Here is a 288,358-nt window from a genome sequence, read left to right on the forward strand (position 1 = left end):
AATGTCTTTTCAAGGTCACTCCAGGCCCGTCTGATCCCTCTCCCCTTTGACCTTCTGCCAATACCCAACAGTGAACCGGTAGAGTCGTCTACTTTCTCCTCCTTACTCACCTGCAGCTAAGGCTGGTCAAGAAGATGGAGAGTTATGCTGCTGGCTCAGCAACCAGTGGGTGGCCTTTCTGCTCTGCTGCTCATGGAGCGCTGTCTGGCAGCCTCTTCTTTCACGCAGAGTGACAATCCCCTTTCCTTCTGTCCCTCCCCCACCCCATCTCAACACCTGCTTGCACCTCTTTATGTTAGATGAGGTTTCCTTCAGCCTCCCACTGTTCTTGGGGCACTGAGGCAAAATTAACCACCAACCACCCAGGGATAATTCCCTAACTTGACCTTGACATTTTACCTCCTTCCTCTAATGTACTTTATTCTTCCTATATTTTATTCTTTGCCTTCGTAAATGCCCAACTTTTCCTTCTTTTCAGCATGCACAAGCTGAGAATACCAATCGCATCATAAGGGAGAAAACAAAAATGCTCTTGCTCGGAAGCCTGCCGGAGGCCTGTCTCATCTGGGTAGTCACACTTCTGACGAGAAAACTGGTATGCTCTGGCCCCGTCCCATCACCTCTTTAGTCATTCAGTTGTGTGCTAGTTCCCAAACTCCCAGGGAACCAGCGAGCAACCACACCCCAATTATCAAGACAGAAGATTTTCAGTCTCTCATTTGTTCGCTTTCCGGAATCTGAAGGTCTGGTCTTTCTCTCTCTCTTTTTTTTTCTGACAATCCAGGTGATGCCTGGCAGAATGGAAAGCACACACGTGCATTGCTGTAGGCTTGAAGCAGAGCTCTGCCTCGTCATAGCTGTGTGATTATTGACTCGTCGTTTGCCAGCTCCGAGACTCGCTTTTCTCATCTAAAGTGGGGAAGGTAGCAAGATCCAGAGAGCCTTTAGAAGGACTGATGATGCAGTGGAGAGAAAGCGCTTGGCACACAGGAAGCCCCTCACTGTGACAGTCATGCTCACTGGCCCACTCTTCACTCCTTTTCTAGATCTTAGAATGTGTGTTCTTCACTGGCCTTTCCTACCAGCTCTTTCCTTCTCTACACATGCCTTGTGCATATCTTTATTCTACAAACTCTGTAGGAAGGATGTGCTCCACTTAGCTCTGCTCTCGTCATTTATTTGACATGTTTTTTGAGTAACTGAAATGCCTAGGTTTTTTTTTTTTTTTAGATTTTTTTTTTTTTTTAAAGATTTATTTATTTATTTATACATGCACTGGGTACAGTCAGAAGCGCGGGAGGGTGAGAGAATTCACCAGAGCCAGAGCGGGGAGCAGAGCAGGCAGAAGGACCGAAGCACACTGCTGAGGGGAGCAGCGGGTGGCAGGAGAGGTCTGCGCGCCATGTGGGACCCTCCTCCGGTGGCCGGGGAGCAGCTGGGAATCGAACCGGCGCCGCGGAGGCCTCGGGCAGCTTCGCAAACCAGCGCTCAACCGCTGCGCCACCGGGGAGGCCCCAGATATTTTTTTTTTAAAGATTTTTTTTTTTTAAATAGAGGCATGTTTTATTTATTTATTTATTTGTTTGTTTGTTAATACATGCACTGGGTACAGTCAGAAGCGCGGGAGGGTGAGAGAATTCACCAGAGCCAGAGCGGGGAGCAGAGCAGGCAGAAGGACCGAAGTACACTGCTGAGGGGAGCAGCGGGCAGCAGGAGAGGTCTGCGCGCCATGTGGGACCCTCCTCTGGTGGCCGGGGAGCAGCCGGGGATCGAACCTGCGTCGCAGAGGCCGCGGGCAGCTTCGCAACCCAGCGCTCAACCGCTGCGCCACCGGGGAGGCCCAAGTTTTTTTTTTTTTTTTTTTTTCCCCCCCTAGCATGGGCCTGTCTCCCTGATCTCGGAGAAGCTAACTCATGAATCAAACTGCCCCATAGTCAGCATCAAAGACTGGGCTCATTTCCTTCCCTGGAATCTACTTCTTCTCATTCCTCATCTCAGTCAGAGACACCACCTTGAGCTTGACCCCTCAACCCTCTTAGCAGATTTCCCAGCAAATTTCCACCTATCCTTGGACTCCCTGCTCAGTTCTCTTCCTAGGTTCTGTGGTCACTCTGTGCTTGGAGTCTCCCTTGTCTCTGACACACACAGGTTGTAGCAAACAGCGCCTGCGCAGCTGGAGTCATAACAAGCAGGTCTCCAGTGGCTCCTGCTTTTAGCATACGCGACATCCACAAGGCTTCATGGGGTGAACTAATCCTAGAAAAATGCTCCTCTGAGTAGTGCATAGATCTCAAACAATATTCAATTCAATTAAAAATGATATTCAATAAGAGAATGGTCATCTCTATGGACTTTGAAATGTGAGGAGCAGATATGATAACATGCATTATCTGCAGAGGTTGAACTGGAAGTTTTGTTTTGATGAAACTCCTGGGTTGTGGCGGATAAATTTCATGTATCAAAATCCATGTCTTTCTGCTGGGGGAGAATCCCATGCAAAGGCCCTGTGTGGCTGGGCATGCTCTGTGAATGGCGATGCTGAAATCTAGGCACCACGCTGTGGTAGAGAAGTAGGACCCAGGCAACTGAGGGCCTGTGACAGGCACCCCAGGGCCCCAGTCAAAGCAAGAAGAGCTTAAAATCTTGGGTCTTTCCTATGTAGTTTCTGTATGCACTCCCAAGCCAGGCTCCCCCCATAACCATTCCCTCTCCCAAACCTACTCTCGTGGGCCTCCATGTTCCTAAGACCTCCTCCTCATTCTCTGGGATGCTTTCCACCTGTAGGATTCTTCCTGGCAGCTGAATGGTTAATGTGAGCAATGATTTGGGAACTGTCAGCCCTGTGGCCACCAGCAGAAGGCCTGGGAGGAGCAGGCAGCACAGCTCTGCCTGCTTGTCTGACTTGGAGCCAGAAATGACTCTCCTGAGATCCCCAGACTGGCCCTTCACCCTCTTCTCTCGTTAGCTCCCCTTTGTCGGCCACACTCCCAGTTTCATTCTCATTACCTATGACTCTTCCTCAGGATTTAAACAGTAAGAATGTACTGACAAAGGACTAGTGTAAAGAAATAATATCCACAAAGGAACTAATCTGATCACAGCATGAGGAGATGGCTACCTCTAAGTGACAGTGGCATTTCAGGGGAATCAGAGGGGCAGTAAGTGTGTTAAAATCAAAGCAGGAGGCAGGGAGATTAGCAAAGGCTGTGCTATAAGTAGAGGCAAGCTCCTGCCAAGGCAGCATCACCCAGTGTGCTATTTTAAAGAAAGAGCTGAAACCAGAGTTGGTCTTGGTTTCCCAGACGCACATGCATAGACTAGAACAGCTCGTGGATGATATTCTGGGTGTGCACTGCTCTCTTTTCCCCCTTGCTTCTGGTTTTTTTTTTCTTCTTTTCTTGGTATCATGGGTCTTTAGCTTGAGAATATGAAGGCAATAAAAGAAAATTGCAGCCCCCCCCTTTTCTTTCCCTGCTGGTAGAACTTTCCCACTGGGATAAAGGGACTGAGCTTTTTTTACTCTAAAAGTAATTTCTCGGAATGCCTAAACACCCCTGTTTTGTCATTCCTGTACATGGCAAAGCACAGGGCACATTCACTGTCGATTCAGGCAGACGAATACAGAGTCCTGCAGCCCTCAGTGGATTTTTCAGGCTTCTGATGCTCTCTAAGGGAATCAGGTCCACAGGTATACCAAGCAATTGGGGGGGAGGGGCTGGGAGGCAGGCAGACAACAGACAAGACAAGGGAGCCTCCTAGCCCTCTCCCCTGCCCCGTTTTTCACTCTTTCCCTGATCTCCCCCCTGATGTTCCCTCACATAACCCCTTGTGGTTTCCCCTCTTCTGTACTCACGCTGGTTGTCCTTTGCTTTTATCCCCTCTTCTAGGCTCAGATGTGCACACTTACACATGTGCACACATCCATGCTCCAGGTGACCACAATCAGGCATGCATGCCCCACGCCCACGATCCCAAGACCTTCTGCATTAACACGATCACGGCCACAGGTGATAGCCACAGAGCCTAGCGGCGTAAAAAGCCAATTAACTCACTCACCCTACACCATATCCTGTCCATTGGCCTCACTTTTGAGGCGCAGTAGCTGTACCCACAAATGTCTCCTGTCTCGACTCAGCCACTTTCCACATCCCACTTAAATATCCTGAATAGGCCACATACCTGAGTGTGTCACACCCCAACTCATCTCTCTCCTAACTTCTCTGCCTGTGAAGGAGCAGCTGGACTCCTGAGCAGAGTCAAGGACTCCCTGCCACATGGGTACAAACCTCACTACAGTCCCCATGTCCAAGAATGTCCTTGTTCTTCCACCTCAAATGTGACTTCTGTCCATCTTCAAGTCCTACCTCAGCACTCAATTCCTCTCCAGAGTATCCATGTTGCCTCAGGCTGGCCTGTGGGTATGTTTTACTCTTCCAGCCTTAGTAGGCCTAGCTTAGCAGCAGGTTCTGCTGCATCTTATTAAGTTTCAATTTCCCTGTAGCAGCTAGCAGGGGGCCAGGGTTGTGGGTTGTGTGCGTGTACGTGTGTTTGATTCTCTAAGTTCAGTTTTTAAAGTTTTGAAGAAAATTCTGATTCATCAGTTTGTTCCAGATAAATTGAAAGGATTTCAAAATACTTTTAAAATAACATTTAAACATACTTTCCATTGATGACAGAGGGAAGGGTTACTGTAAAAAATAGTGATACTTGCTTTGAGGAAAGGAATGCATTGCATTGATAAAATTACATCAAGCTGAAAAGATTTTATTCTGACTTACTTTGAAACATCCAGAGATAAATTTATGTAAGAAATTTCATACTTATCCTAAATTATGGGGAGGATTTAGTTCTTAATTTCATTGATCTATTATATTTAATTAAAAAGTAATCTAGAATACAAATCTTGCGTGTCAGACAAATCCCACCGGGTCAGGTGGGAGGCCCCTGGCCTGCCCCCCTGCCTGTGTAAGGCCTGCCTTCTTCTAGGTGGGCTCAGTGGCCACAGTGTGGCAGCTGGCTGGGCCCCTGCAGACATGACCAGGCTGATCTCTGAGGGGACATTCACCCTTCAGGAGGAGCTTGTTTTATTTCAGGGATCCCAGAGGCTGACCCCACAGGGGGCATCATGCCGTTCTGCTTTTATCACAGTTTTCTCTTGTCAAAAGAATTTCTCCAATCCCCAAAATCCCCCCTTTTATCTCCAGCATCCGTTGCTACTGCTCTTTGCTAAAATCTATGAAAGTGGTGAGGATCAGATCTGAGTGTAATAGAGTGAGTCTTCTAGAGTGACTTCATCTGTGTTCATCAGCGCTCAGCTCACAAGCAGTCCTCAGCCCTGCAGCGAGGCAGTGCCTGCCCTCTCCTGCTGGTTTCACTCCTTTATTCCTCTCTGGGCTGCTTCCTTTTTCCCTGAAGCAGGGAGGGGGAGACAGGAAGGCCACAGGTCATCACGCTTAGGTCACCGTCATCAGCAAATCTAGAGGGGAGAAAGTCTCAGGGCATGAATCCCATAGACAGGGTGGGCCGGGTGCCTGAGGAGTGAGGTCCAGTCTTGTGCTCCCTACTCAGTTACGCAGGTGTCTCAATAAGCACAGCATCCTAACCAGGGAAAAAGTAGCTGTGGGACAGAAAAGGTAGTAGATAAATGCATACCGCACTATCTACACCCTATAATATATATTTATTTCTCTGAGACATGATATTTAATTTTTTTTTTTAAAGATTTATTTATTTATACAAGCACTGGGTACAGTCAGAAGCGCGGGAGGGTGAGAGAATTCACCAGAGCCAGAGCAGGGAGCAGAGCAGGCAGGAGGACCCAAGTACACTGCTGAGGGGAGCAGCGAGCGGCAGGAGAGTTCTGCGCACCATGCGGGACCCTCCTTTGGTGGCCGAGGAGCAGCCGGGGATCGAACCGGCGCTGCAGAGGCTGCGGGCAGCTTCACCACCCAGCGCTCAACCGCTGTGCCACCGGGGAGGCCCGATATTTAAATCTTTAAGTGAAATTTTTGTCGTTATTTTCAATGGAGGGCACTGGAGGATGCTAAATAATTTCTCCACCTGGATGGGGCTGGGCCCCACAGGCTCACTCTGGGTATCTTACAGGGAAAGGATGGGCTGGGCTCCTCCACCTGGCCCCTGAAATGCTTGTCTACACTGTTGGAACCCACACATGCTTGTCTACACTGTTGGAACTCACATATTCTCTGGAGCTGGGTAGGAAAGGAGAGCAGGAATCTAAGAGGGCTAACAAGTATTGTTAGGTATTATGATATCATTATTTAAGTTCAGAGGATTATGTGAGAGACTCGGGGCCTACCCAGAAAGGCCTCTAAGATTTGGGAGAAACTCCAAACCTCCTCCCCACCTCACAGAGGCTTGCAAGTCTCAGCATCCGACAATCACACTGCAGTGCATAGAAAAGTGCCACATATTGACGTCCAAATGTTGTGCACATGCAGTTTGTGTGGTTGTCCCTGTGTGCAAAAATGTGTTTTGTGTGCCTCATGTGGAAGGATGTGATTGTGTGCAAGTCTGTGTTTTTGTGGTGAGGGGTGTGTGGGTGTGTGTATGTCTGTGGTTATGTAAAATGGATGTATGAGTTGAATTAGTGTTTATGTTTAGACTGTGTTTGTGGGTGTATTCGAATAGCTGGAGGAACAACATTCCTTGACTTACATTTACTAATTTTGTCCTTAATGCACTTAATTTATGAAGCGTCCAGCTGCTGTCCTTCCCGCTCCCCCCAGCCAAGCAGAAGGCAATTTGGTCCAGCTGTCTTGCTGGAATGCATTCTGCTCTTCTTGAGCTGCTTTATTATGATTATTTCTAAAGCATTTGGAAGGCCTTGTGAGAGAGGTGCTGGGAGTTCATCTCAGATTATTTTTAATAACAGAATTCTAGAGGGAAATGGAGGGCTGTGTTTTATTGGCAAGCTATCTTCTCCATTTTAAAAGTAAACAGACTCCATTTCTGCATTATTCAGTGTGTCATGTTTCCCACCCCCTTTTAATAATCCTCCAAATGGACTCAAAAACTCTAAACCGACAGGCATGGAGCCCAGTGTGTGAGCACTTGCGCGTGGGGCCTGCTCAGGGGAGGGGACACCCAGGGGAGCTCCCCAGCAAACTGAATCTGCTGTGACTTGGGTCTTTCTGGGTCCCTGCTTAGAATGGTCAGCCCCACTGTGCCCCAGCCTCTGGCCTGTCTGGGGATCTGTAAAGCTGAGGTAGAATCAGAAGGTGGTGAACCCTGTTACCGAAGAAGCTTCTGCTAGGCCCAGGAGCAACACCTACTCCAAACTGCTACCTGTTACTTTAACTCAACTCAGTTTGATCCAAACAAACACATGAAACCCTGCTTGGTGCCAGGTGTTGTGCTAAGCCTGTGTGTGTGTGTGCATGTGCATGTGCGTGTACATTAGTCAAATACGTTGATGTAATTGGCCCAACCCTGAATCATCAGGTAGCAGTGAAGACCCTACCTTGCCTTCAAGTCCTACTGCATCCTGGATCCACAGCCCCGGGTCTGCAAGGACTTTGTTCTTTCATGGATATGGACAGGGAAGCTCATGGGTCACTGGTTTCTGCAGGTCCACATACAGCAAACACCTTGCGATTCTTTTGCCTTTGTACTAAGGGTATCAATCTGGAGACCTGCAGCCTACACCCCAGCCCTGTCCCCCTTCCCATTCTCCTCCCACACAGCCAGCCTTTGTGTCCAGGCCGGACTGTCCCTCCCAACCTCAGACCCCCTCCCCGTGCTCAGACGCTCAGCCCTTACCCTTCATGGGCTCAGAAGAAGTATTCTTCTGAATAAATAGGAATTTTGAGTAAGGCATGGTTGTGTCTAACTACTCATCCTGGGAAGCTATCTGTGATATTTCCAGGATTCCAGGTGGCTCTACCAAGGAGTCCGAGATACCTGTTTCTCCAAGTCCTCTCCTTCCATTCTCCCCTGCATCTTCTTTCCTCCTCTAGCTCACTTCTTGTCTTTCTTTTTATAAAACATGAAAATATGTCCTTGTGCTGTGGCAAATTCATGAGAGTAGATCACACAGCTGGAGAGCTTGGTTGGTCACCCTCAGAACCATGAAGTATCTGAGAACTTGGAGCAGTGCCAGGTGCCAAAGGACACCCCTCGAGGGCTTGGGAGTGCTGGTACCTATCTCCTAGGGAGGGAAGATGCACAGACATAGGGCCCTAAGGGAGAGCACAGAACTCTGGGAAACGAGATAGGAGGTGATTCCTCTGACTGACTTTGGCAGCACTCTTTGGAGTGGGAAGGGTATGCTGTCCTTGCAGACTGGGTGGGATTTTGACAGGAGCCTGGGAGTTGAGAAGGAGGCTGATGGTGGTTTTTGGTAGGACCAAAGCAAAGAGTCTATAGCACAAGGTCACACAGTCCTGGGTGAGTTGTACTTTAGATAACCTGGACCAGTAGGAGAGAGGAGAAAAGCAGCTGGAATCACATCCAGGAGGAGCTAGTTGGCTGCAACAACAGGCCCTGGGGAAGCAAGTCTTCTGTCTTACTAAGAAGGGGAGTCTTGGGCCCCTCTGTGCTGAGGGCTCCTTGGAGACAGAGACTCACAGGGGCCTGGGCGACTAGGTCTTGTAGTCTGGCTCACATCCTCTGGCTCTGAGGGCTAAGCAGCAGATTGGGGGCACTCCTGAGCTTAGCTGTTACATATGATGCCACCCCTACTCTCCCGGGGAAGATTTAATGCCTCAGAATCCCAGATGGCCCAACCTCAGCTGCATACCAAGCCCATCCTGACTCCCACAGCTATCTTCCCGGCAACAGGCTTTATGAGCTGGCCTACCTCCTGCCTTCCTTCAGGGCTGTCTGTGCTTTCAGGCGACTCTGACTACCCCTCCTCTCTGGTGACCTGCTACCTCCCAACACCTAACGTAGGTCCCAGCCTGGTTCCAGATCAGTTTCTGGGTCCAAGTGTCTCAGCCCAAACTTAGTTCTTTTGTTCTTGGCTTCCTAAGAATCTACTGCGTGGTCGCTCGTGTTCTCTGTGTTATGGGGCAGCCAGAGAATGAGACTAACTGTCGCCTGAGGCTATTTTAGCCCCAACTAGTCTCTCTTCCAATATGTCCTTAAAATACACGTGAAAAATATAGAATATGACCAAATAAAAACAAGCCCAAAACTCACAGGAACATTGTCAACAATTGTTAGCCTTGGAAGTGATTTCTATTATCAGCAACAATGAGACAAATTCAGAAGCACAATTGATGACATTTTCATTGTTCATGGCTCAGCTGGCCCGAGGTAGGTGAGGCAAGGCCCTGGTAACCCATTCACCATGCTCTAAAGAAGTCTTTGGACCCAGCAAAGTATTGAGGGGCATCCACCTTCCCCTGCCTTGTTCAGGGAATGTGCCCTACTTGCCCTGCTTTTCTCCCCAACCATCCAATCTTCTGGGGGGCAGGTGAATCGAGGGGTGAGCATGTCACAGCAAATCCTGAAACATGTGTTCCCATCGGTACAATGCTGCTGGCCAGGATGAGGAGGTAAGAATATACAGTTTTGATTTCTGTGCATTGTATCTCATGGAGGATAAGGAAGACCCTGCCCATTGTTTTACTGTCCATACATTTCAGAGAACCTGATCATCCTCATCCTGGCAGATGACGTCAAATGAGTTGCCTGGCTCCAAACCAGTAATGCTGGGACAGGAGTGTGAACCAATTTTCTGATTTTAGAATTTAGTTCTCCAGGGAGCATTCCCCAGGGGGCCAGGGGATTCAGAATGGACAAAAAATGATAAAATTGTGATTCATGTCTCTGTCAACAAGTCCTTTATGAAGGATGAATATACTGAAAAACCAAACCACCCGAGAAACAATGCAAATGTTCTGAACTGAATACACTGGTTATGTTTGAAGCAACTTTTGAAAAATAGTTGTTTTTAGGAGGAAATAAAAAAACAAAGATTTTTATTTCATGTTCTTAGAATATATGAAGCTTTAGAAGAGATCAGCATAATGAAAAAGAGAGGCTGACCTACAATGAGCTCAGATGAAAAGGATACCACGATACTAGGGAAAGACTTCAGTGAAACATGGGTAACCATAGTGCTAAAATATCTTGCAGTGACAGTAAAGGCAAGAACTGAACCAGAAGAAAATGTTGTACTGTTGAAGGCAAACTTGCACTGCTCTCTTTTATTTATCTATTGATTTAGGCAAGAATGACTTATAATACTGTATGTGACTTCAAGTCACAGGATCACACATCCTGAGGTGCTTGTGAGCACACCACAAAGCCACCTCATCCCTGCACCACAGTTCATCAGTAACTTACAAAGAAACAATACAATATGTATACATTTCCTATGAATCATAATATCATAAATATGTTATAGGAATCCAACTATATGACATCCTAGGAAGGGCAAATCTATGGAGACAGCAAAAGATCAGTGTTTGCCAGGGGTTGGGGAAGAGAGAGGGATAAATCAACAGGCTGAGAATATTTAGGCCAGTGAAACTATCCCGCATGATAGTATGATGATGGATAAATGTCATAAAACATTGGTCCAAACCCATAAAATGTACACCACCAAGAACCATAAAGTATGGACTTTGGGTGACAATGATGACAACTATAATGTAGGTTCCCCAGTTGTAACACATGTACCACTAAGGTGGGGGAAGTTGATAGTGAAGATAGGCCTGTCTCCATAGGTGGGGGTATATGAGAACTCTGTGCATTCTCCTTTCAATTTCACAATGAAACTAAAACTACACTAAAAAAACAAAATCTATTAAAAGCAAAAGGGAAAAGAGACATTGGAGAAGGCAGGTTCTATGTCCAAAGTCATATGCCAGTGACTGATGGGGACATATTTGGAGTGTTGTCTGCCTCTGTCGCCCACATGCAGTCTTTACAATGCATGTTTAAAAGCAAAGTGGCCCCTGACTTAGCTTTGCCATTGAACATGGTTGCCTCCTGCACCAAACGTGGTTTTTCTTTCTCAGTCCCTGGACTAATTCTATGCCTAGAGCAAGGGACTCTCAGTGGGGCAGTCCCCAAAAGTCCCACCTTCCAAGTGAGAAGGGACTTGCCAGGCCTCACATACAGAAGGCAGCTGATATTAGAGGCTACCACCTTTCTGTTGGCCAATAGCATTAAAGTTGAGGACATATGGGACACTTAAAAAGAAATGCAGATGAATGAGAAACAGAAATTGCAACTCCATATATCAGGTGTCTTATATAAGTTGACGAATTAAGAAGATTAAGGTTCAGGTCAGAACTGAATTGACCTGATGGGGAGGTGAAAATCCCCACATTGGTCATCTTAGGGAACGTCCCCAGGTAGGTGAGTCAGTGATTGTTTCCTGCTGGAGCCAAGTGAGGTCAGACTCAGAAAAAAAAAAAAAAATGTGGATATGGACACAATAGAGTCAGCAGGCTTTCTTCACTGGGCCAATAATGTCTTCATAACAAGGATAATTTTATCCATCTCTTCTTAAGGGTAAGACATGAATGGTTTCCTTGCACCACCAGAGGAAATTCTCAGAAGCTGCTGCTTGCTGGGGAAACTATTTTATTAAGTATTCTGCATGAATATAATACTGATTTCAAACAACTATAGTTGAAGTCATCAACAAGTACAATGGTCATTGTGCACACAAGAATCAGGGCCATTTTTTATCTCTAGGTAGAAAACTATTTTTAAGGTACTTCATAAATCACTGGCAAGGTCAACCACTAAACATTCCAGAACACACAGGGGAAATCTCTGTGGGTGTGCCCAAACCTCTGTGCTGAGAGCATTCATTGTTCTGATGCTTCCTGCACCCTGCACAGAGCTATCCCAGTCAGTCGTCAGCAAGTCTGCAGGATCCAAGGTGGGGCCTGTGGGGGAAGGCAGGCTCCCTTGCTGTCTCTACAGGTGCAGGTGACACCCGAATACACAGGCAAGGTCACCCCTGCAGACCCGCTATCTTCCTACAGCCAATGGGAACCAAAGCAGCCTTCAAGGTTATGATGACTATTAAATGAAATATGAAACATGAAGCTGTTTCTACCAAGTTGATCACATGAGCAATGGTCAGGGATTGGGACACTGCACCCAATGTAGATATATGACCAGATATATTTCTTATATATATTTGATCTTCATTTATAGTTTCTGGGCCATAGCTCCCAAAACCTGTAGAATTTTCCTAGTTAAGAGTGTTAAAGTTGTCTCAGGATAATTAAGGTTACGGGGAGAACACCTAAAGCTTGGGGCTGGTTGCCAGGGAAACTCACAAGAATAGGATGTGTGTTTCATTACTGCCCCCTTATTTCTGGGGCAGGGAGAGGGGTTAGAGTTTCATTTGCCAGTGACCAGTGATTTAATCAATCATGACTATGTATTGAAGTATTCATAAAAATCTCAAAGGAGGGTCTTTGGAGGGCTTCTGGGTGGTGAACTCATGGAGATTTGAGGAGAAAATCTCACCAGGAAAGCTATGCCTTTTTCCCATTTTTTTTTTTATGATTTATTTATTTTTATAGAAGAACCAGGGTAAAGGCCAGATGTGCAGGAGGGTGAGAGGATTCACCAGAGACAGAGCAGGGAACAGAACAGAGTGAAGAAATACACTGCTGAGGGGAGCAGCGGGCAAGACAGGAGAGGTCTGCTCTGCCAAGTGGGATTCTCACTAGCCGGCTGGGATCGAACCCGCACTGCAGAGACTGCGGAAAGCTTCACAGTGTGGCGCTCAACCACCTGTGCCACCAGGGAGGCTCCCCATAGCTTGTCTTATACATCTTTTCTATCTGGCTGTTCCTGTGTGTAGGGTCAGGACAGGCCCTAGCAGGTTTTCTAGGATCCCTTGCAGACCGGGTAAAGGAGGAGTCCTGAAGCCCTCAGTGGTTTTTTGCAGGCCTTTTATTGGGATTTAGCAGGTACACAGCAGACAGGAGTGCTGGGGGGCTGGGAGACTGGCAGGCTTCCCAGCCCCCATCAAGTCTTCACTCTATCTGGGCTCTCCGGAGTTCTCTGCTTCTCTCTTGGCTTCTTCTTCTCTGCTTGTTTCTCGGCTTCTTACTTGGCTTCTCCTGGCATCTCCATGACGCCGCCCTTAAGAAGCACAGCCTTAGCCCAGGTGAATCCCATCTACCTATGCCCACACCCTACTCCAGGTGCCCGCCATCGGGCATGCATTCAGGACTGCAAGGATCTATCATCTATCCTTACCCTACACTGTGTTAGAGGCTTTGTAATATATAGGTGATCGAGTGAGTAAATTGGTTTTCTGAGTGATCGATTGAACCTGGGGAAGGGGAGTCTGAGAACCTCTGACTTATAATCAGTTGCTCAGAAGCCCAGGCAATGACCTGGGCTTGCAAATAGCACTTTAAGTCTTAAAGGTGGGATCTTGGGAACCCCTAATCTGTAGTAACACTTTCCCAACATGTTATCTCATTTGATTCTCATTGGAGTCTTGTGAATTAATCATGGGGTTTACTGTCATCCTATGGGAAAAGTTAAAGTGATTTCCAGAGCAGAGATTTTACTTGCCTGAAAACTAGAAGAGCGTAGGGCTGCATTTATTACCTGGGACTCTGTGCCCAGTGGTCAGTCTGCAGACTTCCGTGTATTCAGAGGGCGGTGGGCTGTCATCCTGCGCTGGGTGGCAATCAGTTGTGCTTGAACAACAGATAGAGCTTCTCTCCACAGCACCACAACAGGCACATCGATGGGCTCATCACTTTATATCTGGAGAGACACAGCAATTGGGACAGAGGGATCTTAAGACCGTTTTCAAAGCCAGCTATCCACATGTGTGAGTTGCCGTGGATGCTTGAGAGTGCGAGACTTAGACTAGACACCAAAACAGACGGTTGGGAAATGATTATTGTCAAATAGGGTCAGGCTGGAAGGAGTTGGATGTTGACTAGGGATGACAGAATTGAGACAGCTGGTGATAGGATGGAGGGTGGCCTGCAAGGCAAGGGGACATGTGGAAGGGATCTGGGGTAAAAACTCTCAGTCGTCTCCTAACGAACAATGAGCAAACTAATGGCAGAGTGATGCAAAGGCTGAGAGCCTCCAGCCCCCTTCTAAAGTACGTGGGCCAAGAACAAACAAACATCCACATAATCATCATCATAAAAGGCCACACAGCATTGTCTGAGCTGAGCCAAATGTGGTCCTTTAACCAAACGTGTGGAGGGAGGCGTGCAACTCCCCTCCTAAATCTACAAAAGATTTAAAGCACAAGCAGATCCAAAGTCAATAAACTGATGCCATCAGGGTGAGAACAGGAGGGGAAAATGGAGGCAAGAAGCGAAAGTGGAAGCATGATTTAGTAATTCTGGAAAGAACGATGCTGAGAATGATAGAAGTTATTTCAGTGGGTGGTGAAAAGAAAACAGAAATCCTAAAACCTGAGAGGGAGGCTGATGAGGACACACTAGAAAAGAAATGCAAGTGAAAGAATGATTTAATGAGTTATGGGAAGAAAGAATAAACTGAATTGAGGGACTCACGAGGTGGTTTTGGAGAGTAAATATCTGAAGTGAAGTTGAGAATGCTTATAATTGTTTCTGATCCATCAGTTTTGAATTAAATTTTTATACGTAAAATGAAGTTATGCTCGGCCATTGGAGACAGGATGTGTAATGTCTTTCTTGATAATGCTTGCTGTTCGTAGGTTCACAAGGATAACAAATTCTAAGTTATTTGCCATCCACCCTCCTCCTCCTTCCATGCTCCCCTGGGCAGGGTGGGGGCAGGAAGTGGGGGAAACCTGGAAGTGATTAGGAAAAACTTTCTTTGGTTGCTCCAAGTTGGAAATATGAGAGAGATGAACAGTACTAGGATCATAGGTATATTCCTCCTCTGGGGTGGAATCTCAGTGAATTAGCTGGCTCACTAGAGGCAGAGTTCCATGGAGGAAGGTGAAATGGGCAATGGAGATGACCAAGGAGGCAGAGTGGAGAGGGCCTGAGGACTGAGGATGGCCATCTCAGTCCTGGGGTGGAAGGGTGACAAAAGGACTGTTACCTAGCACGGCAAGTGAGTGGCTTTGATACACCTTCATTAGGGCCAACTTGTCCAGGGGTGTGAATGTCAGGCCAGGCTTTTGAGCATTAGGTCAAGAGATGGAAAACAGGTATTGGGGTCAAGAGACGGCTCCATCAGGGTTGCCTTTAAGGAAACCCAGTGTGTGACTTTATGATCAGAGCTCTCCAGAGAAACAGAACCAAAAATACAAGAGTCTATACATATCTAAATCACATCATAGGTTTTGGAGGCCAAAAAGTGCCACGATCTGCCCTCTGCAATCTGAACACTAGACATGCTGACGGTCTAATTCAGCCTGGGCTTGGGAATGGGGAGGTGGATGATATAAACCCCAATTTGAGTGTGAAAGCCTGAGAACCTAAAGCATCAATGTCTGAGGGCAGGAGATGTTCATTTCTGTCTTGTTCAGGCCCACCACAAATTGCCTGCCATGTTAAGCTCAATGACCATTTGCTTTACCCAGTTCACACATTTCAATAATATCATAAACATTTTCAGAAATATTATTTTACCAGATATGTGGACATCATTTAGTCCTGTGAAATTGATGAGTCAATAGACAGTCACTCTGGGGATGTTGACTTCTCTTGCTTTCTAGCATTTTTTAAATCTATGTGAAGTCATAGTTTCTCAGTATCTCCAAAAGACTAGGTCACAAAATAAGTCATGCTTACCTGTGCCCAAGTCTGGAGGTATTGCTAAGGGAGGAGCAAGGAGGTAGTTGCTCTTGACTGAAGTGGGGGTAGGAGGGCATAGGAGTAGAGATCCAAAGGGGCATCAGCTGCCAAAGTCACACATATATTTACAAGTGATGAACGGAGACTGAGGCCACTTAGCACCTACATGAGTGCACCGTGGAGTTTCCTAATACTGGACTTGGGTATTTTTCAAAAAAATTTATTTAGAAATAATTTTAGACTTCCAGAAAAATTGGGAAAATAGTATAGAACATTTCCATATTCCCAACTTTTATCAATAGTGACATCTTTTAAAAAAGCATTTCCTGATTCTAGAAACTAGGCTTAACAACAGTGCAACATAAAGTGAACAACAGACTCCAGTTGTATTTCATCAACATTTCTACTGATGCTCTAGTTTTGTTCCAGGATCTGACTCAGGATACTTACACACAGTGATCATGTTTCCTGATTTTTCTCCAATCTGTAACTCTTTCTTCATCTCCCCCTCACCCCCGCTTTTTTTTTTTTCATGATTTACATTCTTGTAGGATGCTGGCCAGTTATTTGGTAGAAAGTCTCTCCATTTGGGACTGTCTGAAGTTTTCTCCCATGAGGTTGAGGTTATGCATTTTTGGCGAGAGCACCGTAGAGATTAAGCACCTTTCCCCAGGCATCACATCACGTGATGTCAATATAGTTTAGTACCACATTTCTGTTATAACAACCGTGTCAGTAATAAATACTTATAGACCTCTGTAAATTCAGGGACTTGAACAAAAAGGAGAAAGATACTTTCTCTCCTTTGACACTGGAGACATATGAATAATATAGAACGGATAGCTCTGAAGATTAACACTGTTGTCCACTAAATTTTGAACTTGCAAGGCGTCTGAGATTTGGCATACAATTTTTAATTTAAAAAAAGTCTTAATTTTAATTTTCTTGGTTACATTTTTGCTCTTGCTTATGTGCCCATGTTCCACTCACCCCCCCCACTATACCACCCATGCCCACCCCTCTATACCCTTCCCCATTTCCCCCTGCCTGCCCCGTTCCCTTGGGTAGCCATTATATTCTTTCACTGAGTTCAAGGTTTATTCCTACTGTATTTTGCCGTTATGTTTTGTTGTTGTTATTTATATTCCACAGATGAGTAGAACTATCTGATACCTGTCTTTCACTTTTTGCTTATTTCACTTCATTACTACCTTGAGATTTATCCATTTTGTCCCACATGGATTTGGATTACTTAACCTGCCCGTAAATCTGGATTGAACACCACAGTGTTCTCCTGGTGTCCAAAGTCTTCTAGCAGTGGAGGAGGAGCCCACTGTGGGCAGGCCCACTGGTCAGTTCCAGATGGATGGGCCTTTCTGCTTGGCACATACCAATGCTCAATACATATCTATTTAATGAATGAGTGTGAGAACATTCTTTTTTGGTAAGCTGGTCTCAGGCTCCCCCAAAATACAACCTTTTATGTTCCTGTCCTCTGAAGTACATATGAGCACATACTCTTCTCATTGGTAACTTTGGATAAATTATTTTCCCTTGTTAGACTTAGTATGCTTTGTTGCTAAATGAAGCTGAACTGTGTTTGCCTCCATTTGATGAATCTTTGTGTTTGTATGTTTCAATCAAGCATTGCTGTGGAGTGGGGAAGTCTGTCTGGCTGAGGTTTCCAGAGCTTGTGAGAGCACAGTCAGTGATGAGTTGGTTTCATTAGTATAAACATGGTGTAATTGATTCTAGACATAAACTCCCCCCCAGAGCTGACCTGTAAAATTTAAGAGGACCTCTGGGATCATCAGCTTCCACTAAGCTCTGCCTGATGCCCAAAGTCCATTACTGAGCTTCCCCATGTGAGCCAGCACAAGTACTGTCAGTGAGACCTAAGAGGCCTCGCCCACCCCTCTTCTATGTGGAAGTTCTCCTTGGTGGAATGGCACTCCTCACCCTTGAGCAGGCAATCCCAGATGCAAGATTCCTCCAAATGCTCTTGTGTTTTCCAGGGGTTTGGGATCCTTGTGAGGATGACCTATCAGTGGTGCAGATGCTTCAACCCTCCAGGGACTCTGCTGTGTCTGCACACATCCCAAGTCCCATGCAGACAAGACAGGTCCCTAGACATGGACAGGGAGTCTGAGCCTGAGGGCTGAGAAAGAAGAGAAACCAGGGTTAATGATAATCCAGGAGGAATTCAATGGGGAAATGGAGGGTCAGTGTGGTTAAATTTGCTTATCAAATTCAAGGAATGTAATTTGCATATTGTAAATATTGGCAGTTAAAAACAAAAATATTACATTACCTTTTCAGTTATTTGATTCTATTTCAATACGTCTATTTGAAAATATATTTGAACCCATCTCTTTAATAGCTGGGATTTAACAAAGTTCTTTTTTCTCCTTGAATTCTATTTCCATTTCCCATCTCCAACATTGAATTTTATTCTAATATAGTTTTAGGGATGAAAGCCTATTATTGATTAATTGATCATTCTTCTTTGAGCAAAAGTATGTATTTAAATGAAATATAGCTTTTTGGTTTTTTTAAGATTTATTTATTTATTTATTTATACAAGAACTGGGGTACAGGCCAGATGTGCAAGAGGGTGAGAAGATTCACCAAAGAAAGAGTGGGGAACAGAACAGGCAGATGGAAATACACTGCTGAGAGGAGCAGCGGGCGCAACAGGAGACGTCTGCCACGCCATACGGGACCCTCACCGGCCAGCCGGGATAGAACCAGCGCTGCAGAGGCTGCTGACAGTTTCATAGCACGGTGCTCAACCACCTGTGCCACAGGGGAGGCCCTGAAATATAGCTTTTTGGAACATTTTCTTTGACTACAAGACTCTAGGAGCTGTTAAGAATATTTATTTTTAGATGAATTATTATTGGTAGTATTAGTATGCAATTCATGAAAATCGCAAAAGTATATAAATAAAATACATAAAAAGTAAAATTTAAAATTTTTTTCTTTAATGAGATGAACAAGTTCTTTGTATAAATTAGTTCATATGAAAATAAACATTACTATTTTTCTGGTTTTATAAATCTAAGCTTTAAGAAATTTTTTTAACTCAGTAAGTAGATGATGATTTTCAGTTCTTTGAAAACCTTCTCACTTATTTGCCAAAATCAGGAGTAATTTAGGGCCTCCCCGGTGGCGCAGCAGTTAAGCGTTGGGTTGCGAAGCTGCCTGCAGCCTCTGTGGAACCGGTTCGATCCCTGACTGCTCCCCCGCCACCAGAGGAGGGTCCCACATGGTGCGCAGACCTCTCCTGCCGCCCGCTGCTCCCCTCAGCAGTGTACTTCGGTCCTTCTGCCTGCTCTGCTCCCCGCTCTGGCTCTGGTGAATGTTCTCACCCTCCCGCGCTTCTGACTGTACCCAGTGCATGTATAAACAAACAAATAAATAAAACATGCCTCTATTAAAAAAAGAGTAATTTATCATCAAATATTATTTTCAGTGGCCTCTCTGCTGACAAATGGAAATTTTGTTGACAGCGAAGAACTGGAAAGTAGAACACGCAAATAAACATGTTACCCACTCTTTTGAACCATATTCTTTTTCATTTTTACTTAATTAAATACTTGAAATCTTTACCTATGGGAGAGTGCAGCAGAGAAAATGTTGAGATGAGTGAGGCATATATTGAGCAAAGCAAAGGGCCCTTGTGTCAGAGGAGGGTTGTGGCATGGTGGGTAGCAGAAGAGCACCCCACTGATCCTTTTGAGATCCAACCTCAGGATAGCTTGTTTGAGGGAGAGTACATATGGATATGGGGATTCCTTCTCTCAAATATTTTTTTAATATTTATTTATTTATTTATACAAGAACCAGGTTATAAGCCAAATGCACAGGAGGGTGAGAGGATTCACCAGAGACAGAGCAGGAAACAGAACAGGCAGACTGACAAAATACACTGCTGAGGGGAGCAGCGGGTGAGACAGGTCTGCTGTGCCATGTGGGACCCTTGCCCGCTGGCCAGGATCAAACCTGCACTGCAGAGGCTGTGGACAGCTTCACAGAGTGGCGCTCAACCACCAGGAGAGGCCACCAGGAGAGGCCCTCAAATCTATTTGTGTCTGCATAGCCTTTAAAAAGTGTTTGTATATCTTCAAGGTAGATGTATCCCAGTTTGAAAACCAGATATTTAAATTTTCTCTGGATGAATATTGTGTATTTGAGTGTGGTTCAGAGGACAAAATTACAGAGTGAATCTGAGATATGCTCAGTCAAAGGGAGTCTGTTCAACAAAAAGAATGTTCTCACACTCATTCATTCCACAAATATGTATTGACCATTGGTGTGTGCCAAGCAGAAAGGCCCATCCACATGGAACTGAACGATGGGCCTGCCCAGAGTGGGTTCCTCCTCCATTGCTAGAAGAAAAATTTGGACATGTATCTCATGAGAACACTGTGGAGTTCAATCCAGTTTCATAGACAGGCAATTAAGCCAAATCTCAGACTCTTGGTGAATAATGTTAAATGGATCACAGTGTAAGCCTTGAGAGCTATTTCTGCTTCTATAGTGTTCACATATCTTTAGTACCTTCAAAGAAAAATATGTTTATTTTCTTCTTAGACTTTCAAATGTACAAAAAAGACCCATGTTTATTATTTTTTTTTTTTAATGGCAGAAAGGTAGGAGAATGTTTTTACCTAGACCAGGCGAAATCTAATGTTTAACAGGGATGATTCTCATGGTACAGGCTGAGGTTGTCCAATTCAGCAGGGAAAAGAGTTGAAGAGTTAGGAAACAAGATTGCTGCTGAGCCTTTCATGTTTTGCAGCAATTAGAAGATGATATAAACTTATACTTAGCAATGTGCTCCAATAAAAAAGAGATGGTTTCATTGTTCCGCCAATTGTTTTCATGTTCCAAAGCACGCCAAAATGCACATGTCTCAAGCATCATTTACAAGGGTTAAGTTGGAGAAATCTTGTCACAAACTATTTCCACTAGATCAGTGCAAGGATGTTGTTTGTAGCCTAGGGATTTTGAGTAAAACTGTCCCCATTCTGGATTTTATCACATTCATAACAGGAATGCAAAGCAAGAAGATGAGAAAGGACTAGGACAGAACTGAAATGGACCTTGCAGAACAGAAACAATTTTGTGGCCTCTAGTATTCTTATGATACCTCAATATGAGCTTACATTATTTCCTTTCAGTTTCTTCTTTGGGTTTATCTTCCCCAGGTCACAGCCAAAGCTTGGAAAATGAACCTCCACAAAGGCAAAGATATAACTGACATGCACATACACTTACTTACTTTTTGTACCCTGGCTATGTGCCTGGATGCGAGCAGATTTTCAGGACCATGAGGTCCAGTGTCAGCCATTTCTCTCCCTCATTTTTGCAGCACACCTGCCAGGTGAGGCAATGTGCTTCGTAGCTTGAAGAATACAAAACTGAATCACATATGCATACAGCTTTGAGAAGCTATATGGAATTGGTGTTACAAACCATAAACCCAGGAAAACAAACAGAAATATTAAGCAGAATAAGGGGTGATTAATAAAGATCAAAGTTGGAATTAGTGACCATAGAATGGTAGAAATGACAAATAAAACTCAAGATAACGTTCATAAAAGACACATTAAATTTGCAAACGTGGTTCTTTAAAAATCTAATTAAATACACAGATCCTTGGTAAACTTGATTAGCAAAACTAACCATAGATATAAAAATGATATTAAAAATTATAAGTAAAAGGGTCTCCCTGGTGGTGCAAGGGGTTAAGCACCGCACTATGAAGCAATCTGCAGCCTCTGCAGCATGAGTTCGATCCCCGGCTGGCCAGGGAGCAACCCACATGGCGAGGCAGACCTCTCCTGTCTTGCCCGCTGCTCCCCTCAACAGTGTATTTCAGTCAGGCTGCCTGTTCTGTTCCCCACTCTGTCTCTGGTGAATCCTCTCACCTCCTGTATCTCTGACCTGTACCCCAGCTCTTGTATACATAAATAATCTTTAAAAAATAAAAATTATAAGTAATATCATATGTAACCCAGTGACATTAACTATGAAAGAACTGATTTTCTAGAAAATATTTAAAGCACCAAAGTTAGCCCAAGAGGAAGAGAAAAGCATAGTAGTTGAAAAGTCACAGAAAAGGGGGAAAAATCTTAGCTTCCATTAAAAAACCCAAATGGAGTTTGATAGGCAATTTCTAGATGGGTTTTTCAGATATGATATTATTTCTATTTGAAGCTGTTTCAAGCTAAAAAAAAATGGAAATTTCCAAAATTTGTCTTATAAAACTACCAAAATCATATTTCTAAAATTTATTTTTAAAAAGGTTACTTTTACTTATGATTATAAATAAAAATTCTAAATAAATTATTTACTACATTTATCTAACTGCAATAAATAGATACAACATAATCCAGTAGGATTTTTTTTTTTTTCATGGAAAGATCATCACTGCACTAGAAGAAAGAAGACCAGACTGGAGATAACTATGTAACACTCAAACATTTTGCAAAAAAACAAAACAAAACAAAAAACCCTACAAGCTTACAGATTTAAAAAGCTGAGTTAAATAAATAATAATCTATTTATCGGCTAAATAATAAATAATTTATTTACTTACTGGATAAATAAATCCATATCAAGACATTCTACAGTCAAACATCTGAAAACTAAAGACAAAGAAAAACCTTGAAAGCAGTGTGAGAGACATACCTCCTTATATATAGAAGAAAAGTGATTCAAATGATATTAGATTTACCAAAATCAAACCATAGAGAACAGAAAAAATGTAGCATGCCATTTTTTAAGTGCTGAGAAAAAGAAGTTGTCAATCCAGAATCTTACATGCAGTAAAATCCCCCTTTAGGAATAAATGAGAATGAAAACATCCTAAGATAAAAGATAACTAAAAATGTGTTGTCAGCAGACTTACCCTAAAGAATAGCTACAGGAAGTTTTAAAAACAGAAACGATGGAAGAATTGTAGGAACATCAGGACGGAAGGAAGAACACAGTAAACAAAAACATGATTACACAGTGGGCTTTTTTCCTACTCTTGACTTTTCTAAATTGACAAGTGAGGCAAAAACCTGAACTGTCTGACATAGTTCTTATGCACGTAGAGAGCATGTCAGTAGGAAATGACAGACAATCCTAACCTCCACAAAATCAGTGAGAATGGACACTGATGGGACTCATCAAAATAATTTATTTTAATTTTTATATTTTTCATCATCTCTTTGGCCTGGTTAGAGTTCTAAATATTTGCCGAAATCATCAGAGAATGAGAGAAAGAGAGATAGGAGGGGGTATCAATTATTTTGGAATTGTGCAAATCAACAAATTTGCCACAAACATCTGAATCTTGGTAACAATGATGGACAGTAACAACTCTTCATGATCTTAGGCATCAGGAGCACACAAAAAAGGAGCGAGTCAGGCTCATGGCCACCAGAGAAAGCAGAATGGTATTGGGGCTCCTACAAAGGCCCATTGTTGTTATTGTCCAGTCTGGTGGTTCTCCACACAGAAGAGTTGCTTTTACTTGTCCTGACCCAGTTTACAGAGTGCAAACAAGAGGTGTTTGTTAAAAACGATGATGGTTTAGAATCGCAGCTACCCCATGTGGTGATTGTAGTTGTTGCAATCAACAAACTGACCCCAAAAATCCAAAATGTCAAGTTGGAGAATGAGATGTGTATAAGAGGCTTTGAAAAGCGCCCCTATATTCCTGGGAGTGTAAGCCCACATGCACCTTGAGGGTTGTGTGCATGTCCATGGCTGTGCAAACGTATGAAAAGAACTGAGAAAGCTCTAAGCTCTCACTTCTAGCTGACAGTTAAGGCAGAATTATAAAATTCTTCACTGGATGTTGGAGACATGTCCCAAAATGCAGTCTCTTGGCAGAGGCCAGGAAACGCATGTTTTTCAGGCGTTTAAGAAAATCTGTGTATAATCATTAGCAGCAAGAGAGAAGCAACTCACCACATCCAAGGGATCCTGAATAAGATTAAAGGATGCTTTTCTTTTTCAGAAATGAGCCACCTATTTGTCAATTTTACCTCAACAAAGTTAAAAAGATTAAGAGGGGGGCAGGAGGAGGGGTGGGGGTTTATTAAAAGATGACAAAATGGAAAATCGGGGTTGGCCAAGAATTTTATACACAGCGAAAATACCCTTCAGAAATGAAGATGAAATTTAAGACATTCACAGAAAACAAGAAGTGATGGAGTTTGTCACTGATAGGAGTTTGTCACCAGTTCAACAAGAAAAGCTTAAAGGGTATCCTTCATGCTGAAATGGCATGATACTAGACAGTAGTTCAAATCTGCATAAAAAAAAATAAAGCACTGCATAGAAAAATATAAAAGGCAATATAAATGTGTTTGTTTCCAACATTTTTTTTCTCCTTTTGATTTAAAAGCCAAAGGCATAAAGCAATAATTATAACACTGTGTCAAGGAGGAGTCAAGAATAAAGATGCAATTTACATAATACTAACACAAAGAAGGGAATAGAGGATGGAGTTGTATAAAAGCAAAGAGTGGGCTTTTGCTGCTATTTGTTTTTTAACCTACTCCACCTCCCTCACCTTCGCAGCCCCCCAGGAACTACCATTGCAGTCTCTGTTTCTATGAGTTTGGCTTTTTAATATTCCACATAGAAGTGATATCAGACAATATTTGTCTTTTTATGACTAACTTCATTGAGCATAGTACCCACAAATGCCATCCATGTCATTTGTAGCAGCAGAAATTCTTCATTTTTCCTTTTTTTCTTTCTGGCATGGTTGAATAATATTTCATTATACCTACATAATCACACCTGCCTTATGCTTTTTCTTTCGATGAGTGCTAGGTGACTTCTCTATCGTGACTGTCGTGAACAATGCTGCGATGAACATGGGAGGGCAGACATCACTTGGCGATTCTATTTTCTCCTCTGGCTGTATATACCCAGAAATGAGGTTGCTGAATCATATGATAGTTTGAATTTTAATTATGTGAGAAATCCACTATGTTTTCCAAAGTGACTGCACCAACTTAAGAAAACAACAAGGGACTAGAACATAATTACTTACAAAAGAAGATGAGGGATAAGCTTAGCAAGTATGTAGGGAAAATAATTAAGTAAGAGTCTCCTGTTTTGTTTTTTCTTTTTGATGTTTGACTTGCTGACAACTTGTAAGCCTCACCCTGTATTCTTTGCCTTCTGCCTCACATCTGGGCAAAGTGTGAAGAAAACCCATGTACTGCTCCTCTGGCACAAATAAGAGGTGATGGCTGCATGGAGGAACATGCACTCTTGTCCTGCTCCCTTACCACCACGAAAACACCAAGGCAGTTTCCTTGTCCTGATCTCAAGCCATTTTTCACCTGCTTGGGAGTCCCTGTGCTCTCGGAAGCCTCATTATGTGAGTAACAAATCTTTTCATCACTCTCAACAGCCCAACCAAAAGTCCAGCCTTTTATGCAGGGTGGCCATACAAAAACATAAAACATCATTATCGGGGCTTCCCTGGTGTGGCACAAGGGATTAAGTGTCAGCACAATAAATATATAGCCAGCCACTGCAGCACGAGTTCGATCCCCAGCCAGGGAGCAACCCACATAGCACAGCAGACCTCTCCTGCCCTCATCTGCTGCTCCCCTCAGCAGTGTATTTCAGGACATCTGCCTGTTCTGCTCCTTACTCTGTCTCTGGTGAATACTCTCACCTCCCTCCCTGCCACATCTCTGGCCTGCATCCCAGTTCTTGTATGCATAAATGAAAATAAATATTCAAAAGAAGAAGAAAAAGTTGCAGCAGCAGCAGTAGGGCCTCCCTGGTGGCCTTGGGATTAAGTCTCAGTGCTACTACCACAGCCACCTGAGTTCAATCCAGGACAGGGAGTTACCCACAAATGGCGCAGCAGACCTCTCCTGTCTTGCCCATTGCTCCCCTTTGAAGTATATTTCAGTGGATCTGCCTGTTCTGCTCCCCACTCTATCTCTGGTGATCCTCTCACCCTCCACACCTCTGGCCTGCACCCCATTTTTATGCATAATAAAAATAAATCTTTTTCTTTTAAAAAACATCATTATAAATGGGGGAGGTTAAATGGATGTTTCAAGGAAACTAGTTGTTTATTTATTACCTTACCAGACAAAATAAAGACCTGAATATGGTGTGATGTTATGTGTATGTGATGTAATCCTAGGGCAAAATGTATTAGAAAATGCTTTTTTGTAATACTTCATTTTTGTTTTAATACCGCCAAAAGCTATACCTTCAAAATCAGCATAGAGAAATCAAAATAGAATTCTACAAAAAGTTCAAATATCTCACAGGAAGGCAAGAAACAAATGAAAAACAAAAATATAAAACAAAAAAAAAATTGACAACCTTAAGTACTAACATATCAATCCTGGCATTGAATATAAATAGTCTAACAGCAGCAAATAAAAGATAGAGAACGGCACACTGGATTGAAAAAGTGACCTAATTCTGTGTTCTTTATAGGAGTTTCAACTCAAGCATAATGATAAAGGCAGTTTGAAAGCAATAGAATGGAAAAGGATATTCTATGTATTTTTTAATTTTTTTATTGCAATAATGTTGGTTTACAGCATTGTTGTGATTTGGAAGTATAGGGTCTCCCCCTTCAAGCAATGTTACCAGTGTTATTGTTGGTACTGATATGTAGAAGCTGACTCCCACAACTTGAATAGATGATACAGAAAAGTGGTTCAAATGATAGACAAACACTGATATCAGTTTTGGAAAAATCTGATAAATTTAAGTAGAGTAGTTTACTAGGTAGTTCAGCACTTGTCACATCTTAAGGAGATTTTCCCGGGCTGGGCATTTGTGTGTGAGCCCTCAGTGTGTAGGGGAGACCAGGGCTGTGAATGCAGCACCGGGGGTGAGGCAGGGCATGTGAAAGGAGTAAAATCAGCTGCTTTCCTGTGGTGCTGTCTCCCTCCAGAGCACGCTACACCTGGCTGTCTGCTCTATGTAGAGTTTGACCCAGGTCTGCTGTGGGGAAGCATATCCCTGTGCCAGCCACACTCCTCAGTCCTAGGGGCTCACCTGGGTGTGTCCTTCTAGTGCCAGTAAGCACAGGGCAGGTTCACTGTTGATTTGAGCAGAACAATGAACAGTCCCAGACCTCGTGGTGGATTTTCCAGGCGTTAATGCTGTCTCAGGGGCCAGGTGCTCAGGCACACCAGGCAGGGAGGCTGGCATGCAAGGTGAAGTAGGCGTGGCCAGGCAAGGGTGCTAGGAGGCAGATAGGCAACCAAACTCCTCAGGCCTGGCCAGTCTTTGTGCTCCTTCTCTGGCCTCTCTCTGGCCTTCCCATTCCCAGCAGCCTGTATTCTCATGGTCTTACCTCAGAGAAGCCCCTGCTCCCCGTAGTACCATCTCAGAGTGGCGCTCCTGTATAGCCCAGCCTCTCAGCACAAGTGTGAGCATTTGCACAAAGGCACAGCCATGCTCCTTGGGCCCAGGTGTCCATAATCAAGGGTGTGCCTGCACCGAGCCCATGCCTCTCAACTCCGGCACCCACGCTAGCGGTGTGAGGGCACAAAAAAGGCCAATAACTTCATTTCCCCTGTAGTCCATGATGCTCCTATTGCAATGTCCATGAGAGCTATGCCCACTGAAACCCTTCCGTGTTCTCTCACACACTTAGCAAGACCCATAACAGGCACCTTTATGTTAATTATATACATGGACCTTTGATCACATTTGTGGGACACTCAGACTGTTCTCCAGCTCTGGAGTGGACAAAGAGCAAGTGCTCCAACTGGAAGGATGGGAAGCATAAACTGGAAGCTAATGGCAAATCTTCTGAATTATTGGCAGGTTGGGCAAATTGACTTCACTCCTCTCCATTCTGCTGCCTCATCCTCAATGGAACCATCCTAGTTCCTCGCTCCGGCGTCCTTCTGGGAAGTTAAATATAGATGTGAATATACATATAAACACGTGACTACGTCACCCAGAACAGGGTCTGATGTATAAAAGTGCTTCATAGATATTAGCTGCTTCTGTGCTGAATTATAGAGTTTTTATGCAACTCCCTTTCAGCAAGATTGGGGACTCTTTCATGGCCTGGTTAGGACAGAATGGAGCCGAGGAGATGGGCTGAAAGATATTTCCACTGGATTAGGATTGGAGCCTCCTACCATCTGGTTCTCATTTGTCTTGATTAAATCTAGCGCAGTATAAACTCTCCAGGTTCTCCCTTTTCCTCAGTGGAAAGAGCCTAGGGCTGGGAAAAGGAAATATTGTTAAGTATTCATTTACTTCCATTTGTAAAATGCTAACGAAACTGCTTGCCTTCCTTTCCTTGCAGTGCTTTTTTGAGGGAAGCGGATACCCTCGTGTGCTGCCCAGACCCCCTTCCGGACTGAGGCACACCATGCTGGCAGCTGACAGTCCTCTGGGAATCACCCTCTGCCTTGCCCAGGGTTACCTACTTCTTGTGGGCAGCCACATCCAATGACTAGCGATGCAGCTCAACCCCTATTTTTTTTTATTTTTATTTTTTAAAGAGGCATGTATTTTTATTTATTTATTTGTTTGTTTGTTTATACATGCACTGGGTACAGTCAGAAGTGCGGGAGGGTGAGAGAATTCACCAGAGTCAGAGCAGGGAGCAGAGCAGGCAGAAGGACCGAAGTACACTGCTGAGGGGAGCAGCGGGTGGCAGGAGAGGTCTGCGTGCCATGTGGGACCCTCCTCCTATGGCCGGGGAGCAGCCGGGGATCGAACCAACCCCTATTCTTAAGGGGAAAGGAGGTCAAATAGCCATCCCAGCTCCCAGCTAGCTGTGGGAGCAGCTGAGCTCTCTGCTGCAATCACCTGGCAGTACAGCCTGCCCCTCTGCTCCATCTTGCTTCTCTCGCTTCTATAGATATGATTCTCAATAATAATCCTAATAAACACTTGCATAAAAGTCACAGAGAGTTAAAGACTATTTTCTTGGTGAAATTTGATATTTAGTATGAGAAATGGTCCTAGAAAACACAATCTAAAATTAGATTTTGGAGATGGACCCCCATTGAACTGTTGGTGGTGTAGACCACACCACTGCAGGTAGGTGGAACACGGAAAGTTTCTGATATGAAGATGTGGCACAGCTGTTGAAATTTTCAACAGTTGCGAACTGAGATGGGGTGCTGGTGGGAGCAGGTGCAGTATCTCAGGTGGTTACGAGTGTGTGGGAAAGTCATTAGAAGGACTTTGGAATCAGATGGCTGTTGCTGGGGCCATGGACACACTAGGGAAAAGATAGCAAAAGTCCAAGGGTGATTAATCACAATTTTAAAGTGTGTAAGTCAGAGGCTCTCCTTGACAGCATTTAGAGAGACTTTCTACTCTTTGAGCCAAAATGCAGAAAAGCCAAGGCAAAACTGAGCTCTAGAGAAAGTTCATTTTTCAACATTAATAGCTACTTCATCATATCAGACAAAAAGGCTCCAAACTGTCTTTAAGTTCTTTGCCCATGGTTCTCTTTGCTTCTTGATTTCTAAGAACTTATCTCTATTTTAGCTCTTTGCTTGTCATATGTATAGAAATCACTTTTTCTCAATTTGACTTTCACTGTTTTTTTTTTTTTAAGATTTATTTATTTATTTATACAAGCACTGGGTATAGTCAGAAGTGCGGGGAGAGGATTCACCAGAGCCAGAGAGGGGAGCAGAACAGGCAGACTGATGAAATACACTGCTGAGGGCAGCAGCAAGCAGCAGGAGAGGTCTGCAGTCCATGTCGAACTGGTGCTGCAGAGGCCACAGGCAGCTTCACAGCCCAGCGCTCAACCATTGCGCCGGGGAGGCCCTGACTTTCACTTTTGATGCCCTTTACTTTTGAGTAATGCTGGTAAATTGATTGGTGGATGATTTTAATTAATATATAGACAAATGTATTCTTTTTTTGATGCAAAAATGGCAAATTTTTGGTTCAACCTAGTATCTGATAAAGTCATTCTGCAGATCCTACTTTTTCTACTCTCTCTCTCTCTGGTTTTAAATATAATTTTTCTTGTTATTTTTACATTTTTTCCCTGAAAATTTGGAATATCTTTGTTAGATTCACCCTATTATGGTAGGATTTGTCCTGTCAACATTGATAGGTTGAGCCCTAACACTGAGGGTAACTGTACAAAGGACGTTTAAGGAGGTAGTTGAGGTTAAATGAGTTCATGGTGAGTTCTAATCCAGTAGGATTTGTGTCCTAATAAGAATAACAGAATTGCACATGCAAAGAGGCAAGGCCACCTACAAGTAAAGCACAGAGGTCCTGTCAGAAACCCACCCTGCCAGCACCTTGATTTTGGAATTACGCTGGTCAGAACTGTGATATATACCTCTCTGCTTTCTAAGTTCTTTGTTACAGCAGCCTGCTCTGACTAACCATCCCTCCCCCAAAACAACATTTTTGTTATTTTTTATTGGGATCATATGCATGTCTAGATCAATTTAGGGAGAATTAGATCTTTAAAATATTTAGTTTTCCTAGACAAAAAGGCAAAGTTTTTCCATTTAATCAAGCTTTCTTTCATATTACTCAGAGTTTTAATACATTGAGGGTATGCTTATTTGTTCTAACTCATTTCTAGGGTTTCTTCCCTTTTTGGTGTCTGTTTTTGTAGCTATTTAAAGGATTTCCTCTACTATTTTAGGTATTTAAAAATTAAATTTAAATATTATATAGCTATACTTTATAATATACTTCTATGTAAATATAGACACAAATATGTATATATATTTTGAAGAGTGACATGGTCCACAGGTCTTCTCATAGAACCCAGCCATCTGCTCACTGGCACTGATCAGCTGATCCCCTTTTAGCTGATTACTTTGAATCTGCATATTTCTACAAAGCACACTGTTGCTGGTTCAGATTTTCAGAGTTAGGTATCATTAATTGATTTCTAGACGTAGAGGCTGAGATTCCAGTCCTCTTTCTCCTCACCCATGATGAACTCATGTTTCCCTCCACATTTCCTCCAAATTTAGTTATAGAATATTCAATATTCAGAGTCCATATTATTTTGACTATGTAAACATCATTTGCAACCGAACTATTTTGTTAATTAAGATAAATTAAATGTTCTTCTGGTACTGTTTTATTTTCTTGTGTAGTTAACAACCACCTTATTTTTTGTTGATTTAGTTTTTCCCTGTATTGATTACCACTGTAGCCCTACATTCTTCTCAGCTACATATTGTTTACGGCCTTAATATGTTTGTACAAAGCAGGAATTTTAAGAAACAGGTTTTCTCAAGGGAGTTGTTCCGAGATCCTCAGATCTGCTCAAGTCGGAAAAGCTGTCTTCTTAACCTGCAGATACCACCTTCCTGAGAGTTCCTACTCCTGTCCACTTGCTTTGGGTCTCCTGAGTTCTGGATCTTTCCACTTATTGCCTCATTTGGTAAAACTCATCCTCTAACTGCCTCCTGAAGAAGCCCATGCGGAGAACCATTGGAAGTGTTGGGAGGCCAGGCAGTGTGGTTGTTGAAGAAGTAGGACAAGACAGGGTAAGGGAAAGGACCCATTTAAAATATCAGCAATATTGGGACCCCCTGGTGATGCAGGGGTTAAGACTCAGGCTTATCAAGCTATCACCAGCCACTGCAGCATGAGTTCGATCCCCAGACAGGGAGCTGACACTCATGGCACAGCAGACCTTTCCTGTCTCACCCACTGCTCCCCTACACAGTGTATTTCAGTAGATCTGCCTGTTCTGCTTCCTACTCTGTCTCTGGTGAATCCTTTAACCTCCTGAATCTCTGGCCTATACCCCAGTTCTTGTATGCATAGCTAAATAAAATAAATCTTTAAAAAAAAAACTATCATCGATATCACTGAACATAATCTCTTCCAGTTCCATCCATGTTGCTGCATAAATGGCAGGAGTTAATCTTTTTTGATTGCTGAATATTATTCCATAGTGTATATATACCACATCTTGATCCAGTCATCTGTTTTGGGCATTTTGGATGTTTCCATATCTGACCTGTTGTAAATAGTGCTGCAGTAAGCATAGGGGTACAGGTATCCTTTTGAATTAATGTTTTTGTGCTCTTTGGGTAGATTCCTAGGAGTAGAATTGCTGGGTCACGTGGTAGCTCCATTTTTAGTCATTTGAGGAGCCTCCACATATCTTTCCATAGTGGTTGGACAAGTTTGCACTCCTGAGAGTCCCTTTTTCTCCACATCCTCGCCAACATTTGTTGTTGCTAATTTTTTAAATATGTGCCATTCTCACAGGTGTAAGGTGGTATGTTGTTGTGGTTTTGATTTGTATTCCCCTAATTATAAGTGATGTTGAACATTTTTTCATATACCTGTTGGCCATTTGCATGTCTTATTTGGAGAGGTAACTGCTTAGATCTTCTGCCAATTTTTTGACTGGATTGTTTACTTTGTTTTTGTTGACTTGTGTGAGCTCTTTGTAGATCTTTGTGATCAGTCTCTTATTAGTTGTATTAAGTGCAAAAATTTTCTCCCAATCAATGGGAAAATAAGTTAGAAGGAAAAAGAAAAATACAGGATGGCTTCACTTATAGGAGGAACTTAGGGGAACCAAGTAAGATATCAAGAAAATAATAATTAAAAAAATAATAGGCAATTATAAATCAGAGACATTCTTCAGGGGCAGGGGAGGGAGAGGGAAGAGCACAAGGGATCATGGTGATGGTGATGGTGCATGGGTCAATTGGTGGTAGAAATTTTACGGGACTAGACCTGAGAGGAGAGAGCAAATATTGTACAAAAATGAACAATGATGTAAAATATATACAAATAAATAAAATTAAGAAAATAAAATATTAACAATATCTGTACCAAAGAAAGAAGGGGGTGTGGCCTCTGTGGCTCTACTTTCCAGTGGTGTGAGCTTGGACATGTTCCTTAACCTTTCCATGTGTCTCCTTATCTGGAACACAAGACTTATAATTCTAGTTACCTCATAGTTCCTGGCACATAATAAGTGCTATATAAATTTTGGCTATTGCTCTCCACCTTGGCTGAGTTGTGAAATAACTAAGGAAAGGGCACAAATGAGTTTCATAACAAACTGGAGTTTGTTCATCACAGGGTGACCTGGATGGTCCATTTTAAGGGTCTTTCTTTACTTTGGGAACAGTCAGATCACCCCGAGAAGGCTCTGTAACCTCTGGAATAGGGGCAGAGAGCTAACTGACAAAAATTTGGGCTCAAGAAGGAGAAGTCTGGGTAGAGGGAGTATGCAAACTTTCACTTAATCTTCTTGTTTTTAGTATGTTACCCTCACCTTTCACCCACATGCTGTCTCTTAACCCTGACACCTTGGTGTTATCCCTTGAAGAGCATAAACATCTTGACCGCTGCTGGGTGGGGTGGGGTGAGGAGGGCACTGTGGCTTTATCAGGAGATCTGTTGGGGTTGAGGGGAGACATTCTTCTTAAACAAACTTTCAATCAAGTCTCTTGTGTTTAGCCCACTGTCACCTCCATCATCTTCCCTGGTGCTTTAATTCTTGAGTTTTGTGGTAATTTGAAGGTATAAATCAGGCATAGTTATTATTCTATTGCTGGCTTCAAAGACAGTTTTTGCAGGTTTAATAAGTTCTTTCTCTTTAGAATACACTTCCAGCTGCCAAAAAAAAAAAAAAAAAAAGAAATCATGGTTTTTGTTATCTCTTCTATTTTTTGTTTTCATGGATTTATGACATCAAAAAAGTCAACTTTTGCTGCATCAAGTTTTCAAGAGGGAATGTAGACAAATGCAGCGTTCATTTATTTATCTTCTGTATTTTCTAATTTGTATAGTTGACATAGTTTTATATTAATATCGCCATTCTAGCTTTCTTCTGATTAGTGTTAACGTGGTACAAACTTTTCCATCTTTTTAACCTATTTGTGTATTTATATTTAAGGCACATTTATTATAGGCAGTGCATAGTATTACTTTCTAAACTGATCGGATATTCTCTGCCATTTGATCAGAGTAATTGGACCATTTACCTTTTCTTTGTTTATTGCTATGCTTAGATTTGAGTCTGTATCTTGTCATTTCTTTTGTACTTGTTCCATCTGTTTTTCATTCCTCTGTTTTTACTGCATTCTTTAAGAGTGACTATTAATTTTAATGACCCCTTTTTGTTTCTTTGTTGGTCTATTTGGTAAGGCTTTGTTTTATTATCTTAATGATCACTTTAGAGTTTATAGTATACTATCTTCAATTCTCTTCAACTATCTTCATTTCACATAGAGTATTAGAATTTTATGATTGTTTACTTACATTTTTCCCCAACTGGTCTTTCATGCAATTATTGTCCTACATTTTACTTCTACATATGTAGTAAACTTCTTACTACTTAGCTAATCCTTTTGTTAATAAGAACAAAATCTTATATATAGTTACAATTTCTGATCTTCATTCTTTCAGATCCAGATTTCCATTTGGTGTCAATTTTCTTCTGTTTCATGAACTTTCCTTAATATTTATTGTAGTGCAGGGCTAGTAATGAATTGTTTTAGCTTTTTATTTCTGAAGAGGTTCTTTATTTTTGACACAATTTTTGCTGAGTATGGAACTCTAGATTAACATGCATAACTTCTGTCCGACTGGAATTTGTATTTGTGTATCACTTTGATTAAAGTCCATATTATGGAACTGGCAGTCTAGCATTAATCTCCAGCTTCCTTGAAACTGATGGATACTCTCAGCTGAGACTTTGGTTTCTGTCCTACTCAATGCTAATCTTTTCTCATGCCTCTTTTCTCTTAGTACATTAAACATGTTACTTTATAATTTCCTTCCTTGCATTCTCTTAGATAAGAAATCTCCTTTAATCCTATTATGATAACTTATTATCATAAGACCCCCATGAAGAATGGGATCCCTTCCCTCCTAGTACTAGCCTATAACTCCCCCTCTCATCTCCTTTTCCTCACCAGAGAAGATGAAGTCTCTCTTATGTCTTTTTGCTCTGGTTGCTTTTGAAATTGTCTCTTTATCACTGGTTTTGAGCAATTTAATTATGATGTGCCTTGGTGTAGTTGTCCTTATGTTCCTTGAACTTGTGTTTTACAGAAATTTTTTGACCTCTGGGTTTACAGTTTTGATCAAATTTGCAACAATTCTACCACCATTTCTTCCAATACTTTTCCCCTATTAATCTCACATGTTATTTTCTTTGTCTTGGTTTTTTATTTTTGATAGTTTCTGTATCTTTGAGATCACCAATCTTCTCATCTTCAGGGTATATTCTATTTTTAATTCCAGCCAATATATTTTTCATGTTATCATCTCAGACATTGTAGTTTTATTTATTTTTTAAAAATTTCTTTATTTTATATTTTTTACATCATTTTTTTCATTTTTGTACATGTGGTACATAAACACAATGGAATATTGCTCAGCAATCAAAAAAGATAAACTCATGCCATTTGCAGCAACATGGATGGAGCTGCAAAGGATCATGCTCAGTGAAATAAGCCACAAAGAAAAAGAAAAATAAATTTGCCTCTATTTATATCTTCCATGTAACTAATTTTTATAAATATGTAGTATATTTATAATAATTTTTAGTGTCCGTGCTTGCTTATTCTAACATATTTGCCAGTCTGGGTTGGTGTTGATTGATTCATTTTTCTTCTCATTGTGGGTCCTGTTTCTTTGCCTGTGGCAAGATTTGACTGGATGTTAATTTCTTTGGTGGGGGGCGGGGACTGATTGTGAATACATGTAAGTTTTGTCTTGTTGGACACTAGATATTTTCGTATCCATATAAACATTTTTTAACTTTGTTCTGGGATGCAATTAAACTTCTTGGAAACAATCTGAACCTTTTGGGTCTTGCTTTCAAGATTTTTTTAGGTGGAGCTTGAACAGTACTGAATCTCAAGCCAATTATTTCCCACTCTTAAGGCAAGACCCTCTGGATAGAGCTATTGAAGAGTTCAGCTAAGTTATTCCATATGCTGCTGCTTGGCTTCCATTTTGTTTGCCCAAATGACCTACAAATATCTTAAATGAACACTAGTCCTCTTCCAACTACATGCCCTAGAGAACAGCTGGCAGAATCACGGGCAAATACAAGTTCCTGATATGACTTTCCCAACAACACTTGTGATCAAGTCTCCCCTACCTCCTATGGCCTGTATTCCTTGTGCAACTCTTAACCCCTATTTTTTTTTTTAACTTATTTAGGTTTGATTTGACCAATATGACCCTAATGTAGGAATCCCAAAACTCTAACCCATGAATCCTAATGAAGACATGTGCCTAGGTCCTTCAGTCTCCTTTTGCACCCTGTTTTGACTGCTCTGTGACTTCTTGAGGTGTGTGTGTTGTGTCGTTCTAGGACCCATGAGTCACAAACATCTCTATTTAAATTTCCCCATGGTCTTTGTTGTGCCATGACTCACCATCTGGCATCCTGTGTTCCACTTAACAAATATTAATTTAGCAAAGCTATAATGGGAGCAACATTTGATTCTGGAGGTTGTGTGTGATGACCTCCAAAAGTCTAGGGTGTGGTAGGTGAACTACACTCCAGGGACTAAGAAATGTCAAAGGCTGGGGATGGAATGTGTCATTTACAGAATGATCTCTCATCTGAAAGAATAAAATGCCTTACCTGATGGAGAAGAAAACATCAGATTCAAAGCACCCCTGGCTTGGTTTTTTGGAACCTAAGGGTAATGTCTTCTTTCATGTACAATAGGACAGTGAGGGTGGCTTAGTTCATTAAGTATCAGAAAACTTAAAACCAACTCAAACACCCTGGACATGTGTGATATGAGGACCTTTAGGGTATGATCCAGACTCTAGGTCTGTTTCTCTGTTGTTCTCTCAGTGTGGCTATTGTGTGCAGGATTTTTATTTTTATTTTAATTTATTTTTTAAATATTTATTTATTCATGCATATATGAACCGGGATACAGGCCAGATGCACGGGAGGGTGAGAGGATTCACCAGAGTCAGAATGGGGAACAGAACAGACATACTGACAGAAATACACTACTGAGAGGAGCAGCGGGCAAGACAGGAGAGGTCTGCTGCGCCATGTGGGTATCTCGCAGGCAGGCTGGGATTGAACCCCCTGAGCTGGAGAGGCAGCAGACAGCTTCACAGTATGGTGCTCAACCACCTGAGCCACCAGGGAGGCCCTGTGTGTAGGATTTTAATTAAAAAAAAAACAAACTGATAAAATTCACCACCTCAGTCATTTTTAAGGATAAAGATCAGTGACATTAAGTATATTTTCATTGTTGTACAACTTTCCCCACCATCCATCTCTCCAAGTCTTGAAAAACCGAAAATGTCCATTGCTGCCGTGTTTTAGCTGTCATGAGCACCACCACGAACAGGAATGTGCGTATATTTGTTCAAGCCCTGATTTTATTTCTTTGGGAAATTATCCCAGATGTAGACTAGGGGTCACATGGTATTTATAGTTTTAAATTTTTGAGGAATTACCAGACTTTTCCCTAACTGCTACACCATCTTACATTCCCACCAACTGTTGGCTTAATTCTTAAGCTGCAAATGTTCCAGTCCCTGATTAGGATGCCAGAGGAAGGGCGAAACACTTTTTTCAGATTTCTAAGCAGTGGCTGTGGGATATCTTGCTGGGGCTTCTCAGGTCACATGGCTAAACCTAAGCTAAAGACCACTCAAAGGAGCAGTTTCAGACAACCCAGGGCCCCTCCCACTAGAGGTGTGGTCCACATCCCCATAAGTACACAAGCTGCGTGAACCTTGAGTGGGGACCCCTTACATGAGTTCAGGCCTTAATGATGGCAGGGCAGAAGACATTTTATCTGCATATGTGTTTCTCGGCAGTTCTTCTATATTATGAATTCTTCTCACATTTCCAGATTATGTTTGTCTCCTTGCTTAACTGAAGCAGTTATTTCTCTGATATTTGGAGCAGTGGTCAATGGTTCAGTGTTGTGAGAGGAAAGGCTGACTTTTTTTGTTTTCACACAGTTTTCTTTGATTAACTTTACAATGGAAGGGGAACTTTTGCCAAATGTCAAGACTTGTCTTCACAGTTTGTCATTTACCATAGGAGAAGGCATTTTGGCCAGAGCCTCCTGGTCTCAGAAAAAAGATGTGTACTGTGGTCTCTGGAAAGTTATTTGTTTAATGCTGTGAACAGCAACCTCCAACCTCCTGACAGAAGAGTTTCAGCTTTCGTGGGAGACCCTGTGTGGGGGGCATGACCACCTTCCCACAGTCACTGGGATGACTTCGGATCACATTAGGAAGGAGACTGTAGATGTGGCTCCCAGGTCTATGTTCAGACAAATATTCGAAGGGAAAGGCCTTGGGAACAAATAGGTCTGGCTCTTTGAGAAGAAAAATGTCAATTACAGCCAAGCTCTGAGTCCATTTTGAAGGTTTCATTGTTATTCAGGTCTGTGAAAATGAATTTCCTTGTGGAAAAAAAAACAGATGTCGCAGCCATTCTCTCAAAGGCAAAGGGATCAGGGAGTCAAATATGGAACGAAGAATAGATGGGACTTCGAGAGCTCAGCTGCTCCTGGAGCTCTGGTTACCAGCTTGGTAACTTCCAACCTGTTTGGCAAGCCTGGGCTCACCCAGAGAGCCACCTCCTGGCATTTCTAGCCCAATGCTGGGCAGACCTTCTCAGTCACAGACCCTTCCCTCCCTTTGTGAATGGCGTGCCCTTGGCATTGAGATGCCCAGGCCCCTCATCAGCATTTCCTTCTGCCTGGACAGGGTCACCTGCCAGGTGGACCAAGACTGTGAGGGGCGAGGACAGACCCTGCCTCTTATTTCTCGGGATTCCCGGCTGTCAGCTTCAACAGTGACCAGCCAGTATCAGGTGCTACACGACCCTTGGGGAGGCTCTGTACAGGGTCCCGACAGAACTGGTGCTAAGCATAGAGCTGTGGGGGTCTCCTGTCCCTGGCCCTGGACTGTAGAGGGTGGACCTGCCTTCCACAGCGGCCCCAGGATGCTTTGACCCCCACCCCCCAAGATATCGTCATCGCTTTTGTATGGCTCCGGGCAGGCGGGACTGTCTTCATCAGAGCCTCCCAAGGCAGCAGAGAAAGCTCCCCAGTCTTGTTTCCCACCCTCTCAAAAAGGGGACTTTGACTTCCCTGGATGTTCCAGACCCTTCTTGTTTCAGCAGGAGGATCCTGTGTGTTTGATCTAAGTCTGGTCTCCTGCTGGAGAGACCCAAACAATCCAAGTCAAAACAGCATTAACAGGAAACCTGTCTCTTAAGGCCAAGAATGAAACCAAAATAGCTCCGGGTCTTTATTTCTGATAGCAGTGCCTTTTGGGGGAGACATTTACCTGAGAGAAATAAGTGGAGCTCTGTCCCCAAATAGTCTAGCTTGCACGGCCCTGTAGAGCACAGGAAGTGGAGGCAGCCCAGCCCCTGGGGCATCAAGTCGTGAGGACCCTTGACTGGGCACGTGACCACAGACATCTGGGGTCTCCAGCATCTACCAGCTTGGGCCAGGGGAGAAACACCCACACTCAAGGCTCAGAAAACGTGTTTTCACTGTGTGGCCTGACGAGGTATTTTTGTTTGGTGGAAATAATTGAAAATATTAGAAGGGAAATAATTCTGTTGTGTTTTTTTTTTCTTTTTCCAAAGGTACTTTTTTCCACTGTGGAATATTTAGGAACTCAAGGCATTACAAAGAGAAAATATTCCATAATCTTACAATGAAGGTAGCACCAAAATAAATGCTTTGTGGGGATTTTACACACACACACACACACACACACACACACACACACACACACACACCCTTTTTAATGGTTCAATGTCTCCAGGCCTCCTGCTTTCCTTTCCTCTGTGTATAGTTACTGCTGCCAACTTTCAGAGACATTCTCTGCACACACAGCACATGTATGTTTTCAAGTGCAAGACGTAGCATAGCAACACCGTTGTCTGTCTTTTTTTGTTTCCTTTGCAATTCTGTTTATTTTAGACATTTTTACATCATTTTTCATTTTTGCATAATGTATGCATTTTCATCTTGGTTATAGTTCCCATATAATTCCCACCCCCTTGCTTTGATCCTACGCCCTCCTCCCCGCCCGCCGCTGCCCCCCCACCCCAACAGAGTGTGTGTCTCTGGTTTATAGCTAGCAATTATATAGCACTTAGAAGGTGACAGACTCCCTTTGAAGCATTTTTAATTTTTCTCACTTAATCCTCACAACAAATGGTAGAACACTTGTCACTTTCATTTTACAGACAAGGAGACCATGGCACAGAGAGGTTAGGACACTTGTCTGAGGATCCACAGCCAGGGAGTGGTGAAGAACTAGAGTTTATCCAGCTCTTGTTTCTGAGAATACTGTGTGTGTCTCTGTGTGTGTGTGTGTCTGTGTGTGTGTGTGTGTGTGTGTGAGAGAGAGAGAGAGAGAGAGGTGGAGTGTGCAGGCACATTCAGGACATTTGCTCCCACATGTGATGTAATGAGAAAACTTGGTGGGTCAGGAAATTGAGCCAATAAGAAATCCATCAGCCAACAACTATTTTTGAATGGTCATCATAGTTGAGATTGGCTTTCTGATTCCTGAAATTATTGTGGGTGATTTGGAGCTTACCCAAAGCTGGGTTCAGGAATATTGGAAGTTTTTATTTTTAGAAGCTTAGTTTTTATATCCCTTTTTCATCCAGAAAAAATTTAAAGGTTATTCCTTGGGGAAATTTATAATGAATGGAATTTAGAGGATGTTATTAATAATGATAAATTTACCATCCCACTGGGAATATTTAGAAAACAACACTTTTTAGACCTCCCTTTCCAAACAAGTGCCCTCAGTGCGTGATTAAGCAGTAGCTGTGGTCAGACTAAGTGACTCAGTGACCCTGCTGGCACCCAGGGCACAGTGGATAGACTCAGTATTTCCAATCACAGACCCTAAGCATCTTCCCTGATGAAAGACATAACTTAGCTGTTTGGCATACTCTTGTTAATGATTTCCTGAATGCATTTTCTTAAAATATTCCTATTGGGCCTCCCTGGTGGTACAGGCGGTTGAGCCAGTGCTGTGAAGCTGTCTGCAGCCTCCACAGTGCAGGTTCGATCCCAGCTGGCAGGGGAGATACCCACATGGTGCAGCAGACCTCTCCTGTATTGCCCGCTACTCCCCTCAGCAGTGTATTTAGTCAGTCTGCCTGTTCTGTTCCCCATTTTGTCTCTGGGACTCCTCTCACTCTCCCACACATCTGGCCTGTACCCTTGTTTTTATATGCATAAATAAAATAAATAAATCTTTAAAAAAATTCCTATGTTGCTACCAGACTACATCTTCAAGAAGTTAACTAAAGATATTCAAATTGTCTGAGTTTATAACATGATGGCTACTATACATTGATTTGTTTAATTCCTTTTCCAATCTCCTTCCCCTGGGGCAGTCCTATATTCGGACTATAGAAGCCAAAAACCCCTCTTTCCCAGGTGCCATTTAACAACATCTAATATCTAAGACTGTCAAAGAACTCATACAACTCAACAAAAAGGAAGCAAATTATCCAATCTAAAATGGGCAGAAGAATAAATAGACATTTCTCCAGAGGAGACATGCAGATGGCGCGGGTTGCATAGGGAGGCAAATGGTCCTAGGACTTCTCCCTGAAGCATCTGCAGCCAGAGTGTAGACATCATTTCTCCCTCAGCCACCGGCTCTCTCTTTTCTTTTAATCTTTTTACTGGTTTATTTTGAGCAGAGTAGCAATTCAAGTCCCCTGGCTCTTATCAGGCCCAAAGAAGGGCTGGCTGGAGCTGGGGTGCTCCCACAGACCTCAGTTCCCAGAAACACACTGCCCAAATTGCAGTGTTCAACAAGAGGTCTATTGCTAAAATGTGGCAAGATGGCTGTTGGGGTGTGAGGCTTTTACTCTCTTAAAGGGGTCAGGATGTTGAGAAAATGAGGACCCCTGACATCTTCTCGTAGTGTCCACAGCCACAGCTCCCTGTGTGGCAGAAAGCTCTGCCATGGACTTTCCGCTTTTCTGTCTGGATGAGAAGTTAATTCTCTTGGTGGAAGCATTTTCTCTTGAAACCAGGATGATGACATGCCCTCTGAAACTAGCCTTCTCTTCGCCTCTGTGAGCCAATGACTGTACAGAGTTCAACTCTGTGACCCCCAGGGGTGTTGACCAGAATCTTCATGTGTGGCCAAATCAAAAGGGCTGGCGCCTTGCTAAATGCCCTCCAACACCTATGACACCATGATCCCATGATTCCCAGGAATTCAGCAGACAGGTGCATCTTTCCAGAGTAGACCTGAAAGACTTCCTTGATACAGATCCATGGGAGCTGGTGAGATAGTCACACCTCCTGTTCTTACAGGTCCAGTAGGTTTTCTGACAGTGCCAGTTCTTCCCATGCTGCCATTTTACATCTTAGTGTTCACATCACACTGCATGTTATCACTGCCTGATTAGATAAACCCTCCATGATAAAGGTCACATGGGCAAAAGTTTTGAATTTTGGGAAAACTTTCTTCAAATTTAAAGTTTTCAACCCTCTTTTCTTTTTAAGTTTATGGAAGAAAATACCTTTGGCAAAAGCTAGATGCACTGGTACCTTTGTCTACTCAGCCTTCGGGAGAACTGGCACAAGCAGTCAAAGCCTGTTCTTCCAGATCTGATCTAGGAATCTCATTAGTTATAAATCTGCAGCCAAACATAATACTCTCTGACCAGAGTGTGTTCTATCTATCTGGCTGGTGTCATTGTAATGCTGCTTTCTAACTTGATTCTCTATGCCATGAGCCCAACTGTGGGCTGGCAGGGTCTACCTGGAGACAGCGTGCCCCTCTCTAGGTGGCCTTGGCCACAGTTGGGGATGAGGTCAATTTCAAGAATTTGCCACATTTTCTACGTAAATGTATTGTCATATCATCATCCTCACTCTCTTACCCTCTGACGTGATATCTCAAGCAGGAGGGACGATCAACATGCCTCAGTGTGCCAGGATCTGCCTTTCCCAGTGGTCATTCCAGAGTGTGCTGACTTGGAGGTCTTGGGAATGCAATGGGATGCTAACACATTCAAATACCACTCTCCCTTTCATTGTGTAAATAACAAAACAACCTGAGATTGTGTATGTTGTGAAGAAAAGTGGCTCTTCCACCCTGCTTAATAGTGTTGAGGTACATTTACAACTAGAAGAGTGAGAAATTCACTACCAGCTGGGAACCAAGGCCAAATGACTTTCTCGCTGTCAGGCTGCCCTGTCCCAGGGCTAGGTATGTATTACAGACCTCACACCTCTGACAATTACAACCAGATGGGATGAGGGTCACTCTGGTGGGTATTTAATTTCTAGACTTTATAGTGTAGCCATACCACGCAATCTTATTGTAACTATTTAAAAAACAAGCATGCTTTTGGAACTGGTTTAAGACATGAGAAGATATTTATGGTTTACTACTAAGTTTTTAAAAAATGTGGGGTCTATAACTTCTGACTTTATATGATCCCAGTTTTGTTGTTTGTGTGTATGTCCATGCCATAATAGATACACCTCTGTTCTAGATACTTTACAATATTATTCAAATGTGGACAATGTGATTAAATTATTTTTATAATGAGACACATTATATAAGATACATTACTGAAATAGCGTAAGGTTAAAAAAAAGCTTTTATTGTGGACCCAGATATAATGAACTCCCACTCATGGGTCCATCATTACTCAGCTTCAGAAATTACCAGTATTGGCTAATCTTAGTTCATCTGTCACTAACTTATCCCCACTACCTATATTATTATTATTATTATTATTTTGAATGACTTTGTTTTTAGAGCAACTGAGTTACAAAAAATTGAGCAGATGCTATGCAGAGTTCCTACTTATCCCCACAGCCCCCAGTTTCTCCCATTAACAACACCTTACATGAGTGTGGTTTTACATTTGTTTACAATGAATCAATATTGATACATTATTATTAACTAATGGGCATTGCTTACATTAAGGTTCACTCTTTGTATTGCACACTCTTTGAACATAAGTCATTTACAATTTATAGAATGAATTATCTCCAAGATTGCAAATCAGCTCTTTGAAGGATTTGAATTACCTTCCAGCTCTAGTGGTCCAGGAACCAGAGACATGATGAAAAAAAAAAAAACTGCTGGAAATTATACAGTTGAGAAAACAGTGACCATACTAAAAATCACTACTCTTGGTAACAACAATGACCACAGTGTTAGTGTTGGGTTGCCCAATGAGGGAGCGCCCATGAGTTGCAGGCAGGCCTGTGTGGGGCTGGAGAAGACAGAACCGACTCTTCAGGGAACAGTAACTTTAATTGGAGCACAGTTGTTGTTAGGTAGTGGGAAGGAGAATGCAGAACTTTCCTCAAGCATGATTAGAGCCAGAACCTACATGGGAATTAGGAAAATAAAAAAGCAATCCTTCTGGCAGCCTAATTAAACAGAGGGTTTCTCAGCAGTGGAATGGGGTGTGGAGGGACATGTGCCCAGCCATTACTTCACTGCTGCCCTGCAGCTCTTTACAGACACCTGCCAGATGCTAATTAGTCAAATCCTCCCATGCTGGGATCCAGGTGGGATGGTGGGGGTCAGAGGTCATTTCTCCCAGGACATTTGCAACAAGTCAAAGTTCAATGTCCCATCCACCAATCACTAGACTTTTGTTTCCTTTTGGTCCCAGGGATCAATCATTGTCACAGCCAGTTGACTTAGTCCCTAAATCTATCATGCTAGTTGTTGTGCAACCACATCAACTGTTTGACATTGAACAATATCACCTATACACACTGATTAAGCACCTAGGCATACCAGCATTGGCCTAGGCTTTGGGGATCCAGTGGTGGCTAGAGATCAGGCCAATGCTTCAAGGTGCTGACCTTCCACTGCTGAATACTGAGATGCCTAAGGACACTGATTTGCTCCTCATTTGTGTTATTTCCATGAAACAAGCTGTCTTTACCCACCCTACATGTTAGCAAAGGAGGACATCCATTCACAGACATAGTAGGTTGGGTTTCCTGACAATAAAGCAGACGAGAACCCAAAGTCTAAGACTCTGTGTTACTAAATATTCAGCTTAGCATGGTGATGTGGTCAACTCCTCCTGGGGAGACCTGGGCACTACTGACTGCTTCCTCCTGAGGGCAGTGACTTCTCACCACTGGGTCTACACAACTCCCCAGGAGCAACATCAGCTTCCAACCTAGGGTCACCCTGATTTTTTAAGATACTTAAACTAACATAAAAATATCATAAACAACAACAAAGAAACATGAACGAGCTCTACATGACTGGAAACATAGCTTAGATTTTCTTGAAAAGTGACACCTAAGAGTCACTACCTAGGACTTCTAGGTAGTCTTACTTCTCTTTCCATAAAAGTGCCTATGAGGAAACAAAACGAGTCAGATAATAACAGATTCTCAGAGTATGGATTCTGTGCAGATATCACATTAGGTGCTTTGAACAGCTCACTGCTGTCAGCTGCATCAGGGGGCTTCATTTTAACAGAGTGGAACATGGACTCCCTTAAGAGGTGTGTGCCTGCCATATTTTATCAGTTTGCAAGGAGCAGGATGGGTATCTGTTCAGCCCTACTTCAATCCCCAGGCCTTACCACAACCACTCAACTGATTGTCAGAGTCCTGGAGGAATTTTTGTAAAGGTGAAGACACAGAGTGTTGAACTGAGAAGTTGTGCAGAGACTCACAGAAGTTTAAGCCCAGGACTGGTTGGGAGGAACAACAGCTCTGAAGGCCAAGTGTTGCAGGCTGTACATCTCTTCTCCCCTGGTGGCCCCAAGGGGTTGACTGTGGAGGTCACTGAGACATCCTAGCTGAGGAGACAAATTAACTGACCATGCAAATAATTATAGAATTGTAATGGTGATGAGTATAGTGAGGGAGAGAGGGATAATTCTAGGAGATTGTCTGTTAAAGAGGTCAGGGAAGACTTCCCAAGGTAAGGCTAGTAGCTGGGGGTGTGAAAGGTAAACTGGAGAGGTCAAATAAGACTACAAGATTCCAGGCTTGCATACATTTACATTAAAAGCCAATATCAGGAAGACAATAGAATATTGATAGGTATCAAAGAGAATATGCCCCCAAAAATGTGAAAGCTGAAGAGGTCTGGCTCAAGACACTTGCACACCATGTGGTGTATACAAGTTCATCTGAGGAAACAATGGTGTAGTGGGGTACAGGCTGCCTTGAGGTGCTCCAACATTCCTAGTTTAAATAGAGGATGAATTTGCCAAGAAGGCAGAGATGTTTCCAGATCATCAGGGGGGAAAGCAAGAGACTGGTATGAATGAAGCCCAAAGAGAATTATTTGTATTACTGTCATATCATTTTAGTAACTTTGAAATTATTTCAAAACATACAGTAAAACAATTTTTTTAGGACTTATTGGACTGGAGGAGGGGCTGCCTCTCCAGCTGGGAGAGCAGCCAGCCATCCTCAGGGACCTTTCTTAATGAGGGTCATTTTCCTCTACATCCTCTTCAAAGAGTCAATTTAACTCTTCGAGGACTGTGTGTTCCTCTTGATCTGTCTACAAACAATCACAGCATCCAACCCACTATCATCTTAGGAAGTAAGTTGTTTTTAAAAAAGGGTATATCATTTAATTTTTTCACTCTTGAAATGCTCCTGATTTGTTCACTATATATTACATTTCAATGTATTCTCAACTAGTCATTAAAAAAACTAAGCCAGTAAATTGAGAACACTGGACAAATTATTATCAGTTTGAGCCAGTGAGGATGGGCTAGGTTTTATATCAACAAACAAATCCCAAGTCCTAGTGGCTTTAAAGAGCAAAGCTGTATTTGTTGCTCAAGTGCCACATCGAGTACAGGTTGTCAGAGAGCTCTGCTCACAGTGGTCTCTCTCAGATCACTCTGGCACTTGGCTCCCAGATGGCTGCAGTGGGAAGGGAGGGCTAAGAGTCCAGCACTGCAGCTCCACGCTTTGGCCTGTACACCCTCCATTAGCTGCAAGCATGCCGGCGGCTAAACCTAACCAGTGAGTGTGAACCTTGGAACTTCTATTCCAGAAGTAGAAGAAATCCAGATCAGTGATAACTGGTGCCATGCAATTTGAATTTGTCACAGAAATAAAAATCATGATGTTGTGTCAAGAACAGCTTTGCTTTATTTGCTCATTCAATGTCCATTCTTTAAGTCCTTAGTAATAGAACCCTAGTATGTCAATGCCTACTGAAAAATAATCTACATCAAAGCTGTGGGTGAACCAATGACACAATTCTGGCTGTTGAGTTGGAAACATAAGTTGTAGGCAGAGTTTAAAGGGAAAATGTATTTTTGATGATGATACAAGGCTTAGCTGTCCCTTGTCCCTCTGTCCTTCGCCTTATGGTCCCTCATCTTCCTTCCATCTCGGAATGTGGACGCAGTGCTTGGGAGGCAGCAGCCACCCCCAATCTGTGGAGCAGAAGCCACATGCTAGGGATTGGGGCCTGAATCCTTGAGATAGCAAGAGCCTCCATACCAGTTTCCCTGCTTGTGACTGTGGACAAAGACGCCAGCACCGTCAAGTCTTCTGTTACTTGCAGACAAACCCAACTCTAAAAGATGCAAATGATGTTTTAATTACTATTCCCAAACTGTATCTTGCATAGTATCACAACCCCACAACCTCCGTTGAACCACTGGTGGGAGCATGAACATTGTTTCTTAAGCGGTCAAGGAGGGCTGGAAGGGACTTCCAGATTAACAGTACAGCAAGGGTAGTAAGGGCAGTGGAGAAGCATCCTGGGTGCAGGTGAGGTTGGTGGTCTTTCTAAATGCCCCAGTCCTGGGGTTAGAGTGACAGTTGGGGATTTTGGTTAGAAAACATTTTTCCTGGCTATGGATATTTCATATTCCTGGACCCTTGGGCTACTCTTTGAACAAGTCCTGCCTATTTTACTGTCATGCAAATGCTTCCCCAAAATCCATTCCCACAGTGATGGGTGACCCAGCTCTAATCTCACCTCTGATCTCTTCAGTCATCCCCTACAATTGCCCACAGTAAATATCCACATCCCAGTGGGCCATCACCCCCCACCTCCAGGTTGGGGAGTATATAGAAAGAACACCAGCACTATCAGAAACCATGATCCTTCTTGGCTCATCTTGCTAAATGCTTTCTAACTGGCCTGCCAGCTCTTGGTAAGACAGCATTGTTCTCCATCTGATAGTTCCCGTATTTGGCCCACAGTGAATGGACTTAAAAGAAATTTCATGTGTGCTTAAACAGAAATAAAATCTTTGACTTTCTCCATCATGCAGTTGACGCTTTCCCTGTCCTGTCTATAATGCAAACTGCTTTGGGATATTTGGAATGGTCTTTCTGGATTGAAAGTGGAGAGAACCTTGGTTGACAGAAGAAATGGAGAAGGACCAACTTCTAATTTTCTTTGCCAAAGGTCAGGGCATTGTTTTTTCTCTGAATGGCTGGAATGGAAACTTCCCTTAATTTGGGACAGATAATAGCAATTTTGGACAGATAAGAGCTTCTGGGAAGCTGTGAGTGCCCACTGGCTCAGAAGTGATATTGCTACAAAATTATTATTCAAGTCTTTTTTCTTTCTAGTTTGAATTATTAAACACAGCAATTTAAAAAACACAATTATCTGGTTTAGAAATAATAGATCAGGATCTCCTTTTGGCACATCAACTCAGAATGTACAGAGGAAACTTTAGGTGTTGTTTGAAAACTATCCAGACAGATCAGCATGTGATAGATGTGTGATTCATCATCTCTTTGGAGTCTATTGTCAATAGTTGATGATATTATGGAAATACTAGAAGGAATAGAATAAAAGAGTGCCCTGGGGTGTGAAGATCTTATCAAAGTACCAAAGAGCAAACTTAAGAGCTGTCCCTCATGGGAGAATTTACCTAAAAAGAAAGGTGAGGTTGATGAAACTGTTATAGGGCAACCCCGATATTAAACGGGTTCCTGGCTGTGGGTCCTCACCCGCGTGCTTTAAAGGGACTTATGAATACTCTACTACAGACACACGCAAAAGGGTTAATAAAAGGTTTATTTACAAGAGAAAAAGAAATAAGGAAAATGTACAACTCAGGGAGAAAATAGGGAAATAAAGTCTTTAATGCCAAGGGAAGCATTGTCACTCGGAAAAATGGTAAAACTTTGGTATGTACAAAATGTTAACAGTAGTATCTGGTATGTATGTAAATTGTCAATGGTGATTGTCACCTTGTAATATTGTATAATTCAATTGTTTCACACCTACAGAAATTGTTTCCGGAAATATAGGGAGAAAAGGTCTCAACAGATTCCTATTGATGGAACTGTTGAGAGTAAAAAAACTTTCCTACAAAGGACTGAATAGACCTGGAAATACACTTAACATTTACTAAGGTTTCTTTGACATAATGCTGGAAATTCTTTTATGCATTCTGTCCTGAATCCACGAAGTTTTTGTTTTGTTTTGTTTTGAGTAACCAGGATCTGCAGAAAGGTTGTAATTTTTTTTCCAGCAAAGCTAACTTGTCACATTTTCTCTCCTCTTGATACCAACACAACATACAAATAGTGGTAGTAATTTTTGCTACTTATTTCAGAGTCTGTTTTTGCATAACTTCCATAGGGATTTTGTCTGTTTTAACAAAAAAATTGGACGTGAGTTTGATTGTGTGGCTTTGTGTGGAGTTCTTCCAGAAAGTTGAAAAAGAGCTGAACCAAAAAGAGGAGAACCTGTTTGCCTTGTTTGTAGGGTTCCAGAGACCTCCAAAGAAGGTGAGGAAGCTTGCCTCCATTGGCAGGACTGGACAACCCGGCCAACGAAAAGTCCCTGGTACCCTCGAGAAGAGGAAAGCCCAGGTGGAGTCTGATGAGACCAACTTTATACCTGAAGCATTCATCGACTGGATGCCACCGGTTCGCTCTGATCCTGTATGGAATATTTCAACAAAGCCAGCTAAAAATTGCTGTTAGTTATTTCTACCCTGTGATTTTATGCAAAAAATAGGAAAAATGGTTTAAAAGTAGATTTAGTTTGCAAACTTTTGTTTTGCTGTTAAAATTTTGGGATCAAGGTTGAGAAAATTTGTGTTTTTACATCAGTTGAACCATTTTAAGATTTTTTTTTCCTGTAATTTTTACATATCTGCTGTCTTGTTTTGGCTAACGCCTCCAGATTTTTTTTTTTTTTTTTGGCTTAAACTGATGAACTATTTTTCCTGGAGTGGAGGACTTTTGCTTTCCACAATGGACAAATACCTGGAGAGACTGGTTTTCTTTCACACTGGAACCTGACAAAATGTTCATCTGAGACTGCATCCCAACCTCCATATATTTTATCTTCATCACCATGGAAGTGGTGGCAACAAGTGAAAGGGGGGAATTGTTAGGGGGAAAAGGATGTCCCAAAGCAAATTCCATATAGGCTTTGTGGACTCCACCCCCACCCCAAGTCAAAGCCAAAGACACTGGGAACTCCAAATCCCATCACCACCAAAGGGAAGGTGGCTAGGACCTGAGGGTGGGGTTAAGCAGCCAGGTGGATACAAAAGGCAGACACGTGGGCTTTGAGGGTCTCTCCATTTTTGGGCTCTCAGCCAGCTCGCAGCGTCCGGCCAACTCTGAGAGTGACTTTGGGTTTCCAGGTCGTCGGATCGGGTAGGACGCATTAAAGACTTTATTTCCCTATTTTCTCCCTGAGTTGTACATTTTCCTTATTTCCTTTTCTCTTGTAAATAACCTTTTATTAACCCTTTTGTGTGTCTGTAGTAGAGTATTCATAAGTCCCTTTAAAGCGCGCGGGTGAGGACCCACAGCCAGGAAGCCGTTTAATATCGGGGTTGCCCTATAACAAAACTAATTCCAGCAAAGAAAGAGGGCCACAGTAATGCTGAAAGGCACAATCTCCCCTCTATCCCTGTACCCCTCACCTTGCTTCACCCCAGGCCTCAGGTGCTTGTAGGAGGTTCATTAAAGAAACATAAGGGTGCACATTTCACCTCCGACCCTCTGAGGTGCCCTTTACAGAGATGGGCAAGGAAAGGCATCTCATGAAGTTTGAGGAGCAACAAGCCCTCACTTCCTGGAGTCACACACACTTGCTCAGGCACAGTGTCCATGCAAGCTCTGCCAGGCTGAGTCCACAGCAGAGAAAGGCCTCACCTGCACAGGTCTGGGAGCCTTAGACCCACTAGGCTGACTGAAGACTCAGGCCCTGTGATGACTCTTGGCTGGGCTGAAGGGAAAAGTCAGGAAGGACAGGCAGGGAAGGCGAAAGGAGACTATGACAGAGGGACCTGCAAACCCTGGAGAGGGTAAGGCTGATGGCTCATGGCTCTGCAGTTTTCTCTTCTCACCAACACTGGCCTCACAGATGTTTCTTTGTGCTTTAAAATATTTTAAGACTTTGCAATTTTATCTCTCAATCCTTATTGCCCTTCTACAATGGTGTCCTTGCATCGTAGAGAATTGTGTGTTCACAGCTGTGCTTCCTATTTCTGATTCAACCTGGTAGTTCTAACCCTGGGGAAGTGTCCCTGTGTCTCCATTCTACAACCCCTGGGAAAGGCCAAGCTCATAACACCAGGAGTTATGAGCCAAAAATTTAGTTTCTTATGTGGGAATGAAAAGGTGGCACAACTAAGAGCCAAATGAAGGCAGAAGTTGGAAGGTTCTGGAGTTGTCTCCCATCTACGTGGGAGAAGTCCCCTCCTTCTCCTTCAGGGTACACTGAGGCCCAGTGCACCCAGTCACCACCTTGCTCTCTGTCCAGGGAGAGGATCCAAACCTCTGTGGCCAGGCTGACTTCTTTCCTCATGCTATTTACTTCCTGCCCATTCCCTCCTCCTCACAACACCAGCTACTTTGTGAGCTGACTCCCACCTTTGTTTTGGAGATATTTACTTTGGAAGTGAAAAGGAGAGACAAGGTTTAGGCTCTATGATGAGGTCAAAGTACAGGTATCTATGAGGTTGGAACGGGGACCTCCTCCTCACAGGGGCCTTAGGCTCTGCATGTGCTGTGACCCACTTCAGACCCACCAGGAGCAGGTGCCCTGCTGCTGCCCAGCCTGCTCTGCATAGACAAGTGTGAACGCTGGTGTGCAAAGTTCTTTTCCACTGTGTGCAGCTGATGTTTAAGAGCCTATTCCATTTAGCAAGACAGCTGCTTTATGCTCTGGAGGAGGGCTGGGCTGGGAGGGAGAAGACCCTTCCTCTGGGGGAGGTCAAACTAACTGTGTGACATTGACTGGGGTCACTTAATAGCACAAGCCCTGGCTTACTCAGTCGATTGGTGATTCTAACTTGCTATATTCTATTAATGGGAAGCATCACACTACAAGACACTGAACTCTGTCTGCCTCTATTTGCAACAGATTCAACTTTCATATCCATGGCTCTTCAAAAAATTCAGGAAAATGTGATTAATCCTTAAAAAATATAAAATTAGCATAGTAACACAGCTGTAATAATTGGTGGCAGTGCCAGAGTAGGAGAAGAAGTTTGATTTACTTGATTTCCTGTAGTTGTTGGTTTTTGCCAGGCTCATGGGGAGAGAACACTCACAGTTGCTTTTTTTTTTTTTTTTCCCCAAAGGGACCCAGAAGCTATGGTACATTTGGTTCACCCAGTGACAGCCTGTTACAAACTGGGGATCTTCACATCATGCCAAGTACCCAGTGGAACATACTTATGAAGGATGTTTAATATTCAGTCAAAAAATAAACTCCTTCTATGTGTACTCATGGACGAAGCTAGAAAGAATTATACTGAGTGAAATAAACCAGAAGGAGAAAGACAAATACTGGATGGTTTCACTCATATATACAATATAGAAAAACAACACAACGGCCAGATAAAACCAAACCAATAACAAAACCTAAAAATATGACTATAAAAACTGAGGCTACCAGAGGGGGAGGCTAAGGTGGGGTGGGGAGAGGGAAGAGGCAAGGGAGCATTATGGACTATGGTGGAAGACTCTAGGTCCTCCACCTGGTGTTAGGGGTGGTGCGGCAACACACATCTGAAGAGGGGGATCTTATATTTCTTAACCTTACACAGCATCAGAAACCACTCTTTCCTTAAAAAAACAAAAAACACAAGCAAGACCTTTATCTTTATGTGTTAAATAGAGTGGCATGCTTATTCTAAGAGATTTACTTTGAAAAATGTATTGCCACCTTTTGCTGGAAGCACTGGGTCCCCTGTTGAAGCTTGTTAGGGCTGATAGTGGGTTTGACTCAATTCAAAATCTTCTTTTATTCTAAGAATTTCATGGTACTTTCTCTCCATGGATACCCACATGAGAGTTTCCAGGAATAGTTTCCTAATGCAATTTTCCAAAATGAAGCTTCATATTGTATGGAATGTATGGATTCTGACTGTTGGTATTTGTGTTCTCTGAAACAATTCAAAGTGGAAGACTTTCTGAAAAGGATGTCATTCATGTGTGGGCAATTTGTGACCTATTGCGGGGTCGCTGATGGCTTGCTGTTCACTCCTGTGGGAATTCAGTAAATGGAGTGAAATCAGAGAGAGTAGATAGGACTATTAAAATCATTCTAGAGCCAGAATTTCTTATGGGAGCTTTGAAGAAAATTTCAGTCAGAACTCTTACAATGTCTTAACCAAGAATGTGTGGAGCTCTTCAAGGCAGGAAAATTTGGGACCACCCCTTTGCCAACCAGAATTTTAAATGTCACAGTGTTTCCTTTGCTCTAAGAAACTGAAGGTTTTAAATTGCCGGAGCTCTGTATCCAATAATATTTTTTGTTAACCAGTTTTGCTAAAAAGCAGTAGCATTAGTTGAGTTAATACAATGAAAAAAAAAGGAAAAACATAAAAGGAGGTGGTGGCTGCTTCCCAGACACTGGGGCCATTGACCCATAACCAGCACCTATGTTTGCTGAAAACCTTGGGTGTGATGACAGTGTAAGTGCTTTGAATTGTACACATCATTTCATCAAAGAATAGGTGTCTTGCATTAGTGCTCACCTCTGGGTAGTTATTCCTATATCACTCTTGCAGTGAAATTGAATTGTATGTAAAAAAAAAAAACTCCTTTACTATATGGAACTTCACAGCATTTGTGAAAACAATTCAATTTGGTGTATGCAGTGTAAGATTTCTCCAAGTATCATCTAAAATGCCCCACAGACAAAACTTTCATCCTCCTTAGATGCTGGGCTAACATCCCAGGGATGCTTTATTAAATTAGTTGTCCAAATTTTATGACCAGTTACTGCTACCTTTTAGAATGTATTCTCTACTAATGGTATCTAATTGAATTTCTACTTTATATAGACTTTTGCAATAGCAATTAATGTTTTTCTTTCATGAACCAAGTCCTCTTAAATGATTGTAGCTACTCATCCTATGTGTTTCTATTTTAACAGCATTGCTCTCTACATTTGTAGTACATAATTGAATTATTTCCTTAACAATGATGTCTGCTCCTTACCCCTCCAAGCATTGTTCTCTTACACTGTGAGTTTATATTAATATTATCCCTTGGAGGGGGAGGCAAGGTGGAGCCTAGGTTTAATTTTCTTTTAAGGTCAAGACAATTTAATCTTTTTATTGGCATTGGCTCTTTTGAAAGAAATTGACAAGAATAAGCTCCAGCGTTGATTTTCAAGGAATATTCATAGAGTTTTGCTGATTGACATTAGGGGGAACGGGTAGAACTGTATGTTTCCCATAAATGAGATTAGCATCTCATGAGAAGCATGTCTTTACTAACTTGTGAAGTATATAAGGATTTTTAGCACAAAGTTTGTTAGCAGGGAGATATAGCATAAAGGTTGTACTGGAATCAGTAAGTGAAGTCGACTTGGATCATTCATCTTAAGTTTTATGTTAGCAGCCATTCCCATTAATTTCCAATAGTGGTAAAATTCTGTAAATTTTGGTTCAAAGCAGAATCAACATCTTTTCCCTCTTGTCATTTATAGTTCTATGACTGGGTGAAGCAGGGGGCAGTGTTCCAACTTTATCTGTTCCTCTCATTGTGGCTTCACGTGGCTTCATATGATCAAGTGAATGATCACTAAGAATCAGAAGTGTCCACATCATTCAGGACAATTCAGTGAAAACAAAATGCTAGTGACAGAACATAACATACAAAATTCCTATTGAGCCAATGGGAGCCTAGAAATACTGGCTTTCAAGAGTTAGCTGCATCTCTTAGCTATAGTTGTAAATAATGTAGAATTTAAGCAGCTGAGAGAATAGCAAAGTTGAATAAATTTTGTATTGCTTCTTGTCTTCAAAATGTTTTATGTTCTTTCTTGATGTACGCAATGTTTTGTTTCTTCTGTATTAATAAATGAAGTATTCTTGTTTAGTGTTTCTAAATATAAAATGTACTTTGTTTAAAATCAAGTGGTGGGAACACGGTTTTAGCTTTTATTTCAAGCATGTTGTTGATGGTAAATTTTACTGAAGAAGCTTTAATTAGTATTATCAGTTTATTCTGTAATTAACACAGAATTGAATGTTTGAGTGCTCTGTTTTGCAGACCAAAGATCAGAGTGGATTTTGTTCTTGAATAACATCCCAGTAAAGTTTGTGACATCTGTTGGCTTGAAATATGATTTCTTTTTTCTCTAATGGAATTAAGAATTTTATCTCATGTTGAAAAGCTGTAGAAATTTGTATGTAGCCAAGCCTAGAAAAATAACAACTGTAGGTTGGAAAGCATCTAAATTACTCAGTATGATAGAAGAGGGAAAATTTTTGTGCCATAATGTCTTGCCTTCATGGTATTGGACATGAACCAGTTGAGATATATTTTTCTGTACCACAATTTTAGTATCAACAATTTGCTCAGTTTAGAGAAAGCATGAACCCAGTGTCTCTACAATAGGCAGAGCATTCTGTCCCTGAGCAGGGTTCAGTGTGGGAAACCTTTGTCATGCTGCATATCCACTGCCACTTGCTACCGCTTAGCCACAAACACTTCCCACCTCTCTTCTGCGATAAGCTGTTCTATTCAGGTGTAGCAAATGACCTGATATATGAGAGATACCAGTGGTGACAGAGGACAGGGAAAGTTCTTGTGAAATCCACAGGGTGGGCATGGTGTGTAGGGCAAATGAACCTGACTTCACTGGGGCCAAAAATGTACAGGTGCTAAGGCAACCCTCCCTTCAGCAGCTTCCCATATTTATGCCTGTCCTGTGAACAAGTTTCCATGCTGGGCACCATGAGACACACCTGCAGGACCTGTCCTCCCTGGAGGGGCGCTGAAGTGGACACTGACACCACATTTGTGTTTGTCACAGGGATGTCCTTGGGGCCGTGAATGGCAGTGACTGTCATTTATTTTGCAAAGAGTCTGTTCCTGAGTAGAGACTTTGCATTGTGAAAAGAATGAAGGAAAAGGAGGGCTAGTTCCCTCCTGATGCAGTGGCCTCCTCCTACCCTAGGGCAGCTGATGTGTTGGTGAGCAGAGCAGATTAAACTGGGGTCCCCGTCGTCCATAGCAGTCAGGCCTTGCTCCATAGGCCACACATTTCATAGTGAGGTTGACATTCTAGTCTTCTGAGCATCTTCTTCCTGGACTCGAGAGAAATCTAAAATATACCAAATGGGCCTCCCTGTGGAGCAAGGGGTGAAGTCTTAGTGCTATCACGCTGTCCGCAGCCACTGCAGCAAGAGTTCAATCTCCAGTAAGGGAGCTACCCACATGGCACAGCAGACCTCTCTAATATCCTGCCCTCTGCTCCCCTTACCCGCTACACCTTACCCCCCACACCTCTGGCCTACACCTCAGTTCTTGTATGCATAAATAAATAAATCTTAAAAAAATATACTAAATGGCAGATGACTTCACTAAAGTCTCAAGTGATCGTTTTGTTTTTTTTTTTTTTTTTTTTTTTCCACAAACCTAAGCCTGGTCACTTTATCCTATTGTATTCTGTAGACAGGAACATTAGTTTATATTTATTTTTTATTTCTCATCTCTAGTAGCACCCAGTATAATATTCCATACAATAATTTTGACTAATGACCTTTACCTACTTTGGCAAAAATAATTGGTTCACAAGAATATCTGTTTAGATTTTGAAAAAGACATTAGATGTTTTATATACTATTTATTTTATGTGTAACACATGTCAGTAATGGAGACCAAAATAAAAATCAACAACCATGAACTTACCATACAACTTTAAAAGCTACCTTTGTGCTCCTAACTTTCTCCCTTTCTACCATGAAACCCTGAATGTTGTTTCTATTACACCCACTATTGCCCATTCATTGTATGAACAATACATTATTTAAGTCCTTCAGATACCAGCTTTGTCTACCAGTGTTTGGTTTAGTGGTTAAAAATAGTGGTTTTAATCAAATTGATGGTGTTGAAATCTTGATGAGTCATTTACTAGCTGTGTGACCTTGAACACATTACATAACCTCTCTGAATATCAGTTTCTTCATCTACAAATGGGAGTAATTTTCCCTACCTCATCTTCCTCCTAATATGGCCTTGAAGAATGAAAGAAATAAGAAATGCTAAGGATATTGTACATTCCTGGCCCATGATCAAGCCTTGCAAAAATTACCTCTTCCCCTCCTTTTGCCTCAGATGTCCCTGGGAATTCCTAAAAAACATACTCACCCTTCACCACTGGCACCTACTAAAGCCACCAGGTTTTAAAACAGCAGAAAACGAGAAACCTACTGACTGAGCAAGAGCCCCAGACTGTATTTACAGTCCTTAATCTGTCCACATGGGCAAGACAAATGAGCTGGGCAATGGACAGTGGGCGCCATTACCAAATCATTAATTAGCCATTTGCTCAGACTTGGCAGGAAATCATTCATCATTTTCAGATGAGTGGAGAAGTGCAGAACTTCTAAGTGCCCTCCTTCATTCTGCTCCAGTGCGGCCTTTGTAATCACCCTTGCCAGAGCTTTCCCTCCCACGGTGCCTTATCTAGTTAAGTGACTGGGACGCTGATGCTGTGACCTGCTGAATGCAAGAGCCCTGAACTCGGGATGGAGCTGGGGTCAAAGGCTCCCAAGGCGGAAGAGCCAGGCCAGAAACTCAAAATGATAAGTGGAGACTTCTGGAACAAGATGAGAAGATGAATAAACTATTTGCTTTGAGGATGGACATGATGTTCCAGAAATATCCACTTCATCTGCCAAAGTCACTCTTTTGGAGTTCACAGATAACCTCACCAGGGCGTCCATGTGTGGGCTCAGCACTCGGGGCTGCATGTGATGTTTCACAGACTCCCAGGGATGCAGGGTTACCAACTCCTTACACAGAGGAGGTACCAGAGGCTCAGGAAGCAAAAGATGCTTTTTCAAATTCAAATATCTAGTAAGAGGCTGATTTGCATTCTAAAGCAATATCTGTCTGATTCCAAAGCTCAGGACTGCTCTTTGTTAGCATCCTGTGTCTCTCTGTGGGCTGACAAGTCACCACGAACAGGACAGTCACTGCCAATAGTGTCTTAACCACTGCTTGCCCAGTCTTTATACATTCATGGATCCCTTAGGCTGAACATATGATTACTTGCCTTTTTACTTGTCTCTAGTCTTTAGAGCCCCTTCTCTCTGCTTGCAATGATTCTGTTGTGAAGGTAGAGATTGTCTCGACTAATTCTCGATCAATGTAGGAGACTTTCAGGAAAAAAATCTAGCTGAGAGATGAGAGTTCTAACAGAACAAGGATGAGAGAAGAAAGGAACATGGGGAGGTCCATGGAATCTCCAGTCTAAGTTGATAGGTACAGACCATGCAGTGTCAAGAAAATCAGCAGAAAGCAAAGCTGAGCCCTCAAAACTTGGTTTGAAGTACAGGAGACCTCACCAATCTAGACCTGGGTGGTCAGGTGACTGGATTTTTATCACTCTAAGAGAAGCTTATGTGAGCTGTAGTGGGGGTGGGAGGAGCAAGGCAATGATGCCATAATCAAAGTCAATGATGCTCTAGTCAAATATTTCCCCCAAAAGAGACCTAGTGTTGGAGGCAGCTGTTGGGTTCCTATCCATTGTGCATAGGACAATATTTAGAAATATTCTTGAGTGGTTTTAAATTTGTAGCTATTGTTGCAAAGCCTTATGTGATAGTATAAAGAACAAATTTATTAATATTGATGAAGACTAGAAGTTTAGATTAGGGAAACTAAGGTTAAATATTCAGCATTTGGCTACAAATTTTTTACCTTGTTTCACTTATATTCCATTCTTCCCATCTTTGCTTTAATTATCTCCCCATGAATTATTTAAGAGAAAATCCAGATATTATACTAATTCATAAACAAGTGCTTAGCTATGTATTGCCAAGAGAAATGATCAATTTTAGAAGCATAACCATTTTATTGTTATTATACTAGAATTATAAAAAGTAATTCCTTGATTTTTTCTAATAGTCAATGCTTAAATTTTCTGATTCTTCTTTTATAGTTAGGAAATAAAATAATGCACATAGAACCATACACACATATGTGGCTAATTTGTGTCCCATGTTATCATTGTTGCTATTTCTAGTTGTGGTTTAGGTAGCAGAGTTAAAAGGGAGAAAATAACTAAAGGAAGGTGGCCAATTGCATCTTTGGAACCTGCTGATTTTTCATGGGCCTTCTCGTCTTCTGCTCAGATAATCATGTCTCTTTATTCACCACTTTCTTTGTTCTGTCTTCTCTCCCCACTCTGGGGTGCTCAGCTCAGGAGATTAAACCAAACTCTTCCCAAATAACAAGTCTCATGATCATATCATTAATATTAGGAGTCAATTTTTCCCGTTATAAGTGTCATGACAGTTAATGATTGTTGCATATTACTATTATTACTATTATATAGGATCATTTCTTATGACAGTATGTCATGCAGAATCTGATATCCTTTGCATGACCAGACAATTTCATATCTAGACCTTACTGTTAAAACTGTTTCTGAGAGAATCCACAGATGAGGGCACTGCTGGGGATGGCTGCTGTGTCCTTATGGACATGTCCACTCCAAGTGGCATGTGTCCAGTGTTTTGCGACCTTTCTCAGCTCTGGGACACAAAGATAAATTGCAGGTGGGAGGGGTGGCGGGTGGGATTCTTCAAAGCAGAACAAGTAGATGGAACAAGCGGAGTTCAGAATTACAAGCTAGGGACACTTGAGTCACAATTCACAGGGAGCAGGTCACAGGTGATGGATAGGGGTGGGGTTCATAGATGTTCCACAGGAAGGTGGCATTACATTTGGGTCCAAATGTTGATGACAGACAGTTTGGGGAATAACACTCCTGGGTGAAGTGAACACTTTCACAAAAGCTGTGAGTCTGTTCAGAAAATGGTGACAGCTGGGCATGGCCAGGCTGTAGAGACGATGAATTCATGAGTAAGTGGGATGGCAGGTGGAAACAGAAGTCGGGAGAAGCTTGAGCACTGGCTGTGGACTGCAGACTCTGCAGGCCCTAGGGGTTCCATGAGGGTTGGGGTGATATAGATAAGCTTATCAGATTGTCAGTCATGGCAAAGGAGGGACACGTCGGGATGTGAGAGGCCAGACTCTCTAAGACCCACTGGAGAGGCTAATCCACCCAATGGCAGAGGAGGTGAAGATGGTGAGTAGAGATATGGGAAAGTAGAGTTAGAACCATGTTCACTGGCCCTCAACTGACTAAGGAGGATGAAGAAGAAAGAAATGTGGTTTCTGATTTCAGGCCTGGGACTCAAAGGGGTGTGACATCCCCACAGGGCAGGTGACATGGATGTGGCAATTAGGTCTGGAGCAGAGAAAGATGAGCTCAGGTCTTGGTAGGGTAAATTTGATCCATTAGCAAAACTTGCAAGAAGATGTATGAAATGATCATCACTACAGAGTTGAAGGCAAATCAATGAGAGGCTGAAGGAAAAAGATAGCACATATGAAAAGAGAGGAGAAATGTAAGGAGGTATGAGCCCAGGTGCAGACTAAGCAAACAAAGGTGTAAATCAAGTAAACAACTTTGGAGATTTCCTGGTCAACACAGTGGAGGCCAGGCTGCTTCTCCCACCTCCCCATTAAAATGTGCCTGAAGTCACACAAAACTCCTGGAAACCAATTATGAAGAAACCCAAGTCTGTGTCACAGAAAGAACAGAGAAATCAGTCCCTGGAACATGAAGTCTCTGTCCTGAGTGCCAGGGGTTAGAGACAATTCCAGAAAACAGGACACCTCTTTGTCTTCATGGCTGTCTAGTACCCCAGCTGGGACCACATTGGTCAAAGAATCCAAAATCATCCCAAACCTCACAGTAATAGGACAGCAACAGAGGAGAGCCAGGCCATCTCCCTTGCCCTGCAACCTGGCACCCATAGCCAGGCCTTTGTCAACCCATTCCGTGACAGCAACACCCAGCCTGTGTCTGACTCAGTGGGGAAACAGGGAATGGGTGGGACACACTGTACCAATTTCAGAGCCCCTTCTGAAAGGATGATTAAGTGTGATCAGATTTTATTTTATTTTTTTAAGATTGATTTATTTATGCATAGAAGAACTGAGATACAGGCCAGAGGTGTGGGGGGTGGGGGGTGAGAGGATTCATCAGAGACTGAGTGGGGAACAGAACAGGCAGACTGACTGAAATACACTGCTGAGGGGAGCAGCGGGTGAGGAGAGGTCTGCTGCACCATGTGATCCCCTGGCTGGGGAATCGAACTCATGCTGCAGTGGCTGCTGGTAGTTTCATAGTGTTGATGCTTAAGCCCTTGTGCCACCAGGGAGGCCCTGTGATCAGATTTTAATTCTGTGTTTACCAGTTACAAGTCTTGTGTTCTCTTAAGTCACTCCCTCAACCTCTCAGCACAGTTCTGTTGTCTATGCTCTGGGGTGAAAATCACGGCACCGAGGTCTACAGAGTTGCGATGAGGATTAAATGGAGTAATGTACAGGATATCCCTCACACACTGCTTTGCATGTAGTAAGCATCCATGGCTGGTAGCATGCTGATGATTTTTATTTTCAAAAAGAGAAAACTGGAAGAGAAAAACATGAGTGCTGACTGGTGTGGTCAATGTTACTGACCACAGAGCCCTACAAAGGTGGACACGGCCCCTCACTCTCTAACCATAGGCCCTGGCAGTCTCCATGGGACAGTGTTGCCTTCCCAACATCTGTGGTCCAGCTCCACCTGCGTGATTGCTCTGACGTGAAAACTGGACTACAAACTATCAATCAGCCCTTCAGGCAGTCTTCAGAGGGGGCCATGGAGCTCCTCAAGGGAAAAGATGGGCCCGCCGCCCGGAGCCATCACCTCCTGTGCCTGTCAGCAGGTCCAAACCTGGGTACAGTTTCCCCTTGGATGAGCAAGTTTTAAAAAGAAGTTTCTGTGGAATGATTCTGCAGCTCCAGGAAAATAACGTGCTATCTGGAGGACATAGAGAAAGAACAGATCTCTGAAATCATTTACAGGAAAGAGAAGTGCGTTCTAGAAAACATCTGTTTGGTATTGTCCCAGAAGAGGCAAAAAGAGTTAAAATCTATGGACCCAAAGCAAGCTCTGCAGAGAAAACAAGTGGGTCTAGGGCAGGATGCAAATGAACACCAGGCCCTCAGGGGGAGAGTGCAGGGTTGTGCCCCTCATGCTAATATGTGCCTTGGTGGAGCAAGAAGTCCAGGTGAAATCAAATGCCCAGGGAAGGGCGGGTCTGTTCCTAACAAGGGCAGCCTCTCAGCGGGAGATGGCAGACACCAGCCCAAGGAATACAGAGAACACGCCACTTACTACCGACGTGAAGTCTTCTGCTTGGTCTAGCTCTAATTCTAAATCCATCCCTACCTCCTGCACAAGACTGGATCACCTGCAAAAAACAAGTGCCTCTGAGTCTTAGGTTTTCTAACCTTTTATCTTAGCTTGAGGGATTCTCACTTAAAGCCCATAGTCTCTGACAGCCCCCTTCCATGCCATGTGGACTTCCCTTGAGAAGAATAAGAAGGCAGAAAAAAGCACCACACACCCATTGCATTTGGATTCAGAACTAATGTTTGCCCTGAAAACAGACCGACTCCAAGAAAAAGAAAAAATCATCAGCAAAAACTGCATTTGAATTCCCAATAAAATGTAAGAGTGCAATACACTTAAATACAATATACTTAAGAGTACAATCTGTGGCAAGAAATTGATGGATTTAAAATGAAAGACAGTGTGACCCACATGAATGTGTAATGATGAACAGCTTAGGTGTTGCAGAAACTTGTACGAGCTAAACAATCATTTGGTAATTGCCATCTGATTACTAAACCAGAGCATGAAAGCTCTCCCCCAGGAAAAGGAGAACTGTAGACATATAAAGGTGATGAACTCAAAGCCTAGTTAGATACAGATCCAGAGAAGCCCACGCACACGTGTCAAGACAACAGCAGGGGCAAGAGCTGGTATGCAACTTACACACCATTACAAGACTGTGGGCGCAGACCAAGTGGCAAGCACAGAAGTGTCCTCAAAGGGAACAGAACTCGAAATAAATGACAAATGGGTAAGAGCTCAGTAACACTTCAAAAACAACTCTCTATGTCACAGAGAAAATCAGAACTGCAATTATAGACTATTTAGAGAGCAATAATAATAATTACTTGATCTGGCTGAAACTTAAGGAACATATAATTATTTTACTGAAACAGTTCCAGAAACTGCTGCAAAAAGAAATAAAATTGCCAAATCCCTTTAATGCATATGGCACAGACCTGATAACAAAACTTAATAGAAAGAGCATTTTAGAAATGAAACTGCCGGACAATCTCCAGGGTGAACTTATCCAGTGTTGTGATGGAAAGTGTCAATTCTTTCCATTAACATAAAAACTGGATATAACTTTCGTTAATGGCCCCAACATTTTTTTTTTTTTTTTTAGAACTTGACTAGAAGATACTAAAGCTTATCTGAAAGTAAAACACACAAGGAAAGCCAAGAAAATTCTGGAAAAAAAAAGGGTAATTGCTTGATAATTGCTATATAGCTATTAAAGCATATCACAATGTTTCAGTGATCAGAATAGCCTTGACCTAACCCCTGAAGAAATGGGTCAATGGGGAGAGATGGAGCAGAAACTTACATCCAGAAACAGATGTGTATATGCACGAAGATTACGAAAACTGTAAAAGTAGTGTTTAAATCAGCCTAGCTAGGGTTTATTATTCTGTAAAACATGTTAGCACAACTAGTTGCTCATTTGGCAAAACACTAACAAGAATGACAACAGTAATAAATTTAGATCCTTATTAATTAAATATAGAATAATATAAAACATGGAAGTATCTGAAGGAAGGAAATCCAGGAAAATTATTTTCTTATCTTGGGATGACAGAAGCTTCTTGAATCAAGATCTTAAAATCAAAATCTTTAAAGGAAAATTTGATGGAATTGGCCTAAAAATATCAACACTGTTAGGCTCAGCTGTTTGGGAAGGTAAAGTACACATTCCTGAATAGGACCTTGCCAGTATGTGTGAAAATTTAGAAAGTACACACATTTAAGCCTGGTGATCTCTCTACAAATTTATATGAAGAACATAATTGTACAAATGTATAGTCAGAATTCCTCAGAAAAACAGGCCCAAGAGGATACTGTTCTTATTTCCCCTACTTTGTTTTCCCCTCTAAGCAGACTCTCTGTCTGAGACTATTTTTTGGATCTGCAGGACATGCTTACCTCTTATTTTATGCCCAAATCCCCAACTGCACAGCCTGGGAGATCCTGTCGCTTGAGTTGGAGTAAAGAAGCTTTTACAAAGAACATAGGCAGTGTTATGTGACAAATTTAATGGCCAAAGGAAATCTGAAGTGCATGAAACTCCAAAAATGAGTCTGAGAGTACACCAAATTGACAAGCTAAGAGGAACACGCTAATCTAAACCCTGAGTGCACAGCACATTTAGGAGCCTGAGGGATAAAGTAAGACCAGGTGACCTGAGATAACTAGGAAGAAGCAGAGGCTTCAGAACAGATTATTTTTATGACATGCTTTTACATTCCATTAGGAATCACGCACGCTTAAAGGAACAGGAATAGTAGGTTCACCCTTCCTATGTAGAATGGGGCTCTTAGCGCAAATCTTGACATATTCTGGAATATTCCTGAGATGGGAAGCCACTGGGTTCTGAGCCCTTGCTACTTGTGAGACAGAAGAACATATTTCCTTTGCTGTGCCCTACTGCTCGCTTTGCTACTAACACCTAGGTTGATCAGAGGGTTTATTTATGGCCCTAGTCCTGTCAATGAACTTGAACTGTGATGCTCTAATCAACATTTTTGGGCCCTTCTATTGTGATATTTAAATTTATGTCAACTTGACTAGGTCATTAGGTGCCCAGATATTTGGCCAAACATTTTGGAGTGTCTGGGAGTTGTTTCTGGGTAACACTAGCATTTGAATCCATAGACTCAGTGAAGTATATTGCCTCTGCTAATGTGGGTGGGTGTCATCCAATCAATTGAAGACCTTAGGAGGAAAATGCTGAGTAAGAGATAAGTCTTCCTCTTGCATGGCTGCCTTGATCAGGGGTAGTCTTTTCCTGCCTTTCGATTCAGCATAGAACTATTCCAGTGGTTCTTCCTTCTTACTTATTCTCCAGCTTGACATATGTGCATCTTGGGATTGCAAATCTTGAGAGATCATCTATCTATCCATCTATCCATCCACCCTTCCTCTGTGAAAGGTTATTTTAATTCCCTTAATGACCATAGGTCTATCAACAACAAAAAACAACAATTCTGGGCTACTCAATTTGAAATCTGGGTGTCCAGAATTGAAGATTGTCAAAAGCATAAACTCATATGGGGTGGGGGGATACCTACAACAGAGAGAACAAGATATATAATACCCAATAAAGTCTCTTGCCTCCTGTGTGCTCGGTTGTCCACGTGTGCGTGTGTAGCCTGCCCCTTCCTGATGCCCCTCTCTCCATATGGGGAAGGTAGCTGCATAACCTATTCATCCATCTGTCTGCCTCTATTCCAGCGAACCTGCAAATGTTCCAAAGTATTTTGCTATTGGTTGAGTGTATCGTCATTCCAGAATAATGCTCAATTGGCATGAGGTTTTAAAGCAACAGAAAATCCAAGGTTTGATGGATTTACCATCTCTTTCACTTATGTAAAATGGCTTCCAGTAAGGAGTTCTGCTACAGTTGGCTGCCAGTTTATTTAAGGTCCAATGGAAGATGAAGATAAACAAGTATTAATCCTGAGAACTTTTTTTTGTGGAATTATGAAAACAGTCTGTTATAAAATACATCCAGATGTCAGCCAGGACTGAGTCAATTAGAATAATAGCTTCAAGTAAAATCAACAAAGGTCAGTCAGTCAGGCTGAGGGGTGAAATCTCCAGAATACACAGTTCAAAGGGGCAGGGAGGCCACTGCTTTACCCCAGCCTTGAGCTTTGTCCATGAAACATGATTGTTTAAATGATCTATAAAGAAGAATTTATGGATCCTGTGGGTCAACATAGCTATTTTTAAAAAAATTAGTCACAGTTTAGGAGCAGATAAAGATGAAAATAAGAAAGTGACATTTGAGAAAAAGAAAGGACTAAAAGCATGGGTGAGCTCAAAATTGTCAAAATGTCCTTTTATTTGGCAATTACTAAAACTTTATATCATAAAAATTTTAATTTTACAAAGACCTATAATGAAAAATTACTTCCTTGTGATACCCTAGCTGAATTTTTCAAAGGGGCATTTGTAAGGATGCTCATTGGAACATTTAATGTAAAAAACCCTGAAGTTATCTAAAAATCCTGTAGAATATTGACTAATTAAATAACAGAACACTTCTATAACAGAAAATGTAAATGTTGAGAAGACTGATCAACCTGTTTGTGAAGTTCTGGGATAAAGTGTGTAACATATAGTAGAACATTAAATATATGATTATCTATTCATCTTTTTATTAATTCATTTATCTACATTGCTCTGTCTTTTCAGGAAAAATTCCAGAAATAAACCAACATTTGTGGCAGCTGTCTCTGGGAGTGCAGAGCCTGGGAGCACAGGATCTTTCTCTTTTTTATTATTCTTTTCCAAACTACTTGAATTTTTTACATTGAACATATATTATTTTTATGAATACTTTAAAAATATCAGTTAAAAGGAGCAGGAGAGGAAAGAAAAAAGAATAAGGGATCTATTACAGTGGAAGCTAATGGGATGTTGCTGATATTATTCTTAAGAGGAAATAGGACACCTGTGAAAATATTATAGCCTCTGAAAATCTAAAAATTAAATAGTAACCACAAGATAGTTTTTTACATTCCGCTTTCTCCAGTGAATGAGTAATTGCCTAACAATAAGTTTGATGTTACACAGTTTCTGTACCTATTGAGGGTTCTGATGGCCAATGGACTCTCATGTGCTAGATGATGACTTCATTTTCAAATTTACCTTTTCTTTAAAAAAAAGATGAGTAGGGTCTGGTGTGATGACATGAATTTGAGGAGGTGTGTATCTATACCTCTGAATTATTATAGTGTTATAAACCAATGTCACCTTAATAAGAAAATGAGGAGTGGAAACATCAGGACTAATCTTCTCTAACCATATGAGAACTATGAAACATTGAGGTCCCTATTACCTATAGATGAGACTTATTGGTCTTGGTTAAAAACTTTCATTTTTCAAAATATCTTGACGTTTCCAGATAGATCATCTAGAACGTGATGGTTCATGCGTGGAGTGAACAGAAATTACTTCTGTTCTTGGGGAGCAGCTTGAAGCAGAGTTAATGCCCTTGACTCTCCCAAGCTTTGTGTTCCAGCACAGGATGTACCACCCTTGGAAAATAACAGGAATAAAACCTAGATTGCTTTGGGTATGATGATGCCTTTATAGTTATAGCAGTAAAGACACCATCCATGAAAGAAAAAACAGGTAAGTTAGGCTTCCTTATAATGAAAGCTTCCATCCAAGAAAACATAGTATAAAGAGAATTAGAGAGAAGCAAAGGCTGGAGGAAAACACTTGCAAAAGACATCTTTCATACAGGAGTGTTATCTAAAGCATACAAAGAACTCTTAACACTCAAAAATTATTAAACAAACAACCTAACTCAAAATTGGGTCAAACACTTTAACAGACCTCACAAAAGCAGCTATACAAGTAGAAAATAAATATATGAAAAGATGTTCTACATCACATGTCATCAGGAATACTGAAATTAAAACAACAAGATAATACTACAAAGCTATTAGAATGGCCAAAATCCAGAACACTGAAAATACCAAGTGATAGAGAGGATGAAGAGGGACAGGATTCTCAGTCATACTGGTGGGAATGCACAATGGTATACAACTACCTTGGAAGAAAGTTTGAAAGTTTCTTCCAAAACAAATATAATTTTACTACACAATCCAACTATTGTGCTTCTCAGTATTTAATCGAAGAATTTGAAACTGATGTCAGTACAAAACCCTGCACATGGATGTGCACAGAATCTTTATTCATAATTGACAAGACTTGGAAGCAACCAAGATGTCCTTCAGTAGGTGACTGGATAAACTGTGGCCTCATCCAGACAATGGATATTATTCAGCACTAAAAGGAAATGAGCTATCACATCATGAAAAGATGTGGAGGAAACTCAAGTGCATTTTACTAAATTAGTGAAGACAATTTGACAAGGATGTATAATGTATGATTCCAACTATGACTTTATGGAAAAGGCAAAAATATAAACACAATAAAAAGATCTGTGGTTGCCAAGGGAGGTGAGGATAAAGAATGAACAGGTGGAGAACAGAGATTTTTTGAGTAGTGAAAATGCTCTGTATGATGTTACATTAATGGATATGCCATTATACATCTATTAAACCCATCCAATGTGCAAAACTGAGAATGAATCTAAGGTAAATTATGGACTTTGGGTAATGATGAATGTACTGTGGTAGGTTCACCAATTATATGTACAAATGTACTACTCTGATGGGGGGTGTGGGGAATAATGGGGGAGACTATGCATGTGGAGCCAGGGAACGTGTGGGAAATCTCTACACCCTCCTCTCAATTTTGTTGTAAACCAAAACTTGTTTTTAAAAGTCTTTAAACAAAAATGAAAAGCATTGAAATATGGATGAGATTTTAGAAATTGCACAGGATGTAAGGGATAAGGAGTTATTTGGACAGCAAATGTGTTCCATCATACAAATTAATCGATGTACTTGAAAAAGTAAAAAGAATGCATCAAAATATAAAATTACATTTAAGAACATTTTAAAAAGAGTTTTAAGAAAAAACATTCTTGAAATGACGAAACCTATATATTATTAGATCAAGAGTGTTGATCACATCTTAGGAAAAATACACAAAAAATAATCTCTCACCAAGACACATTCTATTGACAAACATGCTGTAAAAATGAGTATAAATCCTATAAGCATCCAGGCAGAAGAAATTCTTTCACAAGGGGAAAATATAATTATTTGCCTCAAACTGTCCAACTCTGTTTAGGGGGTAATAATAAAGAGTGAGAAAGATTGTTAATCATGACTTCTTTAAATTCAGATTTGAGTGACCTGAATAAAATATGACAATATTTTTTTACATGAACATGGAAAATAGTTTTCTTTGTAGCACAATCCGTGACCTGTCCTGTAAAACTTCTATGGAAAGTATTAAAAAACATAGATAAATCCTATGGCCCATAAATGAATGTACCATGTATAAGTGTTTTAGACAAAGACCCTCATTATAGTATTGTTCATGGGGAGTAAACATTGGAAACAGCTGAATACCTTTCAACTTTGGAATAGTTATGTTCATATAATAAACTTATGCAGATGAAAAAAGGGAAATGAGTGGGAGAATAAAAATGAATTTCCATCTGATTTTGAGTGAAAAAATGAAATGAAAGCACATAATATGATTCCATTTGAGTAATCAGTCATTGAAGATTCATAGTTTCCTGCTGCCCACACGTATTAATTATTATATATGTCTATACAGAAATGCTGTAGGTAAACATACATTTGTTTATGATTATGAAAACCATGGGCAATATGAAATCATATGTAATGAGTTGTTAGCGTGAACTGCTTGAGATTTGGGCATGAAGTTGGAGGGTGATGTGGGTCCAAAGAAGAACAAGAAAAGGAGGAAAAAGTAAAAAATGAAGACCTCTAAGAAAAGAAATGATGTTTCATGTATTTATGTAAAGTTATATATGACTGTTCATAAGGAGATGAACAGGACATTAACCAACCCAATGGGAAATAAAACTAAATATCTGCTGTACAAGTTACAGATCTTTAATCTCTAAAAGGTGTGCTTTTGAGCTGAACAAAATGTACATTTTCAATTTTGATCTATTTTACAGGTCAAAAGTGGCCAAAGATTAGCTATGTCCTGAAATTCAATGTCTTGTCAGGGTCCTTTTATGACTGGTTTATAGTTCTGGCCATTCTTTTTCACATTTGTTTATTTTGAGCTCTTGGTTTTATGCATCCTTTTTCTTACAACTTTCTAATGTGTTAATTTCTATCATTACCTTTATCAACTTATATTCTTAATTTTTTAAAAAATATTCTTGTGTACTGTGGACACATTCTTTGTCATGGGTAAGTAAACATTGTTTTTTATTTTTAGATTTTGTTTTTGATTATGATGATCTTGCAGAAATATTAATGTTTTTCCATGGTCAAATTTGTCTTTATTATTAATCACGTGCATGTTCATAAAGATTTTACACATCCCTATATCATAAAACTATATTATCTTGTGTGCATGTAGGATAACTCCCCCACCATTTCCATGAACTGGTTTATTGTATCATCTTTCTGATTATACTCCCTGTCTTTTTGATGGGATAGAATTGTTATTATTTTTATATATCTGTGTTTATTTTTTCACAATATAGGATTTCTCTCCTCAGTTGCTGATTTTCAAGTGACTGCTTATTCAGTAACTCATTTCTTCTCTCTTACTGAATGAAAAATTACACTTATGAAATTTAGTACTTGTTGATTCTTGGTTGCATTTCTGGATTTTGCCTTGCTCAATTTGTTTAGTTTTTGTATCTGAATTACCAGATACAAAATATTTTAAAATATTGAAAATATTAATGTATAACCATCAGATTTAAAGTGTACAATGTGCTTACTTACACATTTATATTTTGTGATTGTAATTGTGGTGATAATTAGTGTGTATTATATTATATATTTGTTGCTTCATTTTAGCAGTTGCACCAGTGGATTTAAATTAATTTCTATCTTTTAACTTCTGGCAAGGCAAACTCCAGTGCATTCCTACCTTCAGTCTTTTTCTGATTTTTTCCTTGTTATTCTTCTGTAGTAATTTTTTTTACCAAGTTTCTAAAAAAAAAAAAGTTTTGGTGTTTATCATGATCACATTAAATCAGTCATTTCTATATCACGTAGCTGATGAGTTTCTCTCAGACAAAAGTTGTCTCTTCATTTACTTCAGTTTTCATTTATGTCTCTCAAGAGAGTGGGTGAAACCTTTCTAAGCAAAACAAAATAAAACCCAGGAACCAGAGAGGAAAGACTAATATATTTGAGTACGTATAAATAAAAATAAAATTTACTAAAGAAAAAAATGGCACAAGTTAAAGACAATATCAAACTGGAAAAATATTTGCAACACATGCCAGAAAAGGATATGTCACTACTGTAAGCCAGGGGTTGCAGAAACATCGCCAACAGCAACACTCAACAGGAAGGCTGACAAAGAGCATGCTCAGGAGAGGTGGAGAAAAGAAAAGACTGAAGACAAGCCCAACAGAACTGTCCGTGCACTGCTCAACTATCACCCCAGCAAAGAGTAAATTGTCATCTAATAGGTTGTTTGGCAAGATGAGGGGAAGGGGCCTCTTTTCCACTGGCGGGGTGTGCATTTGTGCGTCTCCTTTAGAGAGCAATTTAGCAATTCCTAACAAATGAACAAAGGACAGGTTCTTGGACCTTGCAAATACCCCTTTGATGATAAACCCCCAAGCACACCCCTGCAAGTGCAGAAAGCCACATAAACAAGGGTATGATCATCTGTAAAGGCAAACAATGGAAAGAACTTAAATACCAGTCCATAGGGTTTTCGTAAAATTCGCTCTAAAATACAATAAATGAAATGAAATGAAAAAAATTAAAAAGCCTTCTTGGAAAATGAGCTGGTCTGCATATATGAAGTTTATTGGTGCAGTAAAGCATAGTTAGATGCAGACACTTGGGTACTAGATGTTCTCATTTGATGGAAAAAGGTCATGAAAACATAGATAAATGAACACAGGGACTTGTATGTGCAAGGAAATATTTGGAGGCACATAAAAACTATTAATGATGGTTCTATCCTGCCAGGGGTTTGGAGGCCTCATTGTGAGGGAGATCTGCTTTTCAATTTTTTTTAACCTTTATGTAAAGTGTTTGGATTATTCCCAGCACATACTTGTCTTACCTTTCAATAAATAAATAAGAGGATTAGATGAAAATGTAAGAATGACTCTGAGATATGACTCATCAATGTTTGGCAAACATATTTTTAAGTGTCTTTTTCAGAAATCAATTGCAATTGGCAAAATTGGCCAAGTTATGAGTTCCCAAGTTTTGTGAAAATCTGAATTTAATCCCATTATGCTTTTAAATTTTGAAAGCAGGTGGTTGGAAATCCAGATGTGAAGGGAACGGCATGCCTGGGATCACTTTCAATTTTTAAAAAGATTTAGGTTGATAAACTTTGTGAAATTAACCTCTACAGAGACAGTAAAACTGATCTGTTGGTGTGAAAAGAAAACAAAGTCCGTGATGGTATGGAAAATTTGCCATATGCAAAAGAAACTTCCTCAGCCTTTGCTTTCTCTTACTTCAACCTCTAAGGAATATGCATTTTTAAATGATTCTCTATTCCCCTTATGTACCCCAGTATTACTTTTGTTTCAATGATCTTTGACATAAGCATTTTAATGATTTCCTCAACCTATGGTCTGACCAAGATTAGAACCAATTTCTTCTTACTAGATCTTTCCAAAATCCTGCCTGAGAGGCTATCTGTGGGAGTCATACAGAAATAGGTTGTAATCTACTAACTGAACGATTGCTCATATATCCTTTGTGAGTTCTGAGAGTGCTGAGAGCTTTTTAGAATAGTCTGGAGATAATACCCTGGCCTTGTCCATGCTCACTTTTGAAACAAAGCAGATGTGGAATAATTGGTTGCTGGTTCTATATTTTTGGAAGACATGAGTAATTTTTTTTTCCTGAAAGAATGCACAAAGCAGATGCATTTCACTCTCGCAGGAGGAGTACCGTAGTGGGAACATGCACGCGGGGCTATGGGAACGAAGGGGAAACAGATGGGAAGGTCTCAAATGACCAGGATAACTTCACTAAGGAGGAAATGGTCACAAGATGGGAGAAGGCCAATAGATGTGAGGGACCAGACATTAGTCCTTACTTGAACAGGTCCAAGTAGGTTGAAAATACACGTGTAATGAGGCCTCTGCTCTGTCAGGGGACCATGAAGTTAGAGCCATAGGGGTTGTGACCATTCCCCCTTCCTCTGCTGTCTCTTCCTTTGGAGGCACAGAGACTGGCACTTCTACTAACCAGGTGTATGTCTATATGTAAATCACTCATCCTTCCAGGGCCTCCATAATCTTATCAGTGAAATATAAATCAGTTTCATAGTGTTGTGTCTGACAGGTAGCACATGTTCAATAAATACAAATTATCTCTTTTGGTTTGCTTTCCTCTTTCACTAGCTATTAATCAGCTTAGCAGTTAGTCTTTCATGTTTTGAACCATTCATCTTATGGACACATGTGTTCTTCTAATATATCTGAATGCTAGATGTTCTTCAATAGTAATGACTATCATTCTTCTAGCAAGTTACACCTCCAACAGACTTCTAGATCCTTCTATCACATGAAAGCTATAACACATTTGGGCTAGGATGCGTATGGTTCCCAATAGATGGACGTCAGAAGTAGGGGTCAAAATGCTAAGTGAAAGGCTAGTTCACAGGAATGATGATGGGCATAGCCGAGCCTCAACCTGCATCCTTGGACACTCTGGCAAAAACTAATAATCCTCCTGGCAGGTCATTAAACATCAAAATCATGATGTTCTCTCTTTTTCAAATGTTTTTCCCTTTGATCTCTGGAAACATTCATTTTCAGGATTCATCTTTTTTTTAAAAAAAAAAAAGATTTACTTATTTATGCAAACATGAACTGGGGTACAGGCCAGAGGTGAGGGGGTGAGAGGATTCACTAGAGAGAGTGGGGAACAGAACAGGCAGACTGACTGAAATACACTGCTGAGGGGAGCAGTGGGTGAGACGAGAGGTCTACTGTGCCATGTGGGTAGATCCTTAGCCGGCCAGATATTGAACTTGTGCTGCAGATAGCGTCACAGGGCTGTGCTTAACCCCTTGCATCACCAGGGAGGCCCAGGATTCATCTTAAGACTCATTCTAAGAATTCCTCCAACCTCCCCCATGCAAAGTGGACTTGTATGTGACTGTGTGCACATGTATGTTCATGCATGCATGCGTGTGTATTTCCCTGTGTGTAATCTGAATGCGCTTGTATTTTTGTAGGAGTCCCTTTGGGGGCTCTAGATTGCCTGTTTACAGTTCTTTCTTTCATGAGAAGAAGTGTGGGTAACAGGCAGTGACTGCTTTTTGTTCTTAAGCAAGAAAGTGAGGGGCAGTGTGCCTCTTGAGAAGATAGACTTTGCACACTACAACAGAGGAAAGGATGTGAGATGTTTGTAGCTGTCCTGGGAGAAGCCCCTTTTTGCTTAGAAATTATGTATGCTTCCCTTTGTAATGCTTCTGGAAGGACAGAGATAAAAAATGACTTCCTGTATGAGATAAGAAAGTTTTGATTGGGTGTCGCTATTGAATCAATCCCAAATGACATGAGACTTGTACTTGGATATCACTGTTATACCATCAATTTAGTTTTCATCAAAGTAATAAAGGCATCAGATTCCACCCTGTCACCTCCCCTCCCACCCACACCCCCCAGTTTGGAAGGGGTGCTGGCCTACCCTGTTGAGGGTGGGCCTTGATAGCAGGCACTCTAATTTGCTATTTGCCCCATTGAGAAAAAGAGCTGATGTGGTTCTGGACTGCTGAGGGTGTGTCCAGGGGTTTTTTGTTACCAACTTTGTAGAACTGAAAGGGACATTAAAGTTCCTTTGTCCAGATATTCTTGTGAGGAAAAGAATTAAGTGGGGTTTGGTCCCTGGACAAGGTTCCTGAGTATGTGAGCCCTGTTGGAACCAGGAGAGCTGGACACCAGCTGCATTCCTGGCAAAAGGTGTCCTGATCACTGGTGCCAGAGCTGCAACTGGTGATGAGCTTGCATGGTGAGCAGGGGTCTCCCCCTCTTGGGAGAGATGGAGATAGGCACAGAATGAAGCTGTGTGCCATCTGGGATATAAGTGGAAAATCGAGAGTCTGGTGGCAAGAGCACAGAAGCTGAGGTGAGGCTTGGCGGGGGGAGGGGTAGTCCCCTGTTGCACTGTGTGTGTGTGCTGGGGGGGGGGGCACAGTAGACAGAAGGGGCTTCCCAGGGAAGTCAGAACTCAGAACCAAAACTCATCAGCATAGATAGCATGTGGGAAGTGTTAAGGCAGCACTTACAATAGAGTCTATTATGGATCAGTGTCACGACATGAAGGAGGGGCTGGACCTAGAGCTGATATGACAGATGAGGAAAGTGAGGCTCAAAGAGCATCAGAAAGCCCCGCACTCCTGCTGAGGCCACTGCAGGTCACTGGTGTGGGGCAGCTTCTGGGTCTGAGGGCCCATCTAGAGTCAGCAACATCAATGGCCAGGGCTAAGCGGCCCAGGAGAGTCAGCTCTCTTGCATCCCCCTTTCTAGAGCTGGCCACCCCACAGGCCTCTCAGGGACCAAGGATGAGGCTGTGGCCTGAAGCACTGACAGTGTGGTAGAAGGGACAGCTCCCTCTCATGTTTTAAGGATGTGGAGGCTTTTGTAAGACCATTTGCAAAAGGCACCTTGAAATTCAAAACAAATTCACAGAGCTTATAGATAATTTATATGGAAGGAAAGTGAGTTGGAAAGGTCACCAAAGAGTAGATTAATGACTCTACTTTCAAATATCTTAGATTTAGCTTTCTGGAAATTAGTGTTCCTTTCTTTAAAGCATGACAGCTGGTCTTTCTGTAACATTGCTGCCTCTGCGTGTTTCCTCTGAAGTCAGTTATTTGGTGGCTGAGTCTGTAACGTGTAGCAGGGGCTGGTGAGGGGGGCTTTCCATTCATCACAGAACTCACAGAAGCAACCACTTGTTTTTCTCCATTGGTTGTGACATTCCACAACCGGGGGATTAACGTGCACTTAAATGCTCTCAGTCTTCCTAAAACCACAAGAGGAATTCTTCCCAGACTCTGGAAGATACCCCAGAATGAGCTAGGAGGATTTCTTTTAAGTCTTGGTGAGGTTTAACAAAACATAAGATCCACGGCCAAGTTTGAGCATCCCATATATTGGATGCTCTGAGAGCATCCCATTTCACATGAAAAGTGAGTTGGAAGCAGGGACCCTGGTCAAGTCAAGGAAGGACCATTTGTTCTTATGGGGAGCTGTAACACTTTAGCAGGCCTTCAGTCAACAAACTGCTCAACCCATCAAACATGGCACTTGGTAGTGCTGATGTTATTGCATGTTAGATTTTAACAAAATTCCATCACTTTACAAGAGGGAGCTCTGGAGGCCACTGGACTAAATCCTTAAGACTCTCACCATCGAAGTGAGAAAATGGGGTGAAGGCAAATAACATGTGAAAACACAATTTGGTGTTCATCAGCTATAAGTGAATGCAAGTTGAGTTGAGAGACAGGTAACACTCCTTCATCTGGGGTCACTAGGCCATTTCTTGAACAACGTTGGATTTCACTAAGACTTTTCTTTTTAGATTTATTTATGCATACAAGAGCTGGGATACAGGCCAGAGAGGCGGGGGTTGGGGGTGGGTGGGTGAGAGGATTCGCCAGAGACAGAGCGGGGAGCAGAACAGGCAGACTGACATACACTGCTGAGGGGAGCAGCGGGCAAGACAGGAGAGGTCTGCTGCACCATTTGGGTTTCTCCCTGGCTGCAGGGGATGAAACTCATGCTGCAGAGGCTGCAGATTGCTTCATAGTGCAGTGCTTAACCCCTTGCACCACCAGGGAGGCCCTCACTAAGACTTTGAATACTGTGTTAGTCACATATGCAGACTGAGAAGAAAAAAAAATAGTTTTTGTAAAATATGTGCATCCCAAGAACCTCCCAGGGCCACTTGCAGCCCTACTGTCTGCCCTCTGCTCCAGGAAACACGAGCACCTCAGGGCTCACTATGAGCCATGCCTGCACCAGGATGCCCCCCTGCCCTGCCCACAAAGCTCTCTCCCTTTCATATCAGGCAGTGAAGGTGACACCAGAAAGCCTAGTGCTGCGCTGCTCTGGGGCAACGAAGACTCCCCACAATTCAGAGATTGTTGCTAAAGACTTTCTGATAACTCTTGGAGCCATTGCTGGCGTACAAAGGGCAATTCCTTTTCTCATTCATGTTGACTAGGTGGTGGCACTTTTTCATCCTATCACTTAGAATTTAGAAATCACCCAAATTTGTTAGAAGACTGCTTTTTTTTGAACCACAATCATGATAGAGAAAAACAGAGCTAGGAGGCCCCTCTTTCACAGGGGAAGATTTTTTTTTCCTGGATAAGTTTAAGAAAATTAAAAATAAAAATAAGCAAGAGGACTGTGGGTTGTAATTGGACGGGAGGGGTTTGGCCCTGGTGCCTGGCATACACAGATTTGTAGATGTTCCAAGTAAATGGTAGGTAAGAGAAAGGGAGAGAGCTCTGGAACAGGGGGGAGCAGGATGGGCTTTCTAAAAAGTAGCAAGACTATGACATTTGAGATGGGGGGTAGGTTCTGAGGCACCACAACAGATAAATATCCCTTTAGCATAGAAAGGCGGCCAGGTGCTGTGTACGTGAAAAGTGAACTTCTATTACTTGTTTGCTTGCAGTGGGCCTGGGGGCCGGCAGTAGCTTACACTTCCCTCTGCTCTGCCCTACTACAAAACCCCACAGAAGGGGCTCAGGATCTCAGTTACTGAGAGGCTGGGCCTAAGGAGGGCTGAGAGGATACATGGTGGTAGGGTCGGGTGGGTTTGCAGCCTACAACACAGCCTCAGGGAGGAGCATTGTGGGCTGTGGACCTGAGCCTCCTGCGGCAGTTTTAAAACATGGTTCCCAATTCTGTGAGAATTCTCTCAGGGAGAGAGGCCTTTAAGCCCTTACCTTGCTCTGGGTGGGTTTTGACTGTTTCCAGCTATAGAATATGAGGAGCTCTGCCATTTTTGAGGTTGATGATTAAAGGCTTCCCTGTGCCTCACTGGGAATACTCACTCTTGGGGGCCGCCTGTGGGATGGAAGCTGTTCTGATGTGAGAAGTCAGGCAAGAGGCCATGCGCAGGTGTATTAGTTGACAGGTCTTGATGAGCTCGGCCTCTGGGCCATTCCAGTCCAGACATCAGATGTGTTAGTGGAGAAATTGCAGCAGGAACAAGGCACCCCACTGTGCCCTGTGCAAGCGCCAAGCCATCAAGTCTGAGGCAATCACCAAACAGTTGTTTTATGTCGCCAACTGTGGAAACATTTGCCTTGTAGATAACTTTGCCCATGGTCTATACCTAGACCATGTACCTTTTCCACTTGCAAATAGTGAGCTAGATGAGCGCTAAGATGAGTTAGATGAATAAAGAGTTAAGAAAGCTGAATACAGAGATAAAAATGCTCTGTGCATCCTCAGAGGAGATTCTGGGGAAGCTGGAAATTAGTCTGATAGAGGATTTTTTGTTTCTTATCATAAGATAAGAAAATTCTAGGGTAAAATTATCTTGATTATCTTCAGAAAAACAGGAAACCATGGATAAAATGCATTTTAAAAGCCTTGAGTATCCTGGCACTAAAACTAGAAAAAAAACTTCTCTATAAAACCAGGTTCATTTTAGCCTTCTCTCTGCCAGATGACAGCTGCATGTAAATATGATGGTGAGAAACTATTTTCACATGTGTATGATCCCAGACAGCTTTTCCTCTACAAACCCTCCCTGAGGCCTGCTTGTTTGCTAGCTGGGGGGTAAGTCCAGGGACCATCGCCAGAAGCTTTAGCATGAAAGGAAGACTTAGGGTGCCAGGGCTCAGGGATGTGGGGGAGTCTTCCTGGCATCCCCACTCACCCTCCCTCCTCCCGAGTAGATGCCTTTTACTTCCTTGATGTCTCCGTTTCCACCTTTTCCAGCCTTCAACCCCTCCAGGCCCAAAGCTGGAATGCATCAGGACCGCCCTGCTCCTGCTCTACCCCTCCAACTGAGGAAGAGTAACACAGGAGCATGGTGGCATCGCTGCAGCTTAGAATGCCCCCCAGCCCTCCCTCCCCCCCACACCCTGCTGGCCCTCCCCTCCCTAGCCGTGTTCATTCCAGAGCTGTTTTTGAAGACACTGCCTACAGATCATCCTATCCTTCTAGCCTCAGCCTCTACAGTGACCATTTCCCCAGGGAAACCTCCCTATCCACGAGCAGCCATGCCCCGCAGGTTTTCAGGGCACCTGGGGCAGGTGGCCATGCATCTGTCCCACCAGCTGCCCCTGAGCCTGGGAAGGTGGCGTGGTCTCAAGTCCGCTCACCATCCAGTGCTCTGCCAAGTAGGCAGTGCATGTGGAGTCATGGTTAAAGCAAAAGCATGACTTTCAGAGTTGTGTTAAGTTGTTGGCCATGCTTCCCACTTCCCGGTAACCCACTCGCTTTTCCAGAGAAGGGCTGTGTCTTTCCTTGGTCTTGGTCAGTTCTGTGTACTTGATGGACCCCTCCCCAGGTAGTATGCAGGGATGCCAGGAGCCAGGCAAGTTTCACTCCTGCTGACAGTTTGGCTACAAGCAGAGGTCGCTTCTTGACCTCATCCCTCAGAGGATGACCATCTGCATGGAGTTTTCTCTAATTTTTTAGACAGGGACAGATTGCTTCCTGCTCATTGGGACTCTGTAAGAATCCTCAGAATAACACTGCTCACTGCATGTATTTTAGCATTAATTTATGTTTCATTTCACTTAAGCTGGGAGTATTCTAAAGAGGTAGCCGAGAGGATGGAGAAACACTTGGGGAGTGAGGGATTAGATAGGGAGATAGAAGAGATGTGATGGGGGTGGGAATCAGAGCTGCCCAGACCAGATCCAGCCATCCTGCTGGAGGCTGCCTCACCCGCTCACCTCCTGGCCCCTGCGTGGAGTGCCTTCAGGAGCTTATTTGAATCCGGGACTTTGGGAATATGCTCCTTCCCTCCTAGATACTGTACACAGAGAAACCAGTAAAAATTAGAAAAGAACTGTCAACAGGGACACACAGGTTTGGTGTATTTCACGGGACACTGACTTATTCCCATTTGGAGCCCAGAGTATCAGCAGAGCCCAATTTAACCTTCAGAGAAGCCCACTCCCACCAGCACACAAGTCCCAGCACCCTGGACTCCCTCCTGCATTGTGGGGGTGGGGAGGGTGGTGGCAGATGACAGCAAGGGCTGCAGAGGTCTCCCCAGAGAGACAGACATCAGCTAGGGCAGAGGTGTAGACCCAGAGCACTCAGCTCCAGGACAGAAGCTTCCCAGAGTTCAAGCCAGCAATTTGTGATAAATCCTGAAAGATGCAGATACATAAAATGGGTTACTTGCCCTCAGGGCATTTGTGATTTTGAGGGAATGGAAACAATGGAAAGAGCCTGTGGTGCTGCAGACTGCCAGGACTGCAGGAGTGCACTGCCAAAGGATGGTTCAAGGGCCCAGGGGCACAGAAGGGAGGGATCTCTGATCTCTGACTACAGGAGTTCTCTGGGAGCTACGTGGAAGAGAAGACCCTTGAGTTTGACTGTGGAGGATGCACATGGCTTTAAAAACTTTGAGGGAATGAGAAGAAGAGACAAAAACTGGAACAAAGGGAGGAGAACCAGAGAATGCTTGTGTGTTGGGAGCACAGGGCCTTAGGGAGATGACAGGAGCTGACTCTGGGATGAGGCATATTATTTAGGGTCTTTGAAGAGCTCTGGCCGACCCACAGTGTCTGCACTTTACCTGTGAGCTGAAATAACCTATCTGTGCATGCACAGGCAACAGGATGGTGAGTTAAAGTGTGAGGGTGGTCCTGGGGCAAGACCCCAGGCAGCAGATGTGGCTACAGAGGGCAGAGGGAGCAGAAGTTTCATAGCTCACGCCGGGTGTCAAAGAGCGGGGAAGCTGGGGACACATGCAGAGAAGTTGCAGTCACAGCTCAGCTCCTCCCCTTGTCAAATAACAAATGGAATTTTGACAGATTGATTTTTCTCAGAATCTGAATCTTCAGGATTAAAATCAATATTGTTGTGCTTTTTGCATCTGCCTTTGTGCCTATGTATGGATGTGAAACCATGAATCCAACTGGTACTCAGAGAAGATTTGTTCAAAGAGAAACTAGGTCCCCTGACTTGCAAAAATTGATAAAGTTGGACGAACATTATTGGGCTGAGAGTTCTATAAATGTTGTAAGAAGGGAGTTCAGAATAGTGATGGACTCTGGAGCCAGCCTGCCTGGGTTCAAATCCTACATTTGTCACTTAGCAGCTCTGTGACCTTTGAGTAATTACTTAATCGTTCAGTGCTTTAGCTCTCTCATCTGTGAAATGTGACATAGTATCTCTCTCCGAGGGCTGTTTAAGTGACGAGAACTGGATCCAATCTGCGCTATATAAAAGTTCGTTTTTACTTTTATTGCTGTTGATGCAGAATTAAAATGATTATGTATTGTTAGAAGCAAGGAAAAAGCTAAGGGGAGATCGCAAGGAGAATAATTTAATGATATATCCAGGCAAAATTTGTACATAAAATTAAATATGAGAAATAAATGTCTGGCTAGTAAAAGCAGAGTACTATTTCTGGCAGAAGCATTATTTTCCATTGTAAATACTATGGTTATTAAGTCCTTGTGCAATTTTTGGCATCTTTTCATTTTCTTGGAGGATATTTTCAATAGTTTTCTTTCTGTCTCACTACACTTACTTGACTTCATAATGCTATGAAATTATGGGGGAAATTATGGGAGCTGAGAGGCTTTAATATGAAATATTAAATGTATAATCTCAGCATATGTCTTAATAATGCTGTTGATGGTGTTCTCAGGATGCTGTTCCTGGTGTGCTTTTGCCACAAACACAAGCTATGGCATTTTCCAAGAAGTGCATTGTGTTTTAGATTGTTTATAAGAGAAGAGTCGAAAACTCGAATTCTATTACAAATATATTGCCTTATATTTTAGTTTCTATTTTCTTTTTGAACTTTTGTGAACTCCTTGAGCAAGAAGTTTTAGCACTCAAGGTCTTATGTATTTGGAACTGCTTAGAGTAATTACAACATAAGCAAAGGGCATTATTTCTGTGATTTTATTTAAAAGAGCTTGCTTAAATCACTCTGTATATGTTCTCCTCTGACTATAAAAGAACTCAGGTTAACCAAAAATTCACTTTATAAAATTGGGCGATTTACCTGGTTTCATGTAAGCACTCAATTTCAACAGAAATGTATACACACACACACACACACACACACACTAAAGGTATTTAGACAGTTGACAATGTCTAGACAAAAGTGAATTTCTGTAACTGAATTTGTTTTACTTGTATTTGTAACTGTGACTACGTCTTTGATTCATATCCTTCCCATTAACAGTTTTAAAGAGCAGTAGAAGCAATGATCCTTCTCCAACAAGCACTATCCCTGATGCTGCTTACCCTAGGTATGCACCTTCTCACCCAGAGCTTTACCTGGATGCTCTTCGCCAGGTTCCATCTCATTTACTACAGTCCTGACAGCTAAGTCATCTAAATGTCCATGTGTGCCAGATAAGCAAATGGAGTCACACAGACATTTACATACATTGCTTAATTTGGAGCTTGGATCCACGCCCAGGAGTCTGGTCCTGTGTCTGTGCTCTGACCAGTTGGTGATATCCCGGCAAATGAGCCCAGGGTAGCCCTGTACTGAGTTGCAAGAAGACAAAACTGCAGCCTGCGGACTTGTGGGCATTACATGACTGGTCAGTCCTGCAGATGTCACCTGAACCTTGTCACAAAGATGCTGCCTGAATGTGGCAATCAAATTCCCTCTCCTTAGCCCTCTCCTACCAACTATACTTTTCTGTGCCCATTCTAATTTAAGTACAAATCTGAAAGTTCTTGATTATTTTAAGAAGGATGAGAAAACAACATCCGCCTTAAGGCAGGGCCCAGAGGAGCTGTGGTTTATCTCCCAGTGTAACTCTGCCACTAGGCCCTTAGGGCCAAATGGCAGATAGGTCTTGGGGGATGCAGGTTCCTTGTCAGTGAGTACTGTAATCTGGTTTCATTTTCTAGGAAAACAACTAACTGCAGAAGGGTTAAATTTGCATGGCTTTTAAAATTTTACAAATATTGTACCTCTCACCTGAAATATTCTTCTATAAGGAAGCTAACTTAAATCTAGAAAATGTGGCCAGTATTATGGACCTTGCAGGTTCTTTTCTTTTTTTTTTTTAGGATTTGAATTAGTATATATGAAGTGTTGAATGCAGTACCAGCAGGGATGGGATAATAAATAACAGCTTTTATAAAAAGTATGTCATTTCTCTATCATACTTGGTAATTCTGCACTTGAAAAATATTATTGATTAACACAAACCATAATAAACATTGAAACTCTAGAATTTCAGTAAAGTGCATATCTTCACACAGCTATTGCCATTCACAAAATTTCTAAATCAAGGAAGGAAGGCATTTTCTTGCTTGGGTTCATACCACTTTCACCAGCTGTGAGAGCACTTACTGACTTGTCTCAGGCCTCATAACTTCTGGCTATTTCACTGCTCAACTATCTTCTCCCAACTCTTGCTACTTGTCCAGATGTGGAAGTTCAGCCACATCCAAAACTTGGTCCCACTGGGAAAAGGTACAACTCTCCCCTCTCAAATTATTTCCACTTTTTTCCCTTTAAGCTCTCCCAATAGACTTAAGCATTTGCTCCCTGAATAATAGAAATTTGTTCACATTGTCCTCAACTAATCTCTGGCCAGTCATTTTTTGTAAGTGAGCAATCTATTCATCTAAGGATCAAAATATCACAAATAGAACTGCTGGAAATAGCCATTTATAATTCTTATTTGAAATACAAATGAGTGTTTGGAATGTGGTGTCAGATTGTTGCAACCAGGTCAGATTCCTCATTTTGCTCGAGATAGTACTGTTTCCTAATATTTGGTTAAGAATGGAAGACTTTCCAGTCATGGGGTCAGGCTTTCTTACCCAACATTGGAAGGAAAGAAGGGAGGGAAGGAGGGAGCGAGAAAAAAGATGCTCTGTAGTAAGTCCCAGTGATGCCATTTCAATACTGACAGTATGACCGTCTAATATCTGGAAAAACCATACCAGTACAGAACACTTGAAAATACTGCATACAATGTTTTTTAAAAAGTCTAAAAATAAATTTAATTTAAAATTTTAAATGCATTTTAAACGTATGGTTAAATGTGAAAATAAGGAATTTGTAGGGGCTAGAAATGAGAAGGAGGCTCAAAGATGGAACGGTGAGCAAAGCTTGGGTGGGGTTGTCACTTAATCCCTGCTAAGTGTGGACCTTCAGCTTGGCTTTCTAGGTTCCAGGGCAGTTACAGAGTTCTGGGACACAGGAAGAAGATAGCATAAGTGGATAATATCTTCACTAGCACTTTATGTTGTTGGAAATGCTCTGTTTGTAGCTGTGCATGGGCATGGAGTACTTCAGTGTTACCAGTGTGGCTGAAGAACTAAACCAGAATTTTTTTTTTAATTTTTGTTCATTTAAATTTAACTATAAAGGGGGCATATATTTAAATAGGCAGTGGCTACCTTGTTGAACTCGGCTCCAGAGTCTAACCCAGAGATGTGTATGCTACAGCCTTCAGGGTCAATCTAGGCCACAACTGAGCTTCTAAAGTATTATTGCAACACGATGTAGAGGAAGAAAAGAATTTTTCCTGCGCCCTCATATTCATTCACTGCATCTTGTGAATTAGGAGAAAAAGGATGATTATACATGCACATGGGCACTTCATAGCAAAGAAATGGAAAACCTAAGAGATGTCTAGACTTGGGGGCTTATATACGATTTTAACAAAGGGAAGCAAACTATAAAAAAGTGACAAGACAGGGCCTCCCCTGGTGGTGCAGCGGTTGAGCGCTGGGTTGCAAACCTGCCTGCAGCCTCTGCAGCGCCGGTTCGATCCCCGGCCACCAGCGAGGGTCCCACATGGCACATAGACCTCTCCTGCCACCCACTGCTCCCCTCAGCAGTGTATTTCATCAGCCTGCCTGCTCTGCTCTCCCCTCTGGCTGTGGTGAATTTCTCACCCTCTCCTGCTTCTGACTGTACCCAGTGCTTGTATAAATAAATAAATCTTTTTTTTAAAAAAATGACAAGACAAAAGGAAAGGTATTTGTGTTTCTAAACATGGTAAACTATAGGAAAAAAATGTAAGGGGAGCAAATGGGAGAAAAGAATTATTTTTGTAAGGTTTGTTTATGACACTCCACACTTCCTGCTATAGGACAGGGGTGGAGGACATCTTCATAAATTTTATTATTTACATATTTTGTACATACTGGGTTTAATAAATTTAATAAAACAATCATCTGGTAACTTATGTACATACTTCTAAGTAGAAGATAAATACTAAAGACTAGAAATTGATGGGATAATAAAGCAAAGCTATAATAGATCAGATAAAGTAGATTAAATTTGTTCTGTAGGACAGTCTTAAAGAATAACAAAGTTCTTATAAGAACAATAAAAGAGGAACATCATTATAAAAATATCAGTATCAGGAAGGAAAAAGAACAGTCACAAATAGAATTAAAACTGAAAAGATACTAAAAGAATATAATGAACAACTTTATACTATATTTGAAATCAGGCAAAGTGGAGATAGTTACAGAAAATACAAATTACCAAAACTCAAGAATAGTAAACTTGAATCAACCTATGTTCATAAAAACCATGATGTCTTAGTTTTTAAAAAAAACTAAGTTTTAAAAAAGAAACTAAAATTAAACCCCAGGTTTTAGTTTTAGAAACTAAACTGTTTAGAAGCAGATCAAGCTTTTGAGAGGTTAACAAAACTAAAGAATTATCATTTAATTTAAAATGGGAATCAAAAATTATAAATATGATTATTTATAGATATATTATCTTTATGTTAAATCCCACAGACTATACAGTGAAATTATTCAAATTTACAAGAAGAGTTTAGGAAGGAGATTGGATATAAATTCCATAGACAAAAATCATTTGTATTTTATACACAAAAATTACTAGAAATTATTAAACTATGTTAGAAATTTAAAAGAATAGTAGTTTATAGCATGGACTCAGGTTGAAATTCACTTTCCATCATTCCTACTTATGTGATATTGGTCAAGTTATTAAATTTTAGTGACTAAGTTTCCTTGTCCATAAAATGGGACAATGGGGCAATATTTATACAAAAAAATCTCATATTTGTTAGGAGAGTAAACCAAATAACACAGGAAATGCTGAGACCAGTAATTAGCTTGCAGTAATTGATATATAACATTACTATGAATGATAAGCTTTAAAAACATTTAGAAAGACATACATAGGAGAATTTCTTTATGACTTCCAGAGTATGGAAAGATCTTTCAAACAAGATGCAAAAGGCATAACCAGAAATAGAAAGATTAATAAATTCAACCACAGTAAAATTGGGAACATCTGTTCATCAAAGGTACCATATAGAGAGTGAATATATAAGTAATAGACAATATTCCCAATAGATAAACCACAAAGGATTACTATTTAGTACATATAAATAAACCTACAAGCCAAGAATAAGACAGATAACCCAATAAAAAAACTGAAGATTTTGTAGAACAAGAAATATCAAAAGTCATCAAGCATATAGAAAATGTTCAATATCATTAACTACCAGGGAAAGGAAAATTAAAACCACAATGACATAAAATTTTAACCCCAACTTGGCAAACATGGAAAGTATGACTGTAGCAGCTGTTGATACAACAGGAATTCTGGTGCATTGCTTTTGGGGGTATAATACAATAATTTGGAGAAAAAAATTATATACCATAACCTATTAAAACTAAAGATGTGATTACCCAATCATTTGGTAATTTGTCTCCTGAGTATTAAACTTATATAAGTACTTGTTTTTACAATCCTATTTTTTAAAGATTTATTTATGCATACAAGAACTGGGGTATAGGCCAGAGGTGTGGGGGGGTGATAGAATTCACGAGAGACAGAGTAGGTAACAGAACAGGTGGATTGACTGAAGTACAATGCTTAGGGGAGCAGCAGGAAAGTCAGGAGGGGTCTGCTGCACCAGCCAGGGTAGCTCCCTGGCTGGGGATTGAACTCATGCTGCAGTGGCTGTGGATAGCTTCATAGGTTGCATCTTAACCCCTTGTGTCACCAGGGAGGCCCTACAATCCTATTTTTTCTAACCAATAATATAAATATTTTGTAAAACAAATAGTACATCTGCCTATTTATCCATCTAGGCAGCCAAATATGATACTTTCTGACCTATATTTACATTAATACTAGTGACTTTTCCTAGGAAATTTTTCTTCATTTCATCCAAGTTTTCTGTTATTACCTGATCACTGAATAAAATATTCTTTTACAATTTCTTTTATGTCCTTTGTGTTACAAATAAATTTAACATTCTTATTTCCAATTGAGGGGAGATTTTTTTTCTCATTTTGTCATTGATGGATTCATTAAAAAATGTGTATTGATTGTGTGGCATACAGGTATTACTGTCGGTATTGGAATTTATTGAACAATCATGAGGAAATTATCATCTGGTGGGAGGAGATGGAAAATAACCAGGCAAACAGAAATAATAAAATTTCATATACTGGTGAGTGTTAACAGAACCTGAGTTGCTTTGCTGAAGTCCTCCTTCATGTCGAGTACGATTGTTTAGCCCTGTGGAAGTTCTCATTTACATCCATGATTATGTTATAATAGCTACACTTACTTCCAGTCCTCCCGTTCTCTGTGCTCTTTATTTGTTCAATGACGATTTGTATTTTCTGCTTTTCTTTAAATGATCTGTTTTCTTTGATTTCTATCTCCTCTAATAACTGGGAAGAGGAGGATCCTCTTTTTCATTCTATGTGAGGCAACATTTAGGACTAAAATCTCAGCGTTTATAAGGCTGAGGAGCCTCCTGCTGGGAGTTCAGGCTCTGAAGGCTCTTGCTTCATAGGCAGGATGGACAGATACCAACAAGCCCCTAGGTGTCCTGTATTCCAGTTGCTGGACATTCTGGCAGTGACCCTGAGCCTGGGAACGATGTCCCACCATGAGCCCCCAGTCAGCCCAGCTACCGCCTGAATGGTCTTTCTGATCAGGAAATGTATTTCTATGTGGTCCCACTGAAAAGGCCAGAGCACAAGTCTTTTAAAAGACTTTGGTGGTCGCTGCTACCCTGGGAGGGACCCTCAGACTCAGGAGACAGCTGTGCCCACACCGCTGCCCTGACAATCATCCAGCCTTGGGTGGTCTGATTATGACACTGGACCATAAACTCCAGATGTGCAGGACCATTCCTCACATTTCCACACATCCTGTGGCCACTCCCATACCTAAATGGTACCAACCATTAGGAGAGAAGAGGAGAGGTCTGGAAAAGGCACACTGCCTGGTCGCCTGCACTCCTCTGTGCAAACCATGGGGTTTCCAGGAGACTGAATGCCTGTACTCCCTCCCTGAACACAGGGACCCATGGCAGGAGGACTTGTTACCTGGGAAGAACGTTGGAGACAAGGGAGGCTCGAGCCAGCCACAGAGGTAGTGAAAAGAGTAGAGCATTTCAGGCTGAACATCTTGAGTATAAACTGAGGCACCAAACCAAGAGGGAACCTGGGACAGAGAGAGTAAGACTCACTGGAGGGAGGCAGGTAATTAAGGGGACCATCTTAGAAGGTCTTGCCTGCTCTGCTCTGTACTTGGCAAAGCACTAATGGGAATCCCACTGCAGGCAGGGTCTGTTATGACGGTATCCTCATAATGTAAGAGGAAAAATGCTGGAACTAATTAAGGCAGAGGAAGTGGTAAAGAGAAGCAGGGGAGGGTGGGAAATCTAAGGTAACCAATGTGAAAGTTTGAAGGGCAGGCTGGGGGAGGAAATTCCCTTGAAATGGGGGATGAGGTTGGTACCATTTAGGTGAGGAGGAAGCACACAGGGGGATGAGGAGGGGAGTGGGAGTGGGAAGCACCTACAGGCAGGGGACCACTCCATTGGAACTAAAACCTGGGGGAGGCTGATCACACAGAATGGGGGGTGGAAACTGCAGGCCTTGTAGTCCTGTCCTACCCATGAGTTGTTCTCTGGATGTGGTAGGAGAACAGGGCAAAAAGCTCAGGGTGTCCAAGAACCTGCCCTTCTGGTGACTGTTTTTGCTGGTGGTTACCAAGGGGAGCTAGAAGTTGTTCCAAGGAGACACTGTTGGGGAGAACAAACAAGAAGAAAGAAATGAACAAAATATAGAAAAGAAAGGATGGAAGGAAAGAAAGAGGGTGGAAAGAAGGAAGAAAGGCAGGAAAGAAGAAAGAGTGGGCAGAAGGCAAGGAGAGGGGAAGGAATTTATATCTTGTTTCTTATGGTCCAGGAGGCACAGATCTTCCCATGTCACATGTTACCTTATTTACTCCTCATCTGTCACATTAATCTTTTTAAAGATGAGGAAACATAAGGGTCACATGAGTTAGTGGGGAGTCTGGAATCAAACCCTGGCAGTTGGATTCTTGCCTTTCAACTCTGTGGCTCATTGGTGGATAAATGAGCAAAGGGGATATGGGTGGGGATAAGATGTACAGTATAAGCATCTTCTTGGCTGTACATCTAACACTAAGGAAATTGTAATCTTAATGGTTGATCATCGATTCATCTATCTGTTTGAAGTCAGGACAGTGACTGCTCTTGACCATGCAGTGACTGGGGGGCTACTGTAGTACTACGACTCATTCAGTTTCTTGGGCTAGTTGCTGGTCCCTGGGTCTGACACATGGAGAAGCCAAGATTATTTAAGTTTGAAGTCTTACTGACAGACATGGCATCTTTGAGCAATGGAAACTATGGTTGGTGCAATTAGAATAATAGGATGTGTCACTGAACTAATGGATGCATGTGAACTAATAGAATGTGAGCACAATTTTAAACTTGCCCATACATCTATTGCTGCAGATGAGGGGATCTTTTACAGGTTTCCGAGTCACAAGGGGCTGGAGACATTCAAATGCTGGCACAGGGCAGACCATTGCTTCAGTTCTGTGAGATGCAGCTGCCGAGAGCTGGCCTCGTCTGCCTCGTTGGCTTGTGCAGGTTTGGTCAGAGGCTCATCCATGTGTAGAACTTCTGGACGTAGATGTTTTGGCTTTGTTTTTTTGTTCCAACAAAAGGCATTCTTGTAAGCCTCTGTCTTCTTGCCCAGCTCTGAGTAAGTTCAGCTCAAACTCAGATGTTTTGACTCTGGCCAAATTCTGCTGTTTAGAGATTTGATTTTTTTTTTATTTCTTTTTGAAGTGCAACAAGTCAACAATCGCAAAGTACAGCAGGGTTGGAACATGTGGTGAAGACAATGCAAAACATTGCCATGCCTGCCAAATAAGGAGGTATAAAGACAAAACCTTTGTGTTACACAAGCAGCATACTTTAGTGTGTGCCTCTCCAATAGAGAATATGCCTTGGCCCGATGGAACATCCTCATGAGCCAGCACCTCTCATATCTGGGTTCAATAAAGATAATTCACTTTATCCACTGTAATCTTTAAGCATTCTATGGCTTCTTTCCCAAGATCTTTCACCTACTTTTTAAATGCAAACAAGTGTGGATTTAAGGTTGGGCCAGGGGAAATGATAAAAATTGGCAATTTTGGGTTCCACGCTCCTTCCCAAAGCCATCTGCATCTCACCATCATGAGGAGGGCTTCTGAAATCCTCGCTAGTCATAAAAATACTGTGAAATTCCATGAACAAAAGGAGACATGAAGACTTCCCACAGAATCTGTTCCATGAGGTGTGCAGGCGTTGGCATGATTATGATTAGAAAATCTTTCCAATCTAAGACTGGATGGCATCTACAAAAAGAGGAAGTTCTCCAATTCATCAAATTTATAGTCATCTATGAAAAATTTGAGTGAGTTCTCTCTTAACATTAGAGCAAAGAGCAGAAACATGTATTTCTGAGTTCTCTAGATCTCACTATTAATTATAATGGAGCACATGGGAATACCAAGAAATGATTTATCCTCAGGAGGGAGGTGCACACTCTTAGTGAATAACTCCAAGCCCCCAGCCTGATTTGGAAACAGACTTTTCCTTCACATCATCCTTAATTATTTTAAATTTTATAACCATATGTATAAGCATTAGTTCATTTTTTTCCTTCCAGAGTATCAGGAACTCCCTAAGAATGAGGCTTTATCTCTCTTGTTCCCTCATTTCTATTTCCCAGTCCTCATAATGTGCCTGGAAGACTGTAGTATTATCATTTATATCATCATTCGTTAATTTAACCATTTAGTGTGCTCTATGTGCTGGGCACTGTTCTCAAGGATATCATAGTGAACAAAAGAGAACCAAAAGTTTCTCTTTCCAAAGCTTACATTTGAATAGAAGAGAGAAAGGATGAATTAACAGGAAAAAATAAGGAGATGATGATAATTAAGGATCATATGTGAGTCTATATATTTGAGGGGGAGAATGTAAGGCGGTTTTGGAATTTTGGTGGAATGTCCCAAGATAGCTCTCATTAAGAAGACACCATTTGCATAAAGTTATCAAGAAGATATGGATTTATGGAAGAAAGGCATGTGAGTTATAAGAAACTGAAGTGCAAAGGGTCTGTGGTGGAAGAATACCCTAATCGAAGACCAATGTAGATGTACAAGAGCAGAGGGAAGAAAGGATGGGAGAGATGCAGGGGGTGAGGTCAGTGAAGAAATGCAGATCATGGAGGTTCTCGTGGCCATTTGACATCATTGGTTTTTATCCTAATTGAAATGGAGAACTCTGGGAGGATTTTTCACAGAGGAGTAACATGACCGGACTTGAGTTCTAATAGAACTCTGGCTGATATACTGAAAACACATTTAAAAGGTGGCAAGTATGGAACCAGATTGACCAGTAAGAGGCAATTGTGATGGTCCAGGAAAGAGATGATGACCCACAGGCATGGAGAAGGTGGTGAGCTATCAGAGCCTTCTGCACGTAGGGTCTTAACATAAAGTTAATAAACATTCTGAGTGATCAGATGTGGTTTGAGAGAAACAGGAATGAGGTGGACCCCAAGCCTTGATCAAAGCACCTGAAAAATGGAGTTACCATTTATGGGATCCATGAGACAAGTAGATTTTGAATCTTGAGACGTTATACTGGATTTTAGGGTACGCTAAACTTAAACTTTACTGGATATTGCCATATTTCTCTCTAAATGGTTGTCTAAGTTACAATTCTCCAGCAGGACATAAACTTTCCCATTTTGCTACTTGTCTACAGACATTGCTGCAATAATGGGTATAAAGGAATATTATTTAGTTTGATCCAGTTGTGTTTCCCCCAGTTATCAGGAAAAGTTGAGCCCAATCCATACATTTTTTTTTGACCTTTTGGATTCTGTTTTCTTCATATCCTTTGTCCATATTTTCCATTGGGTTGTTTGTCTTTTTCCTTTTTGTAGAAATCCTTTCAATATTCTACTTATTGCTTGTTATATCTATTGCAACTATCTTCTTTTGGTCTTGAGTTTATTTTAGACATTAGCTCTAGTCTCTTTTGTAGAGATTTGAAATTTTAATGTAGTCAAATGCCTTCATTTTCATTATGTTCATGATGTTTCATATAGTTTTTAAAAATTAGTTTTTAAATTTTCCCTTTCCCTGATGCATGTACATATTTTTCCAGAATTTCAGGTTTTTTTTAACATTTGACTTCAATTTATTTATCAAATACTTCAACATACCAGATGTTGTTCTAAGTGCTTTACAAAAAATACCTCATTTAATCTTCATGACAACCCTAAGAGTTATGTGCTGAAATTATTCCCATTTTACAGAGTAGGAAACTAGGGGTGTCGGGTGGAGAGTTAAACAACTTGATGAAGATCAGCTTATTAAGGAGTAGGATCTTTGGTCTATCTGGAATTAACTGATTCAATGTAGAAAAACTTAATCTTTCTCCATATAGATTAACTAGTTTTCATAGCATCATTTATTAAATAGCCCATCTTTTCTTAACTGATTTATAATCCACTTGTTTCACATGTCAAGTTCCCATAAATGTGTGGGTCTATTTCTGGGCACTCTGTTTTGTTAATTTGGTCCATAGGTCAAAAATACAAGTTTTAATCAATAAACCCTTTTTTTTAATAAGTCTTGTTATCTCGCATAATATGTCAGTGTTTTTATTCATTGACTTTTCAATTATCTTGACTACTTTGTAACTTTAATCATTCTAATTATTTTTAAGATTCCTTTAACAAGTTCTGTGAAAATGAGCTTTGGAATTTTGATTGGAATTTTACTGCATATGTAATTTGGGGGGAAACAGATATCTGTATGATAGTGTCTCCATAACTATATGGTATCTAATTCAGTTTTTTGGTTCTTCTTGTATGTCTTTCAGGAAAACCCAAAAAAAAAAATCTCCATAGTGGTTTCACAATATCCTACTGGATTTTTAGTTTTTACCAGATTTAATAGTCTCTTAATACTGTAAATGGTTTCCTTTTTAAAAAAATACATTTTTCTAGTTGGTTGTCCATGGCTAACATATATAACATATGTTACATATAACAAAATAATCTATATATGATATTGGTTCTATATTAAACAATTTTTCCCTTTTTGGTCCTAATAGTTTGCCAAAAAACACTTGGATTTAGGGGAGTTGCTTTTTGCATTATGCTATGATCTCTTCTATAAGCCTTTTGCATTTGCTATCTATAACGCTCTCCTTCATAGTATCATACTTGGTCCATAAGCGCCTTCCCTTTCCTTGACTCTTGAGTTCAACACTTATTTTGCTAAGAAGTATTTTCCAATCTTCCTGGTACAATCTCTATCATTAGTGTTGGAGAATTTGCCACAGACCTTGGAGAAAGTTATATATGCTAGTATAAACCAGATGAATAAATCATTCCCAGTCTAAACCAAGAATAACTGCAACAAAGCAAAATTTAAAAATATGGTTTCTTTAAATGACAGAGTAGTGAGTGACAATGATCTCAGGAAATATTTTATAGTGATTTTTCAGAATTAATAGTTGGTAAGCCGTAACAAAAGGAAGTAGCAGTCATCAGCTTCTTTTGTCAGTTTCATGGGACTGTAAGACTGGACTATTTTAAACAAATCAATTTATTCATTTGACAGCATTGCTGGTCTGAGGGAGTTGGATTTTGGATATTAGGGATTTAAGATATCAATAAGCACCCTTAATATCTCTACTTATTATTTCAGCTCACTGTCTTATTCACCCTCATGATAAGCAACACTTAGCAGACACTGTACACTGATTACCACTTCCTAAGTGATAAACTAAAAGATAGCTATGTGTATACCAGGATAAATGACCTTATGCAAGGATTGCTATCATATGGAGGGAATTGTGCAGAGGTTTTTCAGTTAGACAGTTGATGACTTCCAGTCTTAATGTGGGGTTGGTACAAAATAGACAAATAGGAAATATGTTGGATTACAACGCAGGTTTGAATGAGTGTGTCTATGACTGCTGACATGTGGAAGAGATTAACTCCATTTTGTCGAAAGACAGGTCAACATATAGAAGGAAGAACCATCCAATTATTAGAACAGACATAATATGATTAAGCTGCTTTGTAAAGTCATGCATTCATTGGGGGGGGGTGTTTAGGATGAGACAGAAAGTTACTGGTAGGTAAGGTTGGGTGACATCTACTCCCTCTTTTACCTATCAAATTCCCTTCATTAAGAGATTATTCCGGGCCTCCCCGGTGGCGCAGCGGTTGAGTGCTGGGTTGCGAAGCTGCCCGCGGCCTCTGCAGCGCCAGTTCGATCCCCGGTTGCTCCCCGGCCACTGGAGGAGGGTCCCACATGGCGCGCAGACCTCTCCTGCCGCCCGCTGCTCCCCTCAGCAGTGTACTTCGGTCCTTCTGCCTGCTCTGCTCCCCGCTCTGGCTCTGGTGAATTCTCTCACCCTCCCGCGCTTCTGACTGTACCCAGTGCATGTATAAACAAAACAAACAAACAAATAAATAAATAAAACATGCCTCTATAAAAAAAAATCATCTTTAAAAAAAAAAAAAAAAAAAGAGATTATTCCAGAGACATGTTACAGGGCAGGGTGAGGGACACCCCAGAACCCCCAAACCTGCCTGCTCTGAATAGGTTTCTGCCATCCACCAGGTAAAGACAAAACATACTCTAGTACATAATACCTTTAATGGAAAGGAACTTTAATACTATTAGTGCGCAGTATAGAAAAGTGAAAGAATAAAATTTCCAAATCAAGCACCCGAAGTTACCATCCCCTTGTGGGTAAATGCCCAGTCAAACAGGATTGGCCCAAAGCTAGGCTACTGAGGCCACAAATTTAAGGCACCCATTGGAAAGGGGTAGACGGGGCCTAGCATATCTGGGACAGAAGGAGCAAAATCAAGATAAAAGCTGTCATTGTTAATCTCCCCATGGCTCTCTCACCCACATCTGTTTCAACCATTCCAAGACCAAGAGGCAAGTGCAGATTCTTCACATGTCTCCCTGCTCCATGTGCCTCCTCCAGGTCTTTCTTGCTCTCCATCCTGCTTCCTTCCTTCCCCAGTCCTCTCCAGCTTCTCTTCCGGGGGTGGGGCAGGGGACTGGAGCTTACCCGGTTACAAACCCACATGAAATAAATCTTGCCCCACTTCCACCCCTGGATTCAAAGACAAACTGTTGTAGCTCTTGCTGCCTGCTATGTGAAAAACAACAACAGAAACCCTAGAGAAGGAGTTTTACTTACTGCTCAACTAAACACATTAATTAATATGACATAAAAGGAGGAGATCAGCCACTGAAAGGCCTGGCTGCCAGGACCTGTGATCCTGGGTGCACTGATGCTCAATTTCTATGTGCAGAAGACAAGAGGACAGAGATTATATATACAAAATCTTTGGTGATAGCAGTTATGATAGCCATGAGACCCAGAAACATTCTCATTGGTTCTTTAATTTGATAGCTAATAATGATTCATTTCAAAATATATGCTTCCAACAGCTACATAGATATAAAAGTTATCAAAGAAACTCATAGCTTTATGACAGTTATTTTCCAAGCCAAGTTAGATGACTTGTAAGTAGTTTGTGTGGCTAATAGGAAAAGATATCTAATGATTCTAGAACAGTTATGAAAAGGGAAATGCTGATCTACTGGTGCCCTCTATCCTGAGTCCCTAAAATTCCTGAAATTCCTGAATATTACTACAACCCCATGTGCTTTAGAGCAGAGGCAATGGATATCCCCAAACTGGTCCCTGCATCCGCCACAACCTGGAAATTTGCAGAGCACATTTACAGTCGTACTCCTCACCCTTTTCTGATTTGTACCCTCCTTGGCATTCTCTCTACAATTCCTCTTTGAAATGCCTTTTTATAAAAAAAAAAAAAAGCAGATTATAATCTTTTAGATTTGTGTTTGTTTTTGTCATCTGTCTTCAAAGGAGAATTAGTAGGTAGGGTTCTAAGGTTATTTTTTGATAGGGTATGCAAGACCCAGGAAATTTTTTTTTTTTTTTTTTTTAAAACAGTCCCCAGGGATTTGTGTTTTCAAGAACAGCACTTGGTCAACTTAATGGCCCAGGACCATGGCAATTCACAGTGGGAAGCACAACAGCCCCTGTCCCCAAGCTCTGTGTAAGTTACCACTCAAACCACTTTGCTTCACCAGTGTTCTGATCACCTCTATTTTACCATTAAGTTACTAGAATTAACCTGCTGACTGGGCCCTGGGGTAACAGTTTATTTTGTTTCCTTCTGGCCAAAGGTCATCCATTAATAGAGACAATGGAACAGTTAAGCACCTGTCCATCAAGCCTCCTGATGTCTAGGGCCCCAGACTCACTAAGACCCCTTTTTCATCTGGAAGGCTGTGGTCCTAGTCAACTTATATCTGCACCCCCTGGAGGGGTCACACAAGTGGGAGTTTGGCTCCACCGCCTCCCTGCAGGCATGGGTGTTCCCCATAGCCTCAAGAAGGACTCCTTCTGCAGAATCCCCAGGTGGTGTAAGGGAGGGTCCTCATTTTAAAGAAAAATGTGTTCTTCTCTGACATGACCCTCAGGCATCCATCTGCCTAGACTGAGATCTGCCCACAGTGCTGAGAAGAGATCTGGCATTAAGGATTAACCATGAGTCTGGAGCGTGCACTGTTGGAGATGAGGAAATAAGGTAGGCTTGAATCTTGTGCTGGTAAAGGATTGTAGGGAGGGGACCAAGAGGGAGGAGATGCATATGCATGTGATTGTGTTTATTCACAGGCTTTTCTCTGGAGAGCAGATGTGCTGGGCGAGCAGAGAGGGACACCCAGGGTTCTGGGCATGGACGGGGTGGGGGAGGGGGATTGTTTCTGGCCTGCTCCCTGCTTGTCACTCCTGTGGCAACTTCCATGCAAGGCAGGGTCACTCATTGCAAGGCCTTGCTGGATTCCTCATCCACTCTTGGGCCCTTGTTTGGGGTACACACTGGGTTTAGCATTGGTGGGCCTAGCATAAGGTTTATCATGATGGAGAAGCAGTCACTGCACAGCAGAGGCTGGGGCTTGACCTTGGTCCAGGTGAGGTGGAGAGGAGGTAGCCTTCTGGGGTTTTCTGTGGTCAGTAATCAGTAGAGAGGGTGCACTCTCCCTTGATGAACTCAGCAAGGATAGTCTTCCATTCCAAGCATCACATATGCAGCTTGTCCCTAGCACTGGCCAACAATGGTTTCAGACACTAGAGTAGCTGCTGGCAGCTGGACGTAGGTTCTGGAACTTATTACCTTGTGACCATGTGCCTCTTTCCCATATATACCCAGAGACTAACCTAGAGAGAAGTCAAGGAGAGTGGAGTATGAAAGGTTGAACAATTTGAAGGACACGCAAGTGTAGCTTTTGCATCTCTGGCTCCGTGTAGTTTTTGGGAACCCCGGACGGAGTTGAGGTGCCAACCCTAACACATCCTTATCCCAAGAGACAAGAGTGAAAATGAATGGGTAGATTGACTGATGAACTGTTTCCACTTAACAGTCCCTTCCAGGCTTTACCTAATATTTCTTGTCTAGCATAAACATAGCAAAATTTTCTATGCTCTAAAATATTCATTGCAGCACTATTTATACTACATAGGGCATGAAGCAGCCTAAATACCCATTAACAGAGGACTAGACCAGATTATGTACTATATCCACATTATGGAATACTATTCAATCATGAGGAAATATGAAATATAGTAATTTATATATAGTTTTTTAAAGATTTATTTATTTATTTATTATTTATATAAGCACTGGGTACAGTCAGAAGCGCGGGAGGGTGAGAGAATTCACCAGAGCCAGAGCGGGGAGCAGGACACTGCTGAGGGGAGCAGCGGGCGGCAGGAGAGGTCTGCGCGCCATGTGGTACCCTCCTCCAGTGGCCGGGGAGCAGCCGGGGATCGAACCAGAGCTACAGAGGCTGCTGGCAGCTTTGCAACCCAGCGCTCAACCGCTGCACCACAGGGGAGGCCCTTATGTATTTTTTAAAAGATTTATCCATTTATACAAGAACTGGGGTACAGATCAGAGGCACGGGAGGGTGAAAGAATTCAGAGACAGAGTGGTGAGCAGAACAGGCAGATGGAGTGAAGATAATGCACAGCAGCAAGACAGGAGAGGTCTGCCCTGCTATGTGGGTTTCTCCCTGGCTGGCTGGGATCAAACCAGCACTGCAGAGGCTGCGGACAGCTTCACAGCGCAGCGCTCAACCCGCTGCGCCACTGGGGAGGCCCAAAATACAGTAATTTATAACTCAGTGGAAGGAGTGTAAGATTATGCATAGTAAAGCAAGTCAGGGTCCTCCCTGGTGGCGCAAGGGGTCTAAGACGCAGCACTGTGAAGCTATCCACAGCCACTGCAGCACGAGTTGGATCCCTGGCCAGGGAGCTACTCACAAGGCACAGACGACCTCTCCTGTCTCTCTTGCTGCTCCCATTTTAACAGGGTGGTCCCCAGGAAAGGGGGAGATTCCAGGTTTCCTGCCCCACACCAGGGAGAGTGGAGCTAGACAGAGAAAGAAGAAGCTGCAGAGGAGACTGAGGAAGGACGCAGGATGGGGAGCCAGAAGGAGACCTGGAGGAGGCACATGGAGCCAAGAGACGCGTGAAGAATCTACGCTTGCCTTTTGATCGTGGACTGGGTGACACAGATGTGGGTGAGAGACACATGGGGAGGTGACAATGGCAGTTTTTGTCTTGCTTTTGATTTTGTTTGTTTCCCTGAGACTTGTCTGGTTGCTTCTGACCCTTTTCTGTGGGTCCCCACTGGAAGATGCTTTGGACTTGTGGCAGGCTTTGGGGCCTTGCTCCGGGCCAGTCCTGCTTGGGTGGACTTTTACCCACAAGGGGACGGGTCACTTTGGGTGCTTCATTTAGAAACTATATTTTTTCTCTTTTCTGTATTGTTTCCTAGTTGTATTAAAGTTCCTTCCCATTAAAGTCTCATGTTTTGTGTTGATGCGGTGGATGGCAGAACCTATTTTTTTTTTTAATATATGGGTGTTGAATTTTTTTTTCAAAGATTTATTTATTTATATAAGAACCGGGGTACAGGTAAGATGCGTGGGAGGGTGAGAGGATTCACCGGAGACAGAGCGGGGAACAGAACAGGCAGACTGAAATACACTGCTGAGGAGAGCCGTGTGCGAGACAGGAGAGGTCTGCAGTGCCATGTGGGAGGCTGTGGACAGCTTCACAGTGCAAAGCGCAACCACCTGTGCCAACTGGGAGACCCAGAACCTATTTAGAGCAGACAGGTTTGCGGGGGCTGGGCTGCCCCTCCCTCTACCCTGTAACATCAGCGTGTTTCAGCCCATCTGCCTGTTCTGCTCCCCACTCTGTCTCTGGTGAATCTCTGGTCTGCACCCCAGCTCTTGTATGCATAAGTAAATCTTAAAAAAAAAAAGTAAAGCAAGTCAGAATGACAAACACTAGATATTTACATAGTGAATGATTTGAAGAAGCAAAATACCTAAGGAAACTGGAGGATGTTAATAAAGGCCCTGAGGGCTCTGAGGTTAAGGGGTGAGGGAAAGAGAGACAAGGTGATATAAGAGAGGGTGGGAGGGAAAATATCTTTCTGTAAGTTTTTTTTGACTGATTCCTTCTTTGGTGCCCTGTTTCCCTAACAGCACTTCAAGGAGGATGAGGACAGTGTTAGATTTCACCTTCAGGGCTTTGGTGGAGTAAGACACTCAAGTGGGCAGTATCCTGGGGAAGTGAACTCAATCTCTCATTCATATGCTGAAAACCTCTTGCTTCAGTGGGGCAGAATACCAGAGCAAAAGGGTCAGGCCAAGGTCTCCCTTGCTAAGCAGATTTATCTATCTATATAGCCATCTGCTTAGATAAGAGATGTGATAACCAGAACCAAGAACCAGGCCTGCAGCTCTGGATCTGGCCCGACCTCCTAATATCTTTCATAGTTGCTTCCTTTGCTCATAATTTCTAAAGTGAGCATGTTAGGAGTTGGTGCCTCAACTCCTTCCGGGGTTCCCAAAGACCACACGGAGCCAGAGATGCAAAAGCAAAAAGGCTTTATTGCTAGCTTAAGCTAGGGCCCAACTCTGCCTGGTACACTGACGCAGAAGTAAGAGAAGGGCTCCCTTGCAGGGCACAAGGCTTTCTTTATACCATATTGTCGGGAAGTGGGACTTTCCATTCTTAGCACCGAGGAATCTATTCTGATTGATTGCTCTGTTATCGGTGGTCTTGTTAGGGGGAAAGGATGTCCTGAGATAATCTCATACAGGCTTTGTGGACTCCACCCCCACTCCAGACTAAAGCCATCAGGACATTGGGAAAGACAAATCCCATCACCACCAAGGGGATGGTGGCTGGGACCTGAGGGTGGAGTTGGGTAGCCAGGTTGGATATAAAAACCAAACACGTGGGCCTTGCTCTCTCTCTGGCTCGCAATCGCTGGCCTCCTGGCTTCATCGCTCCTGGCTGGCGGCCAACTCTGAGAGCGCCATTTTGGGATTCCTGATCGGCGGATCAGGTAGGACTCATTTAAAACTTTGTCTCCCACTTTTCTCCCAGAGCTGTACATTTCCTCATTTCCCCTTCCCTTGTAAATAAACCTTTTATTAACCTTTCGCGTGTGCCTGCAGTAGAGCATTGATAAGTCCTTTTAAGTGCGCGGGTGAGGACCCACAGTCAGGCACCCCATTTTGTATTGGGGTTGCTCTACAACACTTCAACTTGCAGCACAGAATCCAGTGTGCTGGGGCCCAGAGCTGGCACACCCAGGGCTGTGAGCACAGGCTGGGTGTGGGAGGCCCATTCTGCAGCCTGTCTCTGCCTGTCATGCAGGGCAGGTTACTTACACTTCCAGTTACCATGGTAGTTAGAATTGTTGTGGGCAGAAGCAGGTATAAAGTAAGAAATCAGATTGTGGAGAGTGGGTTGGTGGTGGTGTTATAGAGCAACCCCGATATTAAACGGGTTCCTGGCTGTGGGTCCTCACCCGCGCACTTTAAAAGGACTTATGAATACTCTACTACAGACACACACAAAAGGGTTAATAAAAGGTTTATTTACAAGAGAAAAAGAAATAAGGAAAATGTACAACTCAGGGAGAAAATAGGGAAATAAAGTCTTTAATGCGTCCTACCCGATCCAACGACCTGGAAACCCAAAGTCACTCTCCGAGCTGGCCGGACGCTGCGAGCTGGCCGAGAGCCCAAAAATGGAGAGCCCCCAAAGCCCACGTGTCTGCTTTTGTATCCACCTGGCTGCTTAACCCCACCCTCAGGTCCCAGCCACCTTCCCTTTGGTGGGGATGGGATTTGGAGTTCCCAGTGTCTTTGGCTTTGACCTGGGGTGGGGGTGGAGTCCACAAAGCCTATATGGAATTTGCTTTGGGACATCCTTTTCCCCCTAACAGTGGGACAAAGTTCTCTGCTCCGAAGGACAACCCCAGTGCATTGGAAGTAACTGAGAGTCCCAGAAAAGCAGGCTGGAGCGAGTCTTCTCCTCAGACCAGAGTATCCTGACCTTTGTGCTTCTCCTCCAGACAGGAAGTAGCTTCAGAATTCAGGAAATACATACATCTGTAGGAAGGGGAATGGGTGGGGATGTGCCAGAGCAGATGAGATGGGGTGGTATGAGCCTTAGGTACAGCTCTGAAAGTGGGAAGAGAGGAGATGGAGCCCCCATCCCCCTGCCCATTCTCCAAATTGCCACAAAGATATGCTGTTTCTTTATCCCCCTAATTATTCATTTCTGTGCAAGGCCAGTCTCATTAACTCTGTTCCAGAAACTTTTGTAGAAACCTTAGTCTTTTCTGCACAGTACATGTTATCGATGTGAAGACAAATGGAAGTCATCCCTTGTTTTCAAGAAGCTTGCAGTTAAGTGGAGACTGATAATAATAATTGCGTTTTCTTAATTCATGCCCAGAATTAAAGTGTCAATTGACATTCTAATGGCAAAAGAAGGAAGTAAACACCTCTACAGATACTAACACCTCTAGCAAGATACTAATGACAAAAATTTAGATAACGGGTTGGGTGTTTGAGGAACAGAAAAAGGTGTTTTTTTTATCATAAAGCTTTTAATAGCTTCATGTATTATTTTTGGCATTTAAAATCAAAATATTTTTATTTTGTGAAACATAATAAGCTTATATAGCACTTAAAACATTTGCAATTCCAAAAGAGAGATAGGCAGAATTTGTTGACCTAAGAGAAAATAAAGTTTCCTGGGGTGTTTTTTTTTAAACTACCTGAGTTTGTTATGAGTGTGAAACACTAGGAAGTTGGATAAAATAAATATGCAGTCAGAAACGTCATAATTTTTGCTTATCATATATGGATTATTTGTCCAAAATTATATAATTTTAAAAATGGACACGGAAACAATATAAAAATAGCTATTATCGAAGTAGCTGTCCTCTGTGGTAAGTGCTCCTTCCTAGAACAGGAAGCCTTTGAAGAGAGCCTTGAGAATGAGTAGAAGTGTTCCTGATGCGAAAGGCAGGGGAAAAACCAGGCATTTGCTCAGAGGTCATGGCATCCCTGGTGTACACCAGACCTTGTTCTCCTGTCTTCGGGGCTAAGTGGGAAAGCACCTGGAGGGCTGAGGAAGGGCAATGGAGTTGTAACAGGGTGGTCCCCAGGAAAGGGGGAGGTTCCAGGTTCCCTGCCCCACCCAAGGAAGGGTGGAGCTGAGCAGGAAGAGAAGCTGCAGAAGAGACTGAGGAAGGAAGCAGGATGGGGCAAGGAGACCTGGAGGAGGCGCATGGAACCTAGAGACACGTGAAGAAACTGTGCTTGTCTTTTGGTCGTGGACTGGGTAACACAGATGTGGGTGAGATCCGTGGGGAGGTGACAATGGCATCTTTTATCTTGATGTTGATTTTGTTCTTTTCCTTCCGGGCTTGTCCAGTTGTTTGTGACCCTTTTCTGTGGGTCCCCACTGGAAGATGCTTTAGACTTGTAGCAGGCTTTGGGGCCTTGTTCTGGGCCAATCCCATTTGGATGGACTTTTACCCACAAGGGGACGGGTAACTCTGGATGCTTCATTTAGAAACTAGACTCTTTGCCTTACCTGTATTGTTTCCTAGTTTTATTAATGTTCCTTCCCATTAAAGTCTCCTATGTTTTGTGTTGATGCGGCGGATGGCAGAACCCATTTAGAATAGGCAGGTTTGCGGGGGTTTGGGCTGCCCCTCTCCCTGTCCTATAACAGAGTGATAAATGTCTTAGTATTATCTGTGGCATTGGTAGGGGGTGGGGGGGAGGGAACAGGGTCTTCACCAAGTGTGAGAAACAACAAAATTTATCTAAGTCAAATCTAATCTGCATGGCAAATGGTCAGTGGAAACCCACACTGTTCCCCCAAAGGACAATCTTTAAAGTAAACTGGCTTCAGATCCAAGACAATATAGTTTAAGGAAGTTCAACAGCAAGTGGGTCAAGAGTAACACAGAAGCCAGAAAATGCAGTTTGCATATCACATCTCTACTCAGCCCCTGCCTTGCAGGAGACAAACATCCTAGGGAAGCAGGACCCCTCATTTAGGACCTGGAGGCAGTGTGACCAGAGAGGGTCTAGGTGATGGAAGATGACGGGGTGGTGAGGGAAGAGCAGGGCCTTAGGAAGAGCTTTACAGGAATTGGAGCCTGACAGATTTTTTTGGGGGGTGGGGGTTGGGGGCAGCACATGATCAGATTTCAGCTTTAGAAAAAAAGGGAAGGGCTCAAAATCCTGGTGTTATAATATGAATCCTAAGCCTCTCCTTGTATAATGAGCAACTTGCCAACATCATCAAATCTTTTACTTAAAAAACAAAACAAAGCAAAGCAAAACAATACAAGCACAAAATCCTTCCTGTTCCTTGACCCTAGGTCAGCACCCTGTTTCTAACAGACACAGCTTAATTATTGGAAACTCAGCTTCCTGAAGCTCTCTCTACCTTTTAGAATGGTATTCTAGTGTCTTTAAGGCAAAATTGTGATATTGATGAACTTCATCTCTCACCTCACTCTACAATGAGTGAATTAAAGACACTATGAATTAAATAGCCATTAGTTTTAGAAGAAACTCTTATAAAATTATTAAAATGTGTACATAGAATAAAAAATGACCCAGACTTATAAATAACTGGCATAATCTCTTAAAACATTTCCCAAATAAGGCCCAGAGTGGTAACATGAGTTACCTGAGTCTAGGCAACCAGCTGGTGGTATAAGAGGGTGGTCCCCAGGAAAGGGGGAGGTTCCAGGTTCCCTGCCCCACCCAAAAAGTAGGGTGGAGCTGAGCATGGGGGAGAAGAAGCTGCAGAGGAGACTGAGGAAGGAAGGAAGCAGGATGGAGAGGCAGAAGGAGACCTGGAGGAGGCACATGATGCCGAGAGACACGTGAAGAAACTACCCTTGCCTTTTGGTCGTGGACTGGGTGACACAGATGTGGGTGAGAGACCAAAGGGGAGATGACCATGGGAGTTTTTGGCTTGCTTTTGATTTTGCTCTTTTTCCTCCAAACTTACCTGGTTGTTTCTGATCCTTTTCTGTGGGTCCCCACTGGAAGATGCTTTAGACTTGTGGCAGGCTTTGGGGCCTTGTTCTGGGCCAATCCCATTTTGAACTTTTACCCACGAGAGGAAGCGTAACTTTGGGTGCTTGATTTAGAAACTAGATTCTTTGCCTTTCCTGTATTGTTCACTAATTGTATTAAAGTTCCTTCCCATTAAAGTGTCATGTTTTGTGTTGATGCGGCAGACGGCAGAACCCATTTAGAGCAGGCAGGTTTGCCGGGTCTGGGCTGCCTCTCTCCCTGTCCTGTAACAGAGGCAGAGCTATGACTAGAGAACACAGTTGCCCAGCTTCTTCCTGCGCCATGAGTGCCTTCACACCTTTTCTTTTCTATGGATTAGAGAGGATTCCTGTTGTTCATTTTTCCTAGTAAGCTATCCAAGAATCTTTTTGGAGTGATAAGATTTGAAACAATAATAGATGATCATCTCTCATTGTTCTTTGGTTGAACGGGTGGATACAGTTACATGTTGGCTGGGGCTCTATTTGTCTGGGAGTCTAATTGGCTGTTTCTCCATAGCTGCTTGCTCTTCTGGCTGAAAGTCGATGCTGCACTGGGAGCTGAGCACTCACACACACTGTCTTCCTGTGGTCTGCATCCTCAAATGGTGGCAACAGTCTCTGAGTAGGGAGAGTTCCTAGAGGTCTACATGGAAGCCGCAGGCTCCTTGTGACCTAACCTCAGGAGTCCCAGTAGTTCCCTTCTGCCACATTCTATTCATCAGATAAACCATCCAGACCAGCCCAGATTCAAGGGAAAGGTAATCAGAACCCATGTTTCAATGTGGGTGGAAATTGTGGTCACTGGAAAAAAGTGGGGTAAACAGTGATTACAGTGAACAACTGAATTAGAATCATTGCAATGAGTGTATAAGTTCACATAGAAATGAGTATGTGAGAGGAATCCTCTCAGTCAGCAGAAGGCTTGTGGAAGTTTTAGGCACAAAGTATATAGGGACATAGTCTCTGTCTCATAGCACTCATTGTAGTCAGGCACAGACAGTAAGGAGCCATTAAAATTTTGAGTGTTAAAAAGAGTAATAGAAGTACCTATTGAATCATGTATGTATCCATCCATCCGTTCGTAATTTAATGAGACCCTGGGGTTTAGATGGCCTACATCACTGAGTTTATATTCTAATGCAGGAGAAATAGGCACTAGTCAGATTAATAATGAATAATTGCAGGCAGTGATACCTGTGTTGGGTCTTGAAAGTTAAAAACTGCACTCAGATCAAGTGGGTTTGTAATGATGTGGGGATCACGGGAGGCTCAGGTTGAGGCAAGGAAGGACAATAGTAACGATTTCTAGTATTGATTCATTCCTAATCATCTTCCAGGCACAGTACTGCTTTCCTTACCCCTCAAACTTTGTCACCCCTGCTCTGGGTGACTGCTCTTCCTGTAATCCTTTTCTGAAAGGGTGCATGGAGATCAGTGGGCAGATTTGGGGTTTTGCACTTTGAGGTGTCCACTGGGGGCATTTAGGTGGAGACATAGAAGAAAGCTGCAAGAACCACACCTTGCTCGTATCAGGCACTTGATAAGTATGTGTTGAGTGAAACAGAGGTGAGATATAAATTTGGAAGCCAAAGTGCTAGGAGTAAATCTGAAGAGGGTGTGGAGATGGAGTTGCTGAAATGCTGAGCAAAAGCTACTTTGCTTTACAAAGTGCTTTTATGAAAATTTATATATGCTTTTATGACCGTGGTGGTGTCTTTATGGGTCACTGGAACTCTGAACCGAATTCTGGTATTTAGGTAGAAACTTTCTGCCTCTCTGAAAAGACCTCACTTGCCACCAAAGAAGTGCTGGCTCATTGACCCATATTCTGAGAACCAGATACTCCTGCCTAACCTTAGAAATGAGTTGTAACACCCAGCAGCTATTTGGGAGATGTCATTAGAGGGACTGGAGGTGGTGACCTGAGGATGCAGGGACAGTATCCAGTACCTGAGGTCAGGGCCCTGGCGTGTAACCTGCACATCTCAGCTCTGTGGTGTCCTTGTGGTTTAACCAAATATAAACAAAATTAAGCCAAATGAGCATATTTGTTTCCTTAAACGTTTTCCCGTTCATTAAATAATCACATTTAGGCAAACATGAATTCTCATCGTCATTTAATCTCCACTCCATAATCTTTTTGTTTCTAATGCTATTATACTTGATCTTTTTTCTTAACTAAGTCTGTCAGTTTAAATATTTTTTAATGATCATCTAACTCACTTTACTTATCTTTGAGATTTATGGTTTTCATGTTTATTTTGGTTTATTCTTATTTTGCTACTTCCATTTGGAAAAAGTTTAAATAGTTTATTTTTCACTCCTAAAAAAGTAGTTAATTTTGTAGATGTTTCTATCAGGATTATCCTAATTATAGTTTAATTTTGTTTCCACATTTCACTCCAGATTTATTTGAATATCTGGGTTTTTAAATCATTGACTCTTGTTATTGATTTCTGGTTTTCTTACATTGTGGTTAAATAAAGTGGTCTGAAGGATTTCAATTTTTAAAAATATATTAAGATATTTGGGAGACCTAGAACATGATCAACTTCTGTCTGTGCTCCAGAAATGCATGGCGAGAGCTGTGACTGTTGCTCAGGTGGAGACAAAGATAACAAGTTAAGGAGAAACACAGTCAAGACAAGTATAGCCATGGACCACTGCGTTCTTGAAGTATTTCTCTATCTCCTAAAGGACATTTCCTGTGTAATGAGAATCCTAGCACTTTATTATCAGCAGTGTTTAAAATAGACTCAGAATTCTGGCTCAACAGAGAGCTGCCAGATGGGCTAACCTTGTTGCCTGCCTTTCTGATGCTTGAGCTACACTTGGGCCACTCACTGCTTTGGACACTCTGCCTGCTTCTCCTTTCTGGAATAGACCTATTTGCTAGGGAAAACAATCCATTTCCCAGGGTTTCAGTTTTATGTATCATTGATCTATTACTTTTCTCTAATTTCTTTCCCACAGTCAATAGTTTTTACTACCTGGAACTAAAAATAACCTACACAATACCACAACAGATTAATTTACTTAAAGAAAAAAGTCATCTATGATTCCAGTGGGAGTAGGAAGGGGACACATAATCCACTTACTTGCTTGGAAGGAGATGTGGCCTAAACAGCTATTTGACTTTGTATTCACTTTTCAACTAGTTGTATTGGGCTTATGTTTTCTATTATATTGTAAATCTCTTTACCATCTTGAAAACTGAGGAACACATTTCTTCTTGGTTCCATGCATCTTAGGGCCATGGGTGGACAAGTGTGTAAGTGCCAGTGGAAAATGACTTTTTCTGGAATATCAGGTTTATTCCTCAGAGAATAAAAGCACTCCATGTGGTGAGCAATAAATCCGAATTCTGCTGTGTTTAATTAAGGTAATTTTCCTACTTAGCTCCAGATGTGGAGATGAGATTCAGTTTTACTGTGCCTAGAAGAACATGTCTTTCCAAATAAGCGTGTCACCGACATGGAATGCAACCCCAGATCTGCCTGTGATGGGCCTCCATGTCCTCGAGGGAGAAGCACTGTGGCAGGAGCAAGGTCTAGCCACATCTTCTGTTCCTGTGGGGTGTGTAGTCTCTGGATATGGTTAAGGTGAAGGCATACACTACATAGATGTCAGCTTGTCAGCTAGCAAAGGGAGAGACGAGCAGGGCAAAAAGTTGAGCCAGATGAGGGGAAGAGATTGCTGGATGACATATTTGTTTTTCCAGTTACAGTATTAATAAATAGTTTGATCCCCCATAAAGACTAAAGTTCCTGCTCCTCATCCCTTTTGTAATTGATAACTGTTAGGAAATTACAAGTTTCTGGAAAGACTAAAAACAGCAATATCATCACCAAGTGAACTTTGCCAATCTACGTACATATAGAACATAAGAAAGCTGGCAGCTCTCTTAGGCTTATGTGTCTTATGCTTCAAATCTAGAAAAAGGAAATGCAGTCTCTCAACAGGAAGTCCAGTCCACTGCAGGAGAATGCAGACTGTTGGAAATGTTTGCTTATATTATGACCAAATCCTTTTCACTGAGCCTTTTTTCCTTTTGTTTTATGAGCCTTTCTTCTTTTGTTCTCTCTAGTTTGTTGTCTTAGAGATCATAGTATGAAGAATGTTCTTTAAGAAGGCCAACTATCTTAGGCTGTAGGCATCCAAAGTGATAAATACTTGTGCTCAAGAAGATCACAATTGAGTGGAGTGAAAGAAAACCACACACTTTAAGGTTAGGGTCACATCTTATTCATCTGTATTTTTAATGACTTGTTGAGCTGCTGGCACAGGTGAGGCACATCACAGATATTTCTGAAAGAGCTGGTAAATACTGACTGCATTGTTCTCTGATTATTGTGCCCCGTGTCATACTCGGTGGCTTTGTCATCTTGGGTAGCAACTTGAACTCTGGCTTCTGCTTGTTCTCCCACAATTTAAAACATCCAAACTTTTTTTTTTTTTAAGATTTATTCATGCATACAACAACCAGGGTACAGGCCAGATGTGCAGGAGGTTGAGAGAATTCACCAGAGACATAGTGGGGAACAGAACAGGCAGACTGACTGAAATACACTGCTCAGAGGAGCAGCAGGTGAGACAGGAGAGGACTGCTATGTCATGTGGGTTTCTCCCTGGCCATATGGAGAATCGAATCCTCACTGCAGAGGCTGTGGACAGCTTCACAGTGCTTTGCCGCTCAACCGCCTGTGCCACCAGGGAGGACCTAAAACATCCAAACTTTGCAGGGTGTTAATGTTCATCCTTATTGGCCATGTCTGCACATGTGTCTGTCATGAATCTGCCTAACGACCTCTCCCCCATGATCTGATTTCAGTTTCCTGGCCCAGAAAAGCACTCTAGGTTGCATCTGATGCTTGAGCACTAGTACAATGCATCCTGTAACTAATGGAGGTAGCATTTTGGGGACATTCTATGCACACTTTCTCTTTTTTGTTTAAAGACTAATTTATTCATTTCTATAAGTGCTGGGTACAGTAAGAAGCGTGGGAGGGTGAGAGAATTCACCAGAGTGGGGAACAGAACAGCCAGACCGACGAAATACACCGCTGAGGGGAGCAGCGGGTGAGACAGGATAAGCCTGTTGCGCCATGTGGGACTCTCACAGGTGGCCGGGGATCGAACCGGCGCTACAGAGGCTGAGGGCAGCTTCACAGCCCAGCACTCAACAGCTGCGCCACCAGGGGAGGCCTCTATGCACACTTTTAAGGGCAATGGTAAGTGCTCTCTGGTCTGTGAGAATTCGGTGTGGCTGGGGTAATAATATAGATATGCAAAGCCCAGGCCAATTGTGGTGACAGAAAAGTGGTACAATTGGCCTTGGAATTGAAAGATAGCAGTGTGCTGTCCAAGAGTCCTTGGGATAGTTAAAGGCATTTCACACCTGTAAGGTATAGTAGGTAAGACCACTAATGCATCGCCTTATTGGAAGACTCATTATTGTATCAGGAATGCTCAAGCTCCCCTTGGGAGATTAATTCATTCATGCAGTTGTTAACTCTGTGCACTGTTCTAGATGGGGGACTTCCCTAGTAGCCAGACAATCTAGATCCCTGATTTCTAGTGGGGTGGGTTGGAGCATAAGCAAACATAGAAATTAAATAGCTGTAGTCAGGCCTTGGAGACCATAAACATAGGGTTTGCAAGACAGGTCAGGTCGGGGAAAGCCTTACGAAGAAGTGACGTATGAGCCATATAAGCTGAGACTGGATAAAAAGCTGGACTGTGGGATCATGGAAGATGGGGTGAAGAGCTGGACATGACACTGGACTCCAGGAAAAAGTGTACTAGGAAGGAGAGAAAGGATTCTCTAGGCCCCCCTTATTTGTGACCATTCCCCACTATTTAAAGAGTCCAAAGGCATTTTTGTTGGTCAACATCTAGTAAGGATAACCAGAGTTAACAAAAATATAGGAGACCCAGTTAAGTTTGATTTCAGATGACCAACTTTAGAATATATCCTACAGAAAATAAAATGCCAAAATTCTGTTGTAGAAGCAAATACAAACCTGGGTAGAAGAAGACTGATAAGTCCCATGTACTGTCTCTAGTCAGAAGGAGGTGACCAGGAGACATTTCTGGATTGGTTGGTTTCTACTCAGCTTTGCAGAGACTAGTTTATCCCATGGCCAGTGATGGACCTGGTTCAAGTAGCAGACAGTGGATGGGTGGGGGAATGTGTGGATGACCAAGCCTGGTACTTCCCCCTTCCAACACCCTCTATGGAAATGATTGATGGGGGATCCCAGCCCGCATTCTGGAACAAGCATGGTTCCAGCTAGTGTTTTAGAACAGCTGTTCAGAACCAGGACTCGGAGACCAACCTGAGTGTGTAGCAGCTGGGGGGCCTTGGGCAAGTTATGGAACTGAGGATAGCAATCCCTCCATCTAAGGCAGATAAGAGAAAGCTAAATCCCCCACGGACACTGAGGATTAAATAAATTAATGGAGAGAAAGGCATTAGATTCTTGGCCCACAGTAACTACATTTTTAAATATATATATATATATTTCTAAGAAAATATAGTATGTGTTTGCTTCTTCGGTCGGACTGTATTACAGATGACTTAAGACCAGGCAGCAAATTTGAGGTGGAGCCATGGTTATCAAAACCGCTGCCCAGACCACAAAACTGATTTATCTCAGTCATAACAGCAGCAAATTCCTGTTATTGTAATGAATCACAGCATGTCTGCTCACAGATGCAGGGGGACTGACCATGCAGCCAGGGAAACAAAAAGCAGACTCTTGCTATAGCCTAATGATGTGTGTAGCAACCGAACCTGTAGCTTGGTTACACAAAACAGTCCATAATGAAATCCAGTTTCTTTATGGAATATTTTTCCTAAATGATAAGGTATTGCATATGGCTCTTTTCCCTTCTATAGCAGTTCCTTCCAAAGCAAACATTTTAAAGATTGTAACTGAGGTTGGAAAACTAAAACTTGCCATAGTAGAAGAATGTCAAAGCCATCTGCTAGAAAATCACAACTCTGCAATATAAAACATGCAGTGCTGTGTTGCTCAAAAATAATTTAATCATAAAATACCATTTCCTGGATCTGAAGAGAAACGTTTCAACTTGGCCACTGGAGCTTTCTGGGGAAAGGCGCTATATATCTGCAGTTCGGTGACAGTAATTGTGAATTTCAAAGAGAAAACAAAGCTGGGGTTTTGGGAAACATGTTGAAGAAATCATTTCAGTTCTTTGCAGATGAATAAAAGTTTTTGCTAAAGCAACTTTGACAGAAACAGAAATGTGTCTATCAGTTTAAAGAAAAAGAATCCATTGTTGCTGTTTATATAGTATTTGGAACACATTTAATGGATAAGGGCCTGGGAGCACTGATGTGATGGGGGAAGATTCAGCAGTCAGGTTCAGCATCTCACACAGCCCAAGGTTCATGGGTTAAGGACCACATTTCTGAGACCCTACTCTGGACAGAATCCTGCTATAAAGAATCTTTATATAGAGTATTTATATATATATATAAATTTTCCTTGTAGAAAATTTTTTTACGACTATTGTCTGTTAGTTCTAGAGATTCTGATGTTCCACTCATCAGCTATGAGCTTGATTTTACCTTATTCTAGTATTAATTGATGGTTGTTTTCTCAGCTTCTTGCACAAAATGGTGCCCAGTGAACATACAGGTTTTAAAGATGACTTTTTTGTATTTAAAAAATGGTTTATGCATATATATGCCTGTTCTATAGCAAATATGAACTTAAATGCAAATTCACATTTAGACATAGGATCCACACATATATTAACAAAATAATTTGCGCGTTAGCCATTTTGTTTTTAAATATACTGAGCATAACACTTTGGGGGGAGAAGGAGAGATTGGGGTCAAAATCAGAGAGTTGCAATTGTATGGGAAATATAAAAATAAAAAAAAATAATTGAAGCAGTCCTTAAAAAATATACTGAGCATATATTTTAAAAATGGGTTTCTTAATTGAAAAAATAATCAAATCCCAACAGTTGTTAGGTATTCATTAACCTGAAGGATTACCCAGGTGAGCAACTGTAACCAACATCGTTATTCCTGTCCAGACTCTCCCTCCATCTCCCCTTCACTCCTTGACCTTTCTCTTCCCTCCCTCACCCTTCCTCAGTATCCACACCTGCCCTCCTGCAGCTTCTTGGTAGGTGCTCAAGACGTTCTGTTAAGACACCTCACTTTCATGATTTTGGAAAATTTTCACACAATTTTGAGAATATTTTGTATGCTATTCAGCAGATAGTTTACATGATTTCCCCCTAAATTATCAGTCATAAAGCAGTATGTGTGTTTGGATCTCTAATTTAGGCTTTATTTCTCTTACTGTAATCTGGCTAGTGACTGGTAAGTAACTTATCAGTAGACATGGACTGAGAATTTTTTTTTTAAACATTTTTTTATTCATGCATACAAGAACCAGGGTAGAGGCCAGATGTGTGGGAGGGCGAGAGGAGATGATTCCCCAGAGACAGATTGGGGAACAGAACAGGCAGACTGACTGAAATATACTGCTGAGGGAGCAGCGGGCGAGACAGAAGAGGTCTGCTCCGCCATGTGGGACCCTCGCCTGCTGGCCGGGATCAAACTGGTACTGCAGAGACTGGACAGCTTCACAGCACTTCGCTCAACTGCCTGCATCACCAGGGGATGCCCTGAGAATTATTTAAAAATCATACCATCTTATATAGTGCTTTGGGATTTTCAAAGTTTTCACACGGATAATCCCACTTCACTTCGGTGAGTTATGTGAGTTTCTACTTGTCAACATCATTTATACTAATGAGGAAGCTGAGGGATAGAGAAACTGAATAATGTGATATTGCCAGCCTTGCCTCTCATGTCTTTCATCTGGTGGTCACTTTGGGCCATTGTCCTCAGCCCAGGAGGCCCATCAGAATCACATGAAGTTTTTTAATACCCATGTCCAGGCTCCACACCAAACATGTCAATTTCTGGAGTGGGACCAAGATCAGTATGTGCTGGATCTTCCCATTGATTCCAATATGCTGTCCCAGTTGAGAACTGGCACTTCAGGAAATACCTTCTTCTCCCAAATAGTCATTGATCTGTTAATCCATCCTTGACACTACTCTCTGTGCCAATCTGGGAATGCATTCTGAGGACTAGGGCTCAGAATTGCATCCTAGATTGTATTGTCAAGGTTTTCTCTCAAGCTATCACCCCCCATTTCTTTTTGGTTGTCTTTTATTTTGAAGTCTTTTACTTTAATTTTTAGTTTGTGTCATCTAAGAAAGGAAGGTGGGGTGGGGCAGGCGTCTTTGTTTCCATCATGAGAGTCAACATTAGTCTTTCCTTTCCTGGTGACGAATTGATGCCTCATGTTTCTGGAAATACTGCAGCAAGCATTCCATTTAGATTTTAATCTGGGTAAACTAAAGAATTTCCTTAAATTCACCATTGGGATCCTCTCACAGACTTACTCGTTTGTTGACTGTTGCTCTTCATTAATCTATTTCACATGTGCCATTGTTAGATGGGCTGTCCAGTTGCTGTTCTCTCCATGGCTCTACTTATCCGGGGAGCAGGAGTTTTAGGTTTTCAGGTAATGTTTTCTGTGGATGGGTAGGGATAATTCTCTCTCTGCTGTAGCTGCTCCTAGGAGAACCCCATTACTCTTGGAGAGACACAGGCCTCTCTCCCCTACCCTCATCGGGAGACATTCAAGTGGACAGTGCTCTTTGCCCTCGGGTCACATTGTCCTCAAGAATTTGTGAAGTTCCCTCTTATAAGGTCAATTGTGTAGCAATCTAAGGCTTGAGAAAATCTTTCTGGAAAATTCCAAGAATGTCTTAAAGTGTCTATCTCTGTCTTTATGCCCTAGATCATACAACTGAACTATATCCACTGTGGTCCAGAGCTTGAGTATTGACCAATGGGTATATTTTCTAAAATTGTCTTAGTGTGTTCACTCAACAGATTAAGATTCTGAGATTTTAGAGGTGACATGACCTAAGAAAACTATTATTCTCTAAGTCTTATGCACAGAATAGTATCCAGTGAATAAGTAGGTTTATAATAGGTGACACATATTAGAAGAAATAAACACCTACCTTCCAGATTCATTCCAATTTCTTAGTAACTATGGACTTAAGTGCAAACTTTAGTTCAGGAGATAAAAAGAAAACTAAGTCATGAAAGTAGGGCCAGCCCTAGCATTCACGTGTCACTTGATGTTCTAGAACAGTAATGCACGTGTAAATTATTACACTTACATACAGTGCCTGAGAAAACTGTCTAAATCTGTCAAAGAAAATCGCTTTCTGATTTTCAATTTCAATGAACAAGAGGCACTGCCATCACGTGGACATTAATGTGTGGGCAAATTTCTAAACTTCTGACCTCTGGTGCATAAGATTATCAGATATTCTTTAAGATGCTAACTGCTAATGTATAAACCTTGGTGTGCTTTTTAAATATGCACTGCTTTTACTGTAAGTGAAACTGGCCTCCTGTTTTGACCATCTGTATATGTTTTTTAAAAACTTGTTGCTCATGTCTTTTCCCCTCATATTAATGAGATTTTAAATTTAATAATGCTAAGCTTTTCTGACATGTACTTTACAAATATTTTCCCAGTTCATCACATGCATTTAAGTGTCTTACTAATAATTTTAGACATATATATTCTTAAATTTAGCATGGCTTTATCTCATAAGCATTTCCTTTTTGGTTTCTGTGGTATATGCCTATGGAGCCCTTCACTGTTTTGAAAACTCTTTGTGATTTTTTTAAGTTAATAACTTTTTCTCCTGTACTGGGAAGTCTTTTCCAAGGCAAAAGCATCATCCAGCATGATGTTGCTTTTGGATTAAAAATTTTGTTCCCTGACATCACTGCTTCTTTTCAAATTTAACTTTATTGTGGAAAATATTAAACATACACAAAATTAGAACAAAATTGTATAATGAAACCTCACTTTATCATTGCTTACTTTCAGTAATTATCAACATTCAGTTATTCTTATACCACATGCTCTTTACTCTTTTTACTCCTAGAATATTTTAAAATACTAGCTATTCAAATACTAGCTATCATTTTACCCATAAATATTTTAGTTCCAACAGAGAACATTTTTTTCAAAACATTGTACTATTTTCCTACCTAAAACAATACTCATTAATACTCTAATATGTATTCATGCAAAAATTTACATGAAAATTGTATTTTCACAGATTCTTTGGATTCAGACACAAGCTCTCTACATTGTACTTGGCTAATATGCCTCATAGTTCCCTTAATTGTTGATAGTTCTTCCTTCTTTTTTCATGCAATTATTTGTTGAAGAAACTGAATGATGGGTCATCATCTATAGATTGTATTACATTTTGGATTTAGTTGACTGTTAAACAAGTTTTGATTAATTTTCTATGTTTCCTGAAAATGGGTGGCTATATCCAATACGCGATTAAATGCATTTTCCTTTTTTTGGCAAGAATATTTTACACGAATGCTATGCACTTCCTATTGCATCATACCAGGAAGCAATCACATCTAGTTATGTCACTTTTAATAGTATTAAGATTGATGAGTTTGGGTGTTGTGGGCCTAAGAATCCCTGATTATCTACATTTCTACTGATAATTTGCTCCAAGGATCTGAACTGGTAGTGAGTGTCAAGTGTTAGGAGCAGTAAGTTGGAGTCAGAAACAAATGGTCCCGGTATTGACTCTGCCAGTTACTTGTCACACATGGGCTAAATTGTTCAACCTCTTGGATTATAAAGTCTTACCCAGCTGTGAAGAGCAGATAATCTATTGTGTTTGTGGACCACTGTTGCAATGGGGGGAGTGCTCTGCACAGGACCTTGGCATGGTGCAAAGAGTAGTAGCTACAATTTCCTGGTATTGGTTTAAACAGATGGAATTTGTTTAGATGACCTTAAAAGGTCTTTCCAAATCTGAGCTCCTAGGATGAATTATCAGACAGCTGCTACAGTTGGGATACCCAAGTATTAAGAGAAATTATGTACAGAAGAGCTCATCATGCAGTTGTAATAACTCAGTAGACATGATAATTCTGCCAGAGTTTGGTCCTGTGGGCAGAGCTCAGAGGTCCATAAATTTACATTTACTTTTCAAGTCCTGGTTTATAACAGCTTGCCAAATGTGTCACCAAGATGAAGATAGATTATAATGACTACATTTTGGTAATTCACTGACTTAACAGAAATCGATGCTCAGTCATGTTACAGGCGAGACTCCATCTGGTTCCAATCAGTGGCAGAGGGAGTACCAGGTCTGGACAGAAGAGCCGAGCCTATTTGTTCAGGGAAAGTTGCATGGAGTGTTCAGCTGAGCAGTGGCCCAAAATAGGTGCCCAGTGCAGACACCAGCTGGGTCAGTTCAGGTCGCAGCAGATCAGGTCACTCCATAGCTGTTAATCACTCACAAATATTGTGAACACATAATATGTGCCAGGTACTGTTCTGTGGGCAGGGAGTAGATCAATAAACAAGTTTGTCTATCCTCCTGGAATGGATATAATTGAGGGGTGGGGCTCCAATGTCATATATATTGTAATATATAATGGCAGCTCCAACACATAATTGACATAATCAATAAATTTGGAAGCATATCAGAAAATGATCAGAACAATGCAAAAAATATTGTAGACTAGGGAGTTTAGGGTGTCCTGGGAAATGTGTGGATTGTGGTCTAGGTGGCATGGGCAGGGCAGATAGACCCACTGGTAAGAATTGACCAGACGATTATGATTTCTTCAGTTCTACTAGCTCATAACCTATTTGCTCAGTGCTGAACTTGGCGCCCAGCAAAATTATTATATCTAGAAGATCCACTGCACCATAATGTTGCTGTCCTGGATGCCCAAACTAGGATGCTGCCCATGCCTCTGCTCTCTGTTGTGTCCTCAGGGTGATCCTCCCAGGCCTGCCCCATTCCCAAATCTTCAGGGCATGATTTCAGCTTCCGCTCAGCTCACTCCCTCTGGAATTCACTTCTTCATTCATTCCCTTAAAGGCGCCTTCCCCTCCTGCCCCAGCCCAATAGGGACTAAGAAGCTTCCTGTCTCCACTAGCTTGCCAGGACATTATTGCTTCCCAGAGAAGATTCTAGGGGACATTTCAAGCATTTCTGGAAGAACACTATGCCTCTGCATCCTCCTCCTCATCATCCTGCCAATGTCCTTACCATGACCACTGCCACCACCACCACCATCACCTTATTCCCCCAAAAGTCTGATCAGGGAGAGTGGCGTGTAAGCCACACATGCTCTCCCGAGCCGTGCCTGATGGGCTAGGCTGGACAAAGCTTTTGTTTGTAACAGGAAGACAACTCTGTGCAGGTCCTTGTTTAACCTGGTTTTCCCTCTTTATAAAGAGAATTTTCACCAGATGAATCATGCCTGACATGCCTGCTAGAGCCAGAAGCATTTGGCTTCCCAGGCTGTTTACTACAGCACAGACTTTGCCTCATAAGTGTTCTTAGGAAATGACAATAGACAGAAAATTGCATTGTTTGTTAAAAAAATAAAAATGGAGACCTGGAAATAAGCCAATCCTGGGGAGAAGGGAGTCCCTATGCGCTGGCCTGCAGTTCAGGCAGAAGCTGTGGGGCCCTGGCAGTTGACCTGCCAGCGGCACAGGTGAGGCCTGAAGCAGAAGCAGGGACAGGCACTTTTGTGCCAGCAGCTGGAAGGCCTGATACCGCCTAGCGCCATCACAGTCATTGGTGTGGCCTCCAACCTGCTTTGCAGTAAGACTGGAGAGTAGTCTTCTTATCTCCCCCCATTTTAAATTCTGGCTCATTGTGAGCCAGCCAGGGTTCTTTCTGTGTGTTCTGTTTTTCCATGCAGTATTGTTTGATGGGCTTACTTATTTTAACATTTTACTCCTGAGTAATAGACTAAGAACACCTGAAATAATCGCATAAATAATGCAAAACGGGGTTTACTCTCATCCAACAACTTGAGCCCAGAGGCCTTTTAGCCACAGAGGACTAAGAATCTCAATCTCTACCCTTTCCCAGGAGGAGAGTGCAGGCAGGCAGGCTGAGGAGGGTTCTGCTGCACCGAAGGTGGTGGTGGTGGGGGTCAGCCCTTGACCTGGGCAGCCGCTACATCTATCTTTGCCCAGCAGGCTTGACCATCTCTGCTAATGAGCAGCTTCAGTGGCACACTGGCCATGCAAGGAGAGCGCTAAGGAGAGAGTGCATTGCTGACATTTGTGGTGATGCCCAGCAGGTAAGGCTGCCTGGTGGAACCACAAGGAGAGGCATTTTCCCAAGGCTGGGCCAGGTGGGCCCCATCCTTCCCTCAGTGACTTCTTCCCACCAGCTCCTGGCCCTCGGACAGGGTGGGGGTGGACTTAGGAAGGCGCCAGTGGATGGGCCTGCTTTGGGTTCTGCTACTCCTGGGCCTGCTCCCAGTTGTGTGTGAGTGGTTGGGTTGCTTGACTCAGTTAACTTCTTGTGCTGTTTCTGCACCTTGAGCATGGCTCCTTGGGTCTCATCCTAGTGTGACAGCAGAGGTGATGTAACTCTGGCACATCGGGGAGCAGTTACTGTGTCCCCTGGTCGGCTTAGAAAGCAGGCCTTAATATAGCTTTTTGAAGCCCCATGGGACCTCTTCTGGGGCCAGAAGTATCCAAGACAGAACACCACTGCCACTGAGGCAGCCCTCTGGGCACCCCTGGGGAAATGAGATCAGGAGGTACAGCAGAGGAACGGCCAGGTGTGCTCAGAACAAGGGTGAGGAGGTGGAATGTTCCCGCGTGACGGAAAAAGAGCAAATATGTCTGTGACGTCTATCCCTATTTTTAAACCGAGATGGTGTGACTGGGGAAAGCTTTCATTATTTTGAGGGGTGGAAAATGTTTCAATGCCTTAATTACCATGTTAGCTAACTACTGTAATTGGTCTTTTCTTTTTTCTTCATATTTATTGGTCATTCCTACTTCTTTATACACAAGTCTTCTTTATTAAAAACACACTGTAAGACAAAACAAGACAGCCACAGCATTCCCTTCCTTGGCTTCCACTGAGCTCTCAGGCTATTCATCTCTCCCTCTCAGCACCCCGCTCCTTCACACGGGCCGGTACCAGCTGATCTCCCTCTCCCATCTCCAACACTTTCCATCTGGCTCCAGCTCCTACCAATGCATAGAAGCTATGTCCTCTAAACTCAGGGCACCCTTAGGAGCCTCACCCTATACCCTCACTCCCCACAGGGCTGAGTCTCCAGCCTTCTGTGCAGGGACGCCTGCACCTCATCTCTCCGGCTCTCCTGGTAGCCTCCTTGCCACCACCTTCCTCTCCCCACCTCAGTTCCACATTTTTCAGTCACTGACAACCTCACGGCTACTTCCCTGACTCCTTCCTGGAGCCAGTTCTGCAAGTCACAATGACTGGTGAACATCTCTATGCGCCATTCTGTTGGCAACCAAAACAGAATTGTAGCCAAAAGGGCCTGGTCATCCTGGCCCCGATGTGGAAACAGGGAAACTGCTGCTTCTTCAGGTCAGTCTCCAAGCTGTTTGCCTCTTCTCCAGGTAACGGTCTGTGTGACCAGTGAGTCCAGTTAAGAGCTGTCTTGCCCCCTGCTGATTTTCCTGCCAGGTGCCCTCACACACGTCCACCTACACCCACTGTCAGCTCCTCGCGGGAGAAGCGTCTCTCCAGCATGAGGGAAGCCGCCTGATGTCTCCTCTGTGCCCGCTCCCATTACTTGCTGCCTTTTTCTACACTGCATCCCCCAGCCTGGTTTTTTCAAAGCCTCCTTTTGCCACTTCTCTTCCTAAGCCCACAGTGATGCCACTTTCATCTTTTCCTTTCCTTTTTTCAGAACGAAGAGTAGAAGAAGCCTTAATATAATCAAGCTCTCACCATGAAGGCTTCTGCCTCTGCCAGTCAAAGCTGCCCTTACATTTACCTCACCCCACCCCCCATTCAGGCCATTCCTCTGCTTTCCAGGCTTCTGGTTATTACTCCGCTTCCCCTGACTTTCTGGCCCCTCACACACACTTGCCCTCCACATCCCAGTCCACCTGTGGCTGCTTAGAGTGGCTGTGGGTCCTGGCAGGGCAGGGCCCTGGAGCAGAGAATCATGTCTGCACCTCCCACAGCTGCTAATTCACTTTTACTTGCATTTCAGCTACACGAGTGGGGGTCCTCCTGGTGCTGCGGGGACCATGTCTCTGTCTCCTCAACCACTTGTCAGTGCAAGATTTCCTTTTGCCAGAGCAGCTCTGGCATCATGTAAACATGCTTAGGGCCCTCTGCACAAGTCTGTGGCTTCCATAAACCCCTCCATGATGAAAATGAGGCTGAGATCACTTAACGATCATCACATTTTAGGCAGAAAATCTGGAGAGTTTGGGTCCTGGGCCAGCAGGGTTTGGTGCCTTTAGGTTCTTGCAGTTACCTAATTTGGCTACAGTTTTCTGTCTGAGCAAAGTCTAGGAAGGGAAAAGGCCAGGCAGAGGTGAGAGTGACTCAGCTGTGGCCCCTCATTGTGCCAGGAAGCCTTGTGTGAGCACCTTCATCCTCTAGAAGAATCTCAGCGCCATCTGGATTGGGAGTAGGGTTCCTGCATTTGTAATGAGCAAGTTCCTGGCTCCTTTCTCCCCGGCCCATCATCTTCCCGCTGTCCCTGTGGTTTCCTTGCTTTCTGATCCCTGGCCTTTGGGTAGACCCACCCATGACTTCTTCCTGCAGTTGGTCCTGTTATATTCTGAAGTCTGCCTGCAGCCAAGTCTGACCTCACATGCTCCCCTGATCCATCGGGGTCTCACTTCTGGAGGAAACTTCTGCCTGATCCACCAAAATATATAAGGAGATTTGAAGAGCTATCATGTTACATCCTTCATATTTTACTAGCAATAAATCTACCCCTTTGCTCTGGAGTGGACTCTAACTCTATAAATTAGGAGTCTATTTCTAAAGAGGAGGATTTCATAGTTCCCAAGATTAACTATGACCTGCTCATATTTCAAGCACTGTACCAGGTTGGATTAAGAAATCACGGGCTTCGAGAATAAAGGGAAGTTATACTCCAGGAGCTGAACCCGCACACTTCTTGCTCCCCCCTCCAACTTCAGCTTCTCTTAGATTTCTATCCTGCACTCTGGCTCTGGTTCTCTGGCCTCAGGCCACCCCTGAATTTCTGTTTCTACTTTCTAATTGTTTATCTCAGAATCTTTTCTCACAGCACCTGCACGGCCTGCAGCTCTCACTTCAGTGCAGCTTCCTCAGCTGCCCAGTTTCAAGGGACAGGAGGCTTGAAAACTGCATTTTTGTCTCTCCCAGGTGATTCTTATGCAACTTAGAAAACCATTGTTCTTATGTGCTAAGTTGCTGGTATCTAAGCTCCATTTCCAAAAACCTGACCTTATTTTTTTGCTTCTTGTTTCTAACATGCTTCTTTAGAAAAGATAGAGACAGAGTAGCCCTCTCAGCCTCCTCATCCTTTAGAAAAGAGTAGACAGAGTAGCCTTCCCAGCCACTTCATCCTTTAGAAAAGTTAGACAGAGTAGCCTTCCCAGGTTTTTCGTCCTTTAGAAAAGTTAGAGATAGAGTAGAGAGAGCAGGACCCCCCCCCCCCCACACACACACACACTCTTCATCCTGCCGTGCCAGAGAGGCTGTGTTCTGGCTGGCAGGAAACCCCAGCGTTGTACAACCATCCCTGGCTGGGTAGGTTCATTGTTGGTTCTCAGATGAAAAGGAAAATTTTGGAGCCTTTGGTGGATTTTAGAGGCTCTCTATGAAGAAGTAGGGACAGACTAGCTGGCAGGGAGAGCGCAACCTCTGATGGTGGCTCTGGCGTTCTCCCTTCCAGTCTCGCGTGGTCTGTCTCGCCTCAGTGTGAGGCTGCCCTTTTATCCTTCACCTCTCAGCGCAGGTGTCCACACTCACACCCCATGCTCTCCTGGCCCAGGTGTCCATAACCATCGGTGCGCATGCCCCGCACCCACGCCTCTTGATGCGGCCTTCCTATTTGACAATGTGACTCACCCTATTTTACTTGATTTAAGAATGGAGGGGCTGAAAAACCAGAATTTGATGAAAAAAATAGAGCACAGACCTCTGGCCTGAATCAAGCAGGGCCCCCATGACAGCGTTCCTGAGGTAGCAGGTAGAGAGCATAGAAGCCTCTTCCAGAACCACACTGCTAACCACAGCATTTCTGCTCAGGGATACTTCTCAAGATTGGATTCTGGTGTGTTGAGGAACGGGGTCATTAAGAGGGGCTTCAATGTGGCTCAGAGCCACAGGGATGACGGTTAACTCCTACCTAGTAGAACTATCATACAGTCAGTGATGACTGACATGGAAGGAAAGAGTGATTTGGGTTTGTGTGTGTGGGCAGGAATAGGCCTGTGCTGGTCAAACTCCAGTGAGTATTAGAATCACTTTGAGAACTTTGTGAAACTCCAATGTCCAGGGACCAGCCCTCTCTGAGCAGCCTGGGCCTCACTGTGACCTTATAGCCTCCCAGGTGATTCAGACTCACAGGTCATATGTGAAGGAGGAGAGAAGATACCACGTGGAGTCTGTGACATGCCTGTAGAGGGGGGACCCATGACATGACTGTGGGGGAGGAGTTGCCATCAAGCTAGTGGGAAGAGCAGCAGACTTCAGTCAAAATGTCTCTGAAAGAGAACTGATCTGGGTTTTTCTATCCTGGCTGTCTATTAAAATCAGCTGGGGAGTTCAACAAACTAAAGGTGCCTGATTGTCCTCCCACAGATGGTCCTTCCCAGACCAGTGCCTGCTATTGTGCAAATTATCTTTGCTGCAGATGTTTGCAAACATTGCAAATCTATCAAGCCTACTCAATACATTGCCAGCCCCAACTCCACCTTTTTTAGATTAAGAACCAGCAATAATGGAAATCTTAATGATGATTTACCCACAAGCATTCTGAGGAAGATTTGATTATGATAGAAATAAGGTACTGGCTAAAGTTGGGTTTTGCTCTTACTTTAGTGCCATTTAGACTTTCCATCCCCTTCCCTGTAGCCCCCCCCCCCAACATGTATAAAACAAGGAGGAGGGTGTCTGCAAATGGACATACTTCCACAGACTTTCAATGGATTGAAAGCATCAACTATCTTAAGGAGAGGGTGGTGGGTGGTGTGATGGCATTTCCAGCTTGACTCACTTGACGGTCATGGCCCTTTTACTTCAGGGTGACTCCCGATCTATGTTTCTAGATCATCTTGTGAGGCGCAGTGGGGAGCCAAGATTCACAGAGAGCTGCTGTTGTCAGAAACAACCTTCAGGCAATCGCAACCTATTATTGTGCTTGTTCATTCCCAAAGTCTCAGCCCCCACAGAGGCCTGAGAGAACAAAGGCAGCAGCGCTTGCCATGTGAAGCAAACGTGCTTCGTGGTCACGGAGGATGCAGGCTGGGCCGGTGCAGCCTGAGCCTGCCAATGCCTGAGGTCCCACTGGAGGCTTGCTGCTCTGTGCACGCCACTGACCTCCCTTGACTTCCCCAGGGCCACACCCTCAGCCTTCCCATTCAAGTGGACTCCCTTCCTTTACCAGACTCTGAGCTGAGAGGACAGGTTCAAGGCTGACTAGGAGCAAGAAAACACCCCCAGTCACTCAGGGTCATGGAAAGCTATGCCACAGGGCACGCGGGGTCCATGTCTACCAGCAGGTGGGGGGGCTGCTTGTAGTCTCTGTCCTTATATGGTTCCATATTTTCACACATGGGTCCTGGGGGGATTTCCCATAAATGGCTGGCTGAGAAGACAGGAGAGTGCATTGTCACTCTCACTTAAATAAATAAACCAGATGCACCCATGCACAAAAAGTACTGGACAGTCCTCTTTCTGAATGGTCCTGGACTGTTCAAGGTAACCAGGCTGCAGTGATAAGAAAGCTTTGGGGAAGTTCAAACCATGCCAGCTTCCTCTGGTACCTTCTTTCAAAGCTGACTTTGCCAGTACAGTTGTGGGAGTCTGGAGGTGACAAGGACAGCACTCTCAGGTCTGCTGCTTCTACATTCAGAGACATGGGGTGCAGACTATCTCCACTCTGCCTCTCCCCCGGGGAGTGCTGTGTTGCACACAGCTGCTGCCGGTTGTTGCCATTCCCCTTATAATTCAGACAACCAACAGGAGGGGTTTTAAACAGGGTTCTGAGAAACTTCATGCTCTTTCTACCTGAACAACTGCTCCTACTGCTAATAGAATGGCCTAAAGGCTAGAACTGGGACCCAGAACTACAAAGTGTAGTGAAACAGATTTGGAGAAGTTTTAATGATTCTCCAATAAGACCATGTATGGAGGTCTGGATCCCATACTGGAAGGTGTTGGGGGGAGGAGGATCCACCTGGAGCAGCTAGAGCAGACAAGGATCCCGCTGTCCAGAAGCCCCTGGCAATACCCCTGGCTTCCTGACCTCAAGCCTTTCTACCTGCTGGCCTGCTTTCGCTACACTTGTGTCTTTTCCATGTGTCTACATTTTTCCCGAGAGTCATATAATCCATTACATGATCAGTGCATGCAGGGCTGTGCTCAGATGTGGACTCTGTAGTTTTTAGGGATCTTAGCAAAGGGTGTCAGGTTTCTAGAAGCAGTTCTGAGGACAGCTGACATATATCCAGAGGGGACGAACCTGACTGCAGCAACTGAAGGGCTGTCATATGGACCATTCAAGAATTTTGGTGGATGATCACTGCACCTACTTTCCCAGCCCCAGAGCAGACCTGAGTTATGGTCCAAGTAGACAAGTCCCTGCTAGCAGGACACTGACATTTAATTGAAAGTGGGTGGTAGGAGACAATCAACAGGGGAAAGTATGTGATACTGGAGTGTAAAGAGTATAGTGCAGAACATAAAACAAATAAGAGTGAATGAAAAGCACAAAGCTGGAGCTTCCAGACTATCAACAGCTCTGTGAGAACACTTCTGATGAGAACTGAATGGCATAATGAAGCAGCCACAAGGAGGCAGGGAAAAGTGAACAGGGAGAAGGTTCCAAGGCAGGAATTAGACTGGGGTATTTGAGGATGGAGCCCAGTAACTGAGGTACCTGCCACTTTATATTCGAGTCACAGACTACACGGCAGGAGCGGGTGGGGTTCTGTCTGTGCTGCAGGGGAGGCTCCTAGAATCACACTAAGGAATCTGAATTGTTTTTCAGAGGACGTGGTAGCCACTAAGAACTGTCAAACAGGTAGTGATAGGATTTCTTTTACATATTTATAAAACCACTCTGAGTGCCTAGTAGAGAACTTAGAGGATTTAGTGGGGGAGTCTACTTATGGGGGGTCAGTTGCAGAACTGAGATCATTGTGTTTGACCTGGTAAGCATTGCAGATGAAGAAAATGGAATATATTTAAGAATATATTTCCACATGTGATATAAATTAGATATATGGATTTCTATATAAGGAAGATTACACTCAGGAAGAAAAACAGTAAGATAGAAAAGCATGGTGTTTGGTGTGTGATAGACATGGATTTTGCTTCAACCCTTTCACTTAAAAGTTGTAAGACACCAGCAGCTCTCCTGCCTGACTGTGACTATGTAGGTGCTTCTGTTTATCTTTCTCCTTTTCCTAATAGCGCTGTCCTTTTAAAATGTAAAAATAGATAAATAAATAAATAGAAAAAAAAAAGTAAGACACAGGGCAACTCACCCAATTCCTGGCCCTCCGTAAATCTGAAATGGAAACATATTTCCCTGTGGAGTCACAGTGCCTAGTAACAGACCCCAGGCCCCATGCCAATACACACTGAGCAGCTCACTGCCATGTAATGTCTGGTTTTTGGATACTAATCTGCTGTCCAGGGAAAGTGCTCAGCCTTGGAGCAGGACTCCAGGGGTGCCCTCTCTGGGAGGGTTTCAAGGTCGGTTCTAGGTGAGAAATTGTTGAGAAACTTAAAACTTGAAAGGTCCTTCCCGGTTTTAAAGGCACATGATTCTGTGCATTTACTACATCTACAATAAGCCACTGACACAGGTGCGTACTCATGTCGTGAAGTTCAGGAGGCTCTATGTTGGCCTGGAGGCTCCCTGCAGTGATGTCCCGTGTCCATGCCCAGCATCCGTGTCTAGTGAACACGTACAGCACGTGCCCGAATGTGTGAACCTCAGGCCCTGGGGTGGACCTTCACATGTCTCAGGAAGTTCTCCCCATGTGCAGGATTTTATTAAATTACAAATAATGCCTAATAGGAAGTTTCTTTGTGTTTTTAAAATCAGTTACTAGGTTTTTGTTGTTTTCTGTTTTGTTTTTAAGATAACATAGCCTTTGGAGATAAGGGGATTCATTTCATCAAAATTTATAGTTTTTTGAAAGCTGTTGTGAAATAGATAATCAGATGAGCCCGTGGCTGACTAAAACCATTCAGCTGACCCCCATGACATTCCAATATGAAAAAGGAAGTGTTTTCAACTTGGAAAATTGCTGGCATGAACAAAAATGGGTATTTGAAATAGTTACTACATTTTAATTATTTTTTTTAGTTACTACATTTTATATGTATAATTGTCAACAGCCAAGTCCTGACTTTGGAGAAAAATAACTAGTTCTGTTTATGTTCAATACCTGATAAATCAAAAGTCAGAGGAACCAGGAATTACTGATCAAGAGAGGGAAAAGAAGTCAGATCTTTTTCTGGTTCTCATTCTCTTTAGAGAGAGGTTCTGGCAGGTTTTCCCAGACTGTATGTTGACTGGTCCCTTAGAAGTCTGGTGTTAGTGCAACAAATACATTATCAGCAAGAACAGGGATGAATTTGCACCGCATTTCAGAATATACTTGACTCCAGGTTAACAGCAGATTGAGTAAATCTTTAAGCTGATTCCCCAGAGGCTCATTTATTTATTCTCTCCACCACCACCCCCCTTACACCAGCAAGAGAGCTCATGGTTTCTGAAATGGGATTTTTCCAAGCACCTGACTGTATGCACAGTATTTTGATTTGACTAACCCAACTCTCTGTGTTGGGCTGTTTCCCTTTATGTTTTTTTTTTTTTTTTTTTCCTTTCCATGTAATAGATCCCGAAACTCTAGGCATCAGAATTCCTCAGTGCCAGTACTCTCAAGTGAAGTTCCTGGGAATTCTGAAGTTTATCATGGATTTTTTTACAATGGCTACTTGAACTTATCTAAACCCAGTTTCTCTGTGAGTCAGCTTCTCCCTCCATGAAGTAGAAGTAAAGGCTCCTTTTAAAATTCTAAAGGTTGGAGGTTTACAGAAGAGTAAAATAATTTGATATCCTTAAGTAAGTGTGCTCTATAACTGCATTTTCACCCACAGAAATGAAAACAAGCCCACTTTGTCTTAACTATAATGGCCATTGGGACATTAAGCTAAAATAAAACGTTTTTTCAAACAGTGCTGTTCAAGGACATTATAATTAGATTCCTGCTTGTCTAACTTGAGCGTTGGTTTCATAGACTCCCATAAGATGATGGCAAGTTCTGTTGTGTCACATCTAATAATCCTCTTGTCTTATGGATAATTGGACAATTAGTTGTTAGAAATGGTGCAACTAGTTATTAGAATTGGTTCCATGGGGCCTCTCAAGGTATTCCACACTGCACAAATTTAAAATCAGTGGAAATCATGAGATTTGATAGGGTGTGCTTATGCCTGCTTTTCCTCCTGTCTTTTGTTTCAGCAATTATCATCAAACCTCACCTTGACAAACTTAATGTGTGTATTTTGCTATCTTAGATCCAATAATTTGCAAGTGGAGAAATCTGAGAAGGTGGCACATTTCCCTGCAAATCATGTGGCACAGGCTCCAATCTTCTCTCTCCCACTAACAACCTTCCAACAAATTGAAATGGAGGTTAAAGAACACAATGTACCTTGTCCCTCCAGACCCTTGGCTGTTGTGAAGTCATATCTTATAGTTAGTGTTTGTGACTCACATGTTGAATGCATGTTTAGGGACCCGAGGAGACAGAAACACGCGTATTCTCACCCTGAAGTGTACCTAACTGCAGGACTAACCGTGCAACTCTATATCAATTTATTTGTGGCAGCTAATTATAGGGAACTAAAAAATCCATGTAGTAAGAAAAGGAGGTGGCAGAAACTATTTCGGTCATTAAATACCACAGGGGAGCAATTTCTAAGTCTTCACTAAATGGTGGTTTTTGCCTTGTGAGTGCTCAGTAACAAGAAGGCCCCCATGACTGATGGGAAGGATGGGGTGGCTGGAGGTCCTTCACTCTGATTGACACCTTTGCTTCACTGGCATCCTGCCATAACCCTGCAATGCCCATCAGCTGCTGGACATGGTTACACCCTGGCTCTGGAGGCCAACAGAGAGACTGGACATCTGTGGAGGAAGGTCGTCGGATCCTTTCCTAACCTCAGTGCCACCCTCTTCCCCTCTCTTCACCATTATGAGGTATTCATCCTTCAGCCATTAGTAAGTCTAATCATGTATACTGGCCTCAACCATATGTTGGAGATCCTGAGATAAAATGCCCTATTTCAGGAGAACCACTTGTGAAACTCCACAGAGTGTTAGTAGGATTGGGCTTAGACTACTGCAGATGTTACAATAAAGCAAATTCAGTTACAGTAAGTTGATCCTTCTGTGAAAGATCCCTCATTTCAGGTAGAGTCTGAGTTGAGGATGATTCTATACATTCCCATGCACTTAACTACTACACATACAGCATTTAAGAGCATTTCCAAAACCTCATTGTACAATTTTGCTTTGTGTTTGTGGCAGGATTTCACTACAGGCTGAGAACATCACCCATTGTCCCAAGCAGAAATGGAGAAACCAGAGGCAAGGATGAATCTAGGCTGTTTGTTAGTCACAGGCCAGGCTTGGCTCAGCCGCCTGACTTCCTGCCGCCCAGGCTGGCTGGCGCTCTGTCCAGTGCAGTTGCCAGGGTGGCTAAAGCTGCTGATTACAAAGCCACCGCTCATAGGCTAATAATTTCTATCAAGGCCAGGAATGCTGGTCAGCAGCAAATGCAGGAAATTTTAAGAGATCAAGAGCAGTTGACAATAAAATCCATTCTGGGATGTTTTTAACAAAACAATTGAGGATTCAGCACTTCCCGGGGGGCAGGGGGTGAGGACCAAAATGGAACGGGACCGGCAGCCAGCATCACCTCTCCCATCTTGCACGTCTGTTTTGAGCCATGAGGAACTGTCTAAAAATAATGCCTGGACCTTGCAGTATTGGAGCTTTTGTTATTTTATGCTTTGGTCTATTGTAAAAAAAATAAACTTTATAAGGGCTAAGAGCTTCCTATCATTTGTATTTATAGAGTTCTTTATTCTGAAGACGTCAAAGTGTCTACTTCTGTTTCTGAGAACTAAGTGACAGGTCTTCCCTGGGGGAGAAGTGACTCAAGATTGGTTAGAAAGAGAGCTGGTAGAAGAACCATCTTTGGTAACTCAGGGTGGCTGGCTTAGTTGCTCTGATTCTTCCAAATAAAGGATAAGATGCTCTTTTTGAAAAAAAAAAAAAAAAAGATGCTCTTTTTGCTTTCACCTGCACTAGGGTCCTTCTTTCCCCTTCTCTCTACACCTTACCTTCCTACAAGATTTCTGGGGAGCTGGACTTGACCTGCATTTTCCTCCTAATGGCTCCCTTCTCTGATTTCTGAAGACCCTTATCTTTGCTGCACATCTTAGTTATCCATCACAAGCATCTGCTCAGTGGCGAGGCACTTTGGGGACAGGAGCCAAGCCTGTATCCTTTTCCAAATGTCCACAGTCACTGAGGTGATAGTAGAACCTTCACAACAGCCAGCAAACTTGAGTCAATGTAATTCCTAGACTTTCTAGTCCATAACACTAAGGGCGATTGGGACCCAAATCACAAGTGAGATCACTGCCATTGGGCTACAGTTCTGGATTCCAGACAGACTAAGACTGTGGCTTACAGGAGTCAGGTTTCCTGTGTCACTCTGTGCTCCACGGCCATTCCTGCTGTTTCTCTTGCTTGCTTCAGTTAATTCATCTCAATTACAGTAAGATATCATGGAGGATTGTGAATAGTAACCACGAGTCTACAAGGAAGGCCTCTCCCCAAGAAGTTCAACACTGATCTGCCAGTTTCCTCACAGGAGCTGCTGAGTGAGAGACTGTTGCGAACAGGAACACCAGTTGGGCTTTGGTTAAGATTAAGCACCTGCTGTTTAAAACCCCTGATCATGGGGTCGTGGGACTGAGGAAAATTCTGCTTTCTTGGAGGTGGCTCACACTCCACTCCCCACATTACAGATTTTTTTTCATGTGGCTATAAGATGTGAGTTAGATGAATCATATAAAGAGAAGTCTCCAATGCAGTGCTACTGCTCAGATCTCACCTTCTCGGTGCCCTGGCATCTCCTGGTGCTCAGCAGCTCATGGGAGCATCCGGTGGTCTTGTGATCTGGTCTTGCTCTCTGTGTTGACCCCTACGTGCCTACTAGTCAACTTATTAACATACCTCCTGCCATGGTCACAAGGAAAACAAGAAAGAATATTTCCTGGGGAACAAGGAAGTAACAAGCTAACTAAGAAAAGAAGGGAGTTTTGAAAAGGCTTGGAGACTGAGGTGTGGCCAAGTGAAGAGGCCAAGCTGGTTTCAAAAAAGACATGGAGGGTGTAGGAGGTTGGAGGGGGGTAGGGAAAGGGGCCAGATCCTAGGTTCCCAACACTCCTGCCCCGAGAAATTATTTCCAAGAACCATGGAAACAGCACAGAATAAGAGACACAGCTCATTTGAAGTCAGAGGTCCTTTTCACCTGTTTATACTCCTATTCTCCCAGTTGATTTCTTAATAAATCTTGAGCAATTTATTAACCTCCCTCAGGCCTAGTTTTGTCATATGCATATAATGGTGGTTCATATGCACTTGAACAATAAGCAAATTTAATGAGAAAAATATATAAAGAATAACAGCAAATACCATAAAAAACCTAGCACTATTTTAAGCAAAATTGATGTTTTTGCAATGGAGAAAATGACAAATTTTTATTGACATATAAAAGGTACACATAAAATAATGTATACATTTAAGCAATATATTCTTGTGTGAGAAAATGACTTGAGAAAATATTAATTGTTCCCATATTAATGCATAAAACAATGTAAGTTATTTCAATATCTTCTTGGCTGTTTTAGAAACAGAGCCAATTATGAAGTTACAACTGTGAGTACTTGAAATACATCTTTGAATTAAAAAGGTAAAAGTGATTAGTTTTCAATTTTTGAACCATGTTATAAAGATACAGAGCTTAAAACAATTTGGCTCATTCATGAATATATATATATATTATATCCAATAAATGGAGTGTATTGTACTTTAAGGAACACAAACAATTATAAAATAAACATGTCACTCCACAAGTCACATAGGAATAGTAAGTTAGAAATTGTGAAGAGAGGTTACTTTAGTCTTAAATTTATCAAAGTAAATATTTACTTATTATAGTCAAGTTACTGAACAACCAAAGGCAGAGTAAAGAAAACAGTTAATCAAATATTTGGAGGAAGGGTCTGCCCTTCATTCTGCAGATAGAGAATCTTAAATTTTCCTGAACCCAGCTGCTAAAATTCATAAAACCAGTGTATAAGGCTTAGTGGTGATTTGCTAATAGATAGGGAGACACCATCTGTCAAAGCAGTCCTTACCCCACAGGCCTCCAAAAGATGAGTGGGCTGTACCCTTTCCGGAGTAGAAATACACAGTCTACTGGGCCACTGGAAGTTTCCACACATACTCACATGGTATCATCTTCCCTTATTTTCCCTGGCATCACTAACATGCTTGAGTCCTCCTCCCAGTATTGGCAGTAAGGCCAAGGTAACATTGCTAGGCTTGCTCATCTTTTGGATCTTTGGATAATGCAAGAAGTCAGGGAACAGTTTTGTGAGCCTTCTTTAGCACCAGGTGGGGGAAAAGGTCTTTAGCTCTCAGGTGCCATAACAAGAAGGCAATGCTGGGGCCAGGTCAGCCGGGGATGTTTTGGGCCCCGCTCCCTTGTAGTTCAAGGTTCGAGAGTCCCTTCCACTGACCCCCGTGGATGGCACCCACCCCATGGGTGGTTTGGAGTCTTTGCAGCTCACTTTCCAGGTATGCCTTCGAAGGCCTTGTCCCCTGGGAGCATCAGTGAGCTGAAGGAGTGATAACCACCATCCTTCTCTAGACTCCTCTCACCCCTTTCCAACTATCCAGACTGAAAAGTATCCATCACAACCATTTTGTGCAAAGCAGGGCTCATGCATCTGACCCACTGAGACAGAGCGGCCTGGGCCATTGTCAGATCCTCAGAGGGTAACCATGTAATTTTCCCAAACAAGACTGTTGAGAGTGAAATAGAGGCTGGTGGGAGTTACCAATAATAATATTGGGGAAAACCAATGCCCCACCAACAGCCAACACTCTCACTTTCTGGACTTTCTGGCCAGCCCACTGCTCCTTCTGATTGTCATGTTCTTTAGGTACATTGAAGCCTTTAAAGCTGCTTCATTCTTTGCAGCCTCTATTCCTTCAGGGTAACTTCTCCAATTTCTGTACTTGCTGATTATGAGTTGGTTATTATAGTTGGACTCTCAAAGGAAATCTTATTTCCAAGTTCCTGAGGGCATCTCAGGATGGGTGTCTGACTACTTCCTCTTCCCTTCCCATGGCCATTGGGGGTGGGGAGGGCTTATCTAAAAGAAATCTGAAATTGTATGATTTAAAGTAATGCAGAAATAAAACCCCAAGAGCAATGCAAATGCCCCACAATAAAGAATGTTCAAATAAAGCTGATAGTTTTAAAATATTGGTTAATATTTAAGGTGATGATTTAGAAGAATTTGGTGATGTGGAAAATGTTTGTTACAATTTTATCTAAAAATTTAGAAGGAGGCTATAAAATTATACCACTTTCACTATAATTATACGAAAATAATAACACATGTTAAAATGTCATGATGAAAAAAACTAAAATGTTAACAATAGCTTTTTTTCAATTATGGGATTAGGGGTGATTTTTTTCTCTCTTTCACTGTTCTCCAAGTTTTCTGGAATGTGGTTAATATAATGGAAACAATGCTTTCTCCTTCCCCTTCTGTAGGAATTAAATGAGGTAATGAATGTGGAGTGCCTTTCTTTTGTTTCTCCCCTCTCTATAACCCCTTTGTATCTGTAAGACCTTGTCCTGAAAGAGAGAGAATGGTTTAGGTGGATGCTCTTGTTCAGAGGGGCTATTTCCAGGGAAGGCTTTCTCCAGTTTTCTCTCTCTTTCTCCGGTTATGTTCACCTTGAGCCACAAATCAAAAGCTCTAGACAATTTTATCAAACTTACCTCAGGGACCTCTTGCACCTGCGAAGCCAAGGCTTTCATATCACCTCCATAGAAACTTCAATCCTGTCAGAAACAGCTTTGCTGTGTGCAGTTTTACTGGGAAAGGAAATGTCCTGAGAATTTTCTACAGTTCTTTGTGTTACAAAAGTTCACTTCTCCTCTCTGACACTCACTCAGATTTCTGGCCACCTAGGTGGTCCAGGCTTCCAGTGCATTAAACTGGACTTCATTGTGCAGGTTTTGCAGGTATTCTGAATTTAGCCTTGTCTTGATGTATGTTTCCCTCTTCTTCAATTTTATTTTTCGGAACCATTTGTGAAAGAAAAATGATTCCTTCTTAAAAACAAGCATCTTTTCTTCATTAACAACTCAAGGCATCCCCAGACAGGATCCCCTTCCAAGTGTCGTTCCAAGAGGAGTGAACTAGTCCTGACAGCACAGAGCAAATGGTCTGAGTCATGGGAGACCAAGGTTCTGTCATCGGGAGCCCTGACCACTCTTATCAGGTGATCCTCCATGACCATCTAAGCCCAGAGCACTGCTCCCTCAGTGCAGTTTCTATGTCTTAGGCAAGGCCTGACCTTACCAATTAAAGAGACTTTGAAATATATCACTGTGTTTATTTTCTGGCAAGTCTTGTAGAGCAGATTGTTGGAAGCAGTCTCCTGTCCCCTTGTAGTGGCCTGGCTCAATTAATTCTGGTTCTTCATCACAACAAAACATCTAATTCAAAAAAAGGGAAGTATAGAGCATGTGTGTATGGGGTGTCATTTGTATGGCGATGTAATTTGATATGTATATTTTCAATGTACATAGGATATTTCTGCAGAGATAGAGGTGAAATCAATAAGTAGCTTCCTCTAGGTAGGATAACTGCAGGGCTGAGCGAGAGAAAAGGCCAGTTTTTATGAGATTTTTGTATCTCTGATTCCTTTTGAATTTTGTCCCAATGGAAATATAATATACGATATGATACAATATAATGTAATATATATAATATATATGATACAATATAATGCTTATATATATATAGCATTCCTAGCAATTACAATTTAAAAAATTTTCTAGTAAGTATACATATTAGAAAAAAATTAAATGTATAATTGGTGGGAATATTGAGACTTTTCCATTTGGGTGAATTACCTCTTAGGATAACCATTTTCTTATTTTCATCTATCTGCATAAAAAAGGAAATAATTTCCATGCCTACGTCTTTGGCTAGTCCTCTAACCCTACTTTCTTAAATTGCTTCAGGCTGCTGCAAATACATTCAAGGTTTGCTTTCTTTACTTTTCACCTCCTTATTCTCTTGAGAGCCACTTTTAAAATTTCCTGGCTAGAAACTCACCCCACCCTTCACTGCCCCTCCTGCAAAAGGTGGCAAGAAATCCAAAACATAAATACTAGAAACTTGATTTTTGATAAGAACTTAAGACATAATATTTATACAAACTTTAACTCTTTCAAAAGTGACTTACATATGTTGAGCGATAAGGGGGATGCAGCTTTCAATGGTGAAGTCAAGGTGAGCTAAAATCGTTTACATGTGGCACAACAATTGATAAGTAAATGGTGGAAGTTATGAATTGCTCCTCCACACTCAGGTGCAAGAAGCATCACATTTCTTTATTTTTCTAAATCAAATTATACCTGGCTCCAAGCATCTATATCCCTTGTTAACAGAGCTAGCAAGAAACACAATACTGGCCATCCTTGGTTCTTGGGGCTCCCTTCCCTGCTATTAATTGAATTGAGCCAGGATCATGGGCTCATGAACCCAGGCAAATGGGCAAGAGCTGCTTAGGGCCTGTGTGCTTGGCAGCATTGCCACCACTGTACCCTTCTTTGTTCAGGATTTCTGGTCACCTGCAGGGAACTGGGGCTTGGGGACCCAGAGAATAGCCTCTTATACCAAGTCCGGGGCCAGAGGGAGTGTTTGCTGTTCAGTGGGCTCGGAAGCAGAGCAGGATGTCATTTCCAGTCTCTGCACAGCCATGAAGGTCTGACATCCATCTCCCCCTGGCTTTAACTTCCCTAGACCTTTGTGTGGGATGGGGTGCTGGTTCCCAGGGCTCACCTGTTCTTGCTGTCCCAACATCTTTCCAATCATAAAAACCTCATCTTCCTTCCTTTACTCTTATACAAAACATTGATTTCTCTGGTTGGCCTAGCTTACCAAAATAAATCTTGAGTCTTCAAGGTTACTGTCCTACCTCCTGAAATTTGGGACTTGGGTCTTCAGATCCCAGAAAAGCAGACCCTGCTTCTCCAAGCATCATGTCAGTGCTTTTCCTTGGACATCCACAGCTCCAGCACCTCCAGCACACATGGTATGACGCTTGTCCCCTTACTTCCCACCATGCAGGTGCCTCTCAGAGTTCCTTAGTACCATGCCTAGAGCCATGGGTGCAATCTTAGTTCTTCTTCATTCCCTCAGGAGAGGGCCTGTCTCTGTGCTGGGTGCTTTGCTTCCTGGCCAGTTATGCATCTCCAGCTCTCTATTCTGCACTGCAAGAGGCTCCAAGACTCCTGGAACTATTAGCCACCTAGGAACAGAAGACTTTATAGCCACCCTGGGGTAGCAATACCTCTCTGCTCTCATCATCAACAGCTTTCCTCTACTCCAGGGAAACGTCCCTTAGTACCTTGTAATATCTGACTTCACCTTTTGCAGACTCAGCTTTTGCAGTCTATAGAAAAGTGGCTCTCAAACAGTTGTGTTAAAAAAAAAAAATCATCTCTCTTGAGTGCTTTAAAAGTGTAGTATCTGAGTGATAGAGACAATGGGCCATGTGAAAGATGACTTTTGACCACCCCCACCATCAATTCTAACACAGCTGGTCCTAGGAGCTCTCGCTAGAAACATTCCTTACATTTCCAAAAAGACAAGACCGTTCTCAGATTTATGCTGCCACCTGAAATCTCCACTCTTTTTTTTCCAATGGGATTTAAGTAACCTGAAGTGGCTAAGCAAGGTTTTCTGCACACGAACTGGCACTATTTAACTACAATGTGATGGGTCATCTGTGTGCCTCTGTCTGCCCTGCTGCTCCAATATCCAAATGCTCCTTAGTATGTTCTGGGGCCCTGGATCCTGGCAGAGGTGTTGGGCCTGGACACTGTGAGGTTGCTTGGCAGCTGGAAGCATGACTGAGGGCAGGAGGATGGACAGATGGACAGGGCATGGATGGATGGGTGAAAAGGAAAGGAATTAGTTGTATGGTGCACTCAATACTGGAAAATGAGAGCCCAAAACACAAGGACAAGGAATTAGTATTCTGAGAACTTAAAGAAAGGTTATTCAATTTGCTTTCAAATTTTATTTTTTAGATGATGAAAGTATTATGTGTTCAACTAATAATTTATGCAGTACAGAATTGTATATATAACTGAACGGTGCCCACCTTTCCCCCTAGACTCATCCCATGGAGGTAGTTAGTGTTAACACTGGTATATGTCCCTCCATGTTTTTCTCAGGGATCAAATGTATAAGCTTATGTGAATACATGTATGAGCTATTTTCCTAAGAATAAAATCAAAAGTGAAGACTGAATATTTCATTTGTTTCATATTCTGTCACCTAATATCAAAAAAAAAAATAGGCCTTTGTCACCTAGACAGTAAATTCTGGACATGTCTCTAGGTCATTTCAAATAGATCCAGATACTTCTTAGAAAATTATTTCATGGAACCCTTGCCAATGGGTATACTATAATTTGGTGTTTCTGAGTCTCTTTTTTTTTTCACCTTTTACTCATTTTCTCCTTTCTCTTTCTGTGCCTCCCCCCTCTGTCCTATCTTGTTTTATCCTTCTCTTTCTTCTGGTCTTTAATGAATAATCTTTATAGAATCTCTGTGGCCTCCAAGCCCAAATAGTGAATTTGTGTAATTAGGAACAGGCACTTCCCTAGACATTTTACAGCCAGAAAACTATCATAAAATAATGCAACTCCGTGCGGGCTAATTGGAAATGGGGCGTGCTAGAGTTCACAACTTGTGCCCAGCCACCATTTTCCCGACATGCTCATCTTCAGTGACATAAGATAAGACCCCTGGCCAATGTATCTTCATACTTTAAATTTTCATAGCTCTCTCAAATTACATTCTATAAACAAAGTAATATTATAATGCATGCAACTTCCTGCAAAAACCCTCAACTACATGCATTTCTAATTTGAAGATAAATGCTTTAAAAATAGCTTTATTGTTTAATTGTAAAATGGTATAAATTCATTGTTAAAAATGCCAAGACCTAGTAGCCCTTATGCTATTGTTTACACAGATCAGCATTTGCTCAGAGATTTCTTTATGCCTGTTGACAAACATGCCAACACTGCATGAGTGGGGTCACACTGGAACAGCTGTTGTTTGACCTACTTTTTATGCTCAATGTTGTGTGGGGTGTCTCTTTCTGGGCCAACAAATAGAAGTGTAAGTCATCATTTTCTGGGGTACAAGAAATTGTCCCAATCCCCCTTTTCTGGGTACATGCATTATTTTCCATTCTCACTTTCTGGTCTACATATCCATAGCAACCTTTACTTCTAGCAGAGGTCTGATGTTTTGGGTTTGCTTTTATAATAGATTAAAAATAATTAAATTTTAAAATATGTAAAAATATTTGCTTTTCTTCAAAACATGAACATACTGTTAAAGCAAATGTTTGGATTTGAAATTGCTTATTTTTTATGGTGTACATGGTTTGTTAAATTTGTACTAAAGTATGTCATTTTTGGAGAGCAATTATAAATACTATTGTGCTTTTAACTTCAGTTTCCACATGCTCATTTTTATTAAATAGAATTTTGGTTGTTTTTTTGTGCATTGACCAAATATCATGCAACTTTGCTAAATTCACTGACTAGTTTTAGGATTTTTTAAAAAAGGTTTCCTTGGTATGTTTTATGTAGACAATCATGTCAACTGCAAATAGAGACAATTATAATTCTTCCTTTCCAAATCACATTTTTTTTTTGTGGGACCCTCACTGGTGGCCCCGGAACAGACTGGCGCTGCAGAGGCTGCAGGCGGCCTCGAAGCCCAGCGCTCAACCGCTGCACCACCAGGGGAGGCCCCACATGCTTTTTATATCTACTTTTGATCCCATCTAGTCAGTTTTGAATTTCTGTCTTTGAGTGTTAAGAAATGATATTTGTCTTCAGGTCAAGGACTCTGGGTGCTTTGATGGTGGGGTGTGACATACATCTGAAGAGGTGTGAACCTATTTTCCAATCACCTACGGTGTGGTAAACCAATTTTATCCCAATAAAGAAAAAATAAAAGGAAAATTAAAAGAACTGAATTTTGTCCTCCCCAAGTTTATATATGGCAGTGTCCACCTTGAACATTTATATGCCTAGTCTCTATGCCATTGTGGGAGGTTCCTTCAGGACCATATTCAGAGTTTATGGAGGTGATAGGGACACCCAAGGAACTCAGGACCACATTGTTCCTCCTGTCCTGAGGCTATTTGGGGGCCCCCTTTTAGAGTCTTCCTCTGCTTATTTGTTGTGTTATATTCAGGGTTTTTAGTTGATTTGGGAAGAAGGGCTACCCTATTTGACTAGCACCAAGAGCCCTTAGTCCTCCTGAGAATTTTTAATAGAAACTAATGATGGAATTTTTCAGGTTTTTTCTCCATTTATTGAATTAATATGATTTTTTATATTGTATTAGCATGATGAATTGTACTGACTGATTTATTCCTTTATTACTTTGTGTAGACTAATATTTTCGTCTAATACTATTTTCATTTCTCTAGACAGACTTCACATGTTAGTGCTTCATGTGCTACTTGTGATGAATTATTTTAGCTGTTATACATCCAAAAAAGTCATTATTTTTGCCACAAGTTTTGAAAAACATTTTTATTAGCTAGACATTTCCGGGGCTAAATGCTTTCTTCTTCAGAACTTCAAAGATCTTTCTCTAGTCCCTTCTACTTTGCCCTTTATTGGTGAGAAATCTGTTTTCATCCATTATTTGTATTGAAATATGTTTTTTTTTTCCTATAGTTAATTGTAGAATGTTCTCTTCACATTGTCCTTTAACAATTTGATAAATATAGTTTGGTGTAGTTTTCTTCTTGTTTATTTTTCTTAAGTTTAGTAGAAGTTCTTCAATCTGTGGGTTTATAATTTCCCTCATATTTGGTACATTGCCAGCAATTATTTCTTCAAATATTTTTTCAGTCTCCTACTGATTCCTTTGGGGACTCACCTTCTACACATATCTGACACTGTATTTCCACAGTTTATTCGTGCTCTTTTCATTTTTGAGAATTTCTTTTCCTCTATACTCTACTGCACTTTGTTTTTTTTTCTATATGTTCAAGTTCAACCATCTATTCTTTTGTAACTTCTAACTTACCAAATTTATCTTAAATTCATCTAAAGTCTTTTTTATCTCACATATTGTACTTTTCACTTACAGATATTAAATTTATTTTAGTAGGTTTTATGTCTTCTAGATCTCAATGTGTTTAATCCTCTACCTCCCTGGAAGGTAAGGAAATCAGTAAAAACACTTTTTAATGTTATAGTCCACTTTATCATCTGTTTGACCTCTTGGTCATTTCAGTTCATTGATTTTCTCCTCATTCTAGGTTATATTTTCTTGCTTCATTGCATGTCTGGTAATTTTTTTTATTGGATTCTAGATATTACGAATTTTACTGTTATATACTGGATATTTTTGTCTTCCTGTAACTATTCCTGAGCTTTCTTCTTGGACTCAGTTAAAGTACTTAAAATATAAGTTTTATCATATATAATTTTTAAGTTTAAGTTAAATGCATCACTGAACTATTATTATTGCTTTACTTCAAATTAATTATGTTTTGCTTATTTTTAATTAGTAATTAATATGTAATTAATAATAATGTATTGTTATGTTTCCAATTAATTAGTTTTGACTAATATGCTTTCGCTGGCTTGTGTTTTCAAGAGTAATTTCCAAGAAGTTACGTGGATTATTCTTTTTGGATGAGGTTCTGTGACTTACAATGTGTTTCTATTGCCTGTACATGAGACACATGACAGTTTGGAAATCAGAGAGCTTCTGAGTCATACTTTTCCCTTCCAAAGTCTGTAGCTTCATTGTATTTTTCCCTTCCAAAGTCTGTAGTTTCATATATGAAGAAATGCTGAGGTGAAACTTGTAGTTAGATAATAGTTTGCATTTTTACTTTCTGTGATTTTTAATGAGATAAAACTATTTTTAATGAGATGAAACTGTGATTTTTAATGAGATAAAACTTAGTGTTTTCTATCCTATATTCTTATTGTTAAATATAAAGACTTTGTGTTGCATTTATGTTTTCTTTCATTAAAAGAAACATCTTATTTGTGTCTGATAATACATTTTTGTATGACATTATTTCCTAATGTCTTCTTAGCTAATTATTTGTTAGATTTCCATTTCTCTCGTCTATTATTTTCACTGAGTTGCTGTCATTTCTTTACTTGTTTTTCTCTTTCTTTCTTATCATTAATTATTTTTTATTTTATGTATCCATGAAGTCAATCTGCTCCAGAGAGCACATTGTATCCTGCCCTCTTCTCATTTTCTTCTCTTTAATCTCCCCTCCAACTAATTCTGTATATTCTCCTGCTCTTACTTTCTCTACTCTTCCTCCTGATTTGTTAAAACTTAATTTATTATTGAATGCCATTGTTGTTTTAAATATATTTGTCTTTGCGTAGTCAGTTTGATAACCAAAATAACTAGGGTAGATTTTCTATGTGTCTTTTTCAAATTTTGATTTTTTTAAAATTATTGAGATAACATTGGTTGACATTACTGTATATATATGGGCCTCCCCGGTGGCACAGTGGGTTGAGCGCCACGCTGTGAAGCTGTCCGCAGCCTCTGCAGCATGAGTTTGATTCCTGGCCGGCCAGAGAGATTCCCACATGGCACGGCAGACCTCTCCTGTCTCGCCTGCTGCTCCCCTCAGCAATGTACTTCGGTCAATCTGCCTGTTCTGCTGCCCGCTCTGTCTCTGGTGAATCCTCTCACCCTTCCATGCCTCTGGGCCTGTACCCCAGCTCTTGTATAAAAATAAATCAATCTTTAAAAAAAATACTGTATATAATTTAAGGGAATAAGTTCTACTTTTTTTTTTTAAACCTAGATAACAGTATTATTGTCTCCCTAAGACATGAATTAAAAGAACGTTAGCGACTGGGCTAGGAAATGGGCCATGCGGAACTAGGAGGCAAATAGCAGCTGCAATTACATTTTGCCTCAGAACCACCAAAGCAAATGTGAAGATGTTCACCATCTGATTTCTCACTGAAGAGATGAAGCTCTAAATGCTTGTTTGACCTGACTCACAGAAAAGTGCAGTTAGGTGAGAGATGGGGTAGAGAATTAAAGCCACCTTGGGCTTTACCAAGAACTCTACAGCTCTGGGGCTGGGGTTGGTAGAGATTGCCCTAGTAGTTGGTAGTTGAAGAGCAATGCGTTTTGATAATACATCTGCTTTCTCCAAAAGAAAAAAAATTGGGCCACGTGCACTCAGGCTCTGTTGCCTGACCACAGAACAATGACAGTTATTACAAATTAGAAGTCTGTGGCTGTGACCACATTCCTGGAATGGGTGACTCCAGGACCCCAGACAGACAGTGTCTGCCCTTCTGAGTGCAGACTTGGGAGGGAAGTCCCCAGGCAGCGCTGCCACTGATGCAACACATCTGTGCGGGGCACTCAGTACAAAGCTCTCTTTTTCCAAACATTTCCTACACTGCTATGTGGGAGTAGATCCCACGAGGTACATTAAATCCATTCCCTGCTCACAGACCCATGACTCCCAGCAGCCTTCAGGGATGTGCAGTGTGTGTGATTTGGGGAGGTCACCAGGTCCCCTATCACTCTTGTTCTCTCTGCCCTGTGACATTTTACGGAGAGTTCACACTCAGGCATGTCAGAGCTAAATGGTGCAGGCTGATTTGGTGTCATTGCTAATGCCCCGGATTCTTTATTGCTGCAGATATACACAGGCGAGGGACACTCAGACTCCCAGTCGCCCCGCTCTGCCTCTTTCCATTCAGGACAGCAGACAGCCTTTCATCAGCTCTTGTCAGAACAAAGTCTTTGCCATCATCCTGTTTCCCATAACTGCCTCTCAGAATTGAATCTGAGATTTTAATATTCACTTGCTACTGCGTGATCTGTCTCATGATCTTGTCTTTTGAAGATAAACTACATGGAGAGAGAAAACCCATACGTAATGTACATGTAGTAGATGTGTTTGCATCATTGAAAACTTGAATTGGTTCAACAAGTCTCAATTAAAACATATACATTGTCCTTTTGGGAAATGCAGCATATAGAAAGTGGAGGCTGTCTATCTCCCACTCCTACAGGTGTAGTGGCCATCACTAATCCTGTTCCAGATCATACTGGTAGACTTATACATTACATTATTTTTCAGGAATATGAAAATCTGAGAGGAGGTGAAGAGACAACAGGTGTTAGAGCAATAGTATCTTAGGACAGAACCCTAAATCTAAGGTCTAACCAACCCCCAAATCCAGACTTGTAGACTCAATGTTTCAGGGTACTCAGGCTATGTCTTCATCCTCTTTGCAATTCACAAAATCAAAGCAATTGAAACAAAATGAAGACAAGAGGTATGTGGGGTGCTGGCCTTGTTGGAGGGACGACAAATTTATTCATAAATCCTTCAGTTTCATTGAATAAAGCATTACCCAGTATATTCCAAAATATATATATAAAGGCTTTAGATGTATTCTCTGGAACTGAGATGCATATATCAGTTAATAAATTGAATAATTACCATTTCAAATTTGTGCATGGTGTTATGATGAAAGGTAACCAAAATATGGAAAGTGTGTTATTCATAAGGAGTTTAAAATAGCACTGATTTATTTATTAATGGATGAACTCCTTTATTTAATAGCCATTAATTCATTCAACACAACTTTATGGAAAGCAACCTTATGGTGGGACCTGTATTGGGGGAGACCAAGATAGTCACAAGGCAATATCCCTAGGGCAAGGGTGAGGAGTCGGTCCTAAGTGCATATGTAAATATGTGTTGGCAGGAATGAACCTGAAGAGATAAATTAAATCTGATACTGACATATGAAGATCAGCAGCCTAGCTAGAAGTTGCATGCAGTTCTGTGGGTGGGAGCTGATGGCCTAGACAAAAGTAATGGTAGTGGGTTTGCAGAAAAGTTGATTATTTCCAGAGACATTTATGAGGTAAGAACTATGGAATTAAGTGATTAAAAGGCATGGGGGGTGATGGTGAGGGAAAGGGAGACTCAAGGGGTCAGTCCACATTGCTAAATTGGGGGGCTTGGTGGATGGTGATAGAGAGACAAAGAAGAACGTTATGTGGGAAGTTTGTGTCTGGTTAGATACAAGCAGAATTGTCTAGTAAGTTGCACTTAGAAGAAATAGATCTACATAAGCATCTAACTGGAGAATCAACTGGAAACAATCAACAGAAAGCATTTCAGGACAGAATGGAGTCTCTTAAGGATCACCAACATTTTTTTTTTAAAGTTCGAGGGGAGGAATATGGGAGATAAGTGAAAAGGGGACAAAGAAGTAGGAAAATCTAGCAGAGTATGATGTTAAGGAAGCCAAGAAAAACATTTAGATGAGAAGGGAGAAATCATTTCTATAGAATGCTACTGAAAAGTGAAGGAATATTTGCACCAAGTTCTTTTTTTTTTAAATATTTAGATTTTATTATTCTTTTTTTTTTTAAAGATTTATTTATTTATACAAGCACTGGGCACAGTCAGAAGCGCAGGAGGGTGAGAGAACCCACCAGAGCCAGAGCGGGGAGCAGAGCAGGCAGAAGGACCGAAGTACACTGCTGAGGGGAGCAGCGGGCGGCAGGAGAGGTCTGCGCGCCATGTGGGACCCTCACCCGGCGGCCGGGGATCAAACTGGCACTGCAGAGGCTGCGGGCAGCTTCGCAGCCCAGCGCTCAACCACTGCGCCACCAGGGAGGCCCTGCACCAAGTTCTTAATTGATGACTTCTATTTTCTCTGAAGAGCAGGAGAGAAAGTATTGTGATGAGAGTGAATTTCAGAGGTTTGAAATACAATTTCTGGGCAGCTTTCCAACTGATGTTGGAGGCAGGATGAAATAATCTATATAATGTGTTTAGAATAGTGCCTGGCAAAGATTAACCTCTCAATAAATGTTGGCAGCTATTATAATGGCACCAAATTGTTCAACTGTGTGGTGTTTCTCTAACAGCAATTAGTACCTGGGATATAAGCACAAACATGTTGGGCAGATGTGTTAATTCTGAGGGGAATTTCTCAAGTGAGGTGGAAGGATAAGGGAGTTGTAGAAATTGGCAAATGTAACAGAAATATTATTCTATGGAATCTTAATTGGATTAATAGGAAACAGGAAAAGAGAAGACTGCTAAATAATGAAAAGAATAGCTCCTGGACCAGGAAGCCTTGAAGATGTTACAACAGTGGTGCAAGTGCAAGTAATTGATTGAAAGGTAGGAGGATGAGGAAGATAGTGGGGTGTCTAAATTTTGGACTTGGGGATACAGTGGCAATGAGTGATGACAATGACCTAGGAAGGCAATGGAAGCAAAGTGATGAAGTGGAGCAGAGGTGAAGGTCACTGGAAGTGAGCCCATCAAAGAACTGAAAACTCAAGAAGTAGGATGTGAATGCTAAGGTCGCCAGGGTGGTGATACCAAGAAGTGAGGGAGTGACTGGGAGGCTGAGAGATGGCAAAAATGGTGACCAGAAATGGGTGAGGTATTTATCCATCAATGTGCATCCCACACTGGTCAATTAATTCCAAATAGAATGTCACCCCTCTGACACACTCTGAGATTCACAGAGACCCTGTGGGAGGGAACAAAAAGCACATGGAATGATGTTTCTAGGTTATATCTGCATGAAGGATGCTAATCCTACATAGTACTGCTTCTCTGTGATGGCAGAATAAGAGGCAGGTGAGCCTGAGACCATTTGATGGGATGTCCAAGAAGTGTCCATTGCAACCCACCCTTATAGCAGTCCTATCTGCTCACGCCTTTCATTCAATTCCATTTGTTACAGAGTCAGCTTCAAGGCAGTGGCTGACTGCAATCTACAAAATTTTAATTTAAATCAAGCTACAATGACTATTGCAGTTGTCTATGATGCAATAGCTATTGTGTTTTCATTATTCCTCCACCACTTAGAATTCCCTTACTGTCAGCCAGCACTTCGGCTAATCCAGGTCACTGTCCTGGTGTGAGAACTTCGACTTCCTTACCCACAGCATCTAAGTTCTTGGTTGTTTTACCCTTGTGAGCTGGCAGTTGCTGCACCTTCTTCACTGGCTCATCACCACTAGCTATGGGAACCTCAAGAGATAGACCAGTAAATCACCCAGGGTCCATGACATGGGGGGAACCCTGACTTCAGAGCAACGAGGACCAGTGATCTCACCAATGCTGCCCTTCTCTGCCTCCTTGCCTTCCTCTCCCCTACCTTCCTTTCCTTCTCTATTGTTAGACTGACATTAGTGGTCCAAAAGTGACCAGGTGAGCATTCCAACTTAAGTAGAATTTTTTTTTTTATAATTTTTTTAAAAAAATTATTTATTTTTGCAAGCACTGGGTACAGTCAGAAGCGCGGGAGGGTGAGAGAATTCACCAGAGCCAGAGCGGGGAGCAGAACAGGCAGAAGGACCGAAGTACACTGCTGAGGGGAGCAGCGGGCGGCAGGAGAGGTCTGCACGCCATGTGGGACCCTCCTCTGGTGGCCGGGGAGCAGCCGGGGATTGAACCAGCGCTACAGAGGCCTCGTGCAGCTTCGCAGCCCAGTGCTCAACCACTGCGCCACCAGGGAGGCCCTTAAGTAGAATCTTGATTGTGTTCACTTAGAGGATCCTCTTCTGCAACCATCATGGGCTGTCCTCGGAACCAGGGCCTCTGATCTGTTCATTCCTAAGGTTGCTGTGCCAGGAAACACAAATTCAAGAGGGTCGATGAGGGTGGTGGTGAGAGGTCAGACTTATTTCCCTGGTCTAATCAGTTTCTTCTAGGCTCTTGCCCCATCTGCTTTACTCCTCCCAGAAATCTGTGCATGTAATGCCTCAGACAACTCACTTCTCCACACATGTCTGCCAATCACGTGCGCTGCCTACAGTTCTGCCCACCAGTGGGTTTGCCTTTCCTCAAGGCACTTTATGCCACTTTATGAACTCTACCTGCTGCAGACATAGCTGGTCATTGTGTGAAGAGGGCTGGGAGGGCCCAGGCCCTTAGCTCAGGTCTGTGAGGACAAGGGCCAAGTGTCCTCAGATTTTCCCAACGTCCCATTTCTACTTAAGCGGAAAGGGTGCCCGAGAGTAAGCAAATTGACTTGGGAGCAGAAGCCCAGGTGCGTGAATTTCTGGGAACGATGCCTGGGACACCATGACAAGGTGATGACAGGGGCACAGGAAGAGGCTAAAGGAGCAAAGTTTGGGGTTTGTATTCAGGAATGAGTTCCGTCTGGCGGCATGTGACCGACGCAGGGCTGCACCCAGGGTGAAGACGGGGAACCGGCCACGGCGCTTCCCGGCAGGCTGGCTCTCAGGGAGTAATAGCAGGCTGCAAATCTAAGCCTTCCTCCTGTGCATGATCAAAGAAAATGGAAATACAGTCTCACTTGGACATAGAGTAAGTATGACTTGGAAGATGCACTTTCAAAGCAATGCTTACTGTCAGTGTGCTGATTTTAAATTTTTCCTGTTCCTTCAGTGAAAATTCAGTAGCCTCAGACTGGAGTTATTTATTAAAGGGAAAAATTAGAAATTAGAAAGAATCAGGCACTGAAGAGCAATGCTAAGGTATAGAAGGAATATGACAGCACATATGTATGCTCACTGAGGCAGAGAAGCCGAATAAACAGTGAGAGAGGACTAGGAAGGCAACAGTGAAATGTTCTTTCAACACTGGGTTGCACCGTGGCAGCTGCTGGCAGAGAGGCCAACCTGAATTAAAAACCCTCCTCAGAAAGTGGTGTGTGTCTCTGTGAGTACTCAGCTGTCTGCAGCTCTTGTTTTTCCCAAATTAATTTTTGAGCTTTTGGAGAGTCATGATAAGCTCAAATAGGAAAAATAAATTTTGGAAAGGTTAGGATGGAGTATCACTGTTTTTTTTTTTTTTTAATTGATGATTTTAAAGCTGTGTAAAAATGGAATTTATTTAAATAAATCCAATGACATTGTGAATAGCTTAAGGAAAACAGTTTTCCTAGTGTCAGAATACAATCTCACTTTGCATGAAAAACTCCATGGAGCTCTGGCAAAGGTGATCTAGGGGGTTTGCTGATATCTCAATGGAAGTGTTATTTATTGTTCTGTAAGAAAAAATATAATCTATGAAAGGAGAGCTCCAAATATTTGTCATGTTCCCAATACTTTTCTGAATTCCTTGGGTTTACAACCTAAACAAGAAAACCCAGAGGAATCGTTTCACTTGAAGCCTGGTGAGAGCTCCCGGTCTTCGCCCTGTCACTCTGGGGTTTCCTCTGAGCCCCTTGGGGGGGAGGCCTGCGAGGGCTCTGAGATTGGTGAGCTGGCTGACAGTCAACCTGCTTTTGACTCTGGGAAGTTAAATCATGTCTGTGAGCCACTATCTTCATCTGTAAAATGAGGATAAAAATAGTGCCTATTTCATAGGCCAATTATAAAATTTAAGTAAAATAATAAGTGTTGAGTGCTGATTAGCATAGAACTTGAAGCTTCGATGATAGTTGATATATCATACCTTCCCCTACTTTTATTATCACTATAAAAGCTACACAGCATGAGAGCGAGTGGTACTAAATTGAACTACAAGACACTGCGTGAAGTTGACCCATCACAAGAACAGCGGGGTGTGGAGAGAAGTGCCAGGATGCTTTAGGAATATACAAGGCACCAGAATGCACATATAGGTACCCAGCCAGCATCCCCAAGACATCCAGCTACACCCCCCCACACACACACACACAAACACACACACAGAAGCAGAGCCCTGCCAACAACATTCCATGTGCTTCCCATATTTCCCAGCCTCCCTTGCAGTAAGTGTAATGCTCCGGACAATAAACAGTGAGCAGAAGCAATAAGGACCATTTCTAAGAGAAGCAGGTTAGAGCCAACATACTTCCTTTTTACCTGCTGCTGGGGCCTGAGAGGCCATCGTCCTATGTCACAGAGCTCAAGGTGCAGAGGGCTGCCTGATATGTATCAGATATTGTGTGAGAAATGCACCTTGTGTGCATTCAGTGACTGAGATATTGGGCTAGTCATGGGAGCTAGTGTCATCACCCCCAGATAATTACCTGTAACCTAACAGAGCTGAGCTTTAGAATGGACTCTGGAGACAAGAACAATATCCAGGAGTTTATCTTATCAGACAGCTCAGACATTCAAATGATGAGATGTGGCTTCTAGAAAGAAAACAGGGAAAGACTTGTGAAGGACCAAAGGCATCTCAGTCACAGACAGAGAACATTAGGAGGGAGTTGGGAACGGACTGAGGTATCGCTAGATAGTCTGCTGGAGATCAGCAGAAAATAGTGACTCTATGGATCCAAGTTGTGGATGGTATCAAACACACCAAAAAACCCCTCATGGTGATTGACAGGAGGCTGACAGCTGCTGTGTGGGCAAAATGTTGGTTCGGTAGTAACAACAGTCATTGAGAAATGAACATCTGTTAAATAAGCTAAATGGTTATATGCACTGTTTTTTCAAATCTTTCCAACTACCTTAAAAAATAGAATTGATTACATCTTAAGGATGAAAAAAATACTCAAAGATATTAAATAATTCACCTTATTAAATCTTAGAGCCAAGATTTAAAACCAGATTTCTTAGACACAAAACCCTCCTCTTTGCTTTATTGTCTCTCAAGAAGGAAGTCATGGTGGGCCTCCCGGTGGCACAGCGGTTGAGCGCTGGGTTGCGAAGCTGCCCACAGCCTCTGCAGCACTGGTTCAATCCCCGGCTGCTCCCCCAGCCACCAGGTGAGGGTCCCACATGGTGTGCAGACCTCTCCTGCCACCCGCTGCTCCCCTCAGCAGTGTACTTTGTCAGTCTGCCTGCTCTACTCTTCTCTCACCCTCCCGTGCTTCTGACTGTACCCAGTGCTTGTATAAATAAATAAATCTTAAAAAAAAAAAGTCTTACATGTTGGAGAAAAAAAAAAAAAAGGAAGTCATGGAAATAAAGGCCATCACCTCTGTGTCTTGGCAGGGCACTGTATTACTGTTAGGGCTACAACCAGGAGGAAGAGGAAGCTGGAAATAGGTGTAGCAAATACAGACAAGATCCAAGCTAGTGTCACTTTCCAAGGAAGTCTGTTCTAGTAGTTGGGCAATACAGAAGTTTCCAGTAAGTGAATGGAAGAGGAAAGCAGGATATTCTTGTTTTGCTTCATCTGTTGAGAACACTGCTTGGAGCATATAGCACAGTCTAAGTTCTTGAGAAGGGATCTGGTCAGGACTGGGCAAGGCATCAGTGTTTCCAATACCTAGACTTCTGGGAGGACTCTAATTCCAGTGAATGGACTGATACAGAACACTGAGACAGCACAGCAGGGAGACCAGGGTCTTGACTATGCAGAGGCTAGGAAGGTGTTCATGCTTGCCTCAGGCTATCCAGGCATCAGCAGGATCTGTTCTTCCCACTGGTGGATTTCAGTCTCCACCTGCTTGGGCTGTGATATGACTATGGCTTAGACACCATGAGTAAATTCAAAATTAATAAACTGCCACATGATGAGAAGTCACATTATATTTCACCCCTTGGAAGGCTTAGTTCTGAATGAAATTTAGGGTTATTGAGAGTGAGGACTGAGGAACTATAAGGTCAGGATGTTAGTTTTTAGGTCAATGAGGTGGTTGTAGACACATATAAAGATGAGGATGATACCCACTTATCAAAACCATTTTTTAAAGATTTCTTTATTTATGCATACAAGAACTGGGGTACAGGCCAGAAGTGCGGGGAGGGGAGAGGGTTCACCAGAGACAGAGTGGGGAGCAGAACAGGCAGACTGACTGAAATGCACTGCTGAGGGGAACAGTGGATGAGACAGATGTTTGCTGCACCATGTGGGTCACCTCCCTGGCCAGCCTGGGATCAAACTTGTGCTGCAGAGGCTGTGGATAGGTTCATAGTGCTGTGTTTAACCCCTCACACTACCAGGAAGGCCTCCACTTATCAAAAACTTAATGTCTGGCTATAGGTAGACAGCAGATCTCAAGAAGGGTGAGGTAGGACAAGAGAGCAGGTCCTCAGATATCTACTGCCAGGCTGAGATGTGAATACCCAGGACATATTTTTTACTGGGCAATGTCCAGTTTTGTTTGATTTGCAGTATTAAAAAGTGAGCTGAAATGCTCTGAGTGGGGCCTGTGGTTTCTAGTTCCCCTTGTCCCCACCAATCTCACCACATCTGGACAGCTTCGCTGATGTCTATCCCTCCCACATCTGTGGGTAATTGCATCCCTCTGTAGCTCTTTGAGAGCCATTGCAGGGACCAGCTCCAGGGTGTCTTGTGATCTATGTAGATGCACTGGTAGGGCTTCAGACTTTCTGGTGCTGGACTGACGGAGCTCTGGTCTCACTGGGGAAACCATCTTCCCCAGGACAGGACAGGGGAATAGCCTAGTTGCACCCACAACCATGCCCAATCTGGAAAGGGAGACTGAGGTGAATAAAGAAAAATTTTTGTTGAGAAATAAAAGCAAGACAAAGGTTGGAAGGAGGAAGCAAAGTCCAAGAGAGAAAGAATGACTTTATCCTGGAAGTCCAAGTACTGTGCTAATAAAACAAGGTGCTTGCACATGCATTTCCTAGGTTCTGGAGGTTTTAATCATAAAGTTCAACTTTGAGTAAGAAAGGCTGATGGAAAAACCAAAGGACAAGTTTCCATGAACCATTCTTGATGTAGCTAGTAGACTTGCTGCCTTTGAAAGGTGCATTCTGGGGTCTCTAAATGAGGAGGGAGCTTCCATTTTAGGGAACACAAAGACTTTCCTAGAGCTGAATGAGAAAACTGAGAGGGCGATTGTTCTTCATCATCCATCTACCCCAACCCACATGTTAGCACATCCAAGACTGAGAGGTGTGACCACTCGAGGGAGTAGCGCTGTGGCATTCATCTCCAGATATACACCCAATTTCAAAGACATGGTGTGAACAGAAAACCACAACCTACCTCATTAATAAGCTTTAAGTATCCTATTTGTTGAAATGATAATTTTTTGATATATTAGGTTAAATGCATTATATTAAGTCATTTTATGATTTCTTTACTGTTTTTAATGTGACTGCTAGAAAATGTAAAATCACATCATGTGACTGTATTGAACTTCTATAGGGTAATGCTGGTCTAAGCTCTTCTTAAAGCTCCAAAGTAAAATATGTAAGCACAGAAAATCTCAATCTCTCTCCATCTCTGTCTCTCATACACACACACACACACACACACACTCACAAACACACACACACTCTACTGAGGGCCCCAGGCAACTGGAAAATAAGTCTGAACTTTCCTCTTGAAACTGATAAATTCTCAAAATTCCCTCTGACCCCTCCTGGGGTCACGCCTTACTGCATTTCCATCTGCCATTTTTCCTTCTTGCCCTCGGATCTGCCTTACTGACAATCTCTGCTTCCACCCTCTCTCCCTAGCCCCAAACCCAACTTAAGCTGTTCTCCATTTTAAAAAATAACACTCACAGAGTGTGGATGTGCTGGAGAGAAGCAAATAAGTACTTACATTTGGGGGAAAAGAAATGGTTTTTCCCAGACTTTGGGAGTTAACATAATGGGGCTTTTCTGCATTCCAGCTGCATGCTGGATCTGGCAGACGGGCTGTTCCCTGATATAATGTGAAACATAACTCAGTGGCCACTTCAATGTGTAAAAAGTTCAGCAGTATTGTTGGAACTATCATCATAAATCAGGAACAACTTTCTTTAGGGACTCTATTGCCACTTGATTTAGTATTTCCTGGCAACTTGCCTATCATGGAATGAAGCCACGATTGCTTCCTCCACAAAATGTTATCTGCAAAGTACTCTGCCAGAAACCTATAGAAAGAATGTTGACCAACTTGCAGGTTTTGATAATCTATGGCTGCTCTTTGTATTGAAAATAAATTTGACAATGGGACCCATTGTTAAATTGGACAATACAGCTCATGGAATACCTTCCAAATTAAAATGGGATTTATAAAGCATTTCAGATACCATTTGTTCCAAAGGAAAGAAAAGTGGACTCTTTTGTTACAGGATGAAAATTCAGCAAATTATGTATACTGTGAAATATGAGAAATTATCCTAAGCAACTTTAATGCTAACATGTTCTGCTATCGTGCAGAGGGTAATGGGATTCAGCTACAGAGAGTCTCATGGTTAAAAGATATTTACATGAATACTAGGAAGATGTGCAGTTCCTTACATGTAAAGGAGTAGTGATCTACCTGGGAAGTTCTTGGGGTTAAAACTAGAAGAATCCTTCCAATGCACTATAGTTTTGCCTGGAGCTGTGTGTTATGGGGGAGGGGATGGGTAGGGATTCATGTAGATGGAAATAATCCCATTCACAAATCCACAGTGGCACTAACTCCCAGATGACACTTGTCATGGGCTCTGAGTCCAAGCCAAGAGCAGGAGTACTCTTGGCCCATGACTGGCAAAAACCAAGGATAGTTTCCCAATAAACTTGACTACTCTCCAAAACTTAAGAAACTAAAGCAGCAAGATAAGTTTGCTCTAGGTACAGGGCCATCTCAGACTGGCTTGTTCCTGCTTCCTAGCTCCCCAGGCTGCTGCATCAGCAAAGTAAGACTTTAGTAAATATAAATAAGCCTGTTTTACTTCCTTTCCCCTCCCCTTGGACTGGAATGATTCTGGCTGGGAAGTTCAAAGACTGGTGCTGGACAATATCATATGCCCTTTGTAATGATGAGCATGCAGGGAAAAACCACCAAACAAATGAAAATCTGTCACAGTTCAAAATGAGGGACCACTTTGAGGAATCAGAAAAAATATTTTGCTATGAAATACAGTTTCTAGAAAATATTGGAAATTTTGAGGACCCAACTGACTTGTATTTCCAAACAAAGTTCAACTAGACATTTCTTCCATGAAAGTTGAACAGAGAAAGAGAAAAGTAAGAGGTTAGGGAAGGCAGAATGGAAATTTAAAAAAATATCCATTTCAAATTAAAATGGAGGAAATGAATAGCAAAATGAATTCTGACAAAATAAGTTTGATGGAGCAGGAGTAAACCTTAATACCACCCAACTCAGAAAAAGAGGATAAAAAGATAAGTCACGTGATCATATAGAAAAAAATTATAAGAAATATATTACACACACACGTATAATACAGGAATTCCCAATAAAGAAACAAAGAAAATAGAGCCATTGTTAAAGAAAAACTGGGGTGGGGGAATTTTCTTGAGTTGAAGAAAGATTTGAGTTTTCTGAATACCAGACAACATTCATGAAAAGTTTTGAATACATAGACTTACCCTGATAATTTATTTTAATTTCAAAAATAAATTCATTGAGGATCTATGCAGGGTAAGCTTAACTCCCAGTTCTCTACAACATAAACAAGATCATTATTGCCTACAGAATTATGAGGAATAAAAGAATGGTGATCCAAGATTGTCAGATAAAGTATAGGATGCCCAGACAACACAGTATCCTTATATTAAAATGATATTTTATTTAGCTAGAGTTCAAATTTAATTGGGGACCTGAATTTTTATTTGCTATATCTGCTATCAGCTCCTGTACCAAGCCAAGATGATATTCAGATCCTATGGCAGGAGAGCAACACCATATACACCATCCCAAAAGTGTGTAGCCTGTGTGGATGTCCCAGGGGGATAAAAGAAAAACAACTTTCTTGAGCTATTTTTAAGTCAAATGAATGAAAGATCAAAATCAATTTAAGGATGGAAAACTGATGATATGGAAAGACAGGTGGAAAAACTTGTCAAACAGACCTCCTTTTCCAAACAAATAACTATGAAACTAATGTTAATCTCAATATGATAGTACTAAAAACTAAAAATTAAAAATTAGTACTAAAAACTAAAACTTAGGGGGCCAGAAGACAAAAAGTAAAAACAGAGTAAATTTCTTTCTCCTATTACTTAGGGAATGATCAATTGACATTGCTTTATTTTTTTATAATAACAATCAGAGAAATGGGATTCTAATATATGTTTATTAAGTGTCATTACTAATTGAATAAAAACAGTAGATATGATTTCCAAAATCATAAGGGAAAAGTCAAGTTAAAAGAAAAAACTACAGCCAATATAGAAAGTCTATTAAAAGAACCCTAAGAGGGCCTTCCTGGTGGTGCAGAGGTTAAAGGCACAGCACTATCAAGCTATCACCAGCCACTGCAACATGAGTTTGATCCTCAGCCAGGGCACTAACCCATATATGGTGCAGCAGACCTCTCCTCCTGCTCCCCTCAGCAGTGTATTTCAGTAGATCCACCTGTTCTGCTCCCCACTCTGTCTCTGGTGAATCCCCTCACCCCCCACACACCTCTGACCTACACTCTAGTTCTTGCATGCATAAATATTTTTTTAAAAAAAGAGCTATAATAATAGAAATGAAACTGAGTATATATATTAGTTAATGGAATGGTTGAAATAAACTCTTACTTTGTATTATAGATTCATATTGGGTTAAAAATAAAACCTAAATATTGCTTAGTGTACCCAAGCAATTCAAAGATATTCAAAATAAGCTAATGTGGAAAGATACAGTGAAAGAATTCAAACAAAATGTGAAGAGTGGGAGCATAAATAGGAGATTAGGTGGAACCTATAGCTACAAGAGTTAATGTGGCAGATAGAGTTGATTTAGTCCATTAAAAGGAATCTACAATGAAGACATAATCTTTACAATCTTTTTATGATTCCCACAATTTTTAACAATATGAGTAGACAACATTGACCTACTGCTGGAGGGACAGATCAAGTGGACAAAAACTATCAAATAATACATACAGGGTTCAAACAATGTAACATCTGTTGTGCAAATGGAGAATACACAGCTTTCCCAGTCATACTTTGATCATTTCTACAAATTGATCACAAAGAACATCATAACAGATTCCTCCATTAGTGTAAGGGCAGGAATGACACTGAGCAGATTTTCTATGATCCAGCAGACCGGGTGAAGGAGTCCTGGAGCCCTCAGATGGTTTTGCAGGATTTTATTGGGATTACCAGGTACATGGCAGGCAGGGGTGCTGGGGGGCCGGTAGGCTGGCAGGCCTCCCAGCCCCCAGCAGGTCTACACTCTGGGCTCTCTGGCCTTCTCCCGGCTTCTGCTTCTCTTGCTTCTCTCTCGACTTCTGCCGGCGTCCCCATGACGCCGCCCTTAAAAGCCCAGTCGAACCCCATCTACCTATGCCCACACCCTACTTCAGGTGCCTGCCATCAGGCATGCATTCAGGACCGCAGGGCTCTGCCATCTATCCTAATGGCGGGAGGGCAGAAAAGCCTGATACTTTTTACCTTACCCTACAATTAGCCATTAAAATTCCATCAATAGACCTGAGTTTTTGGTTATGTTGAAGACCACCCTGTGCTGTTGAGAGATTGTCATCATGATTGTTATTGTCATCATAAAGGATTGACTGAAAGCTTGCAATGGACACATCACCTGTAATGGGCTTTATATGAAGAGGTGAGAAGGGGCCATTGTCACATATTCAAAAGAGAAGAAACTAGACTTTGGTCAGTTGTGCATGGAACATTTCCTGATTCCCAAACTCTGGTTATTCATCCAGATGACAACTGCTGACTTTGAGCACTGATGGAATAAAAATCTAGCTAGTGTCTGGAATAATAATTTCCATTTCTAACTTGAGGACAGCAACCTTTATTGACCTACATTCAGTCTCTGATTTCATTTGGGGGTTCAGGGTGTCAGTTCAACTGCCTTGGAATGAGAATGATTCCCTCTAGGAGGGTTTTTTATTTATTTATTTTTTAGAAAGAGTGATTTTCATTGTAAAACCTAAGTTGCTTTGGAAATATGAGCTATATAACTGAGGTAGGCATGTCTCATTCTAAGAAACATTGCAAGACCACATGTGATCCTTTATAGGGTGATTGTAAGGTGATTTATAAAGTGATTCTTCACTGCAAAAACTAACTCAAGGAACCTTAAATAATGAACACCATCAGAGTGTTGCAAATCAGGTTAGGATTCTGTTTGACTTCTCTGGAATGCTGATAATGCACAAGGCCCAGCCAACATACTTCTAAGAGGGAAACCATTGGAGCTCTGCAGGGCTGCCAGTGGAGTGCAAACTGAAGAGACCACCTCTGTCTCACCCTGACAGCTATAACATCTGCCTAAAGACAAAGTTATCTGTTGCAACATGATGGAATATCTTTAATGTGGATAATTAAGGAAAATCATGGAAATAGTTCCTATACCGTGCTGAACGCGTGCCATTCTAACCATTGACTCAGTGGTTGTCTTTTTTAAGGAGTTGAATATAAAGGAGTTGAACTCCCTGAGTATCTTCATTTATTTTAGTTAACTTTTACCAGGAAAGAACAATAGTGCTAATGAGCTCCTCAGTCATCAGGGTCCCTGAAGTTGCTGGAACCCCACTTGCCCTGTTCGGGTCACCCAGATTGTCAGAGAATGGAATTGAGTTCACACACTCCTAGTCTTGAGAAGTGCATGCCTATTTACATACATACACAATCTTGAGAGTTCCTTTGAATTTAAACACATCGGCTATTTACAACTGCATGAGTTCATTGCACATGGTGGTGATATATTTTTTTCCAAATATGGACTCATTAGATGGTAATAAATAAAGCAGTCTGGGCATAGGAAATGGATGGAGTATCCTTCTCCCCCTACCCCCCCTCCCCCGTCCTTTGGGGTTGTTCCAGGGAAGCATGGACGGAAGCAAAGTCTTGCTATTTCAGGAAAGTTGATGGAGGCTGCATTGGAAGGCTGGTAGCTGGGCGGCAGCTGTCCTCAATCTTCCAGTTTTAACGGAGAGGAGCTGCCAGATGTGCATTGTTTAAACACTTAACTAAATTAGCTATGAAAAGAAGGATGGGAGGGGCCCAGCTTAGTGGGGGAATTCAGGCCTTTTGGCGCACACACACACACACACACACACACACAGAGATTTCCCCAAGCCACCAAAAAACTGGACAGAAATTGTGTACCCCTTATGGCAAGATTTAAAACAACAGTGAAAATGCCTGCTTTACAACTGGCAGGGCTGGTCAGAGTCCCAGATACTTTGTCTATAGACTGGGTGGAAAGTCAGAGGCTAACCTTATGTCAACAGGGTGAGGACAGATCCAGGCAGAGATTCTGAAAATGTCAGAACGAGAACCTGAGGGCTCCAGCACAGGCGCAGGAAACAATGGCATGAAGCAGGTGCTGTGGGTTTGGTTCTCAAGATTCTCTGGAATCATGTCTTTATCTACTAGATTTTTAATTTAGTAACAGCTGTTTAGGGAACAGTTAGCACTAAGAATGTTAGCTATCAGCTTTTTTGTCAGGTTGTATCTGTTTCTGTGAGTAGCTCTGCCATTGAATTTATCTTCTTCAATATTTGAGCAATGAGTTGAATGACACCATGGAAAATAGCATTCTAATAACTTACAGTATAAGGCATCTGTAAACTGAGAAATAGAATCACAGTGGGAAATAAAGCTGAAAAGTTGGTAATTTGAGACAAGACTAACAGGGTGAAACTTCACAGGAGTTAAGTGGAAGATTCTAAAATTAGATTCCAGAAAGCCACTTCATAAGTGTGATATAGGAGCCCGTAGCTGGGGGGATGTGGCACCTACAAAAACAGCCTGCTGCTGTGGTTCTGGTTAAGCACGGGGAGATCTAGAGAGCCAGGGATGTCCTGTGGCAGAGAAAGCAACAGCCCAGGCAGCACCCACGGTCTCTCATCTATTATAGCTCAACTCTAGGACCCTGAACACCCATGAACCAGAGGAAATGGGACAAATTTGTAAAGAAGTTTGGGTTATTGATCCCAGAGAGGTAAGTAGTTCTCGGACACATGGACTCCATCGCTGAAGGCGCTCATGAAGGCTGGAAGAACTTCTGACAGACCAAGATGACACAAATCACAAGAGAATAATTTAGGCTTAAAACACAAACATATTCTAATGACTCAGGGTGTCTGTAAGGGGGTGCCTGCTATAAGGTGAGTGTTGAGCATCTGAACAGAGGGAAGGTCTATGTTGGGAGAGAGGGCATCATTTCTAGAATCCCAATGGATAGAGTTCAACCTTCTTAAAGAAACAAAATCCAGTCCTTCTCCTAAATAATGTAGCAAAACGTCTTCAATGAACGGAACTTCTCAAAATGACCCTTGGCGTCTGAGCTGCATCTTTCAGCCGAGAAGACGCCAGCTGAGGCGAAGGCATGTTCTGGGTCTGGCCTGACCTTCCAGCTCCTCCAGGCTGAGTTTTGGCTCCCAGAGATCCATCTTCTGAACTGCTGTGCAGCCACAGAGGCACATGCTCTAGACTAGCTGTGCTGTGCATTTATATCACTGGACCTTGTCAGATTTAAGTTCTTTGCATTCCCAGTCTGGAGGGTGGCAAGGGAACTGGGGCTTATGCTTCTGAGATTTTGATATGGTCAGGGGGCTTTGGATAAACTCACACATCCTAGAAACCATCAGTCTGTACTTTTCTTCCTAAACAAGACTTCCCAGAGCTTCTCTGTGCCACTCCAGGATGTGACAAACCTCAGCTCACATTTCATTTCTTCCTGTGCTTCCTGGGTGACCCTGGACTTGTTATTTGGCCTGTCAGAGCCTTAGTGCTCTCAGCTACCAAGTTGGCATATTGGTGGTTAATTTAGCAACTGTTGTGAGGTTTAATAGCATAAGTACATCAGCTGCACTTTGTAGGACAGACTACAGCCCCCATAGCACAGCTGGCACATGCGGAGGCCCCAGGTTAGGAACTGTAACTGTCCTCATTCTAGACATTTGCATGCATCTCTCTTCTCTCCTATATGGCCAACTCTTTGAAGGTACTGCTTGGGTCTTATCAATTTTTCTATAATCCAGAACTACCTCTGACTTTAGCAAGTAACAGTTTTCTATTGAGTATTTGTTACAGGAATGCCTTATACTACTAACTGCAGGAAGACCCTCAACATAATGGAGTAGTTTTAATGTGATAATCAAAATAATGAACAATTACTAATCTCGACCCTGGGCCAGATACCTTTCAGGAAGTACTGGGCTCTCACACCTGCTCTCAGAGAAAGAATGCAACAACTCCAATTTACAGAAAGAAATGTTGGGACTGAGCTTAAACAGCTTACCTAGTAGCCTTTAGCTTGGATCCAGCTATCAGGGGTAAGTCACACCAGCACTTGTGCCGCCACCAGGTGCCTGGAACTGGAGCAGTCCTGTTGCAAGCTCGCCCTCCATGAGCCCATGGCAGCACCCCATGTAGTTTTCCCACAGGGCCCCGGAGAAGCCGTGTTCCTTAGCCCAGATTCTAATCAATAGCCTCACACTTTCTGTGCACATCCTAAATGAGTGTGACTGTATGGGGAGCATCTGTTCTGGAGTCAGGCCACCCCACTGGGCTCCCCTGTTTCCTGTCCCCTTAGGGGGCCGTGATTTATGACATATAAACAGGGAAGGGCCAGACAGCATGAGTCTCCATAGGCATCTTCATCTTCCTTATTCCTTTGCTGTGTAGAATATTCTGAAAGTAATGATGAAGGTCCTTCTCCTAAGTGAAATTCCTTGTCACTACTTTTGAAGGCACTAACCACTTGACTTTAATAAACACACTATAACTAATTTACTGTCATCTCTCCCATAAATACATAGAAAAATGGAAGTTAAATTAACCAGGCAGACATCTTAAATACCAATTAATTTGAATGTACTAGCTGGACTTGAATTAGCCTGACTGATAGGGTCAGCATGTAAGTTCATACTTTGGAATATCAACAGCTCCATTGCTTTTTGCTTGCTTTGGAGCCACAAAATTCAACCCCAGAGCTGTCTTTGCCATTTGCAGCACATACTGCCCTGTCGTGAACTTACTGAAAATATTTCTCAACATCCCTTTTAAGCCACCACTTTAGTTAAGTGGTCTGGAAGGAACCAGGACTAAAGAAGGGAAAAAAATGAAAATGTCCTCAGAACATTTATTTACAAAACATCCTTCTTTGATGTCTTAGTATAACAAAAACAATTTTGCACTTAGAGCTCCAATTTACATTTTGTTCTTTCTATTTTTATATAAAGCACTTTCCCCCTGTTTTTTCCCCTTCTTGTCAAAGGCTCAGTTGTGAGCCATGCGTTGCCATTCACGTCTTCCCTGGTTGTGTGGAAGCAGCATAGACACTCTATAAACAGAGAAGCGTGGTGTGTCCTGATACAACTTTTATTTACAAAAACAGGCAGCAAAAAGATTGGGTACACAGCCATTGTTTGAAAGCCCTATTTTAGAATCAAAGAAACCTTGGCCAACTTTGTCACCATCACCTGTCATCTCTGAGTGACTGGAGGCTGTGATCCTCAGTTTCCTCATCTATAAAATGCAATAGAGCAAGTATTTTAAAGTACTCATGATTTCCCTATCACTGAAGATTAAAAGTGCAGAGCTTCTGAAGCACTAATTATAAATATGTGTCCCTAAAGAGAGGGTTATCCACACTGAAAATGAGGTCAATGCAAGAATAATTCCTACTTCCTGACTGTATTTTGGCATTTTGACTTTGATTTACCTGGTTTACCTGGAATGGATTAAAGAGGGCATGACATGGTTTATTTTATTTACTTGGAAAACAATGTTAAAGGTATTTTCTCCTTTTTTGCTCATGATGAAGATATGGACAAATACATTCTCAGAAAATCATGTCTTGCCCCTGGGGTGTTTATGATTTTAGTTCATGGGTAATAAATATCACATTGTTTTCATGTTTTACCATGGCCACCAGGAAGCTCCAATGGAACCTATGGTTCAACTTTCAAAAATTAGCAGTTCCAACTTTGTAATATCAATTAAAATAATGTCAGGTACTTTTTATTATGCACATACTGAGTGCTTGGCACTGCTCTAGTTACCCTGAATATGATGAGTTGTGACTCACATGTTCTTAACTTGTTTGTAGCTTACATCTTAGTAGAAGAACTCGATAATGGATATAATAGCAGGACTTGAAAGGGAGGGAGGGAGGGGAACATTTCAGGGGTGACCAGAGAAGACCTCTGTAGAACCTTGTGAAGCATCAGGAAGGAGTATGAGGGCCCTGTGGACAGGACACATGTAGCATTTTGAGGTCCAGAAAAAAAGGTTTGAGTGGAATGGTCAAGGAGATGGGCCAAATGAAGGGTGCTATAGAGCCTTCCTCGGTCATTTCAGGGTAAGGAGAAGCCTACAGGGAGATTTCGTTGGGGAGTCTTGAAGCTTGGATTTCCATTTCTCCCCAAACTTCTTCACCTCCTAAACAGCATCTGCTAATCCTCTAAAACTGGGATTCTGGGGTCATCATTTCTCTCCTACTGGAAAATGTAGTAACTTAAACATTTTTACTTAAAAATATGTACTATGAATTTTGCTCCTTTTGGTGCATAGTGCTGAGTTTTGAGGAGTGCAAGGAGTCAAGTCATCCCCCAGACACCATGCAGAGCTCACTTTAATCCCTGATGTTCTCACCCTCAGAAACATGGACTCACTTGCCCATTTTCTGTCCTGACCACTCCCTGCTTCCCTGGCCACAAACTCTTGATGCCCTTTGGCCTTTTCAATAAACACTATCTCTGAATCTCATCCTCAGTCCCTTTTTTTTTCCAATTTGTATTTTTCCCAAGGATTCCACCTAACCACACCTGGACCCAATTGCTAACCCAAGAGCCTCCTCTTCCTGAGGCCTACAAGCATCACCTGAGGCTTCACTGCCTTCAAGTCAGATCAGAAAATCAGTTCTCAGTGAGGACTTGGCTCACTTCCTTATATAAAGTCCACTCTGCCACCCCATTTCCCCCAGCATTTCCTACTCCACTTTCTACTGTACGTTCTTTCATAACCCTATCACAGCTTCTCAGACAATTTACTGATTTGACTGCTTATTGTATGTACCCCCAGTAAAGATAAACTCCAGCAAGGGAAGGGATTTTACCTGTTTTGCTACTTTTCCAGCATCTAGAAACTTGCCTGGGATACAATAACTACTTGTTGCATTAGTGACATAGATTGATATTGATGACTTGGTACTCCTTTGAACACCTCACTCAGATGGCTCTGGTTCCTCAAAGGCAACAGGCCCAGCACCATTCTCAAGTCTAACTTTTCCTTGGGGGCAAAAAGGAGCTTAGTTGCAGACTAGTCTTCTGAAGCTGGAGCTGTTCTGAGATTTATTTGTGATTTTTCTTGTTTCTTAATGTGGGCCTGTATTGCCATTACCTTAATATTGTTTTTGCTCCATCTCATACTTTCTGAAAGCTTCTAGCTTCAAAAAAAAAAAAACACATTAAATTTTACATTTATTTCCAATATTAAGTTCAATTATACAGGTCTGTGGGGAAATTTAGCAATCTAGTGGGACAACACATAATTTGGGAGAAACTCCTACAACCAAAATGGTCAGTGGGAAAGACAAAGGAGAGAGCAAGGTGTGATAGAAAATGGACAAGTTCTATTAAGAACATAATGACCCAGGATGTGGGTCATAGTGAAAGAATGAAAAGGAGCCACTGACTTGAGATCCAGGTCCTTGATTTGCAACCAGAGAACCTTCAGTGGAGAGAAATGTGGACATGCTGTGGGCTGAGGACTGGGTGGGAGGTGAGGAAATGACTGTGTGGTCTGACCACCTTCATGTGCAAATTTGCCTGGAACTTGAAAAAGAAGTGAAAGTAACTGGAGAGAGGGGGGATTGAGACAAAGTTTTATTTTTCCTGGAGAGCAGGAACATTTTTATGTTGATGTGGAACTGCAAAGAGGGGGCATGGAACTTACACATTGTATTGTGTATGTGTAAAGAGGAAAGAGGTGGCACTATGACTTGTCCCAGAGCCTGCCATCAAGAAATGACCACATGCTTCCTCGCCAGCTGGAAGGGCTATAAATGTCGTCCAGATGTCTTCTAGGAAAGAGCCCAGGCACCCACATGGATTTAGTAAGGATCATTGAAGATAACTCAGTGGAGCAGGGTCACATTGAGGCGTACTGTGTGTGTGTGTGTGCTTGTGTGTGTGTATTAGTTGCCAAAGCTAAGTTTCAAGGTGACATCAATTGCAAAAGGTGAGTGAGAAGGGGGTCTCAGAGGGGGAATGACGTCAGCATTTACCACACCTTTCCATTCTGACCTATAACAATAAGAAGGCATCATTAGCACAGTCTGTCTTCATTTCTTCTTTTTTATTTCCATCTGTGTGATTTGCCTGCATAACTTTCAACAGGCCACACTGAATTTTAGCACCAGTCGCCAGTATATTGCTACATAAAATACATAATCGGTACTCCAGGGTCTCCAGAATGCCCCACGTCTGCAAGCAGTTTCCTTGTGCTCCCAGTTCTCTTTGGTACTGGGTTTGTTTCATATTTCTAGTTTTGACATAAACTACATGGATTTTGGTTGACACATCTCATGCTTTATCCACCCGCTGATGTTTACCCTTTCCTAACTTACTTTCCCTGTGACCAAGTTGCTGTCAGGAAGAGACACTATTTTGGGGGTGGCCAGAACACGTGGAGGTTGGGGTACCCCTCTCCATCGAGCCCCTATATCCCCACTGCCAGATGTGGCATCTAGTCAGTAGCCCTCTGCCCCCTAGGAATCTCAAGAGGCAGCAGTAAGGAAGCACCGAGATATTCTGCTTACACAGTGCCTGTGTTCTTCTGGTTAAAGATGCTGCATAAGTAGAAGAGGCAATAGTGCAGAATTAACAAGGCACAGGAGACTTCATTTAAACTACAGCTGGTGTATTGCCTTATAATATACAAAAATCGCTGTCAGAGCCCACCTGAGATTTGTCCACTGAATTTTATTTTTGCCAGCGTGTGTGGGCCTGAATGGGGCAAGTTGCCAAGGACCCACCTTTCTGGATGTCCCCATGAAGCCAATCATACCATGGGCCTCTAGGGATCTGGGCAGGATTGCTGTGCAATTGATTGCCTCTCCCATCATTACAGGAATCTTCCTAATGGTTCCTTTCTAGAAGAGAGCAGTTGTGGGCTGACAATAAGAGTCCACAACCCTTTTGCCTGCACCTCTTGACTTCAGGACACTGACCTGTCACTTACTGTGTGCTTCTAGTAAGTTTCCCCATCTGTTCAACAGTGCTATCTTCCTTTCTTATCAAACTATGCATATTTATAATCCTCTGATAATATTTGGGGGATTCTGGCATTGCTAATTGAAGCGCACACTCCATTTCACTAACTGTCCTAGAATGTGCCAGGGACTTTCCTTGGAGCTGGGGAAGGAAGATGGAGTAGCTGCCCCAGCTCAATGGAGGGGACAGATCCTAAGGTATCTCTATAAGGACCTAATTGAGGTGTCTCCCACACTATGCATACCCAAAGTGTAAAGTGCCTGGGAACATAGATGAAAGTGTTGTCAACTATGGAGCTGAGCAGAGAACAGAGGATAGGGAGTCAGGAAATGCTGTCTGGGCCTGGAATAGTCAGGAATCCATGCGGTAGAGAGGGCGGGGGGTGGGGGGGGGCGGGAAGGCAGTGCATACCGAACAGGGGGAAAGATATAAAAGCAAAAATATGCATTGTGGGTGCAGAAAAGTAGTGTCCCACATGACAAGCATACAGAGATAAGTGAGGAGCTGATGGGAATTAGAACCACACAAGATTTTGGCGTCCAGATGGGAGCTCCCAGTCTCTCAAGGGGAGCCATGGAAGTATTCTGAACAGCGAAGTCCCCAATGGTAACTGGGGTGCAGAAAATGGAGGAGGTTAGAAATGAAGAATGCAGGTAAGGCTGCAGTCTCTTGGCTGGCTGGCAGTGGAGAACTGGCAGGGCCTGCAGGCTCCATCACTGTTGAGTCCTCAGCACCTCAGCAATTTTTTCTGAAAGCCCCCTGTTCCCCACCTCTCTAGGGATTTGGTGTGCTCAGGAGAAACTGAGGGAGGCAGCGGCTTTGCAGAGAGTCTGTGGTTCAGGGGGACTGAACCACTTCCAGAACCAGGGTGGGACTTTCAGGGAGAAAGGCCTCTTAACCAGGCATGTCCTGAATTAAATAGGAACATCAGCAGGGGAACCCGAGGACCAGGAGTCTGGTCACATTCTTAGCCCCTGCAAGTTTGCACACGACTTTTGGTGAAGTGTGTTAAGCTAATGGTAAGAAAGAAGGTTCTCACTTATTTGTAAGACACCTTGATTCTCAGGCCACATTCAATGCTGATTTTATCAGCGTTTCTCGCATCACTTGCTTCAGATTCTCGCCTCCTGCTTAAATCAGCAGATACAAAATGCTCTTTTGACTCAGCAACTCAGAGTTTGCATGGACTTTACATAATTAATCTGATAAAACCTGCCAAATGTTGAGTGTTTCTTCCTTGCAATCTTTCAAACTAAAAATCCCACTCTCTTCCACACTCAGGACTTTGAAGCAAGCAACTGGAACCAAACTTAAATGTTGGAAGCTGGACGCTTCCCCTAAGATACCTGATAACCTCAGTGCAACAAAGCTTAGTTCCGTGTGATACACTGTTCCTGGCCATTATTTTGGTTGTTCCATATTCTGTGAGAACTGTAGCTGACAACCATGTGTTAAAAAATAGTCAACCAAATTGCCACCCATCAGAGGTGTGGTGTGCAGAGGCGTTCCCCTACTCCAGGTCTGGGGCCTCTGAGGGTAGGGAGCAGGATGAGTAGCTGTTCTCACTATAGGAAAGCACATGACTTTCCTATTTTTCTTGCCAAAATATGCCATCACAAACTTAAGAGGTAAATTGAGAAAAGGATAAGCATTTGTTTTACCTCAAAGTAGGCCTCACCAGCTCCTTTCCTGCCAGTCCCAGGGTCCCTGTTGAGACCTGGAGGCCGGGGGACACTAAGGAACTTTGAGGAAATTAAATCTGTGCTTCCCTGAGCTGTGCTATCTGTACTCTGGATAGTCAGACTCACTTAGTCAAGAAATACATAGAAATGAATTAGAGCCCAGTTTATCTAGAAGGTTCTGGTTGAGTTGCGGTAAATACAACATGTTGGAGGCACTCTCTTTAGGAAAGAATGTTTTTTCCACAAGTCACAGTGGTGTCCACTGGGCCCTGCTGCTCGCTGCACCACCGTCACCGGGGTGTGTCAGAACACCTGAGGAGCCTGGTCCTTATTTGCTGACCCCTCCATCATACAGATGCCATGGGCAGCAGCACCCAGGCTGGAATGTGAGCCCCAGATGATGCTCAATATCAACAAACACCCTTGTTGATAAGATAGGAGCCTCAGGACCACCACGGGGCTGCCTTCTTATTCCTTAAATCCCCTGCCAGCCAACGGTCTGGTATAAGGAGGGGGTGTGAGCGAGCACAACTGCCAGGATGGATGGCCTGTGGGTGAGGGAGTGACCTCGCTGTCCCACGTTCTCTGTGCTGCAGGGTGACCCCACAAGGGAATGTCAGGTCTTAGTTTTAAAGTGGCTTTGCAGAAACAGCACCGAACAAAGTATACACGCTATTTCCAGCCACACACACGTTCTCCATTTGTCTCAACATCTTGGCTCCTTTTCTTTGAGATAAGCTTAAGGAACCCAGAGAGACACATAAATTATCTGACTGTTTTATTACTCTGGTTCTCATAATAGGCTACATTGTGTGATCTGACCATATCTTTTTCAGGAAATTTATGTTGTGGCAATAATAATTCCTTCTAACAGAAACAGCCCCTAACAGGGTGGGTTTATTAAAAGAGTATTTATGGCTAATTAAGCTGCCAGGAGCTCTCTGTTCACTCTTGGGATGCCAAGGAACAGATGTCCCTGGGGAGACAGAGGGGGCATATCAGGAAGTAGATGGCTTTGAGGATGGGAGACTGGGGTCTGCTCATGGCCTTGTCACCAACTACATTGTAACTACAGGCAGGAAACTCACCTTTGCTTGACTGTAGTTTTGTTCACTAGAAAACAAAAAGGGTGAATGGGATGACCTCCGTGCTATGTGATTTGTGAATCTGAGGGCAGAGGAGAAGCTGTGTATTTGCACAGGGATGTGATACGAGTGCAAAATCATAGTGCAGTTAGTCACTCACTTTTGACATACCTTTGAGATTTCAGTCCCGGCGCACCAGTCATAAATAAAGGTGACAGATGCTTTAACCTAGTCTAGCAGTCAAATCCTAAAATAAAAATAAATTAGAATCTAAATATAAAGCTGAAGAATCATGTCCTGTGTGTGTGTGTGTGTGCATCCAGAATCTGCCCCTGAGCCAAACTAAGACCATCAGGTAAAAAATGCACAAAGTGACCTAACTGGCGGCCATCTGTTCGTAAGAAAGTGCCCATCATTCATCACCTCCCTTAAGTGTGTTTGCTTCCACACTGAGGAGGCTCATAATAGCCTTCCTGTTCAGGAATCCTCTCTATCTCCCGTTCTCAAATCCCTAGACAAATATAATTGGGAAGAAATTATTCTCACAGTCAGAAATGGCACATCCTTCTTGAAAAACTTTTTAGCACTTAGAAGCTAAAGTTAAAGGTTCTGCCCTCCCCCTGGCTGAGTGCTGGATAAGCCCTGACCTCAGGAAATCAACTTCAGCTGACCTAACCCTTCCCACCCCACACATTCACCTGGAAAAGTAACTGCAGTGCTGTTTTCTCAGCAATTCTCCCATGTCCAGGATGGTCTGCCTCACCAGAGGCAGGTTCACACTATCCCATTAGTTATGAAGAGACAGGGTTAAGTATGTGACTGTTTTAACCAAATACACAAACTGTGTCAAGGCACTTTAGATGTGGCACCTACACTAAAACGTCTAACACCAAGAAATAGACACCAGTTGTCTTTGGTCAACTAAAGTATCATCACCATCACCTGGAAGGTACATACCACGTGCCACCTATGGACAGGTAGCTTGAGGCAATGGCAGAAAAAAATTAAGATTCAATTCTCACCCTGAAAGGACTTGCTGATTGAGAAACTTCCTTTTACAGGGTGTAGGATAAATGGTTTTCAGGCTATTCTGCCCTCCCACAATCAGGATTTCCCAGCCTGATGGGGCATCTGCAGCTGTTACATTGTTGTCTTATTTACTTCTGAGGGCCATGCGAGTATTGAGATAGTCACCAAGAGAAGCAGCAGGAGGAGAAGAGGCAGGAGAGAGAGAAGGGGAAGAAGGCCAGAGAAGTCCAGGGTGAAGACTGGCTGGGGGCTTGGAGGCCTGCTGGCCTCCTGGCCCCCTGACACTCCTGCCTGCCATGTACCTAGTTGCTGAACTACATGTAAAGCTCAATAAAAGCCTGAGAAAGCCACTGAGGGCTCCAAGACTCTCCTTTACAAATCTCCTGGATCATAGATAAACTGCTCAGTGCCCATTTTGGCACTACAAGGGAAAAATATTAATGGAAATACTAATTGCAGCCACTTTTTGGTGGTACTCCTTGACTATGCTGAGAATAGGGACAAAGGAATCAGTATTTCAAGCTCAGGAGTGAGACATTGGTTCTCACTCTGTGGTCTCATTCAAATATCTAAATTTCTTTCCACTTCTAACTTCCGAATGGGAAGAAAGCAAATTCCCTAATCTTGATATTCAAGGGTCAGATGACCATTTGGAAAAGTTGTGCTTACCCTATCAGCTACCAGAATCTAATTGCTAATTTCAACTGGTTATGTGGCTGGTCTTTGGCTACCAAGACACTCTGTTGATAAGATCAGAAGTAAATCACAAATGTGTTTTCTTATAGCTTTTTAATAATACTTTGAGAAGTAAAGTCAGAGGTGCTGTTTAATAATAGTCTGTAGATACTTGGGAAGCTAAAAAAATGACATCCATTGGTGTATACTAAATCTAAGGCAAAATCTCTCAGTATGAAATAAAAGCATGCAACTGGATAATCAGCATCTATACACAATCATTGGGTGATTAAAGATTTTATATCTTCTAACACGGCCCCTTTAACAATAATAAGAAAGATACAATTAAATAGTTATCAGTCATCATACCCTAACATTTATCTCGTATTGTGTAAACTCTTTAGACCTACTTTGATATTTCCAACTCTATGAAATAGATACTCACATCTCCAGAGAGGTCCAGGGAAGTCAATTCACATACTTAAGAAAACAGAGGAAGCATCAGGCCTGAGATTTGAATCCAGATGCCCGAGTCGCGCATCTGTGCAGCTTTATGATCTGTATCCATCCATCAAGTCCTGCTGCCTCGTGGGGGTGATGCTCTATGAAACCAGCCTTCCTAAAAAGCTAGAGAACTAGACTCTCCTTTTGGTTTCAGTTTTAAAAACTGACACATTTCTCCAAATCTTTATTTTTAACAGCTTTATTGTAATTCAGCCATTTAAAATATACATTTAGTGACTTCTTATAAGTCACAGAGTTATGCAACCATCATCATAATCTAATTTTCTAACATTTTTTGCCATACTAAAAAAAAGTGTTGTCCATTCACGGTCACACCCCATCTTTCCTAACCCCCAAGTACTGCACACCACAAGTCTACTTTTGTCTCCATGGCTTTGCCACTTATCAACAATTTATGTGAATCAATCACAAATTCTGTGGCCTCCTGTTATTGGTTTCTTAGTATAATGTCTCTAAGTTTCATTTATTTTGTAGTGTCTATCAGCACTTCATTTTTAATGTGAAAAATATTCTTCCATTTTATGGGTATACCAGATTTTATTTATCTATTCAACAGTTGATGGACTGAGTGTTGTTTCACATTTTGACTATTATGAATAGTGCTGCTATGAACAAGCATGTGCAAATTTTTATGTAGACATATGCTTTCATCTATCTTAGGTATATATAGGAGTATTGCTGGATCATATGGTAACTATGTTTAACAGTTTGAAGAAATGCCAACATGATTCTCAAAGCTGCTGTACCATTTTAAATTCCCACCAACAGATGAGATTTCTCCACCTTCTGCTAACCCATATTATTGACTGTCCTTTTGATTATAGATATTGTAATTAGTATAAAGTGGTTTTGATTATGCATGTCCCTAATGACTAACTAACAGTTTTTAATGTATGAATTTGCTATCTGTCCTTCCTCATTGGGGAAATTGACCTTTTTAAATTGGGTTGTTTTCTATTATTGATTAGGAAAAGCATGTTTTATTTTTTTAATTTTTTTAAAGATTTATGTATTTATGCATACAAGACGTGGGGTACAGGCCAGAGATGCAAAGGGTGAGAGGATTCACCAGAGACAGAGTGGAGAACACAACAGACAGACTGACTGAAATACACTGCTGAGAGAAGCAGCGGGTGAGACATGAGAGGTCTGCTGTGCCATGTGGGTAGTTCCCTGGCCAGCCAGAGATCAAACTTATGCTGCAGAGGCTGCAGATTGCTTCAGAGTGCAGTGCTTAACCCCTTGCGTCACCAGGGAGGCCCAGGAAAGGCATGTTTTATATTCTATGGCAGTCCCTTATCAACTATATGATTTACAAACATTTCTTCTCTTTTGGAGTTTGTCTTTTCACATTTGAGTCACATCAGTTATATAGAGGTTTTCAGGGCTGATAAGTTCAACTTATATATTTTATTGTTTGTTACTTGTATTTTTGGTGCCATATCTAAGATACCATCACCTAAAACAAAAATATAAAGATTTACACCTACATTTTGTTCTAAGTATTTTATAGTTTTAGCTCTTACAATTAAGTCTGTGACCATTTGAAGTTGATTTGTTTATCTTGGTATGGTATAACATAGGATACCAGTTTCATTCTTTTGTGTTGTATATCTAGTTGTCAAAACACTATTTTTCAAAAAACTATTCTTTCTTCCATTAATTTGTCTTGGAAAAAACTTTGTTAAAATTTGACTGTAAATACAATTAGACATTCAATTTCATCCACTGATCTGTAAGTCTATCTGTAAACTAGTACCAAAATGATTTGATTACTCTGGATTTATAGTAAATCTTAAAATCAGGAAGTATGAATCCTACAATCTTGCTTTTACTTTTCAAGATTATTTTGTTTTTTTCTGTGTCATTTGTTTGTCTATACAAATTTAAGATCATCATGTCAATTTATGCAATAAAAAGCTAGAATTTTTATAAATGTCTTGAATCCATAGATAATGTGAGAATTGCCATATATCAATTCTAAGTCTAATACATACTAAATCTAATACATATTATCAATACACAGTCTAATGGCTATGGGTCTTCATGCCACTTCTCTGAACAGTCTGGTAAGTCTACAGATCTCTGAGGAAGTTGTGCAGCCATGGCCTGCATTCCCTTCACTACTGATCCTGCCATATTAGGAAGTCCCATTATTCTAGAATTTTGAAAAGGTCAGAGAACCCAGGATAGGAGTTTACTTCTTAACAATATCACTGGGAACCTTGACAAAGAGTCATTCCTGCCTGATGAGCAAGATGGATTTTAGGAAACACTTTACAGTCTAGAGTAAAAGTAAAATAAAGGAGACTGAGAAAGCATGATCAAAGGTTCCCTTGGACTCTCCAAAAGTTGGCATTAGACATTACCAATGGGGATGGCATGGCCATGGCCACTGAGAAGCATGTGTGCCCCATGGACACGCAGCTCAGTGTTCAGGCTTCCTGCTCTGCCCATGGCTTCTTATAAAGGTTCCTGAGGCCCAACAGTGCAGGCACATAAGGTTTAGCAGAAAACTGCCAGAGATGAAATATATCCATCGGAGTGAACTTCTAACTATCTAACATGGCACTCAAGAAACTTCCAACATTATCTCCACACATTCGGCTCACCATTGCCAGGGCACAGAATCTCATTGTGTCTCAGAATCACAAAGAACCTCCATTATTCTCAGTCTGTGTCTTGACACATGTATTTTACTTAACTTGGAATGTTTCTGTGTTTGCTACCCAGCAAAACTGTAAATAATTTGAAATCCAATTGAAACTACTCAATGACTGCCATTGAGGCACTCCCAAGACCAAAGAAATTGGGTCATTTCTTTATTTTTCCCTAGAAACTTTGAACATATTTTGTCTTTGGATGTTGAGATAATAGAGTCACTCTGTGTGTGTGTGTGTGTGTGTGTGTGTGTGTGTGTCCCATGTTATCCAAGATTCCTTAATGAGGAGACGCTCTTGTGCAGGCTTCCAGAATGTTCCCCATTTTACAGTCAGTGCTCTGAAATAGTGAATGAGGTAAGCATATGCCAGTGAATGCTGTGAGGAGACTGACGTTTTTGGAAAGATAAACTTAAAATTTATGAAAAATTGTCTTTTCTCCTTCTGCTTTGGCAAATAACTTTAATTCTCTAATGGAGAAGTTTAATTGGAACCTTGACTCTGTGTTTGGAGTAATGGGCCTTACTAAAAATGGTAGAGTACTTCGTAAACTCTTTCCCTAAATGTTAACATATTACAGAGCCCACAAAGGTTACTTAGCTTGGCAAGAAATCTCACATTAAAGATCAAAATAACAATTTCCTGGATTCCTGTGCAGACTGCTAACTTGCCCCAGTATTCTTGGGCCATGAGTAAACAGCTGTGACATAATCAGTAACTGCTGTAAATCAACAGAAACCCCAAGCTCTTTGCAGCTCTCTTGCAGGGAGGATGAAGGAAGAAATGGGACACAGAGGAGATGAAAGTAATTGCTGATAACAGCCCATGTTTTTTAGAGTGTACATTGTGAGCCAGCCTCTCTTCCAAGGCCTTCATCTAAGTCATCCTTGATTCCTTCAGGCCTAGGTTCTGCCATGATTCCCACTTGGAAGATGACTCACCTGAGATGCACAGTAGCTGGGTGCCTTTGTCTGGGTGTATAGCTGAGACACTGATAGATCACTTTAGATTTTAGCCCTTGTGTTTCTAACCACTAGGCGTGCTTTCTCCTTCGCTAGAAATAAGAACCTATTAAGATCAGAGTTCAGCAAGATTGGCTGAGGCAGAAAGAATCATACTCTGAAGGTTGGATCTCACATTCTCCACTCCCATCCAGGGGCCAGCATGCCCTAGGCAGCAACGCTGGGCTCTGAAATAGGCCTGAGCTGTGGCCTGAATCTAGTTCTATGCAGGCTAAGCTGCCTTTGGGTGTATTGTTTAAGGCTTTGATGCATTGGTTTTCTCATCTGTAAAATGGGGTGTCTTGGGGTTGAATGAAATTCTTCATGTATAGAACTCAAGACAGTATGTGGGCACAAGAATAGATGGAAAAGAAGTGGGAGGAGTGGAGGGAGTAGCATGTTGGTAAGGACCTGCCAAAATAGGGAATAGACTGTTCTCTTAATATTGCTCTTATTCCTGTGATCACAAAGACAAACCAAAACAAAAAGGTGTCTAGAAAGGTCCTCAGGAATTTATTCCATTGTCCTTTCTCTTCCAGACCTAGTACCAAGCACATCCCTTTTACCTCCACCCCTTCCTGCCCAGCTTTGCCCACTCTGAGAACTGGTACTTGGGGCTGTGTTCCGCCCCCACTTTGTAGCCAGGCCCTCAAGAGCATACACACACAAGTGTGCAAAAGTTCCCTGCCCTCACCTGGAGCCCAGATGCATCCCACACCGATGGGGGTGGAGGGGCACGGGGGAGGAGACATCTCACCTGAGAGTGACTTGGAGACAAGGATTGAGGGTCTTTCCTCACTGAGGCAAAATTAGATTCATCTTCTGGAAAATTCACAAGGCTGGATCCCCTAAATGAGGGGATTTGTGACTAGTACATTAAGTCATCACACTGACCTTAAAATCCGGTGGAGAAATTTATGGATTTCAGGAAAAAGTCTTAATGTAAATGACACTTAGCAGCATGGCCTGGCCTGTGGCAGGAGGCGTAGCCTTTGGGTTCAGCCTCCACAGCTCTGACACCATCGCAGCCAGAACCAAGGTGACTGAATTCCTCTCATAACCATAACATCATTCATCATGTGTGTTTATAGTAACTGACACACTTCAAGGCCACTGACAAAAAGCAGCTCGCTGATGGCTGAGCGTCTCACTGGTCACGCAGCAGGAAAGGACAATGGCCAAAGCTCAAGATCTGGGTAATATGTAACTTATCTCAGGAACGCCTGACTTTGAAAAATATACACAGAGTGACCCACAATGGACCCTTAAAACTCTATTTGCTGGCCTTATGCATTCTCTGCCTCATTAAAAATGTTGGTTGTTTAAAATGGCTGAGGTATAATTAAACAGGTCTGCAGTTGATTTATGGGAGACCAACAGAGTTATGAAGGCACAGCAATATTGTGTTGTGAGGGAGGTAATTTATGAAGATAAAGTTAAATGCTAATGGGAGGAAACCCAACTTTAAGTTGCCCATAAGAAGTGATAAATCTCGAGAGCCCTCCAAATCCACAGAGACCGAAAGTGTCCAGGTATCACATTTTGACATCCTGGCCCACACCTTGAATTTAAGTTTTTAAATTCGAACTCAACGCCTTAGAAAAGAAAAAGAAAAAAGAAACATTGGCCCCTCAGTCCCCTCCCCCACAGACATACAAGTAGCCATGGAAGCTGAACTATGTTTAGAGCTGGAAATGGATTGACAGTGATTGTGATGATGAGCTCTGATGAGTGGCCTTCCCTTGTCAGCATCCAGGTTCCCTAGAGCATGGCCAGCGCTCTTCCTGGGATGGTTGTGAAGGTAACGTTACGCACTGAGGGTGTGGGTGCAGCTCAGTGTGTCCATCGGGAGTTCTTTCTGGTCTGGAGGGGGGGTTGTCTTCTTTCTTTCTCTTGTGGCTCACAGTAAGAGGAGAAAACAGAAAGTACTGAGGCCAACTTCTCAAGGGGAAGACTATCTTAGATGGCAGAGGATATCCGAGATTTTCAACACTTGGATTTCCCAGCACAGCTGAGAGCTGAGTTCACTTCTAATGCTTTTCTCTCTTTTGCTCTGCCCTGAGCATAATTTTAATCCCTAACATCTTCACCTCAGAGATCTGCTCTAGAACCACTTCCAGGGGTTAGTATCCAATCTAGGACCCAGCACAGATGGGTGCCAGCTCCATTTCCTCTGCCTGTGTTGTCCCAGATGTGCATCCAAGTGTCCCAGAACTTCCAAGGGGAAAAGAAAATCCAATGCCTGGGATGGCCACAGGTCAAAATCACGGTCATTAAATGTTTCCCTTATGGACCCTTTCAGGAAGGTGCTCCTGACAAAAGCAGGGTGACCATGGAAAAGGAACTCGATCCCAACTTCCTTCTCACTTCATCCCTGTCTTCCCTCTGTCTGCTCACCAAGTCAGAAACCCACCCTCTTTCCAATCTGCCCTCATGTCTGCTTGTATCTTTCAAATGTCACGCTCTCCATTGGAGATGACCTTCCTGTGGATCCTAAGACCTGCCTAATTACAAGGTGAGCTCCAGTATAAAGCTCTCCCTGTTTCCCTCCATCCTGACAAGCTGAGTACCTTACCTCTGCTCCGAACGCCAAAGCACAAATCACCACTAAAGACCGCTTTGTTCTAACAAAGGAAACATTTTGCCAACCTGGTTTGAGTTACTATGTGAACTTGGAAATGCTTAAAATTCTTAAAATACTCTTTAATGCAGAATTTAAGTTGATTTAAACTGTCTTTGTCCTCAATTTGTCTGAACTGGCAAACTCATGGCATGGAAAAATCAAAATTTATGACTGTATTTTGCCCTCCCCCGCCACCGCCCCTCAATAAACCCAAAACTTAAAAAATACCAAATGGTTACTTATTCCGTTTCAATGTCCTTGAGATTTAAAAAGGCAATTCCATACTTGAGGTTTTAATGTTTCTGTCGTATTTATCAGTAATTTTAACCTAAGCCCATTAAAAAAAGCAGGACTTATTGTTTAGATTGGAATTGAAAGCGCCTGCTGTTCTGTGAATCACCAAGGCTACTCCCGTCCACTTTGGTGGCGTCCTGAGCTTTTACAACCAGAACCAGGAGGAGCTGGTTTCCTTTTCACAGACGTAGGAAGACTGTGCAGCTGTGCGTGTGACGGTGCTGGGCTCTGCATTGCACGGTAACCTGGTAAACCATCTTTTTCTAGATATAAGGGATGGTTAGCACCATCCCTAGATATATTTGGATGGTTAGCACCAACACAACCACACCTAGGATGTGAAGTGGTGACAGTATGAAATCACAAAGATGATTCGGGAGTACTGCTGTGAAATGTCAGGGGCAGCAGTTGTTAGCACATGGTCTGGGCTGAATCTGCAGATGGAAAAGTGCTGGACCTATGTTTGGGGAAGAGTGTGGAGAGCGAGGGGTATTTGTGGATATTAAGATTTGAAGAAAAAAAAACCACGGTCATTAAAAATAAAAAAGTGTTGAAGCCTCCAGGGACTAATTACTTGTCTGCTATAATTCAGGGACTTCACCAGTGACTTGCATTGACTCAACATGTCAAATGTCATATTGTGTTAGGAAATAAGATACATGTTCCTTTAATATAAACAATACGAAAATGTTCTCAAGTGTCCCCTGTCATCCGTCACTTTGGACACAGTGGTGCCCTATGACTCATCCCCACAGCTCTATGCCCAGAGGTCACCTGAAGTGTGAAAAGGAAGACTAGATAGGTTAAATGGTGCCGCCACTTCATTAAAACCCAGGTAGCACTGCATCTGCTGGGGGCCTGAGGAGCAGCTGAGTTGCTCAGGGCAACTCAGGCTGTAAGAGCAGATGTTGCTGCACATGCAGACCCCAAGAGTGATGGGCAAGAAAATTGTGCAGAGCAGATATATCTGTGTTCTGCCTTGGTTTCTTGCAGGTTGCTTGCAGAAGTTGGAGGGAGGCTACAGTCCAGACGTGCCCTGTGGGTCTGAATCAGCAGTGGCTAGTGGTGAAGGGCATGAGTTTCCCATCACACCCCAGCTTCCCACCCTGCACCACACCTGTGAGCTGCCTCAGTATCTCATGGGGTGTCCTGCAGATCAAATACAATATTACTTAAAGCAGAGTGCATGCAGTGAATGCAGCCATTTCTGGCCTTCTAGGGACACACAAACACTGATGCTTGTCTGCTCTGGCTCTGCAGGGGTCAGCTGGGGAAAGGCCATGTTTCACAGAGTAGGCCCGTCTGGCTGCTTCTTTGCTGTCTCCTGGTTCATAGACTAACAAAGGGGAGAAGGGGAAGATCGGGGGGAAACCTGTCTTTGGTTAGAGGGGACACATGATGAGAAATACTTCCTGTAGCACCTCAGTCATCACTCTGACCCGTACTCAGAGAAAACTCAAATCACTCCATGCACATCAACTGTAACTGGTATCTGAGTGGCAAAGTGGCTCCTGTGGACCAGAGGGCAACTCTGCGCATCACCCTCAGACTAAAGCACCTGCTCCCACAGCTCTCAACACCGAGGTCAAGTCTTCTCCATCCCCAAACGGGGCTGTTACCTGCTGCCTGAAAACTATAGGCTTGTTTTAAATGGTAATGCAGAAACCCACTTGGCAAAATGGAAAATATCTTTATGATCTTATCAAATGAATAAGACAAAATACAAAATTATGCCTCTTGCTGAAGTCCCAGGGACAATGAAGGACTAAGGATATGTGGAGACAGGACTGAGTGGGAACACAGGCTCTGCAGACAGTTTTTGTTGTTGTCATCGTCAAATGGTCTTTGTTACACGTCCTTTATTACTATTGTGATATATTGGGGAAGAAAATGGGAACTGGAAAAGAAAAAGAAAATGAAAAATTAAGGAACTGATGGAGAGAGGAGGGAAAGAGAGAGAGAAGACAAAGGAGGGAGCTTCAACCTCATTTGTCCTGTAGGCAAAAGATAATCCCCTCAAGTTTTAAGGCAGCTACAGCTGATGAGTAATGAAAGGAGATCTGAGCGCCATTTATGTTTTAATATTTACTTAGTGTAGTAAAAAATCTACATAAAATAAAGTAAGGTATCACAGGGAGTTCAAGACCTAAAATGGACCATCTGAAACATGATCTTAAAAAAAGATACTGTGAGTCCAGCCCAAAGACTTTAATTTCACACAAGGGAGTAGGAAACTTCATGGCCTGTAAAACATATTTTATGTCTCATTATTTGCCCTGGGAGAGGAAGCACAAGGCTCATCTCTGCATTCCCATCTGCAGACAGAGGCTCCTTCTGCCCGCTCCTGTTCTGTCCTGCTGCCTGTGTCTCTGTGGGCACCAGGCCAGCAGCAGAGACTACGCCTCCTTGTCCTGCCGTTTTGCTGAACACTTGGGCTTCCAGGTTCCCTGAGCCCCACACATTGCCTCCATCTGGGTCGCACATCCTAACCCCACTTTATTTCCACAGTCAACACAATGCCCCCACCTCTGTAGAGACTTTTTGTCCCTGCACCCCATTGAAAAAAGACACTTGAGATCCCTATAGTTGCATTTCCTCAACTCCTGGACTTTGTCTTCCCAGGAGACATGATCATTCCTTAGATTGTGTCAGGTGGGTTTCTATCCTGTCACTTTAGCTAATTTGGAATGTTATTCTCCAGAATCCTCTGCTCCAAATTTTTCCAAGAGAACATGGAGCACTATTGACACGTGGGAGGTCCTGGTGCAGGAGCAGCCTCGCCCCACGGAGACCAGTGTGAGTCAATGTCACTGAGCACTGGCTCACCCAGTCAGTGTGGGGTGGCCTCTGGTCAGACTCGCTGAGTCCTCCTGCATCTGTAGCTCCAGCTTCTATGACTAGAGATCAAAGTCGGCCCCTGTGGGTCTGACACCACCAAGAGGTGTCCCACTCACCCTTGCTTCCACTCTCCATGCCTAGCCTTCTCCAAATGCCTGCCCTGCAAACTCTGCGCTCCCCCATCAGACCCAAGAGCAGCACCTTCACACCAGCCATGCCCACCAAATCCCCAAATGCCATGAGGGTCTAGGATACAGATTCTGGGGCTTCATTTGTAATGGGACCCTGACAAAGGCTCTCTGCAGCCCTACCTCTCTCTCCAACACCCTTACCTACCAAAAAGGATGAAAGTCGAGGGCGTTGCCCACATTTAGGGTTATGTCTAGGAATAACCTTTCTAATGGAGAAAGCTATCTGTAGGTCAGGGCAAGCATGTAATTACAGATGTGATTTTTGTCACGGGGCACCCTTTCGTCTTGTGAGCAGGTCTCCCTTCTTGAAGTCCCAGTTCCCTACCCTAGACTTTAGCTCAGCACGAGTACCCTTGTTTTATCCTGTTTACTTCGGAGTCCACATCCAAGTAGGTTCTCCACGTATATGCAATTACATTTGTTGTTTTTCCTACTGATCTGCCAGATGTTAATCTGATTGTTCCACCAGAACCCAGAGGGATGGGGGAAATTTCCTCTCTGCTCTACATCAGTAACCCATTTTGTATATGAACTCTAGGGGAGGGCTCCCCAAATCTGTCCTATCAAGAGAGCTCCTCTTCAAACCAGAGGCTAGTTTCTGACACATTGGTTTATCCAGTCCTCAGTTTCCCAGGGTGAGGAAAGCCACCCACCCTCCTCCGCCATCTACCTGGACGATTCTCACCAGTGTGAAGAATGTCAGTACCAGCTTCCCCAAATCAGAAAATGCCACTGCCCCCATGTCCAGGCTACCCTCACTGGACAGTGGAGACAAGTGGGTGTTGGGTACTTTCTCCCACCTGCACTGTTGGGCAATTGTAGGCCTTCCTTCCTGTGAAGTTTTGGTGACCAATATATGTCAGAGTCTAGCAGAGATCAGAATCTACTTTTGCTCTGTTCATGCTAGGACTGACTCCTGGTTCCCCAAGAGCTCTGAGTTCCCCTCAGCATCTGCCTGTTAGGACTCAAGGTGCTGCAGAGTATCCGAGTTTTAGTTCATCCCAGCCACATACTGCATTGGTTTAATAGAGAATTGGGCTGTGCTCTATTTCTCTTACCTGCCTACTGTCAGAGTTCTCCAGCTGGTTTCTCTTGGACTCCAGCCAGTGCTGGGCTCAGCATCTCAAATGCTCCTTCTAGGGTCCCACAACTGTAAGAGGTAGAATTCTGGGAGGACCTCAAGATTTCTACCACCTGGTGTAAAATACCCTATGTATTTCCCTCCCTTTGAGTAGGGAAAAGAGTGAATATGATGGATTTAACCTCTGAGGTTAGATTTGAAAGGTGAAGGTCAGTTTGCAGGTATAATTAAGGTCCCTCATGATCTGACTTTGAATAAAAGGGAGATCACCTGAGTCCTTAGAAGGGTCTGGACCCTTCCTGTAGTGATATTGCAAACATGAGAAAGACCCTCCTGTAGGTCTTGAAGCTAGCTGTTATGCTGTAAAGGCCCTTAGCAGGAGCTAAGTATGACCTCTAGCTGCTGAGAGCAATCTCTAATCAACACCCCTAGATAGAAAGAAAGCTGGGACCTCAATCCTGAAGTGGCAAGGAACCGAATCTGGTCAATAAGCACATGAGCCTGGAAGTAGACACTGAATTCCAGAAGGAAATGCACCAGGCTCACATCTTGTGAGAGACCCTGCCTAGACTTCTGACCTACAGAAATGGCAAGATAACCAAGGCATGTCATCTCAAGCTGTTAAGTCAGTGGTAAATTGTGATGTGGCATGAGAAGAATTCAACTCCTCTACTTCTATTTCCCCCTTGGTATACAGTAGGATTTTAATTAGCCATTAGGGTAAGAATGGATCACAGAGAACCTGCCCTGTGCCTTACTGGCACTACAGCTCCACTCCACACAGTTATGTCCCTCCTTCCCACCACGTCATTTCCAGGAACATACAGGAACCACTAGACCCAGTTGCATGAAATCAAGAATCATCTCTCAAGCTTTCTCTGGAAAAGGTTAAGAAAATGTCACCATTTCTCCAGGCTCAGACCACAGTAACTTGAGACTAGAGAGGAGTGAACATATTTTAGAATTCTAGTATCTTCTCCCATTGGCAGAGTTTAGAAATTATTGACCATTCTTTCTTACCAGACTTGATTTATTTTGTGAAATTCTTATGAGGGATTGCAATGACAAGAGAAATCTCACTAAAGTCTCAAAGCTGCTGACTAGCTTATATTAAAATATGCTACATATTCAGTGGGCCTTTAGGGAGAACCAAAGAAAAATTATCAAAGAAAATTCATTCCTTGTCAAAAACAGTTAGAAATGTCAAGTCCAAAAATGTGCCATGAAGATGGAAAATGGAGTGAGAACCCCTCATACTTGATCTCTGCTTATGAAACAAAATCATCTTAAGGATATTTATTTTGATGTAATTATAGATTCATAGGAAGTTACAAAAATAATATAGCCCCAACTCCCGTATTGGTGACATGCTATATAACTATAATACAAGATCAAAAACAGAATTGACATTGGTACATATTATGGGTTGAATTATATCCCTTCCTCCAAAAACACATGTTGGATTCTTCAACAACCCTGTACCTCAGAATGTGAACTTCATTAGAAATACTGTTGTTGCAGATGTAATAAGGAAAGATGAAATTATGTTGCAGTAGGAGGGACTCCTAAATCCAGTAGGACTTGTGTCCTCACCAGAATGAAAGGCGAAGATAGAGAATTTGTGGCAGAGCCAGGGCAGAGATTTAGGTTTGCAGCTGCAAAGCCAAGGGATGCCAACAACTTCCAGCAACCACCAGAAGCTAGGAAGAGGGGAGGAAGAATGACACCTTCACTTCACACCTCTAGCCCCACAGAACTGAGAGACAATAAATTCCTGTTGCTCAAAGTCACACAAGTTGCCACCTTAGGAAACCAACACAATAGAATATTAGCCTAGAATCCTGACTGTCCTTAGTCTTTACCACTTTGTATGTACCTTTATCTGCATGTGCATATATTTGGCATGGGTGTGGGTGTGTAGTTGTAGACAAATGGGTAAAGAAACTGTGGTATACATACTAAGTGGAATACTATACAGTAGTTAAAAAGAACAGTACCATTTTGGGGCAAAAATAGATGAACCTCAAGATGATTATGCTAAATGAAATAAGTCAGAAAGTGAAAGGCAAAATATCAGATAGTTTCACTTATCTGTGGAATATAAATAAATAAATGAAAAAAAACATACTGGCAAAATACAGCAAACGTAAATCTTAGATTTAGTGAAAACATTTAAGGTTACCATAGGAAAGAAGGGAAAAAGATGAGGGAATGGGGGAGGGAAGGGGATAGGAATAGGGCATTGGCACCAGAGGCTTGCTGGAGGATGAGTAGAACATGCACACATATAACCCCAAAATTGTAATAAAAAAATAAAATTCTTGTCAGATAATTCCAATATATGAATCATGTTCTTAGAATCTTCTCATTACTTTTTTCTTATTTGTGGTAGGATTGTTTTGGTTCTTGCTATGACGTATATTTTTAAAATTATTGTATTCTTTACATTTTGGGTATTGTATTGGGAGTTTCTGGATCCAACATATATGACAACTTTTTAATCTATTCATCAACAGTGGGCACTGGGTTCTTTCTACCCTTTGGTTATTATGAATAATGCTCTATGAACCTGGGCCTATAAATCTTTTGAGACCTTGCCTTAAATTCTTTGGGTGATATGCCAAGAAATGGAGTTGCTAGGTCATAGGTAATTCTGTGTTTAATTTTTTAGGTTTGGCTTTTTATGCTACATCTAGCACTTTTGTATTTTTAAGGGGAGGACTAGGGAGAAAATGATACTATTCCAACTTGGCTGGAAATGGCAAGTTAATCAATTTAAAAATCTTCTTGGGGTTAACAAATAAGCCATATTACCACATAAACTGACATGAACCTTTTGAAGTTTGTGTCAAGATCATAAACAGGCCTTTCCCTTGGAATCCTTACCTGTGTCTGACATCCAAAGAAGTTTCCTAAAGAATGATGAGCTTTCAGGCTTTCTGGTCAACCACAGAGTAGGAATCCAGTGAGGCAAATAATTTTCTCACTTCTTTAGTGAGTTTTTTCTCTGTGGGAACTGCTAACATATAAGTAACACATAGGTGTTCCAATAAAGGTCACACTAACCCTTTTCATTTTTCAAGAAACTTTCTTTCTATGATCTCACTGATCCCACAACATCACTGTGAAGGAAGCAGCCAAGGCCAGGATTATTTATCTCCATTTTATAGACAAGGAAATAGGCTCAGAGAATAGACTTGGATGCGAATTCTGAAATTTATGATGCTTAAGGCTCTGCTCCTGTTTAGTGTAATACCCATGCCCGTTTATTGAATTAATGGTAGCAGGATCACCTCAGCATTTTAGATTATCAACTCCATTTTTATCAATAGAGTATGCCCTGTTAACGGGGTTGTACCTTCTTACCGAGCCTGAGAATTGCAGAGAAGGGTGAGGGCAGAGGAAGCATGTTGGTGGATTGAGAACATCTGGACTGCATTTGGCATGAGAAGGCAAAATAACTGTTACTGAGGCCTGTAGTTTCTCTTTAGGATTTATCATCAAAGCTGCTGTCTATTTCCTGGGGTAGAACATTAACATTAGTAAAAACTGAGGCACCTTTCTTGTGAATACTAGAAACTTGGGGTCACTGTAGTGGAAGATTGTGTGTGCAGATGGCTTAGCAGAGGAATGGCACACGTCAGGTGAGGGCTAGAAGTAATAGGACATCTGCAGAAGTGATCACTCGATGCTGAGTGATACATACACTTGACTTCAGGGATGTATGCCCTGGAAAAGCCTGGGATATCTGATGGACTGCTGAGCAATTGATCCTATAAAACTCTCCAAGAGGTCAGATGAAGATTCAGAGCCCATATCATGGACCATGATAAGGTTTGATTAGGCTATCCCAAAACCCCGACAGGCTGCTGACACACAGCCAAGGGTCCTGGTGGTTTGACAGTCTGCCTCTGGAAAGCATCCTTGTTTCTCTGCACTGCAATGTCAACTTGTAGTGGAATGCGCCCCAGTTATCACACCGACTCCACATGTAGTTCCTACCCTGAAGTCAGTGGTCTCACGCACATTGTTTGAGCTCAACTAAACAAATGAGGCAGGATGCCAAGTCTGGCTTTGGGCAGACAAGTAAGATGACAAGATTACTGTGCAAGGGTTTTTCTTAGCCGCCCTCCTGGCTTTTACAAACCACTTAAATATTTGTGTACTTTGTTTCTTGTGCTGGACATGCAGGAAATTTGTCTGCATCATGAGCTGACTGTTTGAATTTCTGCCCCCCAACTTTTCTATGCAGTGAGATAATTTAGTTCTATCTTTGATGACCTCATTCAATGACCATGTTTGGATTGAGATAGTTGGCTTCTCTCTGCTTCCCTTGTAATAGAAAAACAATAGAAATAGGTATTGAGACTTCTATTATAAACTTTAAACTTAGCTTATGAGTGAATCTCAGGAAATCATGTTCTGCCTGTGAATGCTGTCTTGAAGTTCTTCTATTTGTCACGTTTATAGCCTCTCGAATACCTTGATTGTACATTCTGCTGGGAGCACCTGCTCGCCAAGCTTTTGTCATAACAGGGGAGTCTGCTTCCAGCAGACACCATTCATACACTGGGGTCTTGCTCTGGTCCTGGAGATAAACGGACCCTGGGTAGAAGGACCAGCTTGTCCCCATGGTGGGGCTTTGGGGGATACAACCCTGTCCCCTAATTCTCTAATTACAGTAGATTCTCTTCTCCCCCAGAATAAAGTTATGAATATGTGCAGAGAGGATTCCCCAGGCCTCTATCCATAACCCCTTTTCTTTTATTTGTGTATGTCTAACAAGTTTAGTAGATTAGAATGGAGTAAAAAGGTTACGTGTTTATGGGATATTTTCTTTACAAAATATCATCCAAAGCAAATAAAAAGTTTTTTGTGTCTTAAATGGGAAGATGAATAACAGCTCCCAAATTAGTACCTGTCCTAATCCTCAGACCCGGGTCTATGCCCCGTCACATCTCCAGAGGAATTAAGGCCACATTTGGACTGAAGGCTGCTGGTCTGCTTTGAGATTATGGGGAGATTATCCTGCTGGATAACTCAGGTGGGACCAATAACAGGAATCCTTAAAGGTGGAAGGAGGAGGAGGAAGAGCCAGTGTAAGAGTCACAGCCAGGAGAAGAACTTGTTGGCTCTGAAGATGTAGGAAGTGGTCAGCTCCAAGATGTGCAGGCAGCCTCTCAAAGCCAAAGAAGTCAAGACAAGTGATTCTCCCCTAAAATCTTCAGAAGGAATCAGCATTGCCAATACCTTGATATCAGTCCAAGTGAAACTGACTTTAGACGTCTGACTTCCAGAACTACAGGATAGTAAATCAGTGTCTCCACTAGAACTGTGCTAATTTGTTCCAGCAACAATAGACACTAGTACAATAAAATGCCAAAAAGCCTAATTACCCAAGCTTTTGGGACATGGAAGGTTAGTACTACAAATTATATAGAAGTATGGAACCTGAGGTCACCTAGAGGGGTGAGGGGTGTGTGCAGACAGCTGCCACCTAGCGCCCTTGCTTGCAAGAGCGTCTCTTCAAGGATAAGTTGTCTTCTTTCCTCTTCAGCAGACTGTGGCATAATTGACCTGAAACAGAATTGCCTGTTTCTAACAAGCCCTGATAAGTCCAGGCAGTTCCCCTTTTATACTCTCTTGGAAGCAATTGGTCTGTTAGAAATCTGAATACCAGAAACGCTGAAGACAAAGACTTGGTGAATCCTCAGTCATTTTGGCTGCCCTGGAGTGTCAAACATGAGTGAAGTCAGAGTGATTCTCCAGCCCCAGTCCAGTCCAGCCATCGACACAGAGACTCTTCTTGCAGACTTTGGAACAAAATGCCAACAACTGTTCACATTGGATCATTTATTGAGTTTCCCCCACGTGGCAAGAGCTGGTCAAATCCCATGCTTACTAGTGAGCAAGCTCATGTGGTGTCTGCTTTGTGTCCCTTGAAGGAGAAATATTACACACTAGTAAACAACCAAACATGTTGTAGGGGGCAGGAAGGGACAGAGCAGGATCTCTATGATCTAAGCAGAAGGGGTAAGGAGAAGTCCTGGAGCCCTTGGTGGCTTTTCAGGCTTTTATTGGGATTTACCAGGTACATGGCAGGCAGGGGTCCTGGGGGGCCAGCCTCCCAGCCCCCAACAAGTCTTAACTCTATCTGGGCTCTGGCGTTTTCTCGTGGCCTTGTTCTCTGCTCCTCTCATGGTTCTTCTCTCTCCTGGTGTCCCCGTGATGCTGCCCTTATAAGAACAGTCTCAGCCCAGGTGAATCCCATCTACCTATGCCCACACCCTACTCCAGGTGCCCGCCATCAGGCATGCATTCAGGACCGCAAGGATCCATCATTAATCGTAATGGTAGGAATCAGCATTGATACTTTACTTACCCTACACATGTTTAATCACAAAAGAAGAAATGGAAGACCAGAGATCCCAAGTCACTTTCTGAAGATCACATAGCTTAGTACAAATGAAAACTCAAATTCAGGCTCCAAGCCTGGTCGGCCAGTTTCATTACTATTGCAAATCATTTCTTTTACACTACAATGACCTCAGAAGCACTAAGGATGACCCATGGTTTTGCTTGACCAAGGTTTAATGAAGCTCTTGTTCATACCTTCCATATACTCTATTTTTCCAGTCTTCAAGGATCCAAATTTTCTTAATGTAGCCTCATGTAAAAGTCTGTTTCAGAGATAAACCACAAAATTTGATTGGGTCATAATGAGTGGTAAACTATGTAGTCCAAGTAAATACAGAAATCATTGGTTTTGAGACCAAAGGGTAAAATGCTCCCAGCTGAAGTTGAGGTCTTTCTACCTTTTTGAAAAGAATTAACTCAGAAAGAGGCTGAAAAGGGGCCTCCCCTGGTGGTGCACTGGTTAAGCGCTGGGTTGCGAAGCTGCCTGCAGTCTCCGCAGCGCCAGTTCAATCCCCGGCCACCGGGCGAGGGTCCAACATGGTGCGCAGACCCTCCTGCTGCCTGCTGCTCCCCCCAGCAGTGTACCTCGGTCCCTCTGCCTGTTCAGCTCCCCGCTCTGGCTCTGGTGAATTCTCTCACCCTCCCAAGCTTCTGACTGTACCCAGTGCTTGTATAAATAAATAAAATCTTAAAAGACTGAAAAAGTAGAAATGTCGATTAAAACATGCATTTACTTCTGAGAATTATTCTGATTAAAACATACTTAAATTGGGCCTCCCCGGTGGCACAGTTGTTGAGTGCAGGGCTGCGAAGCTGCCCGCAGCCTCTGCAGCGCCGGTTCGATGACCGGCTGCTCCCAGGCCACCGGATGAGGGTCCCACATGGCGCGCAGACCTCTCCTGCCGCCCGCTGCTCCCCTCAGCAGTGTATTTCGTCAGTCTGCCAGTTTTGTTCCCCGCTCTGGCTCTGGTGAATTCTCTCACCCTCTTGCACTTCTGACTGTACCTAGTGCTTGTATAAATAAATCTTTAAAAAAATCATACTTTAATTGCGCTTGATTGTAATGTATAAAGCACTTTCTGAAATATATTTCTCTTGGAAATATATTTGAAGATAATTGCTGTCTCTCTCTCTCTCTCTATATATATATATATATCACATCACATCTATAGAGACTGTTCTTTTCCTAAGCTCACAGAATTCTCATTTGTGACCTATAAGTTTCCAACATTAAATATTTGACTGAAGGAAGTTGTAAGGGCAGGACTGGCCACAGTGCAGGTTTTCTGATCCCATGCAGACTGGGTAAAGGAGGAGTCAGAGTCCTCAGTGGTTTTTTGCAGGTCTTTTATTGGGGTTCACCAGGCATATGGCAGGCAGGGGTGCTGGCTGGGGGGCTTGGAGGCTGGCAGGCCTCCCAGCCCCCAGCAAGTCTTTACTCTATCTGAGCTCTCTGGAGTTCGTTCTGCTGCTTCTCAGCTTCTCTTTCGGCTTTGGCTTCGGTTTTCTACTGCTGCTGCTGGCGCCCCCGTGACGCCGCCCTTAAAAAAGCACAGTCTTAGCTCAGCTGAATCCCATCTACCTATGCCCACACCCTATTCCAGGTGCCCGCCATCAGGAATGCATTCAGGACAAGGATCCATCATCTATCCTGATGGCGGAAGGGCAGAAAAGCCTGATATTTTCTTTACCCTACAGAGGTAAAGGTGATTTTTTTCCCCTCTTCATTTCCTTATGATTGGTATGCATTGCCAGGAGCAGATGAGAGAAAAATACATTTTAGATCATATGCTGTGAGCTGTGATGGGTACACGCTGTTTGTGCCTTTCTCACAAACTTTTGTTTTTAGAAAGAATTAGGATGCAGAGACCTCTTTTCAGGTGAATAATTTTATGGAGCCAAATTTTAAAGGATCTCAGATTCTAGGTAGAATTTTTTTTTTAATTTTTTTTTTCTTAATAGAGGCATGTTTTATTTATTTATTTGTTTGCTTGTTTATACATGCACTGGGTACAGTCAGAAGCGCGGGAGGGTGAGAGAATTCACCAGAGCAGGGAGCAGAGCAGGCAGAAGGACCGAAGTACACTGCTGAGGGGAGCAGCGGGCGGCAGGAGAGGTCTGCGCACCATGTGGGACCCTCCTCCGGTGGCCGGGGAGCAGCCGGGGATCGAACCAGCGCTGCAGAGGCCGCGGGCAGCTTCGCAACCCAGCGCTCAACCGCTGCGCCACTGGGGAGGCCCTCTAGGTAGAATTTAATAACATTTTCCTTTTTGTAGTTGCACCCTAACTATGTATATCAGTTTTCTCTTGCTGCTGTGACAAATTACCCCAGACTTATGGCCTAAAAAACCCAAATTTATTATTCTCCATAGGATACTATAATCACAGGGCTGGTCCCTTTTGACAATAAGGGGAGCATCTGTTGCTCAGCCTTTTCTAGATTCTAGAAGTTGCACAAATTCCTTGACATGGGGCTCCTTCCTCCATCTTCAAGACTAGTGGCACAGCATCTTCAGACCTCTCTGGTTCACCTTCCTGCTTCCCTCTTTCAGTCACAGGGACACCGAAGACTACATTGCAGACCCATCTGCATGGCTTAGGATCATCTCCCCATTGCAAATCCCGTGCCCAACCACAGCTGTAGAGTCCTTTTATGCCAGTTGGGAAATATGTTCAAGATGTGGGACCAGAAAGTGGGGTCATTATTCCATCTACAACACTGGGATTTTCACAGGCAGTGATTGCACCGCTTGCCTGATCTGCCTGTCCTGGCTTGCTCTTATGTGTTTCCTCTTGTGTGGACAGAATCCTACGATCTGGTTATGAGGCTATTTGGGGACAGAGTCTCCACCACCTGTCCTCTGGGGTCACTGTCTGCTGGCGGTGCCTTGACCCCATAGAGCTTCACTCCTGCACATTGCCAAGATTCCCACCCTCTGAGGAGCCAGGACGACCTGAAGACAGTCGTGAGTAAACTGTTGGCCAACATCCACTAGCATGCTAAGGCCCGACTGACCAAGTCAGCCAGCTTCCTCCAGAGCCTGCCTGTAGGGTAAGTGAAAAATTATCAGGCTTTCCTGCCCTCCCGCCATTAGGATTAATGATGGATCCCTGTGGTCCTGCATGCATGCCTGATGGCGGGCACCTGGAGTAGGGTGTGGGCATGCATTAAGTGGGTGCACAAAGGCTGAGACTGGACTTATAGGGTGGTGTCACAGGGAACCATCAGAACAAGAATGAGTAGCAGAATAGAAGGAGAAGCAGCAAACGCGAGATAAGAATGGGAACACCAGGGAGCCCAGTTGTGTACCTGGTAAAAGCTCAATAAAAGCCTGAAAAAGCCACTGAGGGCTCCAGGACTCTCCTTTACATGTCTGCTCACATCACAGAAAAGCTGCACTGTGCCTTGCTGGCACTACACTGCCCTAACCTGATGGGGCACCTGGCCTGGCACACAGTTTATGCCTCTTTACACTCACAGCTAATGTAGCAAAAAACAAGCCAGGTATTTGTACTTCTTTGCTGGGACATAACATGGTAATTATATAATGTATATATACATACATATACATGCATCTATGCCATTAATGCATCTATAAGTAATTTAATAGTTTACCGAGCAATCATCTGAGTTGGTACTTCAAAAGCTTCTGTCCTCAAAAAACAATATTCTATATGGCATGCAATATCAAATGTGAAAGTAATGAAAATAATCTAGAAAAAGATGAATATTTATCACATTCCACAAAGAACATGGTCTTTGTAATGTTTTCGGGAAAATTAATTCACCAGAAGTCCTCCTGGGGAGAGGTAATGGTAATTGTTTGGAAAAGAGGCCAGTAAGCCACTTGAGGGGGGAGGGATGTTTAGGGAAGGGAGAATATTGCAAAACTGCCTTCCAGAAAATGGGGGTTTTGCCAATGAACTGACCTCGTTAGTTGAGTACTGGTAGTTTAGGGACAAATATCAGCCCTATGCAATGGGGTGCAGGAAGTTGAGGTCTTGGTGGGGACAGAGGAGATAACCTGGGGGGATTAATTTGAATTTTGTAAAATTCACAAACCTCTGAAGAAACAAAAAATGTTCCATCATCATGCTAAGTTCTGGCTGGCTGAGTCAGCTTCTTCCAGAGCCGCCCAGCTGATGGGCGCCTGGCCTAGGGCCTGACCTAGCACATCTCATGCCACATTTTAAGCAGAATAAAATGAAATAAAGTAAAATGTTTGCAGCAAATATCAGTAAGGTTTAGCTAGCATAATCTTAGTCTAGGAAAAGCACCAATGCACCAGCAGAGCCTGATCAAGGAACTTGGGTCAGCTGGGGGCCTCTGAAAAGAGCTAGAAATGGGATGAACCTGGGAGCTCTTTATTAAGGGAAATGAGGGCAAGAGGGAAGAGGGAAGAGGGAAGGAACCAACAAGAAGTCAGACTAGAGGGAGCGCTAGGAGGTTGGAAGATATCTGTGGAGACAATGCAAAGGGCAGAAAAGAGTAGGAGCGCTGGGAAGCTGCTGGCGAGGAACAGTGAGTAAGCTATCAGTGATGGGCTGAGAAGCGCACTCCTCTCCTGCTCAGGCCTAACCCACCATTGTAAATTCTGCACTGAGCTCCTAAAAACCTCACTATGGCCTAAATCGTGTTCCCTCCCATACCATATGTATCTTGAAGCTTTAACCCCCTACTGTGGTTGTATTTGGAGATGTCACCTACAAGGAGGTTATTAAGGTAAAATCAGTTTATAAGGGTGAGGTCTGGATCCCATGTGCGGACACATTGATAGAGTGGCGTTTACAAGTCAGAGCAAGGCTGGCAGCAGAAACCTAATCTCCCAGCACCTTGATCTTGGACTTCTGGCCCCAAGAACTGTCAGATATATATTTCTGGGCCTCCCTGGTGGCACAAGGGGTTAAGCATAGCATTACGAAGCTATAAGCAGCCTCTGCAGCACAAGTTCGAGCCCCGGCCAGGGAGCTACACACATGGTGTAGCTGAGCTCTCCTGTCTTGCCTGCTGCTCCCCTCAGCAGTGTATTTCAGTCAGTCTGCCTGTTCTGATCCCCACTGTCTCTGGTGAATCCTCTCACCGCCCCCCTCCCCACACCTCTGGCCTGTACCCCAGTTCTTGTATGCATAAATAAATAAATCTTTAAAAATGTGTATATATATATATATATTTGTTGCTTAAGTCACCCAACCTCTAGCACTTTGTCTACTACAGTGTTTTGGGAAGCAGGCACAGGGCAGGTTCTCTAGTGATTCAGGCAGATAGATAAAGTAGATGCCCGGAGCCCTCAGTGGTTTTTTCAGGCTTTAATGCTCTTTCTATGCCAATTCTTCTGGGGCAAGCCTGCAGGCTGGCAAGGCAGGGAGGCCCTGGTATATCTGTTCTCTTTCCTCTTGGCTTATCTCTAACTTTCTCTTGTGGTCTCTTCATCCCATAGCCATTACTTCCCCACCTCCACCCTCTTTACGCCCCCGCCCCAGTAGTCATGCGCTGCCTGATGCTGCCCTTATATCCTCAGCCTCCAGGCTCAGGTGTGCCCACTTGCGCATGCCCACACCATAGGCCAGGTGTCCACAATTAAGCCCACGCCCCTAAGTGCCTCCTGCATTCAAGGCTGCAAGTGATAGCCACAGAGGCAAATGGCGTAAAAGCCTGAGAGTTTCACTTACCCTACATACAGCCACAGTAGACTAAGATAAACTTCAAATGCAGCATCTTTCAAAGACAACTTGCAATTTTCTCCAAAACCTTCTCTCTGTGTTCCATCTCACCGAATATCACTACATACATCCCAAGCTATGAGGGTAAGACCCAAGCATAAGAGTTGGAGGGGAGCTGATATTTGTTCTGCCCACAGAAACTTGCCCTGAGACAGTGTTGCTCCCACTTGAATGTGGGTGCAGTGTTCCTGGGATTGTATGAAGGTGCAAGTCGGAAGGCTCCTGAAATTTCATCCTGCTCTGTCCCCTGTGTATAAGCTTTCATCAGGTTATATTGCTTTCATTCATTTAAATTCTTTTGAGCCCAGTCCTCCAATGTTCTGGGACCAGCTTGGTATAAGACCCCTTAATTTCCAGCCTGAATTATTGTGACAGCTTTTCAGGAGAGTTTTCTACCTCTAGTCCTGGCCTCTGCCCCTTATTTGCCCTCCATCCTGGAGGCATCTATCTGTAGCCTCTGAAAATACTCCTATGACCAAGTCACTCCCCTGTGCACACACTGCTGGGTCACAGCTGCTTGGGGGAGCAAGGTCCGATTTCTCTGTAAAAACATTTCTGTTTTGATCTCATTTGGTGACCTCTCAGCTCACATTTATCATTCCCTCTGTGTCCTTCCTCACCTTCCATTCCCCACACCACACTGCCAGTGGCCCCAAACCTTCTGGGTTCTCTGCCCCAAGCAGCTTAACCTCAGAACTATCTCTTCCTTCAACATAGAGAATCTCTCCACCCCTCATCTTGTTCAGCTCCTCTGCCTACTCTTTAGCTCAGCTGGCCTAGCCCCCTTAGGAAGCACCATTGCTCCAGAGCAATAGCCTAGAGTCCCAAGTCCTATGTGGCTGCCAAGCACTTGAAATGTAGCCAGTGATGGGGAAGTGGATTTCTAAGTTGTGCATATTAACTATACAATTTGTGCAGATTTAGCTTAAGTTTCATGTTGATTGCATGTCAAAATGGTATTTTGGCTCTATCTAGTTAAATAAAACATTAAAATAAAGATCTAAACCTTTTTAATGTTATATAGTTGTAAGGAAATTCAAGATTACTTACGTAGTTCACATTATGTTTCTATAGGACTGCACTGCCCTCGTTGGGTTAGCTATCCCTCCTCTGTGATCCCAGCGGCCCTGTCCTCATTTCTGGCTGAACACTCTGCCCTTTTGTCACCAATCTCTAGATTATTTTCCATAATAGGAGCCATTTCTTGAACAGGTATACTGGGTCCTGATCAGCAGAACATCTCAGCACTTAATAACATACATAGAAGATGCTGGAAGATGATAGATTGGTGGGAAAAAAGGAAAAAGAGGGAAGGAGGGAAGAGGGAAGGAAGGAAGATGGGACAGAAGGAAGGAGGGAAAAGGGAAATGCAGCAGCTGTGCACACCCAGGAGACTCTGAGGAAGCAGCAAAGGGGAGATTTTCCCAAGCTAGGAGGATGCAAAGCTCTTACTAGCCTGGCCTAGAGAAGGTAGACTGTGGGAAAATGGCTCAGCTGTCACTGGAGTTAGAAGAGACATCACAGAAGAAATGTTTTCCAGTGAAAGAAAAAGCAAAGCACCATTAGACATTCACCCACGTGGATGGATGTCTCCCAGAGCACTGGAAGAGAAATGCTTCATTGCCTAACATAATGCAAAAAGATAATCTTCTAGACCTTCTTATTTCAGATGAAAGCACCTTCTCTACCAGCTGTCAATCCACATGATGAAAGCTAAATTTAAGATTTATCTACCTGGCAGGTCTTGTTATATTTCTTGTCCCACAGACCATAAATCAACCTGACTCTATTTAAATACAGAAAGTCCAGTCTGGGGCCCTCCCTGGTGGCACAAGGGGTTAATACACAACCTATGAAGCTCTCTGCAGCAAGAGTTCGACCCCCTAGCCAGTCAGGGAGCAGCCCACATGGCACAGCAGACCTTTCCTGTCTTGCCCGCTGCTCCCCTCAGCAGTGTATTTCAGTCACTCTGCCTGTTCTGTGCCCAACTCTTGTTTATGGTGAATCCTCTCACACCTCTGGCCTGTGCCCCAAGCTTTTGTATGCACGAATAAATAAATCTTAAAAAAAAAAAAAAGTCCAGTCTGTGGGAAGGTGGTGCTCAGATGCAGGCTTTTCCTGTAGCCCTACTGGAGGATGAGACTCACCATGTTGACAGCTATTGCCTTGGACAGAGAATTCCATGTGGTGTAATGAAATCCATGCCCTGGATGTGCAGTTAAAGTGAGCTGAGTGAGACATCAGCTCAGTAAAGATATCTATGCAGTAATACATCAAATAAAACTGCTGCTGTTATTCTCTTTAAACACTGTGCAATCAGTCTGTCTATAATTTATGCAAAATGCATGTTCTAAAATGAGAAGATATATTTCAAACTTACCCAAATTGAACACTCATCTTTACTCATCTTCCACTATTTAAAACTTATCTAATTCTATATGTGAACTCTTGTTATCATTGCTCATGACATTGTTATGAATTATGGAGATAAATGGAATATATATGTATTACATATGTATAGAGTGGTAATTGGTACCATCCTATTTTATAAAGAATAAGATGTCAATATCAGGTTATTAGATACTTAGGCAAGCATCACTAGCCCAGGGTATGAAGGACTAGGGATGCCTCTGAAAAATCTTTAAAAGTGGAGGTCTCAGCCTTTCAGGATTCCATAAGTGTTGGGAGCTTTCATGTAGCTCTCAGGGGCCCATAGCCATGAAGTAGGGAATTTATGACAATGGCTCATGGCAGAGGGGAAATCCCATGACCTCCATTTGCCAACCTACTAGCTAGCAGCTGAGGCAGAACTAGATGGATTCTCTTTCTCTTCTGCCTTCTAAATGTTATCTGGTCTTCTAATGGTGGAGTCTAACTAGAATCCCAAGGGATTGAGCATCTAGTTCCCAGGCCTTACCCACTTCAGCCTGTGGCAAGAGAGGTGGGGAGTGGGCATGGTTCAGACAGCTGAGTAATAGATATATCAACAAGCTATATCTAGAAGGCACCTGAAAACAAGTGGTTTCTAGTTTATGTTTCCATAGTAGAGACCCATTTTCATCATACATTTGTCATACTCAATGTGAATTTTTGTGTTTTCTTTTGAATCATAAAAAAATTAAATATGTTGTGATAGATACTAGCAGAAATTCTTTATCTCACATTCCAAAGGGTTCCATTCATGTTGTAGTCTTAATAATTGCATTCCCTCGGGTTGAGCAATTCCTATCTGGCACAGCTGTCCATGGTGACTCTGGTTGCTAAGATAATGATAAACACTGGTTGCTGTGTTCATGCACTGAAAGGAAAACCCAATTCCATACTGACTAAGCAGAAGATATTTCTAGAACAGGTGACATTCAATCTAAGACTTGTAGTATATGTGAGAGATAGCTATTTGAAGGAGAAGGGAGTCCAGGGAAAAGGGCTTTCAAAACAACAGTTTCAGCATGTGCAAAGACCCAGATGCGTAATAATAAGTAGTCTGGCTATGACCTAAAGGGCATGAAGGCAGAGGGCTGGCAGGGGATACAGGTATAAGCAGAGATGTAGTTGGGTATGAATATATAGAGCTCAAAAAGGAGGTATAGACCAGAAACTTAGATGGGGGAGTCATCATCCTACAGGGTGTGGTCCTGGGGACAGATGAATTATAAAGATAGAAAGGGGGGTGAAGGATGAAATCCTGACACTCATGGACATGAGAGGGAAGGATGGGTGAGACGGAGTCTGCTGCGTGCAGGAGATGGAATTTGTGTCCAATGACAAGTTATTTCAAAGTGGCCTTTGGATTTAAGATGCCATTGATTATGGACTTTATGAGAACTGTTTTGGAGAAATTTTGATATAGGAAGAGCAACCACAATGGGTTAAGTCACTTGACTGTTCTTTCGGAAGAACAGTGAAGGGAGGAAAAACAAATAATAGATAAGAGTATTAGAGAGAATATTAGGGAGTTTATATTTTTTTTTCTTTTAAGATGAGTGTGGTTGAAGACATTTATATGCTACTGGGAATGACCCACCAGAGAGATGCTGGAGAGTGAGGGGAAGTCTAAGAACAAAGCTCTCAGTCTGATGCATTGTGGCGGGTGTGGAGAGGGTGTTTTGCTCTGATATGTATCCAGAAAACAAGTAGAAAGATTTATGTTCAAATGAGAGAAGAACGAGCACAAACTTATCACTTAACTAAGTTCGGAGCTGGAGGAGAGAAAGGCAGGATTTGAGGGAGTCCCTGCTTTGTGCTAGCCTCCCTAGGAGACAGATGCTAAGATAGAAATTTGTCCACAGGTGGCTTTAAGGAACAACACTTGAAAGAGTAAGGAAAGCAAGGAAGAGGGAGAATTGGAACTATCATGCGGCTTTGATGAAGTTCTCAGACAATTCTCCAGGGACTCCTGGGAATATCTCTCATGGTTGTCCTGTCTCAAGGCAATGGGTCCTGGCTTTTCTACTCCTGTGCTAACCAGTCACTGGATTCAGGTTGTTTCTGGTGAGAGGCAGCTCTCTAGGGATGAGGAGAACTCCTAGAGAGAGACTCACTTGGCAGAGAGTCATCAGCTGCCAACACTCCCAGAAGCTGAAGCAATGAGCACCAGGATCCAGACAGGGAGGGCTGTATTGCAGACCACAATCTCCACTATATGCTTTGTTTTCTCTGTGAACCAGCTGGTAATGTGAATAGAAGGAGAAGGTGTGTCTAGGGGACTAAAAGAGTTGTGAAGGTTAGAACTAGTTTTATTTTGAGTAAGAAAATACTTCAAGAGACAAAATAAGGGCCATAGGGGTAATAAAATCATGGAAAACAAAGCTGGAGATCAAGAATTGACTGGCCTGCTTTCCAGGCAGTGCAAATGTGCCAGCAGAGCTCAGCATCTCAGGTACAGGTGTAAAGAAAGTATAGAGCTGGGCCCATTTAATGACAGGTGAAGCAGAAACTTTGAGGCTTAAGACAATTGGGTGTATTTGAAAAAGACCTTTAAGGGAAGAAGTGTGAGTCCTCACTTTAATTAAGAGAAGGATGACATTGTCGGGGTACTCAGATTTGGTCCAAGTCCTTTTCTCTCTGTACTTTCCCTAGGTAATTTTTAAATACCATTAAATTAAATTAATTATTGAATATGACCCCCAAATTCATATCTGATTGAAGAATACCATCTAATAATTATTTTTGTGTAGGACTTCTGGTCACAAAATCTAAGTATTTGATTAAAATGCATTTGTTTTACTCATATTCTTTTGTGTGTGTGTGTTTCAAACGTAAAAATGTATTTTATTTATTTATTTTTTTAATTTTATTTTTATATTCCCCATACAATTGCAACCCCCTTATTTTGACCCCAATCCCTCCTTTCCCTGCTCCCCCCGCCCATAGTGTATCTCTGGTTCATAGTTGTTTGTTGATTTTGATTTTTTCTTTCTTATAATTATTCTTTTTCCTGGTCCCTTATTTAGGTTTTCTAGATTCCTGCTATGAGTGAGACCATCCGGTATTTTTCTTTTTCTTTTTGGCTTATTTCGCTGAGCATGATCCCTTCCAGCGCCATCCATGTTGCTGCAAATTGCATGTGTTTATCTTTTTTGAATGCTGAGTAATATTCCATGGTATATATGTACCACATCTTCTTGATCCAGTCATCTATTTTTGGGCATTTGGGTTGTTTCCAAAGCTTAGCTATTGTAAACAGTGCTGCTATAAACATAGGGGTGCAGGTGCTCTTTGGAATTAATGTTTCTGTGTCCTTTGGGTAAATACCTAGGAGTGGAATTGCTGGATCATATGGAAGCTCTATCTTTAGCAGGCTGAGGAATCTCCACACAGCTTTCCATAGAGGTTGGACCAGTTTGCACTCCCACCAGCGTGCAGGAGAATTCCTGTTTCTCCACATCCTTGCCAACATTTGTTGTTGCTGGTTTTTTTAATATGTGCTATTCTCACTGGTTTTACTCATATTCTTAAAAGATATTTTTTGCTACATGTGGAATTCGAGGTTCCAGTTATTTTCTTTCTTTTTTTTTTTTAAAGATTTATTTATTTATTTATACAAGCACTGGGTACAGTCAGAAGCACGGGAGGGTGAGAGAATTCACCAGAGCAAGAGCGGGGAACAGAACAGGCAGACCAACAAAATACTCTGTTGAGGGGAGCAGCAGGCATGGCAGGAGAGGTCTGTCGTGCCATGTGGGACCCTCGCCGGTGGCCTGGGATCAAACCAGCACTGCAGAGGCTGCGGGCAGCTTTGCAGCCCAGCGCTCAACTGCTGCACCACCAGGGGAGGCCCTCCAGTTATTTTCTTTCAGCATATGGAAGAAACCATTCCATACGTTCTACCTGCCCCTTAATCTCAGATTCACTCCTTTTTATTTCTCCTTCCTATCTTTCTTATTTCTCTTCATACTGTAAAAATCTTTTTCTCTATTTAATATTTTTCAATTCCTTTTTGTTTTTTATAATTCCCATTTCTTTCCTGAAAATTTCAAGTGTGTCCTTTTCTCTTTGGGTATTGGGATTAAGATGTCTGAGTTGGGGCACAGCTACTGAGGGCACCCCCAATCTGGACTACAGGAATAAGAAGCTGAAGGATATTGGGGTTGGAGGGCATTCAACTTGCCCACATGGAATCCCCATGAACACTGAGGTAAGTGAAGATGATAAGGACACTTGGCAGGAGAGAGCGGATGAGAGAAAGACAGTGACACAGATGTGGTCTTCACCACCATGATGAACTGTGAAGGAAAGGGATACAAAGAAGATAGGGTGATGGCAGCCAGTGAGTGACAAGTGTTACAAAGAAGATAGGAGAGTAGACAGAGCAAATAGAAAGAATGTAATCTCTAGACTCTCCCCGAGTTGGTGGGGATATCTCTGTCCACTTGAGAAGACCACTGGGACAGTGGGTTTCTCAGCGCAGAGTCACATTTCCATCGTGGCAGGATTGGCAGGATTGCTGATCTGGGAATAGGCCAGATCAACTTATAAGTGTCTGTCATGAAAAGATGTTCCAGACACAGAGGCAAAGATAGGCAAGCAGGGATGTGTTAGGGTAGAGGTGCCGCAGTGGGAGGAACAGAGCAATATGGCTGGAGAGCATCTGACCAATAGGGAGCAAAGGAGGAGGAGGAGGCCACGTAGAATAGACAGGGACCGAGGGCCACAGGAATGTGAGTTGTCATGGGATTATCAGCCTCGAGGCTCCAAAGCTGGATGAATCCTGGGTTGTTATGAAACCAAAGAAAGCTCACCCTGAACAAGTAGGCTGTGAATCCCTCAGCTCCAAATGTCTTGACCTCATCCTGGAAGCAGCAGCCAGCCTAGGTGAGTGAGAGAAGATGCACCCCTTCCAGACCCCCTTACCTCATGTTAGCAGCAGCAGCCAGGTCTTCTGGAGATGAGATGCGACTCGAGGGAGACTTTCTTAGTGTGGGAAACAATTCAGAGGGAATTGGACTATTCATGATTTGGCAAACTCATTCCCTGCAATAAAATAGAAGGTTAAATCCATGTCACAGAGGGGTTGTGACTAAAAATTGAGATAATATATATGAATGCCTTCTAAAATATATGTTACAAAAGTGAAAAGTATACTTCATAAGTCAACTGATAAATTTGTATATTAATAGAAGGAGAAAGGAGTCTTAGACATAGTACAGTCTTTCCATACTATCATTTTAAAATTAGGTAAAAAAATTTATGGAGAAAATATCTACATGGATGGCTAATAATTAAATACAAAAGAAAATTAAAAGGAAATAAATCTTTTACCTCTTCATAGAATTCATTCCCTAGGGTTCATTCTTCAAAGCAGCTACTCTTAGAATTTTCTTATATGACCTTTCAAAAATGTTTTAAACTACAAAACCACAAGCGTTCATCTTTTTAAAGCAGCTGGGAGTTTTCCATGAGGAGTATTTCACATTTGCTCTTCATTTTGCAATCAATCTTGGTAATTATTCTATATTATAACATATAGATCTAATTTTTTTCTCCTTCATGGATATACTGTATTTCATTGTGGGACTATGCTAGGGTTTATTCAAGTCTTAAATTGATGGGCTGTTTGTCCCTAGTCTTTGTAAGGTCCACTGCAGTCAGTGGACTGGGATTTTGCTTAGATGTTGTACACAAGCAAAACCCCATCTGAGTCTGCCGATCAGCATGTGAGCGATGTCAGCTTACTCAGATAATGAGATATTGACCTCCAATGAGAACAAAGGGGTTACTCATATTAAATTATTTTATTAAATGAAAATCAGTATGTTGCAATTCTGAGGGATATTTAGCTTATTTTTAATTATATAGTTGCAACTTGCAATTCTATTAATGTAAACAGCCCTTTTTTCTCATATTTCATTGTGTTTTCACTTTAACTTGTTGATTTGCTAAGTTTTATATTTTAAGATATTATCTGATCTGTACCCTGCTGGTACAGATTTCTGTGATTTGCAGCAGAAAATATATATATATATATATATATTCAATTATATACATTCTTAAAATACTGACAATAAACTTCTCCTCATGTATACTGATTTTTTAAACCAGAGATAATGAATAATTAAAATTATTTCAAAAAAGTTTTGTTTTTGCAAGAAAAAAAAATCAGCACTACTGACTTAATACAATTGAAAACTTTGAGGTGTTTGCTTTTATTTTGTTTGCTGGATAATAGACTTAACATAGTCTCATTTATCACAGTTACTTCTTCTCTAGGGAATTCCGTTTCCTGCCACCTTAGCCTCCTACTTGTACAAAAACATTGGAACAGGGAGACGTAAACTCCAAATCTAACAGTCATTAAAGAAAAGCAATCAATTACATGTGTAAATAACCTATTGGTAAGTAGGGTTGTTTATGTTTAAGCAAGGGAATCTCAGTGAGGGGATGGATACAGAGATTTGTATTAAATAGCCTGATAAAAAATCCCATGCAAATTCAGCCTATCTCTCTATTCAAGCGAGGAGTGGAATTCTCAGAACTGCTGTCTGGCTGCGGAGCAAAACCAGGTGGTGGTAACTGCTACACCATGTGCCACTGAGGGCATAGACTTGGGGACCATTATGAATTAATCACAAGCTTTTAGGATGTCATCACATTCCTTGGGTCTGGCTTTGAGGAATTCCAAAGCAAATGCCAGGAGAGAAAGACCATTTTGGTTTCAGCGTTTTCTTTGTCAAATGCCAATGTTGAGATTGCAGGTCCCCTTTGATGTCAGGAGCCTAGAATAATTGTAAAGACTTAGGAGTGCAGGAATCAGCTGCACCTGGCCATTGTGTCCAGTGTCTTGGATGGCAGGGGCACTGAGGGCTAGACCCACCTGAAATGAGCTCTCAGCCAGTGAGAAGCCAACAACTGCACAGGCCTGGGCTGGTGAGCAGCTGGCCAAGGACCCCTTCTCTGAGGGCATTTTGACTTAAATACTCCCCAAGTAAAGGACCACGTGTGGTTCATTGGTTAGCCTTTATAGAGACACTTCCTACCTCCAGCCAGCTTGGTTCTGAAAATCATGCGTTTTCCCCACTACCAGGGTTGTTGATGGAGCTTCAGTGTGCAAGTCAGCCTCCTGCCTCTCTTCAAAACATTTCCAGTGAGATGAGCTCAGGTAATCTAGCCTGTCTAAAAGCCAAGCAAAGGCAGGTCAAGTAATCTATCCCAATGCAAACATTTCATGGAACTCAATAGAGGTCGTGGTACCTTCACATTATAAAGCATAGTTATGTTCAAGTATTTTGGAAAATTGTTTCTGATTTGCTCAAACATTAGTCTTCATTTTTTGACTTCTATATTTAGCTTTAATTATTTGTCCATGAATAATGTAACATTTCATGTAATAAAATTCTCAGTGCAGTTTACAAAAACACAGGTGATATAAGAAGGTAAAGAATAGCAACAGGCACCATGGAGGTTGCTGCCTATGCCTAAATAAATCTGCCCCACCTTCTAATGGAACTCCCTAGAAATAAAGATGCTACAAAGTACTAAAAACATGCAATGTATCCATTGAGCTCAGCTGTGGAACTTTCATAACTGTCTTGCACACAGCTCATATCTGAAGCTCCAGAACAACACAAGACTAGAGAAAAAGTAAGGAAGGAGGAGACTCTTAACATCAATGTGATTCTATCTCCACCTGCTACCTGGGGTTCAAATGGAAAGGCTGGTCGCCAGTGCCCAGTAAGAGGATTTGCTTTCCAAGATGCCCAAGTCTTTCTTCACACAACCATTCCTCTGCTTTAGTCACCCAATGGGAACTTCCCAATTTGCACATCTATTAGGACACTGTTACTTGGGAGGAAGTGTTGATAGGATGATTCACAGCATTTGGAGATGGAACCCTACAGTAGAGAGGGTGGGTGGACACAAGTGGGGGCAATAGGATACCTCCCTCCGGGACAGCTGCTCTACAAGAAATATCTCTACAAAGATGAATGGAAGGGCAGAGCATCCACTTGCCCCAGAGCCAGTCTCTGCTTCCTTTTCAGCATGTTGGCAAACCTCAGAAGCACCATTTCATCCCAGTTCAGCAGAGAAGCACCAATTACATGCCTGACAGACAGACGCTAACCTAGAGGTAACTCACAACCTGTCCCCCTGCTGAATTCTTACAGGTGAGAAAAAGAGGATTAAATTCTCCCCACATATTGGCAAAGAATCTTGAAAGTTCTTTTCTTGTTCTATTACAACTTTAATAATATAATGAGAAAATACTGAAATTAAAAGAGGGAAATGATTGTCTGAAGGATATAAAGAAAGTGATTTACCACCGCAACAGGAGGAAATTATTCTAGATTCTGAATAAAATATAAAAAAACACAAAGTTTAGGAGACTGAGATGAACATATGGAAGAGGTTGGGGTAGCCTGAAATAAAAAGAAAAATACTAGATAAAAGGTAAAAGAAATGTGGGGGCACAAAGATTCTGCTACAGAATTAAAATTTGTGCCATAAACAGTGAAGAAAAGAGTTGTCAAAAGAAAATGAAAATCTGGAGGCCAAACTGCATAGGTTTTTTAAGGCAGTGGAGTGAATATAGAAATAGAATATGATGAAAGGGTCTTCATGAATATCAAGAAAGGAAAATCCAGTTTCTGGCAAACTGATATTTTGTGAAACACAACTAGAAAAAAAAAAGGAAAAGAAAAATATCATCACGTAAAAGAAAACTCCTGAGGTTGCATTAGAAATACAGACTTTTCGAATAAAATGAACACTCTTGTGAATAGAAAACTGTTTGCAGATCTACCTGCCTGAATGCTGTCACATTCCTCGAGTGATCAGCCAACATTGCCATTGCAGAAGACAGGAAAGTTACAAAGGAAAATATTTAGGAATTGTCTTCCAGAGATTTTAAAACATGCAATCATTAGAAGATGTTGCAGGGATTCCTTCAGATTTTCCTAGGGAGAGAAATAGAGATTCAATTGTCTCTATCCATCCTGTAAGAGATTATCAGGCAGACATGCTTGGCTATCTAATACCCATGTGACTTCCTTGGAAAATTTACTGTTGGAGAGAAAGATAAATCAAGGGCAAATATTTACGAATGGAGAAATAATAATCTAAAAGGACTGTGGTTAGCATTATTGCCAGGTAGACACTTAGATCTACATATTAAATAGTTTTGTAAATAGTCAAGCTTGTTTGAGAAAATATATTAAATTAGAAGGTACATGACATTTAAGCAGTAAGTTAATAAAAGTAATCATACTGGCATAAGCAAATGGATGAAAGCATGTGCAGATTCCTCATTTAACAGGGGAGTAAAGAGTTATTCAATTTTCTTGAATTCGACAATTAGAGAAAACAAGAGATATATGTTTTGGAAAATCTTAAAGGATACCAGAAGTAAATTTAAAGCAGGATATATGCTTCCAAATCACTGGGAGAAAATAAAACAAAGGAAATGTTCTTAGGATAAAAACAAAAGAAATAGTAAAAACATACCAATGGGAAAGGATAAAATGATAGAATTAAGAACAAAAATATAAATTGCATATGCACATATTAAAACACTCAGGTTAGGGTAAGATAAATAATTCAGTCATAGTCAACATAAAATAAAACAGTTAAAAAGATCCCTTGAAAGTTTTGCCCTCCTTCCCAAATGCATAAAGGGTACAAAGACCTGTCTCATAAAAAAGTAGTGCGAAAAATTTTACCAAGATACAGATGAATGGCATGACTAATAATAAAGAAATAATAAAAATAAATGTATATATTTCCAAAAAGACACCATGAAAAATAAAAGTTCTAAGAAAACTCCTTTTCAGGTAAAGTGCACAGCTCCCTTCTGAAATGCACCTAAGTGAAGAGTCTCCAATATAGAGAAGGAATCTTGGTCACCAATTGAACAAACAGCTTCCTCCATATAAAGGATAGAAGAATAATGTGCAAAAAGCAACACATTTTAGTACAAATTTGCGGAGGATATTAAGAGGGTTAGAAGGTGGTATCTCTCCAAATCCATGGGAAGATTTATCTCATGAGTTCTAATGGGTGAGACCCCTTCAGCCTGGAGAGGCAGTGCAGGCCTATAGATGGTTTAGGGTCCCTTTTCAGCATCAAAGAAGCTGAGAAGGCAAAGCTGAAGAAGAGCCCATCTGCGGGGAGTGACTGAGAATGGAGTAGAGCAAAGAAGTGGGGGAATACGACCAAGGACTCAGCTTAGCATCTGCTGAGCCAAGCCCAGTGAGCAGATATAAGTGAGCTCTGACCCATTCCTGCTCAAACAAGGTGATTGCACTTTATGGTAGGGGGTCTCCTGCCGACCTGACCTGCTTGTCCTAGAGAAATGGCAGCGATTGGAAGGAAGAATCCCCTACTCTGTGCACATACAAGGAACTAAGTTGTCAGGCAGAAGATGGTGCATGCTGACTGAGAAAGGCTCAGCGGTCACGTACAGAAAGTCTCCATGCTCAATTCCCAGGACTCCTACAATCAAGATCTCCCCCTGTCCTCCCTGCCTTTTCTGTGGGATCGTTCAAAGTGACTGCATTGGTAACAACATGCCACTGCTACAAAAACCACGTAAGGATTGGCTTAAACGCACCCTGCTTCTTGATTCATCCGAAAGGGCTCATAGCAGAGACTAGACTAGGCGAAGGAGGTTATCAGATAAACAAAGAGAGAAGCTCCAGTAGTCAGGAGTTTTCAAATATGGCAGTTTCTCCTTGGTAGAAACTGAGTCCCAATGGTTGGAGATTTATAAGTAGAGTTGAATCTACCTCTTGATGGAAATTTCCATCAAACTTGGGTACTTTATGCTGTGACTAGCAAAACAGGGTAAGAAGGTGAATGTGGCAAAAGCACTCTAGGCACCTCTGGCTATAGCTTGGACACACCCCATGGGTTGTTCTGGAAACCTGTGATGCTCTCACCCTCTCCAGGCCATGGTGAGGAACCAGCCTGAGCAGCCCACAGAGCATGGGTGGTCCCTTGTCCCCTGGCTCTGAAAGTCCACTGTCGAAGGCGAATTAGCATCTGTTGAACCTGAACCCAAAGGGCAGGACTCTGAATTGCTTTTGCCACCAGCTTTCTCCATCAGCATTTAGGGCTAATGGGAAAGTGACTATTTATTTTCTCTAGTTTTTGTATTTTCAGTTAGCTTTACTGCTATAGAAAAGTAAGATAAATGGTCCCATGGTTATGGAGAGCGACTGGTGCAAAGACCGAACGTGCCAAGTTTATGAACGGGAAATTGAAGCCAGAGGTGCTTCTCACTGACCCAGATGCTCCCAGCTCATAAGGTCTCTCTGAGTCTGAATCCCCTCATTTTTCTCTTTTGTCCCATGAAAGCACATGTGAAGGTCAGAGCTACATTTTATCAAGAAATCATTGCTCCCTTGTTTGTTGACATTGCATCATAACCATTACAGTGGCCATCTGTGTCTCTTATTTATGTTCTATCACTCATAGAGGCCTGTTGTATCCACTCTGCTGCTACCTCCTCCCTCCTTCCATTACTGATTGTCTGGCATGGCTCAAATCTGTGGACCTTGTGCCAGCACCTGGCTGGCACCTGTTCTGAATAGTTGGTGCCCATGTTGTTAGGTATATTAAATGCCTCCCTCCCTGGCAATGGCCCTCACTGCCATCACCACCCCTTTATACCGCTGCCTCCCTGTTCTCCCCACGTGGGTAGTTATCGTCCCACGAATGTTTCCTCTAGCACACCAGCAATGCTCCAGTGTCTGCTTGTACTACTCTCTGACATTTCCCCTGTTCCTTCCAAACCTCTTGGTCATTCACAAACTGACTTCCACTTACCTGTTCCAGTCTCAGTTTCTATGACTTTACTTGATTTTGCTTCAGGCAAACCTTGAGCATTCCCAAGTTTGCCTGCTACCTACCACTAATTCTCTACCTGATATTCTCATAAGCTGGTCATCCTCACATCCCCAACTGAACTGAACTGTGCAGGAAAAAGAAAACCATCTGAGCCACCCCTCTATTCCCCACTCAGGTGAACCAAATACATTGTGTTCCCCACCCCCCGACCTTTTCTCCCCTCACCTCCTCTTGCAAGGCCAGTGACTCCTGAATATTATCATCAGCACAGACCCCTCCAAAACAGCAGACCTCTTGTCTTCCCAAGCACCTCCTGTCTGTCGTCTGTGGGAACATCAAGTTTAACATCTGCAGACATAAGTAAGTGCCTCCTTGTTCTGCCCACACTCTACTTTTACTTGATTCTCCCATGTTCCTTACCTAAGAGGAGGACATCATCTCACCTGTCCATTCTTCCTCTCCACTCCATTTTTCACCTAGCAGAATCCCCACCTTGACACCTTTTCATTCTCTCATTCCTTACCAAATCCAAATCTCCCCATCTAAGTGGTCTATTTACTAAAATTACTCCATTTCTTAAAATGCTTTAAAAACTACTGTGTGTGTGTGTGTGTGTGTGTGTGTAGCTATTCTTAATCTGAGTTACATGGACCCTTGGGGGGTGGGGGGTCCTTCTTTGGGTTTCAGGGCATTTGAAGCCTCTTGAGACATGTAGTATATTATTCTGGAGTATCAATTTCACTTGATGCTTACAATGATTTTTAAATATTAAAACAAGTATCTATTACAGATTCGAAGATAAATTTGGAATATTTTAAGAGAGTTTAAATAAATCATGTGCAAAGGGTTCCCTTTCAGCTCTGATCTGAGACCCCTGGGGAATATGAGATCATTCTTCTTAACAGTTTGGATTGCCAATGAATTACAAACCTCCCAGTACATCTTACAAGGCCTCTCAGATCTGCCCCTCTCCATCTTTCCAATCTTATTTCTTACAGTATCTTTTCTCAAAGCCCATGCTCTTGTCACACTTCATCATACCATGTTTTTGTTTTCACTTTTGTTTGTAGGATTTTCTCTGCCAAGATTGCTCTCACCCTAGCCCTTTCTATATGACAAACACATATTTATTCTTCTAGGTTTAGCTACACGTTTACCTTCTCTTTTAACTCTCTATCTTTCCCTTCCCAAACAGAGTAAAATTTGTCCCTTCCTATATCATGTACCCAGTGTTTTCCTTTCCCCCAACTTCCTTGCATTCTCATAAAATCAACATTATGGCTTTGGCATCTCAAACACTGATGGCGAATTCTTTTCCAACTGTGAATGTTTCTGGGAATCAAGAAAAGGCGCTTTTAGCTAAATATAAACAATTTCTCAATGTGACTCTCTATGGACAAATGTCACACTTAAGTGACTTTGGCTCTGCCTATTGGGCAAAGGCGTGGAGCTACATCGGGGATTAAGTCCCAAGAGGATCCATTTCCAGCTGTATTCTGTGGGGCCACCACCAGGGGGAACCTGCCCAGGGTTTGCTGATGGACCCACTCTTCTTGCCATCACTTTCCATGAACGCCCAGACTTGCCACTGGGGGTCCTCTCCCTTCCATCCCTGTCCACTTGGTTCTGTTTTTCTTTCTTCTTTAGATATGAAACTAACTTCCCAACAAGAATTTTTTTTTTTATCTTCCTTTAGAAGACTGTATGCTTAAGAATTTGGGGATTTGTTCTCCTTTCCTGGAACCTTGTGCTGCTCCTATCCTACAGTTGGAGCTTATTCAGTGCTATTTGGTTGGGTGAATGAAGAGGCCATTAGTGGAGGTCTTTTCAGTTAGCCCCAGAGAACCTACCTCTCTTGAAAGGAGGGTGTGTCTCAGGACCACAGTCTTGCCCTTCTTGCTATAGCTCTGTCTTCACAGAAAGGAGAGATGTCTGTGGAGAAACCAGGCAGAGACGTAGGCTGCTGATACCCCTGGCCTGTGGTGTGAGGCTGAGTAGCACTCAATCCGCCTAAGTGACCCACACATGTGCCTAAAATCCAATAGCACATCTGCCTGTTCCTTCCAACCACTCAAAACACTTCCTTGAGAAAGACTCATTTACGCCACTGCCTTGACTAGCCCAAACTGTGACTAGCCCACTTCCCCAGACTCCAGGGTTTTCTCTATCTTGTGGTAAGGATCATTTTAATTCCAGGTCCAGCAGCCCTCCTATGATATCAGCACAATAGGCCTTCATGAGGTATTTGAGTGACTCCAGGAATATGGTTTATACAGAGAATTAGAAGGTAATCAGTGCTGAACTATGGTAAGTAAAACAAGCAATAAAGCCATCGATTGTGAGTAATTCATTCTTCTTGGGAGGGAGAGAAGTGTAGGCAACATATTTACCAAAGAGGTACAAAGAATGCCAGACAGTAGAAGAAAGCAGAAGAAGAAGCTGAGGAAGAAGAACTCATTCTGAAAGGGAGGGAGAATACCCAAAGGAACAAAAGTATCCCCACCCTTTCCTTTAATCCAGAAGTTATAAACAGAATATGTTAAATGCATGCATGAATGCCTTTTCTCTTCCCAGGTATAATTATATGCATTTATGGGAAAACACTTAAAATCCTTTTATTTATTACACTTTAAGAGTCTACGAGAAAAAGATAAAAACAGAAAGACCGATGTTACCTCAGACAATTCAGGACAATTGCAATGTCCATCTGGAAAGCCGATCAACACATGCTGAAGCCTATGGGGATGGTCAGACTTTGAGCGGGCTGGACAGTGGTTCAAGAGTGGCAGTGGCTGCTAATGGAGACATAGTCTCTGACTTGGAATTCCCCTGCACAGAGGTCTCATGGGGTGACCTCATGCACCTTCTGTGTTGCGATGTGTGAGTGTGAACTTTCTTTATGTACAGGAAGCAAAGGAAGGAAAGTGAATTTAGGAAAACAATGGCAATCTTAAAAAATGGGTCAGATTTTGAACAAAAGTATGCTGAACTGTACCTTATTTCTACTTATTTGGAAGAGTGTTGTGGAATTGTGTTGACTTGGTCCCTCAGATGATGCTGGGGTCATTTGTTCAGCCTTCCATGCACAATTTTATGGTTAAGTTCCATGAAAGGAGCCTCTTGGGGCTCGTGGATTTACACACCATAAGGAAGTCAGAGAACATTCTCTGATTTTAAAGACTTGTGTGATTAGAATAGTCCTATGCTGATCATCTCATTCAATTTTTTATATCATTTAATTCTCATAAGAAGGTTTAGTTTCTTATGTGGCAGGGAATGGGGGGAGGGTGCAGAAAGTTGTTGCCCAACTAAACTCACAGCACTAGTAGAGAAACAGAATGTTCTGTTCTGTTGCTATACCATGACAGAGAGAGAACAGAGAGGAGAGTGGGAGTGGGGCAGAGAACCGGGGAGTGCTGGCTGGAGGTCAAGGCCTGAGATGGTCCCTACTGTGCTCATTAACATGTTTGACCAACAGTTGATCCCAACAAGGGGACTTGGGAAGATAAAGAGAATAATAGTAGTCATATGGTAAAAGTGTTAGGGTCTGGAGATGTAATGAATCAATAGAAGAGGAAAATAGTCAAGTCAGGAGAAGAGAAATAGCTTCCCCAACATCCAACTCAACAAATTGGCTCTTGACTCAGCCTTCCACTCTTAAGTCCAAATACTACATCATGTCAGAATGTTCCCGTCTTGAAATGGTAATCTAATAATCTTCAGAACCCTCAGGGAGATGGAACATCATTTGTTCCCTTCACCTCCTGACCTCAGAAAACATGGCGTTTTGGAAAATTATCTTTGGCTCCTTGGTTTTCAGCACAGAGGGGATGGCATCCTTGCTGTTGTTTAGAAAGGATGCACACTCTCCTCAGTTCTGCTCAGACTCAGCTTCAGGCAGCCACCTCTCAGCCTCTAGTTTTTAATCTTGGTGGAGTAAGCTGGACCCTTAACCTCCTTTGCAAATCAACATGGGTATGTGAACAAGGAGGCCGTCCTCTGAATGCTGGAAATAATGTTCTTGGCTACCACCTCCTTCTTTTTCTATTTTAGTCCTAAGGGACATGGCTTTTGTACTTCTATGAGATTTAGGAGTCTTGAGGTTTTATTGTGTAAAAAGGAATTCTGTGTGGTTTTAGAAGGCAAGTCACTTTGAGTAATTCAAACCCTCATTTATCCAAACACAAAGACTGAGGATCTCTTAGCAAACTGGGACCCATGTGATAAAGCTTTTGGCAAAGGTTTTATATCTGTTCTGAGCTCTGCCTGAATTGTTACCTAGCAAATTCAATAATCATCTTTCCCGGTCAGCCTGGCCCTTCTAGTTTATTTTGATAGGGATGCATTTTATGCATGTGTGTGCACACATGTGCACATGAGTATGTGTGTGTACATGAGGTCATGTATCTAGAGGAACGGCTCCAGTTGTTTACCAAGCCTGTAGCAAATGAGGTTCAGGGATAATTAAGAGAAATCTCCCTTGGCAGAAATGTGCCTGTTTGGGTCTGCTTCTCATTTTGGACAATTGGAAAAGGCAATCACTCAAGTTTTATTGATGCCAAAGAGTTTTTCACAGTCATCAATATGGGCTACAAAAATGAAGTTGTTGACATCTTATTTCTGGGGGTTTTTCTTTCAGATAATTGTGAACCCTCAAACCACATATATTCTGAAACAAGGCAGTTCCACTCCATAACCAAGCATTTTCAATGTATTGCATGCAATTGATCTTAAAAGCATTCTGCCAAGTCCCAGGCCTATCATATCTATATCTACTAAACCCATTCATATTTCTACCCTCTTCCAGTCCTCCCAGTCTAAGATTGATCTCTCTGATCTTGATTTTACCCAGAGGAACTTGAAATAACATTTAAATCACATGAGTGCTTTTAACCTCTTATTAACATTACATACATATATGACATGAATGCCTGAGTTGTTATAAGAAAACTTACTTTGGTCTGGCTCCTCAAGCTCATCTCAATTGAGTCTTCTGGACCTTTTCATTGCCCCTCCTGGGAGGGATACAGACTTGGGTACTGTATATCTACTTAGGCTCTGAGAAGTCCTCATCTTCCCAGCAGTGCTGGGAGAAGGTATCTTTCTTTCCTATTTGCACAGTGATGGCAGCTGGCCCCAGGCTCTTGGTGGCAGCTTTATGTCCCTGGTATGAAATGACCAGGCTGCATGCTTAGTACAACAAAGATGAGAGTAAGGCTAACTTAGCCATCACATAGCTAGTCTCCTTCATAACAGGGGAGACTTAAGATCCACAAGCTGGGGCAGCTTAGCAGATCCTTGGAGCCTGCCCTCGAGGAAGGGAAACCAGGCTGATCTCATGAGGCTGGTGCTGCTTCCCTAAGTGACCCTCCCTTGGAGACCAGACTTGGGGCCAGGTGCACAGGAAGCTGAGTCATGAGTTGCCACCGAGGTTGCTCTCAGCCCAAAGGAATATAGTGAAAATCATTGCAACTACAAAAGTCTACACCATAAAAGTACAGGTATTTACAACCCCAGGAAGGAAATGGTGTGACATGTACAATAATATTAGCTACTGAGTAACTCTAGGAAAGTCAAGAGTTTAGTTATATCTTATTTAAAATTAAAGAACTAAATGAAATAATGTTTTAAATGGGAGAGATTTTTCAGACCACAGTGGTGATTTCACTTGCTTTCTATCATTGCTAAGACTAAAATCAGTTTCAGAAACTGAAACCTTCCCTTGCCAAATTACCCTCCTCACCCATTTTATTTATGAGTGGATGCTCTTATCAATCCCCACTGAAATCCATTTTCACATTGTGCCTGCATCTTCATCTCCTTCTTACGGACAGGGAGGTGAAGGTTAAATAAGATTCTCAGGGTGGCAAAAGATTTTAACAGATCTGAAAACCTTTCTGCAGGCATATCCTCTATCACTCACCTAAACACGTACTTTCTCCTCCAGATGTGTTTAATGATGCAATCAGCTGCCGTGATGGTAAAGCCAGAAATCTTGACACATCTCTGTAGCCCGGGTCACAGAGCCCCAGTCAGCACAGGGACAGCCAGCGTGGCAGCCGGGCTGGGAGCATGCAGGAGCCTGGGTGGTCTGGCACATCCCTGTTGAATGTTTAAACGCTGACTCCACACAGGGGGCTGCCCTGGCCCACTGGGGTAGAGAATTTCCTCCTGTGAACTGCTGATCGTAAAGGATATTCTAAAAGAAACCATTTGTAAATTGAGACTATGACAAACTCTTCTCCTGATGACTCACAGGTCCGGATCCATGAGTGCAACTGACCCCAAAAGAACTGTAATATTCCCACAAGTTGCCAGACTCTATCCATGAGATGGGTGACCTTTGTCTCGCTCCTATCTCTGTTAGCATTGACAAATGTGCTATAAAATTAGCTATTTCTTACATGCCTGTACCCACTGCAGTCACACACCAGGCAAAACACCCAAAATATAAATGAATATGTTGACTACTGAAGGTTCAACGATTTTTTTTTTGTAACATCATTTTTTTACAAATGATGGCACCATGGGTCTCAGCTGCCCCAATGCAGTTGTCTTTTGGTTCCCCGTGCGGTGGCCTGTTCAATGCCCTGCCTGGCGGGTTGCTCCATATGGCACCATATTGACCCAGTTAAATCCTCTTTCTTCTGGATTTTGAAAATGAGATGCACAGAGGGATGCCAACATTGGACTTGCATGCCAGATGACTCACAGAGAGTGTATGAGTGAAATCCTTAGGCAGCAGAGCCATGGGAATGGAGGCCGCTGGAGTGGCAGCAACACAAGAAGATGCAGAGAAAGAGAAAAGTCAAATCATCTTGTGAGAGATGCAGGGGCAGGGAGCAGCAGTCCTAAGGCAGTGACAGGTGGCTTCCTGCATCTGGGATGCACATTGGACATACTTGGTTTGTAGATGCTGAATTTTTCTCCTCTCCTCTCTACATTTCCTTTAGAATAAACTGGCATTGACTTAGTAACCTGAGGCGAGCTCCACTCCTTACCTGGGAGATCCTACATGCTGCAGCGAGAGCTCCTTAAGTGAGCCATTGTTTGTAAATAAAATCACACACCTGCATAGGGTTAGACAGCACCAACAGTGCTTGAAGATCTAGCAGATTGGGAGAAAGTGAACAGACAGGTAACCCAGGTGTCCAGTCTCTGCTTGGCCGTGGCCATAGAGGGTCAGGTGTAGGAATAACAGTGAGAGGTGGGTCTATACGTGCACTTCTATCTTGAAGTGAAATGACATGAATCTGAAGTTCCTTTCAAAATGTGTGTTCCCTTGCTTGTTCCTTGTTTTCTTCCCTTTGGCGCCTCCCCTCCCCTTCTGCTTGGAATCACGGCCATTCAACATTTTATCAGCTTTCTTGGTGTTTGGACTTTAGGTCTCCTTGTTCATCCTTCTAAGGGAATGTTTCATCACATTTCTGGCTCAGTGCAAGGCGTATTCAATGTAATTAGTTGGAGACTGTTTGGCGCCCAGAAATGTTCTGTGTTCAGGGTGAGACCCTTGTGTTACTTCTGAGCTCTGACTCACAAGCCTCAGGACAGGAGATCACAGCAATTAATAATTGGCATCTTTTCTGAAGTCAATTTCTCTCTGAAGGTCAGTACTGGGGGGAAATTTCATAAAACATGGTATGAAATCTTCCCCTCTCAAATATTGTTAATAAGTGCCAGGCTCTTTGTTCTAAGCACTTGCATGTGTTAATTCATTTGCTTCTCACAACAACTCTGTGACTAGTTACTTTATATTCCATTTCCTGGATGCAGAAACCGGGCTTGAAGATGTTAGATGACTTGATGAAGACACAGGATGAGTAAGTGACGTTCAAGGCACCAGGGTTCCGAATCTGTGCTCTTGTGGCCACGTTATACCGTCTCTCTGTGCACCTCAGCGTCTTTCTGCAATCGTCATCCAATGAATCCTAGGCTTGGCTATATCTAAAATTCTCTCCTTTTACGGTCAATTTGATTTGCTTTTTTGGAAGCAAATCAAGCATGAAACCAACACCTAGAATACCCTTCAAGTTTTTAGAGAAAAAAAAGTTACTGACTTTGTCAATAAGGTGGTTCCTTTCAGAGGAACCCTGTGCCTGAGCTCAGACTATCTCAAGGCTGATCCATTGCTCCAACTGTGGCTGAAATAAACCCAAAAGGGCTTCTCTCCGTCATCAGTTGGACCTATTCAGTGTGGGGAATGGAGGTAGAGTGGAAGGCCTGGGCCCATTTCTCTTGCACTCAAGATGCTTTCCTGGCACCCCCAACTTCTGTATTGCCTGGACACACCCGGTGAATTATTCCCACACATACCTGCTGCCCCATAGGTGCCTGACTCTCTTCATCTCAACCTGCCACTGCTTCAGATGGACTCCCTACTCAGAAAAATGTCAAATTCCTGCCTCTCTCACGCTACTTTTTCTCTAGACCCAGGCTCTGTGGCAGGGTCTCTACTCTGCCTGCCCTCTTGGTGACTGGCCACCAGGTCAGGCTTAGTGGAAGACCCAGACAATGAGAATGTAGAATGAGAGTTATTCTTAGAGATTTTTTGCATGCTCTGTATCTCCTGGCTCCAGCCCACGGTCTCCCTGAGCTCAGCAGGCATCTGTCATGTTCATCTCCTGTCTCCCTTGTGTGACCTGGCACCTGCACAGGACAGGTGTTCAGGCACCCCTGCTGACTGATGGGCCACAGGAAAGCAACATTGTGTGCCAGGAAATGTGCACACATAGTCTCATGAACCCCCTCACCAGTTCTCAAGGAAGGCACTGTTCCTACCCTCGCTTTCTAGGTGAGGAAACTGAAGCTCAGAATACACTGAGAATCACCTGGAAGTGTTTGGCAAATACAGATTCCTGGACCTCTTTCCAGAACTGAATCAACACTTCTGGGGTCAAAATATCATAATATCCGAGTTCTCCAGGAGTTTCTGATGAGCAGTTGAGCCTGGGAACAACTGAACTAGGTAGTTCAGGTCATAGCTAGTGGCAGCGGGAGCTCTGACTTACATCCACTTGGGTGTAGCTGACTCCAAGGCCCTGTGCTCCTGCCAAGGCATCTAAAGAGTAAGAGACACTCATTCTGTCCTGGCAAAAGCAGATCCAGGTCGCACAGCAAGTCAGAACAAAGCAGACCCCTCTCCTTCCCTGGGCAGCCTCACACATTGGCTGTTCTCTGCTGGGCCTGTCAGTAGCTCTTGGCACTGGTCTTTAGATCAGTGACTAGAACTCTATTCATACAGCTTTATCACTCTGTCACTCCCTGACCAAGCTGTGTAACTTGGGGAGCAGCAATCACAGGTCCCTACGTGCACAAGTCTCACTCTCCTGCCACCAACACTCCTGTGACTCAGCTCGATCACCTGCCCTCCCCTCCCCGAGGCTACCCCAGAGCCACTGGGAACCCGTACATTCTCCGTAGAGTCTAAGGATTGTTCTTATTGTTTTGCCAGTTGTTTTATTGGGTTATCTATATTCCTCAAGTGAATGAGGCCATTTTGTAACTGTCTTTTGCTTTCTAACTAATTTCATTTAGCATAATCACCTCAAAGTCCATTCATTTTGTCCCAAAAGACATTATTTAATTTTTTAAATAGTTGAGTAGCATTCCATTGGGTAAATATTTTTTATACATAATCTTTTTTATCCTGCCATCTGTCAATGGGCATTTAGGAATTATTTTTAAATTATGCATTTATATGTAAACATTGATTTAGCTACTCAGAAATTTCACAGGCTGGTCATTTTCAAATGAGATAACAGGTGACGGTGATGTGAACAAAAGTGAGAAACACCTACCTCGTGGTTTGGGAGTGGCCCTGCCCACCTTCCCTTCTCAGGGGTGAAGGGTAGAGGGAAGCAGAGAAACTGTGCCTGCCTCTTGTGAGGAGAGCATCCTGGGTAGAGACTCCATTTGCTGTGCTGAGAGGTGGCATCTGCTTAGCTCTGCCTGAGCATAAAATCTGTGCCAGAGTGTTAGGTAGGAACCAGAATGCAGAGATGAGGATCAGACCTCTGCTCTTCCACAGAGCGAACTGTCTGACAGTTCTCTAACATTCTCTAGCAGGTCATCAGGATGAATTGCTGGAAAATAACTGCATGTCCTTTATATGGGCAATGTAGGGGATGGCATTTAAGTGACCAGGAGGTACCAGCCACGCAAAGACTTGGGAGTGGAAACAACATGTGTGCAAGTATGTGAGTCTGTGGTGCCTGTGCTGGAAAGGAGTCAGGGTGACGGGTGTGTGAACGAGGCAAGTGTCAGGTAAAATTCACTCACACCTGTTTTATGAGAGTTTTGACTGCTTTAATGGTCAAAGCTTTAATGCTTTTTTAAATTTCGTTTTGATTTTTGCTCATGCATTTTTTATTCTTGTTCATGCCTGCCTGGCTCTCACCTCACCTCTTCTTCTGGTAATAATTTCCCAGTTTCACAGTAGAAGTTCTCTCCCCATTAGATAGCTTCCTAGGTGGAGCAGTAATTTGAGTTGTCTAGAACGACCCCCATCTCTGCTGAGCACTGAAGGGGATCGTGCGCCTTGCCACCAGGTCAATTGAATGTGTTCTCCCTGCAATTTCTGGCCAAGTGCAGAAGGTGAGGTGTGATTGCACTGGGTTTCTGCTCACCCCCGTGGCTACCCTAAAGACTCATGCTCTCCACGTCCAGAACTACCCAGAGTACTATCCATTTGGAAATCTAGTCCTGCAATTTTAATTCTCTGAAATTCTGATTCAGAACATTTTTGTTTTCCTGAGCCACAGGTGTTTGTTTTTTTTCTGTGTTAATCACCGAACAAGTCAAATGATCCATGGGTCTAAGGCAAATGCTCTTAATTTTGAAAATGTTTTGGCACAATTGAAAGTATTGGAAAATCGCTTGGTACTTGTTCCATGCTTTAGGGAACAACCTGGCAATAGTACACAAAATGGATAAAAATGAAGAAAACTGACAAGTCAAAGTCATTGGATTTCAAAATCATCTTTAACCATATCTGAGTCAGGTCCTGAGTTAGCTATGGAGAAATCAAAAAATGAATGAAGCAGGATTCTCTCATGCTTTCCTTTCCTTCTTCCTAAAAACCTCACTATATAGTAGGGAATATAATTAAAGGACTAATCTTTGACTTAACCAAGTAGAGTTACTGGTGCTATTCTTAAATTCATAAAATTTTCTACATCATTTTCCTATGCAGTTAATCCCATCGTCTTGAATTTTATTTGTGCTTGCCTGTCTCCCCCACTAGACTCTGGCTTTGCAATGGTAACACTTTTATTTACTTGTTTATTTTCAATTTTTGCACCTCTCCTGCTTAACTCAGGGTTTGACTCATGTTGCTTTACAAAGTGACTGTTGAATGAATACATAAGCAGCTACAATTGCTGTTCAAGCTAAAAAGAAAAAAGAGGCTGGAAAACAGTATTGATGATAGACAAATAGATAATAAGACACAGCCGGGAAATGGGCTCTAGTGGACACAGGCAGCAGGCAGGTCGAGGGGTGTAGAGTCAAGGAGTGGAAGGATTCAAGGATGGAGTCCAGTTTCAGCTTGCACCCCACTTTGCCCTGGGCTATGCTTTTCCACACCCTGGCCCAGCTCCAGACATAATCTGGCTCCCCTGGAATTCAGATTTTGCCATGTTTTTCTTCTCAAATGGTCCCTGGTTTTGGGGTTTTTCGGGACTCCTTGGCCAGACTGCAACGTCTGTGCTTCCTCCTCTCTTTCAGTCTTGCACTGGAGGCAGAGATTCACCTTTTGCTGACTTTGTTTCAGACAAGTTCAGCCCTGCTGTCCTAGACAAGATGGACCTGACTGTGACCCTCACCTCTCGGGGGTGTGAGGTCTATGAGATAATGTCGAACGGCAGTTAAAGCAAGGATGAGTGAGTAGTTGTGGAAATGGTGATGATGATGTTACGATAGGTGTACCATGTACTTCTGCGCAAGGAACTCTGCTAAACATTTTATATAACTAACCTATGTTAATACTCAATACTACTATTGTTTCCACTTTACAGATGAAGAAGGAGGCTAGGAGAGCTTAAGTAACCAATAAATAAGACCTGAATTAGAGACTTTTTATAAATCTACACAAATCAAAGTAATAAACTGTTGGCACCAAGATAGACATGTGTGAAAAAATATAGGATCACTACAGAAACACTCACATATATGGACAAATGATTTTTAAAAAGGATAGAGGCATATGGGGGAGATAGTCTTTTCAACAAATAGTGCTGGAAAAATGGATATTTGAATGTAAAATAAACTGATTCATATCTTACATATAAAAACTTAAAATGGTTGCTAAACCTAAACATGAAATCTTTAACTATATCTTTTAGGAGAAAACCTTTAAGAACTGTTGTGTGGTAAATATTTTTTAAGGTACCCATCAATAAAGGAAAATAATGGGTGAATAGGAATTCACCAAAAAAAAACTTTGCTATGAAAAAGGTATTAATAATGGAATAAAAAGACAAATCACAGTCTTGGAGAAGAAAAAGGACTATGTCCTGAATATGTAAAGAAATCTTGAAAGTCAACAATAAGGGGGAAGACCACCCTGGAGGAAAGATTTGAACACGCATTTCAAGAGGTAAGGACAGCAAATTAGCACCCCAAAAAAATTCCCAATAGATTAGATAGCTGAAAACTAAACATTAAGAGAGAAAACTAACCACCTATTTGAATGATTAAAAGGACAAGATAAAGTGCACCAAGTGTTGACAGGGATGTGCAGAACCTGGAACTCTTCTATACTTTGGAAAGCAGTTTGGCAGGATCCCTAAAAGTTAAATAAATGTGATAAATCCCATTCCTATATACTTTTCTAAAAGAAATGAAAGTATTTTTTCCCTACAAAGATGATTACATAAATGTTCATGGAACCTTTACTTGTAGTATCCTCAAATTGGGAATAACCTCAATGCACATCAAAGTTTAGTGGCTGAGCAACCCGTGCTAGATCCATATAATGGATTACTATTCAGCAATAAAAATGAATTATTGATACATGTGTGCATCTCAAAATTATTATACTGAGTGATATAAGCCAGACCTTCCTCCAAAAAAAAAAAAAAAGAACATGCTGGATGGCCCATTGAGCTGTCTTCTACAGCTCCTCTCACTCTCTGTGCTGTACTTCCTTCCCTTTGACAAGTCTCTATGGACAGTGATTCAGTCAAAGCTAATTTTCAGTTCTGAACTCTATTCCTTTTTTTAGTACCACTGAGAAATTCTGCTGAAATACTAGACTTCATTATTTTTTACTCAAATTCCCAAGTCCACCCTCCAAAAAGAGTTCCCCAAAGAACTCTATTCAGGACATCAAATAGATTGCCTAGGAAACATCTGGGGAAGTTTTCCATGTTGCTGGACTGATGAGCTGGAACTCTGGGGTTACCATCTGCATTAGCCTTTAGGATGACTATATTACCATGTCTGTTGTCAGCTTGAATAGCAAACCCAAGTACCCAGTCTCCCTCGCCCTACCATTGCCTTCAATTTTATTACCTATTGTCTTTTTCTAGTCTAAGTGTAAAGACATTTATTGAGGCTTCCTTGTGATCAAAGAAAGTTCCTCCAAAGTTGGCCAATGAAGGAGAATCAGAGGGCAACAGCCCAATTCCTGATAGTGAGATTCACTTTAACCTTGGGTTTCTGTGTGGTGAGGACAATTCAGTCCTAAGTGAGGTAGATGCCCTTCCCCTAGTAGTAAAACTAAAGCGAGTCATGCCATTTAGATAAAACTTTGCTGGAATCATAGATAATTGAAGGACGGAAAGTATGGAGAGTATTGTGAAGTTGGGTGGTATAACATCTCACTTCTGCATGTTCAGAGGAGGTTTTCATTTAAGTTTCTATCTTCTTCTAGATGCCAAGCTCTTTCTTCTTGCTTCCTATATATATATATATATATATATATATATATATATATATATAAAGGCTATATATATATATATATATATATATTTCACCACAGACCCACTCAGGTCCAGAGAGTAGAGTGAGCTTGGGGAGATACAGAGGCCACTTATCCGTCTGCCCTAGTAAAGAGAGGAAGTTCCTATTTCCTTTCTGATAAACTCTATCTCACTGCCCCCCACACTTTTAGGGGAAATCTCATGTAACCACCTGGCCTTTCATGACTCACCATAATAACCATATTAGAATTTAATACAATAGATTCAACATTTATGCCTTAACACTGGCATCCACAGGCCTAGGACCATATCATATGGGACAGAAGAGTAACAAGGTGTGGCCCATTGAAACAATGTCTGCATAACCAAACCAGCAAGTCACACACTTTATCAGCTAGCGAGGACAAAGGCAGTCACATTTATATTTGTGTTCCATAAACATTGGATTCCTTTACAATGGTATACTCCACCCTGCCTATCCCTTAGCAGGAGTTGTCTAGTGTTACCCTGGGACTCCTCTCTGCAGACATTCCCAGGAATCCCATATGGGAACATGCTTTGACTTTGACATCAAGCAAGGCTGTCCTCATAGTTATCTGGGGTTGAGTTCAGAGAGGAGGCCTGTCACTGGAGGGAATCTCCCCTCCATTCCTCATCACTCTACTACCAGCACCTATTGTGATATGAACGGGAGTCCATGTCCTGTGCCATGTCCCCAAGGCCCTTGGCTTCCATGTTTCTTTGGTGGTGTATGCTCACCAGCCTTCATGTATCTTGCTACCAGACAAAGGGCCTAAAAAGACCATACCAGGTCACTACCTCTGGTTCTGGGTCCACTGCAAATGCAAACAAAAGGAACTTTGGTGCAGAAAAAAAAAAAAGAGGAGGAGGAGAAAAGAGAGAAACAATTTACTCTCAACAAGAGGGTAGAGGAACTGATGGTATGAGTTGGCACCTGCCTTCCACGATGGCTCTGACACAAAAGAGAGCCCAGGTGCATCATTGCTCTTTTTTTAAGGACTCACAAAGATGGCTGTTCTGCTCCACCCCTTCCAGAAGCCCCTTGCTCAGGATGTAAGGGGTATAGTTTGGGCCATGGGGTATCATCTCCTCCTGCTTGGGTGGTGTCCAGATATCACAGGGCAGACTTTGGTCTTTCATAGAAATGCCTGCACTGAGGGTGCTGGACTGCAAAGTTCACCTTCCCCAGGTGGATCCAGCTCTCTGACCCTCAAGTTTTAGATATCTTTTAATCCATGACTAAAGTGTATCTCACAGGCAATCTGCCTAAATGTTGAAAGATTATTGTTACTTTCTTTTTTAACCAAAAGGCACACATTTTTTTAATTCCCTCAGTCATTACATATATTGCAAATATGTTGTGTCACCCACTGTGAGCTGGGTGTTATGATACCGCCCTCAAATGTTCATGCCTTGATCCTTATTCATAAGTTGATGCCCTTTGTCCTTTCCAGAGTTCTGACTTTGGTTGCATTTTCCTGTCTACAAACTGCATTTTTTTTAAATTTCTGAACCTCAGTGAAAGGAAAAAGGTTTCACTTTCCCAGATCTTTTCCTTCTGGGAACCTCCTCTCTCCCTTTACAAACCCACAGAAGTGAATAGCTGCTAGGGATAGAATCATAATCTCTTCCCTCTAGAAATTCAAGTAAGCCTTGACCTTAAATTCATGTGATCTAGAGCACTCTGTTCTGAGTTGGTGAAACTTGATCATGCTGGGGTCTCAGTTTCTCCAGTGACCAAGGAGAGGGGCAGCTCTGGAGTCCAGATTTAGGTTTGATTCTACACAGTGGGCAATGCCTGGAAGGCCTTCCTCCAGCATCCCATTTCATGAGTATAGCTGTCTGGGAGCATGGCAGCTGGCAACCTCACCAGAGAAAAAGATAAAAGTAAAAGAATGTGGCAATTTCTTTCCCCCATATCTTGAGCACAGCACAGGTATTTACATAATGAAACTGACATGTAGGTTGATCTTAGAGGCCAGGACCCTGAGTCAATACATGCAGATTGTTTTCAGTATTTGGAAAGAAAGTACTTTTGATAGTCTTGAAACAGAATGAGTAAATAAACTTACTTTATACAATAGTTAAGTAAAAGGTTCCCTTTCATTCTCCTAGAAAAGGAAAAAGGTGTTGAAAGTAGGTCATCATTTCCTAGTTGACTTGTCCATCCCATCAAGATCATCTTCTCTGGTCACTCCCTCTACTTCTTCCTCTGTTAGTTTTCTCCCAAGTTTGTCATGACATGAGGTCCTTCCACCACACTGATGGAACCATTGCCATTCTTGTCAAAGCTGTGGAATGCCTCACGGGTGTCTTCATTGCTGTGTCTCATTTCTCTAGGCCTGCATCAAAACTGGGAAGTCAGGGGTGTCATTACCATCAGCGTCCACCTTGTTGATCATATCCTGCAATTTGACTTCTGTTGAGTTCTGCCCCAGTGACCTTAGGTGAATTGAAAGTTCCAAATTTCCAGCTGAAAGGATATGTTCAGAGTCTTCATTTCTACACACCTCCACTTGACTGTCTCTATTTTAACTTGCTTCAAATGTTAACACATGTCCTTTTAAGTCTCCTCTGAGTAACTGTATATGCTAACTGTGAGTACTAATAAATAGTATAGGAAATGAAAAGAAATCAAAACAAAAAATCTTGATAAAAGCATTTCAAAGGTATCTGAACTGTATGCACTGTAGGTAGAGAAATACAAATGAGATTTCTTTTCAGACTTTCAACTAGCCAGGGGGTATATTTGATGACGTCAAACCTTTTCAAAAATACATTACAATCTGCCCCCCACCCCCAATTTTAGGCAAGATTGAGAACATAATGGACTGAGGAATTTCCAAAGTAGTCACAGGTCCTCTTGGGGGACTTAAAGACAGTGGGTTCTAAAAACGTGTCTTTGAAATATTTTTTTCATGGGTGTTTGAATTCCAGCTGGCAGACTGTACTTGGGGTCCCAAAAAGTATTCTGACCTCAAAACAACAAAAAGGAGATGTGCTGAATTTTTCCCTGAGCTGAAGAGGAGTCTTGTGCTGTGGCAGCAGCAGCTGCAATCACATAGCAGAGGAGAAGTTGGGGCTACCAGGGACTTTCTCAGAGAAAAGCTCTGGGTTTCAACAAAGAGAAAGCATATTTATGTTCTCATACTTCTTGTTTCATTCCCAAATCCCTTCCCCACCTCATCTCCCACTGACCAAGCTCCACAAGGATCTATAGGAAGTAAAACATGAAGGAGACAGCTACTGAATGCAGCACGCAGAGAAAAGTACTTTTTCAGACCCCCTTTCTCTGTGGAAAATGGAAGCCTGACATGGGATTGTGTCCTCCCAAAATTCATGAGTTAAAATGATATCCCCAGCACCTCAGACTGTGATTGTATTTGAAGCAGGGCCTTTAAAGAAGAAATTAAGTTTAAATGAGATCGTTGGGATCCAAGGCAGCACAAGAAGGAAAACCTAAGACACTGGAAGACCCAGGAAGAGATCACCAGTCTAGCACGTGCCTCAGAGAGTTTTGTGAGTGTTCTAGAGAAAGTGAAGAACAAACCTCTTATTGCCTGGGATTCTAAGAAAAGTCATATGGGTCTTGTTCAGTATGCAGGGTAGTCTTATGCCTGGTAAAAGACTCAGGTCATTAATATTTGCCATGTGGATCTCTTGAAGATCCCTTCAGAGGGAAACTTGTCCAGGACAGGTGACACACTGTTCAAGAGAGATGCACACCTTTGTGTTCTGCTCTGAGATCTGCCACTCTCTCAATCCTGCGCCAACCCGGTTTCAAGTTCTTCACATACAAATTCTAGATTACTTCCAGACCTGTGCAGCTTGAACGGAAAAGTGATGTGAATCACAAGGGAGTTTTGTTAACATGCAGAGCCTGATGGAACCTGCATTTCCAACCAGTTCCAAGAAGATGCTGATGCTGCGGGGATTCATATCTTAATAGCAAAACAAAGCCCCTGTGCTCATTCTAAGCAGCACCAACTTCTCTATCTTACTCTCTGCACTACAAGCACTTATGGCACCTACTTGTTGCAGGCACTGGGATGAATGTCAGGACACAGATGTTGAACAGAACAACAGACACTGAGTCAAGTAAGAAGAGTATGGACAGGGTCAGACTCATGGGACCTGGTTCAAAAGGAACCTCACTGGCTCTGTGGCCTTAGAGCAGAGAAATGGTTTTATTTTTTGCCAAATGACTCAATGGACTTACCTTCTAGAGTTGTGTGAGAATTTATAAGATAACATAAAAATACCACTACCAGGACCAGAAACTCTCAACCAATGTTGGCCCTTTCTTCTCTTACTTACACGCAGTAAACTCACAGTCAATGGGGGAAAGTCTTGGAAGCAAATTATAATGGGAAATGCACTAAATGAGGTTGAGATGGGGTCACAAGAGATAAAGAACAAGGGTCTACTCTCCCAATTAGACCCTGGGCTCTATCTCACCGTGTGACAACCTCCTTTGCCCAGGTCAGTGTACTGCAGTTAGGAGGTGATCACAGAACATGGGAAGGTGTCTACTTGGAGCTAGATTCTGTGCTAACTTCTGGGCATAAGTGGGCAACAAGTCTCAATATTGTATGTAAAGATCGAGTCTGTCATAGGAAGAGGGGAGAAATGCTTTGATAGGGTTAAGTATGGAGTTCTGGGGCATGTGGCCAGGACATTGCATGCTGCTCCTGGAGTGGACGAGGTCAGTGAAAGCTTCCTGGAGAAAATGAACCAAAACTTGAACCTGAAGAGCCGCAGATGTCAGGCAACAGGGTGTGTGTGTGTGTGTGTGTGTGTGTGTGTGTAGAATATGTGCTGGGGAAATTTCAAAGATTATTATATTTCATAAGATAGAAATAAAACTAACTTTGACACTTAGCCAGGTTAGACAAAAAAAGGAAAAAGTGAAATTTCCAGGTGCCAGATGAGATAACTTAGTGGTCAGAGGCCTTTGTTTTGAGTGGAGGCTCAAGGTCTCGCCCCCACAGAGACTGGGGGATGGGATACTGGTCTGACAGAAGGGAGGCAGAACTGAAGTTCCTACATAAAGTTTAGAGCCACAAAAAGCTGCCCTTTCCATTTAACAAAAACTAACATACTTGAGAATGCTGTTAAAAAAAACCTCTTGCTGACTTGAGCTGGGGAGAGCGAAAAGTCACCCACAAGAAATTGAAAAGCCAGGTCTACACACACACAGATGTGCAGTCCAAATGTGTAACACCAGCCTGATGTGGGAATTCCAAGTGGAGAAATTAAAACAACAGTTCAGGACCATTAAAGTCCTACATTTTTAGCGAAAGCAAATGTGAAATTATTGCTATAGGAAAGCTTTCACAGCCCAGGGGTCATGGAACTCCCACAGAAAAAGCAACCTTGCTGAAGATGAGCTGACAAGCAGAATTATAAGCCACCATCCAAGAAAATGAACTATAGTGAGGAAAATAGAATACATAGAGTCAGAAACTTCACAACTAGCTCATTCATCTGAAAAGAACAATGACAGAAAGTACTACTAGAGATAAGAGTACAAAAGCGGTTGAGCGCTGGGCTGCGAGGCTGCCCGCAGCCTCTGCAGCACTGGTTCGATCCCCGGCCACCGGCGAGGGTTCCACATGGTGCGACAGACCTCTCCTGCCATGCCCGCTGCTCCCCTCAGCAGTGTATTTCGTCAGTCTGCCTGTTCTGTTCCCCGCTGTGGCTCTGGTGAATCCTCTCACCCTCCCACACTTCTGACTGTACCCAGTGCTTGTATAAATAAATTTTTTAAAAGAGTACAAAAGAGATGGGAATGAATGAAAATGTTCATAAAAGGAGAGTCAGAGTGAAGAGTGATTTAAGGGAAACTTATAGATGTTTTTAGGTGACAATATAGTTATTGAAAATAAAAACTCAATGGGCAGTTTAAAGCACAGTTTCGAACACAGCTGAAGGATGAGTAAATTGGAAGTTAGCTCTGAGGAAGTCAAATAAAACAGTAGACAGAGAAAAATAGAAAGACCAGTTTAGAGGCACAGAATAGAGTGAGCCAGTTCCTGGATATGTAAGTTCTGGAAGGAGAATGAAGCAAATATAAGGAAGGACTGGCACTCTTTAAAGAGACAATGGCAAAGAATCTTGCAGATTTCAAGAAAAACATATATTTTCATTTCTAGGAAACTCAATCATTCTAAGAATGAATAAAATTAGAACTGTAATAAATCCACTAAAATTGGAGAGCATGGAAGAAAAAGATACATTTCGATTACATTGATTGTATTGTCTGAAATTGAGAAAAGATTCTTCAACACCACAATTAATGCCAAACTGAAGGAATAATGAGTTTCAGAAAAATAGGAACTAAGAAAATTTCTTTCTTGGACAGTTACAAAGGAGCAACTTCCAAAACACAGACTGTGAAAAGGTGGAAATTGAACCTGGAGGGACAGAGGTAGGTTCTGCAAGGTAGGCAGCACACAGTGGGCAGATGCAATGTCTGCTTTGTAAAGCTTAGATATCAGGACACTCTAAAATGGCAGGGACAGTTGTGCAACCTATGAAGGACAAGTTTGAATGTCCAAAAAGTGGACTCCAGTGGGGACTAGGGTAGAACAAAGGCTCCACCTGCAGACAGGTGCATCTGCAATAGACTCTGGGAACCTCAGGATAGCTCCCAGGCTCCTTTGCAGGCTTCATTGTAACTCCGATGATGGGGAAGTGGTGGTACATTCATGGAGCCTCTCTTCCTAGGTATGGCTTTATGTAAGGAAACACATTAGGTCTGGATAAAATTAATGTGTGGGATCCCACATATTTCAGCCAGAGATGTGGTGTCAGGAACCCTGAGCAGGAGCCCCAGCATGTGGTGACGCTGCTTCATCACTTTATATGGCTTCCAGCACAGCAGGACTTTAGCTATTTCTTTGTACTTGGTTAATAATTAACCAATTATATGATCTAAATTGGGGGTCCTGCAGGCAAGCTGGGTGGTTGGGGAGTGGCTAGGGCTCAGAATAATAACTATTTTAATAATAGCTCTTTTACCAGTCTGAATGACTGTGCTGCTATGTGCCTCCAGTATCAGGTCTGGATTGGGTAGCAGAGTGGTCTAGATGACTATGATCTTTAAGCAAGGTTCATGTCAGAAATCCTCCAACTGATGATATGATTCCAAACCTTTGCTCTTCATTAAAAGCCCAGGTTTCTAACCCCCTTCCCTGTGGGGCTTGCTTAAGGGAGAGAGTGTAGGCAGCTTCTGCCCTCATCTACCCGACCCCTGCCTTCCTAGGTGCTGTTTGAAGGAGGGAAGGGGAAGGACTTATGAGCTATCAGAGACGGACAGCCCCCCACCAGCTGGAACTTTGTTCTCTCTGAGCTTGGAAGGTGGTAAAAATGGATTTTTCTCCTCTTGGCACTATGGAGAGTTCCTCAGGGAGTCCTTATTGGAAATACTAAATCAAGACAGATGCACGTTCATTCCAGCTGGTTGCTGGGGCGCCTTCCTCCACACCTAAGACTCAGTGCATTCTTACTGCTGTTCCCTCTGTCTCTCCCAGGTGGTCCTTTGGACTGAACTCAACACCTGCCACTCTGTTTCTTTTTCCTCGGTGACCCACATCTGGTCCCCAGGAAGTGTACTGGTCCTGGGCCCCAAGCAATCCTTGGCATCGACTGGGCCTCCCCTGGTCTCATCCATCTTGTACACCAGTTGCTTTAGGTTCTTAAGCATGAGTCAGGCAGCAGGCCCTAGCCTCCCAACTTTGGAGAGCCTTTTAAGCCTCCGAAGGAAAGAGCAAAACCATCTGTCCCTCTCCATGTGGGGCTTCCAGAGCTAAGAATGCCCTTCCCTCCCTACTCTCTGAGTCCTTTGATCTTTGGTCTGACTTGGGGGTTCAGAACTGAGCCACTGCTTAGAAATGGCATCTGTCAGTTCTGATGATGCTATTTTGCTTTGCGATTTCATTCCCATTTCTAACTTCAGAACTTCAACAATAGTGTACAATTACATGTGAGTTGGGGTTAACAGTTCCCTGCATTTTTTTCCTTTTGTTAGGCAGATAGGAATTATCCCATAGGTAAGGTATGGGGACCACTGGTCTGATCTTTTTGCAATTCTAAGGGAATTCTTGCCTTTCTGCTTGAAGTTTCCTTGGTTTAGAAATTGCAATAGAAAAACTAAGTTCAGATTTTGAGACAAAATCCATCATTTGGCAACGTGGCTTCCAAAAGAAAGTTCCAAATAATTCTCTATCCAAACTCAGACATTCTGGGTCCTGTCACTGCTTAAACGTGCTTTTTCTGTTTGGTCAGTGTGAGTTAAATTACTCTGGGCATTTTTTAGTTTCATGAACAGGAAAAAAATAAACTTTTTCAACTTAAAAATAAATGGAAGCCATTCTTCTGGCGGCAGATAGCTCCAAAAGATGTGACCTTTCAGAGTTCACACTGCCCAAGTGGGATATTTCCTTGGAGGGATAGAATCTGTGTGAGTTCAATCAAGTAATGTCAAGGAGAAAATGTTAAGTGATGGAGGCAGAAAAAATATTTGTAAGACAAGTAAACTTTGGAGCCAATTACTCTCCGTGATTTCCTGTAACTCACTCTATGCCCTGGTTTCAATGCTATTCAGAATGTTTTATGTCATTTTAATAACCAAAGCAGTTTGACTGAATAAATACAATGATTTGATTTATAAAAAGTGGTCATTATAGTGGCTAGAAAAATAAGTTTCTATAGAAAATGGAATAATTTGATAGCTGCTGGGTGAGATGGATTTGTGTTGAATATCATGCAAACAAATCCAAACAGTGCTTTTTCCCTAAGTGGATTCCTTGAGTAATCAACCTACCAGGTTCTGGAAATGGACCATTATGCAAATTTATAAAATACAACTAGATATTTTCACCTTGGGATGTTTATAATTCTTTCCTTGGAAATAAGATCCTAAGTAAAATTCTCAGAGGCAATGCTCCAAAAAGATGAAGACCATAACTGCCTCGCTAGGCAAAGTAAATAAGAAACGCTGAGCTACACAGAGGAATATTAACTCAGTTTCGTGGCTGAGATATTATGGATTCTCGCAAGGACTATATTTTACACATATTTTATTATAGTGTTCATATCTACATGTTTATGGTTCCCCCTCCCCGACTCAGTGATGAACTCAGGGGGATTCTGTAAGGAGCAAGGGCCAGTCCTCTGTCTGTCACCTTTTCAGTGAGCTCTGATGACCTCTAAAACTCCTTATCTCCTTAGCTCTGAGCACATCTAATCCTACTTTTTGCTTTAATTTTCTCTTTAATATTTATTATCATCCAATTTGAGATACTGGGAGATATATATATATATATAGTTGTGTATATATATATATGCATACATACATACATATACGTATATACATATACATACATACACATGTGTGTGCATGTATATATACATATACATGCATACACACACATATATATCTTTGACTTACTTAGCTTCATCATCAGTGGACTCCCCCTGTAGTGCCTGGTAAATGTGTAACAACTGGCTCTTCAGGACAGGACAGGGTGAGCTGGGCAGCCTGATCTTCAGTGCTCGCCAGTGTGGTCAATTGCCAAAGACAGCTGGCTTGCAAAATTCCTAACAATTTCACAATTTGCTCTTGTAAACTAGTTTGAGCTGGCTCCAGCACACCACTGCTAGCAAATCCCTTGTGGGTGTTCCATGAGGGCAAGGATTGCTATATGCTTTGTTAACCTTAACACTGAAATTAAAATAGTGGTTGACCCATAATAGAAGTTTCAACAATTACTTCAATGAATACATAATTGAATATAAGCATAAAATTTATAACAGGGATCATTGTATGTAAAGAGCAAGGTGTTCTATCATTTTTACTTAAATTCATTAATAAGAACTTTTTCTAAGCTACTAATGTTTGTCTATAATACTTTAGTAGTTCTATGATGCTTAAGGCTAGGGAATAATTTACTCTAATATTATTTGATATTTACGTAAAATTTGTATCACTTAAAAATAATGCTATTATAAACATCTTTGAACATAACTGGTTATGTTTTATTTGCTTAAATACAATTATACAAAAATCAGTGTGGGAAGTAGATCTATGAAGATTTCAAATGATATTCTCAAATTTGAAATTAAAATGATTATAAGAATGTTTGGTTAATTGTATGTGATATTGGAATATATTTTAGGAAATAAAATATAGACCTGTGCAACCAATAGGAAATCTAAAACATTGATTGCCTTATGTACAAATATAATAACTCTCATCAATAACAGAATGAGTTTGGAATAATTTGTAACAATATGGATAAAAGGTAATTTAGATTCATATTTCATATCGACAAAATATTCAAAATACTCATATTCATATCGACAAAATATTTTGTCGATAAAATGATTCTGGATAATTCAAAAACTAAAATAAAATCAGAAAATATATTTTGTTGTAAAATTGTAGGAATGAGAATTTTCTAACAAGGAATAGAACAATTAAAGTAGAACAAATTTGAGAATAAAAGGAATTTTAAAACTTCTGTTCCCCAAGCATTAGCAAAGTTAAAACTAAGAGTCTTGATAACTATGACAGCTATAAAATAAATTAAAATTTTATGCAGAGCTGTAAAAATCTCTAAGAAATCATAAATTTTTAAAATGTTAGAGAACATAAGAATACATTTTATTTAAGGTAATAAATAAAATGGTGTATTTAATAAGCATGCATTAGAGAAAATAAAAGCCATTTCCATCTGTCTATTAATTAATATGATGCAAAGTAGAATTTTACTAGACGAGACCATATTCTTAGTTTCTCTTTTTATTTAATGTACTACCTGTTCTGCTCCACTTTAATTCTCCCATGACTTCTTGAACAAAATGTGGATTGATGCATATATGCATCTCACTCAATTTGTCCACTCCCAACTCAGTCACTGAGATGCCAAAGGAAACATCAGACACTTGCCAAGGTAACCAACAGGGTTGAGAGCTGATGTGTGATTGTATTGTCCTGAGAGATAGTAATAACAGTTTCTTGCTCTTCCTAAAGAAAAACAAAGTCTCAAGATGTCAATAATGCAGAAGCAAATATTTTTCAAGTCCAAGTGCTTTGCCTTGAGATTACTTCACATGTGACCCCTACATGAGACTTCAGTGCAGATGTAGTACATCTATGTACTTCATGGGTACTGTGATCCACAGGTGTAATTTTATTATGAAAATAATTGTCATTAAGCATGAATGTATCCAATTGTACTGGTGGCTCCAAGTCATGAATCATAGACTGCCAGGTGATGAAAGAAGTATCCATTTCTGATTCTAACCTTTGCAGAGACTCTTCCTACTTATCTCCTAGGTTATCTATCCAAGGTCTTTCCTTGGGAATTCTGCATCCATGCCATCCCCATGGCCTTCAGGAAGATGACAATGATGATTCCACAGCAGTTGGTGAGGTTCAAGGGTTCAGAGATAAAATATTATAACTACTTATTTTAAGAATAAGCCATGGGTTTTGAAGAAGAGAAACAGGTGAGTTTCATGTTTACTCTGGCTTTCAGCCTTGGAGGCACTCTCTGAAGTGACACAAGGAAACAAAGTTAACTAGAGAGTTGTGACCTCACTAGTCAGATGGAAAAGAATGATGTTCAGGGCAACAGAAGGAGCTAGAGTTTGTGGAACTGGAAAGAAGGGAACTCCTTAGACAAAGGAACCAACAAATATTCATAGGGATCCCTTTAAATCTTCACATGAGCACTAAGACTTAGACACCTGGAAGTGACTGGAGAACTGTGAACAAAAAAAAAAAAAAAGAAAGAGATTCCAGAAGTCACCTAGCCCAACTGCAAGAGTTGAAAGATCTCACTAAACACCTAGGGCATTTGGTTGTGATCCTAGATAATAAATGCCTCAAGAGAGAGAACTACAGAGACAATACCTAAGGGGAAAAATTAAATACTGTCCAAAAGAAAATAAATAAAAATATAAAAATAAAAGAGTAGGGCTATTTAGCCTTAGGATAAGCATGATTGGAGATATGCCTTCACAACAGTTAAATTCAACCCATGACAGACATATGCTGACCCACCAATAAATAAACTGCCTGCCCGAACAAAAATCAACAGCTTTTGAAGAAAGAAAACAAAATCTAATCTCTCAACAGTGTAACATGATCAAAAATTACTAGACTTGAGAAGCAGGAAGATGTATATGTATATGAATAAGAATATGTATGTATAAAACCAGGGATATTAAACCCATCATCACACTAAATTTGTAAGACCCAGGGATAGATGTATAGATATTCTGGATTCTTTGTTCATTCTGAAAAAATGAGCTCAGTATTCCTGAATAAGTAGCTGAGCGAAGGTAAAAGAACACTTTTCAGCAGTTCCTTCATTGAATGTCCTTTGTCACAGAAATATAGTCTGCTCTGACAGTTACAGTCATCCAGACCCAGCCATTTTCCAAATTAAGTTTCCCATATCCTACAAAACAACCGCCTCACCTCACACATGCTGACATAGGGTTTCTAAGTGTCAGTAGAAACCCAGGGAGAAAACTAAAGTCTTCCAATTTACCTAAAAAGAAGTAATAAGTGAAGAAAGACGTGACCTGTCAGGTTCTAGATGCACCTGGAAAGACCTCCACAGGGCTGGCCATGTCAAATCTGCTGCCAGTTCCAAGGCCCAAGGAAATGAGCAGCCCCAAATGCCCATTTGCCTAGTCAGCAATGCTAGTTGAGCACTGACACTGTGCCAGATCCTGTCCTGGGCCCCAGGAACACAGTAGTGGGCAAGACAGACCCAGTCTTTGCTCTAACAGGCCCAGCCCACTCTGAGTTTGTCATCGCCCTAATGTTCTGGGAGCAGGAACAAAAATTCCAGACCAATTAAGCAAACCCGGGGAAACAGAATCTTCTAGAAGAGGCTCAGGGCCTGAGTGGACCATTCAAAATGGACTGGTTTGGGCCTCCCCGGTGGCGCAGCGGTTGAGCGCTGGGTTGCGAAGCTGCCCGCGGCCTCTGCGGCGCCGGTTCGATCCCCGGCTGCTCCCCGGCCACAGGAGGAGGGTCCCACATGGCGCAGACCTCTCCTGCCGCCCGCTGCTCCCCTCAGCAGTGTACTTCGGTCCTTCTGCCTGCTCTGCTCCCCGCTCTGGCTCTGGTGAATTCTCTCACCCTCCCGCGCTTCTGACTGTACCCAGTGCATGTATAAACAAAAACAAAGAAAGAAAGAAAGAAAGAAAGAAAGAAAACGTGCCTCTATATATATTAAAAAAAAAAAAAAAATGGACTGGTTTTCCAATTGCCCTTGTCAGGCCCATAAAGACAAGCAAAAAAAAAAAAAAAAATCAGATACTGAGCAAAGAAGTGAGGGGTGTAGAGAAGTTTCCATAGCAGAGCTTTGGGGGTTGGGAGGACTATGACTGATCAGATATTCAATCTCCATCCGTACCCTCCAGTGCCAGCAGCTCTGTCCTGTGAGCACATTTGCAGTGCTGCCTCACTCCTTTCCCCTGCATTGGAGCTTCACAGAGCTCAATTTCCCTGCCTTCTGCTTTAGTTCCTGCTCTAATGCTATACTCTGTGCCTGGGACGGCTTGGATGCAATTCTGTGCATACCACACTCTTCCTAAAGCATCTGGTCTTCAAAAATAGATATGAAACAAATATGTGTGAAACAAAACATAGGCCCATGATGAGGTGTGCCCACATATGAGGGATCTTGGCGTAGCCAAGGGAAGGATGTTGGAGCTTATGTTGTGAGTTGTCTGTTCCCATGACTCAGGGGTGCCAACCCCATAGGGAGGCCTCAGTATCAGGGAGCTCCTGGGCATGAAGGGTCATTTCTTTACCCTGACCTAGTAGCTAATCCATTCAGATGTTCAATTCTCAGTTTTTATGTTATCACACTTTCTCCATGACTGTATATATGTTCCCCCAAAGAAAAACTGTTCCTCTGACTGTTCAGGTGAAGCACTGGGTCAAACAGGAGGACTGCAAGGGTCCAGTGGCACTTCTGGCAAGAGATCGAAGCAGGGCTCAAGTCCCAAGGTCCTTTTCAGTCTGTTCTTGGGCTCCCTGATGTGGCTGCTTCTCCTAGGACCAGGTTCTACTCTGCAAAGGGAGCTGACCTGGCAAATCCCCTGATAAAAATATGTTCTGCAATTTGGACCTATTGCCCAGATCTATATTTGAGCCCTTATTCTGGTATAAAGAATAGAGCTTGTGCCTGTCAAGCTGGCTGTCTGCGCTTCAGCGCTCTATGGGGCCAGGGTGGCTGCTGCCTCCCATTGTCCTTCTTGCTAGGGGAGCTGGAGACCCTCTCGTGGTCCCATTGTGTGCTGGGCCGGCTGCCAGGCGCTCGTTCTGCACAGGCCTGTACCACGTCCCCACTTTCCTGGAATTCAAGGAGTAAGAATAAAAGCAACTCCTTATTCACTCCCCAATTATTTCTAGCTTCATTTTTCAGGCTCCCCCTATGGCATTGTTTTCCCAGGAACTATGAAGCAATGAAACCATTAAAAAATTCAAACACGGTGTATAGACTGTTTATCAAGAAAACAATCATAGAAAAGAGATCCTGCAATGTGCCCAGTGAAAATTTCAGCATGGGAGGAGGAGAAGGGACTAGTCATGGGGAGGGTCAGATTTCTTTCTGAAATGCTGACCAACTGGACCAGGGCCGGGATGGAGCCTCCACATGCGAGCACACACACATGCACGCAGTGTGAGACCATATGTGTCCTGCTGTCTTTGTAGGACTCGTCTAAGAACAAGGAAGATTCAGATTTCCTTGTAGATAATTTATGAAATACTGTTAAACACACCCACTCCCCTGGGGGGGGAAATTTTTCAAGCAACAACCTAACTTTTGTTGATGGATTTTTGGATATTAGGGATATTAGTTCAGCATGATTTAATTTGTGGGTTTGGTTGAAGAAAGCAACAACGGAGGTCCAGCTTGATTCAGTCGAGAGAGAAAGAGAGACTTGGGCTGAGAAGGGACGGCCTCCAGCTCTTCCTCATATGCTCTCTGGAGGCCCGTTTCCCATCTGAGCACAGACCCGGGCCGTCTTTCCTGAAAGGGGTCTGGTTGGTGCCAGATATGCTCTGCCTCACTTCTCCCTCTGCTGTGTGCCCCCATAAGCATCCCACTCCAAGCTGACATCAAGGTGGAAAGCAGGCACTGCATCTCAGAGGTCTCTGCTCCCTGCCCGTCTTCCCGATGGGCAGCTCATGGAGAGTGATGGGATGAGTTCAGGGAGCAAGCTGGGTCAGGCCATTGCACTGGATCGTACTGATTGCAACACGACACCTGCCTGGGGTTGGAGTGCTGATCCTAAGAGCTGCAGAGGAGGCTCACTTGACCCCTTGATTCTAGAGAAGCCTGCAGTTGGATGACTTTTCTCATCAGCTTATGCATCTGTTCCTGGTGCTTAGGGATGCTGCCTTGGCCCACATCTCAGAGGCCATAGCAGAGTAACAGTTCAAACAGGGGCTGGGGAGATTTTACCACCTGAGCTGGTAGCAATCAAATAATCAGAGCCCCATCTCCACAGGATAGAAAAGAGGAAAGAGAGGACATTGTCAGCAGTGTAATCAGGAGGCCCTCTGGTTCTACCCAGTATCTGCAGTCAGGCTCATCTGGGCCCCAACTGGCTGGGTGGGTAATGGTGGATGCAGAGACTATGGAAATACATGTTTCCTCCATAAGTCTCTTCAATCCTGTGGCTTCAGCAACTAAAAAAGCTCAACCTTCCATTGCAGGAAAGACCAGATGGCCTGCGCCTTGTTCCCAGACCCTCAGGCTACATACGTCCCAGCTGCTGATTTCCCTCATTTGGGAGAATGAAAACATGGGATCAGAAAGTCTCCAAGCTTTCTAATTGGGCCACCAGCTGATCTACCCAGACTTTTTCCTTTTAGCAAACTTGACCTTCTAACATGAATGGGGAAATGCCTATTTGCTTAAGCTTATATTTTCCATAGTTATGTAGCAAAATCCTACTTTTATAAGCATAGTTTAGCTCACAGCATAATGAGGCACCATTCAACCTTCCAAAAAAAGCCAGTCAGACTTCTTTCCAGTTTGAGACAAGGATGCTAGGATATGGGGGTGCTAGAGAGGTAGGCACCATTTGCATCCTGCATGGAAAACAGTGGGGATTCATGCATCCTGGATGCTATGTTAAGTGAAATAAGTCACACAACAACAGATGTGTATGATGTCACTTATCTGAGGGACTTAGAGTGTTCAAATCAGAGAGACAGAAAATGCAAAGGAGGTTTGTCAGGGCTGGGGTGAGGGGTATGAAGGATTATTGTTTAAGGGGTAAAGAGTTTCAGTTTTAGAAATTGAAGAGTTCGCAATATGAATGTTGGTGATGGTTGTAACAATATGAATGCACTTACCAACCTCTGGTTTTATAGTATGTATGTATTACCACAATTTAAAAAAAAAAAGAGTGGGAGGGATTCAGCTAACCTCTGTTTTACTGAGGGAAATGGGAATAATCTACTGCTTTTGTCTTTATCCCAGTGGTGATGCTGATACCTTAAGTCCTTATTTATCAGGAATAGTAATTCATGATTCTGGCATAAAATAAAGGGCTAACATCGCTACAACAGAAAGTGGAGGTGGGTTAGGTTGTTCAGTGCTTTAGCATGAGCTGCTGGTCATCGTCCGCCTTTCAGCAAGCTTCTACCAGGAAACAGCTTGGGGCCAGCACAATGCTAGGGAGCTGCCTTGCTTCTAAGACATGAGGAACAATGAATTTGACATGCATTCACCCTACTGAATGCTATATACATTCTGACATTGAGTTTTTAATCAGTTCATGGAAGGCAGATGGGACTTTACTAGAGGAGTTTGAAGAGTAGACGATATGCATCCACATGAATCCCTTTGGTGGATAGCATGGCTGAGCAGCCAGCAGGTTCCAGGCACCTGTCTCCATTCAGTGCACAGGTAGAGAGAGCACACACCAATGCTTCCAGGTACACACCGAAGGAGGAGCGTACTCCAAGCTGGTAACACATTTTTAGCATAAAGCCTACTACTTCACTGCTAACAATGACTCAGTTCAGCTATTTGGAGCCAGAAAAGCCCCAGGCGAGCTCTCAGTTGGAACTGGCACCTGCTCAAGTGAAAGAATTAACTTCTTTGAAAAAAGAAAACAAACGTGAAGTGAAGAGGCAGACCTGTGCTCCTGGAGATTCTGTCAGCCTGCAATTCCCAAAGAAGGGCAGGGAGCCATGGAATTATATAGGTTGGTAGAATCCTGTCCACTTAAGGAACTGGCTGTGCCCTCGTGGAGCTATTTAGCCATTACACAGACAAAAGAAGAAACACATTTTCTGTAGCAGCAGGAAGTGATGTTTTTGTTGATTTTGGTCAAACCATAAAACCTTCACCTTTTGAAAACATACAGAATAGCAATGTTTATGTTCTGTGTGGCCCTCACCTTCCCCATACACAACATCCAGCTCTGAAAGTCCAAAACTCCTAGAATAACTTTTGGCAGACATCTTGGTTAAGTGCAGGAAGATTGTAAGCGTTTATGTTCTTCTATCTAGACCAAAGCTCTTGGGAGACTGCTGTTTATTTATCTGGCTCAAAGAGCAGAGCCTCCGATATCATATGAAATAGGTAATGTCATTAAAATACTTTATAAATCAGAAATTCCATCCGGTTTGGTCCATGTTCCTTCAGCGCTGAAATAAACATGCAGGAGTCCTTGCTGACTCCATTTCCTCTTGGTTTCCTCATCAACGTGCTGCCCTGCTCTCTCCTCGGTTTGTTTTCACTCATTCCCCTGGCCATTCTGCTCCAGGTTGGTTCCACTGCAATGACGAGGGAACCTTGTCTTGGTCTGCAATATGCCATAGACAGATGTGTTTTTCTTCTTCCCCTGGTGGAAAGGAGAGAATGGGACCGAGTAGTGGTCTGCACGACTGTCTGATCAAACAACATCCATCACCCTGTCGCAGGAGTGTCTCACAATAGTGCTTTACCTAGTCAAGCTGACTTCATTTCTTGGTAAATGTTTACTTTAGAAAATGATGCGTTGCCTAATAGAAAGTGTTCTGCAAATAAGGGACACCTAGCTCATCAAGCCCACAGGGTCATCGATGTGCCATTTGGCAAGAGGACAATGGGACCCAGGAGGGAAATCAAATTGTTCAGAGCCAAAAGAGTGATGAGTCGACTCCCCCTTTGGAAGGAGAACCTTGAGAAAAATACCCCACACACCCTGCAGTGCAAGCTCTGCTCTCTCATTGCCCCCATCTCCCCAATACATTGCTGGATGCCTTTATTCCACTGTTTGAAACTGCTCTTTACATTATTCTGAAATCTTTGGCTGCCAACCATTGGATCTAAATCTGTCCTTGATTTGAGATAGATTCATTGTGTTCTTTCTTCCTGGTGGTGGCTATGCAAAAATACAAAGGATTCTGGATTATTCTCCCAAGTCTTAACTTTCCAGGTAAATCATATTTCTTCAGTACTTCATCAACCCTTCTAGACAATTCCATATTTTCTTTTCAGATGTGTTTGAGGTTGTCAGTCATTATTCTGAAAGCATCATGTCTGGAACGAGCCGGATGTTCCAGACATCTAATCAGCACTGTTAAAGATTTTCTGCATCATCTCATGCTGTGCTTGCACATAAACTTACACATTCTCAGTTCCTCTTTTGTTTGTTGATTTTTATAAATAATGTATTATTTGTATTTATCTCTTAAACTATTTCATGGATTTCTCAATCCTAAAACATTCTAAAGTGACTTTTAAAAATATAATAGCTATTGTAAAAAACATTAAAGAACTGCAATCGGATACTGTAAATAAGGAAAATAGAAAAAATCAAAAGTTGCATGGGCAGGTGAAATGCATTCCAGGAGACGCTATAACCCAGTTAGAGGTGGGCCACTGAGTTTCCTAGCAACAAGTAGAAAAAGAGTAATATAATCCTTTATCGGTCAGCATGCACATTAAGGAAACATAGGTCTGCCAGCCTCCAGGCTCCCTGTCCTCCCTGCCTTGCCAGGCTGTGGGCTTGCCCCACAATAGTTGGCACAGAAAGAGCATTAAAGCCTGAAAAAGCCATGGAGGGCTCTGGGGCTCTCCTTTACCTGTCTGCCTGAATAGATACATAACCTTACCTGTGCTTGCTGGCACAAAAACTTTTTACAATCTGCTCTTCCTTCTTGCAGCAGCCTCTATCCCAAACAACATGAATGATATCAGAAAGTTTAGGGGCATCATCCACCTAAAAACATTATGCATGTTCTAAACACACACATCTGATATTTCTGGAGTTCTGAGAACATTGCACATGCAGCGTCCAACTCAGTCATCTCACAGTTCTATGATGAGGATGACTGTTAACATAACCAGGACCCCTACTTCCACAATGATGAAATACAGGTTTTAAGGATGTAAGTTACATTTGCAACTACAGATTTGAATAGGTACCTGAGACCACATGGCAGCACTTGCTCATAAACTCACCTTTGATGGTCATTCTCAATACCTGGAGACTGGGCTAGGAACTCCTAGTCCCAGAGAGAACCAGCCAGGATTCACCTGAAACCAAATGCAGCCCAAGTCACTGCTCCTTCTTGGTGGTGGTGCATTTCAAGTCCATAGTGGTCACACTCAAGCATCGAGGCTACCAGAAGCAGCTGCCTCCACTTTAGGAAATTGGGTCTGTGACACCCAGTAGCTGTCCACCTGGAGGAATAGAGAAGAGAAGGAATTTTTCAGAAGATGACACTTTCTTTGTTATTGTTGGCACTCGCGCTGGTCAACTCATTTCAGCTGAGTAAGCAGTAGTGCCTCAACCCGAAAAGCATCATGGACTTCATCTCACACTGTGTGGAATTTTTAAGGGTTATTGAGTGTTCTTTTCATGGCCCCTTAAGATCTGTGAAATACATCTCTGTCCTTGGCAAACACACTGAGGGTTTTTCAGTCTCCATGCCCCATTGAAATGTCAAAGTATGAGAGGGAGACATGGCTTCTCCTGTTTGGGAGGCTTGATAGAGCAAACCAATGATGTATGCAAAACAGCTGGAAGCTTTGCCAGGATTTCTGTGAAAATATATGGACCTCCATCTAGTATTGCTTTTATATGCATGAAAACTGGCCTGTCTGCGGGTCTAAGCATCTAACAGACATTGGAAATTATGGGTGCCCCCCAAAACAGACCAAGTTGAAGGGCTCCTCTCTGTGAAAGGGCTGCTCAGAACTAATCTTCCTAGAGGCCCAATTGCTCAGAGCAGCTACTGCTGGGGAGAAGAGGATTTGGTCTAAGAACACAACACTCACCTTCATTCCTTCCCGGCAAACTAGAGCCAGGAGACACTGATGGGAGTTTAACCAGCTCTTTCTAATTGCTCTTTTATAGATAAGAGAAGTTGAGGCCTAGCATACAATTCTTCTAAGGTAAAACAGAGCCATTGTGGGGGGGGGGCGCATTCCATGAGGGAAGTTAATCCCTAAATGGGCATTTCACCATGACAATGAAGACTGGGGCTGAGTGAGTGAGCACCATGGCCACAGTGGGTGACCTCTAAGTTGGGTGGTAACCTTGGAATGCACATGGAGGTTGTCATAGGAACCTAGAGCTGAGTGGGGAGATTTTTGAGAGATCATGGTGCCTGCAGAGTGAACAGAGACTGCCTCTGCTGTGCTTGGGCAACATTTGAGCTAAAGTGAGTAGCAGCTGAAGATGTGGTAGAATTGGTGTCTGCAGGGCGTGGAGGTATCTGGAGAGGTAGGCATGCTCTCTGATGGAGCTTCGGACAATGGTTCTCAACTCAGGGTGACATGGCCCCCCAGGAGACATTTGACAACATATGTGTTGGTTGTCACAATTAGGGTGCAGGCACTACTGGTATCTAGTGGATAGAGGCAGGGATGTCACTAAACACCCTACAATGATCAGTATGGCTTCTAGTAACAGCATTATGAAACAATAAAGAAATCTTGACAAAAATATCAATAGCACTGAGGTTAAGAAACTTCAGTTTAAGAATTTGTGAGTTCTTAAATTAGTACGCAATGACAGTTTTCATTTATAGTTGTTGATTCTACCACACTGATTTGAGATTAATTTTCTCAGGCTTTACAGAGTTATGTGCCAACTAATAATATCATGGCAAAAGAGGAAAATGGTTTAGAAATATTCAAACACATTTTGCCATAGTTTAGTGCCCAATTCTTTCTCCCATGCTGGAAAACACTCTCCCTCCTTAACACTCCCTAGGGCTCGATCTGTCCTCCTGGGAACTTTGAAACTTTATTTCATCTGGGCCTGATTAATTCTTCTCTCACTCTTAATGGCAGCCAGTTGAATGTCTTATCCCTAGAAACTATTTAATGAATGTTTGCTATCTCCCCATGGCCACTGTGGCTGACCTGAAGCTGAGTTTCCAAGCATTCATTCCACCATGTTTATCTTTAGCTTGGGAAAAGTGGTCATATGTACTTTCAGAGCCTGTCTCCACTGGAAGAACTCTTGGAAGCGGGGCCAGAGCCCCATTAATAGCTTTTCCCTGTCTCAGTTGTCACCTTGAGACTCCAGCAGTTTTTCATGTTTATGGCCTTGAGTCCTCCTTGGAAATAGAAAATGACAAACTCTTCACCCACCAGCCTCTTGTCCTCCGCCCACATTGTTGTATGCCTCCTTTGGTCTCAGCAATGATTTTGAATAAATGACTCTCTTTAACACAGTCTTAAGTGACCCAGGCGGGCATGACAAATAAGAAACCATCCCTCTCTTAAAAGTTCCCACTTAAGTGAAGCAGACAGGTGGGCCTGTAAATCCTCATGATGGATGAATGAAATGCCATAGTAGAAACAGAGAGAATGTTTGTGAGAGTGGAGAGAAACAAGGCTGTTACTGGGCCTGGCCGAAGGGGAGGAGACAGTACGGCAGGGCCATGTGCTCACTGGTCTTACAGAGAGGGCACACAAGGCAATCAGATGGGACTACTTGCCTAAGAAAGAAGTTTCTTTCTTCATATAGAGAACATGATGGCCCAGAGAAGAAGCCATGGCACCCACACTGCGCCAAGGCAACCCGACCAACCCATGGCTTCCATATTCTGAGCAGGCCACAATCTGGAGGTTGAAGCAGTGGATGAGACCAGCTCATGAGCTGCAGGACCCTCTGGAGGCCAGACTGACATAGCCCCTCCTGTGCCCCCCTCCCCTGACTTCCCCCAGTGCAATCACCCTTCTAATTCCTGGGTAGAGCAGGATGTCTTTTACTCCTCGGTCCACCATGCATTGGGTTCTTCCCCCATTTGGAAAACATCCTCTGTGGGTGATTTTTATACCCACTGAAGTTTCACTCATCATCAACTGGAATGTCACAGGTCACTGCTCCATGAAGTGCTTCCATCCCACCCAGGTAGAAACCGTTGTTTTTGTCCTAGCTCATCGCTCCTGGGTTTGGCCTCACATCAGCAGTAAGAATGTTAAGGTCTGTCCCCTTCATATGTTCCTGGAGGCCAAGCATGCATGATCATTTTTACCTATTTTTTTAACTGACATATAACACATAACATTAGTTTCAGGTCTACATCATAGTGATTTGATGTTTGTATGCAGTGTGAAATGATTACCACAAAATGCCTAATAAACATCATATGCATATTTTTTAAACATATTTGTATATTTGAATCATCTTTTCCCATGTTAACTCTCATAAGTACTTAGTAGATTCTGAATAAATGTTTGCTGCTGACAAAGATGGTTAAGTAGTGCAAATGTTTCACAATGTTTCTCAGGAAGAATGTCCCTACCGAAAGGACCCAGGTGCTTCAAAGAAGTATTGAATGTTTTCAAGCTCAGCCTTTAATGGTGTTCCTAAACACATAGACGGCGGCGGTGCAGAGGGGATATTAAAGTTCAAAGACACAGAAATCAGGTTGAAGATGGTAAGTGATCAGACTCTTAAGGGAATAAGAGCATTTCCTCATTTGGACCAGAGCAGAAATGTCTGTAATCCAGATATTTAGAACTCGTCAGGGTGAATAGGTGGGGGAAGTTTCACAGAGCAGCCTGGAGCAGGGCCCTCGGGGATGAACGCCATGTGATCACAAAGGTCACAGCTCACCCCAGAGCTTTGGATTCCATGATAGCACATCTGCTTTTGATTGCAGGGATTCCGAGCACTGGGCTTAGGGCAGGACGCCATCTGAAGGAGGAAATACTAAGCCTGTCTGCAGGTCTCGATGTTCCCACCACAGGGGATCAGCTAAGCCCTGTGACCGCAGGAGAGACACTGGAGCTTTGTCTCTGAGGCCCCACACGTGGAGAAATTTGCAGCCCACTCTGGCCTCTCAGAACACATAAAATAGGGCACGCCGAGGTGCAGCATCAGGACAAGTGGATGTGACAGGAGTGGGAGAAAGCAGTTTAAGATGTGGTAGTCAAGAAAAAGGCTCAGGATCAGACCTAGATCCATGCTGGCGTCCCTGCAGCACCACTCACTGGCCCTGGTGTGACCTCAGTAGTCTCCAATGTCTCTCATTTATAAAATGGGGGTTTAATTGAGATACTGCATGCAAAGCATTTAAGGCCCTGCTGGAACTTGCCAGGCAATCATATTGGCCACTCTCATTTTGTAATTCAACTTTGGCATTCTCCATCTGGGAGACACAATGTGCTTTGAAATTTGAAAGAAAGAAAGAAAAAATACCACGCCCCCAGCATATTGTTTAGAATAGTGAGAGTCTTAAGCAGGCAAGCAGCCCTGGTTCCCTGCTGGGCACAGATGTTAGGGACAGACTTCTCCACGAGTGCACTTGCTGCCCAGCGAGAGGGAGCCGGGGCCACCGAGTCACGTGAGCGGAGACTGCGAAAGCTGCAAAAACACATGTGGCGGGAACAGGCACAAGGAGACAATGCCGGCCCCAGGAGGTCACCGAGGCTGCATGGGACATGGATTCCTTGGCACGCTGCGGCAGCAAGGACTATGTAAACAGGAGATCAAAACAACAGCCTCCCTAGCCCTTCAGCGTGATAAATGTTTGTCCCAAATGTGCAACGGGAGTCAGACCACCACCATCTTTTTATAGTCTGAATTTTAAGAGGACCCGAGAGAATGCTCACTCATGTGGGCTCAGGAGATCTTTTCTGCTCCCTTGTCTCTGTGGTGGCTGGACCCACACACTAGGGCCAGACAACCCCCTGCATTTTCAAAGCCTGGTCTGCCTGTGTGACCCGTCCCAAGCAAGGAGGCCAAGGACCCACTGCTTTGAGGCTTTCATCACTCTAAACCAGGAGCCCTCCCCCATGACGTGGCAATGGGGGGGGCCTGCCTAGTCCAAAATGATGCCCATCATCCCAGGGCCAGAGAAGACCATGTCTGTGAGTTCTGAAAAGAAGATTTTATGGGAAAGAAAACAGAGAAGCAGGTGTGCGCAGGATCATAAGACCCCAATAAGTTTCAGCAGCTCTTCCTTCCATGTTTGCTACCAATCACACACAGTGCCATAGCACCTTCACCTCAGCCGTCACTACTTGGCCCCTCCCTGCCTTATCTTGGGCATCTTCTCTTAAAAGCAGAAAATATGGAAAAGAGAACATGTCCTGCTAAGATTTCGCAAACATGGAACTGTTTTAGGCTCTGCCTTAGAATGAAATTGACGGGTAGTTATGTCTCAAACCATCCCTAGGACAGACGGCTAGACAGATGAATCAAGCAATCTATAATCCATTGGATGGAAAGATCACTGGGATGGCCAAAAAATCTAAGATTTAACCATCTTCTTTTTCATTGTGAGGGCCACAAAGGTTATCATCTCTGTTGGCTATTTATCATTCTGTCTTTTCTGTCAAAAGTGCCAAATAAATGTTCAAATCCTTGCTCATGTTTGTTATTTTATTCAGGAAGTATCAGCAATGCAGTCATTTGTCTTAGAATGTTTGAATTGCTTTGTTTTTATTGTCTGAATGATAGGGGTTAAGGGAGAATGGCAGGACACCAGACCCAGGACAGGAATCCGCACATACCCACATGCACAGGCTGTGCATACACTATATGACCAATGATCTGTTCTGTCTAAACTAGAACTCTTGCTTTGAACTGGGATTCCTACCCCGATGATTGCTAAATGAGGGCCAGACATTGAAGCTACCTGAAATTAACCAAGCAGGCCAGGATGCACCAAGGTCCAGAGAATAAGGAGGCTGAATATGACAAATACCAAGGACACCAACTATGATGGGCTGTTCTGCTGAACCAATTCATTTTTTTATAAAAGATTTATTTATTTATACAAGCACTGGGTACAGTCAGAAGTGCGAGAGGGTGAGAGAATCCACCAGAGCCAGAGTGGGGAGCAGAACAGGCAGACTGACAAAATACACTGGTGAGGGGAGCAGCAGACATGGCAGGAGAGGTCTGCGAGCCATGTGTGACCCTCGCCGGCGGCTGGGGATTGAACCTGCACTGCTGAGGTAGCGCTCAACTGCTGCACCACCAGGGAGACCCTGAACAAATTCATTTTGACTGTTTTGTTAAACTGACTATAAAACAGCCAGCTTGAGATGAGATGCAGAATGGTTTCTCCATTCTCTCAGATCATTGGCCATGGGAGAACGGTCTCCTCGGGGTTCTATGCCCACGGTTCTCCTAGATCAATGACCAATGATATGAAAAACAAAAGTGCTTATAGACTCTTTTCTTATCTCTGCTTATTGGCTTGTTGGTAGTGGCAGGCAGCAGAACCCAGCCCTATTCCCAGGAACGTGTCCACTACATTACAATGCTGGGTGACAAGGTGATTATTAGCATCATGCCCAAGATTACATGCTGAGACATGCTCGAACAAGTATCCAAAAGAGGAAGGCTGAGGACCAAGTCAGGAGTCCAGGAAGTGGCCAGGCGGAGACTCATGGGCGAGAGTAGTGGTTTCAGAATGGTCCAGGAGGATCTTAGAGATGGGTGTGTGTATGTGTGCATGCACAGTCTAGGTGTATGCATGGATGTGCATGTGTATCTGCACACTTGTGTGCATGTTAGGGCTAGGGTATGATGTGGTGATGATGATGGCAATGATGAAGTCAGTGACTAGATTTTCATGACAGCACATGAACTTCTATATGGCTCCTGTTGGCTTTCTTTACCTCTGGGTTACACATTCATGAGCACTGAACAAGGTCTATACCTTGTGACAAGGAAATTTGTTGAAAAGAACTACTTGCTTGGCCTTAGCATGGGGGAGTACTTACAGGCTGAGCCCACAGCACCCATGGGGGCCCAGGAGAACCACAGAGAGCAGGGAGGTGTCAACTTAGACTTAGCTTAGTTTGTGGTGCAGGAGCCTTCTCAAAGAGAACATGGGAAGGTGGACGCAAGAGCAGGAGCAATTGGTGTCTGGTGGGAGTGGAACTCAGTGAGTGCAGCAAAGTTTGCTAGGAGGTGAGATTAGAGAGTTCCCCACAGTGGGGTCTCCAGAGTTTTTAAATAATAATGAGTTTGGGTTAGAGTAAAAATAATCATGTGTCTTCATAAGAAACACTTTAAATGAGGGTGATTTGACTGAGCTGGCATGCTGAAAGTACCTGGAGGAAACGCTGAAAGGAACTTTAGGGCCCAGTGGACCAGACCAGGTTGGTGGCTGGTCCCACAATAGCAGCGCCCAGGAGCAGGCGATTGTGGGCCTGGATACAGGCTTTCGCCCAACCTTCCTCTCACCTGTCTCTCCTCCTTAGGAAGGAGAACAGGTGGTAGCAGCATCCCAGACTTAGTGTTGCTTCAACTAAATTGTAAGACTTACTGACCAGGATGAATTGGCAGCTCAGGCCTCCCTCACACACAAAAAACTACTGATCAGAAGTTAGAGGCAGAAGGGCAGGGTTGGGGGGTGGTTGTGGGGGCAGAGAACCACTCCTTCTTCAAGGGGAGTATCACAAAATAATTTCGTCTTCTTTTATTCCCTCTCCAGAGGTTTTCCCTGTAGCCATGAGGGAGAAGACTCTTCATTCCAGTCTCCTCAAAATACTGAATATCTCCTACTATTTCATGTCTACTAGGAAATATCTGTCCCAGAAGACTGCATCACACATCACTCACTATTCCTCAGTGTGGACACATTGCATCGATAATTTCACCTCTATCACCTTCCCTCCACATGACAAGGGAACAAAGGTCATTTCTGAGTCTGGGGATTTGCAAGGAGGGCATACTGGGAAAGTGACTGAGGAAGGGGCATTGGGTGCTGTTTCCCTGGGGAGGCTGTGAGGGCACCGCAGTTGGGGAACATGCCAGGGTATTCACAGCATGCTGAGGGGCAGCACCCGGCATCCCAGGGCGTGTATGGTGGGCTGGACCAGACCATAGGCTCCCAGGGAGCTTATGGCTCATGGGAGTCAACCAGGCCCCCAGGGAGGCCCTTCATCAGAGGGTGGCTGGACCCCCACACTGCCCTCGTTCACCCATCACAGCTGCTTCTAGAGCTGGCCCTGCAGGGTGTCAGTTCTCAATCCAAGGCTGGCTCTCCTGATTTGGTGGCCTCTGGAAGAAGACACCCAGGCCCAGATGTGTCTGCTGTCCTCTCCTCAACAAGTGGTCAAGGCCAAGCCAGGCCCAGTCTGAAGGTGAGAAGGCTTGTGGATTTGGCCCTAAAGAGGCATCCGTGGTGTTGAGGACAGCTTCAAACATGGGGCTAGGCCTCTCGCACACGCCCATCAGGATTCATTCTCCTCTGCTCAATTGTGACTCTTTTTACAAAAGCAAAATAAATACATAGCAAAGGAGCCTTGGGCAGGGCGCTTACAAACAGCAAGTGAATTTATTTAAATAAGTGAAATCAAAAAGGACTTTATTTCCAGGATTCACTCCTGAATCTTTTTTTTTTTTGAGGTTTGTAAAATATAATTTTATTAAAAATATTTTAATAGTAATTTTTTTTATTGAGGTGACATTGGTTTATAACACTGTACATTATTTAGGGGTATAGGCTCACACCTCTTCATGTGTTACCTCACCACGCCCACCACCTAAGCACCCACATCCTCTACCACAGCCCAGGGCGGCCCTGCAACTATGAAACCGTAGAGATGAAATAGTCAGGCTGTGGAGTCAGACTGGAGATGGTGGGCGCCAAGTCAGAGGGTTTGGAAAAGAAAAATTGGGTTCCAAATTCTTGAGGTTTCCATCATGTTAAGCACCCATCCATTTGTCCAGACCTGAAAACCTATTACAATGTGTCCCTTGTTATTTTTAGAATTTAAGATGATATTTTCCTATTTTAGTTAATGGCCTGAGAATGAGATTTTGGTTGTTTGCAATAAATTGCCTGATTTGGAAGTATTGGTGCAGAGGGACTCTATAATTCAAAGTCTTTTTATAGCATGCTTTTTTCTCCTGGTCTGGAGAATTCCTTTAATCAGGTGGTGGGAGTGATTAATGACCCCATGTGCCTGAGTGCAGATGGAGGCCTCTGTCCTCTGGATGAGGAGACCTGGGATCATGGCAGCCACACGCTACAGAAAAGGAAATCCCAGGACCTCGTTCCCTACCCCAAACAAGCAGGCATGCAATTAAAGCCCCGCCAAGTCCCACCCAAACCAGAGAGGATGGATATAGTAATTGATGGAATGCACTCAAGGCCATATCCTCAGATAAGCAAGCCCAAGGTCCCCCTTTCTGGCCCTGAAAAGCAAAGGGGGGGGAGGTGCAGAACATGTTCCACACTTTTTTCCCCCATCTGCTCATTATTTCAAAAGGGAAATACTTAAAATCTTCAACCAACATTGCTAAGCACTTATTATGGGCCAGGCACTAAATGGCAGGAGGAAAGCCTGTAAAAGAGGAGTAGTATTTTATCACTGTTCCTGGGGAGTTTACAGTGTAATGGGAGAGACATACAAATAATTACAGCAGAAGATGCTAACAGCCACAGCAGGGGGCTGTGTTGGATGCCTCAGAGAGAAGACTTTGCAGGATTTTGCTAGTCTAGAACGGAGGAAAGGGTGTTCCCAGAAGAAGTAATGAGGGGTGCAACACCCTGTGCCAGAAGGGCGAGGGCTGCTGGGTGAGAGGCAGGCCAGGGCGATGGGACAGCAGAGAGGGTGGGACAGGGAGGAAGGACCCAGAACAAGGAAGGTTTCTATGCCAAACACAAATCTGCTTCTGCAAGCAATAAGGAACAATGGGGTGTTTTAAAGCTGCGGAATTGAAATGGGATTGACATTTTACACTTCTCACCTCTCATTGGAATGATGTAGAGATAGGAGGAATCAAAGTCACACAGAAAACAGACGATGGTGCCCTTCCATCCTGAGAGAAGCTTCTGGAGTTTCTCATTCAGCCATGTATTTGTGCTAATTTATCCACTCTTTTTTTTTTTTTGAGAAGAAATATGTTCCTGTTATGTTCCTAACAGGTATCCCAGGTGTCTCCACAAAGTTTACCTTTCCAAGTTGTCCCACTTTGACTCCACTGGATACACTCCGATGATATTTTTGCAAGGCTCTCTTCGCACCTGGAAAAACAACAAACAGGGAAGTTCTCCACAAGTCAAACGCATATTTCTCAGGATATGAAAGGAAAACAGCGTCCATTCAGCTTTGCACCTGTCTGGAACATCTACACCTGGGACTGTCCCAAAAAGAAGGTTTGACCCTGTACTGACCCTGCCAGAGGCCTCCTGTCATAAGAAAGAGAGGGTGTGGGCACCCTTACCTGTGGAAGCACAAGCCCCTGCCTTCCTCATCTCTGAAATATATTTCCTGATGCTCAGGTCACAGCCTGGCTTCCTGCTCACTCCTCTCACCTGGATTGAAAGGCCAGAAGTTTACTTTAACAGTGACCTGGAGGCAAACGTCATTGTTTCTGTTTTATCAAGCAGAAAAAGCAAGCTCTTTCCACTGCAGAAATCAGGGAATTCGTAGCAACTGAGATGGGGGGGGGGGGGTGCATTTCAGAAGGTTTATATGGATTCTCCAAAGCCAGCACAATCTCTCGTTGGGTCACAACTCCCTCTGCCCCCTCTCTCCTCTGCAGGGATACTCACCCTGCTCCCACACCTCCTCTGGGGAAGCCTTTCTCCATTATGTCTCACCGTCCTCAGGGCAGCGGCTGCAACCTCACCTCCGAGAAGCCTGTGCTTCTCTTAATGAAATCACACGCGTCTCACCTGTCTTGGGCTCCTTGGGTTTTATTAACAACAATTTGCAGTGAATACTGAAGCGATCATGGCAACCTCTGTATTACAGAGCTTTCTCAGAATGTTCTGGGGTTGTCAGACCTGACAACTGCTCCCCCACCATGTACAGTGTCCAGACAGGGGTGGCTCTTCAGCCCTTGGGGCTGGGCGGGACTGGCTTTTTGTTTTTATTTATTTTATTTTTTTATATTATTATATATATTTTTTACATCATTGTTCATTTTTAAACAATGTTTCCTTCCCCCCACCCCCCAGGTGTAGTCCCCATAGAGTTTCCTTCTCCAAGGCACCCGTGCACCATCACCTCAGTCCCCTGTGCTCCTCCCTCCCTCCCTCTCATCCCTCTCCCTCCTCCTCCCCTGCAGGATGTCTCTGATTTATAATTGTCTGTTTTTGCTTTGCTGTGTTTTGTACTGTTATCATTTTTTTACACTGATGGGACTGGCTTTTTAAAGAAGGTGAACCTTCGCCAGGTGGCTGTGCTGAGGAGGAGGGGGCCACGTTGCGCTCTGGCGGTGGGAGCCTCAAAGAGTGGGGTTTGGAATACGGGCAGATCTGAGTTTAAAAGCAGAATCTTCATAACTCATGGGGGAATTTCAAATGACAAACGTGTGTGGATACCCCAACACCCCTGCGAGAGCGAGTAAAAGTAGAAAGACTGATAACACTCAGCCACTCCGTGCTGGGCCCACAAGGACTCAGCTTCTCGCCCTCTGCTGTTGAGAGGAGGGGGCACAGGCACTGTGGGGAGCAGAATTCTCTTCTGAAGTTGGACAAGCACGCACTCCCTGGGGTGCATCTCCAACGGAAAGGAGCACTTGGGCACACCAAAGTTATGCCAAACCTGTTTGTGGCAGTTTTACCTCAAATAGTCAAAAACCGGGCAGAAACCCAAATGCCCGAGGGCAGGAGAGTAAGTAAGCAAATCATGGTGTGTCCATGTGATAAAGCCACCACCGCAGCATCACTACGTGTATCGACCTGTGTGAACCTCACAGATATAACGCGGATAACTCGTGTGGCACGAGAGTGTTTGCTCTTGGTTCCAGTCATATAAAGTCTGGCAGGCAAAACTCATGTAGGGAGAAGGCAGAGTGGGTACCCTCTGAGGACCCCTGTGGGAGGGGGAACAGGGGAGGCTCTGTAGACTCGATATGTTCTATAAGGAGGCCTGGGAGGTAGCTCCTGGCCTCAGTAGCTTTCATAGTAACATGGAATAATAAAGTGTAACTTCAGGGTTCTTAAGGAGCGGGTAGGAGGAAGGATGCCAGGGCTTCGCAGAGTGCCTGGAGAGAAGTAAGCCTAAAGGGGGCCTAGGGTGTGTTTTTTTCTCCTTCCTTTGGTGCTCACTTGAAAGGCCTGGGGCAGGTATGTGGTCTAGAGATTTTATGTGGGACAGGCTGGGGGAAGGGGTTTGCAGTTCGTAAGCCAGGAGAAACCCAAGTAAACTCAGCACTGCACCGCAGCCCTGATCAGCCCCATTCTCCTCTCCAGCCCCAGATCTGCCATCAGAAGCTCTCAGCAAATGACCCCATTCAGGGAAGGCCTCCAAAGACCCTGGGGCTCATTTCATTAAGTGGAAGCAGAAGCCACTGCTTGCCTTGTGTCCTCATTGGTCTCTGACACTCAGCTAGACTCCAGTCTGCTCCTTCACAATTATACATGCACTGGCCCTGTATTACCTGGACTCGAACCCCTGTGGGCAGAGACAATACCTTTCAAAGTCCAAATGTCCTTGGCTCCCCTTTAGATTTGGCGCTTCAGTATTCATTCCGGCATCTTCCTGGGGAGCTCCAGACACTTCGAAGAGCTAAACAAAGATAATTCACCTCCCACTTTTAAGATTCAGTAGGTCTGGGTTGGGTCTGATAATTGGCATTTCTAAGAAGTTTCCAGATGCTGCTGCGGCTGCTGTTTCCACACTAGGGACCACACTAGGAGAAGCAGTCGCAGGGATTAGCCTCAAGTTAGGAAGAAGAATTTGGGGCTCAGAGAAGTAAAATCATACAGCTAGTCAGAGCCAGAACCAAGATCCAGGACTAACAAAACTCCACCACACCCACAAAACTACCCACTTCTGTATGTTTAAGTATGTAAATTGAGGGGATGCAAAGCTGCTGGACTGTGACATCTGGTGCAGTGAGTGGAGAGTGACGATCTTGCTAAAGTAAGTGGGTGGAAGTGTCACAACTAATACTGCCCCTGGGTGACTGTACATTAGTTGGCCTGTGCCTGGAAAGAAAATGCCCCTAAGCAGCTATTTGTGACTCTCACATGTCCATTGGTGCTGCAGAGCTGTGCTCAGGGCCAGAGCAGCGATTATCTGGGCTCGCTCACGTCCAGATCAGCAGCTGGGGTGGGTGAGGTCTGCTGGTCTGGGTGGCCACAGATACTTGATGAGTGGTCAAGTTCCTGTTGGTTGAAGAACAGAGGCACTGAGCCATGGGTGTCTGAGCAGGAAACCAAGATTGTTCACAGTGTCCTAGGAAGGAGAGAGGAATCTTGCACTGTGATCCCAGGTCTGGATGAATGGAAGCAGCACATGACAAATACAGCATTAGAACAGCCAAAATCCAAGGAGGGGGGTGTGCACCCCACATTGGATGATGGGTACAGGAAGCAGAAGAATGCTGGCTATTTAAAAAGGGTCACATTTCACATTCTCTATCAGCCTCTCCTCAAATCCTTTTTGTATCTATTTCTTACCTGTCTCAAAAGCAACAGAAAAAGGGGTACAACTCTGCCCTCATCTTTTGCTCCCTGGAAGTCAGGAAAACAAAATCTGTCATTAACAACAGCATGCCACCAGGGTTTCCCCCTGAGAAATATGTTTTTCATTTTCCATGGAAAGCTTTTAAAATGACGTTTCCTTGGAACCATCAGTTATAAGCATAAATATGGGAGTTCAAATAGAATATCCAGTTTTCACAGCTGTATCTGTGCTAAATTAAAAAAGGACAGAAAAACAAAGAGAAAGAAAAAAATGACCCGTGGCTTTTTGCAACAGAAAAGAGGCACCGGGAAGCGATCCTTTAGATGCCTTGCTGCCTGCTCTGGACTCGCTCCTTTCCAGACTGCGCTCTTTTAATTAATCATGGCTGGATTGGTGCACTTTTACTCTCAGGCTGATGTTTTATTTTCCTGTTCTAGTGCCCACATGAGCATCCTCTGGCCATAAAACATCCAGGGAGAAGTTGTAAAAACATGTCATCTTGGTTATAACTTATGGCTAATTGATTTTTGAGAATCGCTTAATTGTGTGGCTTTAGTTAACTAAACAACAATACCTGTTTTCACACCCCCGATATTAGCTCATACTATTTCATGACCTGCCCCTGCTGAGACACACTCCATATTTCTGACCGTAAATCTGGCCTCTGCCGAGACTCACATATTTCTTCTAGCTTTGTTGTGGTGCTTTTACTGCATCGGGTGCTTTTTCTTTTTTTCTTTCTTTCAATTTATTGTGGGCAATAAACATGGAGAGAGGTTTAAGGGTAGAAAGTGTTTGCTTCCAATCCATGAGAGCTGAATTTTAAATTTCTTTCTTAAATAAAATAATAAAAGGTAGATTTCTTCACCACTTGGTCCAACATGTATCTCTGTAGGTTCCACTCACACAGGATGTGAGAGAAACATGAGCTCGTGGCCTTTGCACAGAGGGCTCCGAAAGCTCAGCCGCGTTAGATTAATGGCCTGGAAGTTTCACAGGGGTCGATGTCTGTTACAAAATGGTTTTAAAATGGAAAAGTTGAGATGATCGGCATGTAGGATGAGAGGTTGGGAGAGGCCTGAGACAGAAGAAGGGGTTGAGGGAGGAAAATAAAAGCACTGGAGATAAGTGGGATAAAAACCTGTTTGGTGGAGAATGAGAAAGTGGGCTAGAGAACCGGGACTATTCCCCAAATCATGATCCCAGCTACAGAGCGGAGGAGAGGGAAGAAATCATATTCCCTTTTACCTCTGTGGACATGGCCTTGTTGGGCTGACGCCTGCTCACCATGTTACTATAGCTTCAAGGTGGAGGACCCCGATAAACAGTCACGACCTGGGATGTATGATGGAAACCTTGACTTTCCATAGCTGAAGGTGAGGACACTCTGTTTTCTTCCTTATGGTAAAGAAAGCGCAGAGTACCCTGTAAAACCAGTAATAATGAGTTGCTGTTTCCATATCCAGGCCATAATCTAGGTGTATTGTGGATGTTAATTCCTTAAAGACTCACAAAGACCTTGTGATGCAGATAGAAGTGAACTATGGTTGTGCCACTTAACATGAAATGACTGACATCCACTGAGGCGAGTTTGGGCCAGAAATTTCCTAAGGCAGCATGGGGACTTGCTGCTCATCCCTTACATATATCTTCAGAGGGGAGAGCTTAAGGGTGACTGTGCTAAGACATTGCACAGACGCAGGAAGTTTTGGTCAGAACGTAAGAGGAATAGTGGGTGGCAAATCTCTGAATCAGGGGATGGAACTCATGGCCAAGTCGAAGGTAGAAGCTGAAGTTTTCTAGACTCCAGCCCTAAGTGGAGGTTGATGGGGAAAGGGCCTGGAGCTGGGATTTGGGGGCAACAAAAACTTAGCTGCTGGAGCTTTTGGCAGCTAAGCTTCTAGGCCTTTGGGGGTGGAGGTGGGGGTATTTGGTGGGGGGTGGGTGTGTACTCAGAGAGGAAACAAATTCATCACATTACCTTCACAATAACAGCCCCTTCCTACTTGGCATTTGTCTGGTCCACAATTTTCAGAGGAATCCTAAGGGAAGCGTCACCTACTATCACAGTGGAGAAAAACAAAGGTCAGAGCAATTAAAAGAAGAGATTAGTGAACTGCTGGGCTAAGGGGTCAGTCTCAGGTTCACAGCTGGATTGGTTAAGCTGCCTGTCTTGGGCTATGACATAGGGATCTGGTGGAAAATGTGGGAGGCAAATATTTTACTGACTTCTCAAAAGGATTTCTGATGTGTGCAGAGGTTAGCCAGTGCAGCAGGCAAGGTTTGGGGACTGGATAAAAGGAAAAGCAAGTTTCTCAAAGAGCAACTCCACAGTTAGGAGCAGGACAACATGGCAGGGAGACACACTCAGGGTTCCCAGGCTCAGAGTGCCACTCGGCCCTCACTGTTCTCATGCTGGGCAACCCAGACAAATGTCCTTTGCAATTGCATCCTTATCATTTGCAAAGTGGGCACAATAAGTGCTTATCTCATTGGAATGTGGCAAAGAACACTGAATTGAAATGATCTCAAGGCACTGAGTCAAGTTTGTGAAGTACTATGTAGAACAAATACAGAAATAAAAATAGAAACTCGTGTCATTTAAGTAGGAAGTTTATTTTCATGGAGTATGAAAAGACTTCCAGTCTCAGTGAAGACTTGGACAATGGGCCATCTGACATGCTGATACTGCCAAGTCCCTTTACAAACCTCTTCTCCAAGGTTTGCAGACCAAAGAGGGTAACTTAAATCTGTCTAGTGACTGCAATATATTTGCAGTTAAACCTCCCAACAGAATACATTACATTATTTCATTAATGTGGAAATTTTGCTCAGATTTTAATTCCCTTTGACCCGTGGGCCACTCTAGTCCTTCTGGTTTTAATTACATCTGCCTCTGATTAATCCCTTGGTGTTCCTCACCTTCTCTGCTGTCACTGGCAGAATATGCTGCAAAGTGCAAATGCATTTTGGTACGTTTACTAATTTAACCAATCCCAAATGTAGAGGAGAGATCCTTCAGGAGCTTAGATCTGGATTTTCCACCTATTAGAATTTCGTAAGTACTTTCTCTGTGTTTTCAATGAAGGCCTTGGGAAATGGTTTAGCAATTTATATTTTACAATTAGAGGTTTTTCTATATTTCATTATGTTTCCATCAACAAGAACTCTATCTTATACCCAAATAATACAAGTCAAACATTTAATCCATAGGCTCTGTGTTTCTGCCTTCAACGTCTCATGAGGATTTTAGTTAATATCTGTGCCTCACAAGGATGGTTTAACATCCGAAAATCAATCAACGTTATCCAACACATCAACAAAAAGAAATATAAAAACCATATGATAATATCAATAGATGCTGAGAAAGCTTTCGACAAAGTGCAACACCCATTCATGATAAAAGCCCTTGAAATTCTTGGGATACAAGGAACATACCTCAACATCATAAAGGCCATCTATGACAAGCCAACAGCCAGTATCATTCTCAATGGTGAAAAGCTGAAAGCAATTCCATTAAGATCTGGAACAAGACAAGGATGTCCACTCTCACCACTGCTTTTCAGTATAATACTGGAAGTCCTAGCCAGGGCAATAAGACAAGAGAAAGACATCCAAGGAATCCAAATAGGAAAAGAAGAAGTCAAACTATCACTATTTGCAGACGATATATTATATATAGAGAACCCCAAAAACTCCACAGAAAAGCTAATTCAACTCATCAATCAGTTCAGTAAAGTGGCAGGATACAAAATCAACACGCAAAAGTCAGTAGCCTTCCTATACACAAACAATAAATCTGAAGAAGAAGAAATCAAAAAGACCATCCCTTTTGTTATTGAAACAAAAAAAATCAAATATTTGGGAATAAATCTAACAAAAGAGGTAAAGGACCTATACAAAGAAAACTATAAAACACTGTTAAAAGAAATAGAAGAAGACACAAAGAAATGGAGAGCCATCCCCTGCTCATGGATTGGAAGAATAAACATTATTAAAATGGCCATCCTACCAAAAGCAATATACAGATTCAATGCTATTCCAATCAAAATTTCAATGTCATTCTTCAAAGAAATAGAACAATTATTGATGAAATTCATATGGAATCACAAAAAACCCCGAATAGCCAAAGCTCTCCTGAAAAAAAAAAGAAGGGAATGGAGGCATCAGACTCCCAGACTTCAAACTATACTACAAAGCCATAATCATCAAAACTGCATGGTATTGGAACAAGAACAGACATACAGACCAATGGAATCGAATAGAAAATCCAGAAATAAACCCACAGATTTATGGTCAACTAATCTTTGACAAAGGAGCAAAGAATATGCATTGGAGCAAAGAAAGTTTGTTCAATAAATGGTGCTGGGAAAACTGGGTTGCTACATGCAAAAGAATGAAGCTTGACCACCACCTCACACCATACACAAAAATCAACTCAAAATGGATTAAAGAACTAGACATAAGACCTGAAACCATAAAATATATAGAAGGAAATATAGGCGAAACACTACGTGATTTGCACATCAAAGACATCTTTACAGACACATCACCCAAAGCAGTGATAGTGAAGGCAAAGATAAACAGCTGGGACTACATCAAATTAAAGAGCTTTTGCACAGCAAAAGAGACAATAACAAAAACAAAGAGAAACCCCACCAACTGGGAGAACATTTTTGCACCCAACACTAATGATAAAGGACTGATCACAAAAATCTGCAAAGAGCTGATGAGACTCAACAACAACAAAGAAAATAATCCAGTCAAAAAATGGGCAGAAGAGCTAAAAAGAAACTTCTCTGAAGAGGAAATGCAAATGGCCAACAGGCATATGAAAAAATGTTCAACATCACTTGCAATCAGGGAAATGCAAATCAAAACTACCATGAGATACCATCTTACACCAGTGAGAATGGCACATATTAAAAAAACTAGCAACAACAAATGTTGGCGAGGGTGTGGAGAAAAAGGAACTCTTCTGCACTGTTGGTGGGAGTGCAAACTGGTCCAACCACTGTGGAAAGCTGTGTGGAGATTTCTGGACCTACTAAACATAGAGCTTCCATATGATCCAGCAATTCCACTCCTAGGTATTTACCCAAAGGACACAGAAACATCAATTCCAAAGAACACCTGCACCCCTATGTTTATAGCAGCATTGTTTACAATAGCTAAGCTTTGGAAACAACCCAAATGCCCAAAAATAGATGACTGGATCAAGAAGATGTGGTACATATATACCATGGAATATTACTCAGCATTCAAAAAAGATAAACACATGCAATTTGCAGCAACATGGATGGCGCTGGAAGGGATCATGCTCAGCGAAATAAGCCAAAAAGAAAAAGAAAAATACCGGATGGTCTCACTCATAGCAGGAATCTAGAAAACTTAAATAAGGGACCAGGAAAATGAATAACTATAAGAAAGTGAAAATCAAAATCAACAAAAAACTATGAACCAGAGACACTTTTAGGGGGGCGGGAGGGGAGGGATTGGGGTCAGAATGGGGGGGCTGCAATTGTATGGGAAATATAACAATAAAATTTATTTAAAAAAAAATAATAATATCTGTGCCTCATAATTTGGCAATTCTAGAAGGAACAGCCTGAAGCCTTTGGCTTTCTTGTAACTTGGATCTTATCTACCCTCCGTGATGGAGTTGGAGGAGAGAGAACAGGTTAAGGGAGCAAAGACTTGGGTGTGAGCTTAGTTCTGATACCAAGTCCACATTTGATCCTGGTTATGTTCTAAGTATTTTTTAATCTATAAAACCGAATGATGTTTTAGATATGAAATGTTCTAATAAATATATACATAGATTTCAGAACACAAAACCAGATTTATAATGAAGATTTGTAAATGAACTTGGATGTGTGGTTTCATATTGGTGGTGACGCAGAAGACAAACTTGACTTTAAAATTCTTTGAATTTGTCAGATGTTCTGTCTCCCCCTTCCTCTCCCTCCTTCCTCCCCTTTTCCCTGCTCCCCTCTCTCCCTTGTTCTCTCTGTCTCATTCACACACACACACACAGTTAAATTATCAGAAGTTAATTTATCAATTGCTTTAGAGGTTAAATTTGTTATAGGTTATAAGTGTTATATTTTAGGAAATTTGATAATAACAATTCAATTTATATAAATCTACATAAGAGTGAATATGATCTATGAATGTTACATCTATCTATCAATGACTAAAAATTATACTACAGCTATTAAATAATTTTTCACAATGCTTTATTTCTCATAGATAAATATCATATAACACAGCTACTCCACTTTTGGGTGTCCCTTCAAAAATATGAGAACACTAATTTGATAAGGTATATGGTTATTTCCATAGTTTGGCTATTGTAAATACTGCTGCAATAACCATGGAAGCACAAGTTTTGTTTAGAATTAGTATTTTGAATTTTTCGGGTAGATGCCTAGGGGTGGAGTTACTGGGTTGTATGGCAGATACATTTCTATTTCTTGAGATACCTTCACACTGCTTTCCATAGGGATAATACTAAATGAAATAACCCAAAGAAGAGAGATCAATACAGGTTGTGTCATTTATGCGGACTGTAGAGAAACCAAACTATTATTACTTATTAACTTTGATAAATAGGACAAAGGCATTGATTGCACTTATTCATTAAGTGTCTTTACCCATTAGAGATCAAAAAATGGAAGCAGATCTTGATAAAATATCCTATCTGGGATTTGTTTTAGAATGTCCCAGCATGTACTAGAGGTAGTAAAAAAGAAAAAGTGCAAGGCATATAGGATGTTCATATCATTTATCATCAGGACTGGAACACTTGAGAGTAAAGCCAGTGCTATTAATAATTGCTCAAACACAAACATGCATACGCAGGCTCTGGCTCAGGCATTAACATGTGTGCTTGCTCAGGGCCGTGGAATCCAGCACTTTGGTTTGGATACTTACATTCAATTTCTCATGGGGAAGTTCAAGAGATCTTGCTCCCACAGAAGAGTATTGTGCTCCAAGAGGAATGAGACGCTTGGCTGGGGCAGAGATGGTGTCTGATCAAAGGCGAGCCTGCGTATATAGTGTGCAAATTCGGAGCTTGATTTCTCTTTCTTCCTGCCTTCTCAGCTGAAATTGAGAAACCCTGTCCTAGAGAGGAGGTCTAATTAAGAAGGCCAAATCAATAACATTGATTTCTTGCTCACCTCAGTCTAACTGGAATCTGATCATGGCCATAGTCCTTCAGTGACAAATAGACTCTTCGAGTTCAAGGAAAGCAGCTGAGAAAAGCTTCTACCTGGTCCTGATGGTGAGTCAGAAAGAACACGTGAGCACCAAAACACTTCCAGGTCTTGTGTATGATGTGAGTGCCTCAGTGTACCCAGGCACAACCTCATTCATTCATTTTGTATTTATTTCACAGTTATTGAGCCTTCGCTGCATGTCAGGTTCTGGGTGAGACTGTGAGAAAACTAAGATAAGAGACTCTGTTCTCAAAGAACCCATGGTCTAATGGCAAATATACAGACCGTTTCCTGTCATATAAACTTAGAGACAGATACGTCATTAGTTCATTCAAACAACACTCCTGAGTATCTCTGAAAAATTGAGCATTATTTTAGATACAAGAGAAATGATACTGGGCAAGATGATTATCCTATTTCCTCTCAGAAAGATAACATCAGACTCAAGCGGTCAGATTAAGGATGCGGGGCAGAATCTTGGAGGAGGAGGAGATGACCTCAGGAAGGAAAATGAGGGCCTTCCAACACAGAGAGAACAGCCCAGGATATGGGATGGCGTGAAGGGGTGCGGGGGGGGGCAATGCAAATGTTAGAGGAGGGAAAGCTAAATTCTCTCTTCTGGGTGGAGTCCAATCTTTCAGCTAACAACTAAATGTGCTAACTGATTGCTTTATGAGCCGATTATCCCATAGACATGAGCTTCTTTCACGGAGTTCAGTAAAGACCCAGCTTCCACGTCTGCTGAAACTCACATTCAACTTTTGTGCCTCCCACAGTCTGGGAAAAGAGTCAGGATGAAAAAAACATGCCCAGGCACTACTGGCCTTTCCATCATGTTGGCCCAAGTCCTTTAACTGGCATTTTCTCCAGGGATTATTTCCAGTGTATTGTTGCACATCAGGGAAATCTAAACATTTTATAAGAAAAGAATTCTTACTAACAAAATAGGAATTAATGCCAACAGAACAGTTGTAGATACCAGAACTCATTCAAAATTATCAAGGGACTCTGTTTAACTGGGTTTCCAATTTTAAAAAACATCATTTAAGACATAGTTAGTTAAACTTAGAGAGGGATGGAAGTGGGGAGTGTTTGGGTTTTATGGCTAACTCTGTAGGGCACTAGGAGTGACTGGCACTAAGTAAATGACCCCACTAGAGCTAATTATTCCATCTTTTACTTCTCCTATTCCTCTTTTTCTATCATTTGTTTGCCAAACTCTTACCTGGCTAAAACAAGTGCCATAAAGATGACAACTTAACATATTGCAAGAATCTAGGGGAATACATAACCATTTATCTGATTTATATTTTCGGGTTCAGTATTTTTATACCTTAAAAATATACAAAAACTACAGAAATGATCCTAAAACAAGGTTTCCTATCTTTACTAAGAATCGATGAAGACTGGGACAGATCCAGTTTCTGCCCTGCATGTAGAAAAAGTCCTCACGCCCATCCTCACAACAAATAAAAACTGAAGAAGCAAAACTGACATCTCTGCTTAGAATCACCAAAGTACTGATGTCACAGGATAAAGTTATATCTCCAGAATTGAATAAACAGCAAAAACTAGAAGTAGAGGGCCTCCCCTGGTGGCGCAGAGGTTGAGCACTGGACTGCAAGGCTGCCTGCAGCCTCTGCAGCACCGGTTCGTTCCCAGGCCACAAGCAAGGGTCCCACAAAAAAAAAAAAAAAAAAAAAGAACTGGAAGTAAAAGCTCTCAGAGCCAGGAACAAGATCCCACATAATAAGAGGGTTACAGTCAAAAGAGCTGCAAGGCTCAGACTCTTTAAGAAGGAGTTTCTAGAGAAACCAAAAGGTAACAGGGAAGACAAAAAGCAAGGATAATAGAGGAAATTGAAGTCTACAGCTACAAAGAGAGAGAGAGAGAGAGAGAGAGAACAGTATAGCTTATGGTCAAATAAAAATAAAAAAATAAATTCTCACCAGAGGATCCTATATTTCTAAATCACAGATAATGTTTTAAGCCAGTGTTACCTCAATACAAATAAGTAAATAAATAAATAAACAGATAAATAAATAAATAAATTCTCACACTTAAGTCCTATTAATCTCAATTTCTATTATCTAATTATCTAATGAATGTTTTTTGGCTCTCAGCAAAAAATTAAAAGGCATGCTAAAGGCAAGAAAAAACAGAATGAAGAGCTAAAGAAAGCAACAGAATTAAACTCAACTATGATTCAGATATTGGAAATATCAGAACAGGAATTTAAAATAACAATCGGTAACGTGCTAAGGGATTTAACAGAAAGAATGGACAACAAGCAAGCACAAATGGGTAACATGGCCAAAAGGTTGGAAACTCTAAGAAAGAATCTACAAGAAACCCCACAATTAGAAAATATTCTAACAGGAAAAAAAATGTCTTTCATGGGCTTACCAGTACACTGGACATGCTTGAGGAAATAATCAGTGAATTTGAAGATACGTCAATAGAACTTTCCAAACCGAAATGCATAGGAGAAAAGAATTTTAAATGGATCATAAGATCTAAGCACCATAGAACAATTACAAATCATAGAGCATATGCAGACAGAGAGCAAATGCAAGAAGACATACTTGATGTAATAGTAGCTAAGACTTTTCCAAAATTAATGACAAAATTCATAGAACGTTCCAAACAAAAAGTTTAAAGAACACCAAGTAGAATTAATACCAAAATTACACCTGTGTTTAACATATTCAAACTACAAAAAAAAAAAAAGGCAAAGAGAAAAATCTTGAAAGAAATCTGACAAAAAATAAAACACCCTCTCTATAAAGGAACAAGGATATGAATTACTTTAGACTTCTCTTCAGAAACCATGCCAAGTAAAAGGGGGTGGTATGAAATATGTAAATAGTTAAAAGAGGGAAAAAGTCAGCCCAGAAATCTATATGCTGCAAAACTATCATTTAAAATAAAGAAGTAGACTTTTTGCCCCAGGCAAACAAGAATTGAAGGGATTTGTCTCTAGTAGATTTACCTTACATGAAATGTTAAAAGTAGTTATACAGATAGAAAGTAAATGATGTATATAAGAATCTTGTATTTATGTAAAGAAATGAAGAGCACTAGAGAAGGAATGAGTAGAAGTAAAATGAAAACATTTACTTTTCTTATTTTTAATTATTCTAATAGATAACACTTTCAAAATAGCGATAGTAGCAATGCATAGGGAGATTATAGATTATGCACAAGCAAGTTAAATAACAGTAGTATTATAAGGCATGGGAGAGAGGAATTGAGAATACTTTGTCTTAAGGTATCTACACTACCAGTTAAGCAGTATAGTGTCACTTAAAAGTGGACTTCAATAGTTCTCAATATATATTACAGACTACTAAAGGGAACTACTAAAATAATTTTTAAAAATGTATAATTGCTACTCAAAGATAGGAGATTGAATGGAACATATACAAAGCTCAGTTAAAACCAGAGAAGGCAGGAAAGGCACAGAAGAAGAAGAAGAAAAAAAGATACAAAGATGAATACAATAAACGGAAAACAATAGCAAATATATATTAACCCATCTATAATATTTTAAATATCAGTGATCTGAAAACATACAATTAGAAGACAGAGTATGACAGAATTAATAAAAAAAAACAAGACCAAACTATATGTGGTGTTGAAAAACATTTACAAATACACCCAAAAAGATTAAAGATAGGAAAAGGATGGGAAAATATATATTACGCTAATACAAATCAAAAGAAAACTGGAATAGCTTTATCAGTGTCAGGCAAAGCTGACTTCAGAAAAAGAAAATTATCAGCAATACATGTTGCCATTACCTAATAATAAAGGGCTAATTCTTCAAGAAGATATAATCATTAATGTGTATTCACCTCAGAACTGAGTGTTGAAATACATGAGACAAAAGTTGAAAGAACTTCAAGAAGAAATAGATGAATCTACTATTTTGTTTGGAGATTTCAACATCCCTCAATCAGTATTGACAGTGCTAGCTGGCAAAAAATCAATAGGAACAGAGTTCAAATGAATAGCACCATCAAATAATTGGTTTTAATTCACATCTATTCACTACTTTGTCAAGAACAACACAATATACATTCTTCTTAAGCTTATTAGGAACATTCACCAAGATAGACCACATCCTGGGCCATAAAACACATTGAAGAAATGTAAAAGAATGAAAAACATACAAAGTATGCTCTGAGATTACAGTAGAATTAAATAGAAAACAATAAAATAGAGGTATCTGGGAAATTTCAAAATATTTGGAGACTAAACAACACACTTTGAAAGAACACATGGGTCAAAGAAGAAATCTCCAAATAAATATAAAATATTTTTAATTAAATGAAAATATTAGTACACGTTATCAAAATTTGTAGGCTGCTATTCACAAAATACTAGCTAGGCTAGCCAAGAGAATAAGAAACAAAAATGCTTGTATGAGAAATTAAAGAGGGGCAATCACTACGGACCCCATGGATATAACTGGACTCTTGTGAAGACTTTATGCCCACAAATCTGATAACTGAGATGAAATGGATCATTTCTTAAAAGAAAGCAGACATTTTTTTTAAAAAAGTGGAAAATGAAAAACTCTAAGAAGAAAATATTGCCATTGATATAATCCATATTGTCTGGACACAAAACAAAGCAAATTGTTACTTATATGCAACAAGAATGTAATGTTTACAATGTTGGTTCAGTAAGAGTAAATAATATCAGACTACCTCCAGTTATATTTTATAATATCACTACATAAGGAAAAACACAAGAATGCTTTAGACTATATACCTTAATTTCGAAAATGACAAAACTTCCTAGGAAATTTTAGAGAAAATGTGTTGTTTTCAATACTATTTGTAGAAAAATATATAAATGGTCTAGCAACTTTTCCCTAACATTTTCATTAATGGCTCAGAGAGACTTCAGGTGACTGCAGTAATACTTTGTTTTGACCCTCTCATTCAAATAGTAACAAAAAGTAGAATGAGGGGATCAGGAATAAAAATTGCCATGTCTGAATTAAATTTAATAGAAACAAATCTAAAACCCCTGTGTTGGGGGTCCCTAAGAACACCCCTAGGTTTTGATGATTTGCTGGGAGGACCTCAGCATATTGTACTACTCATATCTATGAATTATTCTACCAAAAAAGATACAAAGAAAAATCAGCAAAGAAAAGGCACCTGAGACAAAGTCCAGAAGAAACCAGGCACAGGATCCCAAGAGTCCTCTCCCAGTGGAGTCATAATAAAGATGTCCTTATTCCCACAAATGAACTATGACAACATGTGTGAAATATCTAATGGGGAAGCTCATTAGGGAATCAGCACTCAGCGATTTTATTACAGGCTGGCCATGAAGCACCCTCTACCTGAATGTACCAAATTCCAAAATTCTGGAAAGAAAAGATGTATTCATCCTAAACTATATTGTCTGCACAGTGCAGCACAGTAAGCCATTCTTCACAGGGAACAGTAGGATGCTTCTGGAGGTCCCCAGGTGTTGGTTAAGAGCTAACACTGCAAGCAGGCTTTTCTAAAGATGGCATTATCAGACTTGCTATGTTAACTGATTTATGAATGGCCTCATGTTAAGATGAGCACCAGATTCATTGTTCACTTGTACAAGTGTGGACAAAATGGTTGACAAGAGTTCAAATGAAGCAGATGAAATGATCTCAGTTGGTATCAAGAGTGGAGTCTGGAGCATGATGGAAAGAACTTAGTTTTGGAGTCAAAGATTCTGAGTTCAAATACGAATCTATCAGCTACCAACTTTGAGATCTTTTCCCAGTTAAACTGAGTTTTTATTTCTTTGTCCATAAGATGGGATAGTGATGATAACAAAAATTAATCTTGATAGATAGTATAGGGATTATAGATAAATTATGTTAATATTCTGGCACTCAGTAAAAGATAATTACTACTATTAAGTGCAATATGGTTGATTAAAATTAACCCACTTTTGAAATTAGAAACAGATTTTAATCAATATTCATAAAGCATTTCTGACACTAGAGCCATTAAATTATTTAATAGTATAATATATATAGGAAGGAAGTCTCAGCTGGCTGGTGAAGGCCAAAAATATACTGGAGTTCCTTGGAGCTATAAAGAATGTCCTTAATCTCAAATGGTAATGTATCAGCAATCTTCAAAAGGCATTGGAATGAGTAGGACAAGAAATATAAAACATATATTGAAGTTTCACTCAAACATTTGAAGCACCATTTGGGGCAGGTGATATTGTAATTTTAAATTATAGAATTCTAATGGATAGCATTAGGACCATTCCTTACAAATTATGGGAAGATTCAAATCAACTAAAATAAAAAATATTTTTCTGACAACTAACTTTGTCCAGCGTTGGAATGTAGTACATCTGAAAGTAGTGAGTTTCCTATGCTGGGATGTGTTCACTGGAAAACCAAATGAACATCTGGCAAGAACACTGTAGAAGAGATTCCTGTGTGAAAGGGATTGAGGTTGCTATTCCAAGGGATCCTTTTGGTATGTTGTAGTGGCCAGTCAGTATTATCAGGAGGAATTCTTTATTACCCTTCTTGGCAATGGCACCCAATTCTCCAACTTCCACACCTAGTCTATGAAATTGAATGCCATGAGCCCACCCATGGTAATCATGGGATAACCATGTAACTCAGAATTGGCCACCCAGAATGCTACCTCCTCCTGCTACAGTGATTGGTGCAGGGCTGGTCACACAGATCAGGAAAGGCTGGAGCTACTGGGGAGGTGATGTCTCAGCCCATTGGAATTGCTAAGGAGGTGGTCTATAAGTTAGTGTTTCTGGGACCAATTTGTCACTGATAGAAGTGCCTACTAAGAATGCAGACAGCAGGGAGAAAACAAAAGATAGAGTCAGAGACAGGAAATGAGAGACACTATCCTGAAAACATCTTTTGAGGTCCTAGTTCCAACAATTCCTCCCAGTTTTAATAAGTTCCTTTTTTTGCTTAAAGTGGTTTGAGTCAGTTTTCTGTTAAATGCATCTAAATGTGGTTTAATAATAAATATGTCCCATATTTGTCAAAGTGATATAGATATTTTATGAAATGAGAGATATGAGCAAACCTCTTCTCATTCCAAAGAACATGGATGACTTTTAGAAGCTTTATAGGGTAAATTTGACACTCAAAATGTCCTGCACAATTGTTAAAGATGGGTTGCACATTTACCATGAGGTCTTTAAGTAGCCAACTGAAGCAGGGGGAAAAATCATTATGTATAGCATCAGTCAAAGAAGATAAATTTTAGCGTTCGTGTAATACCAACAGTGGTTGGGAATGATATGTGTTCTACTCTGAGTCTTGGTGAGGAGATCACATCCTGACTAACCTCTTAGAGCAAAATTAATTAGCAAATGCTGCTTGTGAATCTTCATGGTATTTACTCTCATCATAAACTGTGAGTATTACAGAAATGCAAAGGGAAATCAAAACCCATCTGTAAAATGACAAAGCAATTTTGAACATTTCGGTGTTCATTCACTGATGAAGTCAAAAGCTCTGACAATCTTTCTTCACTACAGGGGAGAAGTGATCAAATTTATAAGACTATAGTTCATATGTCCTTTAGGCAATCATTCTCTGAGAGGCAGTTCTTTTATATCTGGATGTACAGCTGATCCTTTCACATGGCTTTTCAGGTGAGGGATCAGCTCTGCTCAACAAGCTGGATGCCCTTGCATAGGGCTGAATCCCAGGATGATGGTGTGCCTTTTCCTCCTTCATTAAAAGTTTAGTCTAAATTGCCAAAACAATCTTGAAAAAGGAGAACAAAGTTGAAGGGATCACAGTTTTTGACTTCAAAACTTACTACAAAAACTGTAATACTCAAAATAGTGTGGTACTGTTATAAATGGAAATATATACACAGAACAAGGGAGCAGAAATAAAGAGACCAAAAATAATGACATGCATATATGGTCAATAGATTTTTTTCACAAGGGAGCCAACATCATTCAATGGGGGAATGTGTCTCACAATGGCCTTTTAGACAAATTTTGAGGTTGAGGTTATAATAAAAAAAAAAAAAAAAACCAGGCCTGAGCAAATTTGATATGTGTCCAGAAGGTGATCAGATTCAAATATTTAAAAATAAATGGGGGATTGATTTATCTTAAGGAAAATGAAAGTGTCCAAAAGACTTATTCCTGCAAATAGAATTCAGTTCAATCTTCACACAGAGTAACAAAGAAATACATTTATGCAGGACTAAGAAAATAGTCCTGCTATGCTTGAAACACAGGACAAATAGGACTGAGGCCTCCAAGTTGTGAGCCAACCATGAAGTGTAGTAAAGTATGACCATAGTGATACTGACAATGTTCTCAATATTGACATTCCCCCACTATGACCATAAAACTTTTTAATAATTCATCCAGAAAATGATTAATTTCAAGCAATGTCATTTCTAATGAAACTTCAAAAATAAATTAGTTGCAAAAATGTATATTCAGGTAACTAAATGAGTTGACCTACAGAGCACAGATGTTAGATATGAACAAATTAAATGTTGGCAGTTGGTTGGTTTGGAGTTTAGGGAAGTTGATCTTAATTCATTCTTTTGAATTGAAATTAGATATAAGGTGCAGGTCTGTTGCAGGTCATTACAAATTTATGACTATTCATGAAAAAGTAGTTACAGATTTTTTAAAAAGGACTGAGGTGTTTTTTTTTTTTATTAAATTTGTCAGTCATTTACTTGTCTATATAACTTGTCTATATAACATTTTTACTCCTCCATATATGCACAGGTTTCTCTTACCCTTATCCAAACTTGCTGTGCCAATGGACAGTGGTAAAATTTAAAAATAAGGCAATACAAAGCACATTTCTCTTTTACCACATTGGTAATATTCCAATAGAACACATCTGTTTTAGAGGCATTGAAAGACAGTTTTATATATCAGAATTGGCACGAGGGATTGGATATTAAATGCCTCAATGGAAAGGCATTATTGAAGAATGTTGATTATCCCTAATTTTTCCAAGCACTGGAACAACTCATGTTAAATATACCACTACTTTTTAAAAACCTATCCTAAAGAAAAACATGAATGTTACTATTTAAGTGGTTTTATTATTATGTAGGAAGATTGCTGAGGGAGAATATTACTAATAGATATACAAACATATAGTTCAGAAATAGACACAAATATAATGATCAATCAATCACATTGAGTAGTATAAAGTTGAGCAGGAAGTTAAAAAAACCAATGTTGATGGGGTAACCATTTGGAAAAACAGAAATATGTAAAGCCCTATCTTATGCCAAATTTAAAAACATTTAAAAACTGAAAACATTATTTCCTAAAACAGTGTAGATGAATCTCCATATAGTCTTGACAAGAAGGAAGCATTTGTAAACATGGCCCCAAGTTCAGATCCCTCAAGGGAGAGCTTTGAAAGATTTTGCACAAAAAATACACGGCTCAGCACACATTCCTTGCAAAAGCCCCAGGAATAGTCATAAAACTGACTATGATGAGGACACAGAGGATATCTCCATCAGTCAATAGGTAGGGAAAACAAATCCCAAAGCAGAAAACAATAATTCACACTCTTGGCTATAATAATCTTATGCAGTTTTATTTTTTTGTACTTTTTAAATTTTTTCATTGAGATAACAATGGTTTATAACACTGTTAGCACATAACTGAGAGGTACCCCAGAACCCCCAAATTTGCACCTTATAAAGGGGCCAGCCATCATGTGCACAAAGATTAAGGAGACTCTTAGTGTGAAAGAACTTTAGTAACATAGTGTGCATAGAAGAGCAGAAAGGATAATAGCTTCACAATAAAACACCCAAAGTTATCCATCCCTTCCTGGGTAAATGCCCAGACAAACAGGGTTTACCCAAAGTGGGGCCCTGAGGCCCAAAAGGTTGCCACAAGTCTAAAGCACCTTCTGGCAGGGAACCATAGGAAAGGAATTCAAGGAGCCAGAATGAAAGGAACAAAATCAAAGCACAAATCAAGATAAAGGCTTCCATTGACAGCCTCCCCAGGTATCTCTCCCACATGTTTCTTTCAAATGTCTCCACATGTGTCTCCACTACGTGTCTCCATCCCCATCCCTCTAGCCCCTGGGGCAAGTCCAAAGCCGAGAAGTGAGCATGCCCTTCTCCTCCAAGTGTCTCCCTGAGCCCACCTGCCTCCCATGTTTTGTAGCTTTACCTGGTCACTCACTTCCACCCCTAGTTGCCAGTAGCAAGCCCAAGGTGGCTGCATGTACATGGCAGCAGGGAGCAAGGCGCCTCTCCCCTCTTGTGGAGCTGTCCCTGCTGCAAACTGTATGTGTGTTAGCAGCTAGAGCTCACCCCTCGTTGTGTGTGTTCCATACCATGTCTACTGCCAAGGTGCTGATAAACCTTCACCACAGCTCCTCTCTTCCATTCAAAAGAAAAGAAAAGAAAAGAAAAGAAAAGAAAAGAAAAGAAAAGAAAAGAAAAGAAAAGAAAAGAAAAGAAAAGAAAAGAAAAGAAAAGAAAAGAAAAGAAAAGAAAAGAAAAGAAAAGAAAAGAAAAGAAAGGAAAACAAACAAAAGAAATACCACTGAGAAACTTAAAATGAAAACAACTTCATATCAAGTTCTTGCTTGAAAGCAAGGTTCAAAATTGAAGTTGAAATCGAAGGATCAACAATGAGAACACTAAACATCTACATTTGTGGGCTGAAGCCATTGCATCATCACCAGGGATATTTCACAACTTTCAAGCTTTTAGTAAATCATAATGAAAAATGGAAGTCAGCAGACTTTTTGTGCGTTATTTCCTCTCCACAGAACTAATGAAATCCAAAAGAGAACAAAGCCCTCAAAGCGAGGGATGGAATGGGTTTGGGTAATGGGTCGTCGGCACATGTGGGACTCAGAAAATGTGAGGCAATGGAAAGGAAATGGGAGCATCTAAACATCTGCAAAGAAGAGGAAAGTAAAACCAAAATAACCAAACCAGAATGTGGCCACAGAGGGGCTGCAGAGTAGTTGGGGACACCTCATCCTCACAAGTCCCCTGGGCTGGTCGGGGGGCACCCGACCAGCAGTTCCCCAACCCACCCCCAGAACACAGTTTTAATTCCTCCTCCACCTCCAATCACAAAATGTATAACTACAGAGTCAACAGACAAAAACCAAATCATGAGAGCTCTTTTGAAGAAAACGCTGACCAAAAAAACCTGAGATACTGCTATGTGGTGGGAATTGGTACCCCAGATAAAAAGCCACCTTCACTCAGGGACCTCTAATCTCCTACCCCAGATGTCATTTCATGGAATGAAGACTGGGAAGAATCTCTGAAACTTACCCCATTGTAAGGTAAGGTAAAAAATCAGGCTTTTCTGCCCTCCCACCATCAGGATAGATGAGGGAACCCTGTGATCCTGAATGCATGCCTGATGGCGGGCACCTGAAGTGGGTGCACCTGCGCTAAGACTGTGCTTTTTAAGGGCGGCGTCACAGGGATGCCAAAAGCAGCAGAAGCTGAAAGAGAACCATGAGAGCAGAGAAGCAGAACCACAAGAGAAGCAGAGACCGCCAGAGAAGGCCGGAGAGCCCAGATAGAGTGAGGATTTGCTGGGGGCTGGAAGGACTGCCAGCCTCCTGGCCCCCCAGCACCCCTGCCGGCCGTATGCCTGGTGAACCCCAATAAAAGACCTGCAAAAACCCACTAAGGACTCTGATTCTTTCTTTACCCAGTCTGCTGGATCAGAAAACCTGCACTGGTCCAGTCCTGCCCCTACACCCATAAATGTTGCTTGAATTAGAAGATCAGAATAAATTAGTTTGAACATAGAGATGGTTGTTTACCTGCAGCAGTTGTAGCTCATGAAGGAAGGTGGTTGAGCCATTGACAAGCAAGGAACTATAATGTGAATTAAAACGTTGCACCTGCTGGGGCATCCCTGGCAGTGCAAGGGGTTAAGACGCAGTACTATGAAGCTACCCGCAGCCACTGCAGCACGAGTTCCATCCCTGGGCAGGGAGCTAACCCACATGGTGCAGCAGACCTCACTCACCTGTCTCACCTGCTGCTCCCCTCAGCAGTGTATTTCAATCTGCCTGTTCTGCTCCCCACTCTGTCTCTGGTGAATCCTCTCACTCCCCACACCTCTGGCCTGGACCCCAGTCCTTGTAAGCATAAGTAAATAAATCTTAAAAAAAAAAATTTTGTACCTGCTGCATCTTGATCCACTTAAATGTTTTTCTGTAAATATCCACACACAGAGCTGATCTGAGACCCTGTTGTTCACCAGTTGTCTTGGCCCAGGGCTGAGCAAGGCTGGTGGAGATGGAAATAGGGAAAATTAGCATGAAAACCTACACTGTAAGTCCGCTTCATTCTAAGCTGATTGCTTTTGAATAGCACCAGGTAATGGGCCTGAAGTGCAAGTAGAGGTTGGATACTCATTATTGGAAGTGGGCGCAATCTGATCAGAGCCTGCTCTTATATTTTCTTCAGAATTAGGAAGATTGGTATGGATATATCCTTCTGCCCTCTCCTGAGATATCTTTAAGGATGAGAGTATCTGGGTGTGTGATCACCTTGTATTTGCAGACAGATTGCTTGTTTATGGAATTCCTAGAAGGGTCTGGGATCTACTGATTCCTTCCTTCCTTCATTTATTCATTCCTTTCAAGCAGTTATCTCTTCACATTTACATATAATCAGTAGCTTGTTAATTTTCTTAAGACAGACAGTTGATTTATGGAAACAGTAATGGTTAAGAGGAGAAGAGAATGGAAGACTTTACCAGAAGCACTTTCCAAGAGGAAAGTCCTCTATGTGCTGGGCCAGGCAGGGGCACAGTGAGGACAGATATCCACAGCCCAAGGCAGCTCCCTGGAAGCCACACTGCGTGTTCTGTAAGAAGAACAGGCATCTCTATACTCAGCTTCTGGCTCCTTTGTTTTTAGAATGTTATTGTTCTGGAATATGCAAATTTTAACTTCAAGAGATTGTTGATGAGGTACCTTTTTCAAGCTTTGTTTTTCTTGCCAAAATTATATTCATACAGTGAAAGAGTTTGGGCTGCCTGATGAAAATTATAATAAGAGGACGTGAGCACTTACACGAGGTACCTGGGGCTACTATCCACATAGTGATGAATGAAAACTGAGCAGTCAGGGCAATTGACCTCGGTGTTATCAGAAACCCCAGCTTCCCTGAACAGTCATCTCATCTCTTCACTGTGGAAACACAGTCCTGAAAGCCACCTTAACCTAAGCTCTGATTTTGTGAGGAAAACAGAAACTAGAATCTGCTCAGGGATCCAGCTCTGGCTTGGCAAGAAAGCTGTATGTAGTATAACTCTGTTGTCACTGCGTGTCCAGTTAAACTTGCGTTTCAGATAAACAGCAAACTACTTTTGAGTTTAAATAAGTACCAAGAGATGGAAATATTGCCTGAGACAGAATTATACAAACACAAGTATTATTTGTTTATCTGAAATGAAAATTTAACTAGACATTCTATATTTTATCTGGGAACAACATGTGCAAGTGACAATTCATTGTGTTAGATGGGGGGTGGGGGTGGAAAAGGCTTCTGGGAAATGTTTGGCAAATGAACTGGTATAGCTGGGGAGAGCTTGAATGACCACAGTATTTTGTAGTCTTGTGGCTCTGAAATAAACCCCAAGGAATGGTAGCAACATGGAAAGAACCGGACGTGGGAGCCAGGCAGCCTAACTTTAAACTGAAGTTCCACTGTTGTGTAATCTTGTTAAATACCTTGATTTCTCTGAGAGTCCATCTTCTCATTTCCAATGGAGATAAATAATACTGTATTTCAGAGTTAAGTAAAGATGAAAGACAATTTATGGAAAGGATGAGGTAGCTTTCAAATTCATGAATTAAAAAAATATAAAGTACATCAGGTCAAAAATCTCCCACAAGAAGACTACCATGATTGAAGAGCATAGCTCTACTAGAAAATCATTGGCCAGGTAAAGCCTGCCAGGCAGCTGTTGTGGGGGACAGAGGGGGTTTCCGAGGGCAGTCAGAGCAGGCCCAGTGGGCCTGGAAATGGCTTGTAGCCTGCAGCTGTGGCTGTTCCGTGTCAGGCTGTGCTACTTCTCTCAGGATATTACAGCTGCTTCTTAACTAAAGGAAAGAAACTGGAGAGAGATGTATTGAAAGTCATTGAAGCCGGCTGAGTTTAAAAGAGCAAAAGTCATTGATCTAGTACTTGCTTTGATTTAACCTCAAATCAGAACAACAACATCAAAAAAAGAGTTACTATGTGTGTCTGGTGATAAGATGATCTGGATTTGTAGAAACTGGACCGGGTTTACAAAAGGCATCTCAGTGAATGAACATTGTGGGGTGGATGCATTGCGTGCACAATTGTAATGAGAGGGGCACAAAAGAGTGGAGAGGGAGGACCCTTCCTGTGGGTCAGACACTGAGTGATCCTCCTATATCGGGTATTTTGTAATTTGCCCAAAAACTCTTTGATACTCTCTTCAGAAAGTGGACCCTAATTTTCCTTTCCTAAAGTATCAGGACTCTGTGACTCACTTTTAACAAATAGATTTGGGTGGAGGTAATGGCACGTGGCTTCCGAGACTAAGTCCTGAAAGATACTGCATATTCCTCTGTTCCTCTCTCTGGGATCCTTTGCTCCAGGGACGCTGGAGTTCATAATGTGAGGACACTCAAGCAGCCCTAATCGAGAGTCCACAACATGAGGAACTGAGGCTTCCTGCCAGCTCCTGTTTGAGGGCGTCATCTTGGAAGTAGAGCCTGAAGTTCCAGCCAAGCGTTCAGATGAAGTAGCCTCATGAGTAACCCTGAATCACAACCATCTGGCCAAACTGATCTGTATCCTTGTCCATCACATGATAAATGCCTGCTATTTTAATATGCTAAATTTTAGCATAATTTTTAGTGCATCAAATGAGTAATGAATGCAAATAACAACAATAGCTAAAATGTACTGAGTGCTTAAAATGTGCCCAGGACTTGTCTCAGCATTTTATGCTATTGTTTTCTCTATTTTACAGATGAGGAAACTGAAGTGCTGAGAGGTTACATAACTTGCCCAGGTTATAATTTTAAGTGATCTGACGTAGCTAGAGTCTCCTCTGTAACGTGCTCTCTCATATATTTATGAGACCATGTGTGGTTTGTATGCATGTGTGTGTGCGTGTGTGTGTGTATATATCTTTTACTGCACATTGTCTGTTTTCCTTAGTAGATTATGTCCCACAGGTAGCAGGAAGTGTGCTACCCATGTCAATGTCATCAGAATCTACCAAAATGCTTAGAACATAGTACACAAGAAATATTTAGATAAATTGAATAAATGGATGATAAAGAAATAAATTAGAAAATCACAACATACCATTTTTTGCCTGTCAAAGACAGCTATATATAAGAATCTTATTGTTGGGTGGCACTAGTATGTCCGCTAGTGTACTACAATTAAGATATTCGGTTGAAAATTAGACTTTATTTTGTTGAGTTTTATTTTTTGTGTGTGTGTTGATAGTTTTAGAAGATGCACAGTGCCCTAGTCTAACCCAGAAACCCAGTGTTTTACAAATTTGCAATTAAATCCAAGGAAAATTGGAAATAACCTAATACCCCACACTGGAGTTTAATAAATTACAGCACTTAAGTACAATGAAGTTATAAAACTCCATTGAATCAAGAAAATGTTTCAAGTAATATCTAATTGAATATAGCAGAAATGAAATAACATTTATGCAAATTGTATTACTTGCATAATATAACTTTCAAAATAATGTATGATTTTTATTTGTACTCCATGGAGTGACAACAAAGACATATTTTCTAAGTCCTATCGTTAATAACATGGATAATGATGTGCAAAATGGCATTTTTCATTAAAAACAAGTAAAATTGTTTTTCAAGAATGTCCCCTATCCTAAATGACAATAAATGCTGAAAGGACATTTCTTGGGAAGCTTTGTTCTTGTGTGTAAAGCTTGACATGATCCTGGCATGTGATGAACATGGCAGGTCATATCAGTGAGCAAATGACCCAGCATAAAGCAAAATCATCTGGATATTAGTGGATCCCAGCCAGAAGATTTCAATAGGAGAATATAATAAAAATAAACCTTAAGTATTGTCTGATTAAATCTCTCACTTTATAGATGTGTAACAGAGTCACAAAGAAGTAAAGAATTATATCCTAGCGCAGAGAGCACAGAGCTAAGGACATTCAGATCAGTGGGGTCTTAGCTGAATGATGGAAAAATGCTGCACACTCTGTAGCTATGTCATGTATGTTGTATGTCAAGATGATATCATATTTTTACGTCTTTTCCACAGATGGCAAGATTGAGTCCACGGAGTTTGAGTGGACTAATGTGTTGACTCAGAATGGCTTCCATAGGGGACTATGTAGGTCCAAATTTTTCAAACACCTAACAAATATATGACTTGGAAAAATTGCCTCATCTAAAAATTGAGGTCACTAGAAAGAGGGAGCAAAAACAACTTCAAGTTGTAGGACTATTTGTGAGCATCACATTGAAGAGCATACTTGTCTCGGCAAAGCACCTGCACATGATGGTAACTTTATCAATGTTATTTAGAGCCAACAGGGCATGTGATGAGTTTGAGCTGGAGCTTAAAAGTGCATGCTCTTTCAGCTTGCTTTGTCTGAGCCCCACCTTCCAGGGGCTCAGTCAGGGATGGGCTTTCTACCAGAGGTGATCAGGGGCAGAAAGAACTAGAGAATGAGCCCCGGAACAGATACTGGGGGTCTCAACTTTGAATAATATTGAGTATTGGAGCTGGGGAGATCTAGCTTAGAAGAGTTAATGATTAGCAATGACTATAAAACTAAAAGAAGGAAAGTGCATCAGTTAACACTTAGGAATTGCACCAATTTGGGTTGGAGCCCACGTGTGCTGTGCCCTATGTGTGAGGCCTTAGGCAAGTCACATAGTTCTATTAGAATTGTGCACCAATTCTGGTTGCAGAAACATAATAGACTGTGGATTGAAAATGTTTCCTTACTTGGACTGCGATCATCATCCAAAAGGCAGTGACCATTTATTTTAACCAGTTAAAGGACCGATTTGTTCTCTCATATAAAACAAATTCCTGAGAAGGCTATCCAGCCAGCTCAAGGACTCTCTAATATCATCCATGTCCCAGGCTCCTATCTTTTCATGCCACTCCACTTAAGTGAGGCTCTTGTCCTTTCGCTTACTGCCTGGTGTTTAGAGCAGGCTGCTCCCCTCTGGTCTCATGACCTCATTCCAGGCAAGCAGGAAGAAAGAAGCAGAGAATGCTGGCACTCGATCCAGGAGAAAAAGCCTAGACTGAAACTGCACCTCCATGACAGTGATCTCTTGCAGCTTCTTGGGAGTTGAAGGGACAACTGGGTAAGTTTCTGCCCTAAACAAAATATTTTGTTGGTGAATAATAAGGGGGATAAATATCGGTAGACACCAAGAAGTGTCTGCCCTGCCTCGTCCTTATTTGCATAATCTTTAGGTGATAATTCAGTCCAGGAGGTTAGCATAAAACTTGTCTCTTAGTAAGCACAGTAGTGGTAGCTGTGAATAAGATGAAGTGTCCTTATAGCTGCCTCTGACAGGGGCAGAGTAGACTACAGGATGAGCACCTGAACAAAACTGAAAGGAATTTCTCCTGAGAAGAGCGTTGATGTTCCGACTCATTATGTACAATAAGGTATGCAACTTTTTGCACATTAAGTATAGCTGGATAAAGTGCGAGGAAAAAAAGGAAGAATATGATTGTAAATGTCTCCTCACTTGAACTGCCATCATCATCCGAAGTCTGTGACCATTTATTTTAAATTTATTTTTTGAGAAAAACTTTATATTTGCAAAAATGCTATGAAGATAGTACAGAGAGTTTCTATATATTCCGCAGCCAATAATTTTGTCAAAATGATGGATCTATTATTGATACCCTCATTTTTCCTAAAGTCCTTACTTCACAATTCCTTAGCTGTTGCCTCATGTCCTGTTGCTTTCCTGTTTTGGGAGCCAGTCCAGCACTCCATGTTACATTTCTCTGGGTTGTGATAGTTTGTCAGACAAACCTGAAGATTTTAAGGAGAACAAGTCACGTATATTTTAGGACTTAAAGATGTCTCCCTGTGTGATAGGTGTGATGCTTTTGTCATGAGAACCATGGGGTTTGGGGTTCCCAGGAGGAAGCCACAGAGCTAAAGAACCATTCTCAAAATTTGTTGAAGGACATATAAAGTGTAACTTATATTTTATGATTATAAAGATGGAGAGTTACCATAGTTCTCAAAGCTGTCTTTGGAAATTTTCCTTGTAAATAATCATGTAGTGTGTGAATACAGACTATCTATTTTTAAGTCCTCACTACCGTTCATTTTTTTGGTCTTACTGAATGGTGAGAATCTCCATTACCATTATGAATAACGCTTCAGGATGTATTAAGGATCTCTAAATAATATATTTGCTTTAGATTTTTATATTTTATGTATTCTTTATGAGCTTGAGAATGGTTATGTCCCAATTAGGCCGCATCCCATTGTGTTAGTTCAGTAAAATTAGAACCAGTACTCAAAGGGGCTGGGGACCAAGGAGGTAATGGATGAATTAAGATGAAGTTGAAATGAATACTCAGTTTCCTGAGTTGGAGTCACAGAGAGTCACGGTGAGAGTGGGAGGTGAGATTCACACTTAGAATGCAATAGCGAAGCCATTTGAACAGAATGGAGTGCTGGAGAGTGAAGTTTTATAAGCAGGGCTTTCTTGCACAGGGAATTTTCACTGCAATTGCTCTTTCCTATGTACATTATGGTTTTCTGGGTCCACTTACTGAATTTACCTGCTATGGGTTCCCTGCTCTTCTCAACTGACTGGCATGGATTGTCTTGGGTTTCAGCCTTCCAAACCATTGAGTATGGGAGTCGACTAAAGTTGTGTGAACCTGACTTCAGCTGCGTCAAAGAGGAAGGACTAACTGATCCCAAGGAGGTTCTGATGGAGGGACTGGGGAAGGAGAAACTATCTGGGTCTCTGCATAATCCATAGAGTGCACCGTGTTCTCGCTTGGAGGACCACACGACCACAGGAACCACCACAGATCTATTAGAGGAAACCATGCTTACGACAGACTTAACGCTCATTGTAGAATTTGCTGTACTGGACTCTCTCACCCCTGAGAAAACTTTGAGGGCTAGAGTGAAATATCCCTAAATCCTAAAAACAAATGTCCCTTCTGAGACATGCATGCCATAACGTGAAGAAATGTTTTCTCTTCTTAGCATTTGTTACAAGAATTCTTTATACAGAAGGGACTTGGCTGTTTTGGAAATTGGTTTTATAAGCCTATTGAGGGGACAGAAACAAGATTCCAGAATCTGGATTTTGGGCTGGTGCCGAGTTTCCATAAGGAAGAGAAAAATTCTGCCTATTCAGTGGAGGAGGGGGGAACTCAATGTTCCTACAGAGACAAATCTGGAGGATCAGAGAGAGGAAAGAGCAAGATGCACTGAATCCCAGGGAAGGGGCAACAATCAGGAGGTGCAAAACTTATTCTGAAGTTGACAGTAGATTCAAACAGGGTGAAGAAAAATGTTTTTTTTCTGTTCTATGATGTTAAATTTGGCTGAGGTAAACCATCTCAGTAATCTCCTCTATAACATTACTCTACTTTTGGATTTGTGGAATGAGTATGGAGGTTAAGAAGAAAAAAAGTGGACCTAGACAATAGACTGAACCTAGTAATTTATGAAAGAAGATTTTCACTCTTTCAGCTCTTCATAAATCACTAACAATGACAAGTTGTGTGTATGTCTGTGTGCCTGTGTATGTTGTTTTGTTTTCCTGGATCCAGGCAGGATGGATGAGGTATAAAAAGCTTGACTGAATATGAATGAAAGCTTTAACAATCATTAATTTATCTTTGTGGGCCAGTATGCTTCTCCATGTTTAGGTGAGGTTACTAAATTTTTTCTGATTACATGGAAAGTTTTGATGGGCTAATAAGTGTCTTTCTGGTGATCTATATACATGACAAAAAATAAGACAAGATCACTCAATAACAGGCTTGAGAGGTGAATAACAAGATTTCAAAACGGAATGCCTCCTTTGAAGAATTTTCTATAACAATGAAGGTTAAATAGTTTTCCCCTCACCTTTCCTTTAGAAAAGTCATTTTTGAAGTGTGGATCTATAACCGGAAATTTTAGCATCACCAGCAACTTATTGTCAATGCAAATTATTGGATCATTCTCAAGCTAAAATTTGAGGACTATGACTCTAAATTGGTGTTTCTTGAATTGATGGTAAAATATATACCATTAGTTTTACAAAGATTTAGCTGAAAATTGGTATTTCTTTCAATGTGAATGTACTCCAAATAATCACACTAATGGCACCTACAATTTTCTATAAATAGAATCATTTGTATATCAGGTTTATTGCAATAAAATTTGCACATTGTATAATACCCCATTTAATGTGTACAATTTAATAGTTTTAAGTATAGTCACAGAATTAATCACAGTCAAATTTGGAAGATTTTTCTGTTTTCTTTTTTTTTTAAGATTTATTTATTTATTTATACAAGCACTGGGTACAGTCAGAAGCATGGGAGGGTGAGAGAATTCACCAGAGCCAGAGCGGGAAACAGAACAGACAGACCAAGGAAATACACTGCTGAGGGGAGCAGCGGGTGGCAGGAGAGGTCTGCGCGCCATGTGGGACCCTCCCTGGTGTCCAGGGATCAAATTGGCACTGCAGAGGCTGCAGGCAGCTTCGCAGACCATCGCTCAACCGCTGCGCCACCAGGGGAGACCCTGGAATATTTTTTCACCATGAGATGGAACACCATACCTCTGTCACTCTCTTACTCTCCTGTTCTAAACAATGGCTTGTTTACTTTTTGTGGACTCTGTACATATCATAAACATACAATTATTTAATGTGTGCTATTTCATGACTATCTTTACCATTTACCATTTGAAGAACTGTCATATTCTCTTTGCAAAGTATGTTGTCACTTTACATTCTATCCAGCCATGTAAAAGTTTCCAAATTCTTCAAATCCTTGCCAACACTTATTATTATCTGACATTCTAATTACAGACATCTTAATGGATGCAAAGTGGTATCACGATGTGATTTTGACTTACATTTCCTTAAAGACTAATGATGTTGAACATTCATAAATAATATTATCGGCCATTTGCAAATCTTTCTTGGAGAAATAAACACCATGATCCTTTTGCCATTTTAAAGTTGAATTTTCTTTTTATTATTGAGTTTTAATGGTTCTTCATATATTTCAGGTATAAGTCATATATCAAATACATGATTTATGAATATTTTCTCCCATCCTATGACTTGCATGTTTACTTTTTTATGACACTCTTTGAACCACAAACATTTTTAGTTTTGTTAGATTCTAACTTATCTATTTTTTCTTTATTCCTTGTAGTGCTTTAAGAAACAATTTCCTAATAAAAGATCACAAGAATGTATGCCTATGTTTTCTTATAAGATTATATCTTATATTTAGGAATATGTTCCAGTTGGAATTAACTTTTGCATGTTTAATGTGGGTGGGTTTCTAATAACAAACCACAGAAACCATAATGAAGTGATACAACTTTTTTTAAAATGCTGAAAGAAAAACTCTAGGGAAGTGGTACAACATTTTTGAACCACTGAAAGTAAATTCAATCCACAATTCTATATCAAGCATAAATGTATTTTGGGAATAAAGTAAAATAAAGGCACTCAGAGAGCAAGGGAAGTTAAAGAATTGAAAAGGAGAAAAGTATTCTGTCTAGATAAATATAACAGATTACTTTTCTCCTCTACAGTTCTGTAAAATTTGTCAGATGGTTGAAAGCAAATATTATAACACTACCTGGTGTTTAATTACATAGACACAATAATTCAGGTAACTACTACATAAAAGAGGTAAGGTTCTTTATACTTTACCTGTATAAAGTAAGGTCTATGCATCCCACTTGAAATTGTAAAATTGACTATAGACATTTAAAAGTTAAATGCTTTTGCTGCTATTCCCAGATCAATCACTGGTACAGAGAGGGAATATTTCACAAAGAGATACAATTAAAATACAACAGATAAATTAAAATAGAATACTAAAAAAAGAAGTTCAATCATCCCAATAGAAGACAGAAAAGAAGAAAGAAATTAAAAACAAAGGTAATAAATATAAATCAAATATAAAATAGCAAATCTACATCTAAATATATTAACTACAATAAGCATTAGTGGTCTAAACATGACAATTAAAATGCAGAGATTGTCGAAATGCATCAACAAACATGATAGCCAACAAAATGGTGTCTAAATTATAATGTTGCAAGTAAGTTAAAAGTAAAATGATGACAAAATAGATGCCATGTAGATACTACATTAATAATGAAATTATTCTATTAATACTAAAGTAGACTTTATAGCAAAGAAAATTGCCAGGGACAAAGAGAGATGTTACATAATAATAAAGGGGTAAATTTTATAAGAAAACATAACAGAAATAAATGTGCAAGTCCTAAAAGCAAAATCTCAAAATACATAAAGCAACACTATCAGAACGGAAGTATTAATAAACAACTCCATAATCTTACTTTGAGATTTCAGCACTCTACTATTAATGAATAGAACTGATAGAAAGCAAATCAGCAAGGTTATCAAAAAGCTGAACACCACCACCAATCTAATGGATTTAACTGACATTTGCAGATCTAGCCACCCACATACAGCAGAATACACATTTGAGGGGGAAAGAAGAAAATACCTTGAACTGAGGAAAATGAAAAAAATAAAAAGTATGTGGAATATAGCTAATGTGGTACTGTCAAGGATATTTGTAGAATTAAGTGCTTATATTGAAAAAGAAGTTTTAAATAATTAATCTGAGCGTCCATCTTAATATCCAAGGAAATAAAGAACAAAATAACCATAAAGCAAATAACCTGAAGAAAATAATAAAGGTAAAACCAGATATTAATAAAATTTAATACAGAAGCAATAGAAAAAAATCAATAAAAAGAAATCTGGTTCTTTAAAAGAGATAAACTTCTAGAAAGACTGACAATGATAAAAAGAAAAATGAATCAATTTATTGGTATCTGTAATGAAAGAGTATCAGTGCAGACCCTGAAGACATTAAAAGAATAACTAGGTAATATTATAAACAACTTCATATTCATAAATATGACAATTTAAAATAAATGGGTCACTTCCTTGCAAAATATATATTACCAAACCACACTCAAAATTAAATGGATAACCTGTGGAAAACAAATACACTTTGTAGTTAAAAACTCTTTTGAAAAATAAGTTGCCCAAGTCCAGATGGTTTCATTGGCAAATTCCAACAAATTTCTAAAATGAAAATAACACCAATTCTATGCAATTTTTTTTCAAGAAAATAAAAAAGAGTGAACTCTTCTAAACTCATTTTATAAATAGTAGCAACTGCCAGAACCCAATGTTGTCCTTACGGAACAGTACAGGAACAAGAAATATATTTTTTTTTCATATTATGTCGTTTACAAGGGCTGATTTCTAATGATATCCATGCATTACTTTAATTATAATTGTAACTGAAGGGAACCATCCCGGTCACTGGCCTCAGTCACTCACACAGATCTATCAGTAGTATGTATCACCCTATAGCCACCTGCAAGGATGCCAGGTGCCTGGCTGCCGTTGTTTTCTGAAACCATATTCTTCTCCCAACCACTGCAGAACAGCCCCAGAAAACTCTCATTGCAAAATCTTATCTGCCTTATCTCAACTCCTTTATTATTAATTTCCCCTAAAAGAGGTCTTTGGTCTACCAGAGTAGGGTAAGTTCAGTGTTTTTTCCACAATCAGTCTCAGGAGAACAATCAATGAGGTTCTCAGAAAAGAATGCACGTTGAGGAAATCCCCTTTGAGTTGACCATATCCATGAACTCATTCTGTTTGTCATTTCATATTTGCCAAGCACCCGCAGTGTATCAGGGGACTCTACGGGGGAGAGCATGGGGGCATTCATGAGAGGTCATGATACCATGGATTGTGAAATTTCAGTGGTGGGAGTATGGCTGACCTTCGGCAAACATCCATTTGGGGTGGGTGGGAAGATCTGGGCCATGCTATGAGGCCCACTTGGGAGACTCTTGGTGGCAGAATGGAGTAAAAAGTCCGTGGATATAAAATAATCCCATGGCCCTTGCATAACATCTGATAGATCCCAGGGAAAAAAGAATCAGAACCAATAGAATGAAACTATGGGCATTTAAGGGGGAGACTTGGTTGGCAAAATGCTGATCTTTATCAAGAACAAGATGTTTAAAAAAAAAAAAAACACTCTGAGCTATTTGAAGCCAGATGTCATTGGATGGATGTCAGTCTTATTTCTCCCTAATCTGTTGCTGAGGCTTATCAGACTTTTTGGATGCTTGAAATTGCTGACTATTTGTGATCATCTGAAGTGTGTAGCAATAGTAACAGGGAGGTCTGGTTGCTTTCACATCTGGGATATAACTTTCCCTATGTCTGGTCTAAAGTTAGCTATTGGGATTGATTTTAGACACCTCAGGCATCACTCTGAGGATCCAACATCCACCCTCCATAGACAGCTCCATGGAAAAGCTACCAGATGCCTGCATAGCCTCCCTCACACTGCTTTGCTCTGAGTCCCTGCCCTTTCTGCTCACCAAACATTTAGAAGGAGCAGCCAGAAAGCAAACAAAGAATGGCTAAGCTTCTCTCCAAAGGGCCTTCTTGCCCAGACCCTGCATACGATAAAAGCACAATCACATTTGAGAAAACAGCAGACAGGCCACAGAACCAAGGCCCCTCTTCTTGCTAGCTGAGACAAGTGGGGATCCAGGAAACCAGCAAGTGTAATAGCAAATGTATCACTTACTTTGTGCCTGCTGCTGTTCTGAGGGTGCTGTGTATGCTAACCTATGACCTTTGTAACTCTCACAATAGTTTTAGTTATTGACACCACCATCTCTAGATAAGATGACCATGGAACCCAGAGCAGGGGACTTGCCAGCAGCCAGTGGTCACATAGCTTTAAGTGGTTGAGCCAGCATTCAAACTTGGGTGGGCAAATCCTGGTAGGAGCTCTCTCTTTCCTTTCATGAAGCTGTGCCCATGAGGAGAGGACAAGGCCCCTCTCAAGTAATGTTGTGGCTCCTCCACGGGGTACAGCTTTTGGGTTTCAACTCAAGCAGTGTGGCAATTTGGGGAGAATGATTCTCTTTTTCAACTATGTATTGCTAATGATGCCCAGGAACAGATAAAACTTTAATATCGAATTTCATTTAACACCTTAATTTGTCCTCAAGATTCTGACTAAAATATGTTTTTATGCTCTTCATCAGGGTACTTGGTTAGGAGAGGGGAGGTAGAGGACACGAGCCTCGGTGTTCCCCGAGCAGAGCTCCAACACCGTCACCCTGGGTGTAAATCAGGGGAAGATGAATGGCAGACTGGGAGGCAGGGGCAAAAATGTGGTCAGAAGGTAGCAAACGCTGATTCTACAACAGAAACGCATGCTTAGAGCTGAAGCAACTGAAAGGAAAAGCAGACTAAAAGAGACTATTAAGAGAATATTTAAAAGACCAAAAATAGATGACTGGATCAAGATGTGGTTCATACCCACAATGGAATATTACTCAGAAATCAAAAAAGATAAACACTTGCAATTTGCAGCAACATGGATGGAGATGGAAGAGATCATACTCAGCGAAATAAGCCAGAAAGAAAAAAAAAAATACCGGATGGTCTCACTCATAACAGGAATCTAGAAAACCTAAATAAAGAACCAGGAAAAAGAATAACTATAAGAAAGAAAAAAATCAAAATCAACAAACAACTATGAACCAGAGACACACTTTGTTGGGGGGGAGAGGAGGGATTGGGGTCAAAATCAGGGGGTTGCAATTGTATGGGGAATATAAAAATTAAAAAAAAAGACTATTAAAAGAGACTATTAAGCTCAGTAAACTCAGAAATCAAGAGACCTGATGGAGAGAAAGGTGCATGTGACACAGGAGGATTTCAGGGTCAAGTCTGCTTCAGGCTAGATGCACTGGGCTGTCCTGAGGACAGCCTTTCTAAGGTCTTTAGACAGGATGGAGTTGGCCACACCAGACAGGAACAAAATAAAAATGATGCCCCCTCCTTTTACATCATGATTTGTAATCTCCCCCACCATATTGTAAGGAATAATACAAATAAAATGTCAGAAATATCTAAAACATCGTAGTGGAACTGAAGAATGCCTTTGAGTTGGTGCAATTCAAGATAGGTCAATTTGAACATCCCAACTGAAATACAAAGAGATAAAAGAAGAATCGCTTTTTGGCCTTTTGGCTAAGATCAAGTATAGTAAAAAGAGACAAAAGAACGATAAAGAACAGAACCTTGAAGAACTGTATAAGAATTCAAAAGGTATAATAAATGTATACTAAAATACCCAAGGGAAAATTGATAATGTAA

Source organism: Talpa europaea, assembly GCF_964194135.1.
Source record: "Talpa europaea genome assembly, chromosome: 10".
In the NCBI taxonomy this organism is placed as follows: domain Eukaryota; kingdom Metazoa; phylum Chordata; class Mammalia; order Eulipotyphla; family Talpidae; genus Talpa; species Talpa europaea.